Here is a 288,358-nt window from a genome sequence, read left to right on the forward strand (position 1 = left end):
ATTTGCAAAGTTGTTCACAGGGACTGTGAATTCCCTGTGCTGGATGAGTTACATGAGAGGAAAGGGGACAGTGCACAGCAAACAGCACCATGTACAATCTAGGCTGAGGGGAGCTGAGGTTCATACTTTCCTTGAGGAGCTGTCTGTGGAAGGAGGGAGAAATATCTTGTAAAACAGTGAAACTCATCTCTGGACTGAATTCACATTTTTTTCTCTCCCTTTAGGAATAAGGTAAAAAGAAGTCCTATGTGGGTAAGGTCCTTCGGGGGGTATTTGAGTCTTAGGCAAAGAAGTAAAAGCCTGCATGGAATAGAAACCAGTAGAGTATTTGGACTATTTTCTAACTTGCAATAAGAAATACTAAATCAAATAATAAAATTAGTTTTATATTGGACTAGAATAAGTAATAAAGTGATTTATTGTTCTCTAGATGGTATCACTGTATTTCTATTGAGAATGACTGTAAATTTTCTTTCTCCTGCCACCTCTTTAGTCATTTAATAGTCCAAGTAATGATACTGAGGACTGGAGAAGGGAATGATGGAAGGTGCTGCACAGGTACCAGAAGTTTTCTAAACTCCAGTAATTGTGACAGAGCCTACTATGAACCAGGCAGTCCCCAGAATATTTTGCCAACAGCACTGAGGGCAGCAAGAACTGAGGTCCTTGTACAGAGTCAGGGTGTTACAGGCAGAAATACTGTCACACCTGGAAGCTGAGTGTGGCTCAGTCTGCTGTGGGGCCTTGGCCAGGACACCCTGCAGCAGTGCTGCTGAGCATCAGTGCTCTCCCTCTCTCTCTTCCTGCCTCCCAGGCACCGTTAATCAAAATAACCTTCTGGTTCAATCTGTGCCAAGCTTTGCAGCCCAAAGGCACTGGAGTAGCTTTTAAACCCCACTTAGCTCTTTGGGGAATCTCCTAATTGCACACATGGTCCTTCTTAAAATGGCATTTATTTACAGGTCATACTGTTTTCTTCTGAATGCTCACAAACCATATGGTGCAAAATGAGTATTAGGAAGTGTTTTAGGAGGGCAGGACTCCCCATGGGAATATGTCTGAAACTGGATCACACAAAAGCGCATTTCTCCACTTTCCCTTAGTGCTAAGCCCCTCGATTTGCAAACGCACTTGGCAGATAATTGCTTACTAACCTGTAGGTCTTCTTCATTGCTGGAATTTCACACTGTGAATTCATCTTTTTGATCAGTATAAACCCTTGTTGTTTCTTGAAAGAATGGTAACTTTTGAGAAAAGGGAAAAAGAAATTTATTGTAAGAACAGTTCTCATTGTCACAGTATTGTTCTTATTAACACTGTTGGTGCAGTTTTGTGCCAGCTTGTTTTGATGGTTCTAAAATCCTCTTGATCTGGGCATGTGTATAGAATAAAGGAGAGATTTTCTGAAGAACAATTAGAGACTCAATTTTTGTCTAGCACTACAGCTACTGCCTTCATAAATAATACCAATAATTGGTCTGTTTAAATCCCCTGTAAAATTCTAATTAAATTTTGCTTCTGAAGTACCAAGGGTGGTCCTGAAAAAAGACTATAATTTATATAAAAAGGGTATCATTTGCATTTTCTACTGTAATATAAAATTAATTTAATTCCACTTCATTTCTTCATATAATTTTTTGTGACATATAAACTTGCTCTTAATTACAAAGAAAAAATATCTAGTAAAAGCACACAAGGCAGTTAATCTCATGCTATCATATGACTGTTTGTCAAAGTTTTCATTAGCTTAATCAATATTTGATGATACAAATTTCTTTTCCTCTGGTTGGTTGGTTTTGGTGCCTTGCAATTCTACAGAAATATCCACAGTATGTTTACAAGATGAATTTCTTGGCACAGGAAATTAATTTCTTTACCAAATTAATGAGTAAATGGAGACTTTTCCTTGAGGATAAGAGGCAGTAGGGAGATTAGTTTATTTCCCTCGTGTGAAAAATATGGGAAAGTGTAACAAATCAGTTACAGAAATGCTAGGAAAAGGTCAAATAGATTTAAAAGCCTGTGACTTAGTTTTGCTTTCAATAGCTTGTTAAGTGTAAAGGTCTCTCCTCAAACTCTTTATTTAGAATGGGTTAAGATGGGTAAACCTTGTATTTTTAGCGCACCTGCACTGAGGATGCCACTCATTCTGGCCCTTTTGGATAAGCTGCAGCCACACATTTGAAGTGAGAGAGCAGTTGTTACCTACCAGGGATAGCTGCCACCTTTAGAATAAAAATTCTTTTTGTGAAAGCAAATGTAATCCCAGATTTTGTTAAATTGTCAACTGGTAGGCACTGGTTTCCTGCTGCCAACTGTGTGTTGTAGTCAGCTGAAATGACAGCTAATGCACAAAGCTCTTACAGCAACACGTGAATGCAAAGGACACACAAGTTCAAATACTGCAGCTCTGGAAAATGTGTAGAAGGAATTCTTGTCTTCCTGAAAATTGGACTCAGTCATTAAAATGTGACCCCATAATGTCCTTCAATCTGGTTTGCAGATCTGGAGCTAATGCTGTAGATTGAAAACAAGTGCAGCTCTTAGTTAATTGCCAATGAATCGGTTCAAGCACTATCATGTGGATTTTGTAAAGTGCTTTTATCTATTTAGCTTGGCCTATGCTAAACACATCCAAATGGCTTAGAGAAGAGGTGAAAACTGCAATCAATAGCTTTTCCTGATGTTCCCATTTGTGGTTCCATAATAATACTTTCCAAGCAATACATACATTGCACCCCAGAGGGTTAGCCTGAGTCAGGGCAGGCAGTGTGTTAAACATCACACAAACATGGACCCTCAGGACCCTGTTATTGAAGAGATTCCAATCTCAGTCTGTGAAAAAGGAGGTGTCATTGTGTTTTCAATCCAGTAGGTAATTTATTTTTCTCACAGTATTTAGGAAATCTGTAAGAGGCAGGATCTGAGTTCAGTTGTGCTTTACTGTCATGATCTGAAGCCTCAGTGCTGGTGTATGTTTGCACACATTGAATATGGGCTGCAGGAGGACCCCTTGTGAAAAGTGAAATTCAGTGTAAATAAAAGCCTACACTTTGTGAGATTCAATATTGCATCTGATTACACCCCCATGTTGTATCTGCTTTGTGGACTCTTAAAACTCTAAAAATTGCCCAAATAATGTTCACTTTGAGAAAAAGCCATTCTTTCCATTTCAAACCTCCTACCCTATGTGAGACAACTCAGTGTAATCGTATAAAAGTAAATATACTTGCACTTTAAATGCCAACAGGGATTCATTTTCTTGGTTTTGTTAGCATTTTCCTCTGCTTTTTTTCTTTCTTTGTTTCCCCCTTTATTTGGCAAAGCACCAAAATGTGGGGATTTTTCTCAATGAGGCAGAAATAGAATGAGACAGATGCACTGACCATGTGAGTGCAAAGGGAATGGTTTTGCTAATGAAGGATAATATATTTGGGAAAAAAAGACTCTTTGAATAATGGGAATAGCAAAACTTTTGGCAGTGTTCCCTTGCAAGAATACCTGTGTCTGTTCAGAGATTACTTCCCAGGAAACAACATTACCAGCTGGCCAAGACAGTTATGAAAATAGCATTTAAAATCCTGGGCAACTGGCACATGGAGCCACGTGGTGTGTGGGTTTATGCATTAACCTATCCCCAGTGTTGAAGGAAAAGATAATAACTTTATGGTTTCTCCAGATCTTGAGAGCTATTTAATACTGATTCCAGTGAACCTTTTAGCTTCAGCACAACTCAGCTGGAGATGTCATGCATACTTTAGAACAGTTTCATGAGAGAAAATATGATTAGGTTCTTATGATTTTCAGACTGTAGGTTGTGAACCTCTGATGGTCCAAAGTGTAAATGTGAACCTGGTTATTGCCACTTGACCAATCCAGTCAGGGGTTCACTAGTTAGGAGTTAACAATGTCTAGATTGGCTTTGAAGCAGCAGCAGCATAATTGCATCAATGTAAGCAAGATTATTAGTCTCTTTTAATAGAGATAGTAAATTGTTTCAGATGGATTCATATTTATACTAATAGAAGCAGTTTTACACCTTGATGTGTAAGACAAGTGTGTTATTTCCTAGAAACTGACAACTGAGAACTTGCCATTCACTTTAAACTCATATCACTCCTTTATTTGCTTATTTGTGGTCATTTTTGTGTAAAGTAATGAGCAATCAATAGTTATTATTGAGATAGGCTAAAATTTTTCAATTATTTAGGAATCTGCTAAATGTATTTTAATGGAACAGGGATTTACCATACCCTTCCTAAGAAAGCAAGCACTCTTCTATCTTACATGTATTTTCAGGATGCTGAGCACTGGGAGGCAGCAGGGGAACCTCAGCCCCTCCTTCCCCTCCTAGCAGTAGAGCAACTTTGATAGCTGGATTTTTTTTATTTTTTTAACATGAGATGATGTTAAACTTCTTGATTTTGTCTCTGACATGTATATATCCATCTCTTTGCTTGCCCGCATTCCCACTGAAATGTATACTTCTGTGTATGCTATTATCACCACTTGTGCATTGCTTTCAAATTGTCTGTGTCAGCAACATCCAAGAATGTCTCCAGGTATAAGCACATGAATCATTTACAAATTTACATGATGGACACACTTATTCTAATATAATGGGACAGAGATATGGAAAAGGGACATAAGATACTTTCAATAAAGGGCAGTAGGAGAGATTAGTGAGCATAAAGCTGGAGCTAGAATCAATAAATATCTGGCAAGATCTTTCTTAGGCAAGAGGTGGAATCTCTCATGAAAGTATTTTCTCTCTGCATTTTCTAGAGCATACTATGATTTTACAATGCTAAAGGTAATAAGGTTATTGACACTGGGTGCAGTGTAGTCCACACAAAAAATGTGGATGGTGATGACTTTAAAATAGAAAAATAAGTTTAAAAAAATAGTTTAAAAAAGAAAAAACCAAAACATGCACACTCTCAAGGGATCTCTCACACATACCCTTTTCTTCAGTTAAAGACAAAATATGCAGCAATTCCAAATGTTACATTTCACACTTCTCCTCCCTGCCTTTTGTACCCCCATTCTCAAAGCATGCAGTTCCCACTGCAGAATATGACCCTCATGGAGTCACTGAACAAAGCAATGGCCATGAAAAGCCTATCAAACCTTGGAGTCCTCCTGTTGCAGAGAGAATTTGAAGAAACTTGGCCAAAGCCATCAAAAAGCAGTGGGGATTTGGAACAGTTTGCAAGGTTATAAATATCAGCAAAATCAAACAGAAAAGAATGTAAAATTGATGGGACTAAAACAGATGACAGAAATCGAGTCTTGTTCACAAGTATTGAAGTCACTCCTTGCTGAGACTTGGCAAGAAAATCCAGCACCATCTTGTGTCCTGCTGTGCCAGTGCTTTGGTGAAGGCTTCAGTGAAGACAGCTATCTGGATAAGTGCATCACTGCCAGATTTCACTGCATGTCAAGCATCCTTCCAGTAATGTTTTAGAGACTTAGATTCAGCTGGTACCTAGATGCAATTAAGAGCTCCTTATAGGTACTACAAGCCTCCTCTTTTTCTAGTCATCAAAATATTTCCCTCTCCCATATTCTATTCCACTAACAAAAGTCAGTCCAAGTGTTCTTTTTTTATTCAATGCTCAAGTTTAGTGTAATTGTTGAATTGCCTGTCCTGTTGTTCTAACAACAGATTTATTGTTTATGTCAGTCTTGTGAGCTTTTCATTAGATCAGCTCAAGCTTCTTAGCACGCAAACTTTTCTCATATTTCTGTCACTTTCATTTTTGTTATCATCTGTGGAGGGAAGGGAAAATGGGGCCACATTCCAGAATGTCATTTATGTTAAAACAGAAGTTTCTGAATATAAACAGGATCCAGCTTCCCTACAGACAAGCTTGGGGTCTGGATAAATACCACCCTTCTTGAAGCATGATGTATAAATCTGTCCTTTCTGTCCTTTTGCTGTAATACTTCCAGATAGTAAAACACCTTTTCTCTTTCTAAAGTAGGTCTTGTCTCTCTTTTTTCTGCCCTGTGGAGTTATTCTCCTGTCATTGCACCTGACAAGCTGCTCCCAGCTCCCTTGGTTCAAGGCACATCTCTTCCACAATGTGTTAGGAGCAGCAGAGCATTTGTGTTTGAAGCTCCAGCTTGTGCTGAGCTCTTCCCTTCACCCCATATCCCAGCCTGTGCTCACTCCCTGGTGTGCAAGGGCAGGATTTTCCCCAGTGCGCACCAAAGGGCACCTCCACACAACTCAGAGTTTGCTGTCAGCCCAGTTTGACAATATCAGCATCTCGCAGACACATAGAGTGGCTTTGATGGATAGTGCACTCACATATTATAAGTTGCTGTTGGACTTATGATTTGACTCTGAGAATTCTTGTAAAATCTTAGATTTACTGGAAGTTGTTGGGTTACCTTAATCCATTTAAAAAGATCAGCATTCTTATAAGATGTATTTTTCCTGTGTCACCAACTTACAAAAAAATGTGTCAAGTTTGTTCTTAAAAAAGATCACAGAAAAGAAAATGTTAAGAATTTATTTATAGTGTGTGTTTAGATATTTTTTAAGCATTTTTGCTTATATATCAGTCTAAACCATAAATAGAAAAATAAAACCTGTTGATTTAGAATATAATGTCAACATTGGTAAAGTCTGTCAAACATATTGCTTTCTTCTTTCTCAAGTAACTTTTTGTAGTCAAAGAAATTATTCATCCAACAGAAACTAAGAAAAATAGTTGCAAGTATGTTTGAAATTTCAGGATAAAATATACTGGAATATGCTGTCAGCTTCACTACTATAAATGAGCAATTTCTACCTCAATACAGACACTTGGAATTTTTCTGCCTATTCCTAAATAACATATTTTGTAAACATGAACCAAGTGCTTAGATTACCACAGAAACTGTGTTCAGTCTTATAAATCAGAGGATGGAACCTTCAGTTTCCTCTTCCCTTCATTTCTCCCCAAGATTCTGCCTTTATAGCTCTACAGAAGAGCTTCCTGTTCACAAACTTCCTATAGAAAATGAGAGAGTAAAATATTTGAGAAATAATCAGTCTTCATCTCAGTTCCACATCACAGAGTAAAAGGAGCCCTGCTAATGAGACAGCACACCTGGGTGGCTCCTGCAGCAGCCCAACCCTTGGCATGTGTTCTGAGGGACAAGTTGTGGTCAGCAGGAAACTACAAATTCTCCTGTCTTCAAATTAACTGGACTTGAATGAATTTTCAGATAGACAAAAAAGGCCACAAAGGTGAAAAGTGCACTTTGAAACAGTGCTTTTTGATCTAGGAAGGCCAGTGGCATACTGGAATTCTTGTCACTATCAATATGAGAATGAATCAATAGGAAAATTACCAGGAGGATTTTATTTTGAAATGTAGATTTCCAAAGATCTGCTACTATAGGTTTTATTACACAATACTGCACATTTAGGTGTTGCAGTTATTCCAGTAATTTCCTGCTTTACTTATTCTTGCACAAGAAGCAATTAAAAGAATTGCTGTTTCTAATCCTTCTAATCTAATTTCATTTTTAATGCAGATAATCAGAGGGGCTCTACATGCCCCTCTCTGGCCTCTCAGGCATTGGTATTTTTTTCTAAATCCTTTCTTTCTCAAGATGAGTTGCTTTTCAGAAGGCAAAAAAATGCAGCCTGAAATGCTAAAAGTCACACAATGTTCAACAGTGATGTTTTTGCAAAGGAGAGAGCAGAGCTGAGGCTTCTCCCTTTTATAGGATTGTCATTTCCAGTCTGTCTGCTGCCCTAAAATGACATATTTAAAACTGAAAAAGTTGCCAAAAGTTTGTTGAGGTTTTTTGAAGATTGCTTAAAAAATGAATCTATCTCAGTAGAAAACCTGCAGCCTATCCCAGTGACTGAAGGATGTGAAAATGTACAGAAGTTATTCACTGAAAACAGAGGATGGAATGCTGCAAACACAAAGGCATCTCAAGTTGGTCCTGGAGATATCTGGTATTCTTACATTTAGTTTTAATTACAATGATGGTTAACCTAATACTGCTTTTAATTCTTGTAAAGTATTAGAACTTTATTGATATAATTTCCTGGTGCTCTCTTCATGTTCACACCCTCTGCAGCTGTGATGCTTCATTGCTGCCTTGTTCCCATGCTAAGCTGAGTTCTTGCTGAAGCTTTAGTCACTGGAATGGTGCAACAAGCTCTGATTGACCTCAGTGAATTGTGCAGGTTGATTGAATGACACAGTTCCTTGGGGAAGACACACATGGTGTTTCAACATCATTTAAGGAAAATATTTTGGTTTTCACATCCTTTTTCAAAAATAAGTTCTGTGAAACAAAACTTGTTTTTTCAATGCCTCTGTTACCTTGTCTTTGGATCTTACATGACTCTTTGATGTCCAATAAAATGAAAGCTGCTGTTTAAATTTTACACTGTATCAGGCACTCCTCTAGTCTGATGTCAGTGCAGATCCTTTTCTGCTTGGGAAGGAGTTTTCTTGAGTTTCAGCCTTTGGAAGGGAAATTTGAGCATCTCCTCTACCTGGCTACCTATTTTAGTAAATCATGAGGAAGTTATTAGCTTTAGGACTTATATTGCAATTTGAAAACAGCTAACAGGATCATAAGAAGGAAACTAATAGACACACACAGAGGCATTATGATGACATAACCCTTCTTGACTTGGAAAAGTAGGTAGAAAATGCTTTTCAGAGGGAGGAAAATTTGTGATGCCTGGTGTCTTAGACATCAACAGAGAATTTATCCACACAATACCAGCCAAAAAGGGAAAACCAAGAATTATTTTGAAATACAGAGTTGAGAAATGACAGTAAATCTATAAACCATCATTTTACATATTGAAGTTCTCTGGAGCTGTATCCACTGTGTAGGTGGACTCAATTTGTGGGAAAATCTGTGAGAAGGAATTGTAGAGATCAAGTTTTTTTCAGTTCTCCTGGTGCAGTGATTTTTACAGATGAGTACTTCTGAAAGTGCTTTGTAGGAGAAAGGGGTTGCATTAAAGAGGCAAAAAATATATGAAGTATATATAAATGTTTGTGCACAGAAAGGGTGTACCTAGAATGTCTGGGGTGTGAAAGGATCTGGATGCTGTTTGAAATCTCTAACAGCCTTTGGGGGGATCTCAGTGAAGCAGCCTTTGTTTTCCATTGTGTGGTTAACAGAAGGAGGAAAAAGATGAAAAAAGGGAAGGAATTATGGCCAGAAGTTGAGCTCTAAAAAGTAAGACTTTTCTTCCATGTGTCCCTTTCAGGGAGTTTTATCAAGAGGAATAAGTATTGTTATTTGCATTTCAAAGGCAAAAAAACTGACTTACAGGGTAAATCAGCAGCAGAGCTGGGGATAATACAGAGATCTGTGTTGTCTAATGTCCTATCCATTAGCTATCACTGTGCACATAATATCTCACCACCATATGGTATTAAATGTGAGAAAAAAAGATGTTTGAAGGAGGCACGTTAGGAATTGCTAATAGTATTCTGCAGAAATTTGAAGACTTCTAGAAAGGATGGCTGAAATCAAAGGCAGACTGAAAGTAAGAGAATCCAAACTTCTTTTCTTTTTTTTTTTCTCCCAGTAAAAACCTAAATGTTCTATGTGAAAATACTATCATGCTCCTCCAGAGTAGCTGCTTTCCATAACCATCAATTTCCTTTTCTGTCCTACAAACCAGCTCTATCACATAGTGTGTCCTTTTATTAAGAATGCACATCCTGATGAAACAATCATTGCAGATGTTTTAGAGCAAGCATTGCATATTTATTCTTTTGTGTTTTCTGATTGTCCCAATTACTGTATCCAATTTATGCTACTAAAATGATGTTTAAAATTTTCTTGCACTAGTAATAATGAGATTCAGAAGTAGCTTTTAAGAACATTAAAAGTACTCAAGTAATGAATATAGTCATAATGTCTTAGGGAACAAGAAAAAGACAAATTATTAGAGCAAGAACAGGCAAAAGAAAAAATATTAGCAAGATAAGGACTATTCTCTCTTTTTAGAGAGAATAACAACAAAACAATTATGGTATCAGCATGAAGCCAGGACACAGCCTGTGCTTCCATGCTATCAGCTCTGTGAACTGGATTGTCACAAATTTCAGTACGTTCTGGTGATTCAGTCCAGAAAGTTTGTGAAGACATCAACTAAGTAGTCATTCTGTGTTTGCTGGCTTTGTGAGCTTTTTTAATAAGTCTAAATAATCCTTTGCTAATACCTCTGAGGCTCTAGAACAATTCCAAATTTACTTGATTTTTAAGTATTTTGGGTTTAATTTAGCTGCGCATTCAAGAGAGACTTCTCAATCCTTAAATATTTAATGAATAGTAATAAAATGTTAATTGATCCAGTTGAAAGCAGAAGAGGAAATATTCAAAATTACTTAGTAGATAGCTCAATTCTCAGAGTATTGTTTTCCTTAGAAAAAAAAGGAATGGCAGGTTACTGGAGTTTTAGCTCCAATACCCCTTGCAATGTCTCTGAGTTCATGCTGGGCACATTCCAGACCCATAAGGAAACCCTTCTATGTTCACACAGCTGTTGTCAAACTCAGTAGCCACTATTCTGCTTCAGATTGTTTTGGAGCAAAAGGAAGGCAGCATTCATGAAGAACAGATAAAATACAATGAATTGTGGCACTGTTCAGAGCAGCACTAGCAAACACAGGCTACACAGTCAGGCCACATTTGCTTTGTAATGTCAGCTCTTCACAGCTCTGGTCTATAAAGCTTTAACTGAATGAGCTGCTGCCTATTGGAGGTGGGGGAAGCTCTTTGGATAGGATGGAAAAGCTGCTGAATCCAAAAATTCCCTTACAACCAGGCATTGCATCCTGCTAATACAGAATGAACCTGCAGCAAGTTCCCAAATTTTTATCTGCAACCTTTATTAATCAAGAGCTTTTTAAATTAAATACACTCTCTTTTAATCATACCTTTTGCAGGCATCAAGGCAGAATTTCCTAAACTGCATTAGGCAATAAAATGGAAGGCAGTGTGAACCCAGGATGTTTTAAGAATAACACACTTTGAATTGCTGGTGTGGACAGTGAAAACAGCAGTGTCTTCCAATGAGGTTTGAAGAGCCATTTTTCTAAAAATAATGAAGTAAAAGTGAAGAATTTATTGTGTTGCATTAGTGGCTGCCTTACATTGTTTAGGTATCTCAGAAGGCCTGGGAAAGTCCACTGCAAAAAGAAAGATGAGGGCTCAGAGAGGACATAGAAAGATGTAAAACTTTGTGAAAATGGACATTCCTTAGATGAGCTTCTTGGCTCCTTATAACTGATAGAAATTTTAGTTTAACTATAGCAGCACCAATCTTGCTGTAATAATGGTTACTACTCATAGAGCCTCGTGTTGAACCCAAGAAGAAAAGCTGCCCCCTGCCTGGTTTGATGGCTGCCCTTCATGCCCCCTGCCATATATGTAGTGCACAACTGAATATTCACAAATAAGAATAATTTAATGGGCTTTCCTCCTTTCTTTTCAAATGTAGCTGAATGCTGTATTTTTCACAAAACCCCTTCAAGGATCTCTGGCAGAGATTGTAACCTTTTCTAGCCAGCACCTCCACTGCTGGTTGTCTTTGTCTGCAATAATGCTAGCTAAGAACACTGGCAGTGGCTGGTGGACACCACTGCAGCCAACTGAAATAACTCTTCCCATTTGGCCCGAGGGCACATTTTCATTGTGTTTCTCTTAGACTGCTATTTTGCAGTCTGGTGACATATTGCAGGGGTTAGCATGAGGAAAAACAGACATAGATCTTTCACATTTAGCCCTCTCTATTGCTCAGTTTTTAGCAACCTCTTCTCAAGAAAGCTCTGCCACTTGGCAGCTTTGGTTAGTTTGCTCCCTGTTATGAATGGAAATAGCCACAGCATGACCCTGCTTTGAAATTCCTTAGAGTGCTTATTGTTTTATGTTACAGGGCTTGCAAAGTTAGGTGTAATGGAGGTGCTAAATGCTACAGGGTCACAATTTCCACCTCAAATCCTTTTCTCTGAGAGCAGGAAGGTTTTGAACAGTCCGATGTCACAATTGTGTTGAGTTGCATGTGTGGGAGGATGATGACACTTTCTGCTCTAGCAGGCCTCCAGTGTCATATGACATTTAGCACTACAGTCTTTGTTAAGCCTTTCACTAGTTTCTTTCTGCATATTTGCATAAACACTGCAAAATTGTGGAACAGACCTGTTTGCTTTGTTTCACTCCACATGTTTCTCCTGTCTCTGGGTATCCTTTTTCTATCATTGTTTAGGCCTTCAGAATTTTCAGTTTTGCATGTCTAAGTTAATAAAAATCACTGAAAACAGTCAAGAGCAATATTACATCAGCCTTTATTTTGGGTCAATTATCACTGTTAATTTCAGATGAAGTTACATACTCCTGAACCACTTCAGCAGTGGTTAGGAGACGATCCAGGGGGTCAGTTCATCTCTAGGCAGCTTTACACTGCTCTCCATCCCACTAATTTCCATTCTCTTCCACACAGAAACAAACTCATTACTCTGTTGGACCTCTCTCTGCCCCCTCAGAGGAATTAATTGCTGGCAGTGGGTCAGTGTTGTGTGCTGTTATCAGTCAGTAACAGGTGAAAGGGAACTGCTTGATAAGGATCCTGCATTACTGAGAGTGATGCCTACGTGATTTACATGGAGAAACAACATCCTGCCTTTAGACCTGTAGGCTCTGTGGAGACTGATCCTTGCAAAACAAATGAACCCAATCCTTTCCCTTGTGTGGTTCATTCATGTGTTTGCAACAGTTTTGTGTCTTACCTCTGAAACTTGCTGGTCTCAAATATTTTCTGTAGAAGATAAAGGAGTTTGCTGATAATTTCCTACCATGAAGTCAGAGTGGATCCCCTTGTCATACAGGAACGGTTTTATGGTTCTAGCTTTTAGGGAAGGGCAATGCAATCTAACTTTAATGCTGAAGTACTTCCAAAGAACACAGTACTAAATTAAAAGCTTCCCCACAGTTCATGGGAATAATGGGGATAATACGTGGCAGGCAGGATCAAGTCTAACACTAAAATAGCAAGGCAAAGGTATTGGGAACCCAAAGAAATGTTAAACCAAACCATTAACAATTCTTATTAGCTGCTGTCAGTGTGCTATTTAATTCACCCACTATTTTTCTGTACTGTGGTTGGAAGGTCTACCCTGACAGATAATTGTAGACTAATCTCACACATTGGTCTCTTCATAAAATTAATTATCTAGACAATGTGATAGATCAGATTTAGGTGGACTCCTGCATTAAGTTAACCAGACTTTAGGGATTATCAATAGTATTTGTGAGATGGATGCAGGGCTCACTTGACCAAGCACTGCATCAAAAGGAAAACTCAGGCTTGAGCTCCTGGACCTCTTCAGGAATCAACCTGGGAACGACGCAGACTGAATGAACGAGAATTTTCCTATGACAGAAAAATGATTTTGGTAAAAATTTAAAAATGAATGTAAAATTATCTGTTCACCTCAAAATTGTCTCTGGTTCTGGAGTGGATTTTCATTCATCCTATCAGTTCCATATGTTATGATACAAATTTATTTATCTATCAGATTTCTGGTTTCATTTTACACCAACCTATACAAGAGAGTCATTTAGTCTTCTTTAGTCCACAGTTTGATATCAGTCAGAACAAAAGAGAGGAGGAAACAAAGAATGGGCAGGAGAATGAGTGATAGAGACTGGCTAATTAAACAGAAATAACTGAAATAAGAAATATAGCTGTGCTCCATGCACAATCCAATGGCTTAATGTGAATGGTTTCCTTTTCTGTATTTTTAAATTATGGTTTCTTTGTCTGTATTTTGGAACCCTTAAATGCTATTTGGTGCTAAGAATTGTGACTTATTTCTGATTCCAAACCAATGCATGGATAAAATAATTACATGTTCATGTCTGAAGTAAATTAGTGTAAATTAGTGACATAAGGATATTGAGTCAGTTCATCTCATGGTTAATTTCTGATTTCTTGATTTCCTTTCCCAATTCATTATTCTTTAAAATATACCACCTGGGACAGATCCAGCTGTCATTCTGTTCACACATATAAAAGTCAGACATTCCCCATGTTGAAGTTCTGTGGCTGTGTTCAATTTTAATAAGTAACTTAACCAAAAGTTTTAGAAATCAATCCATGTCCTATTCAACATCCTATGTAAAATACAGTCCATTGAGCTGAAAATGAGAAATAAATTCATAGCTCTTCCTCTATCTTCACATATTTTCGCTAATCTTCTCAGACTTCAGTTCAATTTCCAGCAATAATGCTTTCTGTATGTGCTTGTACTTGCTAATATTGTTTTTTAACATCAGAATGCCAGTCTGCCATATCTTGATCTATGTGTTGAGGTTATTTATATTCATTTGTTGTACCATTTTGAGTCTGACTAGGCTGACTTGATTTTTTTATGATATATAGTTTGAAATGTGAAAGTAATTTATTCATTTGCAAATTCTGCAAATTATTTCAGTAGTGCAGTTCTGACTTGAGACCAGCATGTATAGATATAGACTGGAATAAAAAAAAAATACACATTTTATGGTTTAAACTGCACAATGAATGCAGGTCATCTGCTTTTAATATTGGAAATCAATTCTTGGCACTTATTCTTGAAAAAGATTCAGGTATTTTAGTGAAAAAAGATCTGGAGACTTTCTAACACATTGTGAAAATTTAATAGTGCTTGCTCTCATTGTTGGTTTCCAGGTATTATAACATTAATCTTTAAACCATAGAACAACTCTATTTTTATTTTACACCTCTTCAAATGTCTGGCTGATGTTACTGAAAAACCTTGGATTTAAACCTTGGTGTCCTCAGAGGCAGAAGTGGCTTCTTTGCCCATTGAACATTAGTGCTAAGAAACCAAAGCTTACAGTAATCCTGTTATGGGGCTAAAAAGGCATTTCTGAGGACTGGCAGTCTGGGTATGCTTTTAAGAACTCATCAGTTAGGTTTTTTTGGATATCCTGGACCTCATGCATGAAAGTGATTCTGGGCAGGCAGATAAAGAGACAGCAGCAGGGGTCATCCAAACTTTAAGATATGGTTTTGAAAGCAGCTTTAATCTATAGAAAGAAAGGGATGAGAAAGAGAAAGCACTTTTGGGGAAGAAATTGGCAGAAAAAGTTGTTTAGAAAAAGGCAGCCTCATCCTAGAGTTCTTCTGTAGACCCTGCTTTAGTTTTCTGTTGACATTGTTCGTTTCCTTAAATTGGACAGTGGCAGTTCTGGTTTTTGCACTTTCTCTCCCTCTCAGATTCAGCAAAATTTCCCTGCATTGACAGCCTTCAGAATGAACAGTGTTCAGGAGACAGCTGAAAGCAGTGGCAGATATTCTCCAATACTATATCACGTTAATATTTCTGGTTTCCTGTTTGCTTCCTGATGTCAGCACCCTTTTACAATGTGGGGAACTCTTAGCCTTTGTCTCAGTGTTTATTTCCCTTTTGTCTTGAGCAGTGGCTTTTTTGGCTACATAAACAATTGAACTTCAGCCTTCACCTGATTTGAAGCAGTGTTTGCACCCTGCACTTTTAAACTATTTGATGTCTACATAATGGAAACACCTTCCACTGTAAGACATGACCAGTCCTGGGAGATTATTAACATGCTGGAGTCAAATTTTGCACTTAGGTGTAGTTTACTCCTCTGTCCATAATATATTGGAAAACTGTCCTAGCAGAATTCCAGTTCACAAAAAGAATTCCTCATTAACAAAAAGATCTTTTGGTAAGAAAAAATGATAATAACTCTGCAAAACAAAAGGACTTGTGATGCAAAAGAACAAGAGAAATATTAATAACAGAAATTCTGGTGACAGAATTATTCTCGTGAATAAAAATAATTTTTTGCCATGTAAAAATTTTAATGTCATTAAAATTTTCTGAAGTGGAGCACAGTACTGTATTTCTATAATGGTATTACACATCTACTCCAGTGTAAGCAAAGTTTTATTTAGTACAAGGAAATCCTTAGAAAAATGAGTAGCATGGCTCTTTCTGATGACATTTAATTTGTGGGAGATTGCATGGAGCCTGTCAGTACAAAATGAGCTTACAGTATGGGAATGTGCAGATACTGGATGACCTCCATTTGCAGAAGCAATCATTCCCTAACTTGTGTTGTTCATTGTTTTCCCCTGCTTAGTGGACGATCTCAAATGTTAACTTGATGTAGCCTGCTGCTTTGGAGACTTGAGGGTTTGCTGAACATCAAATAAACCCTCATGGGTTTCTTTAGCTGCATCAAAATATCACTTTGTATTCCTGTCCATTGCAGCATCTGCAAATTGCTTAGTGGAAAATATTTCCTTAGAAATTACTTATAACATGACCTGCTGTTTCTCTTCTCCCTCATGTTTATATCCTGAATTTTGGTTTCATGGGGGGGTCAGGGACTTTTTCAAGCTTATTGTGACAGTCCCTGTGGAAGGCAGAGCTCTGGGCTTCTGCCCATCTAAAAACTTCTGTGAGAACAAGAATTTATTGTTTATAAAATGGTCCTGGTTTCCAAAAGACTACCAGCTGGTAGAACAGCATTAATAATAGGCACACACCCTTTCCTCTGCCCTTCCACTCCTGCTCCAAAGGACAGGGCCTTCAGGGAGACTCAGACTGCTCCTCCCTGCAGTGCCTCAGCCACAGAACTGCTGCTCTGCAGTGAGGGTGGAAACCCTTCCTGCAGGGAGTTTTCCTTTGGCCTGCACTCTGAAAATGTGTCACACATACATTCAATCTCTCTGCTGCATACTCTGGGCTCAGTAGTTGTGCGGTCTTAAAAATACATTTTGTGGCATTTAAAATGTTGATGTAAAATTCAGAGTGATTGCATTTTTTATATTATATTATGCCATCTGTCCAAAATGTTATAAAAATATGGGTCTAGGAATCATCTTGAAAGGAATGTCCACTCTGAGTGAAAGTGGTGCATTCAGGTCAGAATCCATTTTATAGTGAGCTTTTCTAACCTTTTTTTACTAATATGTTTATTATATTTATTAGACTGTGATTATTTGCACACGAATACATAAAACATCTAACTTCTCCCTTTTTCAGTAGAGCAGCGATCCCAGAGACAATTAAATCTATTTCATATAATTTATCCTTGTCAAATTCATGCCAGCCACATTTTTTATTCTCTCACTGTTTCTCTTTGTCTCAAAAGTTATTATTGTATTTGCTAGCACCTTTCAGATATTGCAGCTGTGATAACTGATCACCAATGTCCAGGAGCCTGCTATTTTCTCTTCAGCATAAACATTATATCTGATATTTTGTGGCCTTCTGAGCCATCCTACATTCCATATGTATCATCTTGGAAGGTGCAGAGATTGTTTTTATAGTCCCTTATGTACTCCATATTGAAATTCATGTCATGATCAGGTGAATATTTCTACATTTTACAGTAATTCTTTAGCTGGTTCTTTCCCTGTTCTACTCTAATGTCTTAAAATATAAGTTAGCTTGGTGTTTTCAATAAGTTATGTAAACAGCAAAATTAAGGAAATTTTATGTTACAAATTAGTGGGCTGGTAGGAAAAACATCACGTCCTCTTTTTTATTAAAATGCACACATGATATGAAATGCTTTATGTCATAAAATAAAATAAAATAAAATAAAATAAAATAAAATAAAATAAAATAAAATAAAATAAAATAAAATATAAAATAAAATAAATATACCCTGTTGGAAAACAGGTTAACACCCATATGTTTTGTATGTCTACACCAATCAAAATTTGGTGGACAAGACTTTGGTGCACAAATACTCAAACATATTCAGACTGCTAGAATTTGTATTAGAAGAACTAATCAACAGAAGATTCCTTCATGGTGAGGAACAAGAGCACTGCCACTTCTCTGAGATCAGGGAAGACTGCTTAGGTGCACTTCACGTGCTGCACTGACAGGTGATGGTTCAGGAATTAAAGCATTTTATTATTACTGAGTAGTCTGTGATACTTAGTTGAGACAAGCTTAGACCCAGTCTCTGATTTACAGATCCTTTCTACTTAACATTTTAGTTTAGTTAAACATTTGACATATTGTAAATGTGTGTTGTTTACTGAGCAGCAGTTGTTGGGTCTTGGCATGGTGACATTCCCGTGCATATGTTCTGCTTCTCCTGCCCTGTTTGTGTGCCACTTACAGGAACCTCTTCTGCCACTAATTGTTGTTGGTGAACAACTCAAAAAGGCAGAGGGAAGAGATTATACTGGTGATGTGCAATTAAAAAGAAAAAGTACCATTTCTACATCTCCCACAATTAAGAGTTTGTGTGCTATTTACAGCAGCTGCATCATGAGAGGTCTCACAGCATTTTGCATATATTTTCTGACAGTTTATGCATTTTCCAAGACACAAAAATCACTGAACATTGACTCCTTAGCATAACAGATATTTCGCAGACATGTTTTTTCTACAGATTTGTTTTCTGCAATGCAGTGTATTTTGAAGTTGATGTATGAAGCATTTAGGAAGACAGATTATTTCTTATGAATTATACTGTCTCAACAATGCCAAAAAGAGAAGAAAATGAGCCTTTTATTTCACAAATAAGCTGAACACATATGTCATCAATGCCATAAAGAGAATAAGTGAACTCAGAACATCATACATCTTTACTTTATTTACTTAAAATACTAATTTAAAACTTCTAAGTCAATGAGGTTTTCCTATAACTGTTTTCCAGTCTAATGTTATGATTTTGAGTGTGTAGGTTTTTTAAATTTCTTTTTAAATTCTGATTTGCACATATTTTTAGTTAACACAAACTGTATTATCTCCTAAATGTTCTCCTTTTTTCATTATTTTGGTGGTTTTCTCTGTTGTTTTTGGGTTTTGTTTGTATATCAAGGCTCTAGAAGTACTTTGATCAAATTTCCCCAGCTATTTTTGAGTTCAAAGAAGGTTAATACATTTTCTTTCTTTAGAAGATTATTTTCCACTTTTTACTCTGAGATGACTCCTGAATGCTTCAATTTCCATGGAATGTGTGATCCAGCAATGACTGGATAAAGCTGAGAGTATTTGGAGCTGGCTCTACACATACTGAGGATGTTGCCAAGAAAGCCACTTTGCTTCTGAGAACTTCCAATGCCTTTGAAATCCAAGTTTTCTAGGGCTCCACTTGCTTTTTTCATGGCCAGATATTGAGTGTAGATTTTCCCATGCAGGTATTGTGATCAAGAGGATGTTGTAAGAACAATATGTGGAATTTCTACCATCCTCTTTGGACTCCTGGGTCGTGCAGGAGATTGGGGGAGATCTTGGATGGGAAATATAGGCTAGTCAGGGCCACATGAATATGGTAATTTTCTGTTATAAATTAGATCTGAGGTGCACCTTGGTTGTCCCACAAGGTACCAGAGTGGATGTGCACACCCAGCCATGTGCTGGGTTTTTTCACCATTGGCACACCCAGCTGTCACTGAGAATGTGATGGTAGTTGTGAGTTTACAAGCAGATTCAGGTCTGCTGGAATAAATGCATGTTGTTGGTAGATTTTCCTTTACCAGTGCAATGTTGGGATTTCTTTATTCTTTGAGCAGCTGCCATTGTTCAGTTTGGTTGGAGTTTTTTGTCCCTGTGCTTTCAGGGATTCTCTAACAGCTGCTGCAGTATCTGCTGCAAGGAGGCTGAAGTGCTTAGGCTGCACTAAGACCCAGATTTGCATCTCTCTCACTTTTGAGCAAGTGAGTTCCAGAAAAGTAGGTGGAATAATACATGAAAATAGTTATAGAAAGCAGAATCAGCACTAATCAGCTGAGGTGTATTAAAAGATTATGGGTCAGTACTCCAAGGGTGGATCAGTGGCATTTCATTAAAGATAATGAATCTACTGTGAGTTGGGCTGGCTGAAGTTTTGGCTCTAGGTCACACAAAAATTTGATATATAGGTATTCTGCCTGAAGAATTTACACTGCTTTGAAGCTTTATACTGTGAAGGATTTTAGCTGGTTTATCAGTAAGCACTTTTTAACCATGAATATCTGCAGTGGTGTGAAAGTCTATGACTCTTCAAGTATCTAAAGTTGCTTTAAAAATGCTCCATATTTCAGAAAATTCATTTTACTTGTGTTTTTTTTTAAAGTGTTCTTTTTTGAAAGCAGAAGAATGTAAGTGAGAGATAACTTGTCAAGATTATGACAATCTTGACATGTCTTAAATCCATTCAGGAAGTTAACAAGTCAAGGTTTCAATAGTGGTGGTAGTTTGGCAATATTGCACAATATTCTTGTCTATTCCTGCTTTTCTTGTCAATCCTGACACTAACATGAAACATACTATGCAATTCATGCTATACAAACTGAAATAGCATCTAATAGCATAATTTGGTTAATAATTCTTTTATTCAGGGAAAAAATATGGGGGAATTCTGTGAAAGCTCATAATTGGTTGATTTGATAGCTAGAGCAAAATTTTATATACCACCTTACTAATCCCTGTATGTTTGTTTTAGGAAAGCATAGATTCACCTGATCATTTAAGTGTATAATTTACTATAATTAGACAAAGTATTTTGTGAGTATATTTCAAAACAGAATTTAGGTCACTTTATAAGTGGCCAGTCTGGACAGTGTTTTTATGGTTGTCTCCAAAAATGATAGAAATCAGTATAGTCACAGTAGAGCCAGTGCAAGGCTTTGAGAAATTGTGGGATCGGTTTAACATTGACAGCCTTTACTAGAGGCTATATTTATATTATTTTCATTTACAGCTTGATCTACTAGTCTGCAAAACCTCTGCTGAAAGTGTGAGCAGAAGAGAGGGGCACAGCAGGATGGACTCCCTTCATCTTGGTCAGAAAACATCATTTGCTAAACAAGCTTTGACAGCCATAAAATCTTCTGAGATGGAGAAGGTACAGAAAAATGGTGGCTTGAATGTTATGTAAGGAATGATTCCTCCTTCTATCCCTAGCCTTTATCAATATATTTTCTGGAGTACTGTCAATTAAAGCTTCAGTACACCAGTGCAGCACATGGGGAGGATTTGACTCAGTGCAGGAGACTGAGAGGAACGTGTGGAACATGTGCTGCATGAAGGGCAGCTGGTGACAGCCCTGCTGCCCTGGGCCAGGGAGTCCCCAGTGCTTTTCAGTCAGGGTCAGCCATGAGGTGCTGTCAGTAGGTGGAACACAGATCTGTTGCTGTGTGTCTTTCTGTTCTCCAGCATGGTGAAGTTTCTGACTACAACTTCTGTTTTTATGGCAGCAGAGGTTCCTGAGTCACTCCTACAGATTCATTCCAGAGATGTTCAGTTTGGGAGTGAATGTTGGCACAGAACTCAGTTTCTGCTTGCTCCTGCCTTGCTTAAATTAGGCATTTACTCCAGGGGACTGGCTAGCACAGAGCAGTGCATAAAGCAGAGCACTTTATGGAGTGCCATTAATAATAACTGCTCATATTTTCTTTTAATCTTGTATAGAACCATTTTCTTGAGGAAGAACTCAGGCTGGATTTTAAAACTCTTAACTGAAGAACTACTAGCTTTCAATTTTACAACAAACTTTATAATGCAGTCTGTATCAGAATGCTACTTGCAATGAAATATATGAAGCTGTGTTTCACAGAGCAGATCATGGAAGAGTTGCTCCATTGTGCAGAGAGAACAGATCTCTGCATTCTTGCTTGCTAATAATTTCTAATTATATTCATTTCAGTGAAATGAATATTAATGGTTCTCGTGTATTTAATAAAGTTTGTTCTTGATTTCTTTTCCCCCTTCAAATTAATTTATCTTTTCATTTTATTAATTTAAAGAGATTTCACTTCATGTAAGTTAATTACATTTTTTTCCTTTTAGAGGGAAAACATTTCAGATGATAAGTACTATTATTTTAACAAGTATAATGAGGGCATACAGCATCCTGAAGATGTTTCTTTATCCTTTTCTGTAAGTTTTGTGGGCAAGCCTCATTTATATTGTAATATTCTAAATCTTCTATTAGCCGAGGTATGAGTTATTAACATATCTGATAAATTTGCATATGCTGATCTGCCAGGCACAGCAAATGCTGAAATGTCTGCAGTAGAGACAGATACAACTTCTTTTTTAGGCTAAGGTTTTTTCAGTTTTTAAGGTAAATGTAAAAACCTTTGCAAATACTAAGATAAATACAATCACTTTGAATGTCATGGGTGTAAACAGTAATAAATTTCTTTCATAATATATTTTTTCATATGTAGGATATACCAAAAAATTTCTTAAATATGTTTCAGCAACAACTTAGATGAATTTATAATCCCTCAGAGGTCAAACTGAATTTTATAACAATTTCAACCTCTGATACAGAAATAATAGATTCACACAAATGGAGCCAATGGTGACTTTTGGAGAGACACTTCTGTTTATCACAGAAATACTATGGACATATGAAATAAAAATATATTAGTACAAATGAAATGAGTGTATACTAAAAGAGCTCCTTGAAATCATCCAAAAAAAGTTCTGCCAAAAGATAAAAAGGGCTGCTGTGGAAAACAATCTTTTCCATTTCTGTATTACATGTTTGCTGACATATTTTCAAAGTATTTGCTCTTCCTTCAAATATTTATAGTACCAGAAGGACAAAATCAATATCTTGAACCTTGCAAAATTTCAGAATTGTGAAAATCTTAGAACTGGTTGTTCTCTGATTTACACCAGTGCAAATCTACTGTTACTGAGGCTGAACTTAATTTTATATTATTTCAGAATTGAGTATCTACAGGAAGATGCTGGAGGTTTTGCTGCTTAGTAAGGAGAAATCTTGTGCAGTTATTTTACCTTCCTACAGTTGTTGGAAAATACAGAGATTTGGCAAAGATGGGGGAAGGAAAGGACCTGTTGAAAGATGGCTCTATCAAAGCAAATTCAGTTTCAGAGAGGGAGGATTTCAGTGTGTTCCAATAGGATTGACTTTAGCTGAGGGTCAGGATCAGTTCCCCAAATTTGAATAATGGCATTTTTGCTGAAGATTAAAATGTTGTGAGCAAAGTATCCCTCAAAACAAACAAAATGCAGAACACAGAAGGTATTTTTTTTTAAAGAAAGCCTAATGATCTAGATATTCCCAAAGGCATCTTTCCCTTTCCTATGGAATGGAGACCTTTTCTGACACAAACATTTTCTCCTTTGAGAGGTTGATTCTTCCTGAAATTCATAACACATCTCATCCTATTATTGTAGCTATTACTTTTCTCTCCTTTTTCCAAAAGCTGTAGAAAATGATTTTTTTTTAATTAAATAGCTGCTTTGAAGCTGCAGACTGCAAAAGGATTTTTATTAAAAGAACTACAAAGCAATTGAAGAAAATAATATTTTTTCCCCTAGTTTCACTCTGCTGATGGTTCTATTCATGTTATAAAAAATTATATCTAGGTAGTTGCTGTTTACAATTACCCATTAACTTGGAAACCAAAATCTCCTTTTTTAGCAGAAAATAGCTTTCTTCTTTATTTGCACACATTAGTTTATTTTTTAAACACAAAGTGAAGACTGAATTGGCAGTAGAATTAAAAAGGATTTAAGATTTTGCCTTATTCATAAATCAAGGGAATTTGTCATTGCTAAATTCTTCTGGAATTTTTGAAGGGACCTTTTGCAGCATCAGCAATTAGTGCATTCCCTCCAGTCCCAATACTTTTTTTGTTTGTTTTCTTTTTTAAATGTTCTTTTAAAAGTTATTCCATTTTCCTATATGGTTGGTTCTTGTATTTAGATTTTTGAGAAATCAGATGAATTGCATGCTAAGGTGTGTAAGAAGTAAAGGTAACATGAACTACCTACACAAATAAGGTCACTTGTGTTAGAAGAGAAATTCACTGCAAAGAAAATTGTCATGAGCAGCTCCAGCCCTGACAGAGGTCAACATGGGTAGTACATGATCACTGTGGGTTTGAATAATTATCTTGCTGTTCTTGTCTGCAGTAGATAAACAATGCTGAACTGGGCAATAGTGTTAGCTATACCAGCTTTTAGTAAAAAACCTGGTCTATAAATTCTGCTAACCACTATCTTGAAGGTTTAGACTGGTGATAATGCAAGCCTTCAAAGATTAAATAAAAAAAAATTGAGAAATCCTCCATACAGGTATAACTGTGGGTTTTGCAGGGAAAGAGGAGGGAGTAGAGGAAAGAATGAAAAATGTAATTTCATTTCTCTATGATTTTTATAATGTTTCTAGGCATTCCAGTGATTTATAGAAACAGAAACAATCATCACAAATTGGCAAGAGTACAGGAAGAATAAGCCAATGAAAGATGAAATTAATAGCAGTCATAGATGCTTAAGGGATCAATGATGTATTGGTGCTATTTCTTTTTCAATGTCATATGCTCTGCTAGTGCAATAGGCCAGATGATATCTAAAGACAATGACCTATAATCTCTCTTCCCTCAATGCCTTCCTAATATTTTACTGAAGGTTTTTGCTGCAGCTTTAAACAGAAATTTTCCAGCTGCGGGAATAAGGTTCAAAGACACTTTCTGGTGCTTGGTACAGAGAAAAAGAAGCTGCTGTAATGTGTAATGATTTAATCATTACTCATAATCCTCTCAAACCAGCCAAGCTCACAACAGCAGTGAGAGAAAGTGACAGAGACCTTGCCTTGGTGAAGGATTATAATTGTCATATTCTAGTGTATGGTCCCTTCCCTTCCCATTCCCAATAACCTGCTCCAGGAAGGGACCACGTGCCATGACACCAGAGGAAGGTACAACAGGTTCCAGTTATTAACATGCTTGACATTAACTGCTCAGGCTTGCTCTGCTCCTTAATGTCAGCTTTTCCAGATCATTTTTAGTGCAGGAGACTCCACTCATCTTGTCAAGCCTGATTTATTGCTTCTGTTGGGTTATTGTGCTTCTTGCCAAAGAACTGTGCCTGGCTTTGGATTCTTTTCCTGTCTAATGGGCTGCATTTGCTGTCTGATGCCAGCTCTGTTCAGTAAGCTACTCTTGCTGTCTGATCCCACTCCCCACTTCTGTTGTTGTCAAGTCCTGTTGTTTTTATAATCAATTGCTTTCTTTTCTATTCTGCTTATGATTTGCTCCTTTCTATTTGCATTTCCTGGCCCTGGGGTCCTCAGATCATTTCTTGCTGCCTGGTTTTGGTGTCTAGTACACAGCTGCCCCACAGTTATACTTGCTGAGTTCTCAGTCACTTACTAAGCAAACATCTGCATGGCCTCCTGTTCCTAAATTCCAGCTGTGTGATCAGCTGTTCTTGCAGAATTATACTTCCCATGGTGTAATCCTATTGTCAGTAGCTGTAGAATCAATTATTTTTTGCACCGATCTTCTGGATTTGTAATTATATATTTCATATATCATCTAGTTAATTCTTTGAGACTGTTCCAAATTCTGAATATCTCCCTCTTTCTCCTCTCTTGCTTTGTTCATGTTTAATTTCAGTCTGCCTTGATCACACTCCATTTATCCAAGATTCCTTTCTTTCTGATTTCTTATCAGCTGCTCTTTAGCATCTATTTTTACTTTCACAGCTTCTGCTAGTCAGAGATTCTGATGTGTAAGTTGCTATTCCTGCAGCCCCATGTCTACCACCATCCGTTTAATCATCTCTATTGTGTGCTGCTCCTGCTATTCAATCAGCAGTGGGTTTTTTTTTCCTTTTGTGCAGGCCTTCAATGATCTGATCAGTTCTGTCTGTCATATGATTGCCCCTGGTTATCATTCCTACTGGGTAATCATCACAAAGAGCTCTGTTCTTGCACAGGCTTGGATAATTATCTGCTCATGCCAGTTTTGGTGACTTTCTCAAGCCCACAGAGTGGAGTTACACAGTTCTTTGGAGCACAGGCTGCAGTAACGGCATTGCTGGACTTTGTGGGTTTGGTATCCTGGAGTTAAATATATAAATGGGTATTCTTAGCTAAAAGTTTTAAAAATAGATTAACTTAGCTGTGCAATGAAATTAAAAGCTTCTATCCTCTCCCTTGTCTCTGCCATATTGTTTCCTTTCACATGTTCCTCTGTTTATCTGGTAAATAAGTAATAGCTCTCATTCAAGAACATGTCCATAAAGGTTATGTTCTTTCAACTCATCTTTCCTTCTCTTACTTATCCAGCCATCACAGCTAGGCTGATGTCTGGTTCACTGCTGTATTATAATACAAAATAAAAGAACAAAATCCAGCTGATGTAAATTATCATAGTTCACTGACTTCAGTGGACCCCAATAATTAAGACAGCTCAAAGTATCTGGAGGAGAAGACACACGCTGTGACTAAAGAGTATTGTCTCCTGTTGCTGGCTGGGAAAAGCAGATTGATTATCTTTGCTTTCCAGAAGAAGATTAGGAATTAGTCGAGAAGAACAAAAGCACATCATAGTTTCACTAAGAGCTTTAAAAGTTATCAGACAGAGAGATTGTATTTCACAATGCTGCAGAAATCTGTGCAGTGCTGTATAGGAGCCATCTATCTTTCCTTCCTTAAGGAATTTTTTTCCCCAGATAGATCTCAGGGGGAATGGCCAAGGTTCCATTTGGTGCTTTACCTCTCAAGGTGTGACTGCCTGAGTTACAATGCTGATTTATTCTTGGAATGTTTTAATCAACTGCTAAATTTGACCTCAGCTTGTCACCCATAAACTGTTTTGCCCTAACCTCTCTGATCTTGCAGCTCCTTAGGGGTGAAGAAATCAGAACATTCCCAAATCTGGACAAGTATTTAAAGCTATCCATGTGGATATCTTTAAAGAGGAATAAAACACGTGTTTTTTTTCTTGATAGTTGTCATACTTCAGGGAAGGAAACTAGGATTAAGAAACTTATATCTGTTAAAATTAATTCTTCTGTTGAAGAACTTGGGAGGGATGCAAAGATTGGAGTTAGCAAGTTTTGCAGCAGAAGGGTAGATGAGCCAGCTGCCTGAGGTACCTTCCAGTCTCATCTTTTATAATTACCTTCACACTGAGTAAACTGTGATGTGTGAAGTTTTATAGAAGGTTATCCACTTTTCAGGTAGGCTCCCACATGCTTGTATATTTTTCCAAATCTTTCAGATCCATAAATTCTGAAAGACTGGAAGAATGTAGAAATTGGTAGAAAGTAAGTTATGCCATACAGTTCAGAATTTGGAGAAATATTTGAACTTAGGTGTTTGGGTTGGGTTTTTTCCCCCCCAAATGCATGTATAGTTAAAATAAAAACTTAAATTTTAGAACTTAGAAAAATATAATTTTAGACAAAACATAATTTTTTTGTAAATATAAAACAGGATGTTGTGCTATCAGTATCCTTTCATATTGAACAGTAGGTAAACTTAATTTTTCCAGAATTCATAGATCCTTCATGGATCAAAGACTGTTACCCCATGCTTGTCCTATCATTTGACAGCACTGGCTTTGTCTGTGACAACTACAGTAAATATTTCATCCACCTACACAGATAGGCTTCAAATCTATGTCTAATTGCAAATCAGACTACAGCCCAAAATCTCCACTGTCTGCACCCATTCCTCTAGGCTGTCTCAGTAGTTTATAGGCACTTCCTGGGTACTTCTGGGGCATTTTCTTATCAGCTCAGCTCTATCTAACACAATGTCTTAGACCTATGTTAAGTAATCTGACATTAGGTTATTAAGAATTTGTGTAAGGTGTAAGTTAAGGTTTTTATCAAGTTTAACACATTGGAAAGACCTTAAAAGTCTTTTGCTTTTTCTTATGCTCTCTCTGATTTTAGAGCAAAATCCCAAACAACCAACTGACAAAAAGGAACTCTTTCCTGTACAGTTTTCAGATGTAAAAATAATCTTGTTACTTTACACCCTTGATTTTACAGTTCTGATTTTTATATCTCTTTTGGCAAAGATATATATATATATATATATATATATATATATATATATATATATATATAGTGTTAAATTGTTAAATTGTTAAATTTAATGAATTTTGATCCAGCTACAAATGACTGTTCATCCAGAATCTGGTAAAACAATCCAGGTGTTAAAGTCTGACAAAGGACGTAGATTATGCACTGAACTCTGAAGTCTGTAGTTTCTTGCGATATCAGAACTAAATGAAGAGCCATATTTTCCAGAATTAATCAAATGGCTTAGAAGCATTCAGAATATCACAAAGACTCACAAAAGTGTTTCTAATCTGACTGTGCCTGAAGACTCTGGCTCTTTCATTCCCTGCCCATGGCTAGGATCCCGTGGGTGTAATGGGAGCCCTCTCAGGAGGCTGCTCTTGCCCACGCTGTGCACTATAATCAATTATTAGAGATACAGCATTCTGAACAAATCCACTTTTTTTTTCACTTTCTTCTTTTTGTTTGTTTGGGGTTTTTTTCTTTTTTTTTTTTTTTTTTTTTTTACTTACCTGGGTCTATTCATTTTCCATTAGACTAAAAACCAGTGAAACAAATGCAGCTGAGAGATAATATTCAAGCCTTCAGGTTGCTCAATAAGCCTGATCTGAAACTATAAGCTGATCATTAGAACAGTGGGTTTTTCCCTTGACTTCACTAAAATCTTTGGAAGATTGATGGATGCTATAGAGCTGGCAGTATCTTTTCTAACAAATGCTTAGATATTAATTAAGCAGAGAAGAGGAGCAATTTTTTATCTGTTTTTAAGACTATTTTGAAGAAAGTATTAATGGCAGAAGCTGTTCTCTAGTATAAAGAAGAATAACATGCTGTTTATATTTAATCAATTTGCAATTGAATAAAAGCAATGAGCCAAATACTGATTTCATTTATTCTGTATGAATAGGAGTAGATACAGTTAATGCAACATAATAATCATTAAAAAGTTCTTGATTTTGCATTTTGGAGGAAACATTTGTTGGAATTACCTTTAAATTTGTAAAGTAGTTTCTGATTGGGTTAATATGTCTATGTTAGACCTAAATCTCTGCTTAATGCCCACAAAAGTCACAGTGGAAAGTAATGGTGAGGATTTATAGAGCTCATTACCAATTAGAAATACTTAGTAGGGTAAGAAGGTGAAAAGAACTCCACAGGTTTCTTTTAAGACTCTTCATACTAAATTCCTTCTTAAAAACAGGGAAAAAAAGAAATAACAAACTTATGTTTTCTTCCTTTTCTCTCTCCGCTAATTCAAAGTGAAGCTGTTAATTAACAGCCAGAGTACAATCTTCAGTTACTGGATTAATTACAGAAGACTTGCTGTGGGTTTTAAATTCTCTTGGGGTATTTTTAAATCTGGTGGGCAGTAATACTGCCATCTGTTTTGTGAGCTGATGGTTAGTTCCTACTGAAATCATTAAAATTTTGAAAACTACATTGCCTGATATCAAGGTTCATAAATAAGTGGTGTTTTTTAAAAGCAAAATCTGCTTATATTCTACTGTTCACATCTGAAACAACATTCAGTGTTCCTCCCACACATGCCATGGGTAAACAGCTGGTCTGGGAAGGAAAAATGCTCAACCCATTTATCCAGATCACATAGAATTTCCAGATAATTAAATGAAAGCTACGGATGTAGATCTTAATATCACAGAAAATTTCCAGCAAATAAAAATCTTTAACTAACACTGTTTTAAAAAAGTCATCATTTTTCATGTGATGCTGGAAAAGTAATTGATCAGAACTGGCTGCTGCTTCTAACTTGGCTTTCTCTTTAGCTTGAGAGGCTCATCTGCATTCAGCTCTGTATATAAATAAAACCTGATTTTGTAGGGAATACTGTTGAGCACATATTCACCACAACTGCCTTACAGGGAAAAAATAACCAAAAGCAGATTAATGGTAAATTACTCAGTCCTCTCTGATTCTGAAATAGATTTCTTTTCATTTGTTGTTAAAACCCTATTGGAGGATGTAGTTTTCCATCTGTATTGCTGGCAGGAATCTGACAGACTTGCAGAGGTCCGAATCATTTCCAGGCAGATTTGCATGCAGCATTTAATTTAGGATTTTTAATCAATAGAATTGTCAAGATCTGGCTGATGGTCCCTTTAAGTACAATTAGTTCAAACCACGTGCTTGTTGCCTTGGAATTCTTTATTTTTCATTTCATTTCATGTATTTTTCATGATCTCAATATTCTCCTATTTTTTTCATCTTAGGATTCGTGCCTCAGCTGCTGGCTGTGTCAAACATTTTGGCATATATCAGCTTAGATAATTGTGTACTAATTATCTACTATGCCAGGAAGGTATTGTTTCTTCCTGCAAATTAAAATTTTGTTTATGGCCCAGGAATAAATTACCTTGTTTTTTGTAAAGAACATAATCTTGTGAGGCTCTCCTAACATTGAAAGGTGTTATATTTCACAGTTGAGTCATTGCTATTGCCTACTGTATTGGTATCTGACAGTCAGTCAGAAAAATAAATTTATATTTTACCCATCAAGAAGCAGAAAAAGCAAAAGGGCAAAAGATTATTGTGTAGTCCCATGAAGGCATGATCCTTTTTTATGTTAATGAGAAATTGTGAGGAAAACTGCCTGACATCCTGTGGGCTGAGCAAATCCAGAGAACTGATTGAAGAAGTAATGGCATGCAGGAATTACAGGAATTTAACAGTTTTGGCCTGGTTCAGTATTTTGTGAGATAACAGGAAAAGATCTTAAGGAAACAACATAGGGTAAGAAAAATAGTAAAAGACACTGAGAAAAGCATAATTAGTTCTCTAATCATACTGATTTTAATATATCTGTTACTTAAAATATGAAGTGTTTGTTTGCATCACACTTGAGAAAGTATGCCTTGTGTACTGTTAAAGTAGAGGAAGAAAATCAGTCATGAACTGCTCAGTACTGCAGCAGTTACTAAATGGCTGTCTTCGATCTTCAGCCCAATATGTTGTTTTCAGATTCCACTTGCAGGAACGAGTCAGAATGCAATGTATCTTTTCTGGTGTGTTGTATTTCAGTAGCACTGCTGCAGTGTGAACAGACTTTGCCACCCTCACTAGAGAGTGAGCTCTGGAGCTGTGTTACACCAGCTGGTGCCCACTGACATGACAGAGAACTGCTGCTGAAAACAATCTCACTGCACGAAAAGAGAAATGGAAGTGATTTTTTCCCTTTTTTTTATTTTCTCACTGCTTGAAGATTAATTTTGGATCTGACCTTCAAAAGCTTAGATGTCAAAAGCATATGTATTTTAGATTTCATTTGTGCAGAGTAGGGAAGTTGCTCTCAGTACATTTCCACTTGGGAGAGCCTTGCAATTTCCCTGATATCAAATCCCCAAAGGTATTGATTACCACTGAATTTGATCCTTCTCATCTTCTGGGTAAAAATCCAACCTTTTTTTTTTCTTAGGCAATTTCATTTAGTATATGGATATGTGCCAGTAATAACAGCAGCTTGTAAGTGCATTTTCATGAGATTACACTGCTGACTATTAGGTTAATACAGACCAACTAAATACTTTTTCTTTTTTAAATTTGAAAGGTAAAAGTTATAGAAGTTTAACCTGTGCAGCAAGAGTTAAGATATCCATTTAACACACTTCAGTTTAAATCTAGGACCAAAACCTCCTACTGATAATAGTTTGTTATACTTGCTTATGGAACTAGTAATAGAGGAAGCTTCTCAGAAAAGTAAATTCTCTAATTAAACTCTTATGCTTGCTGTTTCTGTCCTGAAGCCATAGAGTTTGCATACACAGCCTGTCTGTGTTCCTTATAGAGCACTGGGTGTACCTTACACATTGTACCATGCATTGCTTCCCCATTTTAGACTTAAATTGCTCCCTTATTTTAGACTTCCGTAACATTTCTTCAAACTCTGACTTCAAAGAGTCTTAAAAATACTGCTTATCTTCCTTGAAACCACAAAAAGAACACTGTTAAAAATACAACTTTCTACCTGGTTTACAATCTTAGAGGATCTAACATATAACACTTCTCCTTAAAAAAACCACCCACATTTGCTCATGCTTTCTTCAGTGGTAGTACAATAATTTTACCATTATTTACAGAATCCAAATGCTGTTGCAATAACTGTTTGTCCATGCTTCCTCAAATCCTACCAAAGTGTTGATAACCCACTGAGAGTCTCAGTCAAGAGAAGAATTCAAATTCAGTTGAGGTAGGCACACCTTTGGCATGACAGTCCATGGCACTGGTCTCACCCTCCCAGAGCTGCTCAGGTGGGAAGTCACGTTCTCCATAAGGCCAGGGATTGCAATGTACATCCTCAAGGAGCTTTCCCTGTGATAGAGTCAAACATCAAACACCTTCTCCAAACATCAGTGATCCTGGAGATCCAAGCAATTATTCAAGATTCCTTTTTTCAAGTTGCTTTCTTGCCTTTTTATTTTTATTTTTTCTTTTCCTTCTATATTTTATGCTGTGCATAATGATTTCCATTCATTTGCACCCATGAAGTATGAATCACTGACAGGTTGAACAGAGTCTGAAGAGAAGAACTTGAAAGATGTCTTGACTTCCCAGTGTTGTAGTGAAGATGACTGCCAAATCTTAGTTCTGTCCTGAGGAGATGTTTCAAAGTTCTTTAATCCCCAGATGGGAGGCTGAAGAATGTTGGATAACGTCTTCCTGTGAAAAGTTTTATTTGCAATCAATACATACCTATGACACAATTTCTCTGTCACCTTATTAAACTTCTGCAAGCGATTCCACTCATTTAAAAGATTACAAGTGTTTCTTGTTTCCTTCTTGTCTTCTCCCAGCCCATTTGTTGCATTCTTGATTTGTTGACCTTTACTTTTTAAATCTTTTAGCTCTAATGGTCACCAACATTACTAAAATTTCCTCAAATTTTAACCTTTAGAGTTATTGCTGCACTGTGGCAAAGTATCCTTAGATTAGATAATATCACTTTGAGCTTTCTCTTGAGAGGCTGATAGTGTTAGAAGGGAGGCATTTTATGGGATTAAATAGAAAATCAATAGGATAAACAACCCTTTTGCTTGCATGTTTATTTTTATGTCCTGATTGTATCTCTCTGAGAATTGCCTGTAGCAGAAAATAGGAAGCTCAAAGACTAGTGTTGCAGCTGTACTCTACAGTTTTTGCTAAGGCATATTATAAAATAGTATGGAAATCTCCATACCATTCCTAGTCTCAAAGTAATCTTCATGTTTCATTCATTCAATTTGAAATTAAATAGTATAAAGTCCAGTCACTAAAAAGATATACAAATAACATTATTTTATTAATAATTAGTCTGAAATTAGTCTGGTTTTAGGTTTTGAGTATAAGCCATTCTAGATACATTGAGCCTCTGGATTATTCATAATTGACTGTTTTGATAGATGGATGCTTTCCACCACAAGTGGGGTGAGGGGAATTTTCTCTGAGGCTTTTGGGAGTCACCTTGAGTAGGAAGAAGTGGTAAATCCTTCATTCTCCTTCCCTGTAGAGATACAAGAGCAAATAGTGTGACATTTCTTTAAGCCCAGGTTTCTATCAAGTGGGTTTTCTTGGCAACAGAAATTTAATCCTCCCTTATCAGTATCTCTAAATCCCTAATTATTTTCCTAAAATCTTATTCCAGAACTGTGGGCCTGGTTTGTCCTCCAAGGGAACTATTCAGGAATTTCATAACAACTGCAGAACAGCTACAGAATAATAATGGCAGTGCCAGCTCCTCCACACAGTTAAAGGCATATTGAAATACCTATTTGGATTGGAGAAAAAGTGTTAAGATGCGACTGCACTTCAGCTGAGAGTTTCTTTTAATGTTTTCTGAAACTTTTGTTGAAGCTCATAAAGATTAGGGTTTGAAATTTTAAACTGTGTTGTTCTCATATTTGGTCCAAAAGTCAGAATGAACCTATGTGAAAATACCAGAAGCTCTCATAAATTGTAATAAATTATAAAGTTCAACCACAGATTTGTTATAAAGGTTTCTCTATAATGGTACATAACATAATGAAAAAATAAATATAAAACGAGGGGCTGTTGAGGACATTGGTTTACATAGAAAAAAGTGCTAAGTCTGGCTATCCATAAACCCCAGCAATATGCAACTGATCCAATATTTGGGTTCATTCTTTGGTGTAGCTGAGCCTTTTCCATACTGCTGAGAGTAATAGTATTGAACAACTCTACAGACCCCATCTGTGGAATTGCATTTTATCCACCAATCTTATGTGTGTCTTGAAGAACAGAAGATTGGAATTGCTGTGAAAAATCTTTTGAAGATCAAAAGCTCAGAATTACTGGGGCAGAAACATAAATCTTGAATATTAAGTCTGAATCTAATATGCTATATAAATACTGTTTTTACTTAGGGAGTGGGTGGAGACCAAGGACAGCAGAGTGACTTAAAATTTCAGTGCTGGGAAGTCAGAAAGATTTTGGAACCAAAGATTGACCAGGAATAAATGGGCCAGGAGTGTATTTCCTCTCTGCAGCATTAACCCAGTGCTCTCAAAGGTACAAAACTCATAATGAACTTGACAGTTGCTGCTAATTCTTACTGTGGGTTATAGAACTATAGCACTCTGTTTTAAATCAAGGCTTTCCTTAGAGGTCTTCTCAAGGGTCCCTATGAATGGAAATAGGGGATTGGAGTGTTGTGTTAGTACTTTAATTGTTTTATTGCTTGACTTTTCCTACCATATGCAGAATATTTTTTTCCTCTGTCTTTCAAGCTATAACTGAGTTCTTTCCTTGCTTACAAGTGTTCAGTGCTGAAGAAGCCAAATAATTCAAAATAAATAATTTAATAGGCAATGCTTGGCTTACTTTATTTGCCCAGTATATAAAAAGCTCTCACTGTTTATATTTCCTCAATGAAAAATTCTGAAAAATCTGGACTGAGCCAGTGGGTTACTCACAAATTCAGCATATTCGTTGTGTTACTTTATACTCAAGCTGTTGTAATGGGTCACCTGAGTCACATTGTTGCACTTTTATAGTTTCACTTCCATGATTGGATGCCATAAACTGTATATGTTGCTTTTCCAAAAATGAGTTTTGTCTGGGGACTCATTCTATTATCCACTCAGTGAAATCAGTTGCTCCAAACGCACTGGTGGGGGGCTGTGCCTGTGCCAGGGACTCCATCAGGGACTCACGACTGATTAGTTCAGGAATGCACTGATATCTAATCAGCCTTCAGCCTACATCTGGTTCTGATGATTCAGCTGAAGCACCCTGGGGACATGATAGGAAGGAACAACTTGAAAATACTCAGATCCCCAAGTCTCCTCACAACAAAGTGTCACCCAGGATGTCCCCAGCAGTGCCACTGCCAGGATCACACCAGGCCCCAAGTGGGACTTGGTCAGCACTTTCCATGGCTGCTCTTTGAATTTAACTCTTCTAGGTGATTCTTCATAAAAGGAAAACAATAGCTTGCTTTGGTTTACATTTTTTTCTGAATTTCAGTGACAAGTTTTTGGTATCCTTTGCAAATGTCCCATGGGTTAGAAGGAAGCTTGAGTTGAACTATGGCTTTTTAAAAGTTACAGAATGCATTTGGGAAATGTTAGTCTGGTTCATTCTATTAACTAGGCTAAAAAAGTGTTCTGTTTACAAGAGGGAGTAATCTATTTGTTTCAAATCTATCTATTTCTTCTTCATGTCAAATTTTATCATCTTTCTAAAAACAAGTCCTTCATATCTTCTTACATTTATGACTCAGTCTGAATTTACAGTGGGCATCTGCTCTTGGACTTAATTGAGACATGGATCAAAAAATCATACATTTTCAAAGTTAAAAACATTGAATTTTATTTTATGTAGTAACTTGTTTAATTAAAATTTAACCCTATTACTTAAACTGAATAAAAACTGAATGCTAAAACCCTAACATGCAAGAGGCCTATTGAAAAAAAAATGCTTTTCTTAATATTTCTTCTAAATCAATATATTGTCAAAGCATATTAATTGTGTAATAGCTTAGACTATGGGTATTCTTCTTCAAGCAAGAATCCATGTATGCCTTTTAAAAGGTTGTTTCTTCCTGATTTGGAACAAACCTCTTTTGAATCCTTCCTTTATAAACTGTTGTCTTAAAAGACTGGACCTGAATTTAGGGAACCTAACTTCTGCTTTTATCTATTCCAGCAGCCTTCAAGTTTCATTGAAATCATTGGAAAACAAAGAAGCAGGCGCTTAAACTCTTTCTATTGACTGTTCTTTTTCTTTCATTCTTTTTTTTTTTCCCCAACAGTATATGCTGGGTTAGATAGGATTTTGGAGGCAATCAATACAATATTTTTATGATAGCAGATAATCTTTCTCTTCTGCCTCAGCTCCTCCATTTGTCAAAAAACCAAAATGATTGAGATCTTTTTTTTAAAGTACTTCAGTATATATGAATGAGGGCAGTTACAAGAGTACCAGGTATTTTTATTACTTGCTTTAAAAAGAAAGTTAAAAAAAGAATACCAGTATCTTACTTACTGAAAGATCTTATACAATGCTTCTAGACCTAATCCAACAAAATCTTTATGTATGAGTCGTTATATGAAAATATTTTTTCTGTTTAAACATAGTTGTCCTATTTTGTTTTCTTTTCATCTAATGAAATAATCCCAACATATTTACTCCAAATACTGCTTAATATTTAATAATCTTCTTTTTGCTTACATTCTGCATTTTAATTCTTTCTTAATGTTGGACCAATCACTTAACAAACCTTTCATACTTTTTTCACATGCATCTGATACCTACAGGAATGTTTTAAAGTATTGTTGTCATTTAGGAAAACAATAACATTGTCTTGGGTTGTACTTCAGGAAGTGTTATTCCTTTTGGGATGCAGGAGTAATATTCCCTCTGGATGATACAATGAAGCAGGCAGTCACTTTCCATACTTCTTTAGATCTTCATGGACATGTGATCTACGTCTCTTTTAGTCCTCCATATTTCGTATTTAGAGAAAAAAACAACATTGGTTCCAATTAGAAGTGGATCCTTAAAAAGATCTGAGGAAGTAAAATCACTGCAGTTACTTCATACAGTTGTATGCAATGGACCAATATTTGCCTTAAACTGAATTTTAATAAATTAAATTTTACCAATTTGTACAATATGCGTTAGTACTGAGAATTGACAAGCAAAAGTAACACTATTCATAGTGTGAAATGTACACAGGCTTTTTTGAACTTGAACAGACTAGTATATATTTGATGAACTATTTTTATTTCAATTTTACATTCATAGATAATATAAAATTAAAATTTTTCCTTTTTTTCCATAATCACTGAAAATGCATTGTCCAATTATTTACTTTTAAAACATTTAAAAATAAGTTGAATTTGTCAAAATTTAAAAATTCAATTCTCAATGTCTTAAGGTATGAATATGGAAGATGAATAGACTTGGCAAATTGATAGATTGATTTTCATTGGGTGTAGTCCCATGCTTCCGAGAGATCATGCACATTCATTTGTTCATGAAATTTGAAACATTAATGGATTTTTTCTGCCTGGAAAACATGGTAAATAAGCTGAATTATAATATAAATTATGTAATAAATCATATACCAATAGAGCTGTTTATGTATGTATAGAGATATTGCTTTGTCAATGCCTACTTTGATACCTGTGTTTTTATTTTGGGAAGTTTCTCTGACTCTTTGCCTTAGGTAGAGAAGGCTGCACTGCAGTGCTCTTCACTGCACAAGGACTCTGAGCCAGTGTCCAGACTGTACAGAAATGCTCAGAGCAGTTGGGATCAGCATTATTCATGCATTCCTTCACTGCAGGAAGTATGATGAGTTGTCTTTTTAGTGTCTCCTCTGAAATATTTATTTGCTGTAATGTTTCTCCATACACTACAGTAATTCCAGGGATAACTTCAATTTTTGGTTTGATTTTTTTTTCCTTCCTCCTCCCTGCCCCTCCTTCTCATACTTTTCCCACTTTTTTCCATGATGGCCTTGTGACCTTCATGCACTTAGTGCTCTTCCTCATAAGGATGTAAGTGCAATCCTATACTTAGGTTTAGCCAGATACAGATAACCGTACATATGTGATAGCAAGTGTCTTGTATCTGATATAGATAAACCCAAATTAATTCTTCATGTAAAAATCCCTCAGGGTAAGAATACATACTGGTTTTTGCCTTCTGTGAGAACAGGGAGTAAAAAAATGTTCAGAAAACAGAACATGGGACGTTTGCAAAAGTTTCAAAAACAATGGTCCAGGCATTCATGGGAGATAGATTCTATTTTCATTTAAAAAAACCTCAAGTTACAGAAGTGAAGTTTATATTCTGAACTCAATCCTCTTCTTTTATTAATTAATTAGTTAATTAACACTTAGAGATCTATAGGTTAGGAAAGTACTCTCTGTGCTTTCCCTTGCATCAGGGAAACATGAAAATCATTTCCAGATTCAGGTCTTAGTTGGGCTTTTCCACTTGGGGAGTGGATTGTCTCCTGTAATGACAGAGAGAGTCTGAAATTAGCATGCATACTGGCTGATTTTAGTCCTGCATCAAATCTTTCCAAACTGGGTGTACAGAGAACAGCTCATGTCAAAACCACAGATCTGGTTTGTATCTCACACCTTTAATGACCAGGCTGCTGTTCATCACATGGGTCAGCACAGCTGCTCTGCTTTGAGGGCTGAAGCTGCAGTCTCCTGTGGAATTACAGGGGGACCTCTAAGCTGATGCCATTCTGCTCTCATTTGGGTTTCTGGTTCTCTGTTTGCCCACCAGCTCAAACTGGGCTTCCCAAGGGCAGCAGGCCAGGGCAGGCTGCTCCCCACTGACTGGCAATCATCTATTTGAGTATTACATGTGGGGAAGAGCAATCTGCTTCTAAATCAAATTGTTATTCAAGAACATTTGCACATTATCAGGGTTATCCTCCTTTATTCTGGTTCCAGTTGGAACTCATTTAAATGAATAAATAACAGAGAAACTGAGCATGTAGGTATAAGTCATTAAATGCTTGAAAGTATGAATTTGACAGTGCTGTGTCCTTTGGAAGGGTCTGATTTGATTAGAACATCAAAGTTATTATGCATAAAAGGCATCTTGAAATTGCCTTTTAAGAGATTTAATGTGTTAAAGACACAGTATGGAAAGCTGGGTCCTGCAGGAATTACAGAATGTTCTTGGTTCCCAAAGCTTTTACTTCCAAAAGCTCTGACACAGATTGGCTTGTTTGGCCATTTGGAGGTAGGAAAAGGACATAGGCAAATTAATGGCAATGGTACAAGCAAACTGGAAAAGCTGTAAAATATGAACAATGCAATGGTATTTTTCTGCTCTTTATCTGGGCTGAAAACCAGGGTATATCCATATATTTCATTAGTATTAAACTCCTTTTCAAGAGTAAATTAGATGCAATGAAGAGTAACTTTGCATACATTGCTCTTATTTTTTTTAGCTGAAACCCACACACAATTCCACTATGATAGATTTCAAAGACTTGCAGAAACACATTTTTGAGTGCTTTTTCCCTCTGAATGCACAGAAACACTTTATCAGCACTTTCTGGCCATGCATAAAACATTGACATGAAAACACAATAGGATACTCCCTTATTGTAGTCAAGAAATATCTTCATACCACAAAGGATTAAAAATCAAACAAACCAACCAACAAAAGACACTCCTTTTTTGTTACCAGAATTCAATTCTGTGAAGGAAACCTTGATTTATCTGGCTGAATTCAATCTGAGCTGGGAATAGTAGAATGCTGCCGATCTTACCTGCACTGTAGTTCTGGAAATCTGGTTTATTCACTATACATGTACCAAAAATGGGTTGAAGTTGAATAGTAAGTATGTGATGTAGAGGAAAGCTGTACGAGCTGGAAGTGATCCTCTGAATTGTAGATGATGATTATGATTTTACAAATTCATTAAACATTTACTGGAAAACAGAAAAAAATCTTATGAAAATCCATCTTCTTTTCCTTTTCCCATATGTTTTACTCCTGTGTGTGCTGGCTGAATTTTTAACTCTGGACTTGTCCTAGTTGAGTAGCTAAGAAGGATATAATTTGACAAGATTCTGAGATGTATTATATTTTTTAATATCCTGTTAATCACTGGATGTCAATATAAAAACTCTGGGAATTATAGTTTACAAACACTTGTAGATAAGACCAGAGTAACATTTCTCAAAATTAATATGACTAAATTCCAGATACTCAAAACTACTCTGTCACACTGACTTAAATGAAAGAAATTAATCTCTTGAATATTTACAGACATCTTTCAAAAAAAGCCTGACAAACAAGCAAACAAAAATCCTTAGCCCTGGCAGTAATGCAGATTTGCAGAAAGTCTGTGAAGTTGAATTATCTCTATGAGCTTTATTGGCAAAACAAACAAATAAGAAAATTATTTCTGTACTTTTAAAAACTATTTTGTGTTAGTTTTTGCATTATACAGAGCTGCTTGTGTTGTTTTTTTGAATGGCCAAAAAGTTTCTGAAATAGAAAGCTGATTCAAGGCTAAGCCTGGAAGTCAGGCAGAGTTCAACCCAGGTAGTGAATTAATAGAATCTAACATTTTTTAAGGTTCCTCAAATTTAAGATTGAATATTAGGATTTGAAATAATGCCAATCTGAAATATTTGTTTTTCTGCTGTGTTTTTCTATAATCATGACTAACTTAGCTTTTCACAGCTGTCTGCATGACATTCAAAGGTTCTGTGATTTAAAAAGTGCCATAGAACTGTAGAGCTCAAGAAATGGAGCACATCTAAATATTCTACATTTTTGGGTGAGTAGTATCATATAATTACAAAGTGTTCATTGGTTTCTGTTATGCCTTCTCCACAAAGATACAAAGTGCCAAACAGAAGGTGCCAAATTTTGGCCCGCTGGCATAATAATGACTTTGGTCTTTATAGTTTGATCTCTAAAACATATCTATCTTTAAATACAACCTACATTTAATCTTTTATTGCTTGGTCAGAAATACTTCCTTTTGGCATGTTTTGTTCTTTTATGGCTGCAAGCGTTTAAAATTATATTTTTAAGCTTTGGGGACAGGAGTTGTGCAGAACTTTTTTGTTATTGCATTTCCTAGCACTTGGAAAAATGTGTTGAGACTTCAGAAATGTGTGTCCTGTGGGATTGAAGTTACTAAAGAGCAGCAAGTCTCTTAATAGAAAATATCTGCCAGTCCCTGAGGATCTTTTCCTATTACCTACCTCTAAATGAATGACTAACATAATGGATTAGGCTGTTCACCCTTGATACATGACTGGAAGATTTTATGAACTAGGAGGAACGTATTTTGATTTCACTGGTGTCCTTCTCTATCACTGCTGTTGAATTTTCAAATGCTTTTTGGACTCATCAGAATCCAGATGGAGAATTCTTTGAATTGTGAGAAGCTAACGGTGTTGTTCTGATTCTCTTTTTACTTAACCTCCATGTGTCCTCTGCATAATTCTGCCTTTTCCCAGCATCAAATCTCTGACAAGATCAAAAATGGATATAGTCAGATAGCAAAGGTGTTATCAGCTAAAATGTACAACTGGAATTTTAACAAGAAAATTCAAAGGAAGAATTCTAAACATGTATATGCATAAATGAAGATAAGTGTATTGGGTTGTCTTAAGGTTTATACCATAGGACTGAATTCATTGATCTTTGTGAGGCTCCTCTATAGTGACTTTGAAAAACTTACCATGCAAACATTGGGTATGGAGAATATCTTTCAGAGACACCTGCAAAGATGCATTTAAATATCCAGCCATCTTTTTATTTGCATGTTCCATTTAAAGCTGTAAATTACCATTCAAAGCCTGGGAATTTGACTTAATTATTATGATCTCAAATGCTTAATTATGATTAAGTACTTTAAAGTAAAGCTCTAAAGCAGCAATAAATGTATTTAAAATGATATACAGATACCAGTATTGTGCTTCTGATGAGAGCTGCTTGCCACAGAAGCTGGGGATTACAGTTTGGGGTAGCTGTTTGCTCTGATCTCACCTCTGTTATCTCTGGGGCAGCTTAGAGTAACCTCTTGTCTCACATGCAACATTTTTTAGTGTGTTTTCTGCAGTAATTTCTGAAGTAACATCCCTGAAACCTTTTTCATAACAACTCATGCCCTGAGCCAGGGCTGGTAGAAGGCTGTTATGGTCAATTCTGTATCAAGAGAGCTTTTTGGCCATCCAGAGAATTGTCAGCTAGCCATGTCTGACTGCATTTTTTCTGCTCCTTTTCTGAGAAAATGAATTGATAATAGTATTGGTTACCCCACTTTGTTTTCTGTTTCTCAAACCTGTGGAAAATACCAGGTTTGCAATGCATCACGATCCCTTTTCTCACTCTAGTGTGGCACTGACAGGGGTCAGATATACTGCAATGAGCAGATATACTGCAATGAACAAGTGTCTTCACAGGCAACAGCCCACTTTGCCAGTAGCTGGGTACCAAGCACAGTGTAACTTCTTCTCTTGAATATTCAGCCTTTAAAGAGAAAACTATTTTATAAAGGTGAGAAAATTGTTTAATATAACCGTACATGTTTGCCTTCATAAGAAAATAAATGGTAGTGGAAGTTTTGGTATTGAACAGTTTCTATGAGCATTGCCTAACTCTCAGTTAATTGGTCTATAAACTGTATGACAATCCACCTTAACAGGTGTAGCACATGCTGGGGAACTGTCCCTCACAGCCTCTAAACAAAACCTGAGGGGAAATGAATCAGAGATTAGCTGAAAACTCTGTTCTAGTCATTAAACAAACACTGTGCAGTTAGAGGTTCGGGTGTTGACTTTAGAATGACACCAGACAGGTGAAGTGACATTCAGACTGTACAATAGAAAGAAATGCAGATGTTATCTTTAAAAGCAAGAAAAATCATAGTCCAAGAGTTGCAGAGGAACTTCACACTGAGCTGTTACTGCTCAAAAAAGATAAGTAAATAGTGAGCTCAGTAAATTGCAGGCAGTGTAAATTGTGCTTCACAAAGAGGGAACAAAGAGAAGATCAAAAGCCACAGGGCTCTGCAAGATTAGAACAATTGAAATTGTTCTCTTTCTTCTCACAGCTTCATGCAGCACTGAGCAAGATCTGGGCAGTACCTCCTTAGGAGAGTGTCTCTTTTGAGACAGTGCATTCATTATCAAATACTGGGGGTTGTTCTTTAAAATGGCTATACAAGAACTAAGAGAAACCTTGAATGTACACATGCATGTGTTCTGACAGCACTGCTAGTAATTAGAAGATATTAGTTCAAAACAGAGAAGGGCAGCACTAAAGTAATACAGCTTTTGTTTTCACCAGAAATTGTTGTTGATTTTTTCTTTTTAGTCTTCCCCATCAAAAGTATTGTTGACAATACTAAAACTACCTTTTTGTATTTAAGAAGAACAGGATTTGAGAAAAACACAAGCCTTCTAGTTCTTTTATGCAAATATTTTAAGATATTTTTGATCTAATTGTTGGTTTACCATCACTCATTTTATCACAAACTGACAGATATCATTGTAGTTCAATGTCCAGTGTACCAGAAACTATGAAATTTAATCTCCTTGCAAGCAGAGCACCTTCTTATGACTTCTAAAACTCACAGCTCTGTCTCCAGAAGAGAATAGGCACATAGAGCTGTCTCACTGCAGCTTTATTGAACAGCATAACTGACTTCAATAATGGAAGTGCTGAATTAAAAAGGGTTGGCTTTTACTTCCAAATTATTAGATATTTTAGAATGTAATTTACTGGTCAGAGGCTTGAGTATTCTGTCTTGAAAAAGCAGTATTTCCTGAGGGCAAGTGCTGTTCATGAAAACCTCACCTTGTTGACAACCTGGTACATTTAAGTTTCATTAGGAAAAAAGAAACTATCCTTGTGCATAAGAGATCCTGATAAGATACTGAGAATCCTAATTAGGATTCTTCTTCTAGTTTAAGCATATAACAAAAAACAGATAATGAGAATTCCTGTTTTGCATGTCACTGTCCCTCCTTTGAGTCCATTTTCCATAAATACATAAAAGAAATGTCAGTGGTTGAGCTTGTCATGCTAGAGAGCTGGAATTATCAGCTAATAAAACCCTATGACTTGCATGAGTGTGACACACTTCCAGTGCAAAGTCCAAAAGTGCAATTTCACTCAAAAATCCAGAGCTATAAAAGGGACCAATACAGACCAATAAAGAGCAGCACTTGTACTATCAGCATATTATTTTAAATACTTGACTATGATTAGTAGGAATCATAGTTGATCAACATGACTGAAAATCATGCATTTTTATTTGCATGCTTAAATATCATAATATTAATATCTTTCATTACATTGAATGAACTTGAATTTATAGACAGGCTTTCAATGTAATTCTCAGATGTGCTTATGTAGCATTTATCTGCATCTTTAAATGCCTAAAAGTTGTAAAAATATGAATGTGTCTTTATTATGTAACTTCAGGGATCTTAGCAAACCTCTAGGAGAAAATCTCTGCTCTTTCTGCAAAAATGAAAGGGAAGTGCCAGCTTGATCACTTGTATTGCCTCTTCCCTGTAATTCATCTTCTTAACCTGCATGGTTTCAAACACAAATTATTTTGATTATTTAACATATAACGGGTTCCTGTGCTAACAAAAGACCACGGGGTTGGACCATGGTGCTCTGTGGAATCAGCAAATGACTGTGTAGATGTGGACCTAGAGTTTATTAAATTCAGTATTAAAGGCAGAGAGGAGTTTACTCCAATCTAAGGTACTCAGTTTCAAGAAATAAGACATTTCTTTAAGGGTCTGGAATTGTTCTCACTCTCACTCGGTAGCACAGAGCATGTTTGAGTGAAGTGGTACAAGAGAGAGCTGAAGAGTGACTTGACAAAATAAAGGGATTTTTAAGGTACTTTTGAGCCTTCTCCCATCAGACCATTACAACCACTGAAGCAGATTAAATGGTTACATAAAACAGTAGAACTAATGGAGTGATTTTATTTGCACTAGAGCAAGTCCACTATTGCATGCCCTTTGATTGCCTCTAAGTATCTGCGTACCTTTATAGGAAAAGACATTTTCTAGCCCTAAAAAAGCCAAGTGCATGTTTCTTTTTTGCACATTTTATATCCAGGTTAATTCCTGTTATGCTTCATTTTATCTTTTGGAAAAATGGAAAGAGAGCTGTACCTAAATTTTCTTAGTTCTAGTGAGCAGGGAAGCAACATTTGCAAAGGCAGCCCAGGAAATTTTATTGCCATTTTCCAGAAATAGGAATGGGCATGGCACCCAAGACAGAATTCTGGGTATTTTTGAAACAAGCAGCACATTGGACCTTGGCACAATAATAGGCAGCTGTCAGAAGGATGCTAACAAAAGTAAGGGAATTTGTGCACTGTGAGGATATCCTTGGGGTTCTGTATTTTCAGCAAGGTCAGCTGTGCAGCCTCCCCTGCTGGACTCTGCACCTGATGCTGGTTATAGTGGGCAGCAGGCTCACTCCAGAGGGCAACAGCTGTAATCCATTTATGTCAGCAGTGCAAAGTGACTTTTCTTTCCTGAAAGTCCTGCCTAGAATGCTCCCCAGCACTCAGAGCTCTAGACTGAGGCCACCACCCTATAATTTTCCTCTAGAGGGATGACGCCAGCTGCTCTATCTCACTACAGGCAGACTGTGTAAGTCAGCTTTATATCTTCCACATGGAAATCTGTAATTCTCATCACTTGAAACAACTGCAACTCTGAATATATAGAGCTTGATCCTCTTTCCATAGAAGTTACTTGAAATTTTGATCACTGGAGCAGATGTGGTTCTTGAAAGGGCATGGTCAGGCTTCAGAGAATTGGAATTTACTTTGTAAAGACAAATTCTCAGTCCTAGCCCTGAATCTCTGGGTGCTCATGGTAGATGCTTTCTGCTTATTAATCTGTCAGAACAGTTTTTTCCAGGATATTCCCTGGACAATGTCTGACCTCTTGAGGGGATAATGATGTGGGTGATTTATGGGTTGTTTCTGATGAATACAAATATTCTCCAATTTGTAAGGTGAGGCAGTTAGAGAAAGATCTATATGAGTTAGAGTTAATCTGTATGAGTTAATTGAAAGTCAGGGAGTTCAGTATCCAGAATCAAAGATGATAAATGAACAATATTTATTGCAGAGAACAGTGGGCAGTTTCCATACTGAGTTTCTTGTAGGTGAATGTAGTTTATATATCTATCTCTATTTCTGTCTCTCTCTATATCTGATGTATATAAATAAAAATATTCTCTCTCATTTTTTTTTTTGTTATTTCTTTTAATTATATTCTTGACTTTTATAGTAGTGATAGGTTTGGTTGTTCTTTCAAAATGGACTGTTCTTGTCAATGCCTGTTGGAACAGTGTTGACATTTTTTATGAGGTTGAGGAATATTGCTATTTTATTCTGTAATAGTAAATTATTTTGGGGACATAAGCTATTTTTTATCACATGTTTCTGGGAAATAAATTGATGAGATTTCTTTAGGTTATTATAAAAACTTCCTTACTAGAATCTTTAAGTATATTAACCTATAAATATTAAGGGAAGAATTTTTATTAATTTTAGTGACATGATTAAAAACCTATTGTAAACATTCATGGAAGGGAAGCTTGTTGATATTTCATTAGAATGAAAAATGTAACTTTTGGCTGAGAATTGGGTACCTTATATATATACACCTTGGTGTTTTGAAGCTTAATTTGGACTATAAGTCTAGTTCTGAATTTTGATATATGAAATACCAGGCTTATTCATGTCTAACAGCATGCACTGAAAATAGCTTTATTTGTTGAACTCCCTTCCAAACGCACAGCAGAAAAAGTTTGCCTACAAATGTAGCATGTGGATATCAGTACAGGTGACAAATACTTCAGAAAATAACATAAATCACCTGAAATATAAGAGACATTTGTTTCTGTCCTTCAGCTCCTCGGCCTGGAACAGACTGCATTGGAAATCACTCAGACAGAAGTCTTGAACTGATAGGGAGTTTGTGTGAACACAGTTGCTGTACTGTGCAAACCTGTTTCTACATCCATCATTTAAAGGGTAGGCATAAATATAACTTGTATCTAGCTGCTCTTGTATTAAATAGTGACCAGATCATAAGGTGATTTTAGAAAGCAGGGCTGCTAATAAATATGCATTTTTAAAAGCCACCAGTCAGTGTCAAACATATGAAGAACTACAGTTAGTTCTTTTCATCACAAGAGTAACTTGCAAGATTTATATTCCTCATTTGACTCAGTGTAATTTGTACATCTCCCTAGAGGAGAGGTAATTCTCAAAATAAATTGTTTCTTCTTTGTGTTTAAGTACATTAGTGATGTTAGACTAGACATCAAAGCTTGGACAGTGTGTTCTGTAATGTGAGCTTGGCAACATTTCTATCAGACTGGCAGTTTGGCTTATTTCATTATTTTAAAAGGAAAACCAGAAGAATAATTTTAGGCTTTAAAATCTAAATTAAAAAAATAATAATAAATTTACAAAAGGCCGTCAGACCTTGCACGTGCTCTGTTGACTTCTGCTGACTCCTTTTTGACAGAGCAAAACACCCTTAGGTTACAAACTATGTAGAGCATTAAATAATTTAAGTTCTCAGGTTTACTATTCTAAAAAGAGCCAACACCTGCCCTTTTCTGAAAATAAATGCTTAAGACAACTGAAAGTAATTACAAAAGAAAAGAAGATATTTTTCTTGCTAGAAGGTAGGAAGCTCTCTCCATGTTTCTGTGTACTGGCAAAGCTTTACCAACTGGGATAGAGCTCTGCCAGTTTTTTGTTTTACCATCTGAGAAGTTGGCCTGGCAATGGAATATAATGGATCATCAATGCAGGGCTCTCCCATCAACAAGGGCATTCCTTAAAATGCCTAAATACACAGAAAACTTCCTTCCCTCCTCACTATACACACCTCAGTAGTTTGTATTTAGGTTCACATTTAGGTCTTGTTGGTCTCATTCCCTTCTTTGGCAGCTTCTCCTATGAACTGGAAAAGGCCTTGTCTGTGTCATCATGAAAACCCAAATCAGCTGTTAAACCAGCAGACTATGACCACTGCAAAACTTGTCTAAAGAAATTACATTAATTCACATACCAACTGTGAAAGCAGTACTTATGTGTTTACCAAGGTGATAATCTAATTCTTCAGGCCAAAACATACTTATTTTTTCCTTCATATTAGCATGTGGTTTGCTTTTCCTCCAAATATGTGAAAATGAGTGATTAGGTGGTGAACAGAACTACCCAGAGACAATGATTTCTAGACAGCAGAATAAAGCTTAAGCAGCATATTAACTTCTTGAATCACAGATTTCATGTATAAAGAAGTTGTTCCTTTATTTTATTCTATTTCAAGCACAAAAAGTAGGAATATAGATTTTGAAGTTGTGTATGACAGCTCACAGATGCAGATGGTTTGTAACTAATTTTAGTCTGCATTTTCCATTCAGATGAACAGATTCTAATGTTAGAATTTCCATGATACATGAAGATGTAGATAGAGTTGTCTTGAGAACCAAAAGTTATTTATAAAGGTGTCGGTCTGCTTTGGATGGAGAACTGCAGGAACATTCTCTTTTCTCCACACTGATGCCAACACACTAGGAAACAAGATGTTTCAATAGCAATGCCACCAATCTCTGTGTCACTGAACACCTGTTTTTACATGCTCTATTTGAAGATTAATTGCCTATTTTGCAACAAAAGCTTCTTGTTGGGAAAACCCCTGTCCCAAATGCTGCTTTTCCAGATCATTACCCATAATGTAACCACATATACAACACAATAGTTATTGAGTAGCCACATTTAAATACTGCCATTTCCAAGAAAAAGACAAAAAATTTCTATGAGTCACTGTCATGGCTACAGTTGACTGCTAAGTGTTTTGACTTTAATCCACCCCAGTTAGAGCTCATGTACAGATTTTAAGAAAGATGTAGTGTAAGCTAAACACAAACTTCATTAACAACTCCAGGACATTTTACCCAAAAAATGCCAGCATCTGGGAGGAAAACTGGGCAAATTATTAATTTGAATTTTGCATTTTGCAGATGCAGCATATTTATGGGATATCTTGGTTGCAGTATTCTTCTTTACTTGGAAAGATTTTTCTGTGCCAGAAATCTGAGAGCATGATGGGACTGATCGAGATAAGAACTGAAGGTATGTTTGGTCAGAGAACTTGTGATGATCTCAGAGCTTACAAAAAAAATGCAGTGCATTTCTTATCTTTGTCCTCCAAACATTTTCCCACATGAAAACCTTTGCAGCCTCAACCAGCTCTGAAAGCAGGAGATTTCTGTGCACATAGAAAAGTCCCTGTGGGTTAAGCTTGGCCAGCTAGCTCAGCTGTAGAGCATAAACTGTTTGTAATGTCAGAGTTGTGGGTTGGGTCCAGCATTGGGTGCCATATGAGTGATGGAGTGACTCTGTCCAACTGCTCATCCTGACCCTCCTTCACTCCCCCTTCTCAGTGTGATGGGGGAAGAAAGGAAGGTGAAAAAGTCATCAGTGGAAACAAAGATCTGGAGATCACTTACCAACTGCCATCACAGGGAATTAGGCTAGATTTGGGAAAAGTGAATTTAGTTTATAATAGCGTTGGATGGCAAGAAACAAAGAAAAAGCTAAAACACTTTCTCCCACCCTTTTTCCCAGGCTCAACTTCATTCTCTGTGGCCCCCATACCTGCACAGGGACACCTGAGACATGCACAGGAATTGTCTATAAAGTTAAAAAAATGTTTCTATGACAATGTAGCTGCATCAGGAGGAGAGAGATCAAGGTCTCAGGTAACCCCTGGTTCCATCTGTGAGTTTTTCAATCTATCTCATTTTCATAACTTTGTGACAAAGTAAAGCACAAGTGTGGTTTTGAATTCCAGCATTATCTCTATACCTCTGTATTGGGCTTCACTCTGTAAACTCCTTCTAAGAGCATTTTAAGAATCTTGCTGTGTCTAAAGAGTGAAGAAACTTTTGCTACTTTCGCATTATAACATTAATTCAGGCTGGATACTTTCTAAAAATTCTTCCCTTCCTGACTCTAAGATGCTCAGTCATTTATATTAAATAAACTTTGCTGTGGACCTCTGTGCCAAACCAGTGCTGCAGTGTTAAGTGGTGAATATGAGAGATTATAATCTTGGCTACTACATGAGACTGCAATTAAAGTAATCTTCAACTGCTAGTTGCTTTTTCTTATCAAATGGAAACATGACATTTCAGAGGCTGTTAATTCCCAGTCTTTGCTGCTGTGTTCTCTCTCTGCTGCTGTGCTAATTCAGAAACAAGGCAGGAAGAGTTACGCCCACAGGCCTGATGAGAAGGTTAAATTCAGCCTCCATGGAGTTCCTAAATCAAGGGAAAAGTTATTGAATTTGGGCCATTATTCAGCACAGAAAATTGGCATTTATGTTAATTCATTCTCATAAGTGCAACTGGAAACTCCTGAGTTAGAGCAGAACTGCCAAAAGTGAGTCTCCTTTCCTGCTTCAGTCTGTGACCTACAGCTTGGACATGGATGGCACCACACAGCAGCCCCAGACTGCTCAGGGCGCAGGGCTGGGCCCAGGAGGAGCTTTGCTGTCAGAAAGGGCAGTGGAACAGCCCCAGTGGTGGAGACCTGCTGGGTGGCTCCTTTTGGATTGCAGTGATGGACTTGATGCCAATGTGTTATTGAAATAAATCCTGTTTGTGGGATGCAGGCTGAGTTCTCTCTCTGTAAGGGTCAGGGCCAAAGAGCACATGGCAATTCAGCTGGGTAGAAGACCCTGGGTTCACTGAGAGGCACAGCTGAAAGTGTCAGAGTGTCCTGCTTTGACACTGGCCAAATGCCAGGTACCCATGAAAGTCATTTCTCACCTTCTTCTGCTACAGTTGGGCAGATGAGTTAAGGACTGGGAGAAAAACACTCTAAGGGCAAAATAGGTTCAAATTTAAAGACATAAGGTAAATTTATTATTAACTGAGTCAGAGGAGGATAATGAGAAGTAAAATAAGCCTTTAAAACACCTTTTGCCCCTCCCAGCCCTCTTTATTACCAACAGCACAGGGACACAGGGCATGGGGGTTTTGGCCAGTTCATCACCAAGATTTTGTGTTCGCTCAGGGAGAGGAGTCTGTTCTCTGCTATGCTGTGAGTCCTTCTCACAAGCAAACAAGTGTTCCCAAAACTGTTGTGGCCTGGGTCACTCATCCACAGGGTGCAGTCCTCTGGGGATGGGCTGCTCTGGTTTGGAAGCAAAGCCCCTCTTTCTTTCTATCTCTGGAAGAAGGAGCCCCCAGAAGTAGCTCCTTATCATCCCTGGAAAAAAATTGCATGTGTGCTGTTTTCATTTTTCTGCTTAAATATGTCATCACAGAGGTGTTACCAACCTCTCTAATTGGGCCAGCAGCATGTCCAACTTCAGAGCCAGCAGAGATTGGCTCTGTTGGACACGGTGGAAGCTTCCAGCAGCTTCTCACAGAATCTACCTCTGTGGCCCTCCCCTGCTACCAAAAACCCAGCTGTGCCAAATCAACCCAGATAGGTAATGAATGAAAACTAATTAGGCCCTAACTGCAATTGGGCCAGCAATTGCATTAATTGATACAAAAAGACATAAATAGGAAAGGATTTCTTTTTGAGTGAGATGCTTTGTAGATTATTAGAGTGAGAGTTAGCTTCCAAGAGGACAGGAATTTAGCAGGTAAGGGATTTTCCTTATAACAGAGTAAAAGACAAAAGAAGGCTCTCTAGTTAGTTATTGCTATTTCAGTCTTTTTCCTCTAGCTATTTCATCTGGTTTTAGGCAAAAAATGTTTTTCTACTTTATCAATTCATTAGCAAGGGAAAAAGTTAGGAAATGTTAATAAACTCTTGTAGTTTTCTGGAAAGCAGTGTATTGCTAAGTGCAGAAGTTTTGAGGCGTCAAATTTGAAACCAAAAAAAGAAAATTAGCAAAGTTTTAACCCTTTATTTAGCAAACCAGAATGAAACTAGTGGCTTCCATTTTGTTCCATTTATTAATGTGGTTTTAATTATTCTTTTTTGCTTTCATTCAGCATATGTTATCAAGTCTAATGGGCCAAATTCTCAGTGGCTGAGCAGTTTTTTTTCCAGTTTTAATCTGATTTTTAAGGAGTAAAATGAAGCCTCTCTATCAATAGAGCCCATTTACACTGCTGTCTGTTTTTATTAGAGCCAAAATGTAAGGATTTGTGCTTTTTAAAATTCAGACATTATTGTTAATAAGACATACACGGGGAAAGCATCTAATGACTTTTGCATTCTGACTACTGCTGCTGTTTAGAAATTAAAGGTGTTTCTGACATTTTTGCAGAAACATCTTGGACCCCTCAGACTTAGCATATATGGGAAGAAAATATTCCAGTTGTCTGAAAGTTGCACTCTTTCATGTGAGATAATTGCAAAGTGCTATTATTACTTCTATTAGTAGTACGCTACTTCCACTAATAACATGCTAGAATAATTAGTGTTTTGGAACAGAAATTATAGATTCAACAGGCAAATAAATGGTATTTCACTGCAGTTTTAAATGTCTGCTTTTGAACTACACTGTATAGAGTCTAGGGTTTTTGGTTTTTTTTTCCCCAGTAAGGCAACTAGAACAGTAAATCTGATTGGTAATGTAATTTCAAATTGTATCATTTGTGTCTTAATATATCATAGGTGGATACAGCTGCTCTCCTATCTTGGCAAACTCACTGCCTTTAACTTCTGGAGACTTATAAGGTATGACCCAATATGAATATTTTATCAGTCTAAATCAAACTTCTTTCTTTTCTAGTTAAAGTGTTACAAGTGCATTGATTGTTAAGCACCTCAAATGGACTGTGATACTGAAGATGAGGGAGAACATTTAGAAAAGCTTCAGCTTGCTGCTGTGTTTATAAAGTACTTCAAAGCAAATGCAAGTGACCTATATACCACAGCAAAGCATCAGTTTAACTGAATTGTACAATGAATAAAAAAAGAAATATAATATGGATTTTGATTTTTAAACTGGAATAGAAGTTACTTACAAAAACAGAGGCTTTTAATGATTTAAGTGGTATAAAGGTGCATCTGTTTTTGAAATGGTCCAGCTATTCATAGTTCATTAATCTGAGGAGACGAAACACCCATTAGATCAAGTGAGTTTTTGTAACTTATGAGTGCTCATTAGGACATGAGTTTCTCAGATTACAGGTTTGAATACTGGCAAAGCAAATATGCATTTGCACATGTTAAGATTTATACTGGTTATGAAAATTGACATTTGCCACACATCTTTGCCTGCTACCATGTGCCTTGCAGTGTCCACATGCTAAGGGTGTTTCTACATGGGAAGCAGTGCCTTGACTGAAACAAGCAACTGCCATTAACTTTCTTTGTTGTGACAGACACAAAAAGTGTGTTCTGTCCCAACTCAAACCCAACTGATAAACTAAATCAGGTATCACCTAAATCCAGCAAACTGTCCAGGATCACTTAATGGAATAGTCAACAATGTCTTTTGTGCTAGTGGCAAGTAAAAGGAAATGGGTGAAGAAAAAACATACATGACTTGCTAATGATGGATTTCTGTATGTAAGCACTGCTGTTGGATTACAGGATGTTCCCTCTTTCTTGGTTGTTAGATACAAAAGGGATTTTAAAACCAGTTGAAATGATAATGGCTCCCATCGAAAGAGCAAAACAGTGAAAATAACTGGTACTTACTTTTCCAGTAGTTAATGAAAGAAACCAATTTTATTTTTTGAGTTCATGAATCTAATTGGTTTCTATTGTGGTATTGCAAGATGTCTAACCATGTGCATAAAGGATGTCACATTTTTGATCCTGACTATTATTAGTGGCAACTGTTTGGTTTAGGGATGTATTTGTGATTTCTTCTCTGAGTTCCTGATACTGATTCCTAGCACCCTGCACTTGTATACTGTGTGTAATTTCTTAGATATTTTCATCTTTTCACTCCACAGCGTCTTATGGGATTTTAGATAAAAAAGCAAGATTGTAAGATTATTTTTTTTCAAGACAAGTAAATTAGCAGCATTATCACTTTGAGATTGTCAGAAAGGGGTTGAATCTCATGAAAATGATGATAGGGAAGCTAAGCTTCACTGATTGCTATGAAGAGCCCTGCAGACAGTGTCAAACAATACTTCTCTGATAGCTGCTTATTTGATTTGGAGTCATTCCCTTCTTTTCTCTGTGGAGGTAAACATGACACATCTGCTGTTCTTATTAGCGGGGCAAAAAAGCTCTGAAAAAATCCACAGTCATATGCAGTTACATTCTATCCTGTCCTTGTGCATTTATTGCTCTGATTTATTTCAGTTTTTGATAAGAGTTATTTTTCCTGGTTTCTAACTAGTTTTATGTATAAAAGTTCCTTGGTTCATTCAAACTTGACAAAATAGACTAATGTTTAAACAATTTTTTTTAGTTCTTATTAGTCAGAGTTAGTACCAATTTCTCTTTTAGAAATTGAAGTCCATCTAAAACACTCATCCTGCTAAAAGAAAATTTTAGAATATGCTTTTCAGCATGTTTCAAGCTCATTTCCCTAATTCCTTTTTTTTTGCCTAGCATGTGCCACATTCTTTATAATTAAGGCATGATTAGTGGTTCTATAGCTAGCATTCACCTACTCCTTTCCTCCAAGTATCAAACCCAAGGAGCTGCTGCCATTGGAAGAATGGGGTGCCATTCTTTCCTTAATGGATTTGGGCATTTTTAAACTTTACCCCTTGTGGAATGAATTCTAATTTGTCTTTTTAAAGAAAACAAACAAAACCCCCTACAGCAATTGCAAAAACTTCTTTTATGCACAAACCTTATGTCAGCAACTTCCTCAGAGGTGGCAGTTGCCTTAATATAATGAGACACTTGCTGCATGCTTCTACTCTAAATGACTTTGAATTGCTGGGATATTGGCAAACCTGTCCAGTAGAGACTCAGCTTCTCTTCCTCTGGTTCTAGTTCACTTCACTTATGCTGAGTCTTCTGTTTTCTCTTGTCATTTGAGAATCTCCTACTCAATGAAAACCTCCTTTTGAGACTAATTAAAAATAAACTAAACTAGTTATTTTCTTTGAAGCAAACGCGCCATAAAGAATTGCAGTGTCTCATTAGTAATAAAGAGATGTCTGCGTTGCCAGCTGAGGTTTTTGCAGCTGATCTTAGTGTAGTTATTACATTTAACAACTGTGTATATTGAAGATTGCTTTCTTGGTATTCTCCAGGCTACTTTTCTTTCCATACATCATTCCATAGCTGTAATTAATGCTGTTATGGTAAGGTGATGAACAAGTGCTGAAATGAACCCTTTCTCATTTCTTACACTAATTTAATATACACTAACAGAGTAACAACATAGAGATTTCATAGTCACACTGAGTTCTTGTTGATGCCATGATGCTGGATGCTATAAAAGCACAGTACTTGCAGGTAGAACAGGTATAGGTTACTGTCTAAATGTGGTGCAGAACCATGGATTTCTTTGCCTTGTGCCTTGTGTCCAAACGTCTCATTTTAATTTTCATTTTCTGAGGGTTTTGTTTGGTTGACTTGTGGTTCGATGTTTTGCTTTTTGTGCGTGGTGGTTTTTTTTTGTTTGTTTGGTTTTTTTTTTTTAATCAGGGAGGCTCATACTATTTTGTTTTACACTAACCTGTGACAAAAGAAAAAATTGCTATGACTAATGTCACACAAGACTGTGCACAGAGACTCTGCTCAGCCTTCTTGTATTGCAAACCAACCTGCTTTATTTCCATTATCTCTACTCCAAGAATGCAACTCTTTGTAACAGTGAGGCCAGAGGAGAGCTGTGTGGAGGGCTCCATGAAGCAAGTCCCCATAATCTTTTTCTCGTTACAGTCTTTCTAGTTGCACAACTCGCAGTATATTCCTTTTACCCTGACCATTACTCTAAAATTACTTGCTCCTTTTGACAACAAGCCTCTTGTGTTTGCTTCTTGTGATTTTAAAACACTTCTTAGAGCCATTCTGAAAAATAATTTTGTCAGTTCTGTCTCAGCTGCTGAGATGTTACTGCTGTGTGCCAACTAGTATTTCTTAGCAGTAAGAAAACCTACATGAAGGCGAGAGGGATTCATATCCAGTAAAAAGTAAAATAAGTAGAAAATGTCAGGTTTTGAGGGAGGATAAACTTTTGAAGCAATGTAAAGTCTGTGCTGATTTGCTGGTTTCCTGAATTACCGTTCACAGAGTGAACAATGATGTGGCATATTTTACTCTAAATGATTCATCATAGTTGAAATGAAAATGCACTGCAAAAAGCTTGAGAGACACTAAGCAATAAGCTTTAGTCAATAACAGTTGGATTATAAACCTGGAGAAATCTTTAAGAAGCACCAAAATGGGCTGTAAATTCCTGAACCAAGATTCTTGTGCTGCAGTGCTGATCATGCTGGAGCAGCACTGAAAATACATGAATATTAGACATTACCAGCTAAGTATATAGAAGTAGAAATAATTATTTAGGCCACTGTTCTTATAGACAAGGAAAAAGCTTGTATGTAATAATGACAGACCATCTCCAAATTTAGCAAATACATTTTATGATGCTACTATCTGGAGTTTTCTGATTTCTTTCACATGAAAGCCTGAGATAACTTTTCCATAAGGGCATACTCTTCTATTATCTCTCCTTTCCTCATCAGTTCTTCAAGTTTTTTGCTATAAACATGTGCCTTCTGCCTTTTTATTTGTAAAGTGTTTAATTTTGTAACCTACCTGGGACAATAGTTTTCATATGAGGGACTGCTGGACTCAATGTGGCTTTTTATGCCAGATGGTATTTTTCAGTTTCTGCTTTAACACTGACAGCCTTTTACAGGCAAAGATGTGTTTAAGATGGAAAATGTTTTGGATATAGTAAACAGAAAACTAAAGTTAAGCAAGTTTAACTCATTCAAATAAAGAAATATCTATTTCTGCCTGTGGTGCTTTATGCACATTGGTATTTCCACTGGAGCTTACATATAAATACCTTTATCTGCTTCTTATCTCTAATACAGAAGGAGTTCATCTGGCATGCTTTAATTTGATGCATTATTACAATTAAAAATCCTGGCAAGCTTATAAATCTGGCAAAGCACCACTCTTCAGGTTTGGAAAATAATGTTTTCCTCTCAACTTTTGGTTTTTAACCAATTAATCAATCTCTCTTGATGTTACAAACTAATAAAATCTATGAAAAGTGGTATAGGTGACCTTCTATAGGGAAGAATGGTGCTGCTGTAAGTGAGCATTCACCTGGGTTACTGTTGCTGGTAACAGAGCTCTGCAGTGATTATCAGAACAGCAAACTGCACACATGTTCTTTCTGACCACCACATTTGTCAGGGCATCGTGGGGATGTGTTAATCATTCACTGAAAAATTCAGACTGCTTTCACTGATTGACTGTGAGATGCTGTGACTGATGAATTAGTGTACAGAGGTGTTGGTGTTAGGATGGAGGAAGGAGTGAGATGTGATGGCAATTCAAGAGGTGCACATAGATAATCAGTGTTTTCTGCATTTAACAGGGGAGACCTGCTTTCTATGAGCTTTCTTTCCTTCCAGCTGGTGTCAAACACTGAATATCAGCCTTATCTTTCTGGAGTTAGGACCGTTGGCAAATGTCTCAAGTGAAACAGCAGAATGAGGAATTCCTGGCAGCAGTGGCTGATTATTAATGCTGTGGATGTGCAGGTGTTTGTGGGGGGTGCTCTTGCAGGCCTGTATTGTGCTACAGAAAGGTGATAAACCTTCCAGCCCTGAAGCTTTTGATTGCTGTGTCCAGCCTTGCAGCTTCCTGCACTCTGGATATTTGAATCTGCCGTTCTGTTCAGCCTGAGGATTTGGTGCATACAATATGTTTCTGTACTAATGCTGAACAAATAACAGCCATTTTTTGCTGTATCTGCTTGGATTCTAGTTCCCATTTTTGTTTCTGCTCCTTTTGGGTTTTCTCAAAGAGCAGAAAAGAGGAGTTTCCCCACCCTCAACCAATGAAGGTGCATTCCTACCCCAATGTAGGGGCATAATAAGGTTAGAGTTGGGTCTTGAAATATCTTCCTATCTTGCCCTTGGTCTGGAGACACCATTAATAAATGCTATATTTATGCTCTACGTTAGAGAGGTGTTGGCATTTAGGTTTGTTTGGTTGAGGTTTTTTCCCCCCAGCAAGACAGAGGAAGGTGAAGGGGGAGCTGCCTGTTTCACATTGATGAGGTCCCCTGGGCCCCTCTCAGTCATCTCCTCTGGAGGCTGAGCTGGCCCATCTTGTACCTGGGATGGGCTTACAGTGACTCTCAGCCAGGAGACCCACGATCCCAACACATTCAGTGCATATCACAGGTGAATAAATGGCCACAGACAGGAACAAAACTTCCCAAGAGCTGGACATGAGGTTGTTTTGCAAATACTTCCAAGACTAGCACTAGGACTTTGAAGGAGTACTTAAAAATCAAGTGAAGCAGCATGCGTGCCAACTGGCACTCATTGATTTTTTCCAATAGAACGAGGCCAGAAAAAGACAATTTGCAGCAGAGATTTGGCTGCACTGTGCTGGACTGAATGGCAAGTAGGTGGCAGCAGGACATACTGAAAGCAGCATGCCTCAAGGTGCTGGGACTTGGCTGGGTCCCCATTGTATAAATAGCCCTGCTGAGTGCCCAGCACGGCCACAAGAGAACATGCTTGTGTTAGTGAGCTTCCAAGCATTCATTACTCTATAATGACTCATATTATAAAAATGATTGTAGAAGTTAACATTTGTGGCTTTTCTATGGTGCAGTAGTTAGTAGAAAAGTCCCCATGTAGCTGAAATTCCAGGAGGGTGATCTGTCAACCTTTCTTGACAAATACTAGAGTTTTAAAAACAATGCACAGTGGACTAAAAACAATAGTGGAGACTAAGAAAGTGAAGTTGCATAGTTTTTTTTTAAATCACATGCACTATGGGGCCTATTGCTAACCTCTTGGACTTTAGCTACATCTACACTAAAGGGTCTGATTACTTCAGTTAGAGATTGCAGCCAAACAATGCTGCTTTGCCCATGGCATGCACAAATGCTCACAGTCCATCCAGCCAACGTTTGTAACAGAAATGAAGTTCCACCTCAGTGGCTCAGTCCTTTTGTCTCTGGGTTTGGTTTTAAATATGTGATCTCTCTCTCCTTTGTTATTCAATAGTACAGTGTCTCTGTATGTGTCGGGATTAATATTCACAAAGTGCTCTAGGCAAATTAACTATCCACATTGCCAAATTGTCCTGTCTGACTTCTTTACCACCAATAAAAAGCAGAATTGAGTACTTGAGATTTGACTCTCCTGAGTTCCTGCTTTGAAGTAACACGATGAACCTCTTTACAAGTGGAAACATTAAGTTTCTGACATACACAGGCATATCCATGTAGTCACCTTTCATTTTGTTATTCCCCTGGTACTACCCTTGTCCCTTTGAACCCTGTAAAATGCGGGCTGCTTGACCAAGATAATTGCTCTTGAACAAAGCTGTTTTATTAACATGCACATCAGCACTACAATCCAGTCCTGCTGGGGCCTTGCTGCAGTATGTATGAGAGGTACATACAGAGCAGCAGAGAAAAACCCAAAGAGAAGAATTCCAATGCCTGCCAGCTTGCTTTTTTGTTAGGCACATATCAAAACTCTTCAGTTTACCAAGCAAATGTGAAGCCCTCAAGAGTATAAACCGGGGGTCAAAGTAGGTTCTTGCACTGAGATTGTAGAAGGGATTTTCTGTTCTGCAGATTTTCTCATCCATGCACATTAGAGAACAGATGTTTTTTCCTCTGCCATTGGCAAAGAAATCCACCCTGTTTAATCGTATTATTGTCCTGTGACTCAGCAATAGCTGAGCTATTGTATCCCAGTATTCTGGTTGACATTGACTGCTTAATCTCCAGCATAAAATTTCAGCAAGTCTGGTAAGGTCAGCTCTTCTTAAATGAACAGCTATTTCTTACAAGTCTGTCTCTCCTGATGGGGCACAAGAAAGAGGTGGAGCAAGAAAAGTTATTTTAATATCCTTGTGAAGATCTTTCTCAGCTTATAGATACCTGGCAGAACTTCTCATCACAGACTTTTGATAAGAGCTGTGGTCTGGAAAAATGAGCACACACTAACTCTTTGTAATTCTTTCAGATAGTATCAGTCTGCAGTATTCAATATTTATATATTAGTATATATTTATATATAGTTAGTATGATAAATAAAATTTAAAAAGCACAGATTTAAGAGATGTAATCGGGGTCACAATCAGGAGCGCCAGTAAGCATTTATTCTGCAGTGTCCAGACCGTGGAGAAACCTGCTCTGGTGTTTGCTGCACGATCTCACATGCAGAGCATATTCAAGTGGAAGCACTGATTAGTTAAACCAGGATAAGGGTATTGAATACAATGAATAATGGCAGTGAAACAGTATCCTAAAATTATTCTTCCATTTCATTATGACCTTTAGCTCAAAATGACAGTAGATCTTATGCACTTAGCTGAAAGCAGCAGAAATTTTAAATGTAGGTGAGAGGGTTTTTTTAAATTAGAGACTGATAAAATACATAAATCTGGGATTTGAACCTTTTAAAGTTCATAAAGCTCAATTAAAATTTTGACAAAAATTCAGATCTGAAATTTTCATGTAGTTCTTTTTTCAGTGGAACTGCCTTACCTGTCTCTTTTTTTATTTAATGCACAGAGGAGTTTAGTGAAAGCTGATCCAGTTATTTTAGCAGAAGTATCACACATTATTATGCATACTCTTGCTTTCTGTTACTGTAGTATTTCTCCTAGGTTTTCTCTGAAATCAAATGTTTTAAAAGTGTTTTCACCAAGTTAATGACTAATAATGTGATACACAGAGATACCTGGAGAAATCCAAGCAAGTGTAAATTATTATTAAAAAAAAGATCTGATTATTATATTCCCCACCCCCAGAAAGTGAACAAATCTATTTTATAGAGACACCAGCATGAACTGAGTGCCTAGAGAAAGGCAAAGCTTTACATGGTACTTGTAAAGTTCAAGGTTACTTTGAAGACTGAAATTTCTTTGATCCTGTTGGTTTAGCAGGGAAAGGATTAGTATCATGCCAGGTTCTGGATAGGCAAAAAGATTTTGTGGGTATCAGCAGTACTTTTTAACACAAATTCACTTACTTGCAACTAAAAAAAGTGCCAAAAGACATTTGAGTTAAAGTTTACATTTATTTTAAAAGTTTGTAAAAATGTAGGCACCTAAGACTTAAGAGCAATTAATGTTAGAGCTATTCCCCTTAATCTAGTTCACTTTACTTAATCATGACTAGAAAGAATTACTGATTGTAGCAAATTGCAGTTTGACAGCACAGTGCTTTCACTTTTGCTGAATCCCTTGTAGGCAGTAGTTCCAGTTTTTACTGCAAGTATTTTAGCCATTTCAGATCAGGACTCAGAAAGGATTTCCTAGTTGATTTATATCACTTCCCTAATACTTTATATAAGCTAGTATAAATTAGTTTTCTCCTTATTTTATGTGTGAATAGTATTCCAAAATGTCTGTCTTTTTTGGCTGGTTCAAAACCTTCTATTAATTTCATAACCACTGAGTATTTCTTTTTTTTATCTTGGATGATCTTCTGTCTTTTACCTGTTCTCTTCATTTTCCCTATCACAGTTTTATTTAGGAGTGGTACTGAACTGCCAGCCCACAGCTCTCTTTGCTTCTCTGTTTCTACCTGGTAGAAGAAATTTCAGGTCATATTTTGAGTTAACAGGCTTTTCTATTAAAGTATTCAAGATCATTGTAGTTTTATGACTTCATCCTTTAGTACCACTTTTGTATTTGAGAATTTCCTGTTTATTCATGGTTCTTGTATTTCCCTGTACTCTGTGTGTAAATAGGCTGTCTAGATTTTGCCTGACCTGATCACTGTGAAAGCTGAAAGGGAAACTAAAGGCTAAAGTGGGTCCTGTAGCTGGTTTGATAATTCTCAGTAGCTGCAAAGCTAAGCCAGGTGGTACCTGCAGTATTTTGTGTCACTTTTCATTAGTGAACCTGATCCACACTTCTGATTAAAAAACAAATAAATTGGGTTTTTTGATTAAGAAGTGAAGACTTCTGAAGGAGAGCAGACCTCACAGCTAAAAGTCATAGTGGGTTTAGAATTTTATGTGCTTGCCAAAGCCTGATACAATGTCATTGATGTAAACAGATCTGTGAGTCTCACTGGGGCAGTCTTTACAATTCTAGCTGTAGTATCTGTATAGAAATCCTTGAATTCTTCATTCATTTTTTAATTGTCAAAGCAGAACATGGAGCTTTCTCAGGTCATGAGCAGTCAGTGCGTGCATATGGTGTAATCCCATCTGCAGTGCTATATGTGGCAATCAGATTGTCACATGAACTGGAAATGATGAGTTCCCAGAAAGAACATTCATGTGCTGGAAGGTTCTGATGATGTTGCCTTTTATTGCCTTTAGATGGGCACTGTTTATAAATAGCTATGGAGCATGGAAGTTCTGCTTGACCCAGATCATCATCTGAGTCAGGAAAAATTATTTGAAATGTTACTCAAAATTCAACATTTCTCATATCCAGATGGAAAACTAAATATGTTAACAGTTCTTATTTGATTTGATATGCCTAATTACTTCTTTAATTTGTGAAGCTATTACATAGAACAATTTAGTGTAGTGTACATAAGATAACTGCATAGGGTTAGGTAACAGATTATGTTTTTTCCTTGATTTACAAAACTAATGCAGTTTGAATCTTTCTGGTCTTCTTTCAGTATTTGGTATTTTGTATGAATAAACACTGAAATTTAAACCAGATGTCAGTCTAGAGTTAATCTGCATTACCTGCTGATTCTCTTATAATCATAGACCCTTCTCTTGTGCAATACTTCATCATCTTATTCCCTCCAAACTCCACTCTGACACAATATCTTTGAACCAGAAAATGTGATAGTAGAATTCATCAGAGATATTTTGGATTATGAGCAAATCACCTCCAAAGGTGGTTTGAAAATATAGTTTTATTGCTGTAAAATATAAAAACATTTCACATTTAGCAGTGTAGAATAGAAAAACAGTTGTTGTTAGCACATCCTGACTCTGGTTAAGCACAGAAGAAACTTTACATGAAGGCACAGTCCTGCTGTGAATCCTGATTTAGGATCTTGCTGATGGCATGTTTGTTTTGAATTGGTGATTTAGATCACTTAAAGAAGAACTGTCAGAAAGTATCAGCAGAAGTGGGCTTAATATAGTGTTCCGAAAGTGCAACTGGACAAAGTTGGAGGGAAAGCTCACTCTCTTACTGTACAGCACAGTCCTTTGAAAAGTGATTCAAAACTACCCAGGCACAAATTGCACTACAGGGTTGTGTGACCCTGGTCACTCAGAAAAGTTGTGCTGTTGGTACAAGGTCTGTGCCTGGAGGAGTGACCCTCAGAGGTGTCCCAGCTCAAGGGAACATCCCTGCCCTCCAGTGCCCAGTGGGGAGGGGTCAAAAAGGACTCACTGAGCCTGTTGTATTCATGAAATAAAGTGTTGGCTCTTGATCAAATTGCATACAATGGGAAAGGTGTTCTTGACACTCATTGTAACCAAAACTTTTTGCCCTTTCATAAATGGATATTGCAAAAGCCACATGCCATTCATGTTCCAAGCTAATGTGTGTTGATGCTCACTGTGTCACTGCTCATTTGTGGGTTTTCAGAGAACAGATTGCATTTAGAGGAGTTCTTGGCCTGCCTATGGCTCAAGCCTTTACCTCCTTTGCAGCCTCTAACAAAACAACTCCTTTGGTTAAGAGGGCCAGTGAATCTGTCACAGATCTATAGGTCTCCCTGCATGTAGTATCTGCTGTAAAACTCATATAAGTGGTGGAAATGATGGTCAGAAATAAATTTTAAGGGTTCTCCCTCCACATGATTTACTGCCAACACTGTAGGCCTATCCGGTTAGTGAGCTTTCATGTGAGAAAAGAGATATTCTGCAGTAAATAGAATTTCAATTTATTCTTCAACTGGGTCAGTTCTTGGCTACAGGCAAAATGGGTTGATGTTCACTGTGTTGCTGTTGAACAGAGGAAGCTGCAGGTTATTACAAATTGTCACATAGGCCCTTGACAGTGACCAGAACTTCATGCCTTATGATTAGGTAATGTACTAGTAAATAACTATAAGTAGCTTCTTAATGGGTCATAAATTATCATCAAATAAGGAACTTGTAACACTCCTAAGAAACAAGTAGGAAAATCTTCATAGTCAAGTTCCTTAGCAGAAAATAGCTTACTCTTAGATAAGGAAAAATAACATGAGAAAAGGAGAAAATTGAAAAAAACTCTTTGCTTATCTGTGCTGGATAGAGAAGGCAGGGAGAAAGAAAAGCCTGTTTTCACCTGTGAGTCTGGGCCAAGTGTAGGAGAGAAATTTAAAACTTCTAAATTAATATACACACAGAGCAGAGCATAAATGCAGTGGAAGTATTGCATGGTTCATAACATGTGCCTGTGCACATTTATAGGAAGGCATTAAGATTTCAAGATCTGGTTTTAGACAAGGTCTTCCCCACTGGTGCTTTTTTTCCCCACTGGTGTTTTTTCTTCCACCAAAGCTTTTCTGAAGCCAAATCACTCATAATATCTTATCCACAGGGTGGGACATTCAGACTGGTTCAAAAAAACCCCAGTGGAGTAATTTTCTTTTTTGACAAATTTGAATTTCACTAATGGAATTTGCACATCTAGTGATGTGTATGACATGAAGTTCTGACCAGGTGATGAGGAGATGGTTTTTCCTTATGAGGGCAGTCAGGTAACAATAAAGCCCCAGTAACCTGGTCTGAGCTCTGCCCCTGCTTTGATGAGGTGGCTGCACTAGAGACCTCCTGAGGTCTTTTGCAGCCAGTCCTCTGCAATTCAGACTAGGAAGAAGAATATTTTAAACAGGAAATGAAGCTCATCCAAGGGCAAGTTTGTGAATTGTCATAGTAGATTATTCGTTCTTTGATATTTTCAAGTGAGGACTTGGATTTTATCTAAACCCCCCTCTAGTTTACATAAAAATTACATCAGGAAACTTAAGGCTCTTTTATAATGGGATTAGACTAATTTACTATAATATTCTTTGTAACTCTATAAATATTTTTCTCATTGAATATTTTTATTCTAGAGTGGCTTTTTTATCTTTGATTCTTGATTTTTTTCAATGACATTTCCATCTTCATGTATTTTATTATGTGCAAAAGGTACATTACTGACTACTATTTATTCTGTGTACAGTTTGATAGAGATTAGGGAACAACTCACATGGAAAATGCACAGAATTTTACTGAAGTCAGTTGAATACAAACAATTCTCATTTGTGTTTTGCTTTTGTGTATTTAAATTTACTAAAATGAGAAATGAAAATGTGACTAGTGTGGTGTGAAAGTTAAGCAAAGGGTGTTTCAAACCAACCAATTAAGTTAAAGGACTTAACACATCTGTATGAAAAGCCACCCTTCAGATTCAATAGAGATTTAAATGTGGAATAAAGAACACTCCTTGCTTGGAAAGTAACCTAACTGGATAGAATTGTGAAATGAACTGAAATCCTAGGAAGCAAACTAAAATGAAAGAGACAATTACGACTTAGAGGTTAATGATGTTAACAAAGATACATTGAGGAAGATTATGAACTAGATGTTAGAGAAAAAGCAGGATCTGGCCATATGTAACTTTTCTGGCCAATGGGATTGATGTGGGAATGTGCTCTTAGTTCTGCCTCTATTTACAAGGTGGATGAGGCCTTTTTTTCTGTCTTTCTTCTGTTACATGCTGCTGGTAAAACAGCCTAGAAAGCTGTGCTGTGTCAAGCAATGGATATTTCAGTGTAATGCCAGGGTAGAATGAGACAATGGAATCATCTCACAGCGGAATAACCGAGGGAAATTGGGAAAAATTTCAGAGTTTTTCAGGGGTACAGGCCCAGCTTGTGAATTTCTTGCCACAGACCAAAAATAATCTTCCAATGGAGTAATGTGTGTTCCAAACCCATCCTCTATGTTAGCAATACCTAAAAGTCAGATTCATTTCATGTGGGACTGTCCAAGATCCTCAGTTTTGTGGTTGATGTTTGGTACCCCATGAAGTTTATCTGATGCCTCTGTGTAGCATTGCTCACTAGAGAACTGAATGACTACAGTTTAACTGCTGGGAATAACATTTAAATCAAGGCAGACTTTAAAGTAAAAGTGAAAATGGATTTATTTTACTCCAGTGGAAAACTTTCTAAAGCAGTTGTGTTTAGAGACTGTGATGCAGAGGAATAAACAAATACTTAGAGCTTTATGGAGGCTTGTAGCTTTTATTTAAGATATTTTCTCAGTTCTCTTCCATTACCTGATTGTCAAATTAAGCTAACTATAAAGATGTTTCACACAGCTCTTCTGGGGTTGGATCCACTTATTTCTAAAGCCCTATTCTTGAGCTTGTTATCTACAAAATAGATAGCAGCTTGTGATGAAATAGTCTCCTTTGCATTCCTTTTTCTTAGCTGTCTCTCTAATACAAACTCACTCTTAGATCCCTACTGATTGCAACTGCTTCAATGGTGCCCTGAATTTATGTCCTGCCTGTTGGGTTCTGTTTGGTACAGCTTCCCTGCTGCCACAAATTGGGTTCATATCTGATTAATTTCTAAGCTCTACTACTTGCACAATGAAAATATAGATCTTTGCTTGGAAAGGTTGGCTTGGATACCATTTGTATCAGATCTGAGTGTATGACAGTTCATGTACATATGGGATTTAGGAGTAGGTTGACTTCAAGACTGTTTTATTGTAGCAAGATATAATTAAGCATGATGCATGCAGGTAACTTCAAGATATTCACAGGCTCTAGTCATATTAACAGACTAGTTCACTTGAGGATGTCAAAGCATTAGTTATATTGTTTGCTGAGTCCAGGGCCATGGTAAGGAATTGGTGTTGCATAATTTTGGTTGTTTTCTCACTAAAACAAAAGAGCTGGTGCTCTTTCATTATATGTGAAGTGAGTCAAGAAAAAAATGATGCTTTTTCACATAGTAATATCAATAATAACTCATCTTTGTCAGTGTGTGGTCATGTTTGATTGGAAGTTACAAAGGGAACAAAGTGAACTTATGCTGGTTTCCACTGTTAACAGTTAATACATAATGTGGTAATGGTTGTGAAAAAGCTGGCCTATTTTGCTTCATTGGCTAAGAAAGGAAAATATCTAAAATTTGGATGATTCTTCAGTACCTTCCCTTCATTGGGAAGCCTGATATGTAAAAGAAATTCAGTTGCATATGACAGAACATTTTATTAGCCACTAAAATGTGAAAGGACTAAGGTAGCCCCTACTTTGGATTAGAAATCTGTACACACAGAATACTAATGTACTCTGTCTTCTGCTTTGCATTGCTTCTTTCAGAGCCTGGAAAATTGTATGTTTGACTGGCAAATGAGGCATGGTAAGATTCAATGAGCAAAGGATGAAAGTGATCCAGTGTGGCTCAATGGAACAACCCGATCACATTGTGAACACAAACAATTACAAAAATTACTGTCATTGTATTACTTGTGTTCCAGTTTTGATAACAAGACAATATTACTTTCTTCCTTCTACCAGAGAGTTCTCAAGATAGTTAAAAAGCTATTATTTTGGTAGGAATTATTATTGAAGATTTATTACTGTAAATTAACTATTTCAGAGTTAGAGCAGCAGGACCAACCAATGTAAATTTTCTCTTTCTTTGTGGATAATCTATAAAGAGATGTTTGGAAAGCAGAGCAGAATCCAAAAAAGGTCTCAAAAAAGACTTTGCTGATAGACTGCTTTATTTTACTGCATTTATTACACCAGGAGTCATTACCTAGGTCACAAAACCATTGCTAAATATTAACCTCTTTCATTACCTCTATCATACCTACTCGTGCACTGCTTATGAATGTCTATTACCTCTGACCAGACCCATTTCTTTTCTGCAAATCATGGTGATATCTAGGAGGTTATTAAGGTTATATGCTTTTATTCAGAAAGTCAATTTCCTTTTAGAGAGTATAGCATTTATTGTTATAACACAAAGTAATTTATCTTTTAAGGATGTCATGTGCCACTGTGAGCTTTCTGGCAACTCTAATGCTACCAGTTATGAGAAATAAAAATTGTTCTGGTGGAAGAAACTGAAAATTTCAGTATAGCAAAATATAGGTGCTCAGCAGATAGAAAAAATCAGAAAAGGTTAATTTAAATGAATATTGTAGAAATTTTGGACACATTTAGTAGATCAGTTTTTAGATGAGTTTTATGGGATCGTGTATTGTACGGAAGTTTTTTACTTTTATATATCAAATTATATTTGCTACTCAGGTAAATAACAGTAAATGTTATAAATTAGAGCAAAATCTTTAGCAAAGATTTAAAAATATTTCTTCCACCCCTCTGCACCCACCAAATTAGTTTGACCTAGTTCTCAAAGCAAGTAGGAGAAAATATCATGTCATAGTTAGAAATTTTAATCTATTCATTAAAGTCTATAGGGAATATATTTTAAGGAAAACATAAGTTGAATAATTTATTAGAATTGCTTAACATTTATTTCATTTGGAGCAGGATCTGAGGTCTACAGGGGGCATGTGGAGATTTATCAGTTACTTTATATTCTTTCTTTTCTTTCTTTTTTTTTTTACTGAAAGGAAAGCAGAAGAAAATGGACTTACATCCTTATTGGTACCTTGTCTTAAAGATGTTTGCAAGGAATAATTGTCTCTCAGTTGGATACTCTCCAAGGGTGTCCTCTTTTGCTTTCTTTTTTTACATTATGCAGCACTGGACACTACAAAAGAGTAGGGAACAAAATAACCTTATGATAGATAGGAATTACATATAATGTGTACTGTCTTGGTTATTCTTTTATCCCTAAACAGGGAAGAACTGAACCTTCAACTGCTGTTTAAGAAAGTTTTCAAGCTTTCTAGAATCCTAGACAGAACCTAGCAGACTTCTCAGACAGTTTTCAAAACATTGACACTAATTCTGGAAGTTTTAGAAAAGAATCTTAGTTGTAAGGTCCTGATGTATCTTTGATAAGTGGAAACATGTATTCATAAAGCAAATCTTATAACACACAATAAATAATCCATATCAAGTGGTTGCAATGGTTGGAACTAAGAGGTTTTACCCCCTTTCTTAGAGGGATTTTACAACCTCAGACTCTTACACAGCCTTGTGAGAATATAAAACTTAGTAGACTCTGGAATTATGCTAACAGTAATGAAATTGAGAAAGTACCACTGTCATTTTCTTAAAATGTTTTTTTCATTTGTGCCATTAAAATAAAAAAGGGAAAAGAGCTTTCAAATGTGAATAAATTCAAAGGTCATATTCCATCCACTGCCAAAAACCAAGTGCCCTTTTCTGATGTCTGTTGACTTTTAAGTTCTTGATATTTCTTTTGGCAAATTCCACTTTGAATTCAGTTTTCTTCACAAAGCATAAGAAAATTGCACATGTTATGTGGCATAATGAAGCATTATTGTAGTTCTGACTTCTTATTACAGACCCGAAAGTGAATTTAGCCATGGCAAGCAGGCAGAAGTCATTTTCATCTGATAGCTGCTAAAGGTCACAAATGACAGGGCCACAGGCATTCCTTTCATTAGAATAACATTGCAGTTAAACTAGAAACTGCTTTATTTTAGTGCTTGAAAGAAGTATAAAATTTAAGCGCATAATACCTTGAGGATAAAAAACAACTGTCCTTAGCTTGCAACTAAAACATCTCAATGAACTTCTGAGCTTCTGCACCAAAATCCAAGATGTTCATTTTCCTTCCCATTTTCCCTAGCTAAACTTTTTCCTCTCCTACTCCTTTCCTGCAATCCAAGCCCCTGCTAAAATACCCTATGTTTGATAATCATCAGTTAAAACTTAACATTCTGTGACAGGACACCTTCTTAAGCTGTTGTGAATACTGTTGATGTTTTCATGCCAGACTTTGAAAGCTTATATTATGGTTTTGTTTTTGTTTTTAAAAGTACTGCCAAAGAGCAGTTAACTATTTCATGGAGTGTGGGAAAGTGAGATGACCCCTCACAGAGGATACAGAACTGATTATGATGGGATTTTAATTACACTGCAGCTACTGGCTCTCTGAATCTCCTCTGACAATGAAATCAAGTCCTCACTGAGTAGGGTGAAGCTTCAGCTATTAAAATTCAATGACCACAATCTCTTTCCTTGTCTTCAAATGAAAATTGGCTTAATATTGATAACTTGAATTTTAACTCTTTGCTCTACCCTGTACTACATTATTGGAAGTAGCACAGGTGGCCTGCCCTGCTTCTCCACTGCCCTATTTTGGCCTTACTGAACAAAGGATGCGATGTTGGTTTGTCACCATGTTGGCCCAAAAAACATGCTGGCTTTTTTGGATAAAGACTTCTGTACCAAAGCAGGCAGTTGAAAGCAAATTAAACTATTTTCCTCTGCCAGCTTTTTCTTTTTCTTAATGATCTTACCTTTTTACTGTGGCTAGACCTATCCTAGCTCGAGGTGTCTTTGATTCAGGGAGAATTTATTTCATTATTTGGTTTTTCTGGGGAGTGTTTCAATGGTTTGGGGTTTTTTTTTCCCCCACCATATTACATTAAAAGATTTAATGTAAGCTGTATATCTTACAAAAAATAGACACATCTCTCTTGTCTAAATGGAAAAATCGCAATTCTCCTTTTGAAAATAGAGATGACATTTTCTCTGTCCCTCTTCCCTCCTCCCCCCCAACTCCACCTTATCCAAAGCCATTTGCCAAATACTGGGCTCAGGTTGTCAGAGCTATTAGAATAGTCACAAGTATTTCTAAGCAAATACTTCTCTGATAGGTCTTAACTTTTTTTAATTTTCCACATAAAATATTTCATTCAAAAATGTGTAAGACAAGATCACCTCTATCTTAAGATCTCTTAAGATAGAAGTGATTTTGCTGTAAACTGTTTGCTCCCAGCCTCCAAGTGCCTTTTCTGTTTAGAGAAGCTCCATTGTGTAATAGCTGTAATACAGAACACCAAGACAATATTTCAGTGTTATCAGACCTCTGACATTTCATTCTGGTTTTGCTTACTAGACATTGCTTTTAAGTATAATTGATGTGAGGAAAGACAAAAGAAAGGTCTTAGGGGGTGTTAAAATTCAGAAGAAGGAAGCATAAGCACAATGTAATAGAAAAGATTCCACTCTTTCAACCTCTAGCTTGTGTGTACAGAAAAAGTCCATGAGGATTTTATTTCTGTGACTCTAGGCAATCATGTACTAAATTTTCAGTGTGCATTAAAGCATGGGGATGGCAATTTGGAGTGTTTTGTTTTATGAGAGAAAGGGAATCCAAAATGTTTAGGACTAAAGCATACAGTTGTGCCAGGATGCCCAAATGGTTTCACAGGAATACTGGGCAAGTATTATTCAGATTAGATGAACTCTGTAGGATTCAACCAGCAGGAGTGCTAAGAGGAATTATTTTTACTTGTCTTCTCATCCTGTAGCAATGATTGGACAATTTTGCCAGCAAAGCACAATCTTTGCAGTATAGGCTGAACACAGAATATTCTGTTCAGTTGTGTCAATCTGACTTTTCTGCCTAGATCTGAACTAAAAAAAGAGATAGATTAATTTCTAACTACATATTTAACCTTTGTCAAAATGAAGATGGAATTGTCAAGTGGGCCATGTAAAGATCTTTACTGAAGGTTAATTGCCTGTGCTATATAACTTCCTGTTTTACAGTACCTTACATGGCTAACTTAAAATCTGAAAGGACTGATGAACAAGTATAATGGCTTGGACATCAGAGAGGCTTTTTCAGTTTCTCTTCATTCAGTGAGGACAATTAGGCTGACTTGATCTTCCCTATGCTTCTCTTTCCCAGTGGTGTTTGCCCAAGCAGTCACTGAAAAGTTTCTGTCATTTGCTCAGTCACATGGAGAACAGGTGCTGAACCCAGAGTAATGTTCCTTCAGATTTTTCTGGAGAGGTCATGGGGTCACTTTAGTCCATTGAGAACCCAGATGCAAAAATCTCCAGAGGCTTCAAAAGCAGAGAGTACTTTTAGCCTGCTTACCCAAGGTGTTAGCTCTGTATGATGTCCACCTGATAAGGTCATCCCAGTGGGGTTAATATCCTCTGTAGAAATGTGTTTAAATTGTTGTGGGTGATTCATATCAGTAAAATCTCATGTAACAATTCAGTTTCTCTGACTAAACTGGTTTCCTTTCATCCTTGCTGCCAGAGAATGCAGTGCACCTATCACCCAAGGATTCTTCCTTCCCACTCTGGCAGAGCTGAGTTTGTCAGACTGTACCTGGTCCCAGGCTGGCTGCTGAGGTTTTGGTGTGCCTGGGCCCAGCCAGATGAAAGGCTCCACATTTGTGTGCAATAGGTTTGCACACAAGGACACACCATCAAGATACAGCTGGACACACAAAAATGATACCCAGATTAACACATGCTGCATAGTAGCTTAATCCTGGATCTACAGGCTGATAATCAGAGGAACACCCTTGTTCTGGATATTCCTGACCCTACTCAGTGGCCACATTGACTTCAGTGGAGCTCCCACACCTGCACACAACGGGGTCTCCCCAGTAGCTGATCCCTGCCCAGCTGCTGGGCACTTGCTCTTCAGACCCACACTTCCCCATCAAGTGGCACTCAGAGCTCCTGTGTTCCTTCAACTCTTCCTTCTGGCTCTATTCTGATGCCTTTGTGATCAGACAACTTTGATGCTTATAAATCCATTAGATACCAATATCATATGAATAAATAAGGTTTGGCAGGCTGTCACCTGGAAGAGACATGATTTGTTTTATTGCTTTGCTCTGGCTCTCACAGAATTTGACCTTGAGTTTGTGGATAGTTTGGGATAATATTTTCTGAGTCTATGACTGCAAACAGATGAAATTAAACTTAAGGTGAATTCAACTTAAATTTTATATTAGTTTATGTAACCAGTTTCCCAAACATTTAAGATTCCTAGCATTCTAGTTCATCCCCAAATGACAGATTTAAAGGGATTTTTTCCATGTTCTGTTGCCCAAAATATGCTGCATGGTGGGAGAAAATGTTTTCCTTTCTCAGAGTTGGATTTGCCAAATAATTTCTGTTAAGTATGAACTTTGCATCTGGGTTTTGATGGTTGACAGAAAGGGATACTTAAAGACAAAGCCCTGTATTAAGGGATCTCATATCATTATGAGAAAAATATTGACATAACTGGGGCTGTCAGTGGCATAGCTAAATTTGCACAGAACTGTAGGTGTAAAAGAAGGGACTACAAGTGACCTCACCCCTGATAAGTCACAGCTGTACTAATTACCAAAGATGAAAAACAGCCTTGCCCTTAATGGGTTGCAGCTGTGACTAATAATAAAAGGGGTGGGTTGGCTGGTCAGAGGGAACTTTGAGAAGGAGGAGCTGGAGGAAGAGGACCTTGGGGAGGCAGAGGAGCCCTGAGGAAGAAGGACTGATCCAGAGAGACACAAAGAAGAGAGTTATTGCTGCAGAAGATCTGCTGTGAGGTCAGTCTGGGTCTGCTGGAGTTAGAGCCTGCAGTCATAGTTGAGTTGGGTAAAAGCTTGTGGTCAGAGGCAGTAAAAGAAGACTTGCAGTCATATTCCAGTAGGAAATAGCAGCATTCAGTCTGTCAGAGAAGCCAAAAGTAGGAGCTCATGTAGTTAGAGTCAGGATGGGTAAGCTGTAAGGAAGAGTAAACCAGGGCCCTCCTCCCAAAGCAGAGGGAGCTTTTTGTTATATTGAGGGTCTGTGTCTTGGTTCATTTCTACCCCTAATGAGAGGCCTGCTGCAACGCTGAACTTAATATGGTGGCATGGGTCAGGTGGGGAAGGAATACTTGCAGTTACACGGAGGTTAGAATCACAACTTCTGAGATCAGAAAGTATAAGGATGCTGGTGGAATACTTCCCCTAGGTTGTGAGCGTGAGAAAGAAGGGAATAGATAGGTAGGTGATGTTCTTGCTCCCTCTTGCTTAACTGAGGGACTCCTTGTAGTTCAACTCCCTTCATCTGTGGAGCAAAAAACTGTTTAGGCAGTCATATATGCCTCTGGCAAATCTTCATAAATCATTGTTCCTAAGTATGCAGGCATAGGAGCTACCTGTAAAAAATTTCTTTCATTAGGAGAATCATATTAAAAACAAATGGTGAGAGCCAGGTCCTCCAGTCTGTTTGCTTTCCTTTCAGCAAACTTGACCTTTTCATCCCCTCAGATTTACCTCATATAAAATGGTAATGATGTATTATATGTGCTATGTTTAGTTCTCTTCAAACTCAACCCCATTAGTAGAATAGCATGAATTGCACAGAATGACCAATTGCTGGAACCAGAAGCATGACTGTGGCCATGGATAAACTCATTATTCCAAACAGCACTTTTACTGTATTGAAGGTCTTTCTGTAGATTGGTGAAAGTCTCTTAAAACAACTTTAGAAAGATCATTCCCAGACCCATTTTCCTTTGGCTCTGCTGTAGTCTTCAGGCAGAGCTTCTAGCCAAGAACTTTTGACCCCTACTGCTGCTGTGATGGCACTTTTGAAAGCTTAGTTCAAGCCTTCAGTGTCCCTGGGTCCACTGAAGTTAATTATGGGGAACTACTGTGTGAAAAGTCTCCTTCCTTGTTTCAGCATAACATTTATTGGTCTCCTGGGATGAGCGAAGATCATGATGGCATATTCAGGTCACTTCCTTGACATAGCAGCTGTAAGCTTAACTTTTAAAAGTTTGACTTCAGCTATGAGTTTTTATTGGCAATTGACAGTAGCTAAAAAATATGATTAAGTTCTCACCCTATGCCAGCTTGTCTTCCTTAATTTATACTTACTGAGATAAGTTGACAGTAGTTTAAATTTTGAAAAATTTGCTGTCTTGGAATAACACTGTTCACTTAAAAGTGGCCTAATTCTGAAAGACTTTGTAATAATTTTTTGTTCAATGCTAGTATCCTTTTTTCTGTCACAAGCTGTTTTGCAGAGGTCTTATTTTGTGAAAAGAAGTTACAACTATGTGTACATTTGGATCTAGTTCTATATTATCTACATTATGATTATCACATTCTTCTAGTAAAAATGTAAAATTCCTAATTAAAAAATATTTAAAAGGTACAGAAAACTAACAAAAAATTAATTCTAACCCCAGATGTACTTAGATATGTTAAATCCATTTTACACTGCTCTGGAGTTAGGTCATATGTTGAACAACTCAGTTTAGGTAAGTGTAAGAGACCTTGTGGCACCATTTGCTACTTTTTTTTGTTACAAGTAAGTGCTGCATTTTTTTTTGTTTTTGATGAGAAACTATTTTTTTTAATGTAATGGCAAATATATTGCAGGTCCCACTTCCAAGACACTTGTTTCAATTCTTTTTACAATAGATAAAATATTTGTAATATTTTTTCCATTTGCTAAGACAAGACAGTGAGAATAAGAAGAGCAAATACAAGCAGCAAAACGCAGCTCTGATCAATAGAGCCCACACATACAAATAGAAATGCACTAATTTCTGCAGGGCTGCTTTGAGTACTACAGCAGATGTTGATTATGTACTGTCAGTGAGCAAATAGCAGTAAGTTCTTTTAAAACAAGTGTATTCACTACAGTGCATAAAAAGTACAGTATGAGGATGAGAGTGTTGGGCAGAGAGAGGATGAAGAATAAGCATATTTCTTATTGAATCTGCTTGATATATTGCTTCCTGTTACCTTGCAGGCTTCATTGTCTTGCTTCACTCAGAGAGACTGAGGCAAGGAGAGAGAGGAAATTAATTATTAAGTGACAGTTGGTGGTGCAAAATTATTGGTGGTGTGTAGAAAAGGATGTTTAGAGTAATGAAGGGACATTGCATAGAAAAACCAGTAGTTGAAGCCTCCAGTGAAGGTCCAGGTTTGGCTCTCATCTATATCAGACCAGCTGCCCATTCCATACTATGGTAGTCCTCTTTGTCAGATGTTGGAAAGGATTTTAGGTAGAGGTTTTCATAGGATGGCTATAGATGGAGCTAGGAATTAGGAACAAACATTAGGTTTTCAGAATCAAATGGGCTTTTTCTGGAGATGGCTGCCTTGAAGTAGTGGGAAACAGGCTTTAGACACACTGTGTAAGAAGCTTCTTTCTAAAACTGGTAGGTTTGAATTTGTATTTAGTCCTGTAGCATTAATGAATCCTATTAAATGTTGAGCAATTTGCATATTCTGGTAAGATACATGTGAGTGTTAATCCCCAACTCAGACTAAGAAGAAACAACCAGGCTATTGAGGGCACCAATGTGAAAATATGAAGATAAATGAGGATAATGGACTAACCTAAAAGGGTTTTACAACAGGAGCTTGCTTTGAACTGTACAATGCCAAGGCTTTGTCTTTAAGCAGCAGGTGTGGACAGAACTGCAGTCCACAGGCTCTTGCTGTTTTGCCTGAACTTGGTCTTCTGATTATGGGCATTTTTTATTCCTTATGTAATCACTCCATGTTTTACTGCAGTGAACAGCCCTTAGTTCATAGACTGGTGCTCCTCTTTTTTATTCTTTCTCTTCAAGCTCCCGAAGGTACTGTCTTAGATTCAGTTAGACTCAAAGGAAATGCAATCTTTGGAAAAGCACAAGCTCACCTTCCTGCAGTCTGAGCAGCACCTCCATTCAATTCATAAGCCCTATGGTGACAGTTCTTTGTGTTACATTTCTTATCTCTGTATTCCATTACTTAGCTGCCAAGGGATTTGCATCATTTAAAAGAAAAACAATACAAATCTCAAAGCTTCTTTAAGACTATTGTGTCTTATCAATTATGTTCAGTAACTCTGTTCTAATTCTAAAGGCAGTTCTCCTACTTGTCTGTAATTCACTGCTTTCCCTTATTAATAGTTTTAGTTATCAATTAATTCCTCTGAAAACTGTTTAGTCATAAAATATTCATAATTATAACGGTGCTATGATTAGTCATGTTAATACTTCTATTTATAAAACCTTCAATTGTAAGTGGTAAAGTTTATATTTAGCTACAATTTGTCATAATGAAATACAGACAAAAACTGTTTTGCACAATGAAAAATATTTTATATTAAAAAGTGTTGCCAAGTCTATTTTTTATAATTTAACTGTATCCTATAACCATATCAGTGAGACATTGCAGAGCAGACAGTAGAATTAAATAGTTTTTTCTTGTTAAAAGGATATTGTTTCCTTTTATAAACACAATTTCCGAGGCTTAATCTTGGTATTATTTCTCATCTTGGAAGATCTTTCCATTTTTACCCTGAGAGTAGCAAGTTTGATGCAGTTCTGGACTACAAAATCTATAGGTAATTGTTTTATGGAATGTCATGGTCATATCTGCAGAAGTTGTTTCTGGGCTGGGTTACACCAGCACTTACTCTCACAGTTCTGTAACATGTCATTACTGTGGTCCTGACTGTTTCTTGACCTTCAGGTGTGGGACACCACACTTGATGTGACCAAGGAATAGATGTGTTATGTGGCCAGAAATAATCTTTCTTATTGAGGGTTTTTTTTTCCTTTTCTGATTAAACTGTGTTTTCCTTTGAAATGCTTCTGAGTAATTTAATTTATTTCTTACCAGTCCATGATATTAGATCAAGTAATGGCTTGACAGATTGTAGTACCATGTATTTCTTTATTTACTTCTGAAAACCCCAATATGTTTTTCTGTTCCTTTGTCAGTGGCTACTTTGTCAATGGTTTGAAATGTTTGCATACAGAATGATTCATCCTGTGCTGCCTACTCAGTCTCACACAGGTCTCTGTGGTATGAGGCCTTCTACACATTAGACAGAGCTGCAAAATCTTAAAAACAAGTTAAAATAAATCTGGATAAAGCTGTGGTTTTATTTGGTGCCCCATGTTGAAACAAACCTGAATACAATGAAGTAGTTTGGCTGCACGCAGATCCCTGGGCATGTGCATGGACCCTTTCTTAGTCTACTTGTGGGACACAGTATGAAAGGTCAATTCGGAGGAAGTTAAATTCTCCTCACATGCCATGAATACCTAAACACATAAGCAGGAGTCATATATGAGATATTGTCCAAAAAATATATGAGGTACCAGAACTTGTACTTTTCATTCCAAGGAGTGGAGTCCACAAATGCTTTCTGCCCCTCTCGAGGGTTTCAGGCTGTTACTGTTATGTCTGTGCTTGGATTTGGAAAACCCATGGATGAGACATTGTGAAGGGGAGGCCATGCTCCCTCCAGTACTGAAACTTCACATGGGCTGGGATGAGATCTGTGCTCTGAGCTCCCAGCTCTGTTACTTGGCAAGCAGCTCTGGAACTGCTTCTCAATAGGATGAACCCACCAGCAGAAGGTGGCCAAGGGTGAAGGGAGTTACTGTTACCTCCAAATCTACTTCACACTGAGGCCTGGAAGAGCCCCATGACATAGCACAATGCCTAAAAGACATGAAGAAATAGCTTTTGTGGCCAGAAATAAAAATAAGTATTTTAATAGCTTCTTTACAAGGAAAAAAAATAGAACATAAGCGCTAAACCATATCCCTTTTAAAATGTTGTTTTAAAAGTTTATTGGACTTGAGTTATCCCAGTGCTTTCCACTCTTCTGCCTTCATCAGCAGGGCCAGGTTCCTAAACTACTCAAGGTATTTTTGGTATTTATTGGCATGCATTTATTCGGATCTTTTCCTTCTATGTAACATGAATTTGCAATATTAAAACTACAGACCCAGGTTTAAATGATTACATGATTAATAATTTCTCTCATGGAAAGCTGCTTTCTGACCAAACAGTGGTTACTGCAATGAATCTGTGAAATGATCATTATTGTGAAATATTCTGGAGGGTACTCACTTTGATATGAGCAATAGGAGCCTGGCTGATTTCTAGCAATTAATTAGTGCAACACCATATGTTAGCAGACACACAGCAGATGTGTATGTGTGTGTACGTGGCAGAACAGAGCAGAAAATTCTGCAGTTGGAGTTAAAGGAAGAGAAAAGACTAATTTAAGGAAGAATCCAGGAATAGCAACTTTGATTTGTTTTCAAGCAGCCTTTCTGAACACTTAAAATGTTTGCTTTTACTGTGGTTATTGTAAGGTTACTTCTATTTGTGTTATTTCTAATGTTATCTTGTTACATGATAAGTCAGATATCTTTTTAAATATCCACTGATTGGAGGCACACATGCCAAAGCCTTTGTGTCATACAGAAATTGTTCCATATGTGTCTGTCACATCTATTAAGAAAGGAAATTATCTCTGTAACCTAAGCACTAAAATATGCATATTCTCTATGTACTTCTCTTACAGTATTTAAACCATTGGTCCAAATGAGCTTGTGTTTTTCTTGCTGTAGTAAATGATTGTTAGTATCTTCCCTTAAACCTGGTATACTTGATTCTCAAACTGCTGATTATTATGTCACATCTCCTCAAATACTGCCAAATCTAAGAGATTGAGGACTCACCCAGTGCCAAGGTAGATCTAGCACCAAGATGGAGTTTAAATAATAAAAGGCAATATCACTCTCATTGTATTTTAGAAATTGTCTGCATTAAGTGAGTTTTTAGATCCATGGGATATGTGAATGAATAATCAAAGTTTGTGCATTGAACTACTTGGTAGCCTTGCAAATTTTTTTTTTAATTTTCTTAGAAGTCAGAGTTTTAGTTCTTCTAGAAAATTTTACTTTAGGGTGAGATGCAGCCCCATGGAACATGCAGTTCCCACGATTCTTGCAATTTACTTAAAAACCAAGCAACTGGAAATCACAAGAGCAGGTTTGAAACAGGGACAAAGTACAAGAAAAGAAGTGGCTCATTTAAAGAACATTCATTACAGAACAGAACCTCATGTTCCTGAAGTCTTATTCAGTATTCCTCAAATCTTATTGAATAGCTTTTGGTATACTAGGTGTTTTTATACCAGTAGATTTTATAAATTTAAATAAGCAACAGAAAAATATATTTGAACTATGTGACTAGCATTTCATTTTTAGAAATGCCTTGCAAGAATTTCCTGTGCTTTAACAAGACAGAGTTATGCCATGTCAATTGATCTTTGGGAAGATTGTGCCTGTGTGTATCCCTGGTGTTGGCACGTTATCTCACCAGTCTGCAGTGAATCTCTTCTCCCTTGTCCCTACCTGGCCATTCTTTTTCTTTTCGCGAGTGCCATTCAGCTCCTTGTACACCCTCAGTTGCTTTTCTTGCCAGTTACATAGAAAAAAACTTGCACAAGTAGCACTATTTAAGACTATGTAAAAAGATGATTGATCTTGCATATAGACAATATAAAGAGATACAGGGTTTTATTAGTCCTTCTGAAAACCAGAAGTCACACAATGATTTCTTTGTATTATTTTAAGTTATTTTCTGGCAAGGTCTAAGAACCGGAATCTTTTAGTTTTTGGCTCTTCTTCAAGGTGATGCAATGTGTCTCTCTATTCTGTTCTTTCTCTGAGGTCTGTCTTTCATCTTTTCTTGGTCTTTTTTATCAGTGGTTTGCTTCACCACTGGTGAAGCACCATCAAGGATTACCCACTCCCCACTGTGGCAGCGCTCAGGGCTTTCACTGAATGAGACACTTCAGTGTTTGCTAAGTGAGTCTGAGGAGTACCAAGTGAGAAATCCAAGTATAATCACTATGTCCTCAGAAACCTGCTAGGAAGCCAAAATCAGAATCTTTATGCCAGTGTGACAAGAGTAAAGATGCTTTTGCTGGAAGGGTTTGTGCTTAATTTTTTGTGCATCTTACATGGTTAAAATGCCATAATAATTAGATGGGGAACAGGTAATACAGAACCATCCCCAAGAATAGAGCACTGCCATCAGTTTTGTCAGTTGATGAATGGAAATTTGAATGGAAAATGTGTAGTGTGGGGAGCCTTTAGCAAGGACTTGATAACAGAAGACTAATATGTGTTTGTGTGTCCTGTGGGATGCCAGCGGATCCAGCTAATTGTGCTGCAATATGAGGGAAATACCAGCAGAGGTCATGGAAGCAGGAATAAAAGCATGGAAAAGGCTGATGGACCAACAGACAATCTGTGAGGGGTAAAAGGTAAAGCTGCAAGGGAAATCAGACGTCACAGAGTGCAGAGTACCAAGAAGAATTCAGTAGCTCACAAGCCTGTATAATAAACTGCACTAATTGCAAACTTAGTGTCACCTTCTCAGAGACAATCCAAGCAATAAATACAAGTTATAAGGTGCATCTAACTCTAGTGCAAAATTATCTGCTAATAAGGTGCAACTAAATCATCTCGTGGATGAAAGAATAATTAGGAAGATCTTTCAAAAATTAAATTCATAAGCAAAGTACCATTCATGCCAATAAGAAATGACAGGTTTTTAATAAAGACTGGATTTATATTCAAAGAAAAGCATTTGATGAAGATAAATTAAATTTTTTTTTATTCAGGCTTCTCTTTGTTAAGTTTCAACATCTATGTATGCAAAGTTGTCATGATCATATATACTAAAGTGTTTTCATTTGGTTATCGACTTATTGAAATTACTTCTTCCGGAGATCAGGAAGGTTAAGCTTAATTAGTAAGCAATTGCATTCTATTTATCAGGAGAAACTTTGAACAGTCTGTTTTATATGAATATGTTTGACTGTATGCATTGTGACATTATTTTTATAGGGCAAATAATGATAGATTAAAAAGAGATTTCAAGTCTAGCTGTTATTGGAAATCGTTTCAGTGCTTTTACAAAAATTCTGGGATTTTACTAAAGTAATGGAGCTTGAACCAGGAAATAGGAATCAAAGAGAAAGAAGGAAAAGATTACTCATATCTAGCATTGTAGTGTCTCTTCCACTACATCAACAAAAATTATAAGTCACTGGGATGTGAAAGTGGAATATTTTTAACTACCAAATCAAATACAGAGCAATTCTCCTAATAGCCTTTACTTTTAAATGGGGCTTCAATGATTTCTGTAAAATGAAGTCTAGTAACTGTAGAGAAAAATCTTTAGTTTTTAATAAATTTGCTGAAATAATTGAACCTGAAAGAATTGAGCCAAACATTTAAACAATGTTCTCTATGTTTTGAGGGCCACATTTTTGTGCTTCTAGTTGGGGTAACATAATTTTCAGTCTTATTTACAAATTTTATTTTTGGAGATTGCTCATCACCTGAAGATGAAAAGTTTAAGACTTTATGTTTTAGCTAGCATTTTAATTGCTGACAAAAATAGTCTACACTTTCTATTTTTTCCTTTTGTAAGAAAAACTTAAAAACATATATTTTTGGTAGAACTGAGGTTGTGGATAGCAAGTGTGTGTCATTAGAAGATGTTTAGTTACACTACAATGAATTGGTCTTGCTGGATTTTGCTGACACTGCACAGGAAGAAAGGCACCAGCACTTCTTTTCTGCAATCTTTTTTCCAATATAACTGGTCAGCTGTAAATGAAAATATACCTGGACTGTAAAATAAGCAATGAAAATGATCCCTAGATAGCTATTAAAAATTTGTCCTGTAGAATCTGTCTTGTTGTGATAAAGATGGCAGGAGCGGAATCAATTGTAAGACATTTCAGAAAAATGACAGATTTCAGAGATAAATATGAATATCTGGAGGGTGGAGAAAGTTTAAGTTAGAAAACATAATTTCTAGCACTTCCTTTTCATATCTCTGTAGGCAGAACTGGAGTGATGGCAGCTGTCATCGAGCTTGCACACTATAAGTGGCAATATCATCTTATGGAAATTAGTATGTTCTGTGACTTCTAAGACTTCTGCTTGTGGAGTCTTTGATCCTAAGCTGTAATTGCAATTAATTACTTATAAAGCTATAAATTTTTAATTATTGCTTTTTAAAGAAATAATTCAGTGCTTTTTTTAATGAGATTCAAGGTGATGTCTATCACAACTTACATAAAATTAATTCTGGGAAGCTTAGTTGTATGACTGGGAAAATAACCTATAAGATGTGCACTGCTAAGATCCAAAATTAAGCTTTAAGTATTGCCCTGATCAAAAATGAAGCTTGTCAGCTCTTTTAGAGGCAAAGAAGTGATCCATTTAAAGGATGACAAATTTAGCAGTGGTTGATAGAGTAAATCACTTGGAGTGAGGGCAGGACCAAGAGTCCTCAGGGGCTTTGTCAGCTGCTCATGGTCTATGATCCTTTTCTCCCTCTTGCTTCTGAAGCAAGTACTGCTTTATATCATGTATATCCACGTCATCTGTACGAAAGATGTTGTGAAGCAACCAGCTAATTCCCACCTGAATGAATTTTTCTGTGAATACCTACATTAGGAAAAGCAGTGGAGCATGAGAAATGCTGTCTGATAAACCTTGACATGAGCAGTGGCCACACTGCTGTCACTGGGATTATTTTCAGTATGTGTGGACTTTCTGATGTGTGAGCCAAGAGTGCACTCCCACTGCAGCATCAGTACAGTTCAGTTCAGACAGCTTTTCAGAAGGCAGAAATGATAGAAGCCCAGAACTTTTCATGCCAGTGCTCAGAGGACAGCACACACAAAAGTCTGAGCACCTGATGGGGTTTGATAGTAGTGATGCATTGTACACCATTGGCATGTGCCTTCTAGCTTTACCTTTTTCAAGAACAAGTAATAAGTAACTGTATTTTATAATAGTGTATTTTATACAGTGCTCTGGGTTCCACATTTAGCTCAATACTGCCTGAATAACATCTAGACAGCTGCCCCCTGTCTGTGCCTGTGTGATGTGTGTGCCCCAAACAGAAGGGAGCAAACAATATATGTGCAAAAATTGAAGTTTTCAGTTTTGAACAGGAGCAGAGGCAGGCATTCATACAGTGGGCAGCTAAATATCACCACTGAGACCTCACTGTTTTTTGACATGTCTCTACCTTTCAAGAAACCTCAGAGAGGTCACAGACAAATGCTCAGCTAATTTCTTTGAAATAAACCAGAAGATGGAGATCTGGGGAGATGCCTAGAAATAAAAATCTTTTCAACAAATCTCATTAAGAAGTTTTGACCCAAAGTACATTTCATGGACTAAAATATGTGTGTGGAAAAAAAAGCTTAGTGCCAGAGGCCTGTGACAGAGCCTACCGAGACTTTGCAGAGATAGATTTCCATCACACCTTGTGATGTTTTTTGGATGGAAATTTGACCAACTGACAAACAACCTATTAAAATTTGGGATATTGTGTCTCTCACTCAGAATAGGTAGAGTCAGAATAAGATTCAGCTTTGGGAGGTATTATTTATTAGTTCCAGGGGGACCTGTGAGTAGAACCAGAAAAATAATTGCAATGGTGAAGAGAAGTTGCATCTATGTAAAATTGAGGGTAAATTTTACAAATTTTAGTTTATCATTTTCTCCAAAAAGTTTCTGAGAACAATGATTTTCATGAAAGCTACAGTAATGATTATTGCTTGGAACCAGTTAAAAAGATATTTTTACATTACTTCATTGGGATTTCTTGGGGGGATGATGGTTAAAAATTCCTTATCAGTTTGTACTGCTTTGCATAAAGAATGTGAACTCTCCTGCCTGCATGGCACCATACCCTCAGGGTAGGTTATTGCCTGTTATCTTATGAGGTGTATTCAACTAACTCTTGGTATTAAGGTGGGAAAATAGATTATTTTTGAAGAAAGGATTGTTGTTTTCTCAGAGTTTTCCCTCCCTTTCCAGGACAGCATTTAAAAATGGACCAAATTTTGTCTGTTAGCCAAAACCTTTCTTGTGTTAATGACCAGAGCAATTGGTGAGTTAGATGTCACTGGTCAAGTGAGCTGTAGGAAGAAGCTCAGAGTACTCTGGCCTATATTTAAACCATAAAAGCAAGTGCAATAAATTACAGCAAGAGAAAAAAGGTCCATATAAAAGTGAGCTTTTAGTGTAGTTTCATGTGGCTATTCTTGAAGTCAAAAATCTCCACCTAAACAATATTCACATTCAGGTGACGTTTTTAAGGTGATAAAAAAATAGGAAAGACAAAAGCACAGAATGAGTCAGAGCTAGCCAATAGGAAAAGTGAAGGATCCACCCTGGAGGGGAATGAAATTGGTTATGACTCAAGTGTCTGATACACTGAGCTTCTATTTAAGCTCTGATTTTAATAGGAGAAAACAATGACAAGAGGTTGAGCGTTTAGGCTGCAGTCTGAAACCTACTGACCTTGACAAAATTATGCTTATTAATTTGAATGCATGCTGAATTAACCTTGTGATAAATAAACATAAGGACCTAAAAAAAGAACTGTATATGAAATGTAGCCTGTCAGCCTGGTGATATGCAAATGAAGAGGACAGGACCTAGTTTATCAACTCACCATCTCTTTGTCACCCTTTTACTATTTAGATCCTTAGTTACCAGATATAATGAAGTAAATTTTGCTTAACAAATGAATTTTGATGAGGGAATGACTCATGGTTTTTAACAATTTATAGTAAAGATCATAAAGGAGGGTGCCTGATTTCATAAAGATATTACACAACTGTATGCCAAGGAATTCCTGATAATAAACCTCTTAGACATAGAGGAAAACCATTACCTGCTCTTGAGAGCTTCTAGTGCTTCCTGTGGCTTTCTCCCTGTCTTTTGACTGAAGTCTAAACTCTGAAATGTAGTTTCTTCCAGTTTTCTGGTTTTCAGTTTTGCACGACTTCTGCTTGAAGAAAACAGAAGAATTAAACATGCTACTTGAATTTAATAATAAGGGTGCTTTCCTTTTGGCTGCTTTAAAAGCAAATTGTGTAGAAATACTTTCTGCAACCTGAACACAACAGATGATGAAGAAGCTCTCTGTGTCAAAGCCTCTTTTCACAGAAAGTCTAACCTCTTTTTCTGATACAAACACTGTAGCCAGTGAAGGGCACTGAATTTTCTTGAAGTGATTTATGAAAAAATGTGTCTATTAACCATTGGAATATGTGGAACAGTGAGAAATTTATTTCATGAAATAAAAGGGCCAGCTGTGTAACTTTTGGGGTTTGGGTGTTTTTCCCCCAGTTACAATTAAAATTATGCTTGCCAATAGTAACACTGATGGTTGTTTGCAGTTACCTGATACAGTTCTTTTTTTCCTAACTCATCCTCTTTTCTCCCTGATCCTCTTTTTTTCCCCTCTCAGGAGAGTGATTTTAAACTGATTTTGCTAAAAAAGCTTAACAAATTCTTTAACTTTAACCAGCAAGAAGGAAGGGAAAATGAAATTGTTTCTTATATATCAGAATATATGCCTCCATTTACATTAACCCACGACTATGAAAATCTTATTCCTATTATTGACCATTGACTAAAATTTATAGGGAAAACCACTGCATGTGGGAACTCTTTCATGAAGCAGGCTTCTTCCCACCTGGCTCACAGCCAGACAACTTGAAAAAAAGACTGCCTTAACTTGGCCCCCTGTCAAACCTCTTGCTTTATCAACCATTTTAAGATATATTTTCCAAGCACATTTAGTTTGCAAAGGAAACTGGTGTTGAATTTCTCTCTCTGGGCATTTTAAACCCATTGCTTTGTTCTGAGTGCTAATGTTTTCTATTGGTTATGGCAATCATTAATGTTCTATGAAGTGCTGCATTTATTTGCTTAATGTTATTCTCTGAACAGCCCTGAACCAGGCGTGGCTGGCTGCCTGCCTGCAATGCTGACAAATATCAGTGTTCATGGATGGTCAGCAGAGCAATGAGCTATGCACCACCCTGTGTAGAACATACTGTATTTCTGAAAGATATAAGAACAAATGGATTTCTCTGTCAGGTGGTCCAGAATGTGAATGAGGTTTTTTAGCTGGCAATAGCAGAAATAGGTTAATTGGTACAGCAAATATGAGCTACATTTTGCTTGAGTTTTGGGCAGGGGCAGAGCAGAACACAATGACTTCCTTTCTGGCAGAAAATTCCTTTTGCACCTCATGAATTGATCAGTCAGTTAAGGCTCACTGAGAATGTGCCAGAATATATAGGGGTTCTTGTTATATGTATTATACCTTCCCTACAGCACCCATGACTCAACTGGACATGGGTAAACTGCTGCTTAACCATTTATATAAATTTCTTCTCATGTGAAAATATTTCTCTGCTTCTTCATTGGTTTGTTTGACTGTTTTTGTAGTTGCAGCTCTAATTTGTATTCTACTGGGTAGTGATGGTGACTAAGAAATATTTTGTTAGTATATTCATTTCATGAGTTTTCACAAGTACCTGGAATTAAAAATGGGTAATGAAGTACATAATTTAAACTGATAATATTCTCTGAGATGGTTAGTCAAGGGAATTTCCTGTGTTTGTCCTGAGCAACTTATTGCTTAAAGGAAATCAATATGAAGTTTCTATCTAAAGATTTTTTTGGGAAGGAATAAAAAAAGAAAAAAATGTAAAAGAAATGAAAAAAGAATCCTATTTGATGAGTTGGTATAGTTGGCATACACTGAAGCTTTGAGATTAGAATGGTTTGAGTTGCAAGGGACCTTTAGGATCACCCAGTTCCAAATCCCCGGCTGTGGGCTGGGACTCCTTCCACTGGATCAGGTTGCTCCAAGTCCTGTCCATGGAAACTTCCAGGGGTCTCAATTTCAACCAACAAGACACCAGAGCTCGATGCAGCTTAGAGTAGTCTTCTCCTTGAGAGCAGACCTTCCTAAAAAGCCAGAGGAGGCAGCAAAAGGCCAGAAGCCAACTTAATCCATCAGCCAGCGGTGCAGTAAAGGCCTGGGTTTGCCAGGGGCAGAGGCCACTGAGCTGGACTCAGGGGTGTTGGCTCCGGCCCATGTGAGTGGCAGGACGTGGCCCTTCACACACTAAATTCCCTGACCTCTCAAGATGTCCAAGTTTAAACTAGCTTGCCGCATGTAATTTTTTTTAAAAGAAAGGTTTATCGCTATTATTATTATGTTTAGAAACTCTGTATTGACTTTGCTGCAGGCAATAGGTAGCAGGATAGCAGCACTGTGACTCAAAAAAGGATTGTTAGCAGTCAGTTAGAGTAAATGATTGCTGTTAGCATTCAGCTGGAATAAACGATTACTGCCAAGAGACAGCTATAGTGCAAGCTCTTCAGCTGTTCTGGTTCAGTGTTACTGCTTAGGGTTGGAGAGCCCTCCAAAATCCTGCATTCAGTCTTCCAGAGGAGTTAGCAGAATATGAGATTTCTACTCTTCTTGGGGAGTGAAGGGGGGGAAAATAAGTCTGTGTTTAGTGTTTGACATACGAAAAAGCTGTAGTAACTTCAGCAGCCTGAGAAACAGTCCCTGCTCTAGGTTGTAGCATTATAAAGCTGCTGTCACTTATATGTTGATTAGAGGAGAAAAAGATGCTGAGAGGTTAAAGGAGAGACACGTTTGCTTGTGAATTTTTGAATGTGGTACCAAATGCAATTGGTCACCTACAGACAGAATTCATTAATACAGAATTTTATTTAATGTTGGAACAGCAGGAATTTACTGAAAATAATTGGGGAAAAAAAATCCAGTCCATTTAACTCCTTTCTCAGAAAATCTTTCTTTTGAAAGCAGCTATGAATTTAGGAAAAGTGTAGGTCTCATAGTTATAGAATGGTGGCCTATTTCTAACAAAAAAAATACAAGACAATAAATTAAATCATGCTGCCATGAAGCTAGAGAGTCACTTTGTGTTGCCTCATTTACTGGGAATGAGGATTCCAATAAAGATTCCAGTGAACACACAAAATGTAATCACATGGTGCTTCCAGCTTTAATCATGCAGGTAGAACACACAGTCCTTTGCAGACTGGACTGGGGCCTCTCAAAATGCACCTTTATCTTCCAGTGCAGGATTTAAGGACAAGGGCAGAGGCTCTTGGGAGTGGCAGGCTGCCAGAGGGGAAAGATGGTTTTCTGTTGAGAATGAATCTGACTTTTCCAGCAGTGTCACCTCCCAGACAACATCCAGCTACTGCCCATGCCCTGCTGCTGCAGGACAGAGCCAGACCCAGAGCTTGTGCCCACAGCTGGGGGTGGCTGCTGCCAGCAGGTGCCCATGTGGCACCAGGAGCAGTGGGATTCTGCGGGCAGCTGCAGGAGGAGCAAGGAGCAAAGCACCGCTCCTGGTCTGTAACTATTCACAATCTAGCTCCTGTTTCCTCAGCTGTCTCTGAGCAGGCTGTGATCAAAAACCCCCAGCTGTGCAGGGCTCTGGGAAGAACTGCAGGTACACTTCTTGGAACAGGAGTGTGCTTGAAAGATTATTTCAGGCTTGCAGGAGGCAAGATAGGAAAGAATAATGCAAGAAATCTTTAATAATGAAGTATATAAAAGCTTCAGTATACGATTTGGTCTGACAAGAATCTGTCAAATTTGAGGATTTACCATTACATCTAAGTGGTTTAATTTTTCTTTTGAACTCTGCAAGAAAATAACTGTTAAATGGTGTACAAAAAAGTAACTGTCAGTGTACAAGTTCATTTGACCTTCCTTACAAAAATACTTATGCCTGTTCCAGCTGTTTGTTTCACTGCTGTTTTCCATATTAGTTTATTTCAACTTAAAATTATTTTCTAGCCAAAATATCTTTTTTTTTTTAATGCAATGAATGTGGTTTTAAAGGATGTGTTAATGTATATGGCTTCTTTCTGAAACTATAAGTATGAGAAGGCTCAACTTTTAGCTCTCCTCATGCCAACTCAAAACCACATACAATATCTAGAGGAAAAGGTAATGGTTCAAAGGCCTTTGTGTATGTACAAGATGTGTTACATATTTTGTCTTTTTCCAGAAAGATTCTTGCCAGTTATTCAGACTTAATTTTAGGCAACCAGAAACAACCTGTTTGGTTTTTTGTTTCTGTTTATTTTTGTTTGTTTTTTTTTTTTATCCTGACAGTCAAAGAAACCTCTAATGCAACCTGTATTGGTGTGCTCTTCCCTAGGTTTTGAGCCCAGCAATTGATATGCTGAGTATGTCCTAAGTTTGTAGCAAGTGCTGAGGAAAAGAGCTGCAGAATAGAAATGAGGAGAGGGTCAGAGGGAACACTGGAGCACTGCTTTGTAGACTCAAATATAGGTAGAAACATTTTTGCATGCTGAAGGAAAGACGACATGTTTGCAATGCCTCAGAGAGAGGAACGAAAGCATTGCACACAAAAGTAGGATTATGCATAGAGTAATGACTGTGCAGATCCTGGTGGTTTTATTAAACTACTCAAATTCAAAAACATTAGGGCAGATTCTTGACTCAGTGGAATGATTGTCAGGAAAAGTGTTTGACTGAGGCTGGGATAGCTGTGCCTTTGGGAAGGGACTTCATTGAACACTGGTTGGGAGGGCTGTAACTGTCTTTACTTTGCTCTAATATGACTGGCACTTCTTCCAGTGTTTGTTTCCACTGCTGTTACTGCTGTTGTTTTTACCTCTGGCTGGTTGCTGCCTTCTATAATGGCAAATATATCTCAGTGTCTGTAGACGGGTGGTTTTCACTGAAAAAACATCAGGTCCTGAAAGTAGTGAGTGTTGAAGTGGCAATCTGAGATCACACACCAGTACCTGCTGGTCCGAGATTCATTGTACTTTGTGATTCACTGTCTTAAGTAATAGTATCTCAATCAATATATATTTGAAAACGTCTTAGTCTTTCATAAAGAAAAAAATTTAGTCCCTTGAAAATGCCTTTAAATAGGCAAATTTAAATACCTTCTAACCTATTACTCAGTGCGCATTGTACAATAAGATATTGCAAAGTAGTTCATGGTACATCCTTGTGTTTGAACTCACGAAAAAGGGCTTTAATAATTGTCCAGAATTCTTTCCTTCCTAGAGCATTTCAACATATTCTTTTAACAAGTATCCATGATCTACATTTTTCACTTTAGAAATACTGTAGGGTGGATTGCAAAGTTAAATCACAGGCAGCTCAGTTTGTACTCTTGAGATGTACTGTAACAGCCTTGAATCAGTATTGACTTAATTTCTCAGTGTCTCATTGAAAAATGTGTCCTTTTGATGTCTTGGTTAATTCTGAAGAATCCCAGGAATGAAGAGAGGAAGGACAGCTCCTACTTCTAAGCCATAATTTCTTTCCTGTGAGGCAAAACTTCATTACATATTTGTTCCTCTTCTTTCACTCTAACCTTGACCTTTTCAACTAAGTGTTTAATTCAGGATATTAATAATCTGACTATGTTCGCAATTTATGACCTTTTTGTACAGTTTGTTACACAACTTTGAGAAAATTGACTTAAGGCTTTGTGAATACATAGTCCTTTGTGCAGGAGCCTACAGTTTGTTTTGCAAGGAAACACTCTGATATTCTGTGACAATTCCCCTCTACTGAACAAATTCACAACAAGACCTTTTGGCTCCTTTGTCTGTCCTTGCTCCCAAGGAAATTCAGATTTTCAGCCAGAGGACTGGTGGCTTAACTGTACAGTTGTGTGTTTATTTCACTGGAGACTCTTTGAAGAGCCAATAACACATTGAAAACTTTGTTAGCTTATGCAGGAAAATATGTTTAGGAATTGGGAATTTTTAAAATTATTTGATTTGTGAAGACTAACTGGATTTTATCTTTAGAAGATGTCCACAAGTTACCATCTTTATTTGCTTTTAATGCCTGGGATATTTGCAAATATTTCAGCTGTTTTATGATGCAGTGACTCAGGAAAGAGCATTCACTGGCTCCCAATGTGCATGGCTTGAGGTGCACCTGAACCACACATACTCATACCTGCCAATACTGAATATCTGAATGAAAAGAAATTAGGTGTCCAGAATTCCTTCTTACATTAGGACAATAGGCTGCTGTTCTTGGCTTCCAGTATAGCCACAGATTTAGCTTTCCTTTCAGGTAATTCCCGGCATGTGTTTATGACCTTTTTGTACAATTTATCCTTAATTTCTTTTTATTCTTGTCTTGATTGCTAAAAATTTTTGCCTGTGGAGTTTTTTTTCTTTTTCATTTTGTTTTTTTTTTTTTTTTTCCGTTCTTAACTAATAAAAAACCCCCACACAACCACAGTTCAGGTGGGCATGAAAAACACACTGTGAATTCTTAAAGGTTGGAGAAATTTTCTGTTGGGATCTAAGTGTCCATTTGTGTGTGGAGTCTGATCAAACTGGTATTGCATTACTGGATGCAATGGTTGAGTAATCAATCTTGTGATACAAACCCAGAAGTATGTTAACATCATACTTAGATGATGATGAATAGCAGAACATAACTGATGAACCAGCATATTTAATTTCATCACTGTAAAAGGTATTTTAGAAAGCCTCTCCAGGCCCACAGTTGGCAATTTTCTCTTTGTAATGTTTTATGCTTTTATTTTTTTCTGTTTTAAAAAGAATACTGTGTGGTATGATTAACTTGGAATTCACATTTGCAGTATTACCAAAAACTCATAGTTTTTTGACTTGAGAAAGACTACACCATGTCCTGTCAAATTTTGTTTCCCGGTCTGTAACCTTCATGGTTGCTTTTTACATGGGGTGAAGTGAGACATTTGACATAAAGGGCAGCCCAAAACAGGACGAATTTGACCTTATAAATTAATGAATAGTATACAGATGCCAACATGACATCTGTGTGAAATTCTATTCCCAATTAAGAGACTGACGGTATTTTTATTTATATGCTTTCTGTAATTCTTTGGCAGACAGTTTTTGTGGGTTTTTTAATCTGGAAGTCCTTGACAGAGAATAGGATGAAGTCTGCTTGCAAATAAGGAGGAACACTAGTTTCAATGTCTACTGACTCATCTAAATAGTCAAATGTTGAGATGCAGCATTGATAGTACTTTTGGAAATGTCAACTTTGTATTAATGAGAAAATGTAGCAGCTGTAACTGTACTGTCCTGGTATGGACAGCATAATCTGTGAGTGACCCATCTCTGCTTTCTCCTAGGCACATCATGAAATATTCTAAAGCATCTATCTGTTTTAAACAAATGGGGTTTTTTTAAATTCAAGATGAAATACAGTGGGCAGGAAGCCTTCAACACTTTTATAAAACATTTCCTCTTAATAATCATCTTGGACACAAACATGCTACAAGGAATATTCCATTAGGCAGACAAACTGCAGACTCCAGAGTGAGATTTTTATAGTGACAAAGTTCAGTTCCATTACTGAGAAAATGAGAACTTGGCCCTGCAATCAAATCCAAATGTGCTGACTGTAGCACTGGCCCCCAGATTTAGTGAAAGGCTTTTAAAGAAGTAAGTTAAAATAAGTTTTTAAGTAGTTTTCTTATGTGGTAGTATAAGGTATGCCTAGGAATATTTACACAATTCAAAATAGATGATTCATGTTATTTCTCAGGTATGAATTGCTTTTAATTTTAATTTGATGGTGGAGTGTTCAAGTTTAACCTGCTTGTAACAGAGGTGAGTCTTAGAAGTAAAACTTATAGTAAGGTTAATTTCCAGTTTGTGATGTCTATGGACACTGCATATGACACAGATTTAGAACAACAACCTTCCATCTGTACCATCACAGGATAAAGAATGATGGATCTAGAAGCTAAATGAGAAATTACATAACCACAATCTTTTAAGTTGTGTTCATGTAAAATGCTAGAGAAGAGAGTGAGTCTTTTGTTTCTTCAAAGATTCAAAGAAAAATAAAGGCTTAAATCTTGTGATGCCAAAAATAAACTTCACCACTCTATAAGGCAGCTGAGAAAGAAGAGGTAGATTTGATCTGGCAGTGAAAGCAGTTCTGTTAGAGAGCTGATTATGTACATGAATAGACAAATCCTTACCCTTAAAAAGAGGAGGAACTGTATTTTATCTTAAAAATATTACTATTGTATATTTTTATAGAAGAAAATTCTAAATATTCTTTACAGAAGTAATGATCTGGAACATAAATGGCTGCTAACTGCACAGTAGAGTTTTCATATGACAGATATATTGCAAAATAGGCATGGTCCTGATCAAGCAGGATTTATGGCTGTGAAGGTCAACAAATGTTGTAAGAGTTTCTTTCTCATTTGAAGTTTATTGTGCTTATCTAGATTCCTTTGCCTTCCACATGGATTATAAATGGTAGTATACAGATGTTCTCACAAGTGTTAGTGCACATTACCTCTTAGGTTATTTTAGTGTTGTTAATAGAGGTGTAAAGCTATTACAAGATCAGTATTGAAGATTCTAGAATTTCCTTCCTCATCAGTCTGGTACAGATTAAGTTGTTATTCTTTTTACAGACAGCAGGAAGACCAGGAGGGCAAAACATGCATTGATTTGTTTGAGAGTTTTATAATGTGTTTGCAATTGATGGCCTTGTTGGCAGCCAGGTTCCTCCCAGGCAGCCACAGCCTCTAGTTCAGCCGCCCTAAGCAGTTCAGTTGAAGAAAACCAACATCAAATGACTTATCTGACTGATTGATCAAGATATTAATTTGCATATGCTTCTAAAAGAACCTGCAAGAGGCTGTTCCTGTAAGCAAGAAGCACCCAGATATTCTAACTCAGGGCATCACTGGGATCTGACAATGGCAACTAATTTGCATATTGTTAAATCATGAGATATTTTCCCACCCCATAAATTTAATCTGGCATGTCCAGATATTATCTACTTATTTTCACAGTGGCTTTGTTATGCACCCTCAGAAAGCAGCTAAGGAAGTGTAGGATACTCTGCTTTGCTTCTTTTGGCAAATTACTTTGTCTGCTGAAACTGTTTTTCTGGCACCACTGCCCCTTATGGAGCAGAAAAAGCGTGGATTGTTGTACTGGCGTTGGCTGGGATGGAGTCAATTTTAACTGTGTTTTGGATTTGTGCTGAAAACAGTGTTGCTAGCACAGGGATGTTTAGGTCCTGCTGAGCAGTTCTTGCACAGCATCAGGGCTTTTTCTCCTCTTCACCCACTGAGTTTTTTCATTTTTAATCTCCCAGTTGTCCCCCCTCTTCTGGGAGAGGGTGAAGGAGTGGCTGTGTGATCCCTGGCTGCTGGCTGCGGTTAAGCTGGAACAGTGCAGGGAGCTGCACTGTGCAGGTTTTCCTTGGAATTCTGAGAGCTTTTCTGTGTCCTTCTGCTGGCAGTGACCAGAGGAGCTATGATGACATTCAGCCTGGCAACAGGCATGTCATGCTGCAGCTTTTGGCAGCCAAATCTGCTTGGACTTCCAGGGAGTCCCACTGTATTTAAATTAGACACCTGAAAAAAGAATCCAAACTTCTCAGGTGTCACCTAGAAGTCTGGCAAGCATGGAACAGCGTGACCTTCTTTTCCTATTTGGAACATAGAAGAGGATGAATTTAGACAGAATTTTTTTATGATTGAAAGATAATGATGATTAATAGAGGTCATACAGAAAAAGTTATGGTCCTCCTCTAATTTCTCCAATATTTTTTACAAACAGGACAAGGAAGGGATATATTAAAATACCACATCATGTGTTATTCTGCTAGATCTAGTAATTTCTCAGTGTCTAATTGTGCCTCAGTTATGGTGCTGGAATGGCAACAGAACTGTTTCCTATTATGCGTCATCTTAAGAAAAACAAGCAAGGACTTCTGTACTTGAACTTGATACTGTTTTTATAAACGATGGAAACAGATTACTTTCATTTAGAAAAAGACTCTGGATATTTAGCTAGTTATACAGATCAATATTTTGTTAATAAATCACATTGAATAAGCAGCATAAATCTAAAAAGATCACATATCTTCACAAAGGATGCTGTTGCACAGCAGTTCAGAAACACCCTTACACTGCTAGTGCAAAGTAAGAACCAAATCATCACCTGGAACCTGCAGGGTGCTGGTGCCTCCTGAGACTTAGCTCATGTCTGGATCATTTCTGACTGAACTCTTAAAATGGCCAAAGACAGCTTCAAGGACTAAGCAGTAGAACAATACTTGTTTGTAAAATGTCTTTCAGAGGGAGGTTGTCTGTTATCTCAAAGATTGAGGGGATTTTGCTGTTTAGTCTTATGTTTTTGTTCACAAGAAAACACATTTCTTTATCTGGCTGTGTGGAAATTTACAGAGAATAATGAAAATTGGAATAGTTGGAGTTACATACCAGTTTAAACAATATTAATGTTTTAACAGTGTTTTCAAAAAAAATGAATATTGGATCCTACCCAATATAGGGTCAATATCTCTTAACTCACATGACTTTTTCTTGCTTATTTTCTTATTTTATGGAAGATTGGTACCACATAGGTTCAACAAAATGCAATATTTAAGGCTTGTGATCCATAAACTGCACGGCAATTGTAATTTGAATTTTACTGATCTGTATTCCAAGCACAATATTTCTTTGTGTGACAGAACATTTGTTTGTCTGTTCCTAGTTAGCAATATGAAAAATCTGCTTCTATTCACAATTACAGTCTGTGTTGCTGTTCTGATTATAGATCAGGAACCTTGATTTGTCATGTGATAAAAGCTGCAGCTCAGAATTGAAGTTGAGGAAAAAAAAGGAAAAAAGCAGACAAATGTTTGAATAACTAGAGTTCCATCTCTACTAGCTGTTATAACAGGAATAATTATACATTTCTATTTTTGAAAGGACTGTGCTTTTTCCCAGTATTCAGCAAAAACTTTTTCCACCCTTCAGGAAAGCAGAGAAGATGAAATGCAGGTAGAAATAGGGAACTAGAAGTGATGGTACTTAGGAAGGATAAAGTTTCATAGACTACAATAATAAAAATAAAATTAAATAAATACTTTCCTAATATTCCCAAATGACACAGATTTTGAGTAATGGAGCTCAAGTTACATGGGCTAGATCATTGCTAGGCAGCTCAGAAGTAAACACACATACAAAGAATATCCCAGGAGTCTTCATGTGAAATGAATGCATAATATTAAGTAGATTTGGACAAAATCTACTTATATATAAGAAGCACCAATCCATTATAAGGTTTCTATCCTAATTTTTGTTAAATAGGAGACAGTACATGAAAACACCAGAATATTATGGTGTGATCTGATCAAAATGTCAGAAAAAATTATAGAAAGATATTTTTGTGTCTTAATTTTTGCATTCCATATCTTGTAGCTAAAGTTGATTGTGTTTTGGATACTGCAGACATTATTTAGGGCAGTTTTTCCTGTAAGTCCTTAATACCAGCACGAATCTATTTAACTGTAAAACAGATCCAGAGAACACGCATTTTTATGAAGATAATATCTAGGCATGCCAGATACTTTATTGTTGTTATAAAATATTATTTGATAATTTTATGATCTTTAGAGGTTTATGCTAATGCTGGTCTACCAGGACCCTCCTGTGTACAAAAGGAATTAGAAACTTAGCAACTTGACATCAGAGTAAATATTTGGTGACTGAAGAAGTTTCTTGCTTTATTTTCATAATGGGTATCAGGAACAGCGGCAAAGTCCAGAATTTTCATATCACAGCACTGGAGATTATTCCCAAGCATACACAGAGACTCATTTCTTCCTCGTTTTCAAAACTTGAGCTGAGTTATAAGCTATAGAGCATAAGGAAACCAGTCAAGGCAAGAGAGTAAGTAGGACACAATGATGTGCACTAAGAGTCTGTGGGGCAGCTGTACCCTGGAGCTCAAGTGGAAATAGGTTTCTGAGAAAATAACCAGAAAACCAAAACCCCAAACTGCATCCTAAAGAGGGTTCTGAGAGGGATTGCAATCTCTTACTGACATATATGGATAAAGGAAATAAGAAATGTTATTATGTAGGAATAACACCATGCTGCTTCTGCAAGCTAAGTTAGAAATCAGATCTGGGCATCCATAGGCAAGAAAACACACATAAGTCAATTGTTTTGGTGAGAAGCTTTTTCACTACAGTAAAAGCACAAAATCCAGCAGCTATGAATAACAGGAAGAAGGGGAATAAATCATATTGCATGTTAGAATAATGCAACTCCATCTGGAATTAGGGATTATGCTGCTGTTATTATCTCAATTAGGAAAAAATTAAACTATGCGCTTAACTGGAATAGTTGCACTAGCAGAAAAGGTAGCAACTTTCTAGGAAGCTTCTGTATTTTAATGGATTTTTCCCTTTTCTTTCTACTTGGGTTTGTTCCAGTGACAGTGTTGTATGTTATAAATGCCTAATTTTGTTTCATTTCATTTCATTACATTGTTTAATAGAAAAAAAAAATTCATCTAGGCCCTCATGAAGTAATTTCCTCAGATTCTTCAAATACCCAGACTAGAAACCTCCATTGTAGTGCAAAATTTGGACATGAAGAACGACTGCAAAACTTTGCTGTTTTTCAATAAGTTGAAGGCAGCAGAGCATGGGTGGGAAGGAAGAACTGAGTAAGTCACCCTAGACCTTTCAGTAAGCTAAATAAATATTAAGCAACAAACTGTTGGATTTCAACCATTTTGTATTCTTGAATAAGAACAACTGAAAAGTTACCTTGAAAGAGAAATAAACCCAGAAATATTTTCTCATCTTTTAAATTATTACATCCTGTTTCTCTTTGTTTTCTGTTAACTTTTTTCTAGTATTCAAGGTAAGAAACTTAGTGTGTTCTTGTTAGATTAAAGGGCTAAGCCAAAAGTCCACAGAAATACATTTGCAATTGAAATGTAATTTGCAACAAAGAGAATGCTCTCACTTGAAGCAGTATTGGTTATTTATATGAATCACCTAATCAGAAATTTAAAAAAAATTACATTGCATTACTTAGTTTATTAACACCTCATACATATTTTGAACATGAAACACTTGTTATAACAACTCCAAATGATATTCATGGATTCAGAATTTTCTGCTAAGGGATAGGATTGAACATTTCAATTGATAAAGGGAACCACAGGCAGTCTGAGAATGAACAGAGGAAAAAGTAACAGACTGTGTAGTTCAAAACAGCTCTGCATCAATGGATGCAGATGCTACATCACTGCCAGTCTTTCAGAAAAATTAGATTCAAAAAATTGTCGGAACATGTAGCTAGGCAGGTCTGAACCTGCTTTGAGGCAGGAGAAAAAGGAATACCTTCTTCCTTAACTTCAATTTTTTTGTCGCTCTAATGTTGATTTATCCATTGTTGTCTTTGTTTTGGTCAACCTGAATGAGAGGAAGGACACTGGAACATTTTCAGCTTTGCTTTGTGCTTAATCTAAACAATGAAATGCCTTATCTCTTTGTGAACAGAAGTATATTTCTATTGAAGTTTAACAGAGGCTTGGTACCTGTCAGTAGAAGTATCAATATCAAGCTATAACTTTGCAAAAAGGGTTATGAAAATGAGTTTGTTCCAAGTTATCAAATGCTGCCGTTGAGCAGGTTCTATATTGTATGAAGATGGTTTGAAAAGAGACAAGTAGCATTCCCCAACACACTCTATCTATGAAATGGGTAGTGATATTTATGAGAAAATGGAGAAATAAGATGCTTACGCTTTCTTACTTCTCTGTGTGCTGTCAGTGGGTGCATTCAGGGCAAGCACATTTGCTCTGCAGCTGACTCTGTGTGCCCATACCCTGAACCAGCTGCGGTCACCTTGGCTCGAGGTGGGAGACGTGTGAGAGCTGGCACAGAGCTTTGTCTTACAGTAATGAAGTGTAACAGCTTGGGAAAATGCCTTTCTGAGGAGTTGTCTGGACTGAAAACAAGCCAGCCACATCAAAGGACCTAAATCTCTGACAAGGGGTTTGAAAAATAGGTCTGGGCACACAGAGGAGCAAGAACCTGGCAAACAAAGAAGGGAATGAAAGTCCCTTAGGACTGTGCCATAGAATAATGTTGAACAAAATGTTTGAGAATGGGCACCTCTTCCTAGAATTCTGGTATCACTTCACTGAATGCTTCACTTAGAGGGGTTTCAGTCAATCATTCCTCCTACACAGCTGCCACTTCATTTATTTCTCTCTAAAAAATACCTTTTGAGAATTAGATTGGGTTGTGTTGTTTGTCACCTTCAAGAGAATAAAATCTCTTCATGAGTCAGGAAAAGTAATAAAGGATGAAGGGTTGGATTTGGAAGAGTGGCATATTTTTTTCTTATTTGTTTTCTTAGGAAACAAATTCAGAGCAGATATAAGTGAGCAAGGAAACAAGTAGGAAGAGTTCTGGTGCAGCAAACTACTTTTTGACACGGCAGCTCTAGTAAAATAATCACTAAAAAAAGATGTTTGGTTGAGTTGAATTTAGTGTAATTTTGGAGTAATGTCAAGTATTTTTGTCTATGGAAGCAGAAATAAGAAGCAATGTTTGAATTTCAAGTACTCCAACTATAGCAGTGCAATGACGAAGACATCTGAAGACACCTCCCTCCTCAAAGCCAAGCTTTTGAAATTGTGTACTCTGCATGACCTGGTTTTAAATCTGTTCCATTTGTTTGTGCTAGCTCTGGAGAATTTGAAAAACAAGTAAGAAAATTGACTTGCTGTGTTTGTTGCAGTTGTTCTGACTGCGGAGAAGCAAACAGGAAAATTCTCTTTGCTAGTCCAGTATATTTTTTTCAGCTTCCATTTAGATCTACAAGCCCTATTTGTCAGCAGTGTGTAGTGTTTTGTTTGTTTGTGGTGATGTTTAAGGGCATTGTACTTAGTTTAGGGAATACAATTTGAGCCCAAACTTCTGACATTTAAAAACTCTTTTAATATCATATCCTTATTTCTTCTTCACAAAATCGCAACCTATTCTTTTAATACAATTGTTTTTCAGCCATATCCATTACATTTTAAAAGTATTTTAGGCAACTTTCCAGAGATCTTTTGGGTTTAATTGGCAGTGCTTATTAGTCAAAATTTCTCCAGCAGTTCCCTCTCTTCTGTCCTGCTTCAGTAATATTTAATACCTAACTGGTCCTGGGCACTTGGCCCAAAACTGGTTTTGATCACTTCTAATGACCTGAATTTTAAATCTGAAGGCAGTAGAAGCTGTGGTGCTCAGAAGCTATGAAAAAATTGAAGGCAAAATTTGGTAGCTTTAACATTGCTGTGTTGGTCTTTTAGTTGTGAAAAGAATTTCAGTTTTGCCTCTGAAGAGCCCTGCAGTGACTGATCTCTTTGGCTGTGTCTGTTTTGCAGTGTGAGGTCCAGGCAGGACCCGCAGAGCTGTCAATGCTCCCCTGCCTTTTCCAGGTCACTGACAGCCTGGAACATTAGAGAGGAGCTGATTTTCAGTCCCTCTCTAATGGATTCATACACAGTTAATTACAAAGGGCCATTTCCCTGGATTGCAGCCAGAGTAAAGCTTTCTGAAAACCACTTTTCTGCAAGTGTCTGAACTCCTTGCTCCCCAAAGGTGAGAACTGTAAAGTTTCCTGTTCATCCACAGAGCAGATGGTGGCAATGCCAATTTCTATAGGAGCAGCTTGCATGAACCCTGGTGTGGAAGATCAGCCATTTGGAGTGAAATGTTAATTAGATATTGTATGCTTTGGAGTCCTTACTTTTCTAATGATGGTGCTGATTTAGTCTCACAGTGGATTCCAATGATGCTGCTGCCTGCAGCAGCACTTGCCAAGTATCTCCCTGCATTATCCTTCAGACAATCAAGAGTCAGATTCTGCAATTCAGCTAGACCTGTTTTTTTTTTAAATTTTCCGGTGAAAAATAGCCTTTGATTTTTGAAGCATTCCCACTGCACAAGGCAACTTTGGTCAGGCAGAGGTAATACTACAAAGGCATTTTGTCAGCAAAACCACTCTCTGTAGTATGAATCAAGGAAAGTACATGGTTAAAACTCTTTTAAATATAATTTTTGGCTTGTAAATGGAGAAGAAAATAATAATAGGTTTGTATTCGATTGTATTTAATTTCATAATATGACACTGTTTTCTTATGTTAATTTCATAATGTGACACAGAAGACCAAACTGGCTATTCCCAGACCACCAGGTGTTTCATAGACACCTGAAAAGTCTCTGCAGTGGGAACAAGCAATTTGCAGAGAAGCCAGAAAACACATTTTCCCAGGATAAACTTTTCCCCACTGATGAGTGTAATCCTTGAATAATCTTATGATTTTAGTGTAAGTCAATGCTGCTGCTATCCAGCTATCAATTGTGAATTCTCAGTAGATCCATGTCTTGAACTTCTCCACTCTAAATCAGTCTGATCATCCATTTTTTTCCCAATTAATTAATAATCAAGAGACTCTAGGAGCAGAATGGATTACAGAAAGCCCACAAATGAGATCAGATGCTTTTCCTAAATTAATTCACGAATAAATTTGAGATCCTTCTGTTTCTTTTGAAAAAAAATTGTCCTATTTTTCTGTCTTCAGGAAACTAAAAATGAAGAGAAAATAGAAAAACATCAACAGTTTTAAAAACATCAACAGTTTTAAAATGAAACATTACAAATTTTTCTTCAGAGGAAAATGGAAATGTACTTTTAGATTTACGGATTTTTATTAGTGTTGTAGTGCTTCAGAACAGACAAAATATATATACAAAATGTTTAATAGTCACACTTACTAGAAGTCTGAAGTTATACATTGCATGAAAGAACCTAGTCTAAATAGTTCAGAGGCAGAGCCAATACTGATCTATATGTTATATTTGGCTATCAATATAAGTTGCACAATTTCAGCCTGAATCATAAGGAAAAAAATTCTTTTTTGGAGTTTGGACAAATTACTTCATTACAAAAGTTGGAAAATATTACCTCTTTTAGAAAATGGGATTATTTGTTGTTCTTGTTCTTTACAAATTACATGTTAAAAATGAGGAATATTTTGTTTCACAACTTTTAGAGTCCCCACAGCTTTACACCTTTTGTTCTTAAATTTCCAAACAACTGTAAGGGCAGGAGGATTAGGGAAGAATTGCAGTTTGGGGATTGATAATGAAGTCCTAGAAACTGATGCCAAAGCTTCAGGGAGCTGCAGCAGTGCAATAAGAGCGAATTATGTAAAACAAAACTAGTGTGATCTGGGGGTCTTTAGAAGTGTCGCTTTCAGAATGATCCTTTGTGTTCCTAAAAAAGGAAGTGGTATTTGAGATAGAGATGGTTACAAGGTTTTGTCCTGGTTACAGGAGTTTGTCACCCTGAGCAGGTGGACACCAAACATGTTTTCCAAATTCCTGTGGAAGAAACACGAGGGCATGTTCCAAGAAATCTCAATTCACAGCTATGGTTTATTAAGTAAATATAGTCATGGGATGCAGTAGAATCAAAAAAATCAGTCTTGCCACCTCTCATCACCCCTGGAATTTTGTTTTGAAGTGAAGATACAACCTACAAGACCCACAGATTGGAACCAATCAATTAAATTCACTGTAGACAGAAAATGTTGGATTGCCGAAGCTCACCTTTTTTATTGTGTGGCCACAGCACACAAGTGCCAGTGTTCTGCTGCAAAGTGATTTTGAGTAGAAAACAGGTCAGGGATTTGGGCTGGTGCACATATGGTATAACCTGATGTGTTTCCAGGGGTAGTGAGACACTGCTCTGGTTCAGTTCTGACCTGGCGAGGATGCAGAGCTGCACTGCACTGTCAGCAGGGCTGGTACTGCTGCCAGCAGGGATGGTTGGGTTTCCATGCACTGTGACAGAGCTCTGCTGGGGTCTCAGATGTGGGAGATGCTCACAGTTTGTGGGTGCATCAGTTGGGGTGCAAGGCTTCTTTATCACATTGCCATTAAGATACTTCCCCTCCAGATTTACACATTCAGACAATAAAGTTCTAATGTGCTTTTATCCACAATAGAACCCCGCTTTCCCCTCCTGCAAAATTTGTTAGAGTTCTCTGTGTATCTTTAAAAAAAGGCAAATGAACTTGCCCAGTTGACATAATTGTGAATAACTGTAGGACTTGCACTGTGTCATTCTTTATTCTACAAGTAGTCCCAGGGAAAACTACAAGGGCTTCAGAATTTCTTATAAACAACTGATTTATTCAGGAGCATTTGCAGAAAATATTTGCTAATCTGCTGTGAGGGATAGTGAGATTTTTTCACGTTTTTAATTAATATTTCTATTTTGCATAATAGGCTGCTTTGCTTGCTTGGTTGTGTACTGGTTTTGCTCTTTTAAATTATTTCTTATGCAAGGATCCTTTTCACCTTCTCTTTGCTCTGAGCAGTTTGTTGTTGTTCACAGTTGTATTTTCAGTGACAGCTTGCTTTGCTGTGTTTTCAGTGCATAAAGAGCAAAACATACATTTCAGTTTCAATTACTTTCATTTTAGATTAGGAAAACTGAAATACTAAGTGAGTACAAATATAAAATCTTCATGAGAGAGAAAGCAAAGAATCTCTAAGATCTGCAGTTTAAAAAACTCTGTAAACCTTTCATCTTTAATCCTCTTATAATACTGTCACTGGCTGACAGGCAGGTGGGGAGATTTTCCATTTTATGGCACAGAAAGGACAGATTTGTGATTAAGGCATAGATTGGGTCTCAAAGGATTCTAGTTCAGTTTACATCTTTTGATATAAACTTTGTATGGGTGTCAGTTTAGAATTCACATTGCCTATATATTGTTTTTTTCTTTTCTCTGTAAGGATAGCAGTTCTCTGTCTATTTAGATGTCATAGTGTCAAAAATGTTGCCTTTTGCAGTGGAACTCAACTTTGCTGTAATGTGAATTTAGGCCTCCAGTTCAGAGATGCAGTTGTGCACGTGCCTAATCCCTGTGGGAAGTCAGACTAGCAGTGTGTTCAGAGTGTCTCCATACACCCACCTGATGCTGAAGAAGGAACAAATATCAGAGAAATTCAATGTACCAAACAATGCATCTATTAGCAATATGAAATTTGCATAGTACAAACTTTCAGCAAATTTCAGTGTTGGGGGTGTGTTTATATTTCAGTGTATTGCTAACTCTGCACTACCAGCAAAAATGAATATTCATCTTTTTGGTGTTGCACAGACAGCAGTGGATATTTCAAGGGCAACTTCAGTAGAGTTTGAAATGCATATCAACATTTTAAAACACTCTTATTGGAAGCTAATACTTTTTACTTATGTTGTCTGACATGAAGACAATATATTTTGATGTTCCCATTTAGTTGTTGTGGGTTTATGTCATCTTTTATGCTGTTCATCTCGAAAAGGAAATCAGGTTCCTTTTCACCTGAGGTGAAACATGCCTTGTTTTATCTTAAACTAAGTTTTGTACACTGGGCAGCTGTGTGATCCCTCATATCATATTCAATCTTTCAGAATTATGGTAATAATTAAGCATAGATTTCTCCACCAACAAAAGAAATGAATTTGTGATGGCTTGGTAAGGAAGAAATATTTTTTTTCCAATTAGTGCAACTAGGAAGTTGTTTTTTAATTGCAGGTTAAGAAACCTTAAGTGGCTCCTTGAGAGCTATCTCATGTCCTTTACTCACAATTTTAACAGGACAGGCTAATTGTGTCTCTAGATGCTTTATCACATTTTCCAGAGTCTGTAAAATAGGTCAAGGAAGAAAAGAATCAACTGAAAGAATGGAAAAATGGAAAATCAAATGGAAAGAATGGAGAAGAGGCTTGAAAAAATGGCCCTTGCATTTACCACTTCTCCCAATAGCAGTATCATCAGCAAAGTTCTTGGTAGGAGTAATTGCTTGGCAGTGTGAGGCAATTTATCCTGGTTTTGCTTGCAGATCATGGAGATTATAGAGCACTCTAGGTGGAAAGTTCTGTGCAGGTGTCCAGGATTGCTGCAGTCTCTCCCTGGGACTTTGTCATTTTGTCCTAGACAATGCAGAAACCAGTGGGTTTACATTCATTTCCTCCTTTTATTGTTCTTCAAAGGCCACTTTCAGAAATGTATTTTCTGTTCCTCATTGCCTCCAAATATGTATTTCAGTCTTAAATGGATTAAACTCAAGGGATGGGTGTAGACTCCACATCCTTGGTTTCTATGGTAGCAAATGGAATTTCTTCCAAGATTGCCTGCATGAGTTAATATGAGGTACAATTGAAGGGTGATCACCTGGAGGAGGATTCAGGTTTCTTGACACTGGAAAATCTTAATTTTATGTAACATTATGAGTCAATGATTAGGGAATCAGTATGGGGACAGAGAGACTAAATCCTGGGATTTTCACTGCCCATGAGTGTTCTGTTCTGACATATGTGATCATATTTGCCTGCTGCTGCTAAGGGACTAAAGTGATTAATTTCATAAGGTTAATAAATAAGCTGAAAGAGCCTGAATCTTGGCTATCGGCTGCTATAGGCTCTATTAACTTGAGGTAAAGGGACATTTTAGATTCAAAATAGGAGTAATGCAGTATATTTTTATAAGTCCTCCCCCAGCCTGCAAAAACCACCCAAACCAAAAACCCCTTAAGACAAAGGGGTGTGTTTCTGTCTAGAGATGGCTTTCATAGTGCTTTCCTCCTCAATGGGCTTGTGCAGTTTGCTAGACAAATTGAAAATGCAAAGCAATGCTTCACCAACTCTCCAGGCAGAATGATATTTCACAAAGAATATTTGGGTAATGTTTATGAATATCATGAAATGGTTCACTTGCTCGTTTTCAATATTTACTGTAAAATATTTAGTGTGGTTAAACTGAAGATTACCTGTGAAGATGTAATTCCCAGCTGGTACTTTAACTGTTTAGTGGTAGAGCAGACATGTTAAAGGTATGAGGGAGATACAAAGTAATGAATGTTATTGACTCTTTATGCACCTTAATATTTAACTTTATATAAAAAAGTGTTACACAGAGATGATGTTTCACTGAAGTGATGACTTTTTAGAATTCTGTATGCACCTGTCCAACAACCTGAGGAAAAAATGTTTGTTAACTTGTGAAGAATCTTGTACCTGTCTTCAACATTTATCTTTTTTATGCTGATCTGTGGATCTCACTTGCCACCTATACATCTCTGTGAACTTGGGTGGAGTCAGCAAAATCCCTGACAAAATGTGACAAGTCACACCCAAGAGGTGGTTCTGCAGTTTTGGGGGTTGGTTTTGCTAACACAGGTTACAACATTGGTCTGCAGTTGTGGGCTTGTGTGGGAGATCCCAGCAGGGATTTCTTTGGTCCCTTTGGTTCCTCCACCTTACGAGGTTGGTGTTTGGGACTGAAGGCTCCTTACGGGCTTGGACACAGGAAGCAGCTCTGTCCCATGTCAGTTAAAGTCCATTTCCCCTGAGTTTTACAGCATATACCAACGAAATTTCAGCTTTTTCTCTGTATAAGACCTGGAAAAAAAGTGAAGATATGAATTCCGAAGTTCCCATAGATGACTAAATGGTAACTTGCCAAGTTACCTTTTTTGTGATCTGACTTCTCTCCTTAGGTTTTGATTGTCTAAATATACTAAGGACAGGTGGCATGAGATTTAAATTTAGAAAAAAAACTTCTGCTAAGAAAGCTTTTAAAAGAAAACTGGTGTCTTGGGCTGAACGGGAAGAAACAAAGTAAAAATGCAGATCTACAGAATTAATTACAGATGGTAACTTCACTTTTAGGTGGGGATGTATTTATTGGTAGTTGTGACATAACTCTCCAATGGTTCTAGTTTTTAAATATTAATGTATTCCAAATTAGTGGAAAAGTGCAAACTTTGAGAATGTTAATTCTTAAAATGTATCTAATGAGTTTTTAATTTATGGTTTCTGTTATTTTACCATATTTTCAGGGATATAGTTCTTTTGACTGCTTTCTTTCCACTTTCATTTCCTATGTAATTATTTTAATTTTTTTCTTCAGTACTCCTTTTGTATTTTAACTCTTTGAAAAGCATGTTCCTCATAGCTTGAAGTAATTGCAGAACATCTTCAGAAACTGATGTTGTTTAGAATAAAGTGCATTGTGCTCTACTGTGGCATGAATGACTTTAGGATTCTGAATAATTTTTTTGCCTGCTACCTATGAATTCAACAGATCTTTTCAACTTAGTAAGATTTTTATTACTAAACGTGAGAAAGCAGTGCTTTCCTTTTCTGTTTCAAAACATTCATTGAATGCATTTTCTAGGCAACATCAGAATGTCAATCCATTTATTGGAACTATGATAAATGATTCAGATAGGATAAAATTATTTAATTGTATTAGTAATCAGAATGATGTAGGTTTCTGGTAATACTTCTTACAGGAATGGTCGTGATGTTTTTAGTTTACCAACATTATTTACTAAATTACTATGGTCTGAATTTTTCTAAGATGTTTAGAAAGACAAATAGAGAACAGAAAATAAGCTGCCAATACTTATCTCTTTCTTTACCTAGAAAAGTTTATTGCAAAGTTAATTTAGAGATTTTTTTTTTAAGACTTCCTCCCAAATCCTGCTTAGTTCTATGGGGCTTTTTTTTGGATGACAGAGTAAAATGAGGGCATCTTGGAAAAGGAGCATTTTCTCCCCTTGTGCTTTTCCTTTCCACCACACACGTATTCAAGAACACTGAGATCCCATTTCTTCTGTGCCTGGATGTCAGGAGAGTGGGAGGGAAGGTAGAAGGAGCAATAACAGGGTGCTTTGCATTTATTTGGCAAAATCCCCTGAAGAATTTTTACAATTATCTCAGATGTACATGGGATGTGGACTTCAGTCTGTTTACGTAATCAAAACTCGTGTGTCTGCATTAACTCAGCATTATTGTCTCTTCCCCTTTGTACAGGTAGGAAAAACATCCTCTAGAGACTAAAATGCATGTTCATGCAATGAGATTGTATTCAGCTTATCCCTTAGGAAATATTACCATAGCAAATCTTATTTCAGATTTGGGATGGATTTTATTCTTAAATTACCTGTTTTATCTTAAATTCCCTGTAAAGGACCAAATTGCCAACTGAGGATAAAAAGAAAAGTGGATCAGATTATTTTAAAATTTCAGGGATTTTTATCAGAGCCAGCCACTTCACTGCTTTACCAGACAGGCATCCTGTGGTTTTGTTCACTTCTCAATAGCTCTAAGTTATGCAGTTATGGAAGAGATGTATCATTTACACTTGGTCAATATTTGGTCCAAAATGCTCATACCAATGCTAAAAGAAACAATCAGAAGTGATGTAGAGAGAGCAAAAAAAGCTCATGGTTCTTAAAAATTACATGTAGAAACATCACTTTATGGTTAAGTATTACAAAATAATAACACTGAACAGGTAACGAATTTTCCTGTTTATCATTGATGCTTATCCTTTCAAACCATATTACCTTTTCCACATTGTCCCGTCTCATGCTGCTCAGCACATGTGTTAGTGCACTGGTTTAGGATCAGAAGAGATAAGGGAGGAGGTGCCAATAGCATTCAAGTAATAACCCAGGCAGTGAGTGGGACCTGCCAGCTTGCACAGGCTGTAGCATACTCAATTCCTTCATAGGCAGGTAAGAAGGCTCTTTATATTGTTTTGGAAGGAAGCCGTGGTTTTGGTAAAAAAAAAATCTCTGTTTTTCGGGTTCTGTCCAGTCCTACCTTCAGATGTACTTGGCACTCAGATTTGTTTCTTTGCACGCAAGTGCTGGGTATGAGGTTGACAACAGCTGGAAGGAGGAACTGCCCTACCTTTTCTTGAAAGTGAGTGCTCCAAAGGACAGAAAAGGTTTTCAGTGCCTCAAAATGGTATTTTATTAAAGCACAGACAAATGTACTAGAATGAGATGACTCTTCAAATATAGGAAGTTCTCATCAGTTATGGCAGATCATGCAGAGGAGTTTGAAACAAATGTTTTCAAGTATACTAAGAGTTTGCAAGGTGATATTTTTAGCATAATTTTGCTTTCTATTTAACAGATTTCAGATGGATCTGTAGCTTGAGCTAATGTATTTCCCATGTGACATTCTTTCCAGGTCACCACCCATGAGTTGTTTTGGATCTGTCTGTGCAAATGCTCTGTAGACCTGGAGGGGAGCAGAACAAAGTCACATTCACTGGCTCTCCTTCCCCTTTGTAACAAAGCCTGATTTTGGATGTTTCTACTGTAAATTTAGAAGTAAACAAATTATTTTAACAAATCAAAATTAGAGATTTGCTTAAAATTATTTATAGTTTGTTTTCATAAATTTTGGTTGTTTTTTTTTCTTTTTACTGTGGTATATTTGCAAAACAATCTGTAGAAATAAATGGGGAAAAATATTTTTATAACTACAAGACTGTTTCTGAAGTGGGTTTTGCTGCAGTTTAATTTTGTGGAGTGTTTTTATTTTTTACACTTATTTCTTCTCTATGCCAAATATTTGAGTTGAAGAACAAATGTTTTATCTTCATTCAAACATAACATATAGTGAACTAACTTCTGTCATGCCTGTGTTGTCTCTACCTGTGATTCTTTGATGCTGAGAATCTCCCAAGGGCCATCCAGGGTAGATTGGCCAGAGTTACCTGAGGTTTGAAAGAATTAATGACATGTGTTTTGGCATGGCCATTGTCTTGGCTTTTCCAGAAACACTCCATCTTCAGCAGCTGTAGGCAGTATCCTCAGGTGTTTGAGGGCAGCAGGACAGCTCCTACATGGGGAGGGTGTGGTTTGGGTGAGTTATGCCACACCTGGAAGTTGTCAGGGTCTGCAGATTGTGCCAGTCTGGGCACTCTGAAAGTTCAGCATAGAGGGATGGGCATTAACATGAGCTGACATCAGCTCTCCTGAAAGCAAGTGAAATGAAGGTGAGCTTGAAGTTAGCAGTTGGTCTGTCTTACCACTTCTTTGTTTCCTGATATCAAGTCAATTAACTTTATTATAAAGTAATAGTTTTCAAATTGCAATAATTTTTCAAGGTTGAAATGGAATCACCATTTTAGGTGAAACTGTGGGGTGGTGATTTTTGGGACAGAAGCATTTGTGCCAGAAAGATGCAGCACTGCTAAATCAGCAGGAAGCCATCAAATTCAGGTGAATGTAACTGAGGGCAAAGGAGCTAGAAAGAGCACAAGGAAAGTGCTCTCTTGTATAAGACATCTCACTGTGGTAGCAGATTAAGGAGTTGTGATGGCAGGAGAACAAGAATGAGAAGCAGAAAAGCTTTTGAAATCGGAATAGGTTTGTGAGATTGTAAAAGTGCTAAGACTGTCTAGTGTTTCCCTTCTAGTCCTAAGGGGAAGCATTGAAATTAATTCCGAGAGTTGATGAATATGCCTTGTTTTGTCAATACCAACATGGAGACTTTTTTTTTAATCTCAGTAAAAGCATGGTAAATGAACATGGAGGTTTTTTTTTTTTTATTACAGCAAAGTATCCAGCTATGCTAAATCCTCTCTAGCAGGTCTGTCTGACTTTCAAGCATTCATAGCCTGATTTGCTATTTTTATAGACATCTTGTAAATATATTATCTGTGTGGGTGTCTCTCTGTGCTTGTGTCTCACTGTGGGAATGAAATGAAAAGTCTTGTTTTGGAGCCTTTTTGGGGAAGGTTGGTGATGTTTTTGTGGGGATTTGGGTTTTGTTCCTTCTTTATCTATGAGTAAATTAGGATGAGGCTACTCATGGCAATATAACTGAATATATAGTTAGGCTAATAGCATGTACTTGAAAATTCTGAAGAGAGTGACGGCAGATTAAATTTCATCAGATACAGGTGTCAGTATACCAATATTAAAAAACATGTTTCTGGTGGAAAGATCAATATTTCTAATGGTTTTCATACGGGCTGAATTAAAGCGACATTAATATTTCCTTATTTCTTGTTTTTCCTTTTCTCATTTTGATAATCAATATGAATTTTCTGTGAATCCAAATGAGAGTGTCCTATCCAGTCTAACATCCTGTGATCTGGGTATTTTTCCCACAGGAAAGACAACCTTTCTAATATATTTTTGTGAAGTAAATTGACGTTCTGGAATGAATTATTCAAATGTGCTTGCTGACTTGTAAGCAAGCTTTTAGTTCATGTCTGTTATTCAAGATCTTTTAAAGGTCATGAGCTTTCTTTTACATATTGAATAGCTATGTTTTTCATTGTAAATCTTGTCTTTAAGAAAAAGCCCCACAGTAATGTGTGAGTAGGAAGTCTAAATCTTTTCATCTACAGAATCCTGAAAATAAGGAGGGGAAAGTGCACTGGCTCTTAATTTTTATAAATGGAACAATAGATCTCTCATGGGTATAATAAACCGATTTATCTGTGAAACTTTTCATAAGATTTAATTAAATTCTCAGCCAAGTGACTGAAATTTTGTTTGAAAGACAACACTTGCTTTTTAAAATGTTATTTTGTCCCCTGGGCTGTAATTAGGTTGCCTTTAGATGGATTCTTTGTATTTTTTTTTTTTTTTTGTTCACTCTTACTACTGGGTTCTGCCCTGGATGCTCCCTTAGTTTAAAAGAACAGGTTTCAGTCCCTCAATTGCAGAAGCCCATGAACAGACTTTATTTTTCATGAAGACCTCATCTTGTAGCTAATAATTTCCAAATAATATTACCTTTCTTCTATGTCTACATTAAATGTGGTCCTTCATGCTTGTGGATGAAGCCTTGATCCCAAAGGTACTCTATTAAAAGTTCAGAGAACTGCAACCTTCATTATTTTGGCCTTTGAAATTATTTTCTGTAGATCATTTTGCCTCTAATTTGCCTTCTTAGCTTGTTGTTCTGGGCTCCTACTTTAGTCCATTAATGTCCAAATTCTTTGGCTTGCTTGCCTAATTCAGTTCTCAGCTGCAGCCTGGATAGAGCAGGTCATCTTGACTTCAGCCTCTGTGTCATATCCAAGCCTCAGTTTCTCTCCTTAACTACCAAATTCTCCTAAAAATTCTTTTTTTCACATTGTCTTGCCTTTTGTCTGAAGCATGATAAACTCTTCAGCAAACCTGGAAAAGCCCTTGCTTATTGTCTTCCCATCCTTTTTTCAGCTCATCTCTACCATGGTCCTACAGAACCCAGATTTGGTGGTAAGGCAGATAATCCAAACTCTTTTTGTTCTGTATGAAACAATGCTATCCACTAAAATTTCTGCTGTTAACAGAGATTTCTTGTTCCTTTTCTGACATTATTCACTTGCCTAATGATTTTATTTTTTTCTTTTTCTATGTGCTTTTATACTTAAGGGGTTTGGGAGCACAGGTGGCAGGAGGTCGAAATATTTGGATCTCCAATGGTTGTTGTAACAGCTGTGTCTTTGAAACTGACAGATTCTTACTAGGCCAGTCCAACCATGTTATAGATTTATGTAACTATGGGAAAATGAGGTAGAGTGGGTTTTAAAGACTCCTTGATTATTCTCCCCTTTTTAGTGTGTGTATTTAGCATTTTTTTTATGCTAAAGGAGGCTAGAATAACTCCATACTTGCTTAGCAAAATACGGTTTTTTGGGGTTGGCTGACATAAAAAATATGAGAACTATTGTTGAGTCGTGTGATCTCCCTGAATACCAGCTCTTTATTTACAATATGGGTTTGTAAAAGTTATAAATGCATAAAGATTTATAAATGCTTCAAAGGTGTCCCATTTTGGTATAATCCCTGGGACAACAGTGTCTTGTCTCAGCTAGGTTATTACATCCTCCTGCCATGTAAATAACAAGTAAATAATTGTGCCACCAGAGTATACTTGATAACAACTTCCAATGCCACTCTGAACACCCTAAGACACATCCCAGAGCAGTAGTATTTATTTGATATGTAATGAACTTGAAAACATCTCAGCAAGCCTGGTGCATCAGGAGTGAGTTTGTTCTCTGGAATGCAACTGGGAGAGTTAGTATGTATAATGTATAAATTAGCATAATGTTTTCTCTGATATGTATACATGAACATGTCTCTACAGCTTGGTTTCTGGGCAGTTTTCTTCTGAATAATAACACTTATCACACCCAATGTTTTGTGTACTGTGGTGGCAATCTGGCTTTACAACACAAATGTTTTTTTCTGTATAAAAAGGTAAATAATCCCAATTGGAGGAACACTTAGATTGCACTTTGATGTCAGATCCTTTCTGGGAATTATGTGTTTTTTCATGAACAATCCTTTTGAATTTCCTCCATTCTCCCCAGAAGGAAATGACAAATCCCCTCAGTAAGTGTGGCAGGAGGGAGGTTTTTCACTGATTGGGGTCTCATTTCCTGTTTCTTTGTGTCGTGATACACAGTGAGAAAAGATTGTTCACCTCCTTAGGGCAGATGTGGCACACTTTTCCAGTTTGTGTGGTTTGCATTATTTAGGTGGGGATGTATCAATTGTTAACTCCTCCCTTGCTGGAAGGAGAAGCCAAACATGCACAAGTGAGGGATTGTACCATTTGTTCATCATTATTGCATCTGATTCATCAGTACTGCAGGTTTTCTTAGGCACAGCTAACCTGTGAACTAGGCTGAGCTAGGGTAAAGTGCTTAGAGTCACGTTAATTCCACAGATCATGACAAAAAATAATTCTGTGTATGTTAACCAAAATGCACTTGGACTGAGGGCATTAAATGGCTAGTTTGTTTCATAGTGATTATCTGTGAAACCTATATGGGAACAGGGGAAAATTGAAATTTTAAATATACAGCATTAGTCGCTCTAATTAATTACAAGAAAATAAAAAATAGTTCTTAAATCATTGACAACTGGGGAAAAAAAAAATTAGAGATCAGTCTATCAGTCTGGTACCAGTTAAAACACCTTCCTATATGAAAAGTGATTGGCACTCATTCAGCTAGTGAAAACTCTCTAAGTAGATAAAGGAAAGTTATTTCTCTTTGGAGTACTTCCAATTCTGTAATTTCTAATTTTTTTTTTATTATAATAAGAACCTTCAAAAGAGCTAGCCTCCATTCTTTAAAGTTATATGTGAGCCATTTGACTACAAAATGAGACAATGCAGAGGGTTATAAGGATTATAATCACTTATATTTAGGCAGCTGATGAATCCAACTGGTCAAGCAGTCTAATTCTTAAATCATGCTTTTAACAAACTCATCACAGAAAAACTGGAGTTGAGTGCAGTAGTTTTATTGAAAAAGTCCACAGGTGTGTGCAATTCCTTTATTAAAATGTTTTCAAATACATTGGACTAGGAGCAATTGATGATCAAGAGTATTCCTTTTTTATACATTTTTATTTCCAAAACTATACAGACATTGGAAAACTTTCCTTTTCCTCCGTTTCAATTAATAATAATTCTCTAGTGATAAGCTATAGGTCTCCCTTTTCAAGCTGCAAGCCCACTTTTCTGGAGGTGGTATTTTGCATCTTTGACAAATTAAAAAAGAAAAAAAAACAAACCATCAGTCATATTTACATGTGCTTAAGGTTGCATAATTGAGCATCATACAGGTTCTGAAAACCAGTGGTTTTCAGGATTCACCCAGGTGGGTTGAAGGATTTAAATACCTACATAACTGCGTACATGTGATTTAGTAGCCGAGACACCTTCTGTTCCCTTTTGTTTTTGAGGCTATCTATAAGTTCTGTGCTAGCCATGGTAAAGGTTTGTTTTAGTAAAGGTACTCACTGAGTGAAAGCAGCACTGACAACAACTATTGCTGATCAAGGACATGAATGGGCAGAGAGTTGTGTGTATATACAATAGAAGGACTAATGTTTCAAAATTAACTTGAAGCTCTTATGTAAAAATAACATCTAGAATAAAAGCTATTTCCTGTACTGAATTAAAGAATAAAAGACCCCCACAAATACTCAAGTAAGGAAAAAAGTGGAGCTCCACATGGGAAAAGAACAATAGAAGCACGTGGATTAAATTCGGAAGCTGATCTTGCAATGTATAATTACTGGAGATTCAGTTGAAATATAGCAACATTAACAATGGGAAATGAAGGCTACAACTGCAGAGGACACATACATTACACTTTATGAGCTATTATATTGGCCAAACAGATTTGTCTATATGTTATTTAGTTGAATCCTTAAGGCTTCTCTAATATCTTGCATGACAGTGCTGTCTGCTTGGATCTTCCATGCATGAGGGAGAGGGGCAAGTTTCCAAGAAAAAAGAAAATGAGGTTTGTCCACATTTCAATTACAATAGCACATCCAGAGACACAAAATAAAAGACAAAACTTTATAGTACCTTTTTTCATTTATTTTGGCCCCCAAAAGATGCATGCACTAGGCTTTATGTACTATAAGGTATTGAAATATTTACAGCATTGTACATGTGCTCTTAAAGGGATGGCAAAGGGAAAGGTCTGTTTTCATCTTGGTGGGAGTAGAAGTTAATTTTCCTAGCTTAATAATACCTATTCAAAGTGAGAGATGACTCTTCCAAAAAGAAAAGCCCACAGAGAATAAAGCTATAGCATAATTATAGCCAATGTTAACAAACTGTACAGCACTTTACCTGGGAATTCTCCTCTCTCTCACTCCTGTTTGGAATCCCAGTATCAACCGTTAAGTGATGTTGCTCTGCTCCTCTTGTCTTGTCTGCCCTGTTTCTCTCTATTCCAGCAGGTATAGGTGTATATTACCTATCAACATGATTTTATTTTTAAATTATTTTGGCATGTGGAATGGACATGTAATTCACAATAAGCTGATGGCAATTTTTGGACTGATGATATGACTGATATTTACGGGATTATGGCACTAAAGAATTCAGATCACTATAAAGCGCATCATAAATACTTCAAGTGGATTTAGGAAACCATCTCTCTAAGAAATTCAGTGAGTAAGGCTCATATCACTGATTTCCTACTGCTTTTAAAGGTACAGATAGGATACCCAATAGACCAGGTTGAACAAGCAGAAGGCAGTTGGGAAGAAGATGCGGGCGTAGGAGTCCATTTTGGCGATGCGGATGTGTATTCTGCCGTGCCGCCACGCGCCCGTCCGACAATCCTCAAAGCAGCAAAAAAAACTGGCACAGTCCTTGCCATCGAGACACTCATAGCCATACTCCTCATCCCTTTCTTGGAGGTGTGTAGCATTGTTCATTTGAATTGTAGCGGATCGGGGGCGGATGTCGATAGTAGGTGCCTAAGGTGGAGTAGCAAAAGAAGAAAAAAGATGGTAGAGGGAGAAACTTTGTTATTATCACCAGAAAAACCTAGGGGGATGATGGTCAACATGTGCATGATGGTTCTAGGGGAGGTACATGGGAAATTGCTGAGGTGTTCTAGTGGCAAAATAACCTTGAGCTTATTAAAAGTAGTTGCATCATATCCTTTAGAGGAAAGCAGCACAAACCAATCTAAAGTTAACAGCTATGGGAAATCAGCTTCAAAGCTAAACTGACTAAACATGACATGTTAAATGAAAAATCCAGGAATGTAATTGATGGTATTTTGAGTTTTTGTTTTATAGTTTATGTAGCTGCTTGATATCTGAAGGCAATTTGTGTATTGCACATGAAAGGAGCTGAATCAATTGGAAATGCAGGATTTTAAAAGGAGTGGTTCATGTTGAGAAAAAAGAATATGTATACCCATGAAAAAGGCAAAACCTAGGTTTTTTTGAAGATTAGGAGAATCTCTGTAAGACTCTCCAATTATTTGAATATTTGCAGCTCACCACCTACTAATGTTCACCAACTAGAAGGTTCAACATGTTCTGAATTTTATATAGTAGCTGTACATGTATATATACGTATATATAATTAGAATGAATTGAGCAAGTTAAGCATTTAAAATGCATTCACTGGTTGAATGCTGGGATGATAAGCATTGAAATTTCATGCTGATAGTTATTAGTGAAACATAACAATTCCGTTCCATAAGCATGGAAATTCAATGTCAATTATTTTATGTGGTTTTTTCCCCCCCGCCTCCCCACACCCTTTTTAATTTTTTAAAAATAAAATCTCTGCATTTCTGAGTGGAGATAAGGTTTCAATATGGAACACAACTAGATATATTAGATAATTTTCTAAGTGTGTAGATCCAGTGACAACATTAAAAATCTATATGCATCTTAAACCCTTTCAAAACTCTGACTTTTTTTTGCACAATGAACAGCATTTGAGTAATTGATGGTGACATTGAGTTTTTTTCAAGTCAACATCAGAACAGCTTTGGTTTTATAATTAGGAGTGAAATCACAAAGGTTAAAAATCCAGGGTCAGAGCTGAGTTCTAAAAGGGTGTATTGCTGGTTTTAGGCTAGCTGGTGCTATTGGATCCCATGGCAAATTGAGAGAGAGGAGCAGAAATGTTTGAAACTCTCTTAATTCATGTGATCCAATCATGTTGGTCACTCTTGAACTTAGGTAAGTTCAGAACCATAGTGGTATTTGGGCTGCTGAATCAACTCTACAAATTGTTTAGCAATTTGTAACCATTCTACTTAATTAGGAAGTAGCTTGAATAGTTTTCTCATTAATTAAAAGACCAGACAAAACACCACTCTCATCTAAGCTCTACTATTAAATTCAGCAGTCGCATGCAGTGAATTTCCATTCCAAAAAACATTATACCTTGAAGGAAAACATCCGAAGAAGCTTTCATTTTGTAGACAGAAAAGAGAATCAGAGGGTTTTGTTTTAAATTAAAGAAAGAAAAGAAAGAGACAAAAATAATGTAAATTAAAAATATGTTTCTAAAACATGGTAAGTCAAAAATAACTAATTTTATAAAGAGATTGGGATTATAGCAATTGAAACAACTATCTGTAACATAAAATCCCCCACATTTTCAACTTGTCACAGTCTTGTTTACATCTGGGCCAAAGACAGAAGATATCAAGCTCCTGTTAGATTTTCATATCCTGAGGGAATTCTGGTCTTTTATGCTGAACTGTTCTGAAAGAGACCACTCACACTTTATAGAAGCACCTTTTAGAAAGAAGTCCTTTTACCTGCAGACTGTGCCCTGAACACTACTTTTATGGTTTTTAGTCTCTGTGATTAGGATTTTGGCAAGCATTTTTAGTTCTGTTTCTTCCCAGATGCTCACAGATAGGCAATGTAAAAAACAAGTTATTCCTTCTCATGTGGATGCCTTAAAGTGAAACAATTAAATCCAAGGTACATCTCATTTTGGTCCTTTTGGTCCTGATTGCATAAGACACACAGATGTTTTTATTTCCATCTAACACAGGACACATCACTTGATCATTTTACTTTTTTTTTTTTTTTTTACAGTCTACCTCTCAGCAGATTTTAAACTAGAAATTATAGGAATAGTATGTAGTGAAAGGTTCCTTAACTGCCATTTTTTTCTTTATCCGTTTTTGTGATATATTTTAAAACTAAAAGAGAATATTTTCAATAGTCCTTGAATATGTTAGCAGAGTGAATACAAATTACTTTATTCTTTGTTAGATGCCTGAAATGGAGATGAAAATACTTTTTATTACTCTAAAACCTTTTTCCTTCTCATTTTTCATTTTTTTTTCTTTGGTTGGTTTAAGGTTGTTTTTGGGGGTTTTTGTTCTATTTTTTTTTTATTTGGATTTTTGTGGGGTTTTTGTTTTATGGAGGTGTTTGGGTTTGGGGGTTTTTATTGTTTTTTAGGTGTTTGGGGTTTTTTTGGTAGATGATTAGGCTAAATGTTTCGGAGATTGTAGGCAACACATTTGTCAGCTCAGTTGCCAAAGGCAAGGAGAAATCTGTCCTGGACAAAACAAACATCAAATTCTTTCCCTGTCTGGGCAAAAGCCCAAGTTGCTAATGAGGGTATTCCCTGGATTTTTTTTTTACTGTTGTCATTTTTCACATTATTTTTACTATTGGGTAGCATATATCCATAAGTATCATTATAAACTACTGCAAAACCACTTTCTAAGGCAGAGAAGTAGGTAAAGAAGGTAAGAAATACACAAAAAAAGAATTTAAGGAAACAATGGAAAGGAAACAGATTCTAAGGGGAAGTTGGAGAAAGCACACAAAAGTTTGAACATAAAAGTTTAACCGTGGTCTTGATAAGCAAGGCAGTCATGTCAATATTGTGGACATAAGTTAATGGCTAGAATATTGCTAATACTAATACAGAGAAACTGAGATATTTTCTATAAAGAGATCTCTATTTAGCATAAATAATGCCTTTGGTAGTTGTGGTTTGCAGAACACTTTGGTTGAAAAGATCATTATCCTAAAAAATTAGTTTTGGCATCCAGAAAGCTGTAATATATGAGCTTTTGATTCTCAAAGTAAATGTTTGCATTCCTATTGTTACAAAGGATGGGTATATAGGTAATAGAAAAGTATGGAAAATATGGACAGTTATTAAAAGGGATTTAAATGCTCTCTCAGAAAAACTAATTAACTTTTAGGCCTTGCTGGTAAAAAGATACGTACTGGGTTTTTCTTCTTTTTGTCTTTATCCTTGCTTGGCTTTCTGTTGCTGACAAAGTAATGCAAAGTTCCATATTCCACCAGTGCAGAGAACACAAAAATAAAGCAGACTGACACAAAAAGATCCATGGCTGTCACGTAGGAGACCTTGGGAAGAGATTTACGAGCAATTGTACTTAGGGTGGTCATTGTCAGGACCGTTGTAATTCCTGGTAAATGGATAGAAAAAAAAAACAGAAATAACATTACTTCAAGTAGAAAACTGATTTTGCCAGTTATCTCTCTGAGATTGGTTTTGAAGTGTGCCTGGAGTTCAAACACACAGCAAAGGTATTCAGTAGCACATTCTAGCAGTGAAATGCCAGTTCAGTTGGAGCTCAGAGGATTAACAGGGGTAATTGACATTTTTGCATGGTCACTGCCAGTGCTGCTCTGTAGAGTACTTTGGTTAGATGAATTCTAAGAAAATTTAATTTAAGGTTTTGGTTTTGTAGTTTACTTCTGGGGAGTTTTTATTTTTATTGAAAATTGAAGTTTAGGGTTTATATGCTCAAATGCTTAAACAGAGCAAGAGACAGATCTACAAAAGAGAGGTACTGTGTCATGCCTCACCATTCCTTCCCTTTCAGAACATTATTGCATGTACTGTGATGTCAAAAATGTTAAAAATGCATAAGAACAGTTAAAATCTACCACATTTTTTATTGCACTGTTTGTTTTAATTTTTTACTGGTGCAAATAGATTAATTCTCGACAGAGTGACAAGTCTGTTTTGTGTATCTAGGTAAAATTTAAAATAATAGCTGAATGCCTTTATTAATTTTGTACTTCCTTAAAGCAGATTTTATAACCTCTTTCAAAGAGGATGTGAAGAAACCAATAACATGCTTAAAGCTTTTTTTATGGAAGCCACTGGTCCTCTGTTATGTTCCTTCTAGGGAGTTTGAAATGAAAATTGTGTACCCTATTTTACACTCCAGTGCTCTGTGCTGTGGTTCTGTGAAGAAATGAAAATGCAGAGGGAAAAACTGAAATAATTCTTACTTGTGTGGATTTAATGTAGAAGTAGAAAATGTGTTAAACTTTCTCTAGCTGAACGTTTCTTTGTTATTTCTTACTGTTTCAGCTGCTTTGCAGAAGCAAGATTAATTTGGTCTCAGTTTATTTGTGGAGCAGTTGCTAAATGTGTAGAAATTTCTAATTCTGGTTAATTGCATGACACATATTCATGTATAAGATTTTGGATACCACCAAATTCAGTTGATTTTTTTTTAACCTGAAGTCTATACTTGATTCTTGGTTTCTAAAGTAGTCATGGTGCTACATTCTCCTCTTGTTAGCACTTGGACACACAGCCAGAAAGGTGGATTCCTTCTTAGTAATTATTTAATTTGTGTTACTAGTCACTGTGATAGGAAAGCAGAACAAGTGAAACTAATGCACCCTGCCTCTAATCCAGCTGTGTGCCCCCATCCTCTTGATGTCCATAAAAATTCTGCTGTAATCAGAAAAAATGTGAAAGCTTTTATTGTTGACAGTCTGCAATAGTCAGAATCTGGCATGGTAAAAAAGATGTGCAAATATAGCCCAGTCTGTGTTAGTCTTTGGAAATTACTACATTCCTCTAAATGAGGAGAGTTCATGTGAAGTTGTCTGTTCTCATATTTACAAACTGGTGATCTGCAGAGGTGTCAATTAAACATGGTAATGCTTGAAGGAAACAGGAAAGATCAACTCACCCAATGATGTTCTGGCTGGAACTGCATCCTTATTAATCCAGAAAGAGACCCAGGACAAGACAACAATAAGTGTGCAGGGAATGTAGGTCTGAATAGTGAAATAACCCATTCTCCTGCTCAGGTTAAAGAAGACAGACATGACTACATAGTCTCCTGTAAAACAAAAGCAGAACAAATGGAAAAGGAATGTTAAAAAACCAACGTAAAATTTGTATGCAAGAGCTAGGGCTTTCTTGTTCCACACCTAGGGGGTGTGTGCATAAATATTAACCTGATTCACCAGATGTGCTGATGGCAAATATACACATGCATCTTCAACACAGCTCTAGCTCCAGAACCAGTGGTTTTCCACACTAGGAAAATTAGCAGCTGTGGAGATTAACTCAGGACTAACCAAGCCATTCCTCATAACCACACCTGCCTGGTATGCTCCCCTTGCAGCAGCCCAGGGTGTGGTGGGGGTCCAACCTTCCTCCAGTCCAGTGGCCCCATTACTGTGCTCCCAGCTCCACTCCAAAGTGTTGTGTGCTTTCAGATGTAATTCCTAAATTCTTCATGTTCTTAACTATTCTTCAGGGCTATGCTGTGTCACTAATTCATTTTTTTTTTTATTTTCCTGCCGATCTTCTGTTGTATTTTCTCCTTTAAAATGATTTGAACCCACATTTCCTAAGTGACCCCAAAAGCTGGGCTGGAAGTTACTCAGGTGTATATAACACATCTTTCTTATTAAGTACTTTGTGATTGTCTTTCCAGATTCTCTTCCCCTCTCAAATTGTTAAGTAAATTCCATCTGGGCTCAGGAATGCAGCTAAGCTTCAGTTTTTGATGTGGCTTGGTTTTTGTTGTTTTAAATGCGTTTCTTGGTGTTGTTTTTGATGGGTTTTTCTGGTTTTGTTGGTTTTGCTGTTGTCATTGTTGGTTTTAATTGTGGTTTTGTCCTAAACTAAAAAAACCCCAATTCTTATCTTTACTTCAGATTTCAGGACACCTGGGAGAAGTCTTGATTGCAAAGGAACAGCAGAACCCCAGGGCACAAAGGCTCCATTGCAATTCAGTGAAATGCACCCAGAGAAGTCTCTAATGGAAACAGGATATGGTTTGCAAATATAGAGTGAGCTAGTTTTCCAGTATTATCAAAGAGTGGCTAATGCAAGTTCTGCTTAAGTCAGTACCTTTAGTTAGCATTGAGTTCCTTCTTTTCTGGAATTTAAATTTCTCCCAGAATAATCCTTTTGAACCTAACCACAGAAGAAACTTCAGAAATATTTTTCAACTGGTGCTTCTTTGTTATTTTTTTTAAATTTGAATATCCATATTCCTGGGATTGACTGGCTTTAGTTTAATTATATTATGTTATAATTAAACCAAAAAACATAAAGCACCCAAATTTTATATATGCAGTTTTTAAGGTGGTACATCTGAATATGAGCAAACAAGTGTAATAAGTACAGTCTGATGATTTTCCTAGGTCACAGATAACTCTGCGTTGTATGTCCATGTCCTTCATATACCAAAGAAGTCCAGCCAACCTATCAAAAACCAGCACTCATCAGCAGCACTGCAAAGCTGAAGCCATAAAATTACCGTATGACTCATTCTTCATCTCTCTGGATCATATATTAACTTTCTAAGGAGTGATTTTTTTTTTCAGTTTTTGGAATTATCCCTTTATTCATTCACCTTCATATATGCTATTAATAGCATTGCTATTTCAATTTTATTCTGCTATGATATTGCAGAGTAACTTTAAGCAGTAGCTGTTTTACTTCCATGCAAACATTTTTTTGCTCAGTATTATTGTATCAATTTAATGAGACAAAGAATTTCCAGAAGTAAGAAATGAAATATAAACCCAAATACAGATTAGAACAGAAAAAGGTACAAAAGACCCAGAATTGAAATTTAGGAATTAGACATTTTATTGCTGTTCTTGATTCTTTGTACTGAGGTTCCAACTGCTATGGATCTTTTGGAGTAGAGGAGTGAGGTACCAGATGCCAGGCACCTACGTGCTCCTTATTTTTTGTCTATTCTTGCACAGGTCTTTTTGCCCAGCTGTTTGGCAGCTGTAGCCCTTCTACCTTGTACTCAACGGAACAGAAAATATCAGACTTCAGTATACAAGCCATAACTTTCCTATAGGTATTAGAGTTAAATCCAAAACTCAGTATCTGTGCTGAGAAGAGCTAGAGATGGACCAAGGCACAGCACAAGCCCTCCCTCACACACTGTCCTTGTTCAACAGCTGTGTGTGCAAACCCAGCCCAGGGTGCTGTGGATAACATAAGAATAAACATCTGTGTGTGTAGAGAGAGAGCATCCTTAGTCCTTCTAATGTATAGACTATTTCCAAATACTTCTGGTTTTTTGTTTGGTTTTAGTGGTGATCCTCTGGTGTCAATGGAAAATTGTCTCATTTTTCCCTTAACCCAAGAAATGCTTTTTATTAAATTAAATTAGTAAATTTTGACAGTTATGTTTTTACAATATTGTATGCATTATTGAATTTTTTTTGTTGCTTTTCATAATCCATAAGACCTTTTAAAGCATAAACCAAACTGGCCAAAGGGATATTCCACACCCTGGGATGTCTTGCCCAGTACATGAGCTGGGGGAGTGGGCTGGGCATATCAGTCTCTGGTAGTGACCAACTGCACTGAGCATCACCTCCTTCTCTAGGGTTCTGTCATTTTCTCCCCTTATTATTGCAGTTATAATTAGTGTTATTCCCATATTTCTAATAATAGTAATATTTTAATTATTAAGTTGTTCCTGTCTCAGCCCATGAGGTTTACATTTTGTTTCTGATTCTCCTCCCCACTGGAGAGGGGTGGTGGGTGGGAAGTGGGTGAAAAGCCACGTGTACTCAATTGCCAGCCAGGGAAAACTGTGACAATAATGAGATAAGGAAAAGAGGACTAAGTGGCGCAATGCTCCAGAGAAGTATCTTGCTGGGATTGCCAAGTTTACTTAAGTGATGTTGGAACGATATAACAGCAGCTCTTCTGAGATTTTAAATAAAAAAAGAACTCTGAACATACGAAATAATGCAAGACCTGAGATGTGAGGTTTAGGACTCAATCTCAGTTGTCACAACACATACATCCAAAACGTCAAATGCATTAAGTCCCGTGTGGAACATGGACTCGAAAGTGCTTTGCTTTAATCACACCTTTCTTGATGGCATCTTGCCCCAGCCCTCTTTTCATCCAGATTTGGTTTATTTTCTGGCTCTATTCATGCACTTCTCAGCTCTTTAGCTGAGACCAGCTTAAATACTCAGTTATTTTCAGATTATCTCTGTGCCTCAGGTGATTTTTCACTCCTGGTGTGATGCCTGCATGAAGTTGTCAAACTAAGACATGAGTTTAGTAAAAAATGGCTAGACGTGATCCTCAGCACAATGTCATTTATTAGTTCTCACTTGGCAAATTTATAATCTTTTCATTATTACTTCATCCTCTCTCTCTGAGCTCTGTGTCTTGTTTGTCCAATATTGTCTGCTGCAGCAAGAAAGCTTCTCAGACTGCCAGATTGCTGTTTGGAGCACTAATACACTTTTGGAGTTCTCTAGAAATGAATGAGAGTGCAACCTGACAGTGTCTTTGTAAGCCAACATAACTCAACATCTGGCATAGTAATCAGAAGATTTTGGATTATTTAGCCATTCACCAGAGACCTTACATTCCTATTGTCCATTCTGAGGTATATTTCTATTACATGTGTCTAGAAAATAACACCTCCGTAATTTTCAACTTTTAAAGAAATACAAAAATTCCCTGGAAAAAAATAATCTTATTACACTGAGGAGCATAATAACTGATTCCTTATATATTTACAGTCTTCTTTTCTTTCTCTGAATGTACACATTTCTCCTATTCCTTCGTAGGGATCTGTGCTTGTATCTGCATATAGACAGACATAGTCTTCATCTGAAGACACAAAAGCAAGTTAACCGGTTTCTTCATGGAAAGGACAATGACTTATATTTAATGACATATATTTAAACCAGAATGCACTTCCTCAGGAAAATGTTATCCAGGTCATATTTATCCTCATGTGTAAATGGTAATATCATATTTTCTACTGAGTGCATTATTTCTCCAAATTATGTTTGAAAGATCAAGAGATGCAGAGCAGTGTTCTGACTTGAGACACAGCATCTTCATGCTGCCATGCTGAATGGGAAATTGAATATTTCTCTTGAGGCACACAGAGGAAGTACATGAACCTTAAGCTGTTTCCAGAGTAGGAGGTAATTTGTAAATTAGATTAATGATGAATCAGTGTTCAATGCTTGTGACCTTAGTAAACCCTTGCAGAAGGTTTTATTTCTGACAGACCTGTCCCATCCTAATTTACACAGCCTCATACCAGTCTGTATGAACTTTGGAAATTGTGGTCCTCCTCCTGCCCTACGCTTGTGTGACATAGTGATTTGAATACCAGGATTCTGTTCTGCAGCAGGGGAAGTGAATTCCTGATTTGAGGCACCATCTGTGCATATGTGCAGGCCTAGGTCCCAAAGGTTCAATAGAAGGAATTAGTGGTGCCAGGAAGCACAGCCTGGGGGAATGTACACTGTGCTTAAGTGATTTAATCAGCTCACTGGGTGTGATCCTTCATTGCTCCCTGGTTGGAGAGTCGTTTATACCTGTGCAAAGTGAATGGGGAATTACACCCATTAGTGCTCTCTTTATGCATGTTTAAGTGACTGTGCAAAGTGTAAGGTACTGGGGAAAAAAGCCTCTAATTTGTACTCAGAAGTGATTTGGTAGCTAGTGCAAATGCAAGAGAAAAGAACACCTTTATGACACCATGAGAAATTGGTGTCTTAATTATAGTTCAGGTAGCAGCACTTAGAGCTAAGACTGTCTCACACTTAGTATTATGAGATTCCTTCTGTTACTTAAAATACTGCTGGATTTAAATTATTGTAAGAACTGCAATATTGAAAGAGCTTCAAAAATCATATATTGGCCACACAGTCAAGTTACTTATATGTGTTAGTTCAATTTATTCTCAGATAGTTGTTGACTGGGGAAAATTCAGTGTTTCATTTCTGTTAAGGATATGGAGTTTTGAACAGGGAAATTCAATTAGGTGAAGGGCTGGCCTTGTTATGGGTTTACACTATTAAGCCATTCATGGCTAACTTAAAAGCTTTGGAAAACAGTGAATGTGTGCATAGACGTGTCCATATGGGTAAGGTTTTTGAGCTCATAAGACTTTATTTCTCTCTGTTTCTTACAGAGCTACACACTGCTCTGAACAGCACCACAGAAACAGAGTGATGGTACAAGTGGCACTCTTCTCCAACTGTGTTTGTTCCTTTATACATTCCACTATCTAAAAATCTCCAGAATTTCTCTGTGCTGCTGAGAGTTTACAGCACATGAACTCATCACCTCATGCTGACTCCAGGGTGCCAGGAGTTTCATTGTGGAGATCTTCTCCCCAAGTAATGACAAGTCTTCTATCCCAGGGTCTGAACAGGATTTTCTTCGAGTGTTTAGTTACTTAAATGTTTTTGTCAATGTTTAGTAGTATAAAAATCAATGTCTGTTTTAGTAATTCTGATAATATTTATAATGTAGGGCGTTTTGTGTTTAAAATTTTAAAATATGTGGAGAAAACAAATTATGTAGGAGAACATTGGTAATGAATTAATAATTCCCAGCAAAAGCTACCAAGAACCTTTATTATATCCTTTTAAAATCTGAAGTTTTACTCCACTACGTGGATTTGTTCAACTGCCAAAAAAAGTCAGATACAAGAGTAATGCACTATCCAGACTGTACCAGAATTTTAGCCATCATTTGCTCCTTAAGAACAGATCAAATTACTAAAAACTAGGATTGACAAGGTTACAAATTTTATGGTATGTAATAGGCACAGTTTTGTATGTGCAGCAAATAGCAACCACCTGATTCCTCCAGACAGAGATGCACCCACTGTCCAGATTCCCAATGGGCTTTTAACCCCCAAATTTATACAGAAACCATACAGAGAGGAGCAAGCACTTTAAAATGTTTCTTTAAAGGTACATGTGAAAATAGAGATAGAAATTGAACCTTTTCTCAAAATTATTTCTTATAAACAACTATATAAATAAATGGAGTGCTTCTAAATGGGAAACCCTATCCAGTTTGTCTTTCTGGATGGAGTATACCTAGGGGAAAAAGCAAAAACAAAACCTCGTGCCACAGGAGGGCACTGTCACCTCAGAATAGAAATGAGAAAAGCTTGCAAGTCTGCCAGTGGAAAACCAAATCTTAAAAATTTCTAATTATTCTTGCCATTGAGTTTTTATACAAATACTGAAATGGCACAATTGACTTGTGTGGGTCTGGTATTAGAGGAGCAGTTTTAAAGACTAAACCAAGTCTTGTGTGATAGAAATATCCCCAAAGTAGCATCACCTTTGTGCTACAAGTAATGAATATAAACTGAATCAATTGTTAATGAAGAATAACTGTGGCAGCAGAATTTATCTTCTTTTTCTCATAAATAGCTAATAGATACATCCTTGTTCTCTCTCTCTTTTGCTGTCAGCGTGGCCAGCAGTCTGCTTTTCTATTAGGCAGAGAACACAGCTATAGTGCTCTTGGTTTATTTTAAAAGGAATGGTAAATGGTAGTTTGATGGAATAGATGTGTTTCCTTGGATTTAGTCATGGTACCTGGAAATACCATTAAAACAGTGGTGCACGGTGTCTATGAACATCCCCTGTAGGAGTTTCTAAATCTCTCTAGGTCTTAAAAAGTTGCTGGATTAGTACAGACTATGAAAATAATAGTAAATGGGACCAAAAGGATTCAAAATGCATCCTTCATCAAAGAGTTAGGTGTGCTGCCATTTTTAGACAGATATTCTGCAAAAAAGAAAATATCTAATTGGTAAACTTCTGGGTCACTTCTTGTAAAGCAGCTGATTTCCTTCCCACAGTGTGCCCTCCTGGCACGCTGGAGGGCAGCAAGGTTATCCAAAAGCTGCTGCAAGTGGAGAGAAAATGAAAGAAAAATAAAAGAATGTAGACAAAGCCTTTTGTCTTTCATGTCAAATCAGGTGGTGGTGCCAGAGCTCTGGTGTTTGTTCTGCTCAGCAGTGGCTGAGGCAGATCCCTGCCCCCAGAAAAGGCAGGAAAAGCAGAGAATGGGAGTCAGGACTAAGACCTCTCTGCCAGATCAAGCAAGCATCAGACTGTGGATTACATTGTACAGTGCAACTCTAATCTAGTATGAAAAAATCACATAAATAGCTTTAGATTGGTATTAGGATTTGTCCTGATGAATCTTCATTTGGTTTTTTTGCCCATCTCTTTTCTTGCCCTGACAGGGTCTATATCTGGAGTTCTGCTGGCATTTACTGTCTTGGTGAGGATACTGAGTCAGCCTGCAAATAGTGTTCAGTGGGATGTCTTACACTGCTACAGTGGCATAAAGAAAACATGAGATTTGTTCTAAACACAGTTTTCCATGAGGATTAGGTATAACCTGTTCCAATAATAATCTTGTGTGAAATCTCAAGTGACCTATTTTTTTTTTCCTTTTCCAACAGATCAGAAAGTTCATAAGTCTGTCAAGTTCAGTACCAATGTCCTTCTAAAACTGGTCTTTTGTCACATGGAAAAATTATATTCTATTTTACAGTGCAATGTTTTTACATCTGTGGCACAAAAATAATTTTGGCTGAAATATTTGTTCACTGGGCACATGAATTCATTTTCTAAAAGACAGGACAGAAATTTGATCACAGTATCAATCATGTGCTGATATGTACAGACTTATTTGTTGCCACAGCCAGAAATGAGAAGTCTGGGGAAAAGGTAAAACCAGAGGGAGCACTGTTCCTCAGAAATCTCCTTATCCCATTCTTTGCCAAATGCCCTTTTATTGGTTCTGTCCTTCACCGCTTTTTGTTCTTTCATAGACAGAGTTTTAGACTGCATAAGGGCCAGAGAGTTAAAAAACTTGAGTCTTTTCCCTTCCAAAAATGCTCAATAATCTTTTTCCCTCTGAGGTTTAGCTGCAAAATACTACTAATTGTGTTTTAGAGAAGTCATGATGTGAAGTGAAATAAAATGGTGTAAATATTTAGTCTTTAGGACAAAGAAAGAAAATAGGCCATGGCATTGCAGTATTTTAACAGACTTGCAGCTTTTAACAGACTTGCACATGGAATCAGTGCCATTCCCTACCTGACTGCTGGCATTACATAAAAACGGGGTGAGCCATGGTCATTGCTGGCACAGCACAGCAACTGTATTGAGTGATTTCCCAAAAAAATCTAATAATAGAAATTCTTAATATCCATTTCTAAGCTATGATTATAGTTTGATTATGCAATGAGGTAAAACAATACCAAGATTTTGACGAAGCTTGCACAGTAGTCCATTTATATAAGATTATCTCTGGGATTCAGATAGCTGCAAGCCTGGTTTTCAATTTACATTCCAAGGGATGAATGAATCCTAACTGCATTGCACAGCTGGATGGAGGGCAGGAGATGGGAGGAGATTTTTTTTTTGGTGCAGTTTTTAGAAAGTGAGGCAGTAAGGTGCATGTCTGTGTGTCAATGTCTGACATTAAACACCTTGATTTCCTGTGGGAGCAGGCAGAAGAGAGCTGCAATTAGTTTATGTTTGTGAAATGACAATCTCAGCAGATGAAACTTCTGCAAAATGAGATGAATCATTACACTCATCCAAGCAAACAAAATTTCTTTATGTATGACATGACTTTCTGCCCAACAGTTCTGGATTTTGTTTGGTCCTTGGCCACTCATTCCACTTGAAATGCTCTTTTCTCAGTTCATTTGACAGAATGTGTTCCATTTCTCATTAGTTTCTAATTATAGGAGGAAATAATGTAATGACACTAGGCAGTAATTAAAATCTATTACTGTTGTCTGCACCTTCTCTTTGGAATCACAGAGACAAGATTTAGCCTGAGAATTTTTTGTTGCTGAAAAATGTCAGTATGTGGAAATGTATTGAATGGACACTTAGGTGTGTTTGTTTCTAAGGTTTTATCTGTGAGTGCCAGAAGTCTGAAAGGAAAATGAACATTACTGACTGCATGTGTTTGCCCATGATATGATTTTTTTCCTAGTTTGTGGCATAATTAAAACCAATTATTTTTTTTGCTTCTCTGTGAAGGTGAATAAGCTATTACATTGGCATTAGCAAACACAGGAAGACTTTTAGTGTGCAGGATTAGTATTCAGATGTGACAGCAGCAGTATCTTGCAACTTCTGTGAGTGAACCATCATGCTCCAGTGTGAAAATAATCTTCAAATTATAGTGCCTTTTGTTCTCTTTCCCATTCTTCCTTGCCCAGGAAACATCAACCAAGGATGAGAGCTCAGTGTCTCATCACTGAATTTTCAGGAGTTGTTCAGGTTCTAAAGAACCTCTTTGATTCACTGTGATAAAAAGTCCATCTATTTCAGAGGTTAGAAAATGCGAGGATTACAGGAAATATGAAGTAAAGAGAGACAGTAGAGAGTCACCATTTCCAGACAGCAGCACCAGCTGGGGTGTTGCTCTGTCAGGAATTTTGCTGTGCCTGACACATCCTGTATCCTTGGCTTTTTTGGATGTCTGGTTGCTATCTGAATACCTCAAGAAAAAGCTGTCTGCTTCAAGAAAATTATGCACCTATAGCAGGGCTCTGTGCATGTTTAAAATAATGACTTGCTCAATTTTGATTATTTAACCTATTGCAATAATAATGCAGGTTTTAATATAATGTCATCAATGTAGGCAACTAAGTCTTTTATTATAATAAAACATTAGATTACATATATTATATTACATATATTTAATATTACTTATTTCATTGATTTCAAGGTATCCAGATGGTACAACCACTTTCTGACAGCATCCAAGCCTGCCTGCTGCAGGGAGAACTGGAAATAACCTCTGTTTCTTTGCTTCAAAGCATGAAGTATAACACATCCCTGGTACTTTAGATCAAACACACTATCAGAATTATGAAGTGGCATGGAATAAGGATTGTCAAAACTATGTAAATTTGATCATGTTGAAATTTTCAGCAGTTCGTGTCTGAGAAAGAAAGCACAAAAATGTGCTTGTTTTTATTTTATGGGGTGGTAAAGCACAAGGTTGATACCATACCATGAGTCTACATATTTGGATTTTCTAGGCAACTCTGCAAAGGATTTGTCTGAAAAGAGAGTCTGGGCAAGTCCAGGGGTAGTAAGAGGAATATAAGATGTAAAAATGGGAATTAAATAAAAGTGGCACTTTGAGGTCCAGGTTAAAAACTGCAAATATAATTAGATACTGGCCTGTTTGGTGAGTGCAACAAGGCAAAAAAAAATCAAGTATTTAATAATGTTGATAATGTTGGTCTAAATAACAGCAGTCCTACAGATATGTTGATATCCCTTGAAATTAGTACTGTTTCATGAGCTTTGTGCAAGTCCTGGTTGCTGAAATAACTGCAAGTGACTAATGTAGCTCATAAACATCCCTTCTCAGATTTGCTTTTGTATCTTTGTGAATTGCCTTGCACGGCAGAGGTCATTCTTGATTTCCTCTGAATGCCTTTCATTTGGGGAGAAGAGGAATTTGAGAATACAGTACATTTAATCTTTGGTTTTGATGTTTCCAGTTACTTTCAGGGCCAGGAGGCAGTAGTACATAACCTGGGGCTGCAATAAAACTTGATGTTTCCTTCTGCTTCCTCTGCAGAGGAAAGGAGGCATGACTGCATGGAGGCAACGTTCTGCAGGGGAGCTCCAGATTTCACAGATTCATTCTGTCTGAACGCCCCAGCAGAAAAATATTTATACAAGGAAATACCACTCAAACACCAGCATCTCACTTCCAGTGGGTGCACAGGGAGATGACTGGGAAGACAGTACCATAAACAAAGAGCCCGAGGGGTGCTGGGAGGGAGGGATACATCTGCTTTTATTGCTCAGCTTCCAGCATTGGACTGACTTTTTTTTTCCATTTCTTTTTAGTGTTTCAATTCCATTTATTTTTAGCTTCCATTAAATATTTTAGGATACTTCATCAGTGGCTATTTAGTTTTAAACCCCCAGAAAACCAGTGCAACTAACCAAGACGAAATTTTACTTGAATATGAGACTCTAGAAGGCAAAACATCGAAGGGCAAAAGTTATACAGACCAGACCCAAAACAGGGTGGTCACCTACCCAATGTCCTGGGCTTCAGAGAGCTCAGTAAGAAAATATCTCTGAGCACAAGGACTCAATGTGGTAAAATATAAATAGTCCTGTTGGAAAACACTGTGCACTCGCTCCCGTGTGAGCTGTGCTTTTCTCCTGCTGGACATGTGGAAGGCCATATAGGAGCAGGCTGCTCCCATTAGTAGGCATGTTTCAAGAAGGGTGCCTTCCTTGTACGATTTAGAGCTGTAGTTAGATTTTTCCTTGAGCTGAGCTCAATAAAGGAACATCTGAATTGCATGAAGTCATGTGTATTACAGAAATAAGTGATGTGTTACATATATTACTATATTAAATACAGCCATACACACACAACTTCTGCTTTTAACGTACTACAAATCCTACATAGAAAAGCTCAGAATGAAAGGAAAAATATTTTCACTGGATGCATCTGGGTCTGTGTTTAGTTTGACTTGTTTGAGAGTAAGTCATTTATTGTCAACATTTTCTAAGCATCTAAAATCTGTTAAAACCATGCTTTAAGACTATAGAATATAAAGAGATTTACAAATTCCCTAGAAGAAAGTGCTCTAGATTTCAAATCTCTGACTATTAAAAATATGATGTTTTGGTGTTTAGAACTACTTAGAACAATTTTTGATAAAAATATTATGAATACATTTCTTTTACTATTTGAGGCATTCTTCTAGAGGAGACTGTTGTGGACCAGTATTTGAGAGGCAAACATGATTTTCATTCTCCTGCTATCAGTTTGCCTGCGGACAAGGCCTGCTCTGTGTGCATATTCCAAATTGTTTCTCGTTTATTAAGTATTTTGTCTTGCAGAAACCAGGTGCAAACCTTCAGCAATGTGCAAATTAATCTTGTTCACAATCAGAGGCAGCAGCAGAAACATCCGCTGGCAAAAGTAGGTGTTGCAAAATTGTCTAAGGTGTGATTGGTGAGGAAATGAAATGGAAAAAAAACCCTAGCTCTAATAAAACAGTTATTTATATGCTAAGAAAGAAGATGGCAATTGTGTTTTGGTGTGTTTTTAACCTCTTTAGCTTTCTAGGAGGGTATTATTGATATTAGATAAAAGGTAGAAGTGTTGAAGGAAAGAAAAAAGCCTTTAAAGCCATTTTCTCTTTAGCTATTAGAAGGGAGAAAGAAAGGATTTTTAAAATCAGAGAAGAAATAAAGACACTAAAGTAGAAGGAACTAGGTTATTATTAAAATAGTAAATAAATGTAAAGCTTGAAAAACCATGAAAGGTTTTCAAGAAACTAAGAAAGAAAGAGCGAGAAATGATGAAAAATGGCAAACAATGAGATGATGTTCTAAAACTGTACTTAATACCAAGAGCAAGGCCACAGGCCTGAAGGGAGAAACAGAAATAAAGAGGATGCTTGGTTTGAAGATCATGCCTCAAAAGAGACAGCTATGAATCATGAATAATTTATACCCAGTTTTGCCATTTGAAGTCAAATAGATCAAGCTTAGGACATGAAAAAAATCTTTAAATACTACAGATAATCATCTTGAAGCTTTAGTTAGCAGCTCCACAGATAGAAGTAGATCTTCTAGGTGTATGTAATCACCCTAGTCCAAATCCTACAAGGTATTTAAATGGCTCTCTCTTTTCAAGAGGAGACCTTTGAAGAAGTATTTGTTTCTCAGGCAGACATATTCAGGATAAAAGTTCACAGCTACTACAAAACTTGTTCCACGTCACAGTGTGTACTGCCATCACATTGTATGTTTTCAGGCCCAAAAGTGCAACCTCTTAATATCTTCTTAAAAGTGAGGTTACAACAATGTGTACCCATTACCCATGGGTAATGTCTTTTTAAGGCTTTTTTCTTTTAGCATTTTAAAACGTTGTGTCCTTGGAAGCTTTTAAAAATGAACTGGCAATTGTGGATCCAAAGCAGTGTGAGGCATGCAGAGAAGGATGGGTTTGGAGTCCCACAGGACTGGTGAGGGAGCTGTGCATTGAGCTGTACCAGGCAGGCTGGGCTGCACCCTACACAGGGCACTGTGATGGGATGGCCCTGCAAGCCAGGTCTCTGGGGGGTCTCCTATGTTATTTTTTTAGAAGTTTGGGTGCTGTGTTTGTAAAAGAGAGGTAAGGCTGCAATAAGTGACAGGCATCAGAGAAGGTTGATAGGCTCCAAAGAGTCTTTCAAAGTGTTTTGCATTGATTTTCTATGGAGGTTGCCAGATTTCAGGGTGGGGTGAGAGGCTGGATGCAGAAATGATGCAGTGATCATTCACTCCCTCTGGGACAGTCATGATGTTACCTCAGATGCCATAAAGAGAGAAGGGTACTCAAAGCCCAAGGCAAAGCAATAAAATTGCAAACATTAACTTCTCACACCCAACAAAAGATTTGCTTTGAAAGGGGCTAATGAGCTTCCTGAAAGTATGTAGGTGTGGAAATGGCATCCAGTGTTATTCAGGAAACAGAGATTCCCTACCAGAAAATGCAGCTCTGCTCCTCCATGGTGCCATGCCCAGCAGCAGGGGCTGATCCTGGCCCAGCTCTGCTGGCCACGTTCCCTAGGAAGCAGTTTGCTGTGCATGTGCACATTCTGCAGGTGGGGGAGAAGGAGGAACCAAAAGAGCATTGAAAACACGGCCTTACTCTCTTTCTGAACTCAGAGGCTTAATTTGTAATATGACTCTCAGTTTTTAATGTATCAATGATAGTGGTGATTTCAAATTGCATCCCAGCAGCTCACAACCAGATCAATTTTAAACATTTTATTATTTCTAGAAGTTCAAAAGAAGGTGACTGATGGAAGTTTTTGAAAAATACATGTTTTGCTCAGGTAGCTTTTTAGGATAAAAACCTTGGTTTTTGATCCTAACATCTCTATGTGAACACATCTTTAAATTTCCAAATGAATGCTGGAAAAGATGAATACAGGTACAAACAAAGTTCCTAAAGCAGCTCTCAACATGAAACAATTCATCTGTTGTTCATTTGTATTGCCTTGAGCAAACAATCTTGTTTTTGGAATACAATTCTGCTATCATGGGAATTTTATCTCAATGAAAAAGAGTTTTTATCTCCAAAGTTTACATTTCCAGAGTAAATTAATTAAATTTCATAAAATTAATGTTCCTCATTGTGCTTTTCTGAAAAGCTACTTTTTCCTTTAAATTTGTCCAAGATTTTTTTTTCATGGGTAGTCTCTGATATTCTCTAATAATAAATTCTTTTGATGAAATTTTTTACCTGTCACCAAAGGTACATTTTTTTTCTCTCAGGGTGGAAAGATATCCAAAGGTTTTCCTATACCTGTGCTTGATAGTATGCTAGTTTTTTCTCTAAAAATTGTCATAGAGTTGTTGACAATCCTTGTTTTTCAAAATAACAATGGGAAGAAAATTAATTTTACTCATTTTCAAGAATACTTTTTGCTTTTTCTATGATGAAATCAAATAATAGAATTATGCAAGAACATTTTTTCTTAGCTCAAACCCTTAGCACTAGAGGAAACTGGAGTCACAGTATGCTGTCATGAGTGCCCTGGTTATTGCTCTTGCATTTATATAACCAAAGTCAATAAATGCAGTTCCAAGGTTCTGCTGTTCCACCTTAGGATTTTGTCATCGTAAGGAGGAACAATCCATGAGCTTGATTTCAGACCAGGCATTTGCTACCATAAGATAAGAAAGGGAATTTTGGTAAATTACCAGGATGGTTGACAATATTCCAATTTTTCTTCTGGTTTGGCATAAGTATTACTGGGTAGCAGCAGAAAATAATAAAATCAATGCTTTTTCTTTGTTGACTGTGTGTTTTTGCATTTTGCAAAAATGTAGAGAAGGAAGGTTAAGGAAGGAAGGTTAAGTCAAATTGCTGTTTGTAATTTGAATTAGTAGGGTGTGGATTCACCGTAGGCCTTTTGGAGGGAGGCAAAGAAAGTGAGGTGTTGGGTGTTGTTTTTAAACTGTGCACTGAGAATGGCAGCAAGTTTGTATGGTGGGTTGTTACCTACACAGTATGATTCCACTTCCTCTTCAAAGTTATGCTCTCAGATTAAAATAGAAGAAATTGAGCTCCAATCAGCAAGAGTACATTATTTGCATTAGTCAAAGTTTTTCATAATTTTCTCAATTTTTGGAACAATAGACAACTTTCATAACCCTTTCTATTCTCTAGCATTAAGACACACAAAGAGTGTTGTGGCACTTTATGCATTAAATCTTGAAAAATATTTTCAAATTCTCCTATATAGGGCATGATACAAGAAAGTATTATTACATAAATTTTATCCTGCAGCTCTTTAGCCTTAATTATGCAATCTTCTTGAGAGTAGCAAAGAACTCACTTAACAGACTGTATCACTTTTTGAGATAAGTGGCATATTTTTAGCTTCTGTAATGTACATTGAAATGAGGGCAATTATGCCTTGTTTCAAAAGGCAACGTTAAAACACACACTATTTACAATTTAGAATTTGTTTTAACAATACAAAATGAGGGAGTTAATGTTTGAGAAAATACAATGATGATGACAGCTAGTTGAACATAATACCATTCTTACTGTTAGGCTACTATATTCCTCTGTGAGAATGTCTTGTCAGCCTTGTAAGATGGGATATGGAATTGTAGGTAATATGTATCTAAAAATCTAAGTAGAATATTTTGTAGTCACAAAGTACAGCAGAGAGTTTCAGTAGTTTGTACATCATGCACACATTTTCATTTAACACCCTGGTGTGTTCTTTTTGTTTCTCCCATTTTATTTGATAAAAATAATTAACAATTAAAACTCACTGTGAAGGTCTCTTCAAAGTTAGTGATGTTAATTTAGTTTTATTTCTTTTTTCCATGTATTTTTTTAACATATGGCTGAATTTGAGTATTATTAGCTCCCATGGATGCTGCCTGGCTCTTGTTACATGTGACACAGACTTGTATGTCTTATTTCCAACCAGCCTTTCAATTATATCTATTCAAAGTCAGTGACAACAAAACAGCATCTTAGCTAAGTAGGTTACTAAAAATGCAGTGTAATGACAGGGGTTTGAGAAACTAGAAATTGCACTTGCAAAGTGAAGGGATTTAACTGTGTAAGAAGAGCCTTAGAGGAATATGTTTATTATTTAGGACATATATGTGCCCCAGGCAAAGCAAAATCTATTTCAAATGAACTATCCCTACTCTATACACATTATGAACACTGAGCTGTCCTCATCTTCACACATCCTAATGAATTAATTTTTTCTCCACTGAGAAACGAGGAAGATGGTGAATAACAAAATCAGGCCAAGGGAAGAAAATGTCCAAGACATTATCTTATAATTATTGTACTACAAGCATGGTTTTTTGACATAAAAAGGTTCTGGAAGTGAAACATGAGTACAGAAATTGACCATCAGTACTACACTGATCAGTTTACAGGCTACAGAGATTATCTAGTGCTCTGCAGATGAAAGGATGAATGCTCAGGAACCTTGTGATTTATCACAGGATTGCTTGAACTTTAGTTGTTTGAACAGTGCACTAAAAATATTTATTTTTATCAGTGATTTAAACATGCTTATTACCTATTGCAAAAATGCTTAATACTCAGACTTATTTTAATTCTAAAGTAGTTGTCACTATATATTGTTCTTCACTACTATGTCACCTGCTCTGATCCTTTTGAACCAAAGATTTCTCCCTGCAATTCATTATAATTAAGTTTATCTGCAACTCCAAGAGTGACATTGCAATGATTTTCTCTTGTGATGTTTCTGAAAAATCACTCAGTGGTTGGGGAGGATGATTGCCTTGCCAAACAGGAATTATAGGAGGGAGTTCAGATAATATGTTTTGTCTCAAGGAGTCACCAGTACTTATGAAAATATATTCATAGGGGCATAAGAGGCAGCACAAGAATTTTTATGCTTGGTTATGTCCAGGAAGTGTTTTAAGATATACTCACCCTGTTAACTTGCTGATTTTATCATAAATTAGAAACATTCAAAATTCTAGTTTTACTTTCTTTTTAATAATTCAAATATCCTAAAAGATCTAATTCTTTTCTTGTATTAAATGAACAAATATTATTTAAAGGCAATGTTCTATCATATCTACACAAGTATATTTAATGCAGAACCAATCTTGCCTGTAGCATCTGTGTTTTGTAATTTCCCAGAAATAAGTTCAGTGGAAATGCTTGTAAGATCCCACATTATCCCTTATTCTCTGGTTACTTGTATATTAATTCTTTTTATCCTTATCTGACCTTTCTGAAGCTGTTTAAGCTCTAGCAGGCCATGCTTTTAGATACGGAAAACCTTATGAAGGACAGACTCAGAATAAAACCTTGACCCTCAAGAATCTTTGTTCAGTTGGGGAGTTATTATGAGGAGGATTTCAGGCCCCAGCAACCCTTTTCCTCAGGGACAGTCATGATTTTGTTTTGCTGAGGTAAGTCAGTTGCCATTGAGTCTAGGAAAAAAAAGGCTGAATTAATGTCACAGGAATTGGAAGAAATTCTTTAACCTCTCTCAAAAAATGAAAGGTAATCATCAAAAGAGCCTTTCAATTCTTTATATGATTAGGTAGAAGCAGGTGGATTTCAATACCTGAATCTCTATAGATACAAACCTGAACAGAAAAGTCAGATTGTCTCAAACTGAGTTTTTTCAACTTATTGATTGCCTAGGAGTAGTGTTTGGTTTTTTCCTGCCAATTAAACCAAAAGATCTAACCTGTCACTGTGAAAGAGATGGCAAAGTGGAGGAGTTTTGGCTCTGGGTGCTTTCTGCACCAGCTCCAGGGGTGATGTCCCTGCAGCGCCAGCTGTGGCTTCTGCCACGACCACATGGCCCTGCTCTCCATGCAGATCTTCCCCAGGAGTCCCCCAGCAGCCAGCAGGGTGAAGGCAGTGACTGTGCCACACAAACTGGCAACATCATTTCTGTTGTGCTCACAACTGAACACAGCTGAAACCAGCCAAACCCTGGCTATTAATTATCTGTATTGCTTGGACTCACTGGGTTTTGTTGGATGTGGCATTTGTGTTGAATTCCATGGCCTCAGCCTGTGCTGTTAAGATACTCCTGGTTTTCCTCTTGCTCTGCTGCCACAGGATGGGTCTACAGTGAAAAGAACCTACAGAGCAGAGGATGAACGGAGAGGTGCTTGAATGACTAAAGTGGGGGAGCAACTGTAGGTTTTTAGCCAAGGGCTGAAGCAGCCAGTACAGAAGGGACTCAAATCTGCCCTGAGCCCTTCCCAGCCATTCCAGGTCAGCCTTGTGTCCTGCTTGTCTGCTCTTCATTGTCTAGTGCCCTGGGAGGTGTCCTGGGAAGCCTTTGGTTTGTCCCTGTAGTCCTGTCTGTCTCTACAGGGATTATGTAAGGATAAATGGTACTAGGGAGTTCTGATTTTGCAGTTCTAAAAAAATATCCATACATAGATCTTGGAAGTCTGCATGATAGGGAGGATTGAAAATGCCAGTTTACTGAATTAGTTTGTTTATTCAATCATGTACATTTTAATGTAAATTCTTATTTGCCACACAACTAACCAACTAGAAAAAATGTAGACTATACAAAGGTTAGGGAATGAAGGGAATTGTATTTCAGTTTCATTCTTTGAAGACATAGTCCTGAAATTTAGATTATTTTCAGTGAGCAAATTATTCAACAGTTAAACTTTAGTAAATGTTCATTAATTAATATGATTTGATCCATGACAGACCAGCAGGAGTATGGGGATTATTTGAGAAAAAAAATTGTTGTTCACATTTTAGAAATATCTCTTATCCATTATTCTCCAAAAGAGTATGCAAGTGTAGTTATGTTAGACTGGCTTTTATCCCCGAAGAGCAAGATCAAACTGTTGCAAGCTGTCACCATGGCTGAACTCCTGCTCACAGAAGTGTCTGTAACCCTTTTTAACGGTATTATGCAAAAGTCAACTCCTCCTGTGTTTTCTTTCAAATTATTTTATTTGGGTGCAGTAATGTGGTGGTTCAGGAAAGTTAAAATAAGGGATAGTTTGAATAAAAAACAAAAGAATTTATAAGCAAAAATACTCCCTGTTGACTCTCTTACTAGGATAGGTGGCTATTCATAATGGGAGTAAAAATCTGAAGGCGTAGTTATTAAATGTTTTAGGGTTATCTTAAGGTGATTAGCTTAGAATTGAGGATTTCCATTGAGGCATCACACATAAAAGTAGGCCTTTCAGTTTATTGTGTCTGCCTTCTGTTTTAAGTGTTTCACTGTGCTACAGAGAGAGTATTCTTCTAGCAAGCATGTTTAAGGTAATAATTTAATATAGCTTTTTCAAAAATAAGGATATTGAGATAAATACCTTCCCATACCATAAAGAGAACAATAAGAATGCATAGAACACTTTAAGTCATCTGGGTTTTCTGACTTGCAGCTTATGCCATTATTTGCTCCTCTGTAAGGTGAATACAAATGTGTTTAAGTTCTGCCAAATGCAAGATGCAGGTAGCAGTACCTTGTACCCATTCAGTAGCTCAGCATCTTCAGACAGGAAATGTTTTGGGTTCTCAGACAGATCTCCCTGGCAATGCCAGATGCTCCAGTCAACCCATGCTAGAGCCTGAGGCTGTGTGTGGGGCTGGCAGGGATTTCTAGGTGCACTGGAGATCCACTTATGCCCATTTTTAATGTCAGGACTATTTCCCAATGCAGATCTACAAATCTGATTGCAGCTGTCATATTTTGCCTTAATAAAGAAACAGAAGATGACTCCTGGGGTTTTTTTGAGCATTATGAAACCTCTGGGGACTGCATATCTGCCAACAGTTCAATTCATTAGGAAACAAAATTGAAATAAAGTATAAAAGCCTGAAAATACATCCTCTTCCACAAAATAATAGCCCTGACTATATTTTCTAGATAAAACAGAAACCAGACCCAGATTTACTTATGTGGTTTAACAGTTGCATCGCAAGGGGAATATTTAATTACCCATTTATCAATTCTGAGCAATGCACCATCTCTAGTGCATAGCTCCCATTAGCTCTCTAAAACATAGAAAAGGAAGAAAATAAAAGGTATTTACAAATACTGCCTGACCAGTCTTGTGGCTCCTCTGCAGTTTATTGAATTGCTATTTATTAGTCTTCTAATGCCTTTGTATCTAATTAAAAATTCAGGACAGGCTCTGTAAATAAGCAGTAGACAATATCTGGCCTAAAAAAAGGAACTACCCAGTCATAGAAATGAACTGGGAATACCAGAAACTCCATCTGTCCTGAATAATTACACATTTACAAACTGTTTTGCATAGTACAATGTTTTATATGTTGAAAACAACTGGAAGAGTGAGTAGAAGTGCAATTTATGTAGGACTTGTATTAAATTAATGGAAACCTATTGATACAATTTCAAGATTTAAGCTACTTCTTTCCTCTTGATCTGTCCTATGATTTCATAAACTCTCCTGATTTTAGGGTTTCCACTATTTTCCTCTCTAGCAGCATTGATCATTGTTATGATTTAAAAACAGTCTGGTTGTTTTACTCCTTTGATCATGAATATTCTTCCAGACTAGTTCCATACTTCCAAGTATTTCTATAGGTCATTTTTTCTAAACTCCTTACTTGCTGTATTCCCCTGCACTACCCTGTCTTTCTCAAAGTATTGCACTTATATAACTCAGATGATATTAAGTCTCAACATGTACTCTTATTGGAAATAATCTAAACTAAGCCAATGCTGTTTACAAAAGGTAGATTTTAGTGTAAAGGCAAAAAACAATGCAGATAATGTGTATGGACTATTTGATTATTTTAATGAAATGTCCATAAGGCAGAAGGTTTATAGTTAACTTTTTTTTAAGAGTCCCCACTATTAGTGGGCTCTTAAATTGGATTCCATTTGCTAAGTTATGTCTTACTGTTTGGTCAGTGACTTTCAAAGAAAAAGTTGCATGTAAATGTTCAGTTTGGAGAGAAACAAGCTGGTACTTCAGGATGACTTACTTCTGATAAGAGAAATAGAGGGATGTTTGTAATATTCCAGTTGGGTTTTTCAGCTGTTGCTGGGATTTTCTGGGATTTGCCAACTAAGGGACAGAATTCTGACATCTGGCCCTTTGAGTTAATCTTGTATTTCTGCAGTGCGTGCAAAGGAAGAGCAGCAGATAAATGTATTAATTTCAGCAAGAGCCATCAGGTCATAGGAAGCTCACACTCAAACAAGCCTTGTCCTTCTCTGCCCATAGCCCAGCCTATAGCTCAAAAGTGCAGCTTTGACATGACACAAAGAGAGTAGTGGAGTTGGTAATGGCCAAATCTCAGCCTTCCTGATTCTCCCTCCAGACACAAAATAAGCATTGCCCTTAAGGATGAGAAGGTGTTGGTTGCTGGGAGGTATAAAGCTGGAAACAAGCATTTGTTTTGAAATTGTGTAGATAGAGACACTGGAGGTTTACTCCAGTTTCAAATGCCTTAACGCTAGCCCCAAGATCCTTTTATTCTCTAACTGTTCGATTTTGCATTCTCTAACACCCCTTCTTTCATTCTGGTTTCTCTGGGGTTTTTTTTCAACTAAATTTAATTTTGGGGAAGAGTTTGTGGGAGTATAGTATAGACCACTTTCCAACATCTCATTAATTTTCCATTGCCTCCTCCACTTTACCTCAGATTTTATCTCTACCAAAACATTGGCATGAGTTTGTACTGAAATTCTGCACTGAAAGTAATTGCATAAAGTGTCAAGATTATTTTAGCTGTATGGGTACTCAAACTTTTAACTAGGGTACTTTGGCTGCACCTAGGTTGCTATTAAAATTGGAATTTTTTTTTTCTTACTGTTCATGAAACTTTTGAAAATATGTTCATTCTAAGGGTGTAATTATAGGTAGAGTGAGGGTCTGGCAGAGGGATACAGGACTTAGTGTAGTTTCCAGCATGCTAATAAGTCACTTAAGGAAGCCATGAAGACCCTTTAGGCTCTGCTGGCTTTAAGAAAATATTTGTAGGAAATAGACCAGAGTCATGGCAGCTGCTATATTATTAGGGTTTTTTTCTGCCTTCTATTATTTAGATGCCACACCTAGATCAAAATAAAACCTAGTTTTACATATCTGTGGTTATAAAAAGTAGAGGAGCAATGAAAATCAAGCACAGGGTAACTGCAGCAGAAGAAATAAATACACAGGATATTTTTCCAAATTTTTATACTCAGCAGGCCTGTGAATGCAGCAGCAGGAGGCTGAGTAACTTCCATGTGCTTTTTAACTTAGGAATTGAGTGACAACTTTTCACTGCTTTAAAGCGCATGCTAGCTGCTAGCTATTTTAGTGCAAACAAAATGGACTGGTGTGTGTCATCATGTTAAAAACTATGGAGGCTAAATTATGAGAGTATTCCAGGTGAGCGCTAACAGTTTGAATGACTACACCCTGAAAGAAGAAAGGTTTGCTTTGCATGAGAAAGGAATTTTTTGCCCTTTTGTATTTTACTGTTTATTTCCCAGGATGCACCTCGTTCACATTAACAGAACATTAGAGAAAGTTTTTGAGTCACCAGTGCACTCAATCAGGGTATAGGAAGCTTGTAGCATGTCAAGATTTTATTATTTTCTATCTCTGGTCAAAAATAAAAAGAGTTGATTAGAGAATGGCTCAAGCAGAAAATTAAAGAAAATAGCAAATAGAAGAAACTCAAATTAGGGGTGAAATATAGATAGTTTTCAATGTGGGCAGGATGAGACTGCAAGCACACTTGGGTGCAATCCTGTCATTTGTGCTGTCTGAGGGGAGATGTTTTTATTGCTGCTGATATTTTTGCTTTGAGAGCCCTGTGTAATGGTGGTTATTAGCAGCTATGGTTGGCAAACATGCTGCTCTCCTGTCCTCTTTTGCACCTTGATGTTTGTTTTCCTGAGAAAACGAGAAAAGTTAACTGCTTTCTTCAATGCTTGACTAAATACCTTCCTTGGCTGCAGTGGCAGCAGACTCCATGCGGCATACATGGCTGCATTCTGGTTTTGCCCTGCTCATGAGACTGAACACATCATTGGTGCTTAATGTCCAGAGATTAAGGACTTGGAACTTGAATTAATTCTCCATCTCTTTGCTTGTTCTCCTGTGTAATGTACAGCAGGCTCCTCTCAACTCTAGAATATCCTACTTTCCTTTTTGAATAAAACAGCAATGCCAGCCTTGTAGAAATAAAATGGGTGGGGGTATTTCTGAAGTCAGAATAAACACAGATGCCTGAATTTAAATTAAGAGATTTGCCAGAACTGTAAAGTAAGGTAAAAATTAGAAGCAGATGGAAAAATCGCCAACCTGCTTACATTGCATTGTTCTTTTTGAAATTAAGAAATGAAAGACAAGATATATCATGCATATACAACAACATTAATATGCAGTTCCTCTTTACATCTCTCCTCATAGTAACTGCTTTTGTTTCCATCAAGAAATAAAACAAAACATATAGAAACATGTATTTTTCTGTTTAGTTAGTAGGGTTAAAATTGTATTTTTAATAAACACTGAGTACATCCTCATTTATAATTCTGAATCCCATTGCTTGTTTCCAAGGAGATAGAAATATGAAGGAAGGCCATCTGAGACTGATTTGTAAGGCTGTTCTCTTTAATGAAAGTTGAATGTGCCTTATTTTAGGGAACAAAATAAACTTGGAGCCTCTGTAGTAAAGAAGTTGGGACTTTGAGTTTCACTTCTGTGCAGGCTTACTTTCTGTGCCTGGCAGTGGGAAGAGGATTGTAAAGTGTTCAGTGCAGAGTCAGTTCATCCTTTAGTGGCTCAGTTCTGCTGTTTTCTGCACTGAAGCAGTGCAAGCTCCCTCACCCATCCACCCTTTGTAGCAGTGTCTTCCTCCTGACAGTCAGAGGTTTTTTATGGAGGACAAGAATGGATAGCAGACAAGAACTAATTTTTCTTCCGGTGAGGAATTCAGAAATGCCAAAGGCTGGATGGTTGCATAGATATTGAAAAACCTGTAATTGTTCAGTGCAGAGTAAATGCTAAGTTCTAACCAGACATATCTTTCTTGGTTTTATTCTGTTAATAAAATCCTTACTGAGCCTGGAGGCAAATCCTTCAGTTGTCTTACCTGAAGTAGTCCTCACCACCTCAGATGTGTTTCTGAGTCCTGTGAAGGCGAACTGGTAAAGCCTCCAGGAGCGCGTGTCCCCCACCTCCACCGAGCTGCGCTTCCACTGGTAAATGATCTCTTCTCTGGGGTAGCCATCTTATTGCAAAGGAAAATACACACAGCTTGGTTTCATGGCCACTGCTAGGCTTTAGGGTGCTTTGGGGAGTAAAAATACTACTAGCTATTTCTGGAAAAAACTGGGGAAGCATATTGCAAGTAAATTATAGATATGTTTTTCTCAAGTTACTTACTAGTGCCTTTTACTTAATGACACATTTTATTAATTATAAATTATAATAGCACTTGAGATAAATTTTTCAAAAATAGGTTTTTCACTTTTGTGGACCTAATAAGATGCAATTTTGCCCATCCTCCAGATGTATTTGCAGCTGGACCAGGAATTCGCACCTTGGTCTAACCACAAAATGCCAAACTCTTGACTTCAACTAGTACAATACTAGTTCTCTCCATGCACGGAGAGGAAGTGAAAGACCGGGACACCTTGATGCTGAAAGTAAAAGTTTCTTGTTTTATGGTCAAATATAAGCAGAAATTAATCACATAGGGTCCAGATATTTTATAATTTTTCATAGCGGTCCTTAATGATATTTGTGAACATATATAATACATGAACTGAAAAAAAATCAAAATAAAACTAAAAATCAGTAGGGTATGTCTAACTAAGAACATAACCTTCACTGACTCTATGTATGTAAAAATAAATTTATATTAAGTTTAGTGTGGGTCAGAAAAAGGAATATTTTTAAGCATGTTACTTACAGCTTGAAAATTCCAGTGGGCAGGAGTGGACATCCATTGGGAAGTTGTGTAACTGTAGCTGACACTCAGCATCAATTGTCAGCCTGAGGAGAAAGAGATCAGGAGATATATATATATAGATATATATATATATATGTATGTATGTATATATATATGTAAAGTAAACTATTGCTATCTATGTAATTACTGGAATATTCCAAGCATAGGAAGACATCGTGGTTACTGATAAGCAATATTTCTTTTTTGGTTCCATAGACCTTGATCATCTACTTTCTGGACTGTGTAATGGAAGAAGGTATTAAAGTTCTGTTCCTGTGCACCTGAAATGGCAGCATTACTCATGACTGACAAATCCATAGGTAGGTAGATATACAGGTCATCTCATGAGCAGTGACAAATCTTTGTGTCACAACATGCCATAAAGCATTAAGAAAATGTATTTTATGTGACAAAGATTCTATTTCAGAAATGATGGATGGGAGTCCAAATTTAGACATCTGCATCCAAGACAGCCATCCAGACTCCCTTCACAGCTAGTGCAGAGGCATTCTGAGGATACACTTCCTCTCACTCCAAAATAAGACATTCAAATTTAATCAGAAGAAAAATGTACCAAAAGGTGTTTGTCTCCACTGAATATTAGGAGAGTCTCCCTGATAACTCAGGTAGTGTAGGTGCTAAGTTCAGGTAAAAACAATTACTCTAAGAAATCCCTAGTAACATGAAATGTACCCTCTGGTGTTCCTGCTAAAACCTCCACCATTTTTCACTCACTCCCTGCCCAGCCATGAGCTGCAGGATACTTGGACTTTGGAAGAGAGGGAAGAGGTGGGGTGAGATAAGGAAAAAGGAAAAGGATGGGGTACAATGTTTGTTCCACAAGGTGTCTCTAGGAAAGCTGCAGATTTCTGGTCTTTGCTGATTCTGGGGTGTCCAAAGGATGAATCCTGGTTTGCCTCCACGTTCCTGGATGAAGGTGTTATGGGCAAATGACCCTGAGTCTCATCCTGTGGGATGCAGAGGAGTGCTGGGACCACCAAGTTAATGGTGGAGTCCAAAGGCAACCTTTCTGTGTTAGGAATTTGGGAAGCAATCTAATTTCCCTGTTTCTCTTCCTCTTGTCATTTTCATCATCTCCGGTACCACGGATACTTGGTTTCCTGCTGGGCAGGTGGTTCTTAAACCTGGGGGAGGTGACTGAGAAAACTCAACCAGCCCTTCTGGATCCCTCCTGAGGACAGAATCCCAGCTGTGTGATACTATCACATTTCATTTCTGGGTTAACTGTGGTTAAATCCTTGGTGCTTGCTGTGACTCACCAGCACAACTAAATATACATTCAAAGCAGATACCTGTTTGCAAGTGCTACCAGATACATCTCTTTGTAATGAGAGAAACTAAGGAATTTGAAGAGAAAGATAAATTTGGACTTGTAGCCAAGTCCAAATTTAACATTTATAAAGTCGATCTAGGCTCATCTTTATCAGATTAACTTTGATTTGCATTGGATTTCAATTCTTATTATTCTAATATGCAATAAATGTAAAGTAGCTATGAAATAAAACTCTTTTATAATTCAGACAGTTGCAACATTAAAAGGTTGTCTTAACCAATGCTTCACATCTACTCAGTAAAATTATGAGTGTACTTTTCTTCAAAACTTTATTTTTGGCCACCAAGAAAGTAAAAGCAAAATAAAACTTTGACAAAATGTAGTCTAAACCTCAAATGTCTATCATCTGATATGCTTATGTCTATCATCTTTGATTGTATAATCTCATTTTAAATTATAAATTCTCTTGAAACTGTGCTATGTTTATCTATATTTTACATAAACCCAAATATTATATCACATGTAAGAAAAAGTATAAAAAACACTCCCACAGGATTTTCACATTTACAAAGTATATTATGATAATTTGGAATATGATATTTGAGTTGTTACCTATGGCATCCACATAATTATTGAAAAGGTACTTTGTCTTAAAAGAAAAACCATGCGCACGACTGAGGAACCTGTACAGGTGGAGTACATCAAGTTCAGTTCCATGAAAATTTTGGTGGAATGGGGCATATCCACAGGCTTGAGTTAAGTACTGAATGCTGGGATGGCAATCTTATTAGTCTAAGATATTTGAGGAATAAATTGCTTTTTCAGGGTGGAGTTTCATCAGATTAGATTGTAATCAATTCAGAATAAGAGGCCTTTGATGTAAGTAGTAGCTCCTTTTATACCATCTACTTAATTCAAGGATATTTCACATTTATCAGTTTAAAACAACCAAAAAGCAGAAGGGACCAAACCAAAGGTAAACAATAGAACATACTTGAAAATTAAGACTAATTGCTATTAAAATGTCTATGTTGATGTTATTATAGGGAGGTGATGACTGTGGAGCAAGGCAGTACAATCTCTAAGAAGAAATAAAACTTCTTATCTTGCCAATATAAAATAAATTTCATACAATTGATGTCTTCTAAATTCTTCCCTTTTCCAGGGTTGTTTGCATAAATTTATAGGAAAACTCAGTATTTTTTTCCCTTCTGGTTACGTCAAATGACTTTTCTCTTTGGCTTTCCTTAGCGAAAATGTAATTAAATTAGGTATAAATACCTCAAAGTGTACAAGACTCTGCCGTCATTCCAGATCCTGAGCATCCTATTAGGAGTTGTTATCCAGTGAGCATCAGCCTTCTTGGAATTTCGGAAAAATGTGTCTGGTATCCAGATCTTCCCAACCATGTTGCTGTTTAATCTGAGCACTTTTATAGTGCTGTTGAACTTCAGACGTCTGTCATACCACGTTTGGGCGAAAAATATATCAATTGTATATTCCTGTTGTGTTAACCAGAAATACTGATGAAAACATAGCACTCAGCATTCCACATAACTCCTGATATGCTTTCCTTAATTTCATATGAAAAAACTGGAGCTACAGAAGGTGATACTAGAACTGATAAAACCAATTTCTTTTGGGGAAGTTTTGAGGCAGGTTTTACCAAAGATTGTTTTAGAACAATTTATTATTTTACCATTGAGGATAAAACTAAGGTGCAAGTAAGTGTTATATGCACCTTTCTAATTCTGTGTCCCCACATCTCAGCCCACACCTGCTCAGGTCAGAGAACAATTATTATTTCTTTGGACCTAGGACAGGAAAAGCTTGAGCCAACTAATTGCCCGTGCCCCATGGTTGATCTCAGAAATGGTGAAGTCCCTGCAGAAGTTCTAGGCCTTTTACTTATTGTCTCATGGTGGCAACAGTGGTAATATCACTCATTAATGGTTTTCCTAATTTTGTAGCAATCTGGAAGATTGGTTTTTCTGGAGTTAAACTGTTGCAAAGCATTTGAAAGCAGAGCACATAAAAATGTGAGGATAGGTTAAAACAATTATTTTTGCATTAGCAGCTTATAGCTCAGTTTTCTGACTTGTACAGATTTATAGCACATCAAGTCCTCCCATCCATAATTAAAATGAGATTTAAAAAATAAAATAGGTATGACACAACATTAAGAACTAATGGAAGCTTTGTAATGTCAAAATGATGGAGACTTTGTAACAAGGCAAATGGGCAATCCTTTACCTACCATATTGATAGCATTCACGGGGCCAATGCTATTTACGTACATGTCAGTGTGAATTATTGTCGGTTTAACTGCAAGAGAAACAACAAGAATCAGTAACCAATGAAGGTCAAAATCAACTACATGAAAGTCAAGCAGGAGCATGTTACTATGGCATCTCTCCTCTGTGGTTGCCTCACATTTAAATGTGCATATAAACTAAATACAAATTTGCAACCGTGTCTTCAGTTCTAAATTAGTTGGAGATGCTTTGGACAAATTTTTTTATCATTTATTCTATCAAAACCAATTCCCTTATGCTATGAGAACAAACACTGACACCAGTGCTCGTAGCCTAGAGAGGCTCATCTGACTGAGAGAGTCTACATTTTGTCTCAGGTCAAAGCAGAGCATCAAAACAAAACACTATAAACAAAAGCAAATTTATTTATCTTATGATGCTTTCATCACTTGTTTTACATTGTAATGCCAAATGCAACATGACTGCTGTGGCCTGAATAGGTGGCTGTAGAAAAGTAACAATTCTGTGAGACCAAAGCCAAAATACTTAAGGCTCTAAAGCAGAAAATAAGAATTGTTGTGTTAATTTCTTTTGAAATCACTCCATTTCAGCTTTGTTATTCTTATATATCTTGGCTACAGCATGATTGTTTTTATCCCAGATGATTTTAGGAATGCTTTACTTCTTTTCTGTTTCTAAAGTCTTGGTTTATGTGAAGACCAATTCTTTTGTTAATTTACACTGTATACATACACTGAAGGTTAAAGACTCATGTTATCCTTCACTGTGAAAAATTCCTTATTTTATAGGCCACTATAAACTTGTTAGCTTCCTTCGTTGACCTTGCTGCTCTCTGCTTTCCTCTGTCTACCTCATCCATGAATTCCATGACTTTTTCTATAATCTTCTTACTGCTGTATCCTCCTCTGCAGAGGTATTGTCTGCCTGCTCTGTGCTCTCATGGGGCTTCTCAAACTGACTTTCAGCAATTCAGGGAGATTTTTTTCTTGGGGTTACCTCAGTAATCAGTGGAGAGGAAGATCCCTCCAAAAGGTGATTGAGTCAAATAAGATTTCCATTCTGAGTGCAGGCTTGGCTCTATTTACCTGCATTGGCTGTGGGAACCATCTGGGCAGACTGGCATTGCTTGACTGCAGTTATCTTTTGTGAACCTCCTCCTCTGTGCCCAATTCTGTCACCTCCTGCCCAGGCTGCATAAATCTGTGCAAGCCTGCTGCTGTTGGAGGCTCTGTATCCATCACATCATAAAAGGATTAGGCTGTATTAGCCTCTTTTTGCCTTTCTTTCCATTGTATTATTTGTGGTTCTCTGACAGAATCTCTTAGGTACAAAAAAAAAAAATAAAAACTTGCTTTGTCTTTCCCCAGAAGTTTAATTCTGAACATCATATGCAGGTAAATCATCACAAGCTGCCTGATTCAGCAAATTATAGCACTCTTATTAGATGACTTAGGATAGATTCAGCCATCTTAATTTGTGTCAGCTTCCAAAATCATTACTAATTTACATGCCTCTGATGTTTTTCTGCATTGCATTTTAGTCTTGTAACTACTTTGAATTGATTCTGCTTCCTGAGTAGCATAATATGACATGAAAACTCTTTCTCTTCACTGCTTAATCAACAGTGATCTAAAACAAAAACCAACGTACCTCCTATGTCAGGTCTCAATTTGTTGTCATATCCTTCCAGCAAACCATTTAAAATAAGAGTCACATCGCTCTCATGGACTTTGGGAGTCAAAACCCAAGTCTTATTTGTAGTGTAATCTTCATAATCATCATCTCCCTTTTGTGTGGAGCTATTAAAGAGACAAAAATGAAAAGAAGAAAAGCCTTGAAAGATACAAATTTGAAGGTAATTTCTTTAGAAGACAACACAGACACATTTAACATTTTAATAATACTGTAAAAACATTTTACAAATGTCTCATTTTCAAAATTAGACTCTCAGTAAAGATGCCAGATAACAGCTGAGGTTACAGTTCATTTTATCAGCATTTCCTTTTAGTACGGTTGAGATCACATTGTCTGTTCAGAGGAACATCAGTGCTTATCACCTTTGTCATGGCTATTTTTTCTCTCATTGACTCAGGTGGGACCTGTTATGAAACAAATCTGTCACTTAGTTTATGCAACTCTCCACCAAAATATCACTTATTATGTACACGTTGTTCTTTACTTCTGTTGGACAGAATGATTTGATGAAACACATTACTGACAAGACCAATAATTACATTTATTCAGACAAACTTCTGCAGCCTTTCTCCACTCCGATGAACTTGAGTTTATTGTGCATTTGGAAAGTTGAGCACAAATTTTTGCCAAGGGTTTTCCTTTTCCCTTTTGCTAACCAGAATCCACAGAGGGTGAAAAGTTTGTCTGCTGGGCTTTTTTTGCTCCTCAGAACTATGACAGCAGTTCTAATTCAACCTGCTTACTACAGTAAAAAAGCAAGTTCAGAGTCAGAAATGTGCAGACTAGTCTTAATGGATGTTTTGTTTTCCCAAAATCAGTGCCTCCAGTTCTAGAGGAGAACATTGAAGCTACTTTAGAATATGACATAATCAGATATTTTCATTTCAGAATCTTAGTGGTAATCAGCTGAACAGTGCTAGGCAACTCTGGTTTTTTGCATAATATGCCAGTGCCCTTCTTCCCTGCCCTGCTTCTGTGCAAAGTTTACACACTGCTGGCTAGATATGGAATATCTTAATGATACTACAAATGTCGAAAGCCAGTGTATAGTGTGATAGGGTGGAAAGCAGAAAAATTATTTTCCAGTTTCAACTAGAATCTGGAGTGGGAAAGAGCAGAGAGAAGCAGATTCTCATGGGAGCTGGATCTTCTGCATGGCACACAAGATTGAAAGAGGCCCGGCTGGCCATGGCCATGGGTGTGGTAGGGACAGGACCACTCCTCCCAGAGCCTGAGAGCACCATTTTGTTAACAGCAATCTTTGCTCAGCTGAGGCTGTGCCTGCCTTTCCCTGTAGCGCTCTCCTGCTGCATCCACCTTGTAGCACCCAGAGCGGCCCAAAGGCTTTCCAGTGTTGGCGTCTGGGAGCTGTAAGCCAACAGCACAAACAGAGTCTCACTAGGAAAGAGGCTTTGGGCTCTTTCTTCCCCTGGGCACAGCCTGACAGGAGAGCTGCAGCTCTTTCTGCCTCTCAGTGTGGGATGCTTCCTCCCAGGAGGTGCTGAACAATTGAAGGGACAATTGAAGCAGCCTGAGACTGCACAGAGCTGTAGCAAATAGCAACGTGCAGCATGGAGAGAGAGCTGGGCTTGCTGTGAGTTGAGCTTGGAAGCTGCTAATGAATCTCATCTCCACCTCTGTTAGGTGTGCTGGGCACCAGGCACTGACTGAGCCTCCAGGCACCACCTCACCCACACTGCACCAGCCATGGGAGCCTGGGGGATTCCCAGATCAACAATTGGCAATGCAGCCTCTTCAGTCTGGCTGCACAAGCCTGGACTTGCAGTGTTTTATTAGGAATCAAAAGCAAAGTTTTAATTGGCAATATGGTCCATAGTATTCTGCTGGTACTGACAAACAGGCCAATTTAATTAAATTGGGAGGATTTCTTTTTATTATTCAGTTGTCTGGAGTTCAAAGATCTAATTGTAATTCAGAGAAACAGAATTGAAGCCAAATTTTCTCTCCTGAAGGAAAGGAAATACTTCTAAATAAAGTCTTTGCAAACAGAAGGCACTAGATTATATGTTTTCAAACTATGCAAAGTGAATGAAGAAAAATAACTTTATTTATAAAAACCTTATTCCTGTTTTATAACCAATTAAACTACCATTCTCTCAAAAGAATATGTTTTTCTGAATGGAAAAGAAAAATAAATCAAATGCATTCTTTCACAAAGGCAATATGTTTCTGAATGTCAGTGCAATGAGACAGCTTCAAAACTCAAACCAGCTGAGCAGTAGAGTTTGGTCCATTGACAGTGCAAGATTAGAGGTATGTTTGGCTGGAAGTTTTCTCAGATCTAGAACAACCTAATTGAACAGCAGCCCACAGGAACTGAAACTTCGGTTCCTTCTTGGGAATTATTTGTATGACAGAAACAGCTGTTTGTTTGCTCATCTCTCATCTCAAGCCATTTTGGCAGTTCACATCTCCAAAACCAGCAAATACTTTGTGAAATTAGTGTGAGACAGAGGAGGGAAAACACAGCCAATGTAGCTGGGGGAAAATGCTACTGAATTCCAGCTTTTATGAGAATTCCGCAAGGATCAGAAGTGAGCATGGGTATGCAATTTTCTGTGTAAACCTTCTTTCCAGCCAGAAAAATCAGAGATGCTTCTCTATCCATATGAGCAGAGCTTTAGCCATCCACTGCCATTAATACAATGAAAATTATAATGACAAAGCCCTTTTCATCTCCTTAAGATTTTTCAGTCCTTCTGATTATATGGCTGAAATTTTGCAAGTGCTTTTATGTCCAACCCAAATTTGTTAAAGCCTAGATTATACCCAAATGCATATTGAAATCTATTTTTATTTTTCTGACTGCTAGAAATTTTCAAATCTAGTAATATAGACATGAAGAGAAACACATATTTACCTATTTGAAGATTAAACTTTAATTTTCTGAAGGTTGAACTTTTCGATACTGATACAAGATTTCGCCATTTGAGATATTCCCAGTGATATTAATGCCACTGCAAGATATCTGCAACACTGCTTTACCTAAATCCATAAATCCATACATTTCCTTGATGGAAAAGAGATTACTTAGGAAGGTTAGAACCCAAGCTTGAAACTTCAAGCCATAGAGTAAATAAAGTTGAAGGCACTTTTGGAGGTCATCTGGTCCAATCCCTTCTCAGTCTGCCAGCTGAGTCTGCATGTGGTGGCTCTGGTGGTGATCACTTACAAATATAGATATGCATATGTGTAACCACAAGTGTTTAATATTCAGGGTGATATTTGTATGTCTCAATTTATTTGAAATATACCTTCACAAAGCAGGAAGAAGGCAAAAATTACTGGTGCTAATAAGCCTTTATTAATTTAGATCCGATTTTCTTAATAATATTTGCAAAGATCTATAAAATGGTTTCTCATTCTGCAATTATATAAAAAATCTCGTTTTGCCAATGAGATTTTTACCATGACAGGGGCTAAACTAACGGTTTTTATCTTCCTTCCTAAAGCAAACACATACGAATCCTTAGCCTGCATCGAAGTTGTTGCTTGGTTTGTAACATTTATAAAACTCTTTTGAGTGCTCCTCATTGGTGAGGAGTAACTCTAGCACAAACTGAGGTTGATGCAAACTAAGTGTTCAGGAATTTATTCTTCAGATCTTTGCCAGTGTATTTGATCCATACATGTCTTTGCAATACTCACTGGGCAACATTTAATCATTTTGGTGCAAGTGTAATCCCTGTGGGCAGAGGTACCCACTGCAGCTGGAGCTGGGGTCACCAACCAAGGGAAAAAGAATTAATTAAATGATGCTCACTTCCATTGTTAAAGCTTCCTTTATGGGCCCCTTAGCACTAAAGGCATTATTTCTATATGGAAATGCATTAAAATTGTAGAAAATGTTATCTCTGCTGAGAAATCATTGATACATTAGGAAAACATTTTTTTTCATCTTCTTTATTGATCCTTCTTCAGAAGACATGGTCAAACCCATTACTTAAATGTTTCATTAATGTGCTGATACATCATTCTCTTAGCAGCCCAAAGCCACTGAAGTCCACATTATACTTTGGGAATCCTTTTTTTTAAATTAGATTCAGCATGATTTCTTTTCTTTTGTGCTTTCATTTCTCTGGAAGTCAGTTTGACGCCTATGTAAACATAATCTTCAGTTTAGTAAAACTTAAAAAAAAATTATATTAATAGTATAAAACTGTCTTACATTATTATGCTTTCAAGGCTTTTGGCTTAAGTCTTTAGTTCAAAAATTTAATCTAAAGCATAGGTTACCCATTTCAAAACTAGTGTGCTTTAGTTAATTACTCACATAAAGACAACATTATAACTTTGGATCATCTCTGCTGTGATCTCTATATCAGAGACACTCTAATGTGAATCATATATAATGCTTCTTGGGAAGACACTACCATGTGTTGGTAGAGATAGGCCATGCATTATTTAATATCACAGACAGCAGAAATAATTTTACAGTGTAAAATGGAGGACAAATTGGGCACATCTTATTTAAGTAGTGAGCAGTCACACTCAAAGGATATCCTTTTGAAATAAGGTGTTATTTCCTAATAAAATACGTGATTTTCACAAATTTCCACAAAAGCATGATTTTCACAAATTGTTACAAGGAGTAGAAAGAAAAGGAACTCTTCTCTGGCAAAAAAACCTTCCATGGCTGGTCAGTCTTTCAGCTTTCAGATATGAGGTCATATATAACTTGTCAAAATCTCTGTAGTTCCAGTGACTTTGAGTTATACCTGCTTGTACTTGCTGTGGCTCTGTCCTCTAATTTTTCTAAATATACAAAATTAATTTTGACTATAACCAAAAATTTTGTTGTGAAACCTCACCTAATTAATTGCTAATATTGCGTTGTTGTTTACAAGCAGAATCAGAGAAGCCACTTAGGGCTTAAAGGGAAAGACCTGTAGCAGTAGTGAATAGCCAATGACTAAATAATTTAGATCTAATTAAAAATTTAAGTTTATTTATCAAAAATCTGGCAATTTCATCATTTATGCTAAGTCTGCTGCAGAGCTTTCGGCCAAAATTTAATAAACTACTTGAACATAAACTGGTGAGTTTTCCATTGAAAACACTAATGTTTTCTGCCTCTCAGGGAAGAACTGAAACAAGGCTTGCCAGTTCAACTAGCAGTGTTTAATTTAATCATAATTCAAGTTCAATTCATTCTCTGATGTGCATAAAAAATTACCTTAATCTATACGTCATACATTATTCATGGTGGTGACAGGCTCAGTGGGAAGGCAAGATGAATTCCAGGTTCCACTGTGGGTACAGAGATGCTGTGTGCGGATGTGATGTTTTAGAATGTGGAGATTGCAGATGTGGAAGAGAATGCAGTGTCTCTGGAAATCTAACTGTGTCCAAATTCTCCCTTGCTGACTCACATTTTAAGTAAAGGAATCTTGATTGAAGCAGAAAATGTTTTCACAAAGCTGTGCCATGGATTCTCCTGTCCTGTTTGTGTTTCTGTTCTGTCCATTTGTGTTGTTTAAATCCCAAGGCTATGTGCAGGACTGAGTTTCTGTTCTTGCCATAAAAATGGCACCTATTTTCTCTTTTACTACTAAATGATCATCACAAATACCCAACCTTTGATTTTATTAGGACTGCAAATTAATCTCTTCCCAAATAATTTCCCACATCAAAAATGGAAACTCAGGTGCTTTTCTCAGAGAGGAGAAGATCCAGTCAGTTATCAGACGCTCCATAATAGAAAATGAAGTTGAAAAATTTGGGCTAAAAAATCACTGAGAAACTGTCTTGTAATCCTACTCCCTTCCCCTAGATTTGTGGTGCTGCTGCAACTGCAATTCTGGATGAAGCTATAATGTTCCAGAAGAGGCTGAAATGCTGGATTCACAGAGTTTTTAGCAAAGGCTACAAGGGTGCATAAGCTGTATTTTGGCCATTTGTTGTAGTCATGTAGTAAGGGAGGCTGAGGTATTTCACAGGAGGAAAGAAAATTATTTTTACTTCTATTCAGTGTTTTGGGTGGGGTGGATTTTAGGTAGGTCACCTGTAGAAGATAGTTTATTTCCTAGACACTGCTTCTGCTGCAGCTATCATTCCATGTACTACTCCGATTATGTAATGTAGTTAAAATCTTGGCATGAAATGATTATTTAAAACAAAGCAAAGCTAAATTTTTCTGTCGTCCCTAAGTCATAGAGGGACTGAAGTACATATGAAAATAATTATTAAAAGAATATTACAGTTCTCATAAAGAAATAGGTACAGCTGAAACGCTTAGATTTTTTTTAAGAGCCAGAAATTACTAGAGGAGCACAAATGAATGCTCCCCGCAATGACTTCTCAGTCATCTTTACTGAACATGAAGGCCCCCAACTGCCAGCAATCAGTCATCTCTGTAAACTGTGCCTGCCCTGAGATTTAAAGTCTGCCTGGATTCCTGTGAGCATTTACACTCTGTTCCCCCGAAGAGATGATACCTCGCAGCACAGCACCCATGGATCATGCTGTGGATTTTTACAAGCTTTCCTGTAGTCATTCAGCAACTCCAGCAACCTCACTGGTGCTTCTCAGCCATTTTGAGTAAAGCAGGCCAGCTCTGAAACCTCTTCACAGATTTCTAAAATATTACAAGGCAGTGGTGGTTTTGTATCAGTGTCTATAGAACTGTCAATCATAGCAGACTGGTTTAACTTCCAGTCCTTTCATCTCTTGCCCAAGACATGCACTCACATTAACCACTGCACTCAAGATGTAATAAGTTTTAGCTATTTGTAACTATTGTTAAAACATTTATTTTCCATATTTTCAGATTCAGCTGAATTTGACTACAAGTCTTTATATGGAAAAGTTTAAAATGAAAAATTTAACTTGGTTTATGTTTTGTTTCATTCCTGTCAGTTCATGAAAACACTTTTTAAAAAAGCCCTTTAGAGTGCATTTATTGAGAGTGCTAACAATAAACCTTCTGCTTTGCAGTATTTACAGTGTTTTCTAGTTCACTGTGCTGAAAAATTGTAGTGCAATTCTTGCATTGCACAACTGATTGGATTCGAGTCGTGAGTGACCATGAGGGTTATTGTGCTTTTTAAAATATTTCTAGTTGCAACAATATGGGCTCACAGCCAGTTGTCACAAAAATTACCAGAAACAGAGAGCAGTGTCAGCAGTTCTGGCAAAGAACCAAAAGCTGGAATGTAGCACCCAGCCTAGAATCTGTTTCTCCAGCAGACCATTGAGGTGCATTGTTGAATAAATTGATAATGGATGTACATTTCCAGGTCTGTATGAACAGACTGGTGTTATTAACCAAAGCTGAATTACACCACAATATAAAACTCGTGGGTAACGAGAGGAATTGTATGGTACCCCGAGGGAGGATAGCAAAGTGTAAAGAGATGAAGGAAACTTTAGGCCAGTAAGGAATAGAAAGATAATTATAGAAACAAGCATACATCATTCATTTTGAACAGCCTGGGCTTGAAGTGCAGCATTTATAGTTACTAGAGCTCTGGAGGAGTCTCAGATGTGATCAGATGATTCAGATAAGCCTCCATAACTTAAGATGATTATTTCAAATTTTCTTTTTTTTTTTTTGGAGCTTGAATTTTGTATGACTATGTTTCTTTATATTTTATTTACTGGAGGTTATATAATCTACTTCTGTGTCTGTTTTCATTGTGGTTATGGATATTCATGTTAGCAGTGAGCAAAAGCAATAGAAAGAAACAGAAAAGGGAGAAATAGCTACAGCAATTCTTCTGCATCAGTGTAGGGTTAGCTTGAGTTGATCTGCTTTATTAGAAAGTATCTAGCTATATCTAAGTGTAAATTGTTTAATCTTGGAATTATGTGAACCTCAGAAGGTTTCTTTTTTGTTTTGCTTTCATTTTTTGCCACTCCTCTCCCATTCCATCTTCTCCTCTCCTTTTCCAATTTTTTTTAACCATTCTATGCATTTCTGAATGTGAAATCAAAGGCACTTGGAGCAGGATTTTTGCCTGTTTTTATTACTCAGCTCCTGTAGATTGCCACTATAGCTAACAAATCTCAAGAGAAGGAATAAATAACCATTACTGAAATGTGATTTGACTAGGTTGGTTTTAGCTTGAGCTCACTTCATTTTTTCTGGCTGTTTTATTGTATATAATTGTCATCTGTTAGTATTGCATGTGATATCTCTTCCCCAATGATGTACATTGCTTTTTTAAGTGATTGCTCTAGACTCTCACTATAAATTAAAAAGCTAAATTCTCTTCTCAGTGAGTAAGATTAGGAAAACATAGATGCCCTCCAGCCATCTATTTAAAAAACATTAACTCAAAACCCCCAACCCTATTGCTCAATTAGACTTGAGATATGAAAAAAATAAGTTCATGTTCTGTAGTACCCTACAAGGAACTCATATTTGTCTTTTTTCAAAATTCTTGCACAATTTTTTTCTGTATTTTGTTTGCATGGTAATTTCACCCAGAAGGAAGTCACTTCTGGAATCACTCATGATGTAGTCATCTTCTCATCACTATCTGTCAGTGTTTAAAAACAAACATGTGAGGTGCTAGAAATGTCAGCAGTTTCGCTTATTGAGTAGCAATCCTGGGCATTTTTTCAAATTTAAAATACTTTTTTTTCTTTATTGGTCTACTAGCATAAGCTATAAATTCAAGTTAGGCTGAACATAAATTCATGTTAAGCTGAATATAAATCCTTCTTAGAATTAAATCTATCAGGGAGTGTTTTCATTCTCATCTTCTCCTTCTCAGCACACAGAAGAGCTCTATAATGAAGTGTTCCTGGTGTTGGGCTGGGAGCCAGGAGCATGGAATGCTTACCCCAGCTAAAGGACTGGTGTCCTACTTGCTGTGCTAAGCCAAGTGATATCTTCTCTGCATGTGAGTGTAAACCATTTTTACAACTTTAATAAGCACATAAATATCCCTTATTATTTGTGTTCGATGAAGACTGATGAATGATGCTGAACCATCTCACGATGGAGGAGGGAACAATCCCTAACCATTCCTTAAGGAATGACTTTGCATTGTGCTTACCAGCAACATTAAAACCCTTATTGTTGGTAAAGCAAGTGGGTCAGATAAGTCCTCAATGTTTAGGGAGCCAAAAAAAAAGTGAAACTAGTATAGGTTTATTCTGAGTGTATTAATAATTCTTACTTCTCTCAGATCATGGAAGTATCATTACTGGAATGTTTTTAGACACAAATGCATCTAAAGAAAGAGCTGAATGAACAGAAAATAGCTGCTCAATACACATGTCTGTAATTACATCATGATGTAGCTAACTCATTCACAAAATAAGAGTAAGCAAATGGTGGAAATTAAACTGGTTTCTGTTGTTTCTTTTTTAAACAATGGTTCTTATTTAACTTCATTTTTAATGCATGGTAACCAATAGTAACCCATGGGTTCCCACATAAACCAACTTATATCATGCAAGACGCTGTTTGCACTCATGCTCATAAAACAGACTGTGCAGAGGTGGATGTGGAATTTAGTTCTGATAACAGGGTAGATGTGTGATACATTAAGAATGTAAGTGGCAAACTAATGTCTCTATGTCAGCTGAGTAGGAAAATCATCAACAAGTGTTCTGAAATTCCCCTATGGAATTTATTTGTTTTGATGGACTTTCTTTGGTGGTTGGTACTATCAGGATGGCTTCATGTCAGGGTCACCTTAATCCTGTGGAACATATAAGCATGCCAGCTTCTGGGTAAGCATCTGTGCTCTAAGATGCATCCAGGCAGGGTATCCCAACTCATCCCATGCCTGTTTACCCTGGAGAAAAAGAGCTTAGGGGGTGCTTTATCCCTCCCTCCATCTCCCTGACAGGAGGTTGTAGCCAACTAGGGGTCAGTCTCCTGTGCCAGGTAAAAAGAGACAGCACAAGAGGGAACAGCCTCAGGTTGCAGCAGGGGAGGTTTAGGTTGGATGTTAGGAAAAATTTGTTCACTGGAAGGGTTGTCAGGTGTTGGAACAGACTGCCAGGAAAGTGCTGGAATCACCAGCCCAGAAGTATTCAATTCATGTGTATGTGATGCTTGGGGGCATAGTTTAGTGGTGAATGTGGCAGTGTGGGGTTAATGACAGGACTCAATGATTTTAGAAGCCTTTTCCAGCCTTAATGATTCCATGATCCTGTGCCTTTACCCTGCCATGCTGCATTCTAAGTTCACTTCTCAATGCCTCTGCTGTTGTAGTATTCTATGTATTTCTGTCCACTGCACAGTGATGTCAGTAACTCATTCCCCATGGAGTCATGGCTTGTTATTATTGTCTAAATAAAACTCTGGTTGTACCATACAGAAAGTCAAATAAATTAGCCACAGATGCCTGGTCAATTAGATAAATGGCTGTGGCAGCTAAACCAAGTAAAACAGAGCTGTGGGCAGGTCAGGAGGAGTTCAGAGGCTGACAAGCCTCTGTCCTGAGGCCGTGCAGGCTCAGGGCAAAGCAGTGCCTGTGGTGTGCTGCTGGGCTGCAGCTGCACTTCACACATGGTGCTTCCAAAAATCATCACAGCAATTGTGATGCAAAGCTGCTACATCTTGCTTGCCTATTTATGCCCCATTTTTCCAGAGACAATTTCCAAAAGAAATGCTGGGGTCCTGAAAATTTTTTGAAAAGCTTACTTTGGATACATAATCCATAGAACAACAATCTCACTATTCAGCTATATTCAGCTATCTCACTATATTCAGCTTTTTATGCAAGAATTTCAGAACCTTTTCTCTGAAAAAAATTTGAATTGTTTTAAAGGTCCTAAGTAAAAAATATAATGGTGAATCTGTAATTTTATTTTAGTGAGAAGAAACTGTGTATGGGCTCGCTTAGTGTCTTATCTTTTTATCTTTTTTAAAGCAATCTCCAGTAAGTAAAATGTAACGCACATAACATGCAAATTCTACCTAGCTCTGAAGTTTTTGACGTTTGAGTGGGCTAGGCATAATGATCACTGCAAAGCCAATCTTCCCATCCCTTGCATTTGAATGTGACTATTAAGGCTCGTCAAAACACCAGGAAAGTAGGAGCAATTTCTATTTCATACACATACAAACATGTATCTCCCAGAATTCTTTTTTTCCTCCACAAATATTTTGGCGTACCTTTTTTTACTCTTGTCAGCATTATAGAATTTTACTTTGTAAATTGTCATTGCTCTGATTAGGGTCAGAGAAGTTTTTCTTTGTAAAAAGGAATGAAAATTTTACAGAGAAAGGTACTAGAAACTTCTTTTATAAGTAGATGTTATTGAGAGCTAGAGAAAGCTGGATGCCTCATAACTGGAAAAGAGAGCAAAAATAAGAATAAAAACCAAGTAAAAGCAGAAGATATGGGTGGGTTTGATTAATGTGTATAACCAGCTACAAGGGTCAGTAGTAGTATGGATGCAACCACAGACATATTCCAAAAACATCCTTTTGAAACACTGCATTGGGAGCCAAGTTTATCCAGCACTATTACTATTACCAATTTATTTCTGAAATTTCTGGAGAGAAGAAACCATGCTAAGGTCTAAGAGATGTAGATTCATGTAGCTAGAGTTTCAAAATGGGTTTAGCAATGGAATAATACAGGGTGCTGATGATGCTACAGAGAATGATACAAAGTCCAGAAAGACATACAGTGATGAAAATATTTCCTTCAGCTTGAGAGATTATATAAAAGGATTTTCTTTTCTCCTTGTCTCCTCATCTCCTGCAGCTCTGTACTGTGGCTAAGTCGAAGGATCTACTAAATGTGCTGCAAGACTCTTGCAGTTGAAAACCAAAGTGTCCCTGTATTCAGGCCACAGTGTGCAGTTCCTCATTAGCTCTGTAGAGCAGCCACTATGGCCCAACAGCAAGGAGCTTTAAAGACCAAGCAGGGGTAGGCAGATGTTGCCATCTGGCATTACCAGGTCATCTTGGATTAGTCCATGGCCAGCTGTGGGGTCTCCTCAGAAGAGATGTAAGCATCAGCTACATGTGAGGTCATTTATGGAGGTTGTACTTGATGTGAGCATTGTAGCAAGGTCCACACAGGAATTTAGGGTAGCTGCACAAAGCCTCATGGCAGCTCAGGAAATGCTCATTGGCAAAATGCAGGGGGTTTCAGACCCCATTTTCTATGATCAGAGGAGGCACTATGAGGTTTCAGAGATTTTGTTGGATCTTACCCAAACTGCATAATCAGAAACTCTTTAAAAACAAGAGTCTTTTCATGACTTGAGCAGATGCTGATGGGATCATCAGGTGAGGATGGACACCTGCAAACCCCTAAAATTAATGGGAGATGAGCAGAAGCTAAGGATGATGATGTTTCACTAATCGTAGCGTATCTCCCACGTGGATAAATCCATCTTCAGTTTTCCCTTGCTACAGACCCAGCAGCTTTTTATGAGCTACACACTTATGCAGAACAACTGACAGAGTATTGATAAAAAGAAATTCCACTGGAAGCTACTGAAGTAAAACTCTGCATGCAATTTATCCCCCTGAGATCCTGGGGAATTTGGCAAACACACCTCAGGATAATTTGTTTAATAAAAAACAGGTGCTATTCTAAGCTCTACAGTTTTCCGGGACAGATTACCAAAGAAATAATTTAGAAGAGAGGACATAGATGGAATACGTGTGCTGGCAAATGTTGCATTTTTAGCTTATATCTGTCAGATTTTCCAGGATTATGCTTTCCATACTACCAGCTGCTCAGTATTCCAATCCTTGTGCAGAAAACTATGTTGGTAAACATTTAAACACAAATGAAAGTGTTTTCCTGGATAAAGGCTTGAATGCTTAAAACCTCGCAAAACTGAAGCCCAGCTTAGCTGCCTCAGCCTGTTTTCCAAGGTGTCATTGCAGACATGACATCTTTGTTAAAGAAATATATTGTTTACCTACCACTTGGAATTGCTGCTCGTTAACTAAAATGAGAGGTCTTATTTAAAATATACACTATTTGTGACTGGAGGCAATTTGATTATTAAACTTCTGGGCTTTTCATTAAATCCTTTCATTACTATTTTATTGAGGAGCTCAGAACATTGCATATGCTGGTAATGATTGCAGATAACAAATGTTTCTCATTATTTAGTCTGAATATATGTTGCATTGAATTTAATCATGTCTGTACTTATCTACTATAGAGAGATGAAGAGAGATAGAGCCTTGGGGATGGTAACAAAAGAATTTATTTTATAGATATAGTACCTTTCTTCTTTCTTTTTTTCCTTCCTTAACAAATTGTATAATTAAAGCTGCTCACAGTTTTCCCTTCTAGTATTCACCATAAGCCTTCACATACTCAGAACTTTTTCGAAGTTACCGTAAGAGATGAATTTCTTGGTTTCTGGCCAAAGATTAATTTTATTGCAAAGGCTAAAATAAAATTCACTTTTTTAAATCAGTAAGGCTAAAATTATTCATATTCCCTTTTAATATCAAATCTATTTATGGGTTGTTTTTGCACATATAATCCCTAGATGACAGAATAGTAAATTTTGGAACTCATTATAGAAATAATCCTTATTAAGAGGTATACCAGAATAAAAGTACTTGGCTACTAAGTGGTTAAAATGCATTAAATGGGTAAAACAGTGGTTGAAAGTGGTTGGATATTAATAGCAGGTAATTTGGAATTTCTTAATTTAATTTCAGAGCAATGAACTGTCCCTGAAGGTGCTGTTGGCATGTGGTGAAAGATAACTGTCCTCACCTGGACAAAAGAACAATACCTTAGATTTACAACCTTTTGACATAAAGGAGGCAGAGCTGTGGATCTGGATCACAATAACCAGTGCAGAGAAGAATATTTTTATGTTGTTCACCATTTAAATAAATATGGCTTTCATGCCTTGTTAGATGTGCTGGACATGGAATTTAGGAATTTTGCCCAAAAGATTTGTCATGACTTTAATCTCATGTGCTACATTAGAGCCTTATTAAGGTTTTAAATAATTTTAAGTGCATGCTATTAGTCCTTAAAGCAGCTTAGTGAGGTTTTTTAGCATTTCCTTTAAAAAACAGGAAATAAAATGAGAAAAGGCATTATTAATGTATTGTTGATTGTTCTTGCCCCAAAGAGATAACAAATATCCAATATGTTTATTCAATACAACATGGTCTGTGATAGTGGTTAATTATTTGGCTTCATTAAAAGAGTAGTAATATTTGTAATTGTATTCTAAGGACCTCCAAGTATTTTACTGCTGGTAACCTTCCCCTCTTCCAAATCCTCACCTTGCCAGAAAATAGTGACTTCCTTACTCCATTACAAAACAAAACTTTAACACTCAAATATTTTTGTTCCCTCACAGGCTCAAGGAGCAGAATGCATCATTTAAGTTACATATAGAGAAGCCAAAAGGTCTTTTCAGTATTCAAGTTCAGCTACTAAGACAGTTCTTGGCAGAGTAAATATTATTACATGGGTCACACACCCCATTTTCCTTCTGAAACCGCTACCAGCTTTTCTCTTGTGTTCTTCTTCAAGTGTGGAATGGCTCTGCTCTCTGACTCCCAAAACATATACCCAGGCTGTCTTCATGCAAAGGGCTGCTCTGCATTTCTCATCTTTGTTAATTTGAACATAATAACTCATCTTCCCAATCCCTGCACTTGTTTTCTGTTTGAAGCACAGCAAACTTCTTGTCACCATATTATAAATGTTGTGTAATTCTGCTCTTCATCATTCACTTCCAGACCAGGTTCAGTTCTGCTTCTTATTCACACACAGCAAGTGTACAACCTTCCTGGACTCATAGCTCAAGTCCTTCCTCCTTGAATTAAGTAACTCTAAGGGCTATCAGTAATTCATCTAAGAAGATCAAGCTGACTGTAATTTTAATTGTATATCAATTATTTGTTGGTGTTTTTCATTCACTGACATTTATGTGCTTGTGTGCCTTTCCTGTTTTATCTGTGTGGGCCATGGTACCACAGTTGCCTTGAAAATATTATCCATTCACAAAAATGAGCTGATTATTTACATATGGAATTATGTTGTTGATTTTTGGGAGATCAGGTGAATATTTTTCTGAACAGACAGTTCAAAAGCTTAAATTTTAGAAGAATGAGTCTTAGGGCTATAAAAGTAGAAACACTTGGCATTGATCAGAGTAGCAGAGGGAAAAAATCATTGCAAACTTCTTGATAAACTGTTTTCCCTTGTCTGCTTCAGTATCTTCTGTCCACCTGATTGAAGCCCTTTTAGTGTTAATTTGTAGTGTGAAATCTCTTCTGTCTTCACCAGTTTTTGGTGAGGAAAAGCAGAGTACAAACTCTGCCACCCTTCAGTGGAATGTACAAAAAATGCCCAGCAGATAACTGGTCTTGGTGCCTGGTTATCATGGGCACATCTCATTCTGTTTGGTTACACCCTTCTCCACCTCTGGCAAACAGATGTGTGGTTCAATAGGTCCCAGAAGTGCATCACTTAATAACACATTGACTAATACATTGATTAGTTTAGTAAGGCTTTCTAGCATTATCTGATTAATTTCTCTTAATGGTTTTTTTTCCTCATTCTTCCTCCTGCTATCTCTTTTTCTCTCTTGGAAAATAATCTAAGGGAATTAAATGAAAGTGGAATTTAGTGGATAATCCTCAATCTGTTGCAGCAGGCAGAGTTCTCTTTGGATCTGAAGATATCTTGCTGTGGATTAACAAAAGCTTCATATGACCAGAACATGCTATTTGTGTTACACAATATAAAATTGAGCCACTAGTGAAGGAAAACACTCATTTTCTCCACTTTTTGGGGGGGACAGGAATTCTGACAGAAGGTTATTAGAGGTATGTATAAGATCCCCTTTAAGGTGCATTTCTCGTCAAAGTATAGAACAAGAAGTATTTTTGAGCAGAACATGGAGCATTGAAAAAGTTGAAGAAGATAAATAGCTCAGAAGGAAAGGTGGCCTTTTATCTCAAGGGTTCACATCAAAGTCCAAGATGATATTCAGTAAAAAATACAATTTCATACATGACTACCTGCATCATCTAGAAAGAGCTTATGCAAGCATAAAAAATAAATAACTTCTTATTCCATTCCTTCCAAAAGATCATTATTATCCTTCATTTATTTTAAATAGCTTTTTTACATATATTGATCTTTTATTTCTGGTAATAATCTATGTATGTTGGTTTAGGTATGGTAAAAATGATATTTCTTGATATTTCTTTAATGTTTTGCTTAAATTTTGGAAGAATGAGTCTTAGAGCTATAAACTGCAAATGGATGAAAGTTCTATCTTGTGAGACTAATATTTATTTTCATACACAATGGCCAGATTTCACAGCTAGGCCTACACATTGTGTTGTTCTTTACTGAATATATGTGAAAATGTCCTTCCACTAGGTCAGAAAAAATAGAACTGATCCTCAAGATATGAAAATTTTTTAAACAACAGTGATTTTCTTTTTTAGAGGTGATCAACTGTTGCACTAAGATTCTTGCATGATTTACTCACTTTCTCTTGCCTGCTATCACTTTGCTGTAACCATAATGCAGCCATTATTCTGGGTCAAATCAGTGGTGTTTTGAGCCATGTATTTGGCATCTGGCAGCTGCCAATAAAAGAGGATAAGAGCAAAAGATAAGGGCAGAACTATCCCTGGTAAAATCTCTCCTCTTTCAGAAACATGCAGCTAGAGATTTTCTATAATGGAGTGCTATCACTGAGTTTCATGAATTTTAAATATTTTTCTTCTCTTTGAATCTATATAAATATTTGGGCTCTGCATCACCCCCCCTTATTAAGAAGAAAAACTTTTTTTTTTCAGGGATAATATCATTGCATGCTCTGTGTCCTTTATGTAAGACAGAACAAGTAAAGCTGCTGTAGTCAACTTTTTTCTGTGTTGCTTAGGACATCACATGAAAAAACATTATGCAGCTGAGGTACTCATTTACATGGGAAGGTATTTGTTACATTTCTTTTCTGCTTTTGCAGTCACTGGTGGTTTTCATCAGCATTAAAGCCTCCTTTTTTGACAGCAGTTGTGTTAAAAATATTACTGTTATATAAATAAAAGGATATCACCGTGTGTCAGACTGAATACCCAATATTTAGTCTGACAAGACTTGCATATTAATTTTTTGTTGCAACTATACAAATACCCCAGAATGACACTAGATATAATCCTCACTATTCTCTCAAGAGTTTTCTTCAACCTACCACCATCACCCCTCTTTTACCTCAGTTTGGCTGAGCCAGTTGACAGGTGTTGGAACTTGTGAAAAATATGTATCTCCCTTCACCCACTCTTTTTTCATATGGAAGAAAAAAAAATGTATAGTCCTTTTGTAAATTTCTCACATTGAAGGAGATGGTTACACATTCTGATATAAATTATGTTCTAACCACTTCATATGAAAAATTTAAAAGCAAATAATCTTATTTTCTGTTTTGCTATTTTTTTCAGTTCTTAGCTTAATGCAAAGCTAAATTTTTTCTTCATTAGAAGAATCAAATAAGCAGGTTACTTCTGGACATTAAAATAGGAAACCTGACCCAATTCAAACAGCAAACCTTCTACTTACTGCACCAGAGCTCTTCTGAGGTAGGAGCTCACCTAAATAAAATGCCCTTAAAGACATTACACCTCCACAAGAATACACTCTAGGTGAATTCAGACTCTCACACTCTACTCCTTACAGCACCATGACAATTTAGGCCAAAATCCATTATCACAAGGAAACGTGCAGTGAATGCTAAGTTTAAAGTCGTCAAAAGTCACTCACCAAATTGAGTCTAAAAAGATCAGTGCATCTGCAGTGGACACTTTATACTGTTCCTTTCTCACCTCTCCATCACCTAAAATATCTCTTCACCCTGGTTTTTGTGTGTTGGATGTTTTCTCTAGGGGCAGTTGTAGTCCCTAACTTCATTGGTGCTCAATGAGTTTTAGTCTCATTCCATGAGAAAGGATCTTCCTTACCTAATAATAATTGTAGATACCTGACTGTCGTGGTGGGCTCATTTTTTCTGGAATTTATGGTTCTTTCCTGGTACTTTCTGAGGTCTTTTTATTCATTGTATCTTGTTCTAAGTAAACAGCTTCCTCCTTTGAGCCCAGAAAGTTACATCTCCATCCAGTGAAGTTATCTGGATGTCCATTGCTATCATCAGCTATCATATCTTTTCTAAAAAGAAAATGAATATATCTCTTTCTCCTATATTCTCAAAAAGCCTCCCTGGTGCTTGTTCAGGAGTTCCATTCAGAGAAAGCAGCTCATTTTCTAGAATGGAGAAATTCCTTTTTGTCCATAAGGCCAGGGAAAGACTTATGTGCCATTTAAGATCAATTTACATTACAGTCTGCGGTCTGAAGTGGAGTGTGAAGTTTTAGCTGATCATCTGTATAGAATAAAAAAGAAGAAATGAAGAAAAAAATATTTAGAGGTATTGTAAATCAGTTGGAATGTAGGTTGAGAGCTTTCTGCAAAAGCATTATGCAGTGTAAGAAAGCCTTTTTGAAGATCCTTACTGAGTTATAATTTAACTTTGGGTGATTTCTGAGTTCTTAGATAAGCACAAAACTACCTGTATGAATCTATACTGGATATGCCCTGGCTTTCCTCAGCAACAGATTGACTTCAGTGGGACAGGAATTACTGAGAGGATAAAATGAGGCCTTGCCATGTGAGAAGATTCCCAGAACTGCTGAGATTTTCAGCATTAGATGTTGGATATGATGTTGGTTTCTTAGCAGGCAAAACTAGGAAAATGGACAATACTATCTTACCATTCAAATTAAATCTACATTGCAAAAGAAATCTGTTTTAAAAAGTACAACCCTAAATAGGCTATGGAGCATAACAATGGAAAAAAAAAACCCTCTGGCATCCTGTATCAGGTTTTGGGGGTATTTTTCTCTGTGTTTATATGTATGTGTCCAGACTCTTTACAACGGTGCCCAGCAATAGGACAAGGAGTTATGATCATAAACAGAAACACAAGAAATTCCACCACAACATGAGGAAGAACTTCTTTATGTTAAGGGTGGCAGAGCCCTGGAACAGCTGCCCAGGGACGTTCTTGGAGTCTCCCTCTCTGGGGACATCCCAAACCCACCTGGACATGTTCCTGTGTCTCCTGCTCCAGGTGACCCTGCCTTGGCAGGGGAGGTTGGTCTGGATGATCTCCAGAGATCCTTTCCAAACCTAATGATTCAGTGATTCCGTGATTTTCTGAGCTTGAATTCACATTAATCCACCCTCCATCTCCACTTTGTTCTTCACTTGCAGTCTTACCCAACTCACTGCCAGTCTCACACAAGCCACCTCTCCCTCTGCATTAAAGGTTCTCTCTGTGTGGGGTGCAGGTGCCATGGTTTGCAAAGCTGCAGTTCAGACTGCACCAAGAGAGAACCCCAGAACACTCCAATTATCCCCATGAATGCTAAAAAAATAAGTAATCAAATGATCACCCTAATAGAATATAGAACTATATATGTAGGAATATATATAATAATAATATCTATATTTTACAGCTGGAGTGGCTGACACTCCCTGTGACAAGGGGAGGGCTGAAGGGACAGAGCCAGCTCCAAATGAGCCAGTGCATCTCTCTCTGCAGGACAGTGCCAGGCACAGCTAGTGACCTTAAAACTGCCTCTGCTTTGGAGCTTACTGGAATGTATGTCTGCAAGGTACTGTAAAAAAAACAACCATCCTATGCATGTGCCTCTGTTACTGGTCACCTGTGTCTAATGCTTTATCTAATAATTTAATAATTCATTATTCAATTGACAATTCAGTTCTCTATTGGAGAAAGTGGTGCTCACTACTTAAGCATATAGGAGTTTAATTGTACTGGGACTGAGACTTGGAAAGAGTTCCCCTTGACCAGACATTTGCTTCTTTCCCTTTCATCCATTCACTCCTCTTCCCTTTTAAACTTTTGTGCAACTGCTACAGAATTTAGTGATATATGTCAATAGACTGAATGTAGTATAAATAAAACCAATACAAACACAATCCAAATCAAGATATTTTTTCCAGGTTACCATTAATCACAAACATTTTAAACCCTAAAGACTCTAAAGCATGATTTGAGTGGCTGTGAAGAAGACACATAATATGACTAATATGGGAAATATTATATTAAAAGAGCAGATCAATTTTCTAAGATATTTTTACTGTAGTTAGTTTCTATAGTTTTTTATTAGCAGCTTTCACCTTTTAGATTTTCAAAGATTCAAACTTTCTGAAAGAAATAACATTGCTTTCCATACTCACTGGAGTATTTTGGAGTACATGAGTTTTGGCATGCAGGTTATATTTAGGTGGTTTAGTCACTACAACAGAAGTTAGTCAAAGAGTTTCATCCATATTTCTGAATAATATATTTTCAAGTAGGGAAACAGCATCTGTAATTTGGTTTTTTGCCCCATCAAGTTATTAACAATAGAATTTAACCTAATTTTCAAATCTACTTTAGATCAGTAGTTTTGGTACTGTGTTTATGACAATAATAGCTGTTATAATAGCTATTATGTTATAATATGGCAATAATAGCTGTTGTGTCTCAGCATTGCAGCTCCCAGCAGTCAGGAATGCAGCATGGCCATGAAAAACTCACAGGCAGGCCTTGCTCCCCCTGAAATGCTCAAGTAGTGCAGGTCCCGTGTCCACACAGCTTTAGCTCTGCTGATACAAACACTGAAGTATATGAAATATTCACTTTCATGGCATCATAGATAAGGATAAAGTCATATTTTAATAGGACTTAGATCCACATCTTCTATCACAACACTTCTTCAAAAGGGACTAATCCTTGTGAGGTGAAAAATTGTCTCTTACTGAGCAACTCCTTATTCCAGTAATGGGATCTCTGACTTAGTGTCAGTGAGAAATTATTGGAAATGTATGAATAACTATGGCTGTAGGATTAACACCAAACTGATATTGGTAAGTTTTACAGTTATTCTAAGTGACTGTCCGTATGAAGAATATTCTTGTTATTATATCACATCACTTTACATGAGCAAAAGAATTTTATTTACACTCATGTTCATTAATTTTCTAATAAAAATGCATGTATTCACTTAGGCACCAGACTATTTTGATGGGAAATTATTGCTTTGTTTATGGGGTTTTTTTGATCAGTCTTGACAGTCTTCAATTTTAGGCATCTAGTTGCAGCATAAAAATGTTGCCATGAAACTACTTGGGCACAAACAACTGGGAAAAAATTACCCATCTGAACATTATTTTCCACTGTATTGTGTAGGTTTTGGTGGCAGTTTGTTAAAGCTCTGCAAAAATAATTGATAAACCCCATATATAAATAGTGTGCAGAGTACAGCTTTAAATAATTTTGAAACTTTGCTGGTGATTTCTATTATATGTAATGTTTTAAATACATGTTGTATGTTTGATGAGGACCATCAAATAATTAGTTCTGATTAAACCCCATCAGATGTACAAATATATTTTCCTAAATAATTTTAAGTTCTCTTGATCCGAGGATTTTTTATGTACAATTTTCAGAAATTGGGAGCTTGATCTGACCAATATTCACTGAACACAGCTCCAAGCCCATGTATGGATTGCTCACTGCTGTGACACTGATCTGAGGGGTGAGAGGAGGAGGGAACTTTGTGCAAGAAGTTTCCAGTCCCGTTAGGAATGTTGAGAAACCAACTGGTCAAAAGCACTACCTAAAACTTTAGTGTGCCCAGTTGTAAGGATGTACTTTGTGCGTTTCATAAAACTGATACAAATTCTCTAAAGATAAAATACTACAGTGTTGTAAAATGAAGGTTTTTTTGAGTTCATTCATGATTTACTGGAGCCAGTGCTAGAATTTTAGCTTCTTGCATAAATGCCTGAGTGGTGTCTCAACTTTCCTCTTCTTTCTTCAGTCTTCTAAATATTAATGATTTTACAACAATAAATTTCTATATATAGTTTTTTTTTTTGTATTAACAGGGTTCAGATTTCTGCACAGTAATGGTAATCATTACTTTGATCAAATTCTGAAAATACCTAAACTTCTGTATGTGTTCTGTTAGATGTCAACACATTTATTCAGATGTTCAATGTGGAGCATCTTTGTTAGTGTTGAATTGGCCTTTCTAAATTTCAGTCTCCCTGAAAAGTGACACACAATACCATAATAATCCCCTTTTTCTGAAGTGTTTGATGAGTTTTTAACAAAGAAAACCTTTCATCTTGGCTATAAATAAATGGTATCTAAATACAACTTTTATAATTCTATCTTGGTCCTTGAGTTTCCAAAACTAATAACAAGGCTTCTTCCACAATGGGAGGAGGAAAATGTCCTGATTGTTAGAATTAAAATCACATATACATATTGACTCATTTAAAATGTTTCTGTAAAGCAGTGAGAATAATTTTCCCTTTACTTGTAGCTATTATTTCTCTGTTTATGATTTATTCTTCAAAATTATGAGGTCAGGAGGCTTTCAAAAGAAACCATCTTGGCTATCAGATAGCTGTGAACAGAATACAGAACTTTTTGTTGAGATAAAACTATAAATTGCATTATGAAGGATTTCTTTTAAAGCTTATGAAATAATTTTGGCAAAATTCTTCTCAGGCAATGCTTTTCTGAAAGATGAGTGAAAAGAAGGAAGTGTGCTAAAATAAGTATCTGGGATTATTTTAGTGGAAGTTCTATGTCAAAATAATATGAAAGCCCATCATAAAATGGTGTAAAAATTGACTTTCCATTTCTGTATTCAGGTAGTAACCATAACTGGTTTCATAAGAGTCAAAAATACCTCACACCTGTCTTATTCCCAACACCAACGTACCCTCACAGTAGGCTCATCAAGTTTTTCTTATTTTCTGCTCAATTTTCAACCAGTTTTAGTTTCTTCTCACAGGAATTCTTTACAAAGTTCTTTTTGTTTGGAAAAAAAGTTACTTGAAAACCTAGCAACTTTTCATTTCCCCAGCCAATCAGTTTGGCCTTTTATTTGGCTTAGACTAAGATCCTACCATTGCAGGTATGAAGCCTGATTTTACTTAAATTTAAAAAATAATAAAAAAAAGGAAAGATAAAGAAAAATAAACCAAACAATACAGAAAAACAAAGAGAATGAACCCACTTTTTGGTATAGTAGCATCCATGTAAAAGGAAGGAAGGGGAAAGACGGTAAATTTGAGAAGCCTGTGTGAATCTAGCATAAGTAGTAGCAGAGTGGCACTAACTTCTCGAAGGTATCAGTGACAACATGGCTTGTGCAGCTGTGGGGAGGGGTCTGTTTCCTCTTGGAAGGCCACACACTCTGCTGTGCAGAGATTTTCCCTCATCTAACCTGTTAAATGCACAGTCCACACATTTTTGCAGGGATGTCTGCTCCAGCGCAAAGCTTGGCACTGCAGCAATTCTCCCGCCCTCCACTTTCTGCTCATCCACATATGAACTCCCGCTTCCTGTGCTGTGGGATTTTCACCCCTTTCCCTTTGGTTGCATGATGCAACACACATGCAGCAGAACGAGCCGGGTGTGCTGGCAACATTCAGCTGGAAACATTCAACCCCAAAACTATCGCATCCTCTGGGGAGCCGCGGCCGCCCGCACCGGAGGGATGCTGGGGCCGGGGGCTCTGAGGGACCCAGAGGGGCTATGAGGGACCTAGTGGAGCTCTGAGGGACCCGGGGGAGATGTACGGAGCTGGGGGAGCTGTGAGGGAGCCGGGAGGAGCCGTGCGGGACCCGCATCCCTGTCCTTGGTACCCAGCCCTGCCCGCGCCCGCCGCGCAGCCCCGCACAGCCATGATGGGGCTGCCCGCTCCGGGAAAACAAGCAGGAATGCACGGACATTGTGCCCGCAAAACGCAGCTCCATGCACCGGAGCAAGCGATTAATTCAGAGATAAAAGGCTTCATTAATATGGCACCAAATTCTATGAACAGCCCCGGCATGTACCACCATCACACACACCCGCCGCTCACCCTCCCTCTGTCCGTGTCAGAGCGACAACAATTGTAAGAGAAATAAAACATTCTAAGATCTCAGCTGCTAGAGATGGATGAATGCAATGCCACTATCCAAACCTCTGGCATTCTCACGACAGCTCAGCAAATTCGCAGATTCTTCACCCCCCCCAGCCCTCCCTCTCCCCCCACCCTCCCAAACAGAATCAGAAAGCACATCTTACCACTGGATGAGAGAGAAGAACAGAAGTGCCCACACCATCATTTTGAGAGAAAATGCAGGATTCAAGAATGCAGTGCTCCCCAGGCTTGTTGGATTTGGAGGAATCATCTCTATTCCAGCCCCCCCACCCCCCCCCCCAAGCTTTTTTCCCCCTTTCCTCTCGGTTGCAGATGGATCCGTCCCCTTCTTTAATTTTTTTTTTTTTTTTTTGGTAGTAGTTCTCCCTCCTCCCTACCAGGTCCCGTCAGTGGGATGAGACATTGCGCCCAGCTGCGGGAATTAATATGCAGGGAGAGAGAAATTAGATCTTCACAAGCCCTTTGCAGATATAATCAGAAAACGTCAGCTCTGGCAGCAGGCAGCAGCTTCCAAATCTAGGGAAATAATATAATTGGGAGAAAAGGAAAAAAATGAAACCCAAACAAAAAGAGAAAATCACAGACACTCACAGAATAAAAACATCAAGGAAAGGAGCACATACACATTTACGGAACCGCTGACACACATGCAGGAAAATCCAATAAAGCAACAAAGAGTAAATGAGAGGGGAAAAAAAAAAAAAAAGAATAAAGCAATGGAGCTTCTGCCAGAATGCAGATTAACTCTGAGGTCAAAGTGGAAATGATGCACTCTGCTGCAGCACAGATTAACACATGCGTGGTGTCAGCCAGGGTGCTTTTTAACCTTTGATTACACATATGCAGGCAGCCTGGATTTTCATTTTGGAGCTGAGAAGGATTTGGCAGGCATAAAAAAGGAGGTTGGAAGGAAAAACTCGCCCTATGCTGCTGAGCATCCTCATTTTTCTAAACAGCGTGGAAATCGTGATTGCAAAGGGGGAAAAAAATGAAAGGTTGGATGGGGGAGTGGAAAAGGGAGGGATGGTTGTTGCTAAGTAACTCAGGAAATGGGGAAAGCAGCATTGGTGGAGTCAGTATGAATGAGGTGATTTAGTGTGTGATAGGATCAGGGGGAATATGCAAGGATTTTATCTCCCCTCCCCCTAATAAAAGAGTCTACACAGATGCAGGAAACACTTCCTGGCCAGAGGGGAAACACTAGAGGACTATGGAAGATGAATGCTGCCAAATTTTGGCACCAGAATTCCAAATTCTGTTATCCAAAAATGTAATTTAGCAACTACTAGTGGAGTATATAATTTGGGGAATCTCGTGATTTCCTAAAGTAAGAGTGCTTCAGTCTAAAATAGGTACTTGGACTATGATCTACTATAGCATTTTTTACCTCCCCTATTTTTTCTGTCTAGATCCAAGTAAATATAAACAATAACAAGCCTACCCAATGACATTTAGGAACTGGGAGATTGGGCAAATTCAATCTCCAGGAACATTTTTTTTTTTCATCCCAAGCCCACTTTTCTAAAATTTCAGGGACAAATAAATAAAATTTTATCCTAAAGAAAATTTCAATTATGGGAAAGTGAAATGTTCCCAATAAAATAAAAGCATCAAAATTTTCTGCTGGACTTAGTCTTGTCTGAAACAAATTTGACACTTGGATTCTGCTCGAACCTCCTAGTACTTTGGACAATCTGTTAGTTCCCAATGTCCAAATGCAGAATGAAATTTATCCATCAGAATTAGATATAGTAGTTGCTTTCTCAGAGTCTCTAAAAACACAGATCCAGCCTTCTGCCATCAACTTAATTTTTTTCTGTTTCCAAACAAAATGCATTTAATTTTAACAATAATCAATACATCTATATCATTAGTTCAATTAAATACACTTTGGTTCCTGTATAGTTTGATGATTATTGGAGCCAATATCTAACCCACTGTATTTTTATCAGTGTTTACAAACAAAGTAACAAGTTGCAAACCTGTTACTTGATATTTCCAGTTAATGGTCTTATTATTAATTAATCTATTCCACCAATTTTTGAAATACAACCTCTTCAGTGATAGAAAGCTATAAAATATTTTAAATGCTCTCCCCATATCTCTCTTCCTCTCAGTTTTTATATATATATATATATATATGTGTGTGTGTGTGTATGTATGTATATGTGCATGTTCAAATATCAACATTTGCTGATGGTTCAATTCATTACCTGCACACATGACACTTCTGTGATTTTATTGCTGTAATCTCTCTCATCAGTTATCACAACATTCTTTTGAAGGATGAAAATGCTGTGTGTATTTTGGTGAGAGAATCAAAATTGTTGATAGCTAAGAATTTGAACTGTGCAAACACTTATTTATTGTCTTGGCTACTGCAGCTGTGTCTGCACAAGCATGGCAGCTTTACTCTGCACTCTTTTTACTGAAAATTTGTTCCATTAGCAAAGTCTTCTTGTCTGAAAAGAGCTGCTGGATTCCTGCTTGTCTGGAAAGAGCTGCTTCATTCCAGAGGCTCAGCTTCTTATTCTTGCAAGAGGTCTGCAATAGAAGAAAAACAAGCAGGTGTCAAAGCTTGAGAAAGTTTTCCAGGCTCCCCCTAACACAGATGGTAAGTCAAAAAGAGTTGGATGCTGTAATACTAATCCTGGATTGCTCAGAGATGTAAAAGATGTAGAATAATTGATAATATTATTCCTGTGGGTACTTTATTAGCTGTACATTCTATTCGCGTTCTTAATTGGTTATTAGTGCATTCTGATAGACAAGCATACTCTGAAAATTGTGTGGACTTTTTTGCATATGAAAACTTGCAGCACCATATTATGATCAATTTTTCATCCCAGACACATCAGCTTTAATTTTTATCTCAGCTGCCTGCAATTGGCATTTAGGCATTGACTTAGGTAGTGGGAATTAGGATCTGTGGCCTCTGTTACAGTCAGTGGACCACACAATGGCCAAGTCAGGCTTTCGAGTGCCCCAAGATAAAATCATTTCAATGCTAAAATACTTGACCCCAATACATAAAACTTATCCACCAATAATCAAGCAATACCAATTCGGCTCTAAGTAATTTTAAATGCAAATTTGTGCTGGCAATTCTTTGCAACCTCAGTCTGAAGGAATGGAATGTAACCCCACATTTTATGCTTAAAGAATTTCAATATTATGTTATTATGCTGGTAAGCTCTGCTAGGAAAAACTTTGTTTATCTGTAACAGATAGAGCTGCCGTAGAAAACAAAAATGTACCAGGCTGTTTTCTCTCTGAACACACATTGTCTTTGAAGCACAGTGTTCTTTTTTCTGTACCCACAAGCTCTATCAGACACTGATATTTCAGGATTCCATCCTAATAAATTATCACAAAGAATCAAATTTACATGAGGACACTGCCTAGTGTGAAATGTTTTCCTGCCACCTTTGGTGTGATAAACCAATCCCACATAGTAACTTGTCCCTGGGCACAAATGTGATATCTTCACAACAAATCATTTCAAGTTTTTGAAAAAATTGTCTTATGAAGAATAATTAAACACAGAAGTCTTTGTTCCAAAAAGATGCATTCTGTATCAGATTAGAATATTATAAGAGTATCTTAGTCAATTTGGCAGACACCTTGTTTGTTTGCAAGGGGTTTCTCAGGTCCTATGATTTCCCTGTGTGTCCAAGGAAAACATAACTTTTTCTTACGCTAAAATTATTTATTTTCTGTGTATCAAATGTTAGATCACACATCAGAAAGGAGGAAGAAAAAGATACAAGTGAAAAAGCAAATGCAAAAGTAGGTGTTACAAAAGATGCATAAAGTAAAAAAAAGGACTCTGTCAATGTCAATATCTTGCCAGATTGTTTTTATCACATGTTCCTATCTGGAAATTCTTTCTGCTTCAGCTTGTTGTTCCTTGTGTTGCTTTAGACAAAAACAAAGCAAACCACCCAAAATAAAGTGCTGATTTCACTTTCTCTCAAATGGCACATGATTTGGGTAGAGGTAACTGGTTTATATGGGTCATGCTGAGGATGCTTTCTTAAAGGCATAAGAAGGAAATATGTAGGTAGTTAAATTTTCTATTATGAAGCTTTATGCGACTATTTATTACATATCAAGTAACGTTTTGATGCTTAGAAAAATACATAACTACTGTTTTAAATTATTCTGAAATAAAAGATCCTAGTTATAAATAAAAAGACTTTTGAACTGCATGAATGCACATATTTTTAAAAATAGCTTGTATAAAGCTTCATATAATCATATATTTTATAGTAGTAGTTATAACATTGATAACATTTTGCTTTCTTCAAAGAATCTCCTAGCATATTTTAGCCCTGGGTAAATGTATTAATACTGAACTCCTGAGGAAAATAGAATCCAATAGAAGGCATTTCTTTGATGGGCTCTAGGATTTGATATAATCTTTCTTTTTTACCCATGATCTATCTTCTAACACATTTTCTGGTCATCAATAGGTGTATAAATGCATATTGAAACATGGAAAACCTACAAATTAATCTTGAAACACTTCTAGGAGAAAGGTAGGTCATGGTTTGATACATTTATTACTGTACATGTGTGTTCATGGTTGTGCATGGGAGGATTTCATTTAGAGCACCCAGACACCTAGTTCTCTTTTAATCCATGTGCTGAAAATACAGTGAGTCTGTGAAGGAGGGGAATGGGGGTGGGCTGAACAAAAACTGCACTAGATAAGTGCTAGACTAAAATCCTAGTTTGGAGATGATTATTGACTGAATCAACATAAAATCTGGACCTTTCAAAGAGTTTTGTCAACCAAGCCCAACGAAATTATTGCATCTGCACAAATACATACATTCATGTCAGTACCCAAGTAGATGAACTCAGAAGTACAGTGCAGAGTGTATCCAGCCATAGTTCTGTCTATTTTTCCAAATGTAACCCAAATATAAGAATTTTTTATAGTATTAAAAATTAGTCCCATCTTAATATTAAATCTGGCTGCTACTTTTCCCTGGTAAATAATGGATGGAGTCAGAAATATTGCCCATCATTGTGTAGAATATAGATGCCACATAATTTTGAAGTAGGACTCTAAGGTATATTTATTTATTTAACTGGAAAAGTATTGTTTAAGCATTGTTTCAGTCCTGTTTATTTGGAAGATTATTCACTTAAGCTGTCAGAATAAAAGAAAAAAGAAGACTAAATGGGTTAAAAATAGTAATTCTTTCAAGAAACCTTTGAGCTGAAGCCACCTTCTCAGAGTATTCAACCTACTGCATTTTTTAAAAAAAGCCAAAATCTTATGCTGCTTGGGAAATTATTTTTAAAGAATTATTTTAAAGCTTAGCAATTGAAATTGAGAAGTGTTTCGTAAGACACTACCACATTCAGGATTTAATGCAAAGTGAACATTTTTATAGATAGATATTATTCAATCTGCATCACCAGGTTTCTATTCAAAGCAATCACTTCCCAAGTACTTGACTTAAAAGAAAGAATTCTGGTAGCCTAATACAACCAAAGCACAACCCTAAAATATCTGTTTGCTTATGTGCTTTGATCTTGTGCTAAAACAGCAAAGAAAACAAGTTGTTGGCTAAGAGCTCTCACACTGTGCTTAGATGTACAAGCTCCTGCCAGGAACAGACTTACCAAATGCTATTTTGTGCTGCAAACATCTAAGATTCTGTTATCATCAAACTCTTGGAGCAAACTGCATTCCCATCTCCCTGCACCTGACCTGATTAAGCTTCCTTACCCTGTACCCTTACCTAGAGGGCCCAGCTCCTTCACACTAAGTTCTTATGGGAAGAAATCACCATGCTAAGGTCCTTCCTGAAGAATAAATTAATGGAGTTTTTCTGAATAGTTTTGTTAATGCCTAGGAGAAGTTTCTGTTTCCCAAGACTTTCAAAGAAGGATGATTTTGAGGAGTCATTTATTGATATGCATTCACATATGTCAGTCTCGTGCACAATATTTCACGTTTATACTAAGAGCATAAATCGAAACCCTGTGCTCAAACTACAACTTCCTCCCCATGTTTCCCTTGTGCTGAATCTCTAAGTTTAAGACCACTTTGAAACCATGCCAGAAAGCCAGACTCTGCTTCCTGTGCTCAAGCACCAGCCAAAGGGGAAAGGAGAATGCTGGAACTGTCCAGCTCTCACTCCTGGGGCTGAGAGAGGGTGGCAATGCTGGGCTCCTTCCTGAGGTGATGACAGAATCACTACATGAAGAACAAGGGAACCCTTTCTACGTAATTTGCACTTTCAGTGGGGCAAGCTGAATTCTATTGCTCATAAATATGATTATTACCCATGACCACTCAACCAACTCGCACCTTGTTTTGGATATTTACCTGCATGGAACTTGTAACTGCACATATTGTCTATTCAGCAATGAGAAAGGAAGAAATACCCAGTCATCACTAAATACCAAAGGGAAAAACACATTTGAAATTTTGAGAGGATGCTTTTCCATAACTGTGTTCTAGTACTTGAATATATGTGTATTGGAATGAAATGAAACAGGTCTTCTTCAAATCAGCTATGAAACAGCACATTTCATGGGCCAATATGCTTGAAAATGTAATTTCATCAGTGTATACTCACATTTGGCAGGATTAATGTGTTCTGTAAATGATATGTTTTTGTTCTAAGTCATTGTATATATAATTTTTTCTTATTTACTACTACAAAGAAATTGTGCTCTTGAGGTTGCTAAATCTGTTTATTTAACTGTGCACATCTACAGTATTATTTTTATTCCCATATGAAGAATGAAAATTCTCATAGACCAGGAAATCATGGTTCATTCATTTATTAGTTTTTCACAATATATAATGCCACAAAAACATCAAAATCAGATGCTTGCTTTCTGCCTGATAAAAATAGCTTGGCTACTTTAAGAGAATGATTACTTCTTTCAAAAAGAAGTGAATTATCAGTTTTCCTACAAATAGATACATTTTTTCAGAAAAGTAGTCTAGAAATCCTGACAAGAGGCCAAAGGAAGCAGGTGGAAATGCATGCTTAAGAAGTCTCAACAAACCTTAGTGCAATTTAAGAGTATATATAACTGCTGTCTGAGCCCAGGGCTTTGCACAAGGAGGTGCAACCTTCTTTTTCATTATTGCAGGAAAAGTCCACTGCTTAACAGAAAACTTAAGCCTCAGAATGTCACTTTTCACAACTTTAATCTCTATATTTTCAGTAAAGATATTTTTGCTGTTTCTGTTTTTCTTTCTTACCAAGAAAGTGAGATCTAAAAGTAAAAAAGGTGAGATTTGGCAATATAAATCCTGAATTTGTTCAGCAGTGAATATTTTAAGACAGCAGCCTCCAAAGCCTGTGTGATAGCAGACACTCAGGGATGCCACTCCTTCTATCAGACACAGCATCACTGACTTTCTGTAGCTGTTATCCCTTTTGTATAGAAAATCTGATTTGATATGTGTTGTTTGTCTGGCATTTTGCTTAGTGTTCACTAACACTGATCCAAAAGCTCTGTATTTCCAGGCCAGATTTGGTATTTCCTTTAGGCAGTTTACATAATCTTAAGATCTATTTTGGTGTGTCATTATTTCCTATGATTGCAATATTCAAAGTCTATTTCCAGCAGCAAAGCAATATCTGCTCCCAAAGTAACTGAGAGGAAATCTTCCTGCCATTTGTGTAGGACCACACTGGGACACAAATATGGTTCCATCTGGGCTGAGTGGAGCAGGAATGGCTCCATGGGAATGGAGCCAGGGTGCTGAGGTCTGTGAAAGCCTTACAGCCAGCCCTGCCAAGGCAATGTTATGTCCATTCTGTATTGTCATTGCAAATGGGTTTCGGTTCTCCCTCCAAAAAACAGGAAATAATGGAAGTAAAAGGGCATAAAGAATGTTTTGTTCATGCAGAAGGAGGCAGCCCCTTGTGTCTCTTTGAGAAAGAAGATAAAACAGAAAGAAAAAAGTGTATGCTAACTCGTTATACTAATTCTGCAATGTAAGGTTACACAAGAGCAGAGTTTTCAATACAATATTCAACAGCTGTTTTTCATGTCTGCATTTGAGCTATAAGTTTGGTTTATTTTGGGTTAATCTTTTTAAATTTACATAAAGCTGAAGAAGAAATATCATGGTTTGGCCATGTTTCTGTTCAAAGTAAGCTCTTTTGATCTTGCAGCATTGGGAAGGATCTCTTTCTGTGCAGTGAATGTAAATGCACTTTGGGAGTGATAGCTGATAACAGTCCCTGTGTGCTAGCAGGAATACATTTCTTGACTCTGGACTTTTGATACCATGCTATGACATTCTCATGGGCAAAGTAAGGGTATTTTATATGTTCTAGAAATCTCTCCTCAGTAATTTTTAGTGCTTTGCTTTTCAGTGCAGTTGGGAACTGAATAGGATTATTTTTTTTAGTACTAAATATATTAAATAATGATCTGGGTTGTAGTGTGAACAGTATGCTTACTACATTCAGTAAGGATGCCAAGCCACAGGCAGGAGGGTGGCGGGAGGAGGATTAGACCTGAAATCAAAAGCTGATCTGAAAAAAACAATAAAAATTCAGAACATTCAGAAAGTCTTGAAAACTGTTGTCAAAGGACGCATGAGAAAAGGGCAAAAATGCAGTTTAGTCTGAGGAATTATGTCAAGCTTTCAAATGTGTGCAGGTATAATTGGGCATGAATAGCTGTTAGGTGCTTTGTAGGGTGATTGAGACTTATCACAGCTTCTTAGGTTAATTATCTTTGGATAAGTCAAAAACATGCCCTATGGTGGGAATCCCAGAGCACTGAAACAGTTTTCTGAGGTCAAATATGAAGTTGCTTCAGTGTTGCTTTCTATGACTGATTGGTAAGTGCTCTGTATAGGTTAAATAATGGGCTGAAATTAAACAGAGAACTGTTCAGTTGAGCTTTTAAACAAAAAAGAAAAAAGACAGTCTCATCATATATTTTTATCTGAAAGAGCTAATGGAAATTAATTCATTTAATAGGGGCAATGAAAGCTTTTGTTGCCACAAAAATAAAGGTATGCAATATTCATTATTTAGATGAGGAAAAAAAGTATATTGCTTGCAAGATCAAAAGAAAATGGAAGCAAAAAAGTGATTTCCAAGGATGTTTCCAAGTTCATTGTCACTTTCCATCTCTGTCTCTTAAGTTCAGTTTTGTGACATGAAAGTTCACCACTAAGCAATGACTTCCAGGAAAATATTCCTAAGAAGGACTTGAACCCTGTTACTTTTCATGTTATTTGATCTTGTATAGCTTACAACATACTCAGAACAGTAACTGCATTGAAAATCTCTTCAAACTGCTTGGACTACAAGAGACAAGTCTTTTATTCTTCTTTCCTGCTTGCATATGGAGTGGATTCTTTTGCAGCTCTAAGTGACGTGGCCCATATACTCATGACAACAAAATGCACCTGAATCATCCCTTCTCCTCTGAAATGTAGATTGTGTGATGATCTCAGTTGCAGAGCAGATCCTAGCTTTTACCTATGTTAACAGATTTCTGCTTCAATGTCTCTCTATGATTTTAAGCTTTCAAGAATCCTATTGCCCCAAAATATAAATTTCCTAATATAAGCAATGACACATCAAGGGAAAAGTGCTGAAGTGATGTAGTTCCATATATTCCACTTAATAAGTCAAGCTCATATTGAAAGAAACTGTGAAGGGTTATACTCCCTTCTCTGCCCCTAACTGGCTACCACAGTTTACTTTTTCAGATGAAATAAGACTTCAGAGACTGCTCTGAGACCATACAGTGACAGCAAGTATAGAAATTGTAGGAATTTAGTATTTGACTCTTTTCAGTACTATAAAGCTCTCAGAACTGGGACAGAGAACACAAAATCTCTGTCATAGAAAAATGTAACATGACCAGGCAGAGGCTTGAGTTCTGGGTTGGGATGTACACAGGGAATCAGACAGGCAGGAAGGGCCGGCATGATATCCGTCATCCAGCTCCTACTCAAAAGAGCTGTCACTGCTGATTGAATTTAAACCAGACCTTGCTGTTCAGGTCTAGAAAAGCATCAAGGTTAGAGATTTCACAGCCTCTTTGTGCAATTCATTCTAATCTTTAATTGTGCTGACAGTGAATCAGTTGTTCTCCCCCTTTGATAACAACCCTTATCTCTGACACTTCTGACCCCCTCCTGACCCCAGGGAGCTGCTCCATGTGCAGCTCCTTCCGTGGTCCTCTGGGGGCTCACTCGTGTTTAGCAGTTGAATAACTGTACAGTTTCTTGTCTTGAAGCCCCCAAATGACACAATGGTCCAGATGTGGTCTGATGAAGGCCAGGTAAAGGTGAGTGATGACCTCCTCAGGTTGGCCTTCATCCCTGCCATGACTCCTGTTTACCTGCCAGTCAGTCCCCAGCACTATTTGGGGAGGGATTATTCTATTATCACATTGCAGTATTTTATAGCTATTCTTACTGAATTTCATTTTATTCCTTCAGCCAAATGCAGCCTCTCTGGATGGCAGCCCTACTCACCAGCACATTGACACCATGCCCTTGCTGCTGTCATCCACAGACTTGAAGGGGCTGCATCCAGCTTCCTTAGTGCCCAATTTTATAAACAACAAAATGCAAAATGTAAAGGCTCTAGCTAAACTAGAGGGATAACCACTATGTTAATTTTCCTGTTACACTAAAAAATTAAAATTAAAAAATTACTGTAAAGTACTGTAACTGGGAGCTTTCCAGGAGTTTATTTTAGTTTATTTATTTGTGCCTGCTTTGAATGCTTCCTGTTTGTACATCTTCTCATGGAAAATTTATTTAAAATAATCAATCTTATCTACCTTTATTTTCAAAGGGTGCTCATTTAGTTTTCTGATTCTTTTACACTAAAGGCTTTATTATCAGAGGAGCTGTTACAATTAATGAGGCCATACAGTGCTATGCTCATGTTTCAATACAATCCTATTAGCACTTCAGTAAATTAAACTGCATTTTGAAGCAAAAATAACTAAAAAAATGTTCAAAGAAGTTTTAGCATATAAAACATTATAATGCATAATCAGGTGAGGTTACATATTATCATTGCAATGATAATTATTAAACAATTGTGCTATTATTAGAGTTGATCATGTGATAATCACGATGAGGCAGCATTGCTTAATTTGAAATAATGTTTGTGCTATCGTTCCAGGGACTTGGACTAAACTAAATATCAATGTGCATATTAATAACAAAGCAAATTTTGAAAAATTTAATTAAATCAAATAGTATGAGAAAACTTCATTTTGAATATTCCTTTATCTATTGTCACTGTCAGGTAGAACCAGGTAGAAGTGAAATTAGGAGAATCCAAAAATGTATCCATTGAAAACGAAGTGTCCTCTCTAACACAGCAGTGAATCCACAAGTGAATTGATGCAGCAAGAGACCATTCAAAGGAGGTTTTTGAGTGCTTTTTAATTATTGGTTAGATGTTACACATTCCTCTTTATTTAGAATAGTGTCTCAGGAGCTGTAAACCAAGATTTATTTTACTGAAACTTTGGATCTTTTTCCATTCGGCAAATATTGATTTAATCTTTCATATTTCTCCCAAAGAACAAGCCAAGAAACTAATGGACTGCACACTTTGATCTTTTTCAGATGATGTCAACAGCAGTGAATGTCAGGGTGAATCCAGCAAGAGAGATTAACCTGCTGCTTTTCTGCCTGAATTTTGCAGTGGCACCTGCACCATCATTTGAGCCAGAAGTCAAATGGAGATTTAATTGGTTGGGGTTTTAAGAGATACTACTTAACTAAGTTTTGTATTGTTTCATAGCAATCCTGAGAAAGAAAATGGAATCAGCTTTTTATACCTCTGAATTAACAAGTTTGCATGATCACAAGCACAACATTTGTTTATGAGCTATTCACCAGGGTCTGTGTTACAGCTTATGGGAATACAGAGAGGTGTGGTGAATATGACATGTTTAGAATCAAAACTGAAATTGCACAGACTTCCTCCTCAGAGATATGGGAAATCAAAAATTCAGAAATTTTAACTTGTTTAAAGCTGATTATTCTACTGATCATGGAACTTGTTTTAAAGGTGATAATCCTACTGGCCATCTTGAAATAGATGAGCTCACTCCACTGCACAGAGTTTGGCTTTGAAATACCCAGGAAGGGATGGATGCACATACTGTCACTGTCATATTTTCTAAAAAATCCTCTTTGCCTAGAATTCTTCTCCTGGGAAGCTGAGAAGCCTCAGAGAAAAAGGAAAACAGTATTATCTCATTTACTTCTCTTGTGTTTTGCTGCTTTGGAATGTGTTTGGAGATTGTTCATCCAACATGTGAATTGTTTTGACTTAATGACCAATCACAGTCAGGCTGTGTCAGACTCTGAAGAGAGAGTCACGAGTTTCTCGTAAGTATCTTGTTAAGTCTTCTGTAAGTATCCTTTCTCTATTCTTTAGTATAGCATTATATAATGTAATATAATATAATATAATATAATATAATATAATATAATATAATAATCTTCTAATAACATGGAGCCAGATTCATCTTTCTTCCCCATGATGGGAGACTCCAAAAATACCACACACCTGCTCCAGGGTTATGCATGGTTGGGGTGTGGAAGGATTGCAGGCTCAGGGTTCAGTGCACTCTTTGGATTAATGAGCATTATGTTCTATGATGTAAAACCACCCTTACCTTCTGTTAAACAAATGCTGTTCTTTGAACCTGCTCCACTGAATTGCACCTCCAGGTGTTCATTCCAGGCTGCTGCTGCTGCTGCTGAACAGCAGGAATGGGATATGTGGACAGTTTTTTTCCAGGGAGGCAAAATACTACTTAACAGAATTTAAAAGAGACAACAGATGGGGAGACAGTTTCTCAAAATAATCATCCCTAATGGACATTGCAGTGACAATCCTGCAGAAAGAAGGAGGGGGAAAAAATCTCTGCAGCATCTGTGAAAGGAAATCCTGGGAAAACAAATAAATTAGGCTCTTTTAAACAGGCAAATAACTGCCTGAAGTTATTTGTGCACAACAACATTTGCTTAGTTACTTCTTTCATTTTGTTTATGGATGGTTTAACTGAAATTTCAGATGGGTTCTGTCAGATCATATTCCCAGCCCTGTTTCTTTTGCATTTCTTCAAAATATGGGCAGAAATTTGCTTAATCAGCTGGGGAATTCCTGGCATCAGGATCCCAAAGGTAATGCCAGCCAAGGTGATGCCATGTATTTTGCCACTTTTTCTCGTCCTTCTCACCAACATGGAAAGCAAAATGTTGAGAGAATTCTCCCTTTTCTTGCTTTCAATGCCATCCACATATGCAAATACATCTCGTCACTTCTGTTCTCCTTTTGGCAGTGAATAAACTACTAATATGTAAAACTTCACAGAGTTCTAGTGCATTTCTCAAACTTTTTTTAGTGCAACTAAACCATATTTTCTCTATTCTATTTATTGATCTGGGCAATGACTCATATTCCTTTGTCTGGTCTAGAGCCTAATCATACTCCTTTTGTTCTATGTTGTAACACCCATTACAACTGCTCGCTAACATTTTGTTCTGTTTTTATAAGCCAATACTTTCCTCTTTTTTCAAAGCTATTTTTCAAAAATCTTGCTATTTTTGGAATTTGCATATTCATTGTTTGATTTGGTTTATTAAATTGTATGGAAATAAACATAGATTTTCCCTGTAGCAAAATGTCACAGAATGAGCTCCAGTGCTGCTAAAATCAGTTTAACTAGGGGAATGAAACAGAAAAAAAAAAAAAGGAGTGGGCTGGAAATAGGAATAAGAACAGATGGCCTAAGTTAGCATTTTTAGATATTATATTACATAAAGTGGTAGGAGGGAAACTAAAAAAGGTAAATACCAACCTTTTTAATAGTAGAAGTTTTCTGTTGATACTCTTTCTGTATTGTGTGGATATGAAAACTGAAAACCACACTGCTAAACAGTACAACTTTCAACATTAAACTGGTTAATTGGTTAAATTGGAATTGTAAGGATACCTACAACATTTATGAGTATCTCTGTGGTTTTTTAAGGTTTTTGCATTTCTTTGAAAGGAAACATTTATTGTTTTCTGTGATCAGATCTGCACAGCTGATTTGCAAATAAAGTGCACAATAATATTCTTCAGAGACACTCTGCCACAGTGTGTCTTCAAAGGAGTGTCTGCTCTCTCTGGCTTGAAGCTGTCTACCACACTTAATGTGTGACTTCTCCAATGCCTGACTCTTTATTTAGGAGCTCAGTTACTACCCAAACTTTTGTAACATTGCCAAGAAACTTTCAGGTGAATGCTGGCAGCACTTCTTATTTTACTGTGTGAAAAGAAAAACAGAGTAGATTCACTTGCATATTTTATTTTTTTGCAGAGAAAGGTTGTTCAACATACTGGCTGGGATGAGACAAAAGCTTTTTTTGTTTCTGTGTGAGTATGTGGAACCTGGTTACCTCCTCAGGGGACTGTTAAATTTTCATATTAGAACATATATTAGAACACAACAATTTGTATATAAGATTAAAGAATGTAGGTCATATCTCAAAGTGTACAGGAGAATCACAAAGATGCAGTGTTTCTGATCTGGGAGAGTGATTAATCATCCCATCATTGCTGAGAAAGTAGCAATCCAAAACCCTGAGGTATTTTGAAGTACTCAGCATTTAGACAACAGGTTAGGATATGATCTTTGGAAGTATGCAATGTGCATTTCAATTTATTTAGGTATAAGAGGCCTTGAACCTGTAACAGAAATGAATTTTTAAAACAGGAGTATTTTAATGTCAGAGAAGAAATCAGCCAAATCTGAGATTGTCAAAACACCCTTCCAACCTCACTCAGCAGTGTGATTAGCCAGGATGAGACTGGGAGCAGGACACAAGGTGCTGCTCCTGGTGATGCTGAGGAGGAGCCGGGGCAGCCTGGTCAGCCCTGGGAGCAAAGGCAGAACCAGAAACATCAGAAATCTCCAGCTGACAGCAGCTGGGCCCCATCCCAGTCACACAGGAGCAGAATGACTGCTGTCACAGTCAAAAACACAGGTGCCTCCACATAAAATCAAAGCTCCTTCACGGTCCTTGAATTCTTTCATGAGTCTGACAAAATACACAGAAGATATAATTAAGAACAGAGGGCAAAGAATGGGTAAAATTAAAAAAATATAGTTCTATGATAAGCATATACCTACCAATGGTTGAGCATTTTAGTAAATCCTTTAAGGTCCAAACACATTGTAAGTTACATCTTTAGATGGTAAACTTGGTATTGAAGTCAGATGTTCTTCACTAATTTATTAGCTAAGAAACTTTTTCTACTTATTAATTTAAGACATCTGTCTACTCCTGTGTAAAGCAAATTTTAACGCAACTATTGAATACATTTCACCAAACCATTGAGTTTGGCCACAATGCATCTTTCCAGTTAGATAACACCTGAATAGCTGGTCAGAATTTAGCCATAAACCTCTTTATGAGTGTACCTATTTCATATCAAAGTCAGATAGTGTCATTATATTCATGGCTTTGAACAAAGTAATGCTCTCCTACATTATTACAAGTCATTTTCCTTTACCTTTTGATGTCTTTGCCTTTCCAAGAATTTGTCATTTGCAATGATAGTCAGAATGTCATGGGAATCAAAGTTCTGTGAGAGGCTCTGTTCATCTGTGCAATGAGAATGAATGCATAAATAATTTATTTGTGTCGTTTTACATTTTGTTTTTGAATTATGTTTAATATCACTCTCTTATTATATATTTCCAAGACGTATTTTCAAATAGAAAATGGGTAATAAAATTACATAATTTCTTAAGATAAGATTATTTTAATGAGTGCTGTGAATGAGGCTCACCATTAACATTTCTTGCTTGAAGAAACCATCTCTTCTTTTAGAAGCTTCGTCTATACCAGGAAAAAAAAGTAAAAATAAATTTTTAGGGGACTTACATTGCATCAGAGGCATCATATGAAGAAAGAACTTAGGAAATTACCTTTTAAAATACATCTCTCACTACGTAAACTCAACCAAAGCTTTTTTATTCTTTGCAGCTTTTTGGAAAGCTTCTCTTTGTTAGAAAATATTTTACTGTAGCATTTAAATATCTCTTCTTTATCAGTGATGTCTCAGAGTGATCAAATTTAATCAAATGCTAGATAAATCTATAAACAAATCTGACCATAATAAATTGTTGTAGGAATTAAATGTATTTTCACATCTGGCTTGATTTTTTTAGCTGTGTGCCATATTTATTTCATTTTATTGTTGATATTTTTTAACACTAAGAGTAGAAATATATCATAATTAAAACAAATATATTTATTTTCAATTATTCTTTTATCAACATGTGCTCCCCTCCAAGAAGGCCATAATAATGGTAATGACTTATTTACAGGGAGACCAATTTTAATTTGTTGCAAAATAATTCCTATCTAGGCTAGGGGTAGGGGAAAAAACCTGAAGTCAAGAGACAGTCAATATTTTTCCCATAGCAATTGAACAAAATAACCCTATCTGTTAAATATGACTGGTTTTGATTTAAATGTTCCCATAAACTTTTTTTGAGGCTCTGCTGAGCCTGCAAAGTATGTTAATCCTATCAAAGGGAGGAAAACACTTGTGGAAAACAATAAACAAGCCTTAAGGCAAGGTGAAGAATCTACTTTTATATTATTGATCCAGCAGTGGGTCTGAGCAGAAAAAGGGCTTTAACTGTCAGTTATCATCCACCATCTCAATTTTGTTAGTTATTGTAGTGTGCTTTTCTTTTTGAGAGGAGTGCCTCACTGTCATAGACCATCCATATCATGTTATTAAAATAATATTCAAAGTTCTTTTATAAACTGTCTTATAGTTTAGGAACCATACACTCTGTTCTTAGGTTTTAGTTAAGTTTATTGTCTTTGATTGGACAGGCATTGCAAGAAAACTGATGAAATAAAACTGGGTAAAAAGCACGCTATGAATGTTTTCAGTCCTGAGCATATTTGGTTCTTGTGGTTCTAGAAACTTTTAAAACTTTTAGCTCTGTGCAAATCCATCACACAGCTGCTGGAGTCATGAATCTCTCTTATGGCAAATCAACTCCTTTCTTTTTTTCAGTCATGGTTAAAGGGTTTGTAACACAGTCACAACAAATATGCAGCTCTGTACCTGTTGTTTGAGGATCAGGCCACACCAGCAAGAAAAGGGAGACTGATGTATTGAGTCTTTGCATATTGTTGGATATCAATATCAAATGTTACACCGCTTACATTTTTCTTCTCTAGTTGATTTTGAATTCCTACTTGCATTTTAGTTTTATTTTCACTCATATTTTTTATTTCCCTTTGTAATAATTCAGGTTTGTTAGAAATAGCTTATTTTCTGCTATTTTGTATAGTTATTTTCAGTAATGAAAACAAGGGAGATGTGAATTAACTGCAAGGATTTTTCATTTTGGACAACTATAATGGAACTTAGCAATAACACAATTTTTTCCCATGATTACTTCTATTCTCACATGAACTCCATTAGCAATTACAATGTCAATAACAGATTCTGTGCAGGAAGGTAAGAATGGAAAGTTTCAAAACATTTCAAAGTACAGTAAAATCACAATTTAAAAAAATTAGTAATATGGATAAACTGGTAATAAACTTTTTTGTGAATGGGAAGAGAAATTTGCTACAGAAATTTTCATGACAAGTCATATGCTTCAAGAAAAAATATTCCTACCTACTGCTAGGATTTTAGGCATCAGAATACTTTATGAGCCAAATCTAAATCAATATTAACATGAAATATTCACAATGAGTACAAGGGAACATGTGAATTGATATAAAACATTCATCTGTTGAATAATTTACAGTACTTTTTTTCCTTGTTCATCTATCCTACTATCACATTATGCTTATGGTTTTTAAACATCACTTTTTCTCAGCAATGAATGGAGAACACTTTTGTATACAGGTTTTTTATTAGAACTGCATTAAAAATGATGGTTTCAGTTCAGCTATTTGACAGAAAAGGAAATATGAATTAGTGCAAACCTTCATATAACCCAAATGTTTCTTCTTTTTTTTTTTTTTTTTTAATTATCCAACACTTGAAGCAATAGCAAGGCAACAATTCACAAATTGCCAAAAGCACAGGGAAGAATCTTCTGTTTTATTGGGGCAAAAAAAAAAGGGAAATAAAAATTTTTTAAAAAATTAAAAAGAGGATCTCAAGGACCCCAACCTATGAACCTACAAAATTCCTCTGTCCAGCACATTGTAGGGTACAGAGAGAAAGATGCTCACCATTTCCCCTGTGTTATGTTACTGATAGTGGAATATTCTAAGGAAGAACTAAGGAAGAACAGATCTGTAGTGTTGTCATCAGGCTCTTTGCTTCTAATCCCCATTCTAATCCCCAGATAAAACTAGAAAAATTAATATAACTACAACCACCTCCTACAAAAGAATCTGGTAAATACCATTTTATTATATTAATCAATGGAAATAAGGCTGGTGTACTTTTATAACAAAAGATGGAGAGGGGTTTACAAGTAGGGAGGTAATTTTGGTTATCTCTTCTGCCACAAACTTGGTATCTCTCATTTCCCTCTCTGTAAGGACAGTTGAAGATCACATGTGTTTTTCTGTTTTTTCAAAGTATATTGTAAGGACTCAGAAGGAATATTCAGTTCATGATATACATGTGAACTACGTGTGCCACTTCTGTTCTCAGTTCTGAGTCCTGTTGCAGTAGAGATAAAATAAATAGCAGGCATTTCAATCAGATTAGGCTTATAAATGTCACAGAAATCTTTGTTCACCATTTGAGTTTTCCTCCTGTGCATAGGATCACACTGGCTCTCCCTTAAGGTCAAAACCAAGCTGGATCCTGTTAATAACACGGTGCCATCATGACAGGAGTTACTGTATGCAGGTTTGCCACTTATAATCAAATCACCACTTCCTCTGTCAGTTTGGTTGCATTATTAAGTGACACTTAAAAGTAATTTTGATGATTAAATGAGCTCTTCTTCACAACAAGCACATAATTTTCTTTTTTCCATGAGGCTTTCAAATCAAGACATAATATTGTGCACTTGGCACATCTATACCAGGTGTAAGAAAATTAATCTGGAGTTTTACTTCCTTCTTCACCTGCTAAGAGGATGTTTCCATCACTTGTAGTGTGTATTTCTCTCTGGTTTTATTTCCTAGGGAGGAATTATTTTGCTCACAGAAGCAATTCTGACAATAACTGTGAATAATTATTTTTTCAATTCAGACCAAAAGAAAATGAAGGTGAATATGCTGAGAAAGTTGGTGGCATTGGTTCCTTTTGGAGTTAGTCAACCATCATTGTGATATCAGGTGGTATCTAAATTTTTAAAAATTTATTCTAAAAGCCTCATGTGAGCAAACAGTAGCATTACTCTTTTCACTCAGGTCTCAGATGTTTCTCACACTAAATTAAATGCCATTCAGTGTAACAAAAGTCCATCTTGTTACCCCTCTTGTTCAATCCTGATTGAAGATCTCTAAGAAAACATAAGAGGCAATTGATATTATGCCACCTCTAATACATCTTTATATTATGAATTTTAATTAAATACAAAATATATGGTCTCTAAACCCTCTTAGTAACAGGCATGTGTGAGAAATAGCAGCAACTCAGACTATGAAGGACAGTTCAAGCACAAATTTATTTGTTTTCCTCTGATGGAAGAGAATTGAATTTTAGTCTCTACAAATAAACAGCTGTAGCTGCTATAATGATAAATTCTCTTTATTAATTTGACAGGTAATATTTAATCATAGAAGGAGGGAAACGAGATATTTATTTTATTAGCAGAGTACAGAGAACAGCTTCATCTGTGTCGATTTTATATTATTTGAGCAATATATTCTATGTTTTGTATGGTGCTTTGCTGGAAAGTCTGGAATTTCTGGTTTTATAAAAATTTCTTTAAAAATTCATTTACTCAAATAAAATAAATAAAATAATGAAATTAAAATAAATAAAATAATAAAAATTATTTCTCCAAATTCTCAATTCAAATTTCCACTAAGAAACCTCACACAGGAACACATGGAGGAAAATCCTGGCCTTGTGTGCCCTAGAAGGAATTTGACTTTGATATTTGTTGCCCCTTTTCTCCATGTCTGGCACACCAGTCACATCCTACAGGAACATTTACACGGGCAGCTGTGACCATGACAGCAGAAGCAGCTCCCAGTACCTGCAGCAGGTGGCCAGAGAGCTCCCAGCCCATCAGCTCCTGCATCCCCCAGGGCTGGGAGTGGGGCAGTCCTAGCCCAGTACAGCCACGAGGAATTCCAGATTTACCCAGGCAAAGGCTTACACAAATTTACACACAGCCTGAGTAACAAGTGAAAAAAATGTCTGTCAGGCTGTAAATACATAAAATTTGATGGATTTAAGAAAACAAGTGATGTGTTCAATTTATCAGTGAGATTTTGCTTTTACATCACATAATCCTGAATTATGCATTAGTCTGAATATTTTTACTTCTTTTATGCATTTCAATTACAATATGTTTGTATTTCTGTTGCTTACTCAGCCTCTGATTCTTTTCACCTTAAAGTCTATTTAATTTTATTTTTAGTAATGTAATTCAACACAAGCTTTTGGAAAAGTCCAAAAATTATGGAAGGAATTTCTAAAATGACAAGTACTGTCACACTCATCAGAGAAAATTTCTATCTGTTCTAAGTGCTTTATTATGTCTGTGTCTTCAGAACTGACTAGTCAATATCTGATTTCATCAGTTCTTTTAAAAATTAGAGAAACATATACAGATTAAAAATTCTGTTCTGTTGGCTGAAAACATAGTATTATTGTTCAAATGTCTGCAGCAGTCTGTTACTTGATTGTTCTTTTTGTAGCTCAATTTCAATTTTAGATTATGTTTAAAATTATCTGCTATATTCTTGGTATCAACTGCCAAGCACATGATATTTTGGAAAGCTGAAACTGCTAAACTGCTTATACATTTTTTTTTTCCTAAATGTTATACGTAATTTTAGCAATGTTAACATTGTCATCTTGCAATTATATAGGGGCACATACATCATGACCTGCAAATAATGTATCAGCAAAGGGTTTTCCCTCCTACAGGCTTCTATTCCAAATGCATCATGAAATCAGAAGGTATGTAAAAGTTATTCTGAGCCACTAGCCCACCTACAGCATGTCACTGTGGATTGCTGAAAAGTGCTATTTAAAAAATGAATTTAAGATGGTGAAGAAGATGGGAGCTGTTACATTTGTTGTGACGGAATTTGTAAGATGTTCAGTTTTATGTGTCAGTTAAAAGCAAAAGAAATCAAGGATGACATATTTCCATCCACAGCTTCCCCAAAGTAGTTTCATGAGTTATTACATTGCCAGCTGCCAGATGGTCAGTGACTTATCTGAAGGCTCAGATCATTTATCGACAATGAAGTTCATTCATTTCTATCAAATTGTAATTTTGGAATAACATATGGTTTTTCTGTCTTACTCTTTTTCTTCCTATGGAGTGGGTGAGGAAATGAAGAAATTAGAGATGTTCTTCTTGCTTTGCCCTGTCCTCAGGCAGGAATTCATGGGGGTAGGTTGAGCCTCTTCTGGATGGCACCTCAGGATTCCTTAAATGCACAATGGCTTTCCAGTTTTGAGTCATTAGGAGATGTCTGGCTGAGAGTATGGAAGAGATTTGAGCTGGGCCCGCTGGTACAGAATTCAATAGCACATCATTCAGTGTGTATTGACAAGATCCCACATTTGCAGTTCAAGGAAAATATTCCTATTTGCAAGGACAGTTACAGTGTCCAGAGGACGATGTGAAGGATGGAGGGGACAAAGAGGCTTTATCTGACAACTAACCTTATTTTTCCCTTCTGCTAACTTCCTCCTTTTTTTTTTTTCCTAATTTCACAGCTCTTGTTGCTAAAATTGCTTGTTTTAATTCCTAAGTATGGGACCAGCACTATTCTACAGACACCAGAAGTCTGACACAATGGTGTAGTAAAAGGTGGCAGTTTGGAAATTTTACATAGATGAGATTTGAAATCCTGGACTATGGATATGCTTTGAAGATTTGTGTACATCTGTGGCAGAACTGGCAAAACTCCTTAACTTTAATTGCTTCAGAGTTTACTCACAAGTTCTTTCTTAAAAATCCCACTCTGCAGTAATAAATGAGTGAAGCATTCTACCTGAATACCCTGAGGTATTGTATTCCTTTAACTGGAGGGTTTGAAACAGAAATAGGAATTATTTTCACAATGCTCTGAGGTGAGTCCAGTCTGCAGAAAGTGTAATTTCATCATACCCTACATAGTTTTTCTCTGTCTCTGCAATGTCCTTGTTGCCTGAATAACTTGCCCAGCTGAACTGCGCTCACATGATCTTCTTGCTGGAACTTGGGGGGTGATGTACAAGCAAGGCAAACATAGCTTTTGGTAATGGTCTTTAAATTGCAGACAGTTTCTATAAACTGCTTGCTTTAGGATTCCACTTGGTAAATAATAATTCTTTTTCTCATTAAGAAGAGGAAGAGGGGGGGAAAAAGAAAATACTAAAATGGTATTATCAGGATTAAAAAAAAAAGAAAAGCAGCTAACAAATTAAAAAGGAAGGCTGAATAGTCAAGGGATAAGATATAAGCCACATTAATGAGGAAGGTGAACCTGATTGATTTAGAGCCATTATTTAGAGCTGGGGAGGAAGGGAAATTAGAAATAGACCCTTTTTTTATATCATTGCATAATAACCTCAATGAACAAAGTGATGCACTGGAAGTTACTTAGGAAATCTAAAAATCTGAGGTACTTCAAGCTCTTAAAGCCTAGTAAAGGCATTTCAGAGCATGCTATCTTCCTGTTAAGGCAGAACCTGTCTTTTGTTATTCATTGTTTTGGATTTGAGATTAAGATTTTACCCTTGGTCCCAAGTACTAATGGAACATGGGAAAAATGAAGACCTGAGAAAGTAACTATCTGCAACAATCACTGGGGCTCCAGAGCTCTAATAAATTGTGTGTCTGGATGGGATGTACTGTCTGTCACAGGAAAAATGGGATATTTTTAAGTGTAAATCCATATTAATGGAGATACCATCACCTGGTAGTCTATTAATCTGTTGAAATCAATAGGAACTAGACAACAGACTGGGTTTTGATGCCTGTGTGTTGCCTTCATCACCAGCAACTCAATAGCAGAGGATGTAGTTGAGATCAGGCTCTTCAAGGAATAAACTGATATCCTGCCTGCCAGCTCCTTCCTCTGAATTTAAACAGTGACACTGGAGGGAAGCAGCATAGAGGAGAGATGGTGCACACTGTTAGTGACAACAGAGACAACCTCTGAGTATTCAGCTGTGGTGGTTTATTTATTTTAGATCCTGTTACTTGCTTCAGTGGGGTTGTCATTCCCTGGGACTCCTGTTGGCTTTGCACATGTGGCAGCAAGGGTAAGAAACCTGCTTATGCTCTAGAAAATTAAATCCTTACTTAGCACAATTGAGAACCAACTGAAAAGTGGAATAGTTGAATTTGATGAGCTCCATTGAATATTTCATATCTTGGTAGAAAAGTACAAGTAACCAGAAGAAGAATCCTGCAACCTTGACTTTAACAGAAAAAGATAAGAAGGAAAAATGAGATGGCTCTAAAATTATTTTTCTAAGGGCAGGGGCGTAAATGGAAATTGTAGGGTGTTCCATAGCAATATCACATCCTGTGTGACAGTATTGTGCCCAAGGTTAAAAGGTACATACCCTTCTTTAGATATGTGATTAGTGGGACACACTGATAATGCTGATCTATCATATAAAAGGGAAAATATTAAAATAAAGTTATTCAAATGAATGAAGAAAAGTTTAAAAATAATCAGCTCAAAATAATATATTAATGTATCATTCAGTTTAATTTGTATTCTAGTACTGGTCTTAGAAAAGCACTCTGCCAGTTTGGGGTATTTAGTGTAATATTTAATTTAAAGCTGTGATTGAATTCTGGAAAATCTAACAAGCATTTAGCTTCATTTATTAATATCTAAAGATGCAGTATTCATCATCAGTGATTTTGATTAATGTTCCCCTTCAGCAACGATACACAACAGTGAGGTGACCTTGATGAGAGAACATTCCATGCTATTAAATAATAGACATCCAAAAGATTATTTTGATTCCTGAGTCTGCCTGATTCATTCATTCCTTTGGCAAAAGTTGTTCTTGGTAGAGTAAAACCATGCATGCAATGAGACAATTCTTTAAATTTTAATTCATTTTTCTTTAACTTTTAAAGTGAAATTTAGCTTCCTTTGGGGGCCATCATCACTTGATATTAAAGGTCACTTGCTGATGAATTGGGTTTTTTCCAGTGACTGGCTTATGCTTTGGAATATTTCTTGTATTTTCTGGATAATTCTCATAATACATAACCATAAACTTAAAATTATTAATTAAATACTACATATTTATAAGACAAGTTGCATAAGTGCTCCTCTAGGCTAATTTGGATGTAATTATTCACTGAACTTAATGAAAATACTTGGTGGAAAAATACTTTTACCTGCCACAGCATAGAAATGATCCAAAGGTAGGCAAAAGTTCAACAAGACTGAGAAACAAGAAATATATTTTTATGGATATGGATTTGATTTATAAATAATGTTTAATAATACAGAAATTTAAGGAGGGGTAAATGATTAACTATTATAAGAAGAAAATAATTTATCTTGAAAATTTATACTTCAATGTTCTACAGTTTCAATGCAGGGTCAGTTCCAGTCATGAATAGTATGGGACAAGTTAAGTTTAGTTGTGATTGCTGTGATAGACATGGAAGAGAGAAATCTTATTCTGGACGCAAATACATTGGGCATAACTTTCTTCTTTGAGGGGACTCTCTTCTGCATTTGAGTCCATTGAAAGGCCTTCAATAACAATACCACAAATGTGTCACTCCCTCCTTCTCATTGAATTATAAGGTCAATATAAGGTAAATATAAGCTGGTTTTCCTTCTAAGCTCCTGAAAAGTACCTTTAATTAGTATCACTTGTCTGCAATTAGCTGCATATCAGTCCTTGAATTTGCTGATGGCTCAAGTGATCATGCACCACGTGAGGGGAAGTGCTTTGGAAAGTGCACTAAATATATATTTGTGTTCAGACTCCTAAATACCTTTGAAATCCAGCCTCCGGTCTTTTGCAACAAAACTAATTCTTGTAGAGGTTTGGTTTATATGAATACTTGTGGGAAAGGCGGAGACTGTCTCCTTAGGAGCAGTTTGTATTCAGGAGCTCACACCTGCAGATGGTTGATTGTGCCCTCAGTCGAAGTGGGCTCAGGTGTGGGCACTTTGGGGAAGCACCAGAGTCTATAAAAGACTCGTACCACAGCAAAGGGGTTGAAAATACTTGAAAAAGTGTTTGAAATAGTCTTTAAAGTATTTCTTAATTCTTTTTTCTCTACTGTTTGTAATCTACTGTGACTTCTTTTGCTCCTCCAACTTCATATGGAGGCATTCAGAGTATATCCAAATGCCCTGAGTCCCACTCCTTGGGAGATGGAAGCTTTTCTGGTCAGGATGCTCTTTTATATCAAGTCTTTGCTCAGGAATGAATGTCCCGTTGGGTAATAATGGATAACAACTTCCTCTGAAATTATTTAAAGTTCTTTTCTCTTTAAGCTTGTGACTAAAAAGCTTAAGACCAAAGCAGCTAAACTTTAGCATCAAGATAGTAAATCAAAGAATGCTTAGAAAGGAAAATCATGTTGGAGAATTCCTTATCCTGTGGTTGAAAACAGAATTGCCAAACACTTTTGCTAAAGAGAAGGGAAATAGAAAAATATCATAGAAACCAATGCAAATTAGACTTATGATGTCTCTTCAGGGATTTAACAGCATAGTTTGTGGTGATTGGGAGTGGGGCTGCAGCCCCATCCCTAATGAGCTACAGCTGTGAGGAACAGGTGAGCAGCATGGACAGTAATGAGCCATGAGTGCCCAGGTGCATTTGGCAAAGGGAGCAGAGGGCACACAGGTGTTGTGCATCAACAGGAGGGGGTAAAAGGTTGGGCTGAAGAACAAGAAAGGGCAAACGTTTGCAGTCTTCTGAACTGACGTGGTGTTACTTCTCTTTGGGAGATGCTTGAAGTTGTGCAGTGATACTCTGTGGAGTGTGGCTATCTTGACTGTGACATAATTCAACACAAAGTAAGTAAAATTTTACTTCTGATTTTACAGGTGTTTCACTTTCCATGGTTGGTTTGAAATAGCTTTTGTTCTGGCTATAAGAATAGTGACTTGTAGTTTCATCAACCTTTGCAGGTTTGGTGAGATGCATACTATTGTAAATCCTTTTTCTTCTACTTAAAAAAATTATAGAAAAAAGCCCAAGTTTGCTGGAGATTTAAGAATCCCTTGAAATCTAATGTCTGTAAACAGTCTTGCACTGGTGCTGTGTCTGTTATGCTGACTACCCTGAAGCCACCCAAATTTATGAATGTTGAAGTCAATCTGTAATTTTGCTGTCACTCTTAATGTAAACACCATAGGCGAGATCTCTTTTAAACCAACACCCTTCCTGCTCCTGTTCCTATAATTTCACTCCTTTTTGAGTGTCTCTTGTTTGAGTGTGACATGCTTAGAGTCCAGCCTTTTCACTGCCACAAACTCTGAAGTTGGATTTTTGAAGGGCATGTATGAGCTTTTTCTCTATCGTAACTTATATACTTAGAAAACTTAAATGATTTTCAGTACAGCACAAACTAACCATCCCTTTAAGGAAAATCTGAGCGAAAAGCAAGCATAGAAATCATATCTTCTGATGAGTAGGTAATTTTTGAGTTCTGTCAATGCTGTGCATTTAGAAACAATAGTTACTGAAAACTTGTTTCCCATATAATGCTAATCACGGCTGTCTTCAAAATTTGTGGAAATGCACCTTTTTTTCCTTTTTGACTGCTTTCTGCCCATGGTTTTGCTATCACTCTTAATTTCTTTTTCTGGATCCATATGGTCCTTTCTGGCCTCTGCAGTAAGATTTGTGTCTCCAAGGTGCACAGTGTCATGGAATTACACTTTCCAAAGCTTTGTGTTGCTGCCAGAGTTAGGTTTAGGATAAGGGAAATTCACAATAATGGAGGCAGGGTCAGCAAAATCCTACTGATCCATCACTGCTATCTGAGGATAGTAGTGGTCAAGGGAGATGCAACTCAGCTGCACTTGATCTGATCCCATTCATCTCATTTAGGTTCACAAAGGATGACGTTTTGCTGCTAGAACACCTAACATTCCTTTTGCAAAACTATCTCAAGTGTCTGAAGTCTGTATTCATGTTTAAGAGTGAGATCAGCATTTTGCAACCGAATTCAAATTGGCTTGCTCCAAGATTGTAACAAAAGGGATTGCTGAGAGATTTCAAGTTTTCGTGTGGTTTTAAGTACTCTTTGTTTTTCATATTTTTTTATAATGGCATTAAATTGTTCAGGAGAATTTCATGAAGAGTTAATGGCTTCTCTTTTATTTTAGCTTAACTTGGCAATTGAATTTATCAATGTTGTTTTTAAAGAAATTAAAAAAGTCTTAGGGTGTAAATATGTATTTCAAAGGATTAATTGTTCTAGTAGACTTTCATGAAAAATGGTTCTTGAGTTCTCATCTAATTGACTAACAAAACCTTTCTACAGAATGCTGAGGTTGTCATATGGGATTTTTGTTTTTAAAAAGAATGTGAAATCACTAAATATGAATATATGTTAATACCTTCTGTGAATATCCCTTTGGGTGAACAGATTTGGAAGTTTTTTTTAAAGCCTGGCCTGCCACTGCCATTCCCATTTAATTTGCAGTGTATGTCCCTTTGGCCATGTCCCTTCACTTCTACTTGAAGACAAACATTTCATAGAATAATCAGAAAATTATTTCCTGTAGATGTTGAGGATTAGTGAAATGGTTTGAAATAATTAGTTTGAAGGTTTCTGTGTCTTTCTCATGTACGTGTCTGCTTATCTTATATAGGTGTTAAGTAGCTTGTACACACATCTGCAAGAATAAATGATACTGTGAATGTTCACACAGGGAGTGATGATGCATTTTACATCACTGTTTCATGTAAAAGCACAGCATAAAATGTTTAATGTCACAAAAGGTCAAGTGAGTTCTTTAATTAGATCTTGTCTCATAGTCAGCATAGGTAAGCATCCCTTTAGTAAAGGAATGTTAGAGAAAAATTTCTATTTGTTTCTGGTTTTCCAGATACTAAAAATGCATTATGCTATTTGTCATTGTCTTTTCTTGATCTTTGATCTGCTGCCACTCATTTCCTCAATATTTTTTCACATTTCCCAGAACTTCTGCTATTTGATTTTCTAGCCTCATGCCAGATTTATGGAGGTTCTTATTTACAAGCACAGATGTTTCAACCCACCTCTAGAATGACAGTGTGACATGATTCCACCTGTTCAATGGAAAATCATGACATGTTTTTCTGACTTGTCCTCACACACAACTCTCTCTCCTCTTTAGACAAAAGCACACATGTTTTCCTTTTGCTGTCTCCTTTCTCAAAGACAGCAGCTCTTTGATTTGTCTCCTGTGCATCACTGTTTTACTCAGGCTTTTATCAAGGCATTTGCATCTAGGTTCTTATGATTATCATGAGCCAAGATCTGTTTGGTAGGCTTTCTTATCTGTACAATCAGTAAGGCTTTTCTCCAATCCCTTCTTCCAGCCTCTAGTTGCTGTAATTTACATTACTGTTGGCCTAAAACATTTAATGGGGTTATCCAGAATACCACTGTGAAAAGTGATTTGCCTCACAAATGTTTTTCCTTACCCTGTAACTTTATTGATGTGCTTTTCCTTCCCTCTCACATCAAACACAAGCTGCTTATCTCTATCTTCATTTTACAGTCAACTTTTCCATTAGCAGTCAGTCAGAACCAAGAGATCAGTCATCACATCCTTCCCTTGTGATGTCAGACTCTAATCCACATGTTCAAGTAAAGAAATGCTCTATTGATCGTTGGGTGTGATCATATTTGCACAAGTACTTCAGACAGACCTTTCTGGGCATCTCATGCCTCTAAGCTCAGATTTTTTTTGCATGATTTTTCAAGTTTTTCATGGAATGGTCATGACAGACATGTCTGTCATATATTGTTTTTTAAATTTTACCCAGAACAGCTCCGAGGTATGAAAAAGAAACTTTTGTAAAGTAAGCTGTCATGGGTAAATATTCTGAGTTTACTTCAGAAAATGGTTAACAGGCATGGTTTTCTAAAATACTGTGGCTACTGATGAACTTGCAGGGTAATATTATATCAGTTTTAGTTTGTCTTCCAGCATTTCACACTCAGAAATATGATGCATAGTTATGTTAATTTTTAAAATTATATTTCAGAAGATTGTCTATAACCATCTCCACCTTTGCTCTTTGAGACAAGAATTGTCTTAATATTTCCAGTTGGTTGCTAAATTGTTATTTACTTATATTAGGTAACAAAACCTTATGGCACAACTGCATTAAAATTTTGTTTTGAATGCACAGGAGTAAATTAACTCACTAGGAGAGTTAAAGTTTAAATCATTCTTTGTCTTGTTAGCCTAATAGTTATTGTCCTTTGAAAAGGATTTAGTTGTATTGTTCTTCAAATTTTGGTATGTTTTCTTCAGGGTTGTTTATAGGTATTTGAGATAAACTATGAAAACCCTTGCCTTTGAAATTAAACCTTCAGTATTGCAGACTTTATTTTCACAAATTCCTTGAGGTAAATATCACTTTTCCTTTAGTCTGTAGAAGCTGAAGAAATGTGCTTAAAATAGCTTTTAAAATGGTGTAAATACAGAAAAAATCCCACAACTTTTGTACTATATGCCCATATGTCCATCAGAAAAAAGAAAAGTACAGTCAGAGATTGGGAGAAGCTGTTGACACAAAATTTGCCCTCCATCACATTCCTTTTTGAAATAAAGCATTGAGATTTGTGAGCTCTGTGGAGGTTTTGTATAATACAGCAGATGGCAGGGGTTGAAGAGGGTGAAAACTGCTGAGAGACACTTGATGTAATTTTTCCTTCCTTAGCTCAGCCTGTAGATCTTTGCCAGTAACTGTGTAAGGCATCGGTTTGAGACGGTGTGGAGGGGCTGCTGGCAAGAATAAAGGACAGTAGACCTTTCTGCATTGCACAGAGAGGATTTTATGTATCCCAAGGTGATATTGTACAATGTCTAAGCCACTAACTTCTGAGAAGAAAGTGACTGGAGAATGTAGCTTTAGGTGTTTGTCCATTCATCAGGTGGCAGCTCTTTCTTTACCAGATTATGCAATCAGGGAGGAATAAGAATAATACTAAAAGTCTTTTCTGTAGAATTATAACAAAAACAAGCTTGTGCAAATGAATCAGATATTACTTATGGGAACTCCTCACATTAAGGCTGCTAAACTGCTAAATCAAGTTTAACTCTCAGTTTTCCCCACTTATGCAGCATTCTGCTAATCTAGCTGAGGTCCATGTCTCAGTATTTATGATGTGGAAAGAGAATCCTGATCCTGAGACTGAAATTAAACTGTCTGTTGCCTTAAAAAATTTGTATGGACTTGGATACAGTATCAGGGCTGAATGAAAAAAAAGAGTAAGAGAAAAAGAAAAAGCTTGAGCAGACTTATATAATGCTTTCCAGAACTGACAAATGTTTATTTCACACTATTCTTCCTTACTATTGATCCCTATTTTGGCAGACTTAAAATGTAAGCATCTTCAAATGAGATAGTTTGAAAAAACAAGCACTAGCTGAAACATCCCCTTATTAAATATTTTCATCAGACAGCAAGGTTTATGACACACTGTATCCTACCTTTCTCCAAAAAGTACAATAAATGTTATTTTACTGAACAAGCTAATAGTTCATTTCTGTCAAGTGGAGTTACGTGAAAAGAATCACCATGTCATTGAATGTAAGCACAGTCAAAGCCAAAATTTTTATGAAAACCGCTGTTAAATTATTAAATAAAATTTACCTTTAAGTTCCCTTGCATCTAGAGATTTTTTAGATTGGACTCAGAAAGAGGTTTACACTGCTCTGATAATGTTTAATAGCATCTGAGCATGTGATTGGACATTTACATATCTCCCATCTTTTTCCTTTGATTTACACACAGTCCTGCATCGGAAACAACTTGCAGTAGGTGCTCAGCAGCTGAACATTTTGTAGAGGAGTAGTGTTGCCTTCTTCAAGAAGGGTGAGGTTCTGTGTCAGTCAATAAGTAGAAATACACACCCAGGGTAGCCGCACCTGTTACTTAACAATTTAAGTCAGCTGAAGTCAGTAGTGCTGAAATCAGCAGTTTTGGAGCTGAATGTTGTCTCACAACCCATCAAGATGTGGAGATCCTGTGTGCTGTGGTTAGTGTGTGCAGAAATCAGAGTTTTCACATTAGTTCCTTGTCTTTGTGTGGTGGGAGCTGGATGAATTCCATTTCATTTCTCAGAACCACCTTTAGAGTGCTGTCCATTGAGTTTTGTCAATTCAGTGCCATCAAGGAGTACAACAGTTAGCAAATATACCAGAAATTAGACCACACAGTATTTGTTGCAATACCAGAATGTCTTGCTACTTTTCTGTGAAGATTTATTTTCACTGTTGTCATGCAGAGGGTGTGCTTTATGAGTGACTGTTCCTGTATTTCATAATTTAGCATTTATGCATGTTTCCAGAATATATATACATATATAGAATAGATATCCATAGAATAGATCTGTGATGCTGCTTTAAGGCTGATATGTTGTGGGAATGTCTGAAGGTGTGCATATGCCCTGAAATAGAAAAATGTTAGCACTGGGTTTTTGCTTTTTACTGACCAGTCTGCTGTCTTCAGGTGATGTTTGTGAAAACTGTATGGTTGAAGTCATACTTCCTGCAGTGTATTTTGTATTTTAAACCTCAGTGTGTCCCTTCCTACTGTGTGATGATCAATTTGGATGATACTAGATAAACCAGAATCCCATCCAGGCCAAATATTGCAAGAGCTCCTCCTAATGGAGCTAACAGAAAGAGGAAAAAAAACAAACAAACAAAAAACAAAGGGGGGAGAGAGGAGATGTGTGAAGTGGGGGGGGGGGGGGGGGGGGGGGGCAGGGGGAGGAAAAACAAAAGAGAAAAAAGAAATGTTTTGGAAAAGGAAAATGGGAAACATTTCCTGCATTTGCTGCTCTGTGTCTCCTAATTTGAATGGTCTCACCATGTCACTGAAAGGCTTTGGTACACTTTTGTCTGAGACAATCATATTTGGAATGTTTCAGAGCCAAGCACACATTTCTTCTGCACATTATTTTACAGTGACATCCGTACTTAGATACTGGAAAAAAGAGTTCTGATACTCTTCGGGTGCATGCCATTAGGAGGAGCATTTTTCTTTTGAGGGAGTGTCTCTGGAAGCACTGAGTGCCATCCTAAGCTGCTCACAAATGCATCCTCTCTCTGCCTGCATTAGCATGCAGGAACTTGTGTGCAAAGCTGCTCTTTCTGCAAAGTCAAATCTGTATGCAGGGAGCATTTACACAATGAGAAGATGGCTGGACTAAATCGAATATCTGGCTTATAATAAAGATTTCTAGATTCCAGTCATATAGATCCCAGTGCTTTTTCACTTCAGCTGAATGTGTGTCTCTACTCACTGGTCTGGGTAAGGAGGACGAAACAGAATCTTAATTTAAGATGACAAAATGCTCTCCACAAACATGGAGAACGTGTTTTAATTCAAGCTGTCACCAGTAAAAGAATGGGCTGGCTGGGTACAACAGCCTGGAGCAGGTTGATAGGGAGAGACTGTTGGGCTTCTCTTCTATTTCTTTGCTTTATTTATTTTTAACATCGAGCAGAGTCACCTTGAAACAAATTTGAAATAATCACATCTTGTTAAAATAAATAGTTATTGTAATCTAATGAATTATGATTAAGTGATTTCTACAAGCTATGACTAAACACTCATATTTTGTACAAAAGTGTGGTGAGTTTTAGGGCCATTTGAATCAGTGGGACTACATTTGGCAAAGAAACAGATGGCAGTTATGGCAAAGGCAGTTTTCTATCACAATGTTACTGCTGGGCACTTCAATCACAGGTGTAAATAAGAGCTCCCTGGTGACTGCTGTTTCACATCCAGCTGTGATCATCTCTGAGGGGCTATTTAACAGATGGACACCATCACAAGCCTGCTCATACCTGATGTCTTTCTGCTGAAAGCTGTCAAAAGAACCATGTATGGCTTTATATTGAGCTTCTCCACCCTTTGGAATCCTGTGATGTATATCATTATTTAGATAATTGTTACCTAATTTGCATACTGAGAGGACTGCAAGGTAAAAAGCAGGTTTAACACAAGCCAAATCTGTTCACTAAGTTCTTCCATGAGTGTTTTTAGTTTCCTGGCCAAAATGTGTACATATGTTTGGTTCTTACATATTCCAGAAGGGTGGCTGTGATAAATAAAAATGGCATATGTTCCTAACGTCAGAGTTTGAAGACAGCTGGTGGTTTTGAGCTAAATCACAGTAGGCCCAATTCTATTTTCAGTCTTCTTTGAAATCCAAAGCACTGACTGAGCTAGAGCAGTGTAACAGGATCTCTAATGGTCTAATATTTAAATAAATAAATTAGTGGACAATGGGAGAAAGAGACTAAATCCAGACCAGGGAGACTAGAGCACTGTATTTGAATGTGGCTGCTCAGCAGCCATGCTTCTGTGTCTCTGAGAAGTGGTGGTAAACATTCTTGACAATCTGAGTCAGAAATGAGTTAAAGGGTAGTCATGGAGTATCATTTTTCTGGTGTTGAACAAGGGTGTGTTACAACTAATATTCATTTTTTGGATGTTTATTCATACCAAATTTTAGGTCTTACAGCTTGTTAGATCTCATACCTGCTGTCTATAAAGAAAAAGGCTCTTCATTCTTCAATCTCCATTCATGCATAGAGGGTCTTGGAGTAGAATTCATTTATCTAATTATCTCAGTTTGAAAAATATATAATCTTCCTCTTCAATAATTGTAGAAGAAGGCACTTTCAACAATCAGGGTACATTTGTGTCATTCTGTTTACACAGTCAATATGTTCAAGGTATCTAGATGATGAACTTAAATATTTACCTTTATCCAGGATAATTATGGTGCAGAAATCATTCACTAAATAATTTTAAATGAGCAAATTTGCATAGCTTAGAAGTCAGTTCAACTAATTAAGTCTGTTAAAATAATTTAAAAGAATTAATTAAACTAATGTTTGCTACAATTAACTTGTCCAATTCTAGTATGAAAAGGGTCACTTAAATTCTAGAATGATGCAATAGATGACTTATTTTGATTTCTAAACTAATCATATATAGTAGGACCTACTAATTATGTGCTTCCATCAATACTTAATTACTATGTGCTTCTCACTTGCCAGTTTATCCTATGAACTTGGTATCTTCTACTGAGCAGCATGAAAAGGGGTATTTTTTTTATGATTTCCTGTTAGGACAGTTGACTTTATGTTCTTCTGTTCTCTATTTGGGCAAAGGACCTTTTTCTGGTCTGCTCTTTTCACTTGCTTGTGTCTTTGTTCTCCCTTTGTCATGTTCCTCCTCATCAAACATTAATTATACCTCCCCATTTTCAAAGCACTTGTACAACTGATTCTTAGACCCTTGCAGCATAATTTTGGGGGAAAGTGGTTTTCTGCAAATGTCACTCCAGACTTTGCATTAAGAACTGCATAATTGAGAGAAAACAGTTGATGACTGTTCCAACAGCATCTAACTTTCTGGAAGTAAAATAAGATCCTTTCCAGTGCAGCCTGTAGGTGATGGTGTCTTTTCTCAACTGGTGTCCTAATTGCAGAGGAACTGGCTTTAGGCTTTTCTGTTCTTTAAAGAATAGAATTCCACTGGAAAGGAGCTGAGACAAGCAAAATCTCTCAATTCCTACAAGCAGTGTCAAGACAAGGTGTGCTGCATAATAACTTCCTGCATGACAATAAACAACATTCAATGTCTAAAAGTCACTGCTGAGCCATTTTATAAATAGTGGCCTGAATCAGGCTGGTCATTGTCTCAGTTTTCAATACAGTAGAAATAAAGCTTCAAATTTTGACTCAGAGGATTCTGTGGAGTGGGGTTTCTATCAAATGCCTTCTTTTTGTTGTTTCATTTAGTAGAAATTTCTGCAATAATTAATTGAGGTGGGCTTGGTTCATAAAGGGCAGTGCAATTACACTGGTTTAGATATATGAAAAAGATCAAATTATCTGATTGATTCTCAAAAACCCATAAGCTGATTAATGCCGTTGCAAGTTTCATTGCTATTAAAAACACCTTTATTTAAAATGTGTGTCATTCGCTTGACTAAACCAGTGAGCCTTTTAAAGACTCCAGGTCTGTGTTAACAACTCTTTTCATGAGTCTGCAGCTTACCATATATTCATATCATATGCATTAATTTGCACTATTTCATATCCTGTTTGTTCTACTTCTTTTACTTTTGCAGATGAACCCTCCTCACACCCTGGTCCTGTTTTGCTTCACCCAAAATTTTCTAAAAGTGAAATGTACAGGACAGAGTTTTTACAGAACTTTCAGCTGAGCTATATTTTTTTTTTTTACCCATCCCTAGCAGAAAGTGCCAAAAATAGAGAATTAAAAGAATACAAGGAATCTGCTGAAGTTGTTGCTTGAGACAGCCTGTCAGACTACATGGTTTTGCTGCTGGTTTTTGTCCATAGTGTAAAAGGCAGCATACTTTAAAGAGCAGTGGATGGTGATAAGGACACCACACGCTGAATTCTCACTTGTCACTTGATATACTGAGACCTGTCCAGATATCTCAGTTTTCTGTTCATCTATTCAGACACACCCATTGCTTCTACTTATTTTGACAGTCTCAAGCTGGAACCCTTTAGCCATGTGATTAACTAGCAAGTAGTGTGTTATTCTAGCTTGCTTCAGTTTTTTGGAGTTAATTTATTCTCTAGATGTTTGTGGTGTGCTTTCATAAGCATGACATGTCCCCATATTTCCATAGATAGATCTCAGTTATCCCACAGCAGAAAGTTTCATGAACATTAAATTTTACACGATTGCCTTTTTTTTGTGATGAAAGTGTCTGTGCTAAAACTCAGTTTGGGCAGAACTTGAGTGGGAGTCCCTAGACTTTCTTTTGCAGTGAGAAATTTGGAATGTCCAACAAGGTGTGTAGGCTTCAAAAGAGGGATTTATGAATACTGAATAGCTCTTTTGGAAACTGAGAGCTTGGAGTAAGGCATGGCACATCCTTTTTTGCACACACCCTCCCCTGTGTCTCCTTTAAATGTCATCATCAGACTCACACTGCTAAATCAGTGGTTTTCTTGGTTAAAGCAATTCTCTCAGTCTGCTCTTAGGTCTCCAGGGAAATTCTAACCCTTTAAAGGTAGGCCACGTGTCCGTTCTTTGCTTCCATGGCACACTTTGAGCTTTTGAGCTCACTGAGCCTTTTTTCTGAGTCTGGAGAGCTGAAAGCAGCACCAAGCTGACTTAGAGCCAGTCCCACACCCGTCCCACAGCTTGGCTGGGAGGCAGATCGTGGTGTGCCAGTTTGCTCTAAACACAGCAGCAATTTGTAGCTGAAGAACAAGTATGGCCTGCAATATGCAGGCTCCTCAGTACCAAGCATGATAATTGGAGCTACTCCATACAAAAATTCTGGTTTTTGTTGTACTTAGGTGTTGGGAAGAATTTTCTTTAAATATCTGTGCATACTTATTTAAAATAAGTATTTTATAGCAATAAAACTCGAAGAAAAGCTATGATTTGCAAAACAAGGTTATATATCAAGTACAACTTATATTAAAATATGAAATATAATTTTGAAATAAATTCTAATCATTTGTGACTTGATCCTGTTCTTGGGCATTCCCAACACTTCTGTGCAGCACCACTACCAGGGCAAACCTGTTTCTGATCCTAGTTAGCAGGTCACATTAGATTAAGCAGATACTTCTACTTGTAAAATAAATGCAGATATGATCAAATTATATCAATTTACCCCTTCTCAGACCACCTTCCTTAGTTTTAGAAACAACATGTTTACAAAAGAGCCAGGCATGCATGCAGAAAAGTACGTCTTGGAAATCACTGGCAAGCTATAGCAATAGCTATTTCTGGAGTGCCACACTGTAAGATTCCTGGTTTAATCTAGGGGGTTTGGAGTATGTGATCCAAAAAGAATGATTTTTTAGAAGCTCATATATTCTTTTGCAAAAGTAAAAACTTCCCCTTCCTGCCAAGTTCTGCGTTTTGTCAGGTTCTGCTTTCATTGCACTAAGCTAAGGAAGGTGAGCCACTCTTATTTTAAAAATTAACTCTGAGACGGCATTCAGCAAAAGAAACTGCTGGCTCTTGGCGTTTCAGATACTTCAAAGAGACAAATTAGAGCAGCAAGAGTGGTGACTTTACTGTGTGTCTGAAGGTGGTGATAGCTCCCAGCCCATTGGCAGTGCAGGGGGGGTGAGCTGTCAGGGCCGTGGGCAGCACCCCCCAGTCACGCTGGGCGTGGGAGCAGGTGCTGTGTCTGTGCAGAGCACTCTGACAGTCATATGGAGGTGACTGTCACATCAGATAAAACCCACAAAATCAGCATTAGTCACTGCTGGGTTTTTAGCACAGCTCACTCTTTTCTCAGTCCATGAGACAACAGGTGTTTGTTGTTCGAGGCAGTCCATGCTCCTGCTGGAAGCCAGGGAACAGAAAGTCCTAAGAATAATAATTTTTCACCATGAGCAACATGTCAACACTTGTATAAATAGAGGAGCTCTAGTCCAGGTGTGTTCTGGCCTTTACCATGGCTCCCCCAAAGTGTAGAAAGAGCACAGGCACTCAAATGTGGGAATATCAGTGAACAGATCTAAGGGGATCCTAAAGGTTTGTTCAGTGTCACAAGCAGTCCAGCATTTGGACTTGGATTTGGCACTTCACTGGGGCTGGACACCTTATATTGAGATGCCAAAAATGTACTGTACCAAGATTTATATCAGGTCTTTTTATCACACACACCCATCATGTCTAAAATTTAGGATGAGAATATTGAAGTATTTACCTGTCCCCAGGAAGTCTGATTTGTGATATAATGTAGGATGGTGCCAAATAGGGCTGTTGCTGGTTTCCTTTTCCTTCCAAATGGCAATAATTTGCCATTACAAGCTTAGGGAAGTGTACATAAAATGTAAAGGCTGGATTTCTTTTTTTAACACTAGCAGGTGGCTGCCATTTGTTTGAGTGCTTGACTTGTTTCTTTAAAAATGTGATTTATTTGGAGGAGATTTTTCTGTGGCACATTGTTTCCCCTCAGGCTATCTCGGAGTCCATAGCACTGGAGATGGTGGTTAATGAAGACAGATGACATTCCCAGCCCCCAGGCTACTGTTTTCATTTTTCAATACCAGCTCTTGCATCAAGGAGGGAGCAGCAGCAGAGACATTCTCTGCCAACAGCAGGGTCTTTGTTTTGTTTCCCAAGGTTCTTCCTTAATGGGAAAATAAAAATTGTGTTTCTATAATTATATGTTGTAGAAACTTTAAGGAACAGTATTAGTTGTAAATGCAATGTTGAAAACAATCATGACCAGCCAAACTAATGGGTGCTACTATCATTTCCTCCTCTCCTGTTCCATTCCTATCATTTGACTCAGAGTGATGGAATAGAGACAGGAGTGAATAAATGAGTTTTGCTTTTTTGAAATCAGTGAAACTATACAAATGGAATTTTTTTTACTCTTGTGTGAATGTTGGTAAAGTATTTTGTAGTTTTTTGAGGGAGGCTGACAATATTTGTGTTTGCACAGCAACCATCATGAGGCTTTGGGTGCTAAGTGAATGGCTTGAATATGGGGATTAATACCCTTATTCATTTTCAGGATTTCAATGTTGGCCACTTTACTAGGCCAGTTGGGTGTCTCACACAGTATGTATACCATTATTTAGCACCTCAGCTGAGCTCAGATGAAACTGTTAGAATTTATTTTAAAATAACAAGAATAGTGATTTTCTAAAAAATTACACAAACATGCTGAAGTCACTTGAGTTCTGCTTACTTTGTAACCTGACTGATTTAACCTCAGATACTTATAGATGTTTCTCTTTCAATGGGGATAAACAAAGAATTTATTTAATAGATATTCATATATATGCCTTTGCTTTCATGAGTGCATTTTTGTAAATACTTTGTAACTTTGATATTAACATTGCAGCTTCTGCAATTTTTATTATTTTAGGCTATTTACTAAAATATTCATGAAAAGCAAACACAAAGTTGTCAGTTAATTAATTTAGAATATACATGTATATTCATTTATGTTCACTTGGCAAAGTTAAATTATATAATTGTTTTATACAATGCAGGATTTAAAAGATTAAGCCTGAAAGATGGAACCCTGTATTCAAAAATAGTTATGCTTTCATTTTATTATGATTTTGTAGCTTTCTATCAGCTTCTCATTTTCTGAGACTTTTGCTGTGTTCTAATTGCATATAATTAGTTTACTGCTATAAGTAGAACACTTCAAGAAAAAAAAAATCTTAAGATGGTTAAAGTCTCCCAGAGAATAATCATATTTGCTGCCTTGAATCTAAGCACTTCAAAATTAAAAATTCAAAGATATAAGAATCTTTAAAGAAGGACCATCTGAGAAATGTGGAGATCAGTCTACCTGTTTATACCTTCCTCCTAGTCCTATAGAGATACAGGAAATTCAGGGGTAACATTACATATATGCATGTAATCATCTTTGAAACTTGAAATCCTCTCAAAGTCAATGACAATTTGTAGCTGACTTCAACAGAATCCCAATTTGATCCACTTGATGAACTTTCTAGTTGATAAAAGTCCATGAAATGGGGGGGAGTAAGGGAAAGCCCACTCAATTCTCTGTGGGGGAGTAAAAGCACCTAGCAGTGCTTTATACTAAAGATGAATTATATAAATAATTATTTAAGTAGTAGATAAAACCCAGCATGGTTTGGAGCCTTGATTGCTTTGGTCTTTCTGCAATGATGAACTAGCTACATTTGCTGAAAATGACTAAAATTGAAAAGGCATTTTGCTGGTGATGTTTGTGTGCTGCTGAATTCCATAGGATTGCCATGCTGGATCTCTTCTCTAGTACATTGCTGTTTAAGGGAACTGGTTCTTTCTGCTGTGTTTGTAATATCACAAGACAAAATCAGTTAAAGGACAATATATATTTTGGATAAGGTCCCATCTGGTTGGAAAATAGTAAAAGTAGCAAAGCCACAGTCATCTCACAGGATTTTTCTCCACACTGAGGAGTTTCAGCTTACAGGTTTACCTACTCAAGTGACTTAACTATTGGCAAACACATTTTTTTGGAAGTTCCTTATCCTTCTCTCAGGCTGTTTCCCACCGTTTTCCAGTTCATCTTATCCCCACCATGGGTTAACTCTTCTCTCACTCTCTGCCCATCAGAGAGAGTGGAGACAGTAATTGTGAGGTTCAACATGACCTTGCAAGCTGGAAGGGAGACACAGTGAAGTCCTTCCATCCTGAGTGGAGATGACAATAAATCAAGTTATGAAAAGTTCCTTTCATGGAAAAATCAGAGTCCAGCTAAATTAATTCAAGAGATAAGGCTCAATAAGGCTTTCAAGTCAATGAAACTTCTCCTGCATTGGAATTTGCAGGGAACAGACAAGTATCAGCAGAGAGTAAAAAGCAGTTTGAAAAGGGTCCCTGGTTGCTCAGCTTTTTCTGATGGATTCTACTTCAGATTATTCTACTTTCCACATTAAACTCTTGAAACTATGGGCATCAATTACTTCAGGGCTTTTGAACAGGAAAAGATCACAAGAGATAGCCTTGAATATATCTCAACCCTTGTCCAAATTCACTGAATTATTTTTTATGATTTCCTCTCCTCGCCAAAGAATGGAAGTACAGAAATAATGTGTAACATTACTTTGAGATTCAATCATTAAAAAAACCCCAGATATACTTAAGCCTACACATATATATACACACAGTGTGTATATATATGTCGGCTTAAATGTACACACAGTAGCCCCAAGGTTTCAAACCTTAAAATACAGCCAAGCTAATTGATATTAGCTATTCCAGTTCTTCATTTTTCTTCCATCTGTCTCCAGTGTAGCTATTTGATACTCAAACAAGTTTCATGTATTTGTTGAGGTTTCCTCCTTTTGGTCATTGACCTCCACCCACTCAGCCTCAGATCTTTCAGTCTTCCACTTCTGAGCCTGCCATGGTTTTGTGAACTTTCTGTGAAATTTAATGTTCAGTGGGCACAGAGCTGGCTCCCAGGCACAGGAGCCTTAGTGAATTGCACACTGAAGCACTGCATTTATTTCAATTCACTTATCAATGATAACTTTGTTCCATCAAATGTAGCTAAGTAAAAGGGGATGGAAAGCAATTCCTTCTGCAGAGAAACAATAGTGGCTAGAACAAAAAGAGGTAAAAAAAGGGAAAAGGCAAAAAAAAAAAAAAAATGTATCTAAGAATATCTCCCAGAGAAGAGCAGGCCTTCCATTATGATAAAAGGGAAACTGAGGGTATTTCTTGATAACACTTCTCACCTTTTCACAAAAATACAGTGGCCTCTCAGGGGAGGCTGGTACTTTGTGTCCTCTTCCATCAAGTTGAGTTTCTCATTTTTCCTTATGGGTCCTGGTCTTTTAAGGGGGTGTAATTCATTTTGTTAAAGAAAAGTCTCCCTGCAAATTTCTCTGTATATTAACAAAAACTTTTCTAAAGCCAGCAGCAGCAAAAAAAAAAAAAAATTGTTCATTCTTTCTGAACTTTTTTCTGTGAATAAAACCATGTTTTGGCAAAGTCTTTTCAATGACCTTTGTTTTAGTTCAGTGAGTGAGATGTGGGAAGCTTTGCCTCAGCTGCGCTTTCTTTTGAAATCTATAAGCATTCTCAAAGTTTTGCTTTTTTGACCTTGGGTTGACTTTGAGCTGAATGCTGTGGTAGCTGCTCTTGTTTCAAATGAGGTACAAGTGTGCCCAAGCTCCGAGTTCATGCTCTGAGGGCTTTCAGGTGAGCACTCGTGACTTTGGGAGCAGCCTCTCACAGCCTCCTCTCATCTGCCACTGCAGTTCAGCAATTTCCTCACTCCCAGAAAGAAACATAAGCAATTAATCAAAGTTTACACTGAGATGCTTGATGAAGAGATCAATAATTTGTCTGGTTGCCTTAAGTGACAAGTTCAAAATAAACAGGGACATGGTGACACTGTTTAGGATTGAACAGAATAGATGATGACAGATTATTTATGAATTGGATTGAAACAGCTTCTTTCCCTTCTCTGTCCTCTTTTCCATTGGAGCAAAAGATAATTTTTTAAGTAGTCCTCGTGACCATTACTGCCATGCAACTTGTACTGATTTTTATCTCAGGGGAAACTGCACATTTTTGCAGGGAATCATGGACTGTGACCCTCAGGGATCATTGAAATGCAGCTCCTGGCCCTGCACAGGAAAACCCCAGAATCCCACCATGAGACTGAGGGCATTGCCAAGCATTGAAGCTGTATAAATATTATAAAGTTGTGTTATCACTGCACTGGCACTGTTACATCATTTGCTACCCTAGATGAAGTTCTGTTCTCTTTTTAGTGAAACTATAAATGCAAGTGGCAAATGAAGGAAAAGGAAAGTTCACCAATACAGAATCACCTGAATTCTTTAGGTGAATGTTACAAAAGAGCAACAAGCATGTCATTAGATTTAGATAGTCAATAACACCATGTGTTAAATTTTAAAAGAATGGGGGACTGTCTCTGAGAAGAGGTGACTCAAGGATTGAGCTAGTTGATAAACTGAATAGGGTAACACAGCTAGAAAAAAAGTAATGTATTTTTCACATGGTCACCACATTGTACTCTCTGTCTCTCTTTATTTGTTGTTCCTGTTGGCACCTGTGGAACAACAGAAACAAAGCAAGGTGTCTGGGTATAAACATTGGGGTGTTTTGAGTGTCTAAAGTTAATTCTGAGGAAAGAGTATTAAAGCTTTAGGGCAAAGAAGCAGCAGCCATCTGTAAAATAACAGCTGTTGAAATGAAGTTTTGTGGTAGGGAAGCTGTATTTCACCAAAAGATAAATGTTTGTCTTGTAGGAAAGGAATGATAAATTTATAGAAAGAAAAATTGCAGTTGGACAGATCCAAATATGACTAGAATATTCTCATTGATTTAAGCTAAATAACTAATAACATGTAAGATTTCCTTGTCTGTGGAAGGAAAGGTAGCAGTGTGAGGCCAGGTTAGGAGTCTTTAACCTCCCTTTCTGCCCCTGTGCTGTGAATAAATTGCCCAGTAGTTTGTTTAATATGAACGCAAGATACCTGCAAGTCAGTTTTGTGCCATCTTCTGGAAGAATCAAACAGCCTGGAAACCTGGGTACCTTGCAGGGAGCAAAACAAATAAGGTTCAGTAAACCCAGAAAAGCAATAAAGACAGAGTAGAAAAATATTGGAGAAGCAGTATTTATGTTTTGTGGTCTTTAACATATTGAAGCTTTGCTGAAAAAGGTAGAAGTCAAATATATATTTTCTCTTTGAACCATTTGTAGCTTATGTTCTCTGTCCATTTGTGTGTGTTAGCAGGTTAATCATTGCACCCACCTGGTTTGTTAGTTGTTAGCAATGTTAAGTTTATTGAGAAAAATACCAGAAAGGAAGGAATCTGAAGCTGAAACACCTGAAAATCCAAGAAAACACTTGGAGTAAATTCTGTGGTCAAAAGGCAGTGGGTGTTCTTTGCCATGGCTCTCGTTGGGTGCTAAAGGAGGACATGCACAGTGTTGCAGAGCTCCAACTCCAATGGCTCAAGGCACTGGGGAAGGCATGACCTTCCCCACCCTCCTGCCATGGGTACACTGAACCCTAGGATATATTTAGGGAGTACATGCACCCACTAAATGAGAGCTCTATGAGACATTCTAATAGATGACCTGATTTACATATCAGTCATTATTTATGCATTTGTTTTCAGAAATTGCAGCTAACAGCTTGATTGCAAATGCTAATACAGGAGAACAAAGTGAGTTTCAGGAGGTTATGAACTTGCATTGTTGACTGACTTTAGGTCTGCCTGCTCTGCATGGTCTCTGGTTCTCTGGCAAGGGCACAATGGAGATGCTTTGGATGCTGATGCCCTTTCTGTTTGCTTTAAGGCCTGAATGAACCAGGGTTGGAGCATTGTCCAACAGACCCAGGTGTGTCACTTCAGCTGATGATATGGAGCAGAAGGCTTTAAATTATGGACATGTGTCAACTCAAATGAAACCAAACTGAAAAATTGATAGTTTCTGTTAGGTGATTGTCTTGGTTTGAAAGACAGGTGTCTGCTAAGGGAGGCAGGCGTCTCCCTCAGAATGGAAAATGTAACCCCCTCTTAAAAGAGAAAAAAAAGCCAAGAGGAGAACTCCCAAAGCCCCAACAGTGGTTTGCATTTGTCCTGTGGTTCTATGGGTTTTGTATTCCTGCCACAGGTGTGCAGCTGAAACATGCTGAATGTGGGTAGCTTACCTAAAACAAGAGATTTCACTGATCTGAAGCATTTTATGAAAGTTCAGACTCAAAAATCACAGCAAGAAAGCCATGGAAATACCTCCATATTTTTATCTATGGCTTCTATCCTCGTGATGGAGTGCTGAATGATCATGTGAAATGCTATTGGAGTGCTAAGTGTCTGAAAAACTACACAATCTGTACTAACAATCTTTGTGATTATATAGATATAGCTAATTCATACTTACCACTCTATAAAAACCTCACATAAACAGTAGAACAGACATGAAAGACTCCATTTGTCATTTTGTGATTCTGAAAATAGTTGGACTCTATAGTTCAAATGCTTCTGAAATTTAAATACAAAATATGCTTCACATGTAAATATTTATCATGAAAGCTTGTAGTTTTTTTACACTTATTTTCTCACTGTGTGTTTCTTTTTTTTAATGCCTTTCAATTCTGGGTAATAAACTAATGTGCTGAAACTCAGGAATGTCAGGAAAATGTAGCATACAGTCCCTTGATAACACAACCCATCTTACTTGGTGCTTGAACTTGGATCTTAATTATAGAAAAATAAATTACTTATTTATTAATCCACACAGTATACCCTAATTTGCTACTTTATCTCACGAAGAATAATTAAGTTCCATCTAAATATCTTATCAGTTAATCCTCCCCAGAAAATGAGCTCATTAAATTAGTGTAGAAGGGTATTTTGTGTCACAAATCGTTCTCCTGGCTGAATAAATAGAGCTTTATTTATGTTGCAGCGAAGGAACATTTTTAATTTCTTGGTGACGTTTTAATTATGACCACTGATGCTACAATTAGGAGCACAATGAAATCAGCACAGTGAGACAAGGCCATTCCCAGACTGTGTCTGGTTGGCACATTCCAGAATACTCAGTTTCTCTTTCTGGTCCACATGAGAATACTTGAGAGAGGGGAAACACAGAGGTAATTTTTAAGCAAAGAGAGTGGAAATTAGGGCCATTGTTCTCACTCCAAAATGATGTGATCTTATCTGTAATTGCCATTTCATGGCTGCTTTTGTTTCCTGCGAGTACCAAGCTGGTTCTCTGGACTAGCCACTGGTGGTTAAACTCAGTGCTCAAAATTCCTAGAATGTATCAATTTAAACATTACTGTATCTGAAGGCAAGGAGTGAGAGAAGGTGAAAAATGGATTTGGTGGTTTCCAGTTACACCCATCCTTAAAAAGAAGAGTGCTTTTTTTGTGTCAAAGAGCCGGTGAGAAGAACTAGCTTTGAAGTTGCTTTGAAAAGTCAGTAAGACCACACTAATTTCTTTAGCCCATGTGTGTATGTATAGTACCTGGAACAACACAGTATTGCCCCTGCTTGTGATGTAAATAATGATACAGGCAGGGAGAAAGTCAATGCCTGAGATTATTCTATGAGGCATTCAGGAAGGACAGGTGGCCATTCCTGCGAACTTCCCTTTGTTTAAATAAACAAAATATTACATTATCAGAAGTCTGGTAGAGGAAGACCTTCTTAATTTTAGAAATGTTCAATCCAGCAGTAAGTTCCTTTTTCATGGTTTTAAAATTATACTACATGTGTGCTTACTCCATATTTGCATATACTTGGTTTCTTTGCATATGTTTGTTGATTAGTTTAAGCTATTGCACCGGTATTCATGAAGTGAGTTATTCGGTGTAGGTGAAGTCATTTAATTTTTCATTCCTGGATGACTTCATTCATCTACAAATCTCACTAGATGTCTCTGCCATGGAAAAGCTGACTATGTCTTTAAATGCCTGTCTTTGAAATGAAAAAAGAAGCATGTGCAGCAACAAAATCTCAATGAGCTAGCACTAGTCTGGTTATTAACAAAATTCAATTTTCTATGACTTTTTTCTTTAGTCTCTTTGAATATCTCCTATAAAGAATCCTGATTATGAGCCAGTCTGACAGCTGTCAGTCACAGGCTAATTGGAGTGTATCTGTGCAAGGAGCTTGGATTCAGTTATATGCTGAAGAAAATGTCTTAGAACTAAACTTGACTTCTTTTATCTTAAAGCCAAAATAAGGAAAGACATGTTTGTTTTTTGTTGTGTGTTGTTTTCAGAATGTTTTTCTGCATGATAAGTCAGATCTGGAGAAAGAAAAGTAGATAAAAGAATAAGAATGCTCCCAAGTACAGATTTTTTTCTTTTATGAATAATGGTTAAGGGCAGCAATAACTTCTTTAAGGTGTCCTGCACTGTAACTGTTCTGAAGCCATTGTGGGTTAACAGAATTTTCCAGGTCATTTATGATAATCCTTTTGTGATGGCAAGATTGTCTGGCAGAGTGATGGAACAAGTGAGCTAAGATCACTTAAATCTATTTATAACAAGGACTATAGCACTTTGATTATCCTGGGGATTCAGAAGAGACTGATTTTGTATTTGAGTGTGAGGTCTGTCGGGGATGGAGATTAATTTTATAAAGAGGTTATATGCAATCTCTCTCAAATCTTTGGATGATGGTTCCAGCAGAGATAGAAAGTGAGTCTCCAATCTGTTGTCTCAACCTTTTTCTGTTTTTGAAAGGATGTGGAAATAATCTGTGATTGGGATGGGGTGAGGGGGAAAAGTCTAATATAGAGTTTTTATATAATGATGGAGATAGAGCATAGTATGGAGGTGACACTGGGCAAAACTTGGAAGAACTGCTTCTCTTTCTGATCTTAATCTGCTCCTATCTGTGTGTCTGGCTCCCTTATCAACCTTTCTTTCTCTTCCTTTGCTAATGGTCATTTCCTGGAGAGCTCTCATTTATATAAAAGTGCCTTTTTCAAGGAAGCCCCAGCATTGTCTGGGACTCTGAGCTCTCTGTTGTGCTGACTGAAACTCATGGGGGGGGCAAATAAGCATTTACAAATATCTCTTTGAGCTGGTCATCAATCAAGGTGACACAGGGAGCACTCCCAGACTGATCTGCTCCTGAGCTCCTCATCAGGGTGTGCTGTGATGGAGAATGAGCCCCAGAGGCTTTCACTTGACATGCCAGTAGGATTTGGTGATGAAGCAGATTAATTTCCTCACTTCAGATTGGGAATTTGCCTTTTCTGACAAATAATAATTCTACCTTTGCAGAGGGTATCCCAGTAGGGCAATTAATTTGATTTTGCTGCATAACATTAATTGGTTTAGTCAATTTGCTTGATTACTGCTTCTTAATGAAACAGGTAGCATGTCATTTTATGTATAGTTGTTCAAACTACTGCACAGATTCCTTATTCATACCACATATTTTAATCTCTCCTATTCTACCAGAGATGGTTTTTAATTTTTAATTTATTATATTTTAAGAAATCTTTCTGATCTATATTAAGTCATATGATGTACATTAGTTTTGTTGCTCAGGCACTTCTCAATTTTTGGCTCAGTTTTTTCATCCAGAATTGAACAGGATTTCTGTGTTTAACATCCTATTACTGTAGACGAAAAAAAAAAAGGAGATACCAACGCTAATTCTTTTTATTTATTTTCCAATTCAGTCTCTAGAGCTCTGATTCCAATTTTCATTTTCCTGTTTCATGACTGCATTGTACTGGGTTGAAATTTGTAAATTTTCAGCAGCAGCTCTCAAATCCCTACTCTGGTTAGTTTGCAGCAGCATAAGCCTAGACCTCATGTCAGTAATTTTACTGACATTTGTTTTACTGACAATTTGTTTTTCTGTTTTATTTTCCCAGTTTGGGCTTGTAGGTTTTTATTTTATTGCTAGCTAATAGGATCCTGCACTCATCTGCTATTTCTATCTGCGAAGCCCAGGAAGTAAAATGATACTATAATCCACTTCAAATCACATTATCACAATCCTTATTAATTGAGTCTTTGTCTTTAATCACCTCATAAGATTATGATGATGGAGTTTTGCTGAAAAACTGCCACCCATGCTGTCAATAGGGCCACTGGATCTCCCTGGAATCCTCTATTTCTACATAATTGAGCATGTTACTTAATAATAACCTTTTTCTTTTATCCCAGCCTGATTCTCGCACTCCTTTTTTCCACACATGACTCAGCACCATACAACCTGCAAATTGTATCAAATTTTTCAATTCTCTGTTTATTGCTGAGGTGCAAAAAGCTCACAGATAAAACCCCCCTAATTGTCAACTCTGAATCGATGTCTAGGGCTGGGTGGTTCAAAATGATATTTCTAATTTCTCACTGGATATTTTGGTCAGGTAGGAAATTATCATGGCAATTATATTGATTAGGGTGCAGGAATGTGTCTCTTTTTTTTAAATATATTTTCTCCAAGTAAATAAGGAATTAAATTCAATTTTAATTATATTTGTATTGGCTCAATTACTATGCTAGCAAAATTTTGTGATGTAGCTGGAAAGGGTCCTAAGTCAAATCACTACTTAGGTCTTGCTTTCTTAGCATGAATCAAAAATGTAGAAACACAAATTCAACTAACATACTGGGATGTACATTAATATTCTCAAACCTCGTTACTGGTGGATGGAAGCTCATTCCCTCTTATTTTTTCCTGCTCTAGCTTCTTTGAATCTTCCTTGTATTGCACATAGGGCTTTTTTACTTCTTAATGCTTTCTGGCTGAATCGATGAAATCCATCATCTGTACTGCTATTTTCTTCCTCTTTCTTCTTGTCCTTTGTACAGAATGCATTTTATATACTATTCAGTATAAAATACAACACAGACTGCAGATACAAGAATGTTTTATATAGCAGAATATACCTAACATTTATAATATACTTTATTAACTCATGAAAGTTGAGCAGGATTTTATTGGTCTGCCAGCATTTCATGGGAATCATTTGATAACACAATAATAGTATTGCCAAATTATCAACCTTGCATTTTAGTGATCATATATAAACCCACATTTTTTTCATAGCATCTTATATTGCCTATTAACTTAGAAATAAAATGCCAACATCATTTCATCAAAATCTTTTTTAGAGCAAAAATATATTGCTCAAAAGGAAGTATATGTATCTTTTAAAAAAAAACCTTATGGAGCACAGGCAGTAAAGTTTTATGTTTGAGTATTTACCAGGCTATTTTTTATACTGAAAGCTCAGTCCTGCACACATTGTAGTCTAAACACAGTTTAGACTACAGCAAACTGCACATTGGTCTTCCTAATTCAGGTTTCTCAAATGGTGTGTCCCTGATTCATTAAGATTGGACTACCCAAATGTTGATGTTTTATCTGCTCATCAAGAATCATCTAATCCAAGTAAATTCCAGTATTTGTTTAACAATCACTAGGGTCAAAGTCATTTCTCCATTTTTTGAGTCCAAATGCATTTATCATATGGAGGAAAACTATGTTAAAAATTAAAAAAAAAAAAAACAGAAGGGATTTTGTTTTCATGGAAAAAGATCCAGATGATTCAGCATCTTACAGAGAGTTACAATAAACTTTTCCTCCAGAAGCTAATTTTTTATCACATACAAAGGCTGTGTTAGTTCAGGATAAGTGCATCAGAATGGACTGGAATGCAGCAACGACTTAGTTATTCCTTTCTATGTCTTACTGTCTGCTTTGACTAGATTGGAGATGACAAAATGGGGATTTGTTTTGGTATTTAGGCCATATGCAGTTGTTACAAGTCACAGCTCTGGGCCACTGCTGTCCCAGGACTACTGCTCTCTAATTCTGACATAGGTTGCCTGCAGCCACAAAATCTTTCCACAAGCTTGTTGTGTTTCTTAATCCCACAATCCCTTGTGGCATGAAACAATCTGTCATCTCATTTTTTTCCTGACTCTCTTCCCTATGTCTTGCCCTAACAACTCTTGGCAAAAGCAAGAGCGAAACAAAGGCAAGCAATTGAAGGTTTAGCAAAATTGAGGGAATCTGCAAGGAACTTCGAGCTCAAATGTTCCATTAATACCACTGAGAACAGAATTTCCATGATTCATTATTTTACCAAGTTCTGTCAAGAGCAAAATTCAAAACACCTCAGCCTATATGGGCCAAGACCTCAAACTGGTTTAGGCACCCACGTTTTAGTGGTTAACTGTGTTTGAGATAGATCATGTGCTCACTTATCACATTTGGCCACCCTAACTTTCCTAGGTCATGAGAATTCTGTCTAGGTACACACAGCTTGAAAAACAACTGTATAGAAAGCTTCGAGACTGTAAAGCAAATTATGCCCACACAATAAGAATTTGTGGAGAAAGGAGGAGAAAAAGGTGGCAAATGAGTGAAGAGTTCTGCCTCTGTGCATGTACTGAAATGTACACTTAGACTTCCAGGTTATGTGCATCAATGCCATTCACATGTTTGAGTAGCTCACTATTTATCTCCATGGGAAACTGGAACAAAATTTTGGGGTTTACTGAGATGACATCACTCGAGTAGCTTGCTCTGGCTCACTTAAAACTGTGGTTTTGTTGTAAATATGGCTTTAAGTAAAAAAGCTTGGAGTGTCAAATCCCAAACTTGCCATTGGTTTCCATAAAATTTAGAAGGAACTGTGGCTCTGTGGTTCGTTCATCCTCCTCAGGAAATTATGCAGTGTAGTATTCTGTGCATGAGTTCTGTTGTGTGGCAGGTGTCTAGACATCAAAGTTGAAGTGCAAATTAACACTAGAGCTATGGCAGATAGAATAATCACTTAAACTTGGGGAGAAAATTCATATTTATGTGTATAAATTAAAAATAATAGCATTTTAATAATTTGCTTAGAGGTTTAGAACTGTTTCATTAGGTTTGAGAGTTCATCCTCATCATACCACAATTTAAGCTCTAAATACACGTATTTAAGACCTAGTTATTTTTCTTCAATGACTTTGTGCCCTTGGCAGAGTCCCAGAGCTGACGCAAATTTCTCTAAGGGTCAGCAGGTTTTGAACTCTTTCTGTTATGTTAGCCATAAAGTATTAAAGTATTTAATGGAGATAAGCACTCTGCCATCCTCCCCTCCCCAAGCAAACAGTAATTAGGAGCAATGAAAAAGAAGAATCTGATTTTTTTCTGACTTGCCCTAGACTGTGTTTCATATTTATTGAACAGCAGTCTCACAGTGTCCTCCTTGGAAGATTCAACAGCCATAAGGCAACTGGTTGTATTTAATAATCTTCTGCATCAGTAGTTTTGCCTTTTGGGCTCCAGAATTGATTTTCCTCATCCTGGTATATTTTTACAGCTCTGCCCCTTGACCTCAGTTGCTCTTGCACTGGGCAGCAGTGACACAAGTGGCAAAGGAGATGTAAATCAGGCTGGTGATGTCTGGGACATCAGAAATGACAACTGTAGAGTAGAATTGATGGGTACAGTGAGTTAAGACTGTTCTTTTGAAATATATTACAGCTGGGAATCACTCACCACAGAGAGACCATTCAAACTTAGCAAACTTTCTTCTTTATGAGGAAATTCACTGCAAGAAAGGGAACATGTCTACCCTGCAACCACAAAACCCAAAGGTGTTGTCAAGACATTTTAGGCTTCTGCGAAGAATTCCATAAACTGTGTGAGAACCATCTATCTCAAAAATCTTTGTCTTTGATTTTTCACTAGAAACAGGCTGGGGTGAAAAAGTTCTCCACAAAATGTATTTCTGTTCAATTTAGAATTCTCTTTTATAACTGACTTAGCCACAATGTGCTTGTATGCTATTGCCAAGTATGGGCTAGAATTTTGAGTATTAATAGCACGTTCCAGTGCTGAGACTCCTAATGAACATGAACATTACCATTACTGTGGTGAGGTTTTCAGCTTTCCCTGCCTTTTTCTAATTACCTGCCTCTTAACTCTGTACAGCATTCACTGCTGAGAAGTCCCATTGCACACCACAGATCCTCACTGCTGTTAGCGCTAACAGCAGTAATACCAGCTGATACCTGACATTTTTTTCTCAGCGGAATATAAAGGCCATTGTAGAAGCTTGGGAGAGCAAACTGAGCAGATCCTTGCATGATGTTTTCAAATCTGCTGAACTGCAAACAATTCTCCCCCTTAAATATAATTCATTTAAAGAGGGAAACATAAGCATCTATAAGCAGCTCAGCATTATTATTACCATTTCACATTACTGAAAAAGATTTGGTAATTTGAGTCCTCGGACAGTTAAACCAGAGCTAAACCTTTGGGTTGCAGCACCAAAAAAATGGTGTTGCGACCATGGTGAATATTTTTCTGTTGACTGTGCGGAAGTGGATTGAAAGTTATATTCACATGAACAGTTTCCTAAATCTCAGATATCCTGAGTTACCAGTTATTGCGGCTAACAGGTTGTGGTCTGGTCTGCCTGATATTTTGCCTGTAGTTTCTTGGACAGAAAACTGTTAGCATACATGCAGTGTTAATGGTTTCTTGGCCTTTCTGAAACACTTTGAAATAATATTTCTAAACACTTTTAGAAATAATAAAATTAATACAATTAATACATTTTAATAACAATTATTCAGAGATAAGGAATGGTGTTTCCTGTGAAAATCATTTATTCCTCTTTGGAGCAAGAAGTGCTCAAGGATAACTTTGTGTCCTTTTCAACCTTATTGTTCAGTGGTGCACCTCAGAGACAGCACCACACTGTCAGACGTGTTTTATGGAAAATCCTTTTGTTAGGATTTTTTCTCCTGAGAAGCTGAGAGGCCTCAGGAACAAAATGTAAACAAGAATTATCTGCTGCTGTGGAATGCAACTGGTGCATCTGTGATTGGTCTCATGTGGTTGTTTTTAATTAATGGCCAATCACAGTCTGGCTGTTTCAGACTTGCTAGTCTGTCACAAGATTTTATTATCACTCCTTTCCTTTCCTTGCTAGCCTTCTGATGAAATCCTTTCTTCTGTTCTTTTAGTATATTCTTAATATATCATTTACTTTTAATATAATATGTACCATAAAATAATAAACCAGTCTTCAGAAACACTGAGTCAACATTGGCATCTCTTCCCTCATCCTGGGACTGCTGTGAACACCAGCACACCAGCCCAAGGCTGAGGCTTTCCCCAGAACCTGCTCTGTGTCAGGGCACTCCTGCAGGGAGGCTCTTTGGGTCAGGGGCTGCCAGCAGAGCAGTGGGCAGGGGAGCATTGTCCAGGTGGCGCTGGGCACACAGGCACTGGCTGCTGCTGAAACCCACGAGTCATGGGTCAGCAGCCCTGAAATGTCCTCCTCCCTTCATACAGGTGAGCATTTGCTGCTTGCCAGCCTCATTCAGCCTCCTTCAGCCTGTGTTGAGCTGCTTCAAGTCTGCCTTTACCCCTTCCTTGCTTTGTTATTCCCTCTGGGTGGTACAGGCAAAGTTTCTGTGTGTTGTTTCCCTCGGTGTGCACTGTGAGAACAGGGTGTCCATTCTAACTATGCAAAGTGCACTCTGTAATGGGTCAAGTAGCAGAGCTCAGACCTCAGGCAAGTTCTTCTCTGTTCCTATATAGAAACTTGTAGTAGTAGAAACAAGTTCTATTTTCCATCTGAGATTTTAACGTGATTTGTTGAAATTCTGTTTGTTCTGTGCTGGTTTCTGTTCAAGATCCCTCACTGCACTGACCTTGATGTAAGCTTGTTTTCCTTTATTCCTGAACACCATCCAGCCACAGTTATGGTGTGAAAATAAATCAATTATTATTTGCTTTGCACTGACTGTGCTTTCAGATATTATCAGCTGTTTTATCTTTTAAATATAAATTCCCAGCTATTAAATGCTTGATATAATAAAACAAAATAATAGCTAATAATCTGTGTAGCTTGCTTGCAATACAGAGATATAATAGCTTGTCTGACATTTTTTAGAGCCAATATTTACCTTTATCACTGGTAAGTGCCTCCTGAGACTCATTATTCATGTAATTCCCATTAAGAGGCAGTAGTAAAACAGCCTGTTGTCTTACAGCTCTTGTTGTTAAGTACATTATGTTTAGTAATAAATACGTCAGCTTTTGTTACATCAGAGAATTATTATTATTTCTTATCTCTAGACATTTATAAATAAATGAATCATGTTTATTTATAAACTTCTTTCCATTTATTTCTTGCAGTAGCCAGATAAAACTGCTTTTCTTTAGGTTGTTTTTCTTGAAGCTTACTGATTCCTTTTGAACCTAAGGCTTTAACAAAATTAACATTCTCACTTTTTGTATGTTTTACTTTTCAGTCAACCAAGGATGGTATTCAGTAAAATAAAAGTTGTATTAAAAGATAAATTCTGTGAGTTCAGAATAATGTGGTAAAAATATCTCACAGAATTGACTTGGATATCTAATTGTTATTCCTGCTGCCACTGCTAAGGCCTGATATAGGAACATGACAAGTAACTTGTGTCTTAGATTTGTCTGATCAAGGGTTCCATGCAGATCTGTGAAAACCCTCAATATAAATTCCAAGCTCTGTTAGATAATTAAGAAAATGTGTTGTAGCAATGTGAATATAAAACTTAGACTTCTTTGTCTCTTTCAAAATTTTGAAACCCATGTTTCCATGGCTTGCCCCCTAAGTATTTATGGCATTGTCCGTGTATCTGAAAGAGGAAGATTTTCAGCCACATGCTCTGTAGAATTCAGGCTCAGAAAATTTTGTTAGTAGAACTTGCTGCACAATCTGATGTTTTTTGTGTTGTAATTGTTTTTTAGCCTCACCAGTATGCTTTTAAAAGTCATTCTGTACATGGATAGAAATAATGAGGTTTTCATAAGCATCAGGCACCTGTTTAATTCTGCTCATATCCACTTGAAAGCATTTTTGTTGTTTTATTAACTCATTTGCTAGGAGCAGGCCAGGGGACTGAATGATGGATGGTTAGTTATCAACTAAAGCTATGATAAGGACTTTCTGCTTTACCAGTTCTTTGTATTGTCCATAATGACCTTTCTCTTCTGTCTCAGTAGTCTTAAAATTATTCTTCTCTATTCTGCCTGGGAGTTGCAAGCCCAAAATCTCCCTGTTCAAAAACTGTTAAATAGATGCAGAACTTTTGGCCCTGCAAACTTTGTTGGAAAAGAAAACCTGGGTTAGGATCAGAGATGAACATAAGCATTGATATTCAGTGATCAGAACACAGCTACAACACACAGCTCCAATATTTAGAAAGCTGCTGGTGAAGTCATGGCTGGCATCCTCTGAACTGGAAAATACTTACCTTTTCTGCAAGTCTGGCTATCTTTTGAGGGATAGATGGTATGGATGTAAAAGAAGTTCTTGCAGGTGTGAACATTCTGGCTTTGCAGCCATTAAATATTGTATCAATACATTCATTACTCACATGGTTCCCACTGTCCTTTAACTGTGGAAAGGGAACATTGCTCCAGTAACTTCATTAAAGTTTCCTTCCTTTGCCTTCCACAGAGATGAGAGGTTGGTCAGGAATAAGCTGGTAAAGGCCCTAATAGCCCAAATTCAGATTTTACTTGGTCTAAATTAGCGGAGTTCCTACAAATCAGGGCTGGTGAGGCAAGGTAGGGATGGATCTCCATCAGTGGAAACCAAACCCTACCAAGCCCATAGTTTTACATTAATCTGTGTATTATTTTGTCATGTCCAGGAGGTGTAGCTGAGCATTGTGTACCTACAAAAATACTTCACATGATCATATTAAAGCTAATGTTTGATGTAAGATTTCTATTTCCTGTGAAATACATTACTACCTTGAAGAATCGTGTCCCTCACCTTTTCATGCCTGTCACAGCTGCTCAGGCAAGAGAGATTAAACCAGAAGCTGAGGTTGGGGGCGTTTTGTACAAAAAAAAAAATCAAAGCAAAACCCTGTCTGAAATGCCTCCTGAATTATTAAAATTAACAATTTCATCAAGAAAGAGATAAACTTATTTGATTATGTTTAATTGAGAAATACTCCTTTTTGTTCTTAAATTTATGTGCCTACAGCAGGTCCTAATAATCGGTAGTGGCTTTTACTGTGACCTCCATTGTCCTTTCTCTGATTCAAAAGGTGTATTCATTTGAAAGGTTCTTGTCTGAAGTCCATTTCACTGTTTTTATAAAGTATTTCATAAAAAGATAATTTAATTTAGGAAAATGATCTTTCTATTGTATTGTGATGTTTAATATTAGGCTTTAGATAACCATTAAAGATTTTTTCCCTTTAATTTTTTTTCTGGAAGTTTTCATATCCTTGCAGTAAATTAGTTACATTAATAAATATCACTGCAATGGAGAGCCATCCTAGAAGCTCACCAACAGTCTCTTTGAAGTGTGATTCTGCCGCTGTGGGCAGTAATGGAACAGGATCTCCAAGTATGAGAGGTCTTTAAGTAACTTGGATTAATTTGATGGCAGCTGAAATATTTTTTCCTATGAGGTATTATTTCAGGGATCTGGTGCTGATGCATGTAAAATCAAGAGTGCAGCAAAGTAGTGTGCTGGGAGCCAGCAGCAAATCACTGCTAAACAAATGGAACATCTTGGGGCTGGTTTAGATGCTTAGGCTTGTGCCACTTGAGGCTGATCAAATACTGCATTATAAGGACACTTGAGAAGAAATTCATTGTTTGCATTCAAATGTCCTTGGCTGCAGAAGGAGCTCAGCAAACACATCTTTGCTCCCTTGACAGCACATGGAGAAAAGCTGTGCCCTGTGCTGGCTGACCTGCAGGTTTTTGAGGGGAAGTATCTCTAATCTTTGGGTGAGGTGCCCACAACAGCTGTGCTGCAAGTGCAAAACCCACTCAGAGCATCTCCAAGTGCCCTAAAGCAGTTTAATGAAATAAATTTATCAGCGTCTGTGAAGTCACCCTGCCAGTTTGGATGGGGCTATGGCCAGAGAGAATGAGCCTACAGAAACTCATTGTTTCAAGGCTTTTACCTCTCTTGTTGTATTTGACGTAGTTTGTAATCAGATGGAACATGACAGCAACAGCTTGACAGGCTGATAATACACTTCACTTGCAAAATCCATGTGCTAGGACTGTAAACACATTCTTATTTAAGCTATGTCATGTTTATGCATAGCACAAGGATATTTTCTTCAGTGGATCTGCTGTAGAAAGTCAGAGGAGATCTGGCATTTTTATATTTTAAAGTATGACTGATACTTTTACAGCCCGTAAGAAAAAGTTTGACTTTGCCCAGTCACACTAATTTATTTGGACAGTCATTCAGATACAAAGCACAGGCTGAAAGAAGCTATCTTATTACTTGCTCCTTGAAGCATGTGTGCCCCATTTTCCAGACATTAGGGTGTTTCATAAGCTGTTATTATTTATCATATTGATGAAAAATAGAAGGAGATAGAAAGAAAATCGGTTTTTTCAGGTCTTAGAGTCCAAGAGAAAGAATTTAATTAGAAAAGTTATGGGTGGTGTAAAAAAGGTTCTTGACCACTAAGAAAGTCCTGCAGTAGCTTCTAGGGATGATTCAAAGAAAAATGAAGGAGCTTTTGTTGATGTAACATCAGAACAAACAGGGAACTCTCATGTCAGAGTGCCATGCTGGCCTGACTGGTGGCTGTGAACCTGTCACATGATGAGGCTGTTCTTCCCCACTGTGAAACTGAATAGTGTTGTTATTTTTTTTTCCCCCTCTGAGTCAAATCTTGTTGCCTCTAGACATTTTGACTCATTTTTGCTTGAGTAAAATTCTGCCTAAAAATGTCTGAGCAGTGACAAAGATGTGAGAATCTCCATGTATGCTCTACATCTGGCATGTGAACACAGGAGGTGGGTGTTCAAACACTTTCTTTACCATCCTCTTCCAGAAAAGCCCGTGTGGGTTTTCATAGGGATTCATCTCCCTGGAGTCACTTGTAGGAGGCAAGGAGCAGGGATTCAGACTGCATTATCCTCATTCAAAACAGAGGAAAGCATAATAAATTAATAGAAACTGAGTCCTTCCAGACTTTCCTTCCATTTTGAAGAAGCCTTCTCTAGGAGTCATGCTTGAGAACACTATGAATATTATTATGCAAAATATACACTTAAATCAGCCTTTGGGACCCTCTAAAGCTGTGTGTCTGTGCATGAAGACCACAAGCCTTGCTTTCCAGGATCATTTCCAAGAGAGTTTGGGGGCTGAATGCACTGAAATGACTTTTCATCTCTCCCTTTTTCTATTTGGGAAAGAGGAGTTGAAAACTAAAATTTCCAAGGTATACACAAGCTTGTTTGAAAGCCATTCCTCCAACTATTTTAATAAGTATTATTTTATACAGCCTGAGATTCTTTTCTAACAGTCTTTCTTAGATCTGTGTGTTTATTTAACCTGTTAAATATCTAGCTTAAATAGTCATACTTTTACTCTCAATCTCTGGTTTATCTGCCATTTTATCTGGGAGAAAATGCATTCTGTTTTGTTCCTACCTTGTATGAGTCAATGTTGTGGTAGAAAACCTTAACAATTGTTCATCTGATGCAATTAATTGCCTTACTGGATATACATGGTACAGAGTGAGCTATCTTTTCTGAATGTCAAATCAGATTTGGGAAATATTCTTGTTATATTTGTCCCTGGAAAACACTGGACAGAAAAGCACATCTATTAAAACTGCATTCATTACCAAATCCAAGGCTTTGAATGAATAGCAGCTAATCAGGCAATGTGTCATAAAAGGCAGTAACTAAAGAAAACCAAAGTAAAACATTCACTTGCATTATTGAACATTTTTAGCTTTATTATTATAATAGAATTACAGTCTGACATAAAATAAAGAGCTTTTGCTAAACTCTGTAAAGCAATACATGCTTCTGCCATAAACAACCTCTATTAGATTTAGGTTTTATTGCCACATCACTGCACTGAGGTGCAATAAACATTCAATGTCATCTTTTTAAAATTATCTCAGGAGTAAACAGAAACTGTCCTCTATAAGAGTGTATCATTATTTTCAAGGAAGACTTACTATTATTACATGGTTTAGCAAAGCATTGTAAAAAAGCTACATAGAGAATACCTTGTCTTTGATAAACTGTGCAGTCAAGTTTATACAGTATAATACTATTGGCATAGACTAACTAAGAGGTGATATAATGCAATCATTGCATAGCAAAAAGCAGACTAGGTAAGTAATATTCACATCTAATGTGCAAAATGCAGACCAAAAGGTAGCAATGAATTGCTAGAAAGATAAAATGCCCTAAATGAACACACTAGTTTAACGCCAAAAATAACAAGATAAACAAGTACACAGAAGTTAAAGAGCCATAGTTTATTTTTTTCTATACATATATCTACACATGATACCAGAGATGAAACATCCCCTTTTAAAATAAGATCCAATCAGATAACTTATCAAGTTCAGACAGGACTAAATGTTAGACAATGAAGAATTATTAAAAAAAATAAATCTCTAAATCAAACATTAAATATTTCCTTTTGTAGATAGAGAATGTCAACTTTTTAATTTATTAAGAGTTTAGAAATCACTGCCTATTAAACTTGACTCTCAGTGGCTGTTTCTCTAGAGGCTCATGTAGCACTGTTTCAAAATCCATTCAATGGCATAAATTACCTTTTTAAATTGATTCTTGCAAATATCCACCATTCTTCCAGTCTCTTTGAAAAAACTTTATCTGAAAGTTTATTTCTAAGAGTTAGCAGTAATAATACTGACTAGAATTTTTTTAAAGGGAGCACAATACCTGCAAAATGGACATCTTGTATTTAAAGCCCTTACATATTGTTCCTACAAATATATTGCTACAGTAAAAATGAAATGTAGTAAGTTTACTCAATAAAATCTATTTTCCTGTACATTCTTTTATGTATGACTTCTTTTTATTTAATGCTACATATATTACATCGCTTATTGTAACAGTTATGTTTCAGCAAATATAGCAGTAATATACAGATGAATTTCTGTCTTAACAAATATTTCACCATTTTTACCTACCAAATATAATCCCATACTTTAGTGTTTATGCATGACCTGAGCAGACCAGTCATTAATCTAATAGTATACATTGGATGACATTGTCAAATTGCAAGCTGCTGTACACTTAACCACTTTACAAATGGAATAAATTCCAAGCACTTTCTGCTTATTTATTTTTGTAAGCTTTCCAGTACTGTTGATTTAATTTTTTTCCTTTAATTCAGGCTCTAAATATGTTTTATTGAGCATTTAACAACATATTAAGAGCTAAGAGGTGAATCCTACACAATGTTTTAAGAACACAACTTTAAAAAAGTAAAAAAATGTACAATCTCATGCTGCATATTTACAGATATTATTTAAATACTATATTTTATCTTTCTGCTATTCATAAATCTCAGTCTAAAGCTTCTTTTAATGTATCATTTTATAAAAGAATACATTCAACATATCTAGAGCTTGCAAAAATTTTGTTGTTTGTGTTTTTTTGTTTTAACTCTCTAAAACATAGTGATGAGTAAAAGCTATCTTTAAAGCATCCAGGAATTGTTTGGATTACACAGGTGATAGTAGAAATTTGGGATCTGCACTTGGTTGTGCAACTGGTTTTAAATCTAGTCTAGTGACAACTTAATGCTTGGAACGAGCTTGCAGTAAGAGAGCAGATTAAAGCATTTGTTACCATTAGATCTTATGTGCTATACAGTGACAAACTGTACCTAGAGTGAGTAGATTTCCTTTCTCATTAAAGACTATTTAATATTATAAGTCAGGTAGTTTGGAACAGAGAAGAGAAAAGGGATTAGGAAAATAACATATCTTATGGGATTCAGCAAATGGAAAGCTTTACATCCTTGAAAAGATTATAAACAGTGGCAGAATAAATGACACAGTCTAAGATGTGCATCAGGAATGTCATAAAGAGAATTTCCCCCATCCCTACAATCTTCTGAATAAAAATATCTTTTTCATATACATATACACTATCTTTTGGGGATATTCAGTACTAAGCTTGCTACAAATGGTTTCTTTTTTTTCCACCCTCCCATTATTCTACAACTCTTCCATCTCCAAAATCACTTTCCCAAAGTATATAGTTTATAACATTCTCTCCCTCACACACAGTTTTTTTTTTTTAATATACAGTTATATTTTACCTTTTGCTAACTAAAGAAACCTTTATTTTCTTTAAGACAGAGGCAATGAAGCAAATGGGAATTACTGTATGTGAAAAAGGGAAGCAATTCCCAGAGCAAAAGACAAAACAGAACTATCTGAATAAATGAGGTTATTGATGTGGAGTTTGAACCTTTAGCTGGGGCTCCCTGTTTAAATAGGTGGCCCAGTAGACTAAATTAAAGATTCCAAAAAGCAGAGGGAAGGCTATTCTCGATAGCCGATCAATTTTACTGACGCTGTTAAAAGTTTTCTTGGGCTCTGCAGGTTTTGTTTCTGGCTTCACTTCTTTGGGCTCGATTGTTGCACTTTTAGCAATGGTTGCCAACCCAGGGTCCCTTGCAATATTAGGGGTGTAGCTCGTAGCTGTAGCTGTGTATGTGTTGTTTTTCTTGATGAGAGGATCCTTCACTTTCTTTGGCTGAAGAAAGAAGAAAATATTTCATTCTCAATACCTTCTCAACAGATGAAACTATGAAAAAGCAGTGTAATATTTTGCAATTAATCCAATTCATAGCACAAAGTGTAATAAGCTGTAAGAGAGAAGTTAGTTCTGGATATATAACTCATGCAGAATATTTAGGTGACAATAAATACAAAATCATCCATTTCTATTACTTGTATTAGATAAACCAAATTAGGTGATAGCTAAAAATGAGGCCTGATAGCTAGGCTCACTGGCAAAATCACCTTTAATGATAATAGCAGTGAAACAGCACTCATAGTTCAATATTCTCACAATCTGTTTCCCTTGATCAGGATAAAACTTAGAAGATGCCAAATTCTTAATGTAGCCTTCCAACATTAAGGCAAATATTGTGATATGAAGAGTTTTAACATAATTTATACACAAAAATACACACTAAATTATCATGTAACCATGCACTAAAGGAGTGGTTTACTCAATAAGATGAAAAGCTGTCAGTATTCTGCTCACTAATGGTTTACACCAGAGGCACATGAATTATGGATTAGGAACTTAATGTTCTTCTTTGAATCTTAAAATTGGATCATAATGGCTGAAATGACATTCCATATGCAAAGACTTTAATGTCTGTATGACTTTTTCATCCACCTACTTATATTGCTAAAGCAAGAATATATTGAATATCTTTTAGGAGAGGGAGGCTTATTGAGCTTATTTAAACTTATTTTGTCCCTAGGTCTTTATATTTTCTAGTATTCTATTTTTGGGATCTACTTGTAAAAAGTAACTAAATTTTGACGTCCAAGCATACCAGTTAGAATTCAACTGTCCATTTTCTGGCAGACAAAACCTGTTCTTCAGGATAATCACAGAAGAGAGATGTAGTGGGTCATTAAGAAGGCGTAAGGATTCCTCCAATTATGAGGAAAAAACCCAACAAAACAAAAAGCAAAAACCAATTCCGACAGCTTAGCAAAATCTTCAGGCAGTATTTGCCACAAAAAGAAAAGGCAAATGTTATCCACTTTATCCTCTTGAGATGGGGGAAGATATGGTTGAAGAGAAAATATCAGTGGAATTTGATCTGTTATGTCATTTCACAAGACAGCAAACACAATTCTCTGTTTTCAAGAAGCAGCTGCCCCAGGGAGGCAATACTTTTGTGTGGTCACAGTACCTTTAATGACAGATGAACCATAGGTTAATGGCTACTCTGACCCTCTAATAATGGAGTTTTGATTAAAAAATTCTTGTTCAAGAGATGAACACTTCAGGGAGTGAGCAGACTCCTGCTGCACACATGGGAAGAGGAAATGAAGCTGCAGAAGCCTGAGGGCAGATGGGGCAAGGCTTGTGGAGGAACAGCTTTGGAGCCCCATGCTGGAAGGGAATGTAGGCTCAAATGTTAAAATTATGGCACTTAGTAAGGAAAGGGATTCACTTCATGACTCTGATGTAGAGGTTCTTTAATTCATGGCAATAAAATTCTTAGCTTTAGGCCAAGAAAAAGCTTCAAATCTTCAGAGCAAACAGGTTAAAAATATTCCAACAAAAAAAGACAGGTCAGGTTTTATTTTGTTGTTTATTTTGTTCTTTTTTTTTGTTATTTTGCCTTTGGTTTCGCTTTTTTGTTTGTTTTGGGGTTTGTAGGGTTTTTGTTTGTTTGTTTGTTTTGTTTTTGGCTGTCCATTTTTTCCCCTCCCAGGTAGGGAGGCTGCTAACATGGTTACTGAGTGTAAAGGCAGTCTTGTTTGCTGCTCATTCAGATACTCTGGTGAGCAGCAATAAATCCAGCAGACAACGAGCAGCTTCACTGAAGTCTCAGAGGAAACCCTTTCAATAGATTTAAATGTCACTAGAAATCTGATCCACAGAAAACTCTGACACCAGCCAGGGTCTTAATATTTCATGTCAAATTCAACTTCATGAACAAGCAATATGACAGCTAATTAGAGCTCTAAATTTGATTAAGCTGTGATGCTCTGATCATTGTGAGCTTGCCTTGCTCTCTTTTCCTCACTGCAGAAAACTCACAGGTACCAGCAAGTGACACATAAAGCCCCTTACCTGCTAATTGGCACAAAGCCATAAATCTTCCAATGTTTTAAACTATGTTTGTTGTGGTTGGTATTGTGTAGGGTTTTTTTTAGAATGTAATTTTCTTGGTAACAAATGAAACAGCTCATTATAGTAACTACATTACAAGGGAGGATAAATTAGTAAGGCAATATTTAATATTTAAGGACACAGTTCTGTCAGTTAATTTTATAACAAATGAAAACACAGAAGGAATAAAAAAAATTATTTTCAGTGAAAGTATCATCAATAACTGATAACTCAACATTCAGCAGCAGTTCTGCAGCTCATTACTGTATTGATACTTCATTCATTTGTTCTACAATACTCTTGTAGTAGTTGCCATGGTATAAATGCTCTAATATAATTTGGAGGTTTTTTTACTGACTTACAGAACTAATATACATAAATAACATGTATATAATCCTGATTTAAAAATATATCATTGCATACCAGTGAGTTACATCTGCTCATCCAAATACCTGTTCTGTGGGATCTCTAGTCTGTGTTTATTTAACCCAACTGAATGAGTTTGCTCACAGAAGCGGCTGATATGGTAATTCATAGGAAACAGCAAAATTCTTTCATCCCCTACATGTCCTCAACCATTTCTTGATGCACCTGTGGTTTATGGACCAGATCTGATCCCAGACCTAAATAATCACTGGGAGTTTCTCTGGTGTATTCATGGAGGTACAGATCAGGATTGCACACTCACAGCATAGCTCTCAATTCGTCCTTCTAAATAAACACATTTTTCCCATAGCTAAGAAAGGAAAAAATAATTCCTGTGATGATTTATTTGGTCATGATGATAGAGCAGCGCTTCTGAATGTTGTGCTGGGGACCACTATACCTTGGGAACTATCAAAAACTGCAGCTACAAATTTTTTTTCTTACATTTACGCTGAGACATCCACACTTTCTCTTGTTCAAACAGAAAAACGTAATTGCCTTCCCTTAAAATAATACATGTTGATTTTTTTTTCTGCTCAATTCCCGAAGTCAAAATCTCAGTAGAACATTTCATTATTAATAGCATTAGGTATCACCCGGTATGTCAGTAGTATTTAGGTATTAAATGTCTAAGTAATCATGGCATAGAAATGCTGTGCGTGGACACAGCAGCAAACGCTTGGAGCAATGACTGTTGTACATAATAACAATTTTTTAATGTGTTAAGCCCCTCCCATAGGGTGACCCGGTGTGGCAGAGTGTGTGTGACCTTTTGGGGTGGCTGTGGGGCGGGGTTACCTTTTCTGGCACCACGCTCTTGCCGTCCCAGGCGTAGCCCCTCTTGGTGAAGTAGTTGACGGTGGCGAACTCGATGAGCGCCGAGAAGACGAAGGCGTAGCAGACGGCGATGAACCAGTCCATGGCCGTGGCATAGGCCACCTTGGGCAGGGAGTTCCTGGCACTGATGCTCAGGGTGGTCATGGTCAGCACTGTTGTCACTCCTGCAAAGCAGAGTTTGGGTCTTCAGGATATGTTTGTGCTTCATTCCCCAGCTGCTGTAGGTGGTAAAGCCTTTTCTACACCCCTGGTTCTTACAAACTTCCCCGCCTGAGGTCAGTTTCTAAATGAGGGTATCAGGTTTTGAGTTCTGTGAAAGTTGCAGGATTTTCAAAACATTTTTTATGCTTTTATTTTTTGATGTTGTTATAATAGAATACTATTTTTAAAGGTGGAATGCAAATAATAATTTATGAACTACTTTACTCTTCCTGATATTTGAGGGATTTCATTGCAGTTCTTTATTCATGCGCTGCAAATTATACTACAGATGTATCAATTTAACATCTTTAGGTCTTTCTTGCAGCGGTTCTGAGATACTTAGAAAACAAAAAAAAACCTTGTTTCAGCTTATTTAGGATATTATACTTCAAAAATATATTCAAGGGCACCAAAATTCATGTGTTATTTCATTTTTTTGAATTGACAGTTTTAAAGATTTCTGTCCCTTTATTCACTGACACCCTGAACATAGCAAAGATTTTATGTAAGAGTGACAGCATAATTTGCATTTCTGATATCAGAGCTTCTCACTGCTGAACCTTTCCTCTCACCTGGCCCCAGAGACAAAGCAGGAGTGCACTGAATTCACTCTGCTTGCAGCTGCTTGGCAAAACGGATCTCCGAGCGCACGTAAGGCATTTACATCAAATCACATGTCCACAAGTTACCTTGACAACTGCACTGTCATGTCTCCAATGTGTCTGGCAAGTTCATCTTTGCTGCACTGAGTGTTAGTGGAAATGAACAGTGTTCTAAAATAGGTCACTTAATGAACAACATATTTACGTGGTAGTGTGAAGAGCTTGAATTATTAGTGCCTAATGAGGAAGCAATTTCTCTTTCTTGAGATGCAACCAAATGTGCTCTTTGACTTATTGTTAGTGACCTTATGTTTCTCTTACATAGTAGCAGAGAAAAGATTTATAACTTCTATTATCTGTAGTACTGAGTGGGCTAAAAGATCAATGTTGTCCTTCTGTGTGTATATGCATTCATGCAAGATGTTCTGAAGCTTTGTTTCACTGTCATTTTGAAATGAAAAAGCTATCTTGATATATAACGATGGAGCAAACACAAGAGTATTTACTAAATAACTGTCTTCTAAAATGAAAACTGAGAAATTTGTGGGTTCTTGAGCCTGTGAAGATAGCAGTTTGAAAACTGTGCAGTATTGTATCTTATCCACTGAGACTAGGAAATTCTGTTCTCCATCTAATGACTGTGAAGTACAGCATTTCAAACTGATGATCAGACATTTCTTTTAAAATGGTATGGGCAAAAAGAGGTAAAATAGTTACAATTTAAATGGATTTGACTATAAAACTCCTTAGTAGAGTAGTTCTCAGCAAAGATGATGTTAAAAATTCAGAATTAATTTTAGTTGCTCTTCTAAACAATATTATGTAAATCAAATTTGATTATACTGTAGTCTAAACCACTGTTCTGCAAATGCACATCTGTCTATCAACAGAAAGTCACTGCTTGGTTCATGAGGTCTAAGGGTATGCAAGTTGTGATTGATTTCCAGAGAAATTGAGAAACTAAAGCACAGCTGTGAATGGTGCAAGAAAAGATCCATAAAAATAGCTCTTGCTCAACTCAAGCTTCAGAGGCTGCAATTCTCCACAGCGACTCTCCGGCTTTGCCACATTCAGAATAAATGGGTTAATTCTCTTTGGCAAAGCCAGAGGGCCCAAAGCATCCTGTCCTTGCAGTGCCCTGAGGCAGCAAAACGAGTGTCAAAGCCAGCTTGGCTGGGGATGCTTCCACCTCCTGCCAAAGGTGTTCAGCAGTCCCATCTGGAGATCACCAAGGACTAGGTCACAGAGCAGAAATCTCAGGCTCTAGCTTTCCTAAACGAAAATTCATTGCCTTTTTTTTTTTTTTTTTAATACGTTCTTGATTTGGGTTAATATCACCAAAGTTTTAAGATAAGCATTTCCAAGCAGTGCTTAAACTCTAGGGAGCAGCTGTATAAACTGGAGGGTCTTTAGATTGTCTGCTAACTGCATTCCTTGAGTGCATATATTCACTGCTGTAACACAATAAATTGTTGCTCATCTAACAGTAGCCTGTAAAAAGGATTAAGGAAAAAAAAATAATTTTCTGAGGGCCTAAAGATATCAAATGGCAGATACCCATTGATTAAAGCCTTTTTGATAATCCCATGATTAACATTATTGCCATTGTCAGAGATGTTTTATTCATAATCTCATTGTTTTGGAATATTAAAATGGTAATGGATGGCTTGAGGTATTTTCAGGTCTCTTTTTACAGTCAGTTCCAAATCAGTTTAAAAGCTTTGGACCTATATCTTCACAATGAAATTTGTTAGCTCTTGTGTGCTGCAACTTGCCCAGGCTCACACTGTTCTCCAGTACCATGTTACAATAACTACATTTACAATAACATTTCTGAAACCCAATTGCCTCATGGTTGCCAGGAGCTTTACAGGTCTTGCTTACCAAACACAGTTCTTGCTGGGACAGATTCTCTGTTAAGCCAGAAGGACACCTGTGACAATATCACTGTCATGATGCATGGCAGATAAGTCTGGATGACAAAGTAACCAATCTTCCTCTTCAAATGAAAATGTGTAGTCATAACAACATATTCCCCTAAAACCAAGAAAAAAAGAACATTAAAGCTTTTATAAATATACCCATCAGAGCTCTTTGTAGAAAGTATTTTTCATTCCATTCACCCCTACTATAAAATAGAAATCCTCAAATCAAAATGGTTCAGCTCTGAAGAAAACACTGAATAAACCTGGTCGGTTTTTAAATTTTTCCTTAATAATACAAAATTAGACTGTTCTGGGAAATGCTAGTTAAATTTGCATATTTGCTCTGCTGAGTAGTGAATGAAAGTCTGCATTAACTGGTGGCTGTTTAAAGCTCTTGTAGAAAGTCTTATTCCATTAGAGGATGAAAAGACACCACAGCATAACCATCAAACACAACCTAAAGACTAAATCAAGACAACCTCCAAAAAATGTTTCTGTTGGGCCAAGCTTAAGATGTAATTGCTGATGTGATGGTGTTTACATTACCACTGTTGGTGCCTTATGTACTCTAAAGTGTCTCTGCTCTGCTAATTTAGGACCTTAGTAAATTATTTTTCTCTCCTGAAATAAATGATTACTACAAGAATAGCACACAATATTTTCATTAGCCCTAATGCTTTTGGAGCTAAAAAGTTGTATGGTCTAGGTGCTCTAAATGCAAGGAAAATTAATTTTTTTTAATATATAAACAAATTTTACTTATACTTGCAATATTAAATATAAATATATCTAATACTCTAATATACTCATGTCATTCCATAAACCTTTCTTGCCAGCAGAGCAAATATTGCTCATTTTCAGATCATTATTTATATAATTTAAAATGGATTTTGACAAACTGTATATTCTCCAAAGTCTGAAAAACCTATTGTTTTTATTTTTTATATATTTGTTTTTTTAGTAGACTGATTCTTCTTATTATGCAATGAATGTCTTAGGAATGAAACAAGTAGACACATAACTGAGTGGAAACTTCTGTCTAGATTAGAGATGACATGTGAAATTACTGTAGTTCTATTTTAAAATGTAGGCAGATGGAAGGAGAAAACTGCTCTTGTTCAGGAAAAGCTTAAACTTGATTGAAAAACTATGTCTAGACATTGACTGCTTATGCACAGAGCATGTCAAATGCCCATTTCTGTAATGCAGAGTCCAGAAGAACATTCATTTGAGCAATCTTGCTCAATTTCTAACCCCAAGGAAAGCTTATTCATAAGATATGACAATACTCTTTCAATAGAAAAGACAGCAGCAAAGGGGGAAAGAGAATAAATTTTAAATTGAATGGTAAAGCAAAGGATACACAAGGATTTTTTTAATTTTAAAAATAGGAATGGTTGTAGTATAGTGGGAATTATTACTTAAGTTTTGCTCGCTTTTCTTTAACTTTCACTGAAACAAACTCCTTCTCCTCTGTACCAGAGATTATGATCTTACAAAAGGTGCCAGTCTTGGCTAGGAGAGCCAACAATTTAATTTTATCTACTTAAAATATGACGTGGGAAACTATTTTAATGCAATCAGATATAGAATGTGCACAACGGTGTGTCAGAATTAATTCACTGATTGTAGATGGCAAGCTAAGAATACAGAGTGAACACACCACTGTACTCTGATGCTTTATTTAGCTGCCTAAATTATCAAAGTATTTTTAACCTCTGGGAAATGAGAACAAGATCCAAAGCATAAAGGCAATTAAAAAGACAGGGATTACTCTCATCTGTGAAGCACTGCAGCAGGTCTGAGCTGGGAGTCAGATAAAGGCAATGCTGAGGGAGTGAACTGGGCAAAGCAGAGGCCTGCAATGATGCTCTGCACCTCAGTTACAAGGCAAAACCTTGTTCTGAAGTTTCCACAGCACCAGTGGACTGCACTCATTGGGCACCACTCATTAGAGGATAGTAGATATTTGATAAGATTGATGGAGCTGACTGCAGGGCATGAAAGCACTCCAGTTATTCACTGCAGCTTTGGCTTCCCATCTTTTCTGCCTTCCTTTAATTGAATAGCATCACCACATTTGTGACAGCTGCTGATCACTCTCATAACTTTCCAATTCCTCTGGGGTTCTGTTTTGAAAGCATTGCAACACAGTCATAAAATTCCCTACAATCTAAAATTTCAAATAGCTCTTGAGCAAGATATTGACTATATTCACGGTGTCTGTTTGCTGGGCTTTCACAAGTTGCAGCTTATACATCTTATATTCTCTTATCTCATCTTTTCTTACCCAAGGAAGTTAAAAATAAAGGTATTTCTTCTTAGATAAATTGCTTTTGGTCCACTGACCAGTCAAGCTGGTTGACAGACTTCTAGTTCATGCCAGTGCTCAGATCCTTACTGCATCTAGATTGTCCAAATTATTAGAAAATAAACCTTAAAAAATTTACATCTTGAAACAAGCACTGCAAAGTTAAAAAAACAAGGGGCTGTAGCCAGCTTCAAGGTTTCAGGTGTGTCATACTGTAAATGTCAGCTGTATTTCTGTATCTCATTAAATTTCTGGAGTTAAGGCTGTGCCAGGATTAAAGGAAATCATGTTTGGATGTTTTGGAAGAAAACATCGTGCTCTTTTCATCGAAATCGTGTCTCAGATGGTTCTGAGTTTGATGACAGTTTTTTTTCATTCTCTAAATACTTCCTTGAAAAACTATGTACTTGCTTTTAGCAACTTCACTGCCCCCAGAAATGCCATCTTTGAGGATTCATATTGTTATACTATTTTTATCAGCCTATATAGTAAGTAAATAATATGAGAAGAACATGAGGAGTGCTTCTTTATTACATAAATTATTGGTTTTTCTGGCTAGATCTGACACTGTAGGAAGCTTTTTAATTGTTCAAGTATTTTTGCCACCAGATGAAGTAGGAAAATAATCCCAGGATGTATTATCTTTTCAGAGTCATGTTTTCCTAATCCGAAGTACATATATTACAATTTACCCCTCACTCTTATGTCTTTGTATTTTTTACAAAGATCTGCTCTGAATTACATCTCGACAGTTAAATATCACCCTTCCAAGGTATCTGTCACAGACCTGTGCTGGACTGCACAATGCCAGAGTCCACAGTTTGTCCCAGCAGATCATACTGGTTCAGTCGAGAGCCATCTTCAGCCACCACCACCGACCTCGCTGGTTCCCGTGTCCACTCGTACACAACCTCTGCTCTGGTGTAAGCATCTGATGTAAAACAAATACAGTGCATGGCAGCCTTGCACTTTCTGTTGCCTCATGGTTTTGTCAGAATAATGTTTTTGAGCAGTAGTTTGAATATTTAATTCTCTTTAATTATCTGTAGAAACCCGCAACTATCTTAATGGAATTTATCTATAGGAAGTATAACTGATTTTTAAAAAATAGGTAAATAGCTGCTGAGAGGCTGGATTAAGGTTGGTCTTCCATGGCATGAAAATATTTCTCTCATATATTTCCTGCTTAGGTAAAGAAGTGGAGTGAGAAGTGGAATTTCATGAGCATGGAAGAATCCCAATGCTTTTTCTCACTTCTAGCTACTGTACAGAAAGATGAGCCCCAAACTTTTCAATTTTTCATAGTGTGATGTTGTCTGGGCCTCTGTAAATCCTCCTCAGAGTGGCTTCAGTGATCCTCTCATCCTCAGCCTGGCTACAGCTCCATTTTGGTCATGCCCCATCACGCTGTGCTTGCTGTGAAATGGGCCTAGCAAACACTTCTGAGGCTGCCTAGGAGAAAGCGAGTTTAAATCACAATTAGTTTATTTTTTGGTTTTGGCTTTGGTTATTTCTGAATAGTCCTTGCACTCAAGAGTTGAGTTTGGAGCAAGGCAAAAGCAAAGTACTGTGGGCTCTCCAAGCCCAAGCAGTGTGGTGTGTTATACAAATCATTCAGCAGCATCTACACATGCCATTGAGGGGCTTTGTGCTGTTATTTATGTTCTTTCCAGAATCGAGCTACACATAAATATTTTTAATCCTAATTCCATAGTAAAATTCTGCTGTCATTTTGTGGGGTCTGGAATCTGGCAGCTCCCACTTGGAGCAGTTGGGTGGGAGTTAATTGACTACACGGAGGCAGCTCATGTAATTCTTTACACCTAAAAAGTACCCAAAGGCTTGAATGGGAATGAATGTGTGGCCAGAATCTGCATCAAGCTTGCACCCACCAAAGGCAGCTGGAGCAGGATGGGGCATCCAAAATAACAGAAGGATTCTACCTACAAGATGAGAATTTCCCTTTTTTCAGACTGACAAGCAGTGACTGATTCACTTGACCTCATTTGTGAGTTAGCAATTTTACCTTATCAGTGTAAGAGATGACAGCTAGTAATTGAAGAGTTGGTTGGGTAGAATGTGCTGGTAAATTAATTGCATGGCATTTGATTCTGCATTATTGAAGCTGAAGAGTGCTTTTATCTTTGGGCTTCATATTCCCTAAGCACTGTAACATATCTTGGAATATGTTTTTGGAGTCAATGGCAAAAGCAAATCTACATCTTAATAATTCTGACTTTAAAAATAATGGCCGGAGTAAACACAGAAATTGACTTGCTAATCTAGTCACATAAAGACAGTAATAAAATTAATTTTCCACAAAAAAAGCATTTGTTGTGGAATATGAGACTAGCTTGGAAGAGTCTGAGCTACTGAGAACAACTGGGTTGGTTTAGAGGGAAGGGGCTGCACTGGGCAGAGCCAGAATTGAGCTGCCAGATCTGGTGCTCAGTTCTGCTGCCCCCCTCAGCTCCCAATTCACGTTGCATAAGCAGCAATGCAGCCAGCTGCTCCCATCACTGCTGGTTTCCAGAGTGGCCTCAGTTTTAAACTGACAATCAGATGTTTGTGGTAAGAGTTGAGGAGAGCATCTGCCTTTGTGATTTTGTTTTGCCAACATATGGCATTTTGTTGTTCCAGAATTTCTTTAGCATTTGTCACATTGAATTTACACTGGAATAACCTCTAGCTTAAGCTGCTCTTTGGCAAATCACTTTAGCCTTGGAGCTGGGTCAAACATTTATTGGTCCCTACAGCATGGGCAGAGTCCACAGGAGATGTGCAGCTCCTTCACTGTGAGGCTTTTAGGAATCCAGCTCCAAGAAGTGATGAGTAACAGTGGAGGACATAAAAAACCTCTTATCCAATTTAATCTAAAACAAATGGAGCTAGGCAAACACTACCTTGGGGAGCTAAGTGTTAGATTGTAGTCTGCACTTTAAGCATGGATTTTGTGACAATTAAATTCATTCCCAGTAAATTTTCCAGTCCATTAAGATGATTATAATTAATTGCTTTAGTTTGACAAAAATGTCCCAAATGTATTTAAATATGATTCCCACTTAAAAAGTGGAAATTAATTATAAGATCTATTCTTTTTTTATGTGTAACTGTGAGTCCCACTTTCATAACTTGCTTGGATTCAGCCATTTCTCCTTTGGAGATATTTATATTTTTATTAAGAATGAAATATTGAGAGAAATACCCTATAACTTGATAATTATAGCATATGATCAGATGAGCAGGAAGGGAGAGATTCAGCTTTAAGGGCTGTTTTCAACAGTGAATTCTTCATGCAGTATTTGCAGTAAAACCACATTACAGAAGGATCCTCCCCACGAGGATCCCAAATTAGGAGCTCGCCTGAATTTAGTGGGTGAATGAAAAGTTTCCTTGAGACCTCCTTGATTTTGTCTAATGATCTTTCCAAGCATTTGTAGTTACTTGTTTTTTTAGGACAACTGCCATAGAACATTAGTGTTCAAACAAAAACACAAACAAACAAAACAACAACAACAACAAAAATCCTGTGAAACATGACAGTCCACAGCTGTACTCTGAGTATAGAATGTCAGTTATTGCTACTGAGTGGTGTAAGAAGTGGTCTTTTATCAGAAATATCAATGTTTTTTATTTTTGTTCAATTAGGAAAAGTATATTATGAAAATATTTTTTAAGGTTAAAAAGATCAGTTTTGGTACAAAAGATGCAGATACACTTGCATGTTTTTCTGATGTCTTGTTCTTACCTTCTGGTGTGGTTCTGAACTTTTATGCAAATCCACATTATCTATCCTTTTTATTTAATAATTTCTGCAAATCTTAGTCATTTAACTGAGGCAAAGTCCTCAGTAATCTGGAAAGCTGTGCACTGTGTGAACAAAGAGTACATTAATCTGGGACACAGTGAGCCGGAAAGAACTCAGTGTAGGAAAAGAATGGGAAATACTGCTCATGCTAGGGAGGGTCTGGTGTTTGGGCTGTGCTTCAGTGATGCACAGATGTTCTGATAGGTGTCTTGTCGTGTCTATAAAATTCAGTCTAGTAAATCAGATTTGTTCAGAGACTGCTCCTGGTTTAAATTGCCATTAGCACGTTTGTTGCAGGCTCGGCCACCTCCCTGCCCCGCAGTTCCAGCACGACGCCTGCAGGGACACCTTAGTGAGCACATCAAAAGAAATTCGATCCTGCAGCCACTCCTGATCCCGCTGGGATCTTGGGTGCACGGGTCTCTTATTAATCAAGAACCCAGCGCAGTATCTGTCCTGTTATAAACCGGAGCACAGCTTCCCCTCGCTCCACTCTCTTTCACGAGGAATTTGGGAAGATTTATTTTAAGTGCTCTCTAAGAAAACATTCAAGGAGCAAACTCTTCTTGTCAGTTATATTCCAAGGTTGTATGAGCTTTTAGTTCTCTGAGCCTTATCTAGGAGATTAGCAGCTCTTTAAAGACAAAACATCACTGCTGTCTCACGGCAAACACAGAGCAATTCAGCCCAAAGTAAATTATCACCCTGTCGGGTACCATGTGAAGAATGAATTGGGTTTTCTGTTTGTTGACTTCCAAAACTGATCAAGTCACTAAGTAACCATTATCAGTGAAATGACCCATTTCTGTTAGGAAAAAAAGGTAGCATTGAGGAAACAATTTGTACACTATTACATCTTCCATATATTTTAACTTCCTTGTTTGTGTTAAACAAACTAGAGTAAATTAGACTGCCACTTTTTTTTTTTCTCTATGTTTTATTTCCAAAAATACTTTGTTTAGTTAAGTGTCAGGCTGCTTGCTATTCACACTGAAGTTTGGGGGAAAATTCTCAACTTATCAAAAGCTTTGTCAGTGATTGCACTGATTTCAATAATTCTGATTTCAATTATATTTCAATGACTTAATTGAATATGTTCTCTCATCTAAGGCTATCTATGCTGCAAGTGTAGGACTCTATTTGGAGGTTTCTGAGATTTTTCACTTCCAAAAATGTTCCGTGAGTGTGTAAAAATACCTTCTAATCCTAGGAAAATGTTGATCTAAACATACCAAGACTACAGTAGCAAAACTGTTTTCACCTAAACCAATTCAGTTATCCATAGCATGTATTGCTTTTCTTTAGGACTGATACTGGGTTTTAACAAAACAAAGCAACAAGATTAACAACATTTTCCATGCGACAAAATACTTTTCTAGATATTTAGAGCACTGTCATTTTCATCTTTGGTGAATGTCCACGCACCACATTGTAGAATATTTAAGACACATAAAAAAAGTCCATTATATCATATTTATATATATATATATGTATAAATATAAGTGTATATATATATATATATATATATATATATATATATATATATATAATAATAAAGATACAACCCTGACAAAAACGTGAAAAATAAACAAGATTAAAACCTTGAGATTTTCTCAATTGCAAAATATTCTTTTCAAGTGGCCTAAAAATGGGAGAAACCTCCATGTAAAATAAACTTACAGCTTCCAAATTTCAAGGGGCAAGCATGTGCATCCATAGGAAAGTCTTCTAAATGCATGGGACATTCTGCTCTCACAGTCAATCTATAATGGATTAATGAGCAAAAGGACACATTTATTCTAGTTTCATAGAAATAGCAAATAGACTTCTATTAAGACACATAGCATAAGTACAGCACAGTATCTGTTATGTGATTAATTACAACTGGACCTGAATTGTCTGGCTGAGGGTGCAACTGCTCTGCTCCTCTGCCCTTCCTCATGGTCCATCAGAGGCATGCTCAGGCTTCTCATTTGGTGTGAGGATTAAAATCTATTAGCAACTGCAATTGCTTCCTTGCTGCCATCATTAAATTGGCCCACTCTGGATGCTCAGACATTTGCTGAAATCATTTCATTGCTATCAGCTTGAGTGCAAACATGTTTCTCAATAAAAGAGGTTAAATGAGCTAGAAGCAGTCACATACCACACATCAGCAGAGAATGAACAGTAATACTTGAAGAGTAGGCTGAAGATTGCATTGAGGCACTTGCAAAGGTGAGGAAATAGGAATGGTTATGATCAAAAGAAGAGACACATGTGAACCATGTGCTGCCAAGATAGTGCTCCTGTGGATTAAATCCCTAACAGCTGAGCACTTAGAAAGACAAGAAAAATCGACCTGGACTTGTGTAGCTACCAGCCAAGATGATTCTACTTTAGTCCAGCCAGTCTTGAAAGATATTGCACAATAAATTGAACATCCCAAATGCCTGGAGAATTTGTTTTCTCCAAACACTTGTGCTGATTTTAAAAAACATCTTTAAATTTTTTAAAGAAAACTCAGTGGTTTCACTTATGTGCTAAGTTTTCCATCTTGGCTTGAAGTCAACAGAGTCCCTTTATACCTTGTTTTGATTCCATGGGAGACATAAAGGGGGGATGTGCAGCTCTATAGAGACAACATACCCTTTTTTCATTATTTAATTTGTAGGTTTTTAGTCCAGAATGTTTGCATGACTGTATATCATCTTTATTTCAAAAGGATTTATTTAACTCCTCAAATAACTGGACAGCTGAAGTTCAGTTATCCATGAAGAGAATAATATATTTCCAATGAATGCTGTCAGCACAAAAAAAATTTTTCTCCTAACTTTCTGAATGCTTTAATCAATGGAAAAAGAAATGTCTATTTTTATGCTGTCATGCTTTATAATCCCAAGCACAAGAAATATTAAGAATGGTCAATGAATTCTGTGTGCATCTGTTAGTTCTTAGAATCTGCTTCCTATATGATCCAAAGATTAAAGACCCTTGCACACAATTTAGAAGTACAGATTACACTAAACTTTCAGGCTTTATTATACTTGCTGATGGAATCCTTGAAAGCAATGCCAAATCAAGATTCTCTGCAAACTGATGGGTTCCTAATACCCTAAGAACCTTTTTAAAATCAAGCATTAAGACGCATCCAGGGACTGTAGAGGTAGCACAGCAGGAGAGGAAAAATAAAGACTGCAAGCAGCTCTGTTTGTCCATCATCCCAAGGCCTATTGTGAAAATAATTATTAAGCAGTAATCAAATAATGCTCAAAAAGGAACCAGTTTTCTATCTGGAAAATATGCTTGCACAGGTTAAATTGTAAAACAAAATGAAGGATGTAATATTTTAGGGCTCACCTCATTGTGTATAGCAACGTCCCATCCTCTGTGATTCGTAATAGTTTATTTGGCATTGTCATGTTATGAGCCACTGACTTCTTTCCATTGTGGAAAAAGGTATCAGGAGTCCAAATTTTGCTGGCCATTAAATTATTTAACCGGAGAACAGTCATAGGTCCTTTGAATTTTAATCTCTCATCTTTCCAGCTTTGGCGGAAAAATACATCTATAGTGTATTCCTACATTAATTCAGAAAAGAAGGGAAACACTTATGATGTCATATGTTTTAATATGAGAACTTGAAAAGTATGTTCTTACCTTTCCCTAGAAGCAAGATGACTATTAATGAAATTAATCATTATCAGAAAGTTTATTTTCTGTATTACTTACAATGTACCTGGAGCTGGTTATTAAACAGTTACAACATCATTGCTGTGTTCAACACAATAAACATCAGGAAGTATTTCAAAAGTTGCCCATGAGTTAGATATAATAAAATGGAAACAAAATAATTAACCCTTTTCCTACTTGAACTGTAATTTCAAGCTGCAGGTAGGTGGTCAGTATGTGTGGCACAGGAAATGCGTCAGAGTAAAATAAGCCTTGTGAGGCAGGGTCTTAATACAGCCTTCTGTTCTAAATGTCTCGTCAGCATAAACTGGCAATCAACCTGCAGAAAGTTCACAGTTCACTGAAATTCTGTTGGTGAAATGTGGAATGGCTCATGGGTGAAATGGTTGGGCTACAAAGAGCAGGAGCTGAGGGCACCTTTGGGCCAGGAGTGACAGTCTGACTGCACAGGGACTGGGCTGGGGGGCGCAAGCAGCGGCTGACTCATGGCCGTGGGGACAACCCAAATAACCAACACTCACTATGAAATTAAAGAAATATTTGTGACAAAGCAACAGCAATGAAGTTAAGAGGGAGAGATATTTTACGTATAATATTCCAACATATAGATGGGGTAAAAATGTGAAGAACCGTGAATGCAGCATAGTACAGCATTTCCCATGGGAAAATTCCATCCTCACGTGGAAGTTCAGCATTGGATCACCCTGCCCCTTCCATCTTTGATATTGTGATAAACATCAAAAGCAGTTATCCAATGTGGCTCTGAGTTACTCTGAATGAGACTCTTTTGGCTGAGAACTGGAACCTTTGCTGAGATCTCCTGCAAAAGGAGGTGCCAAATCCTGGAACAGAGAGAGCTCCTGCGTGTGAGGGCACACAGAGCTATAAGGAATAGAGCTGTCCTGAAAAACATGATAGTAAAGGGGAACATTCTGGAAGGAGCATGCAAAATGTCTCCACAGCAAATTCCTTCAGATTTGTGTTTTTTCATTTTAACAACCACCAACACTCCATACAACATAAGCACATTTGAGCTTACAAGGTTTATTCCTTGTGTAACTATTAGCAAGAAAGAATGGTGATTCTTACTGATGTGTGTTTTTCCTGCTTTTAGGGTACGAAATGCCTGAGTAATTTTTTTTCTTTTACATGGAAATGTAGTTACAAGGGTTGTTCTAATTTTGGGACGTTTGGTGGATCTTTAAATTAGATTTTATTTATATCCCAGACCTGTGAATCATTTTTGTACATACTTAGTTGTATTTCCATTTTTTTAATCACTTGCTCAGTGAACTGTTGAAGCCTGAGTTTATTCAGCTTCAGTGAAAGCAGTTTGCACTTATAACCAATTATTTGCTTCAGAATTTTGCTGGGTCATGGCCTTAGGTTGAATTGCGACCAAATCCTGTCCCAGCTGTGCAGTAGAGTAGGAGAGAAGGAGGTGTAGGAGACAGTATCCATCATTAAAATTTTGGATTTCCTCCATGTTTTACTAGCACCAAAGAATATTTCCTCCTACACACATGGGAAAGGTAAAAGACATGCCCAGAAGGTGACATCATTTCAGCATGCAAGCCATTCCCTTTTTCTCTTTCAGCTGCAAAGGGGTGAGTGGGAGGTGGTACAGGTTGAGAAAAGAGAGTCTGGTTTTTCACTTCATACAAACATAAGGTTCATTTGTTGGAAAAGGACAAGGAGTCAGAAAGATTTGATAAGGGTCCTGACAGCATAAGATAAAATTCAATTAAAAAGCAGCTGAGAGGTCACGCCTGGCACAGAATCTTTCCCTATCCCAGGACATCTCACCATACAGAGTGAATTAATTTTGGCTGAGATATCTCAGCTCCTCAACTTTCTCTACCCACTTAAGCATGTGCATTAATTCTCCTCAAATGAATCCTGACAGACAGCTGATCTTTAGAGCCATCAGATATTCTGATTAGGGCTTTTTGCTACAGCAGAGGGGCACACAGAACAGGGGAGCAGAAGGATTTTCTCTAGACTATGTACAATAGCAATGCTCTGTGCACACACATGAGTGAGGTGGAATTTGGAATAAATTCTCCACAGCACAGACTCTTCATTCCACAGTATGCAGGTTAAAAACAAGATTTCTATCTGAACTTGGAATAAATTTTATGGTATTTTATGGAATATTTATAACACTTTGACTTAAATGTTCTCTAGTTTACTCTTCCAATACTTCTCCCTGGAGATTGTTTATTCACAGGGTAGACCACTCTGTGGTCTGCATGAGGTTCTGTATAGGAAGACAGTAAGGCAAATAATCATTCCCCGAAAAGCTTACTGTACAGAAAAACTGGGAATGAAGGTTTACTAGAAAAAAAATCTGTCTTTCTGAAGAAGTTAATTTTGAAACACTTCTTATTCCAAATAATACACATCAAAAATTTTCACAAAAATGACAGTTTGTATGAGAACAGCCAGGTATCTGTTGTTCAGTTCAATCCACCATGTAAGCATGTCTGAAAACCTGCAAACACGCTGAAATGATGTCACTTTGCGGGTTTTCAGGCATGTCTTTTATCTTTCCCATGCCTGAAAACCTGCAAAGCTCTTCCAAAAACAATGATTTTTTAAAAAAAATGCTTTTCTCCCATATAACTTCATTTACAAGTATAAGAACAAGCCAAGACAATCTCTTTATAGAACAACAGGTTATGTCCATGCTGCTCTTAGAGGAGTGTATTGAGAGTGGGCAGGAGCACCCTGATTGTCCACGGAGGTGCCTCCCCGCATGCTGCAAACCCCAAATGGCTGAGGTGTGCTGGCAGCTCAGGGGGGCTGTGCCTTCCCAACACTCAGGGGGAGCTGGAGGAGCCCCAGCCCAGGCTGAGGCTCAGCTCATCCCCCCGTGCCTGCCCAAAGCCTCCCAGAGCCCAGCCCAGGCTGCACATGGGGACCAGGGCAGCCCCAGCTGAGGTGTCCGACCTGGCTGTGCCCAGAGCACTCTGCACCGAGCGTGCAGTGAAATCCAGATAAACTCTGGGCTCTGGCAAATTCTCCAATTTATCTTTCTGTCTCTGCTTTCACACCTAGTTCCTCAAGGAAAGGTTTAACATGAGTGGGCTGCACACACGTTACTTTTTATGGGAGGTGAGTAGGAGTTTTACACTAAATACTTTTCTGCGAATTCTTTAGTTTTCAAAATATATGAACACCTGCCTCTGTGTTTCTTGGTCACACATTTTATTAAGAGGATGATGGATTCTTTCTCTTGTTTAAATGACTGAAAAACAGGAGTCAACATGGTATGGGTATCATAGAATTTATATGTTTAACTGTACTTTTATAAGTATTGCCTTCCAAGCAATCAAAAAATGGTGTCTCTTCAGAAAATTCACTTAGAAAAATGAACTGTCTTGAAAAAGTTACTTGTTACTTTTGCTGGTTTTCTATTCCTTAATGCTGTTTTGAGTAGTCAGAAACTTGTAATAACCTGGTGTTTAAGGCTTAGCTACATTTTTAGTTCAAATTAAGCAGCTGATAATTTTGTAATCAGAAATGGAACTTGTTCCCTTACCTCTACTTATTCTTTCTTTTCTTTTTCCTTGGACCTTTCTTTTGCTAAGTATATTTAGCTAAATGTAGCCAACTACAAGTTTGAATTGCTTTAATTTCTTCATTTAGATCAACAAGGATGTTTCTAGCATTCATCCTTATACAGCATCCAGCAGACACTGGTGGCTGCAGATCAGGCTTTACCCCTCTCAATAACCACCTACTTGTGCAAACTTCATTCATATAGAAAATTTTAAGTACCTTATCCATATTTCTACACAACTCTTGGTATCTCTTAAGACCAGGGCTCACAACATCTTCATTCAGTTTTCTGAACATCTCCATTCCCTGCAGTTATCTGGCAATTTGATTTTAATATTCATTCCGTAAAGCAGCGACACTAATTCTCTCATTAATCTTCTCTTTTTAGCAGCCAAGATCTAGGAAAGTCACTTTCCATTGATCAGTAGCTTTTAATATAAAAATACAGGTTAGACTGTACAGATGTCACACCATAGGCATAAGTGTTAATTGCATTTTAAGATGATGATCTTTCTTGGCAAATTGGATCAGTGATGTGCCAGCAAGGACCTCAGCAATCACTCTCAGAAGAATACAGGTCCAAACCCTAATGCATTCCGTAATATATTATGTAGCAAATATAAAGTCTGTTAGAACACATTATTAAAGTCACTGAGGCTTCTAATTTCAGGGCACTTAAATGCAGTCATAGCAGCAGGAATGGCAGCACAGAAAACCTGATGGCATCTTCAAATCAGGGGCTCAAAGAGAGCCCAGCCTTAAAGGGGGTAAATAAGTTATTGCACAGATCTTTTATCCTCCAAATTAAAAAGTCAAGAGAAAATGAGTGCTGTAGAAATACAGGCCATCACTTACCATATCATGGTCTGAGACAGGCCCAAAGCTGGTGACGAAGATGTCAGTCTTGACTTCAGTTACACGCTCTGATGAACCAGGAAATAAGGACAGTGAGTGTCTATAAACAGCCTTCGTTAGATCTAACCACTACCAATTTTCACAATAAATAGAGAAATTATTGGCTTTGATTAGCCATTCTGAAATTGGTCTGCAATACAATCCTGAGAATTTACGGCAGAAGTAATTTCACAGTCAATATTTTCAGCAATATTGGGGGGGGGGTTTATAGTTTTTCCACAGAACTTTTTGAGGTACAGCAGCTGCAGTGGAAACAGTTCTACTGTTGTGGAAATCTTTTCATTCTTTGACTGATAAATCTTCCTATCTGATACCATAACCAGTGCTGAATATTGTACACAGTACTCTAATATCTCATTGGATTCTCAGTTTCTGGGCAAGCTAAAATAAGATCTCTAATAATTAACCTTGGGTTTGTGAGTTATGTATCTTGTATTGAGACCAAGAACACAGAAGAAAAAGAGAAAATACATTATGGTGTATACAAACATGAATTATACTTCATTGGTATGAGTTAGAAATGGCTCTATTACCCATTACTTCAACAAACAAAAAGGAGTTGAACTTTTCCAAATAAACATTAGCTAAGCTTCCCTTCTGGAATCATCTGTGTAAATGTTTTCAGAACGTGAGCTCTTCAGTCCTATAGGCCTAAATGATAGATTAGTACAAATAACACTTCAGAAATCTGTAACGTGTACATGACACAGATTATATGCATATGTGCATCACAGAGCTGGACCCCTCCATGATTTCCAGGATGTCCATTTTCCCCATGCACAGTGAAATTGGATATTTCAGAAGAAACCAGTGATTTTAGTGGTCACAAGTGCTGAGATGCCTTAACTGGTCACCACCAGTTAAGAAAGAAAGATCTCAAGAAAGAGGTCAAACATCTGGCTTCTCTATTTGGACTGGCAAAAGAAATTTTGAGAAACACCAAAGCTGAACTTCCCCCTTCCTCTCCTCTCCCTCTGCACACACACAGACAGGATCAGTCACTTCTGAGCATGCTGGTATTTTCTAGGGCACACAGAGCAAAATATTCACCCAGGATGCCATATATCACAGTAACCCTGGTGAATTAAATGCAGCTGCAGGGAGTAACACCAGCTGGACCAGGAATCCAAGCAGTGTTGAGTGCAGTAACCCCATCAGCTTCCCAAAGTTGTGGTCTTTTAGGTCTGAATGCATTTACTATTGTCTCCACAAACCAGCATAGGGGTTTCAGTGGGAATTTCAAACATGGAACAAGTGATAACATTTCTGAAATAACTTTCAAAAATAAATAAATTGAGAAATCTGAAATGTTAAAAGTAATCCTAAAGAAAGCAGTACAGTAAATGTATAGTATGCAGACCTGCAGTAGACAAAAATTTCCCAAGACTAAGATATATATATGTAGCTATCTGTATAATGTTATTTAAATAGTGCAAAATAATTAATTAAATTATTCCAAAATAATTAATGAATTTAATGAAAAATTTAACACAACCATCTGATTTCAAAAGACTGGACTGTTTATATACAATTTGTTCCATCTGACGAGAAAATTCTGACTGAAGGGAAGAAAACGAACTCAGGATTAAGCAGCCAGTTACACTATCCATTTGTGTATCTGTGCAAAAGTTCTAATGAGAATCAGTGTTTCACAATGCTCATTCAGGTCTTTCACTTTCATTCAAAAAGTGTGCAACTTCTAAAGATATAAAAATGGAAACAGTTTCCTATAAATAGCTAGTATAGATGCAATAAAATATGTCCTTTTGTGAGACAGCAAAAATCAAAAAGTAATATTAGAATTGATTCTACTGTTGGTCTAGGAAAGCAGTTGATGGAACTATACTCTGTTAATAAATTAATGCAAAAATTAGGTGATCTCAAAAGTAATCTTCAGGACTCATTAAAATGGTCACATTTCTAATTTATTATTCAAAATCAAGGAAAGTAAAATACTGTGATGTGGCTGAACTGCTCTATATGATAAAATTAATATATTATTATTACAAATAATATATTATTTTTATTCTTTATATCTGTGACTGAGAGGTGTACAAAATACAATTACTATTGAAGAAAGTACTGGATAGGTGAAATTTCCTCCTTAGGTGTCCAGTTGAATTAATACGTGACCTCATAGTTATTTACAGACTTTTTAATTGACTTAAAGAAATTTCAGTATTTTCTTGACACCTATTTGTCTCTGGACTTAAAGAAGCTCATGGTGAGAATTTGACTTTCTGGAACTGAAAGAGGCATATGGTTGTTGAGAAATTACTTGGCTTGGCAGGGAAGGATTCTGTCCTTCAGCCCATCCCTGTCACAGAAGCTCAGGAGGCTCAGTTCAGTTCAGGCCATGTGGGAACAGAGGGCACAAAAAGGACAGGGAGATCCCACAGCGTCCACTAAAACTTTGCTCAAGGGACTCCAGCTGCCCAGTCACCTTTCCTTAGGACTCAGAAACTGATACCATCCTGAAACCTATCAGCCTGTCACATACTGAAACATGAATATCAAATGGTTTTAAAGCTCTTTCACCCTTGTTCCTCACCCCTCTTGTACTCTTTCCTTTGGGAGAGAGAAGATTCTAGAAGCTCTTCAAACACAAAGAGATGCTGAGTCCCTTGAAGGTCTGAAATCTGAGCAAGGTTCTATTTAATATAATTCAGCTGGTTTGCCTGCACAAACACAGAATATGCTCTTTGAATCAGCAGCATATCATGTTATACTATCATCAATTCTGGCTTTGGGAGACATGTAGTCATGGAAGAGAGGCTGAGGCTTAAGAAAACCACTTGAGGACACAAAATGGAATCCTAAGACTTTTGCACTATGAAAGAAGATTTCCAAGGGAGTGAAAAAATAAGTGATGCTTTTTATTTCTGTATAATGTTGAAAATAATTTAGGTGGCACATAAATCACATAAAAATTAGAAAATTCAGATTGTGAACTCAGATGAGATTGTTATCTTCACACTGATTACACTTTTGCAGTGCACCTAATCCTCTCAAATGCAGATAAACCAATTTACAGTCCACCAAATTTTTTTCTTTGGTGTGCGCCTCACTTTCAAGACCAATGAAAAAGTGTGTATCAAAGCACAGAAAAAGATTAGCCACTCCAAAGCCATACAGAAGTTTTGAAATTTTTGTTTACTGTTTCACTAATTAGATGATTCAACTGTGCTTAGTTAAGTGCTTCAGAAGTTCTGAGTCACTCCTGCACAGGACATGTGTTTACTAATACAGTTGAGCTATATATATATTTAGAATCAAGGTTACCCATGTTCAATTTGCATCTTGATTACCATGGGAAGGCTCAAATTGTGCTTCAAATGCTCAGAATGCTTTTTGCAGGAACCACAAATCCTGAGCTGGATTCAAAACCTTCACAGTATTCCTAAGAACTGGATAAAAGTCTTATTGACCAAACCAGGCTCAGGTCAGGAGCTGACTGGATTGCTGAAGAGAAATCCAGCAGCTCTAAAGATGCATAACTGTCTCTTGACTATGACATCTGTCTCAAGAACCAGGAGTAAGTAATGTAGGGATATCTGTAGAACATGTAACAATTTCAGTAAAAAGCCCTCAGGAAATTAATAATGACTTACTGGTTTGATTATGAGGCAACCACAGGGTCCAAGCAGTTACTGAGCAGCAGAAAAGCAGCTGAGCACCACACCCAGACACTGGAATTCAGCTTTGGGCAATGGATCCAGGTACAGCTACGAAAGCCCCAGTCAACCTCAACTGCTGTAATTTTACTGTTTACAAACAATATGTTTTGCTAATGATGCTAGACTAGCGTAAACTCAAAATTAGTAACAATAAATATTTTGATTTAAACTCCCAGGGATCTCATTATTGCTAGAATTGTGACTGGATTATAAACTGAGAACAAAATAAGAAATACAGATTTATTTTAACAGCAGGAAATAAGCCTATTTATCAGGAGAGACCATACATGAAATATTTCCCTTTATGATCTGCCAGTATTTGAGCACAAGGTTTATTTGAATTGCACATTTTGGTGGATGAAGTTAATTCCATTTTTTGGTAATGCACTTGTTCTTCCTGTATGTCTCACGTCTGTCTGTGCTATAATTATTTATATGGAGGAGACATTTCCTCTGGCTTTGAATGAAAGGAATTGTGATACCTGTATGCTTAGACTAATCAGCCCAGCTGTGTCCTGTGAGGTGTTTTGGTTGAAGAACAACAACAAATGCACTCATAGGAATTTTGTGCTGCTGCATTAGTAAGAGTAGAGACCAAAAGGGAGAGCTGTGCTGTGATCAGCCACTGCAGTCTGTGCTGAGGTCACTGGGACCTGCACATGCCAATTACAGCTCAAAGCTGCTCACATCCTTCCTACCTCCCCACTCTTGTATAGAATCTATTTTCCTAGGGTTTTCTAAGGTTTTTTACAATTGTCTTTACATTAATCTGGTGCCTACAGAGTGGAAAAAAAGACCAAAATCAGCCCCCTCAATTTTACAAAGTCAAGTGTAGCATCTGGTCCTCCTTTACTTATGTGTATAATATGTAGAATAATGTGTAGGGGTGAGGTCTTTTCATTTAGAGTGGAATCATTTAAGTTTAACTTTTTATTATGCATACAAACAAAACCCTTATTTTCCCTAAACTTTATATTAGCTCAGATATGTAAAAATCCAACAATTTCCATTGGTACCTCAATAGCCAAGAGGAAATGTATGTTTATATAAAGTGTTCTCATACAACTGAAACTTAAAATCTAATTCACATAATACCATGAGGTTCATTTCCCCATCCCTTCCACTCTGTGGAAGTAATGAATTGCCTGAGATTGACATTCCACTTAAGGACAGCCCCACTCAATCTTGATAAGCATCACACAGGAGCCATCAACAAATATCTTTTACTGACAGCATAAAATAAGTATAATTCTGTCCAATACTCAAGTTGATAATCTACTTGGGGTAATCTACTGAGCATTCAACCCAACAGTAAAACCAAATTTAATTCAGGAAGATTCTGGTCTGTCAAATCAAACTCACTGTTGTTTGTTCTGTATTAACCTTTCTACTACAAAATCCCTTTCAAAGGGATAAGCCACATTTACCTTTATTCTGATGTAAAAGGTCTCAGAGCGTGTGGTATCCTTTAGTTTTAGGGAGATGAGATGAAAATGGTAAAAGTCTTAGAAAATCTGTAGCTGCCCCTGATTTCATGTAAATGAATCTCATCACCAAATACAACCTGCCCTAAGCAAGTCTTCCCCATCTCCCTGTGGCACTTCAAACCTGGTAGAATAACTTTTTTTTCCCACCCTTTTTTATTGCTCTTCAATTTTTTTACCTCCCACTCTAGCCACAGTGCATTACTAGAAGAGATCACTAGAGACTGAAATGAATTTTGCTTCTTATTACTGTTTGATCCTTTGGTTTTTCAAGGACTGTGTATTTGAATAGAGATCAGCATCTTTATTATTTAGGCATTTTTGGTCACCTCTAGTTCTACAGTCCAGGCCGTTTCCACAGAAAATTATGCCATTACCTCAGTGACTTCCCTCTGTTTTTGCCTCTAATGTCTGACATGATTTCCTCTTTTCAGCTTCAATATGTTACTCTCTGCAAATCCTCTTCCTTGCTTTTTGTAAATGATTATCCTCTCATAGAGTCAATAGGTGTCCTCCAGTATCATTCACAACATTTTTACATTCATTTTGGAAGTTCTGTTTTCCATGCATAAATAACTAAATGTAACTATTTGTTCATGTTTATGGATGGATACAACAGATGCTATTTCCTAGCAGTGTCTGCCTAAGTGACTAAGACCACATATGAAGGAGGCAAAACAAGTAAATAACATAATTTATATCAATAATTATTGATAAGAAGTGCAAATGTGCTAATGCATAATATGGTGTTGCATGCTCTTTTTAAAAATAATCAGACTAATTTTACCAATGATGCCATTTTTTGAATTACAAGCATATTCAATCACTATAATTTTTCCCTGTGGGTCACCAGCTCCACTGTGTAATATTCTGGTTATAATATTCTGGTTAATGAGAAATAATTCTTTCTTTCCCCCTTGTTTAATGGCAGACTGCTCAGTGGTTCTCATTTAACTTCAGATATGGCCTTCTTGGGTTATCTGATGGTAATTTCCATTCCCATAGTCTTTATGGAGCATATATGACTTTTCCCTTTTGAAGTAATACCTCAAAAAAAGATGCAAAAAAAGGCAAGGGCAGAGTTAATTTTAATCTAGTACTTATTCTGTGCATGCTCAAAGAGTGATGCAAAATTCAGCACCCCTAAATTTCTCCTTATCTTAATGCTCCACCTTTTACCCTGGCTTTCCCATGAATACATAGAATAGCTGCTACAATGAAATGTACAAAATGAATCTTTGCAATGAGATTTCTCCAGTAGGTTGTTCTTGGCTTCATGGTGCCTCACTGGCTACACCAGAGCACTTCTACCAAGCATTAAAACTGTTCACCACACTGACAGGATGTTTGCAAACTTGGGATTGAGAAATATCATCATGTTTATTTCAAAAAGGATTAATTTACCTCTCTAAATAAGTAGAACCAAGATCAAGATCCAATCCCTTTCACAATTCATTGCAATTTTTCAGTAACTAAATATAGCTTTTCATCACTGAATTCTTCATACACATAATGGCAAGGATGAAAACCACATAACCTTACTGAAGGAACTATCATTTACCTTTTATTCCATAGGCAAGAAAGAGAGAAATTGGTTTATTTTCTGTTTCTGTGGGTGTACAGATTTGAAAACTTGCACTACAGGAGGAGAGGTCGTACTGGGATAACCAGAGTTTTCTGCAGTGTGCCCTTTTCTGTAAGAGACTGCACATATATTGTTTTACCTGAGCTGCTGGTTCTCAGAAGGCATAGAAAGAATAGAATAGACAGTTTTGGATGATTGGAAGAGTGCTCTAGTGCACTCAGGGATACACAGATGTAAACTGTGCCTAACAACGTGAAATTTATCAACATAACATTTAATGAGGTTCTCTGGCCTCTTAAATTCTCCGATAGCTACACCACAGCTAAAATGGAAGGAATCCATTTGAGAGCTAATTCTATATATCTAAAAATATTGTTACATTGGTAGATTTCTTTACTTTTGCTTCAGAGTGGATAAAAATTGTGTTCTGATCAAAACATTTAACAAGAAGCCATCACTGATGTTGGGAAGAAAAATGAAACCACTGCTTTTCCATGCATTTTAAAATTTCCAGTATCAAATCATGCTATGATGGAAGACTACTGAACTTCCAACTCCAAAATCCATGCTATATTTTATATATTGGTTTAGATTTGTCACTGAATATTTTTATGCATGGAACACTTCAGAATACATTTCCCCATTATACCGAGAATCTAACTTAGCTGTCAAAATTGAGTCATCCTGAGGTTCTTGACTCACATTTAGATACCTTAGAAAAAAGGTTTTGAAGATGTGAATTTCCACACCCTTTATTATAAGTTGCTATCAGGACTGAAAACATCAGCCTAGGTATTTGTCCCTAGTTTTTGAAATCTATACATTTTCAATAATGCCTTATTCAATAGTCAAAAGAGGTTTATCTGCTTCTTACTATACTTGATTCCAAACATTAATTTACTGCTCACAATTTAATCAGATGTGGGATTTGTTTTTTAAAGCCATGGTACTCTTCTTTCTAGTGTTCAAAGCTGACAAACATAAGAGAGAAATTTGCTGAACTGACACCATGAAAATATAGTATACTTTGCAGAAGGAAAATTGTTAATTCAAGGTTCTTGGTTACAGGCAGGAACAGGCAACACAATCCAAAAAAGGAAGGATGCAAAGATTATTTAAATTTCTCTAACCCTTAGTTAAACTACCCCAATCCTTCCTTCTCTCCATCCCATATTTCCCATCACTCATTGTTGCTTTCAAAAGCCATGCACATTGCCATTTAACTTTGTGAAGAGGTAATTTCATTTCTGTCAGAAGTAACTTTTAACTGGATGATTCTTTCATGAGTAGACCTGCATTCAGAAACATCTATATGAAGACACAGACATAGGAGCTGATACTGATATGCTTAGTTGTCTAAATTGTAATCCAGAGAGTGAGAGAAAATCCTTTCCCTGCACCTCCCTTTGTTTTCCCTTCTAGTATCTGTTAAAAACATCATAATAGCTATAAAACTCATATAAGAAATCATCACATGCTCAGATTTTTCATGTAGACATGTACCAGACTCAGTTTACAATCTCATTTATTTATTGCCTTCTGTGTTTTATTTACTGTGATAGAGTAGCTGACTGAACTCTACAGTTCCATTAAACAAAGAATAAAGGAACATTTATCTACCCTAGGTCAAGGGTTCACAAGAAAGCAGGCAATAACACTGGTAGATAAAAATAAAAAATTACTATTATTCTGTTGTCTATTACCTGAAGTGGCACACAAAGATTTATACACCAGGACATTTTTAAATGTGGTAATTAATACTTTTTAATCAGAATTTTATCTTTAGCCATTCCTCAGAATCAGTGAAGTCAATTTATTGAAGGGCCTGGCTCACAATTCAAGAACAGTTGCAGGATGGTAGTCTCCAACCACAGCATAACCTTACACTTAATTACCTTCCATTTCATCCAGAGGAGATGATAGAAGAATTCTTAATATAATATCCCCTTATATTGCAGTTCCTCTGAGAGTGAGTACAGGAAAACTCTCTGAACTATATTTCGTTGCTCTTTTTTATTTTATCTGAAGAGTCCAAAAGGAAAACAGAAAAAGGACGTCTGAAAGAAGTAAAGCCAACCTCTCCATGCACTGGAAATAATAGATTTGTGCTTGTCCATTTAGAATTTCCATGTTTGTGAACAGTAAGCTTTTAAGACCCAATTTTGGGACCATGTCACACTAGAACAAATCAAAGACTGAACACAGAGATGTTGATGAAGACCAGGTTTTGTAACAATGCTTTTATAAAGACATAATTGCTATGTGGTTTTATGCCTTTCTCTGGATTCAGCACCAAGAGCAGAGGAAGAAAGACGTTTTTATCAAACTGTGAAGAAAAAATGTTACAGAAAGAAATCCTTACACAACTAAGTAGGGAAAAAATCTTAAAAACTTCTCTGAGACAATCTGCTAGAATAGATTGATACTTTTGCTTTTAAAAAAACAAATCCTCATGAAAATAGTCATAGATATATGAGGCCTATTCAGGCCTCATTCATCAACTTGTCATTTGTCAGGTCACAGGTTGTATTTTTTATCTTCTATTCTTTATACATTCAAAGTTTTATTACCCATTGAGAGGCCTTCTTGAATTGTGAACCATTTTCTTCTTTTGGGTTTATGTGTGAGAAAACCAAGTATGCAAAAGCCAGGGAAGGCTTGGATTTGGGGGAAAAAAAGCTAAATATCAGCATTAGTTTATGTGTATATATAAACAGAATTAAAAGAAGTATAGCATGGAAAAAATAATAATGTTTTAACTGTTTTCATCTATCATGTAAAATTGAAAATCATAATACAACACACCTCCCAGTCCTGGTCTCAAGCGGTTGTCGTAGCCATCCAGAAGGCGATCCAATATTCTGGTGAACACTGTGGTGTTGTCCTTAAGTTCATCTTGTGATGAGGTTTGTCCGTAGCTGAAATACACAACAATTAACACTGAAAAACAGTAATCCACCAATAACCTTGGAAAAAAGTAATTCCAAAATCCGTTTAATCTCGCTCATACAGGTTTAGGGTCACATAACCTCCTCTGTGTAACAAGATTTAATGCTTTGTAGCATTCTTGCATGTTTATATTTTCTCCTTCAATTCTAAGATTTTTAGAATCATAAAAAATCAGTGCCCCTCCATAAATGGTGAAAAAATAGAATGCCAGTTCCTAATGTTTCTCTCATTACTCCTTAATGTTTATAAGGTGCTAATATGTGTTTTCCTCAGAAAAATGCTCATTTGTCAGCAAAGAGTAGTGTGTTCGATTCATAATAGCTCTAAATGGTTTGCATGCAAAGAAAGATACAGTAATTTAGAACACTGACAAGTACTGACAAAAATAGACATATCTTCTTTTTAAATACAGAAGTAGATTGAGTGAGTGTACATTTTCATAGATCGAGATGTAGTTTTGCTTTTATTTTTCATTTTCCTCCAGCAGTTAACATTTGGAGGAATATCTCCATCCCTGCCTTTCAAATACGTAAAACCATCTGTTGATATGAAAATCTCTTGTGTCTATAAATCTTTCCTTATAGATCCCTATGTATATCTCTAACTCAGTCAAAGGTCCTGAAATTTTACTTGAAGAAGGATAAAATGAAAGCTCTTTGAACTCAGCTACCAAAATCTTGCTTCCATCAATACAAATCAGAATGAAATCCTTAGGCTTAATGGTTTCTGTCTGCTGTAGATGACATGAGAATCAACCTTTTTCTTAAATCTGAGACCTTTACCTAATACCCTGTCACAGATGATTCCCTTAATCATAGATTACACTTGTCTTAAATCCTAACCCAGCAGCAGTTTTTCATTCACTGCTGCGAAGACTTCCATTGCAAACACGTGGAGTCATTGGGGATAAAAGCAAAAGTGCTGCTTTTCAAAACATCATTTTATTGCACACATTACTGCTAAACTGGAGCAACAGTGCAGCACCAGACACTTTGCTGAGGATCAGGTTTAGTGACAGAAGTGACTCTTCCACTGGCCAGCCTGTTTCCTGTTTGGGGTACATGGCCCTGCCAGCCCTTCCTGCTGTAACCACTGAAGACCCTCTCAGCAGGAATATGGTACACAAAATGATCAGGTTCTGCTAAAATACCTATGAAATGCTTTTCCTGTGAGCTGCATCAGTCAGACATCCTTTGTGCACCCCACGCTTGTGTTCCACTTGGATCAAATACAGAGGGAAGGAGGAAGGATACCCTGTACGTAGAAGTGCTTCCAGGTTAATTTTGCAGAACAGGTTTGAGTATTTACTACAAATTTAGACCAGTTTCAGGACTGACATCCACAGGAGTCCTAACAATTCTTGGTTTATTTCTATAGGGTGGGATGTTTTAATGCATATAAATCATTATTTCTAATGAAAAAGCAAAATACCTAACAGTTTTTAAAAAATAGTATTAATTTCTTCTAACAATATCATACAACTTCATTTAATGAAAAGTAGGTTGATTTCTATTTATTGATCATGCCTAAAACTGAATTTTAAGTCACAGACAATATTTTTTATGCTTCCTCTATGTTATCAAATAACAAGTTCTGCTGTCTCTAGCAAGCATTTTATCTTTTAAAGGATCTTTCCTCATACACCTTCCCCGGAATTTCAACACACGACCTTTAGTGGATGAAATTTTATATTAACACTCATTGTCAGGAAAAAAGCTGCTCTTCATACATATCTCAAGGATAGCAGAAGGTCATCAGTATTAAGGTGGAAAAAGGATACAGAACCACTTCAGAAATGTTAATGGGAAATAAATGAGAATGTTTGTGAGAGGCAGCAGGAAGATGGGCTGCAGGCAGTGCAGTTGTGCCCCACTCCCAGGTGGAAGTCCCATTCCTCAGTGCCCTCACCTGCTCTTCCCACCATCTTAGCCAGGTAAAAGCACTGTGAGGTTTAACTGACATGGGCACAACAGGGAGATTCTGAGCATTTGTGCATGTATGGAGTAGCTGTAACTCCAGAGGGATTGTGATTTTTCATTCAAAACACACATATTAAAATAGTCCTATTTGCTGGGCTTTTTTGTGATAACAGGAGTGACATGGGAAGACTGTCTTTCTGTAAAAAAAGACACCTTATCTAATTTATTAGTTGTGTTTTATCATAAAGCACTAACAGCACTCCAGAGGGAAAGCAAGGCAACCGACAATGACAAAATGGCTTGAAACCCAGATCTACTTCATGTAAGGTGTGCACATTTTGAAGAAAAAATTACTGCATGCAATTGTGTTTTCACATTAAACCCCAGTCTCATAAAAAACTGTGCACGGACTCCATCTACAGGTCATTATATTCCTGACACACCATTGGATTTCTAAACTCTGGTCCAATGTGCTTTAATTCTCACATTAACAATGCACATGCACCCATTACAGCTACAATAAATGTATGTACACCAATATATGTGCAAATATCTATAGAATAAATGAGTTTTCACAAAATTCTCTAGCTATGTCAGATGAAGCATTTCAGGAATGCTTCAAATCTTAATATATTATAAAAATTAAAAGTTTTTTTCCTAAAACATTATTTGATATAGCAGCTGTTCTATGAATCACTCACTCTTATTTGTTTTTAAGGAAATGTTTGTGCAGATGAACCTTTGTCCATTACCACTCCACACAAATTTAAAATCTTCAAGGCAGTTAGAAAAGAAGTTCCTCTAGAACTGTGAATGCCTAAGACACTGTGGAGATCAAAGCACAAATAGATCTTTTAGAGATCACTATTGACAATAAAAATATTCTACTGCTTTCTGGTCATTAGGTAACATCATTGACAAGCACATTAATGTTTTTTATAATACAAAAATACATCTGAGAGTCTTCTTAAATGTCTTCACTGAGTTTTGAATTGCAGGCAGCACTTCAAGCATATTCCAAACTGCTTTATAGTCTCTGCTAATAGTTGTTTGATGAGGTGTTGTACGGTTACAGATTTTTCTTAATACTAACATTATTTTTAGATTATGATTTCACCAAAAATTCCACAAATACTCAGTGCAGAATGGTCTTTCAAACATAACTGTCATGGGCTTTGAGCTTACAAATTCTTCTTCATGCAAGCAGTCCCCCTTCAGCAGGAAGGTCTACTTCAGATTTTCAATACAACTACTGAGTTAGCACACAGTCCTGACTGACAAAGTTAAATTATGTCTCTGCTTGCAGTCACAATAAAGTTACTGAAAGCACTTAAATTAGATTAAAAATAACCCTTTATTATACTTTTCTCCCCTCTGAAGAAATTTGTATTTCTGAGTAGTCATTATATAAGAACAGAAAAAATTGCACAGGTGTTTAAGAGGTAGATTAGTTTCAATTTGTTTTCAGAAAGCTTTAGCTTATTCTCATCACCATATTGAACAAAGAAGTTTCCTGAAAACAAACTAGTTTTCTTTTGAACTTCACTTAGATTAGTCCCACTTATGTGGGACTTGAACAGGAATTAACTTCCCCCAATACACTTAGTGGTAGTGCAGCTCATGCAGTATTTGTCTTATGCTGCTACATTAAATTAAAGGCTCCTAAAATATGTTGGTGCATTAAAAAATATCTCCCCACCTTCTTTCAGTAAGTGCATTCAGGAGGAGGCTCCAGGCCCAGAGGCAGTCACAAAGCACCAGGAATCTCTTCATGGTGGACTCTGGAACTAGAAGGAAAATAACCATTAACATCCCCCACACTAAAACAGGTATTAGGTAAAAAAATCCAACATTGGAAACTTCTGCAGAGTAATGTGATGTCAGACAATGACCTCACAAGAGTAGAGCTGATGCCATTCTGAATAAGGGTGCATGGCCTTGGCTGCTGTCCTGGTTACCTTCTACTTTTAGACCCACAGACCCAGGATGGAGTTTGTTTTGTGGTCAGGGTGTATTCTTTATGCATTACTCTTGAACTTTAGCAAAAACAGTTACAAGCAAAAGCTGCTGTCCCCAAACTCTGTGGCAATTCTTATTCCGTTTCCCCCGGGTTGAAAGTGTGTCAAGGCACCTCCATTGCACTTCCAGATAACCAAGTGTAATTGCCATTTTTGTTTGACTTGAAGCAGCCTGAGCCCTTCTAAGCCTCTGGGAAGGTGTCACAATGTGGTTGTGTGATTGAGGAGAGTGATGCTTTCCTCACAACCACTGCTCTGCTTTGATGAGATGGAAGCAACTTTCTTCTAGAGATACAACAATCCACCTCTTCCCTTAAATACAGCATCAGAAAAGGACTAAAATGAGCAGATTCTAACTCTATGATCTGCTGCTACATAGGCTCACTTTAGGGCTAAAGGACACAATTCATAATGAAACCATGTGCTGACAACCTACACACTATCTCTCTCCTAAATCTCTACCAGTCTCTGAATGCTGCTAGGAAATGTTTCTGCATTGGCAGCCTTCTCCTCCTCTCCAAACATCTCCTGTACTCTCTCCAGACTTTACTGAGTTACTCTCAGTTTACCTTTGAGCAAGAAGTAACAGACTCAGAAAGTTTCTCCTGCTTTCTAATAAACTATAAAATAAAAAGTTAGCTGATATTTGTGGCATCAGTGCTGCAGATTCAACTAACTGCCCAGGAGATGTTGCAGGTCCCTTTACATAGCAATTCAAAGTGTGCTGGAATACAGTCCATTTTTAGGATTCATTACATAAATAAGGTTAACAAATACGAAGCCTGTATTGGAATTGGAGGGGTTTTTGCGTGCCTGAGAAAATCAAGCACTGTACATAGAAATGTTGTTGTAGCTTTAAATAAAGCTCCCCCAATTCACTGCACACTCTCAGGGACAATTTAAATCAATAAAACACCGTTACAAAGTGGTATGTGAGCAATGAGATATAATTAATGCGTTTATAGCCAGATGATCGGCAGATATGCATTGAATGGGGCTGAGCTAATCTGACTGGATAGGAACGAGCTGGCTGTGGCAGGAAAGTGTGGATAAAGATCTTCAGGGACGACACTGCATCCTAACTTGCCCTGGTCAGCCCCTTTACAAAGGGAAAGACAACATCTGTGGCTTCAAAAATCACCTTTCCCCGGTCCTGCCAACTTCTGCCTTTGCAAAAGGCTCCTCGAGATGAAGAAGGGAAAGTGAATTATTCTCAACTATTTTGATCTGTTGAGCTTCACGCTCGCTCCCCTTCTCCCAACACCAACCCCTGCTTCGATAAACCCATCCAGGCACAATAAATCCCGAAGAAGGAAAGTTTCTTGCAGCTGGAAAAAGCAAATGTAAATTATGGCTTTGAATGAGCGTTAGAGCCCAGCAGCCCCCGGCCTCCCCTGCCCGCACCGCCTGAGAAACCAGCGCCGGTTCTCCCATTCAAAATGGGAGCAAGAGCCACGCTTTGGGAGCGTTTCAGCAGCGCCCACTGGAAAAAAAAAAAAAAAAGAAAAAAAAAGAAAAAAAAGGGGGGGGGGGGGGCACGACTCAAAACAAAATCGGGGGTAAAAGGGGGGCATTTGATGCATTTTGACTCACTGCGAGAGATTTGCTCCTCTCGGAGGATTAAATCGAGACTTGTTTTCCTCCCGGCATTTCAACTTTGCATCCCCCGGCCCGGAGCATCCACCCCTCCCACCGCGCCCGCGGGAGGGAAAAACCCAAACCCAAAACCCAAACCCCTTCTGCGAGGGACCGGCGGAAATCAGTCCGCGCTAAAAAATAAATAAATAAGAGAACTGACAATGCCCATCGATCGCTGCGGATTTTCAAGCTGGAGGGATAGAGGAAAAAAAAAAAAAAAATCCCCCCGATCCGGCGGTACCTGCGGACGGAGAGCAGAGGAGCCGCCCGCGCGGTGCCCGCAGCCGGGAGCGCCCGGAGCGCTGCGGGCGTGTGTCCGTGTGTGTCCGTGTGTCCGTGTGTGTCCGTGTGTCCGTGTGTGTCCGTGTGTGCCCGGGGGTGCCCGGGGGTGCCCGGGGGTGCGAGCCAGCAGCCGCGCTTACCGGAGCCCTCGGGCGCGGGTCCGCGGCGCCGCTGCCCTGCCGGGTGCCCGCCCGCCGGCGCGGAGGCTGCGCGGCTCCGGCTCCGCCGCTCACTCCGCCTCGGCCATCGCCGCCGCTGCTCCGCTCCGCTCCTCCGGGCTCGGCACCCGAATTTCTCTTCCCAATATTCCGACCGCCGCTATACAACAAAAGCTTTCTCTTTACCAAGACAGTAGTAATACGTCCCAGGGTAAACCGGATGTGAAATAGGCTGTGACTTCATGCCAGAGAGATTTTATTTTAGAAAGGAAGGTGGTACCAAGCTCTCATCTAGAGACCAATCCGCCCATTTTTTATATGCAGCACAATTTAACTTCCAGTGCTCTCGCCCTAATCCCTTTCTCTCTGGCTGCAGCCTCAAATCCTTCTACAATCTGCAGCATTATTATTACTGGGGGGGAGGCTGCGCGGCCGGGGGAGGCTGCGCTGAGCATCTTTACACACTCGCAGTTTACAAAACAGTCTATTTTAAGGGTCGTACATTAAAAATATAACCGATCTGCGTTAGCGTTCAACCTTTGCTCGACTATTTAGTCGCGGCATAAATATGAATGAAGGCTGGCCAGGGGTGTAGAGGATGCAGCACTACGCGCGTGTGCCTATAGACTGTGTGTGTACCTATAGGGACCAGGCGGCAGACCACGGCTCTAGGCAGGCAGACGGGCACAGAGATGCTGTGCAATACTAATTAAACGCAGGTAACACGCATTTTGGGCGAGCCCCGTAGGAGATCAGCGGCAGGAGCAGGCGCCTCTTCCCCACTTCCACACGCCTTTAGCGGGCAGGCACCGCGTTACCCGGCGCGGTCCCGGGGCTCGGCCAGGCTGTGCTCGGGGGCTGCCAGCCCCTGCTCGCTGTCCCGCTGTCCCTCGGGGCCCCGCCGGGCATCGGAGCCGGGACATTCCCGGCAGAGCCCGCGGAGCGCCCGCTCGGTCCCACGGCCGGGGAGCTGCGGGAGCCCCGCGGAGAGCGCGGTGCTGCCCTGCCTGCCCTGCCCTGCCTGCTCTGCCTGCCCTGCCCTGCCTGCTCTGCCCTGCCCTCCCCTGCCCTACTCTGCCATCCCCTGCTCTGCCCTCCCCTGCCCTGCCCTGCCCTCCCCTGCCCTGCCCTGCCTGCCCTGCCCCAGCCGTGGGACACTGGGGGCACACAGCGCTGCCCCGCACCAGTGTCACTTTAACCCCCACGCACACCTCCTCCCTCAGATGGGAGCGAGCCCGGCAATTGTGCGGAGAGCAAGGGGAAAGTTGGATGCATCAGGTCCGGGGAGGTGCCCGTGTGCGGGGAACGCGGGCAGCGCTCACCTCCCCGGCACAGGCTGCCGTGCCTTCAGCTTTATTTAGCTCGAGGCGCCTCTCACGGCTCCAAGCCTTCTGCAGAGGGATCAGGCTCTGCTGCCACGAGCACGGCGTGGTCAGCTGTCCTTGCTCTGGTTAATGGAAAGATAAAATGAAGTCCTTCGTCAACAGTAGCTCTTCTCTATAAAGCACTACCAGCATCTGTGAGGGGAAAAATTTTTTCCTTATATCATATGCACCTACTGGATTTGAAATACCATCTGCTTTCCCTCTTCTCCTTTCAACGCCATCACTGATTCAGTTTCTCTTCCTTCCTATGATGCTGCTCCAAGGAAGATCAAAATCCATAGATCTTGTCAGAGATAACCTGAAATGATATCTTATATTACAGTTAAGCTATCTGTTGCAGCTTTATCCAGATTTTTAAATGAAATATTGCACATTCTGTGCATTCTCATGAAATGCATTATCTGTTTGTAACAGCACAAGAAGGTTTTGATTTGACCCAAGAAACCAATGACATTCATAGCTAAGGCTGGCAATAATTTCCAAGGTGGCAGTCATTTTGGATAAGTGCCTGATATAACAGTCCAAACACTGCAATGATTTTCCTAAGCACAGGGAAAACTGAAATTTTGTTTATCAAAGTCCCCTGGTGTACCAAGTTACCCAGTCATTATGATCAGCACTGAATAGCCACAGGTTATTTTAAAAGCTTGCAATGGACTTTGTGCTTAGTTTCTTGGCATTTCCAATGTGGTTCATCTCATTTTGATTCAAGGCTGTTAGCAGTGCACAGAAAAGTAGGGAACAGAAAAACCTACTCACTTCCCAAGGAAATGATAAGTAACAACTTTTCAAATCACTGTTGCATAGACAAAGTCTTGGTGGCTAGAGGGATTTTTTTCAGATATGCGACATTTCCACCTTCATTTGCTCTTAGCTAACACAATTTACTGTTTTTGTTCTTCCACTGAAGTACAAGAGAGCTTTGCTTAAGCAACAAGTAAACCGAGGTAAACTCAGCTGAGTTTACAAAAACAACAGAATGAATTTTTATTGAAGTACTTGGATATTTTGTGGCTGTAAAACCACTGAGATCCCTTCCCCTGTCAATAAGGCATTAATTGCATTCTTAAAATGACTTTAAACTATTTTTTCTAGATTAATGATATATATTTACAAAAATAATTAAATATTCAACGGAGCTTTGATATTTCGTTTTGTCCTTCATTATTCATGAACAAGGAGGTTGTAAGTATATTTGCTCTGTGTTTGTCATAGGCAGCTGGACAGAGAGATGGGCTGAAAGGTGGGTGACTGAATGGACAGAGATTCATGTACCTCTGGGCACTAAAATCTGAGCACTTGGAAAGCTGAGGCAGCTCCAGAGCCCATGAGACATAGCCTTGCATCTTATAGTTTTCTTGACTTACTTTAATTAGTATATAAACAATGGCAACTGGTTTTAGTTTACTTAAGTGTCAAGGGTTACACATGATGTTCTTTGCCTTTTTGCCTCCATGGACACAATTGCTGTGTGCCAAAGGATTTTATATTTTCCTGAGTTCTCACTGGGTGAAAATATTGACCTAAAATTGGAAGTTGCTCATTCTCTCTCTAATTCGCATCTGCTCAGAAAGTAGGACAAAACTATTTTTCCTCCATGGCTGAGATTCCTGTCCATCAGTGCTCACATGTAACCCAGATTTTATCTTTTCCTTTCAAAAGCTGTTATCACAGTTATCATGTCATTCCATAGTAAACGCTAAAAATATTTGGATGTAATCAAACAAATAGGCTGGTTTATGGGTTGTGTTATCAAAACAACTGCTTAAAAAAAATAAAAGAAAATACAAATTGTTTTTACCAGTAAAAGTGCTCTTTTGAAGGAAAAAAACTGTCTTGCAATTCTTACTTTTTTTCCTTTTCCATCTGAATTCTACTGACCTAATCCAAACATGACCAGGGGTAACGCATTTATCAAACAACTCCAGCTGTGGATTTCAGGCACCTAACTTAAGAGAATATCTTTGAAAATCTCAAGCTATTTATAGGAATGTGCAGAGTACCAGGGAATCTTAGGGTCATATGATTTCGTTGCTGAAGAAATTGTTCAAATGAGAGAGGAAAGAGCCTTTGAACACACATCTCCAGGTAACTCAGGTGATGTGCATCTCTGCAGCTTTACAGGCACATTTGGAAAAGGAAGATGTCAGGCAGATGGGTTCTTTTCAAGCCAGCTTGATGAGTCCATAAAGTTTTCAAAAAGAGTTTATGTCTTTCATGTTACACAGGAATGTAGGACTATATCCTTTATAAACATTATTAAATATAAACAGTCAGCCAAAGCCAGCCTGGCACAGCTCTGCGCAATGCTTTGATGATAGTGCAAGTGATTAGTAGCAGTGAAGTTAAACCAACTGATTCCTGATTTGGTAAAATATATTTATTAAATAATGGATTAAAATTGACATAGAGAAAGATTTTCATCATAGCTAGAACTATTTTTGCTTTTAAATTTCTAGTTGGCACTTTTTGAAGTCTGGCCTATTCCTTTGGTATATATTCATATACATATATATAGTATTTAAATAGGTCACCTGGAAAGAATATATTTTTTCAGTCTTGTGGTTTTTATCATATTTTTCTTTCTGTAGGCAAAATATACATATGTTTTATTTTAGTTTAGGGATATATAAAACAACTGAAATTCCATAGCAGAACGCTTTGACACAATGTGTCCTGAATAGCCAAGGGATTTGAATAAAGCAAATGAAACTCAGAGATTTACTGGCATACAGCAGATCAGATGAAGAATTAAAACAGAAAGACCATCTGCTCCAAAGCTTTGAGCTCTGTTATTTACAAGTCCTGCTCGTGTGATTAAATGGAAATATTTTGTAAAATATATGACTCCAATTTGATTTCTATTTAATGTGTTTCAGTAATATATCAAAAGCACAGTTGTTAACCTTTTAGTAGACATAAAAAAATTCAGTGGCTTAATTTTTTTCCCCTTTAATTTATAGCCACAGTGAAGAAAATGGGATATATACTTGTCACTTAGTGGTGGAATTTTGTTTTGTTTTGTTTTTGTAAAAGGCAAGTGATGATATATAAAAAAGTTCATTCTTTTTATTCCTCTTTGATTTTAAAATAAGGTTTTATTCGTCATCTCTTTCCTCTTCAAAAAATTAGTAGACAGAGAAAAAAAAGAGTAGAAACTTTCAGGGACATGCTACTGAGAATCTTCATGAAAACAAGTTACACTCTTTTCAAAGTGTCACTCTCACTTACAATGTCCATAAAGACATTTCTTTCTAGAACTGTGTGAAAATTGGAAGTAGCACTTCTTTGAACCCATTATCTATTAAAAATGGAATAAAGAGAAAAATAGCTGATGCCCAGAAACTTGGAGATGATGGTTCCCTCTTGAGTTTTAAAGTCTTTGAGTACAGTATTTCAAACAGAAAACCCAGTTACTGACAAGTTCCTCAGATTTTCTAATCCACAGAGGCAACAATTAATTAAGCCTTGCCATGCTGTTGCCAAACATCACCACAAATTTAATGTGTAAAGCCAAACATGGAGGATTCTTCCCTAAATAATAATAGGATTTCTTGTTTGATGTCAGTAAGGAAGAATGAAAATTTAATCTATTTTCTAAAAACCCATCATGGAATTCACAAAAACCAGCAAAAAGAACCAAAGTCACAACTTGGAGCTTTTGGGGATTACAGGAGACTTGTAAATGCAGTGGTGATCATTGCTGAGATCTTTGCCAGGAGGCTTTTCCTCCAGCAGCTGGATTTATCTGCAGTGGAATCCAGCACCATGTGGGGTTATCTCCACTCTCACTGCTGCTGAGGTGATGTCCTGACCAGAGATCTGCAGTTCCCTGGAGCTTTCACAGCACAATATCAGCTGTCCTTAAACAGCAAGGAGCTCTCCCCACGGAAAGGGAGGTGTGGACTCCTGGGATTTTGGTGTGTCTATCAGTTACACTTCAAAAAGAAGTGAATAATTTTGTGGCTTGCTGTCCTTTCTGCCCTGCAGATGGAAGAAAAGATGTGTTTAGGACTCAGATCTCAGAATGATGACTTGCAGTTTGATATACTTCATGACAGTTCATGTTCCTGTGAACCAATGAACTCATCTCTATCTTCATAGATTCTTAAGTAACATTATTGATGATTTTTTCCTAAAGTTGGATAAGACAAAAATCTGTGAAAGGAGAAGTTCTAGATTACTCAAAATTCTTGAATGCTTACACTTCTTTCCTTGAAAAAAATTATCGAACCATACAATGTTTAGTGCATTAAGAAGCCTTGGTACTGATTATTTGAGGATAAGGAAAATTAGTGACTATCAAAGGAATGGGAGTAAACTGAAATCAATATTTACAGAAATAGGAAAAAATAAAATATATTTTTAAAAATCAACAGAAAACCATGGAGAAATCTTCAGTTCACCTGCCCTTCAATAAATACTTGCCTTTGATTGAACTAAAAGATGTAGAGTCAGAATATTTCAATATATATTCAGGTAGATTCTTAAAACATGTTCAAATCCATCCCTTCTCAGCCAAACACTTCAGAACCCACTTAAGGCCATGGGTCATAAATATTCTTAAACTTAAATGTGTCCCTCTAGGCTGAATTTTGCTGCTTTGCAAGCCACATACCCTGCTGACTTCTCAGGTGACCTTAGACACGTTGACTTTCTCTCCCTGTCTCTGTGCCTGTATCTGGACTGAGAGGAGTGCAGCTTGTGGAGTTCAGTTAGCCCAAATGCCTGTAGATTGCAGTGGGAGCAGTGCTAAGAACTTTGCTGGACTGTTTGCTGGAACTTTCCTGCAGAAATGAAGCCACAGAAGTTTGTGGACCAGAGTTGAGGCACACAGTGCTGGATCCCTCCCCACTTTGGGGCACAGAGTTCCCCTCCTGCTGCTCCTGCCCCAGCCCCTCCCTGGGATGGTGACCAGGAGACTCCAAAGATGAATTTGCCTTCCAGTTGTGAGCCCCATCTTCCCCCTGGCTGCTGGTGTCCCTGCATGGAGCTCTGCTTGCACACCCTGTCAGAGCTGCCCTGCCTGCTCTGTCCTGCCCCAGAGGTCCCAGTTTTCTGTGCAGAAACAGCCACATGAACATTGCACTGATAGTCACATTTTCAAATTTCATTTTTGCATGACCTGCTTGGTGCTGAAAAGTGTAGTGAGGGATAGCAAATGGAGGTGGGGAATACACTGGGGCAATCATTAACACAGAGATGTAATTATATGATTTTTAACGTAGCTTTTGCATTCATCTCTTTTATAGTCCTTGTCCAAAAGACAAATCTTCTTCATTGTCTCCTATTTTAAAATTATTTATGTCTAGCTTTATATGTACTGAAATTACATGGGCAAAACCTGTGTCATTTTCCCAGAACAGCTGTGCTGGGAAATTGAAGCTCCAGGTGTTAGTGGTAGGCATTTAAAGGCAATAGAAGAGCAGGGTGTGGTAGATGGAAGCATTTCTTCTGCCCAGGGATCCTTCTTTCTGCTCATTCTCCTTCTAAGGTGGGTTTCTCCTGACTTATTTTCTGATTTGTGTTGCTTGTTTTTTGCTGCTACAGATTAAATCATGATTTATATGTTTTGAATTTCCTTGCAGATCCCCTGGTGTTAGGCAGGACTTAAATTTTGATGTTAGTTAGAGAGCTGCTTGATGAACTTTTAATTTTTTTTTTCTTGTTCATTGAACCACATTGATTCAACTACAATTTATATTCCATCTATTTAATTAATAGAAAAATACCTCACCGTTTTTATATTTATGTGGCAGGTTTTTCAAAATCAAATCTGCATTTCCAATAGTTTCCATGGATGCTTGTGTTATACTGAGAAATGATTGTTTTCATCCAGAAGCATACAAAATAATCACTGGGCTATAGAGTCAAACCCCCAAACAATTTAAAATCAATATTTTTTGGACATTATTGATAAATGTAAATATTAGTTGGAATTGCAAGTGTTTTATAATCTAATTCTGCCCTTTGTTCAAAGGGAGAGCTCTACCAATACAATTTCTGAAGGTCTCTGATAATCCAGGATGATCCAAGTGATATTTTTTATACAACTACATAGTTTTTTTACTGTTGAATAGTGTCAGCAGTGTTGTAGGTGTAAGGATTAGGTGCTGAGTACTTCTGCCCAGCTGAGCTGGGTTGTTACAGCTTGGTCTGGCCCCTCCCCGCCACCCATTTCAAACAAACTGGGAGCTGATTCAAGCAGGGAGTCCTGCTCAGGTAAAATGTGAAATGAGCCAAGTTCATATGAACCCATATTCAGCATCCATGGTCTTTACTTGCTGCTTTCAGAAAAACTCTTAATATTTACCAAGTCTTTGCTGCAGGGATGTTAGTGTGCATGTTTACCCCTTTCGAGATTTCATGTGCCAGCATTAATTTGGTTTTGGTTTAGAACTTAAATTGTTGTTTATGCAAAATAGCAAATGTGTCTGCATAGAAACTGGGTCTCCTAAGTCAGTATTGGTTCCATAAAAAGGATTATTGAGCCTTTTCTCTTTTTACTGCTACCAATAAAGAGCAAAGCAATCAAAATTTGAGGAGTATTTGGGCTAACAGTTACTGGTCTGACTGGGAGGGAAGCCACTTTTTCACTTGTGTTCTGCTGTGGGGAAAAGGGATCTGTATTTTTGGGAGTAACTTGCTGGCATGGTTATGGAACCATCCTCTTGATTGCCATGGTCTACTCTTAGCAGAGAGAATGAGACTGCACAGGCTTTGGATAACACAAAGTTATTATTAGCAGTATTTCAGAGTCTGATAAAAAAGTTTGCATGACTTTCTCATTTGGTGGTAAGATAACCATTAAAGCAGTTCATTTTCAAAGTAAAACTGTTTTGCAGGTTATTAAAGGCAGGGTTTGTCTCACCCATCTTCAGCTGTGATTAATTAGATTAAAAGCCTCACATAGACATTTTTAATAGACAAAAAAATGAGATGTACCCTCACAATACCAAAAAACATTTAGCTAAAACTTGGTTGCATAAATGCAATAAAAGTCTGTAAAGTCAGACCTATAAAATATTGCTTCTGTTTTGTAGCAGGTTTTGTGGTTGTGCTTTTCACACTTTTTAAATCTGTATCTCTTCAACTGAGATTTGAGGACAAATATACAATACAACAATATTTTGATACTGAGCAATGTGTAATGCCACAACAATATCCTCTGTTTTTTCAGGTCAAAACCCCAAACCATATTGGTGTATGGGATCTCTTTATACAAAATTAGAAAAAGTGTGTAAACTAAATATAATTGCTGTTATATAGTGAAAAAAATGCTGCTGTCAACAATGAAAGGAAAAAAAATCTGCTTGGGAAAATGTGTGCTAAAATTGGATTATAACTTAAAGTATTATTTACCCACATAGATTTTTACTGAGTTCTAAAGGAAGACAGTTTTTATAATTAGGGTGAATGGATGCATTTATTTCAGTATGCCAAGATAACATCTTCAGAGCAGCTTCTTTGACAGAAAAGATTTTTAAAGACCACTGCAATGAAGAATGACTGACAATATGAGCAGCACAGAAGGGACCTCATTAGTTTTTTACAGGAGGAAGAAATTGAAAGCTAAAGCTCTCAGAGGGCAAGAGTCAGGCAATGTAACAAGGAAGTCCTTATCAGATTGTGTCTGTTCATTTACTATATAGCAAGCACTGCAGTTGAAATTCAAGTGAGAGGTGTCTGAAGGTACTGCAGAGAGATGTGAAATATGTTTGCGAGATGTCCAATCCTCAAAAAACTATCTATTAAAGAATTCAATGTAAAAATGCAAAGATGCAGATAGAGCTGTCCTGATAATGAGTAAGAAGCAAATACTTTTTAACTATAAGGTGTTCTTGTTTGATGGCAATGATGACATCATGGTAAGAAATAAATATCAATATCAAATGCTCTTATGTCACTCATACAGTAGGAATAACTTGGAAGGCTTTTAAATGCTGTAGTTTGGAAACTGTGCTTTAGAGTAGGAGTGAAACTATAAAGCAATAGCAAGGATTCAGAACTGAACAGGAGTTTCAGGTAATTCTACTCAATTTGTATTAAAATTTAGCAAAAAAAAAAAGGGAACAAACCACCACAGAACAAAATTTATGTTGAAGCTCTTTAAATTTGCTGGAAAATATGCTGGATTCTTCCATTATTATAACCACATAAAAGAGTTTTTCCAGTGAAATGATGGGGACAGGCAATTCATAGAAATGCACAACAGGCAAGCTCCCTTCAACTTGTCTTAACACAGATTTACTGCTGTGGAGGAAGAAAGATTAAAGCAATGAAAACTAATCTTTAAAAGATCCTGAAGGGTGAATTGTCATCCTTTTCCTCTCTGACCTTCAAATATAGGATCTACATGTATTCTCTACTCCTTGATAATTCTCTCAGACTATTGTAGTGTAGAACAGTCCCACACAAAAGGGGTGGTTTATGCCCTACTGGCACTGATAGAAAGTTTTATTTCAGTTTTTCTTGCCTCAGCACCAGGCAGCCTTGGTCCCAGCATGGCCTGTGCAGAAGGATTTGTGTTCCAGCAAGGGAGCAGGACTTTATACCCCTGAGCTGGTCACAACAAGTGCAAAAACAACCTGTGACACCTGAGAGTGCCCATGCATTGACTTCAATGTGCAATCATGAGACATAAATTTGCTAAGTGACAGAAATTTGGTAGTAAAAAGTACAGCAAGAGAATTAAAGCAAGACAAGGCTTGCACAGGAAAGAATTAACAGAGGTGTAGCACCACAGTAGGAGAAGCAAGATGTGAAACACTCTCCTGATGCAGCTACTGCTCCTTTGAAAATGAGATAACACATGTGCTTCTGAATTAAGCTGAGAGTAAATCTAGCTGGGAAAACACCTTAAGGATCTTGCTGTAACAAAATGTGGAGAATTTAAAGTCAAAGCTATGAAACACTGTCCAATTTATACAGAAAGAAAATATTGCAGCACTGTTAATGGGTCTGGTCTTGAACTTTGCATCCATCAATTTTTTAAGCCAGAATGTTTGTTAAATTCCTCTACAGAAATTGCTCTTTAAAAGAGCATTAACATTATGTAATTTTAATACATGCATTATATGCTCAATTCCTAGTCCTAATCTCCCAGCACCATTCTTCAGCTATTAATATGTTTAGTTAAATAAGTTCTTATACAGGGCTAGAGATGTAGTGAGTGCATGCCGTGGATGAATCATGGAAGCAATTTAATATTCTAAACATTTCTTTATATTGCAACATTTTTCATCAACTCAGAATTTGCAGTTGTTTGCTTAGAATAGAAACTACTCACAAATCAGGAAGTAAATCAAGGTTTCTGAAATTCAGTGTCAGTGTATGGTAATTGATATTTACCCATTACAGAGGATCAAGACCTTATTCTTGGCCTGGTTTTGATGCTGTAACTATTGTTGCACTTATATCTTATGCCCTAGGTTATTAAGGATCTCTCTAAATCAAAGCTTGGGGAGCTCAGTAAGTTTGATTTATCTTGGATGCTCATTAGGCAGAAAATGGGTATGAACTTGCTCTTAATGAATGCAGTTATAAGTGTCATTTCTGCCTCGGCCTTTTATGTGCATTTCCAAAGCCTTGAGTTGGTCTGCAGAGGAATTAATGTATTGACTTGCTGGGATATTGGCACTTGTCTTGCTGCCACTTCAAAGCCCCTTTCAAAACTCTTCAGAAGATTAGCACCAGGCATGAGTAGACAGATAACTAACCTTTCCAGGAAAATTGTGTGTGTCTTTTAGGAGCAGCTTTGCCAGTTGTTTTTTTTTTTTTTTTTTTGTAAGACTATTAAGAGAAGTATAAAAACACATGCGCTCAAAAGATGCTAATTTTCAGTTTCTCCAGGACTTCAAGTCATAAACAAAAAACAAGGAAAGCTCCAGCATTAAGTCAATCCTGACTTTGTCCAGCTAAATTATTATTCGTATCTACACTTTACACACACAGATTTTGACCAGACACCCAATAAAATCAATCAAAAAGCAAATACATGAGTTTATAAAACCAATTCTCTGTAACCTACATTCATTCTTTTTAAAACAGGAAAAATAATTTAAAAGAATCTCTTCTTTTTATTCTTCCTCTCAGTACCTGGACACCTGCTGACATTCATGTCCAGTCAATAAAGTCAGTAGGCAGAACAAAGCACAGGAACTGATAGAAAATGTGAAGCTTTGTTTCTATTCCTTTCCCTTGCACAATCACTTCTTTACGCCAGCCAAACCTTTTTTTGTTTTGTTTTTTGCCATATTTTTTTGTGTGACTGTTTCTCCCAAGTTCAAGGGAAAAGACTCTTCACATACAAAATGAGAACATTAACTGCCAATACCAGTTATTTGTGTGTCAAGACATAAAACTCATATGGATTTTCAGGCTGCTAGTTCATGGTGTTATTTTTCGTCTTCCCAATGAAAACTTACATTATGAAGATAATATGGATGAGATTTCAGTAAGCAGAGAATAATGTCAGCTTTCTTCCCTTGCTAAAATTTAAGGACCTCTCTTTGTAAGAAATTCAGTTTGCACCTGCAAGCTGAGCCTCTTTTGCCCTTGCAGTGTTTGTCTCAGTCCTTATCTCAGCTCATGAACACTTTGTCAACTTTTTATTCTCTCCTCTGCCCAGCTGTGGCAGGGAAGGGTGAGCAAGGAGCTTTGATGGGTGCCTGGTGTTGGGCCAGTGTTCAACCACAACATGTACAAACAGAATATATTAGTAAATATGTGGGTTTGACTCTCTTAAAGGGTATTTTTCCACTTAATATTGTTATGCTTCTGTGCTGTAAGGAGATGTTTATGTAAAAATTCATCATTAAGTTTTAAGTTTATAAACAGAATAGGGTTTGTAATTGATAATGATATGTGCAAGATTTTTTTTATTATGTTCATGGAACTTTAACAATAACGGAGAATCTCTGAGACGTTTGAAGATTTACTCAGTCAAAATTATGCATTCACATTTTATTTCAGTTATGTCTAACAGACATAAAAGGCTCTAACAGAGCCTAAATAAAGTAGCAATCTTGATAGTCTGTTTAAAGCATGACCATAGGCTGCTTTTGGTATTCAGTTTACACCATCAGATACAGATCTACAATTTCCATAGTATATTTAGCCAGTGTATATAAGTATCCTTCACTGGAAGGTCTAAAAACACTTAAAAAGGAAAGTCTTTTTTGAAGATGAATATGGAAATCTTTTCCCAGCACCTTTGTTACCAATATCTTCTCAAAATGGATTCAATTACATTACGGTGCCCTCACACAGTCTTGGAGGACTTCATATTTTAAGCAGGTTAAAAATAAATCAGCCAAATCATTCTGCCTTTGATATCAGTGAACATTTTTCCTCTTGGTTTCAGTTGTGTTGGTGACCTAATTGGTTGGAAAGTTTTCAAGACTTGGAGTTGTTTTGTCAACAGCATCTCTGAGATGAGGCTGCTAAGCCCCAGCACTGCTGGAGGCATCTACTGCCAGGACATTGAGGAGATCTGGACCTTGTCTTTGGGCAATGGGCTTTTTCTTTGTTTGTGGGGAATGAATATTATTTTTTTAATATTAATTTTACCATATGCCGAGAAAACCCAGTTTCTCTGAGAATATGTCTAAGCAGGTCGGCAAAATAAGAACCCTTACATTGCAGTGGTGAAGAACATTATTAAAATACAGTAAAGTGTGACTAAGTACTTTCAGATTAAGTCTCATACCAGAGTAATGTTATTCAAAATAAAAGAAAAAGTCTTGCAGATATTAATGTCATTGGTCTAATCAGACAATTAAAGATGCTGAAATGCATATGGGTTTTTCAGGATGAGATGCAAATGACATAATAAATAGATTGAAATTAGGCTGTCTATAATTAAACCAAAACAGAAGTCTTTAAGTGATTCCCAATTTTAGTCAATGGCCAGGTAGAAGTGTTCAATTTGGGTACAAAATACTTATTGCTTGATTCTCTGATTATAGAGTAGGATAATTAGAGACTGATGAATGATTTATTAGCTCTCTTAAAAAACATACCATCGCTTCCATTTTAGCTTCTACTCCTGTTCACTTGCTGAGCTAAGTATAGATTTGAAGGTCTGAGGGCTTTGCCAGAGATTGTATTGTCTATATTTATAACAATTTAAAAAAGATATCCGTCAGTATTTTAACAGGTATTCTTCATTAAGCTTGTGTTCTATTCTCTGCCAGTCTCATTCCTATTTCGTGCTCAGCACAATCAAGTCTGAGCACCTGTGAGAGGTGAAGTAGCAAACACCAGCAGTGCCTGGATGTTTCCATCTGCTGGAAACTCTGCTGGAGCTCCAGCTGTGCTGGCTGGGACAGCAAGGCAGCCCCTGGAGGGGGCAAACCTGGCTCTGCTCCTGAGTTCCTTGGTCCTGGGTTGGAGTCAGGGCTGTGCAGCCAGGCTGGAGATCCCCTCTGGCTGGGAGAGACTGAGCTGGGGCCAGGAGAGGGTCAGAAAGCGAAATCTTTCCAAAATCATCATCAGCACAGCCACTCTCCCCTTTGGCCTTTGGCCAAAGCTTACAAGTAAAAGTATGTAAATAGTCCCAGTTAATAATATAATAAAGTAAAATATATAATAAATATTTTTATGTATATATATACACTATTATGTATTAAATATATAATAAATAATATATAATAAAGTATGTAAATAGTCCCAGTTAATAGCATAATAAAGTATAATATATAATAAATATTTTTATGTATATATATACACTATTATGTATTAAATATATAATAAATAATATATAATAAAGTATGTAAATAGTCCCAGTTAATAGCATAATAAAGTATAATATATAATAAATATTTTTATGTATATATATACACTATTATGCATTAAATATATAATAAATAATATATAATAAAGTCAATATATAATGAAGTATGTAAATAGTCCCAGTTAATTCAGAGGAGCTGACGCTTGAGTATTTTACTGAACTGAAGCATCCGCCTGGATATTTTGTCTTTGATTGTCTTGCATTGTTTCTATTTATGTAATAGATGTTTTTAATTTCTTAACTCCTCTATTTAGTGTCAAAGATAAATGGCAAATATGAAATTCATAGGGATTGTGTAAAGGATTTTAAATATTTCAAATTGTAGTTAAGTTCTAACAGAATATAATCCATACTCT

The 288,358-nt window shown here is 37.2% G+C and overlaps 2 protein-coding genes and 1 long non-coding RNA gene across 5 annotated transcripts; 1 reads left to right on the forward strand and 2 right to left on the reverse strand.

Moving 5' to 3' along the window:
* Positions 1-51,480: 51,480 nt before the first annotated feature.
* Positions 51,481-123,887, forward strand: LOC131564565 (uncharacterized). Its single transcript, XR_009275397.1, has 6 exons — positions 51,481-51,517; positions 52,501-52,563; positions 112,443-112,481; positions 122,475-122,609; positions 122,967-123,083; positions 123,540-123,887. It is a non-coding gene; the product is annotated as an uncharacterized LOC131564565 (long non-coding RNA).
* Positions 114,516-176,096, reverse strand: GABRG2 (gamma-aminobutyric acid type A receptor subunit gamma2). 2 transcript variants are annotated; one of them, XM_058815025.1, is made up of 10 exons: positions 175,978-176,096; positions 151,822-151,970; positions 150,153-150,220; positions 149,177-149,397; positions 146,563-146,645; positions 145,741-145,878; positions 121,496-121,648; positions 119,760-119,965; positions 117,939-117,962; positions 114,516-116,504 (listed from the first exon to the last, which is right to left on the reverse strand). In XM_058815025.1, exons 1-10 carry the CDS (start codon positions 176,082-176,084, stop codon positions 116,229-116,231), a joined length of 1,425 nt encoding a protein of 474 aa, XP_058671008.1. In that variant the 5' UTR covers positions 176,085-176,096; the 3' UTR covers positions 114,516-116,228. The 2 variants fall into 2 exon arrangements, with proteins under 2 accessions (XP_058671008.1, XP_058671009.1); XM_058815026.1 differs by lacking the exon at positions 117,939-117,962.
* A 58,819-nt stretch (positions 176,097-234,915) lies between these two features.
* GABRA1 (gamma-aminobutyric acid type A receptor subunit alpha1) lies at positions 234,916-274,032 on the reverse strand. 2 transcript variants are annotated; one of them, XM_058815620.1, is made up of 10 exons: positions 273,804-274,032; positions 271,425-271,512; positions 267,663-267,775; positions 258,052-258,119; positions 253,300-253,520; positions 251,641-251,723; positions 246,940-247,083; positions 243,801-243,953; positions 241,075-241,277; positions 234,916-237,738 (listed from the first exon to the last, which is right to left on the reverse strand). In XM_058815620.1, the coding sequence occupies exons 2-10, from the start codon at positions 271,496-271,498 to the stop codon at positions 237,430-237,432; spliced, it is 1,368 nt and encodes a 455-aa protein (XP_058671603.1). In that variant the 5' UTR covers positions 271,499-271,512; positions 273,804-274,032; the 3' UTR covers positions 234,916-237,429. The 2 variants fall into 2 exon arrangements, with proteins under 2 accessions (XP_058671603.1, XP_058671604.1); XM_058815621.1 differs by having other exon boundaries at positions 273,623-273,848.
* Between the last annotated feature and the right edge of the window lie 14,326 nt (positions 274,033-288,358).

The sequence above is a fragment of the Ammospiza caudacuta genome, chromosome 16 (genome assembly GCF_027887145.1).
Source record: "Ammospiza caudacuta isolate bAmmCau1 chromosome 16, bAmmCau1.pri, whole genome shotgun sequence".
In the NCBI taxonomy this organism is placed as follows: domain Eukaryota; kingdom Metazoa; phylum Chordata; class Aves; order Passeriformes; family Passerellidae; genus Ammospiza; species Ammospiza caudacuta.

What these genes read in the sequence shown, in the direction of transcription:
- GABRG2 (XM_058815025.1), bottom strand. Translation starts at nt 176,084, where the DNA reads ATGATTCCTCCAAATCCAACAAGCCTGGGGAGCACTGCATTCTTGAAT. An exon ending in ATTGAGACCTGACATAGGAG is followed by an intron (nt 150,221 to 151,821) that starts GTACGTTGGTTT and finishes TTTCTCTTGCAG; the next exon opens with TTAAACCGACAATAATTCAC. An exon ending in AGAGTCTTGTACACTTTGAG is followed by an intron (nt 146,646 to 149,176) that starts GTATTTATACCT and finishes CTTTCTCCTCAG; the next exon opens with GCTGACAATTGATGCTGAGT.
- GABRA1 (XM_058815620.1), bottom strand. Translation starts at nt 271,498, where the DNA reads ATGAAGAGATTCCTGGTGCTTTGTGACTGCCTCTGGGCCTGGAGCCTC. An exon ending in CTTGAGACCAGGACTGGGAG is followed by an intron (nt 258,120 to 267,662) that starts GTGTGTTGTATT and finishes CTGGTTCATCAG; the next exon opens with AGCGTGTAACTGAAGTCAAG. An exon ending in CTGTCTCAGACCATGATATG is followed by an intron (nt 253,521 to 258,051) that starts GTAAGTGATGGC and finishes GAATTAATGTAG; the next exon opens with GAATACACTATAGATGTATT.